The sequence below is a fragment of the Columba livia genome, chromosome 2, assembly GCF_036013475.1.
Source record: "Columba livia isolate bColLiv1 breed racing homer chromosome 2, bColLiv1.pat.W.v2, whole genome shotgun sequence".
NCBI lineage: Eukaryota > Metazoa > Chordata > Aves > Columbiformes > Columbidae > Columba > Columba livia.
Window position 1 is genome coordinate 63,856,134 of NC_088603.1, and position 287,674 is coordinate 64,143,807.

Sequence of the window (287,674 nt, forward strand, 5' to 3'; positions counted from 1 at the left end):
CAGGGCACTGAGGGCTCTACGAATGCCCAAGAGGTGGGTGACACCAGTAATGAAAACAGTAGAGTTCATGATGAGAGGAAGGCCAGAGGACTGAAAAGAAACAATTTTTTCATCTGCTGATAAATACTGCCATATGCATATATGTCTCAGAAGCTGATGGGACCAAGGTGACAACTGGCCCATGGCAGCAGGTTGTGGGGCTCAGAGGCACCTCAAAGTGCATGAAGGGTTTTGTTCTGTGGCACAGTGAGCTCATTGCTGTGACACAGCCCACGGAGCCCGCTCTGGGGAGACTCTGCAGCAAGCTGGCCTCTAACATCATGGTGGCGTTTCCAGGCATTTAGCTGTGTTGCTGCAGTTTCCATGCATTTAGCTGTGTTGCCGCAGTACCCAGCACAGGAAACACTGCATTGTGCCATGATTTCTTATCGGGTGTTGATTCATTTTGTCTCCTGAAGACAGGCACAGGGCAGGGAGTGCCCTGCAGACACTCTGTGGCCGCTGCCCTGGGCCCCACAGGTGCCTTGTCAGGGCCCTGAAGCAGCAGATGCTCACCAGAGACCCCTGAAACAAGCTTCCCAGTTCACTCCCAAAAGCTCTCCTTTCCTGTGTACAGCAGCTGCTCTTGATTTTTGTCATGTATCTTCGCCCATGGTTAGAGAATGGAAAGCTTTGCGCTTTTAATTATGCAACAGAAAATGATAAAAATACCAGCTGGGCAGGATGGCTTCAGCCTGTCCTCACAAGTAGCTCTGAGCTCCCAGTGCCTTCTCAGCTCCTCTGGCTGACTGCAGAGGCTTATGGAGGTGCTCAGCACATGCCTCTCCTGACATGGGAAGGGGCCTGTCTGGGACATTTGGGTGGTTGTTCCCCCTGAGACAGACCTGCCCAGTACTAGGTAGGAGCCCAGCATGAGTCACTCAGGCTTGTAAATATTGCCTGTCACGATTTATACATAGTGGGTGGGACTTTTGTGGGAAGGGAAGGGAAGGGAAGGGAAGGGAAGGGAAGGGAAGGGAAGGGAAGGGAAGGGAAGGGAAGGGAAGGGAAGGGAAGGGAAGGGAAGGGAAGGGAAGGGAAGGGAAGGGAAGGGAAGGGAAGGGAAGGGAAGGGAAGGGAAGGGAAGGGAAGGGAAGGGGTCTCTATCTGAACATGAGGAGAAACTTCTTTACTTTGAAGGTGCCAGAGCACTGGAACAGGCTGCCCAGAAAGGTTGTGGAGTCTCCTTCTCTGGAGACATTCAAAACCCGCCTGGACACATTCCTGTGCGATCTGCTCTGGATGAACCTGCTTTAGCAGGTGGGTTGGACTAGATGATCTCCAGAGGTCCTTTCCAACCCCAATCATTCTGTGATTCTGTGAAAGGGAATACAGCTGTGTTACTGCCTCCTGCTGTAATGCCAAGAAACAACTGCACTAGAAGCAGCAGTGTTGGTACAGATGGCTTCAGGCCCTTGTCCTTCCTATTGTTTTGGTGAAAAGGAGTGATGCTGCCCAATGTGAAGCTCTAAAATGCAGACCCTTGAGAGTCACCAACTTCTGGGACTGGCAGCAACCTGGGGTCTTATTTCCAAATACATCACAGACAGCAGAGATGGAGACAAGTCACTCCCACATTGCCCAGCAATGCAGGGCATTCCCTTGAAAAGTGGGCTGCTCCTCAGCTATCAGTATCTCCTGCTGCAGGTGTCAGCCTCAGGGTGCACACACCCTGCCTGCACTGCTGTCTGCAAATGCCACGAGACAGAAAAACACCTGCCTTGGTTTTTTCCATACCAAACTGCATATGTGCAATTGTAGGTAGAGTTCATGTCGTTTATCACATAATGGCCAGGATCATTGTAGAAATGTTCACAGAAATGTAGTTGCTAAAAGGCACATCGTAGTTTTTACCTACTCCTCCTCCTGGTCAGTATTCTCTTGCAATAAATTTATTAATGCTTTGTTGAGTTAGCAGAAAGAATCCAAAATAATGACATTAGCTATTTTCTTGGAGCAGTGTTTTGCTGAAGTGGACTCCAGCAAACTGATGTCCAGGAAACTTTTCCTACCAATATCTGAATGATGATAGTTTTTCAGGAGTCAGCTGTGACAGCTTCTGCGAACTTTGCTGCTTGCAGTCCTCAAATGCCAAGAATATCACAGCCACAAACAGTTCATTTTTTTGTGGCTCTTCAGCTCTCAGGCTTTTGTAGGAGATGCACCCCTGTGATCACCTTTAATCACTTTCCTTTTGGGTTTTGCTCCTAGCTTTTCAGCTTCTTCTTGGTAGCACAAAGCCAAGAAGAGGAAGCAGGACCCCAGAGGTGATACTGCTGGGCTCACACAGCACCCCTACCGTAATGCCTCCTCCCTGCCTCTTCCATGTGGCTCGGCCATGCTCGTATCCCCCATTTCCCAAGGCAAAACTGGAAAGGGGTTGATGTAACTCACCAAGTGAGATGATAACTTCTCTTTCCCTTGCTGAATAAGGTGACTTCCAAGCATCCAGCCTGACCTTGCCTGTTGCTTTTTAGCACCTCACTACCCAGCAGACCTGCTGCAGCAGCTGTCCCACACCCCACGTTGTTCCTGCTGACAGCCAGGTCCCGTAGCCAATTGGGCCACGTCTTACGTGGTGTTTTTTTCCTCCTGCAACATCGCCTCAGCTGGGTGCAGGCACCTAACAGTGGGCCAGGTGGCTTGTGGCCATCACAGTGCCTTTCCCAGTACCTGGAAAACTTCATCCCTCCCCATGTATTCCTCTGCATTCTCCTCTGTCTTGGTTAGTCATACTCCCCTTTTCACATGCACATTTCCACCATGCAGCTATTACGATTACGCAGGCTGTAACACACTGAAAGATTTATTTTTCCTCCTCCACAAATATCTAAACTTATCCCTCACTACCTAGTCAATCTGTCTATCAGATCCAAATATCCCCAACATTTGAGGGTGTTTGGGTTTGGGATTCTGATTCAGGCTTATCTAGAGAAAACATTGAAAGGTCACCATGTTTTATTTCATCCAGCAAATGAAGCTGAAAGCCATTCAGTGCTACTGTATGAATGTACTGCCTGAAACTAATACCTACCTGCAAACACAGTGTGACTAATTTGGGTCTGAAAAAGTTTTACGTATGTATCATTTCACTTTTAATGTTCTCTTTACTTTTCATCACTTCTTTAAATCCCACTGAAGGCAAGATTTCTCACAAGATGATGTCTTAGCATTTTCTCTCAGTGATGTTGACTTCCTAATGGCAGCAGGGAAACAAACCAGTAGATTAAACTGTCCAATCAATTGCCCTCCTGCCTGTATTATGTGCATTGCTTCCCACCGTACATATTCAACATTACATGCTATGATCATTAACACAGTGGGTGCTGTTAGACCATGAAAGCCAGAAGCATGCTAATAAAAAGTTTAATGAATAACATGATATCCTTTCCAATAGCTACAGGAAAGCTGTTTTAGGGAAATAGGAACTGTGTGTTGGGGCACATTTTACATGAAATAGGGTTGTCTGCAATAATAAGCAAATATTCCTTTATCATGGCACTCGTGCTGAAACACTGGCCCAGGGAGAAAACTGAGTTGGAGGGAAATATCCCCTTGGACCATAGAGGTGGACAAAGCAGATATTACATCCCAGCAGCTTTTTTTCTATGCTATGCAGCTTAACTGCTCAGCAGGACACTAATGCCAAGAAATTTAACAAGCATTTTTTTCCGTTTCAGCACTGCCAGGTTGCTGAGCCACAGTGTCACTCTTTGCTTCCTAAATTTGCCATTCAAATCTTACCTGCTGCTCTCCTCTGCTTTGTGAAACAGAGCACAAAGCTGCACTTCTTCCCAAAGAGAGGGTCTGCCTGGCAGTTGTTATGAAAGGGACCACTGACATCCAGTCTGAACTCCTCTTTTCTTAGTTTCACCTATTTATTTATGTTTGCCTTGAATTTGCTAGTTAATTCCCTTTATCTACATTATTTATAGGGTTTCTGTATTTCAAGACTGTTTCTTTGTTCCCAGGGTGGACTTGTCTCTTAATCTAACTAATCTAATATGTTCTGAAGTCTTTTCATTCTTCCTCATAAATCAGACTTTGGATCTTGATGAATCCATTTGGTGCACTGATCTGAATTCTCTCCCATTTATCAGATCTTCTTCATCTGATGCAGAAATGAACAGGCTATTCCACTTGTGACTTTGAAAAGATTATATCTATATATTCCAGCCTCATTATATGTTGCTCTGGCTATTTTACCTTGCTATCCTGCATTGCAAATACAGTCCCTTAAGATTCTTTCCAAATCGTTTATTTGCAGGTTTATCTGATTTTGCATGTCTTAGACTGTTCTTTCCCCTTGTGAATTAGGACAGCTTTTAATTTTCATTAGGTTTTTATTCCATAAATGGTATCTCATTCTCTCACTTTCTCTCTGTATTTTTTATCTGGGCAAGTATTTCCTACTTTTTTCACGTATTTTTTCTATTAGTAATTTCCCTCAATTTAATATATCTGTGACTTTCATTATGTTCTTTATCCTCTCTTTTAGATAATTAGTAAAAGCATAAAAGAACAGATGGAAGTTATTTAACAAATGTCTCTGCTAGTGTCCCTGCTGACCTGTAAGTTCTTACTTGGACCACTTGTTTATTATGTTTAATATTATATTTAAAAGACGTGGTCACCTCTCAACCCTAGTAAATGATGCTGAGATGAAGTTTCAATGGACACTCTCATAAAACACTCTACAAATAACAACAAATATAACAGTAGGAAGAGGTCATATGAGATGACCAGTGCAGTCTCTTTTGTCTGCTGAGCCTGTATTAGATGTTTTCCCAGAGCTGTTTGTTTTGTAATTTTGGTGTCCTCTGTTAACCTTGACAGAAGAAGGGTGCTCAGAAAGAGATGAAATTTCTGTGCCTTGCATTCCTTCTGTGACAAAACTACTGCAGACTGCTGGAAACTAGAAATTACTTTTTCTGGCTTCAGAAGCTCAGCCTTTTCATGATTATTTGTGTTTCCAGTGAAATTAGTCAAAAATCTGGCACAATGATGACTGCATATGTAAACCATTCCCATGAAAGTTAAAATCCTGGGTTTTGCAGCATAAATAATGGTCCTGTTTTATGAAGCATAATTCAGTTATTCCAATAAGTTCTTGGGAAATCATTGATTCCCTCTGTATTTTTCCCTGTTTCAAATCTTCTATACAAGAATAATAATTACAAAAAAAAAAAAAAAAAAAAAAAAAGGATGCACTGTGAGCATACTGTCCCAGAACTACCAAAAAAAAAGGGTCATGAAATCCAAGTGCTTCAAGAGGAAGAAATTTTCCCTGTTTCCCGAGTTACCTTTGTATTTTCCTAACTGGTGGATAAGCAGTTATTCTTACATCTCTCTAACTTCTCTCCTTGTGTTTTGTGGCGCTCCCTGCTTATGACACCCCAGCCTTCAAGCTACTGGAAATGCTCTCCGTGGCTTTCAAGACCTGCATGCTTGCACAGAGAGTGGCTGCTCCTCTCCTACTACTCATACCATAACCTGGCTAGAGCAGGAAACCAGACCTCATCTGAAAATCCTATGTGGCTTTTACTGATCTTTAACCTTCTAGAAAGCCTTGGGGTATACCAAATTTGTAAGGTTTACATCAGTGGTATAAAGAGTTTATTGGTCAACACTACTAGAGCTCAGTTGGGTTTCATTGACTCTTGCTGTTTAGTGGGAGGAAGACACTCCCAGACCCTTAAGATATTCCCCCTTCTCAACCCCAATACTGAAGGACTTCTGTAAAATCTCTAGGTCTTCACAAATAAATTCCTTATCAGTATTTCTTTTAATGATGTTTTTTCTCTCTGCTCACTTAGAAACAGCCTAAAATAACCTACACACCTCACATAAACATAGTTAGCTTATTTAGAGATGACACCTGCGTTTTGTGTAAACAGAGTACCTATACCACATCTTTCCTTTGTCTACCACTTTTTTTGTGATGGAAGATTTTTCTATGCAGCTATTCAGCATCTCAACCATTCTCCATTCACCATTTATTTCAGATCCTTCGTAATTTGTAAGTGGCATTGCAAAATTGCTCACCAATATGGTAAAAAAGATGGTTTAAAGTCCATAAAGCTCTCAGATGAATAATCTCCTCCTGTATAGACAGTTGTAGTGGTGGTAGCTTTGTAAGCCCTAAAACAGCATCAAATATTTCCAAAGCAGACCTGATTTCTTTCTGTAAAATCAAGCTCATAACAAAAATCGAAAATCCAGCGTGAAAAGTACCTTGAATTAATCTAAGATAAACAATGACACTGAAAAAATGGTTTTCTGGCATATGACCAGCAGTATACAACTAAAATGGTCCAGTGGCTGTCAGTATATATACATTTTTTTACCCTATAATTACATAGACTACATGGATTGGTCTGGAAAAAAAAAAAAATCACCCAACAACAACTGTTCTCACTCAACTCAATGAATATTTCCTGCTGAACAGAGATTACTAAGTGATAGTGCATCATTCATAATTTTGCCAGTGACATTTGAAATTTGTGCTGGTTTCCCCCTGTTAAGGAGCAAAGCCAGTCAATCCCAAATGCTGAGTGATGAGTAACAATTCCTTTTAGGAACAAAGTTGTCATATGCCAGTACATATGCCAGCAATTTCTTAATCTCTCTATTAATTGTACAGGCACCAATGACAGTTTACTGAATTATATTGTTCAGTAACCTCCACATCCAGAATTTAGAATCATAAAATCATTATGGTTGGAAAAGACCTTTAAGATCATTTAGTCCAACCATTAACCTAACACTGTCAAGTCCACCTCTAAACCGTGTCCCTAAGAACCTCATCTACATGTCTTTTAAACACCTCGAGGGATGATGACTCCACCGCTTCCCTGGGCAGCCTCTTCCAATGCCTGACAACCCTTTCCATGAAAAAATGTTTCCTAATATCCAATCTAAACCTCCCCTGGTGCAATTTGAGACCATTTCCTCTTGTCCTGTCACTTACTACTTGGAAGAAGAGATCAGCCCCCTCCATGCTACAACCTCCTTTCAGGTAGTTGTAGACAGTGATAAGGTCTCCCCTCAGCCTCCTTTTCTCCAGGCTAAACAGCCCCAGTTCCCTCAGCTGCTCCTCATCAGACTTGTGTTCCAGACCCCTCACCAGCTTTGTTGCCCTCCTCTGAACTTGCTTCAGCACCTCAATGGCTTTCCAGTAGTGAGGGGCCCAAAACTGAAGAGAAGATTCAAGGTGGGGCTTCACCAGTGCCAAGTACAGCGGCACAATCACTTCTCTAGTCCTACTGGCCACACTATTCCTGATACAAGGCAGGATGCTGTTGGCCTTTTTGGCCACCTGGGCACACTGCTGGCTCATGTTCAGCCAGCTGTCAATCAACACTCCCAGATCCTTTTCCTCCAGGCAGCTTTCCAGCCACTCTTCCCCAAGCCTGTAGTTCTGCCTGGGGTTGTTGTGACCCAAGTGCAGGACCCGGCACTTGGCCTTGTTGAACCTCATACAGCTGGCCTCATCCCATTGGCCCAGCTGGTTCAGATCCCTCTGTAGAACCTTCCTACCCTCAGATGGTTTAATTATTTTTAAGCAAACCTTACACAGGAAGGTGAGACTAAACAACAAAAGCTCAGGAGTACTCCATCAATTAAAACTACACGGAAATCTAATTATTATACAGCACTAGTGGAAAAAGTTAAAAGAAAGCTTCATCTTAGATTTGAAAATTATTTTTAAGTCATGTAAGTCATGTTTTATAACACAGAACCCTTAAAATTATTTCCACATCATACTGAGAAAAAAAAAAAATAGGTACCATAAAATGACAAGCACCTATACCTATTTTGGCACTTGCAACCCGCAGATAGCCTTCTGGACCATGGTCATAATGGCCATGCCATTATTGTGATTACAATACAGCCAGGCCATAGAACAGGGCCCACGGTGAAGACGTCCTTTGAGTGGTCTTCTCAGAGCTGTGGGTCTGTGAACAGAGCCCTTCCTTTAGGTCAGGGACACTGCCTAAGGAGAGTGAGCCTTTACCCACCCAGGCAAGCAATTATTTCTTCTGGGTACCCTTGAGTGAGAGAGCTCTCTTCTTTTTTTTGAATGAGTAGATGCACATTGTGGATTATCATTCTTGTTTGGTTGTACGGTAATAATATCCTCAACTGCTATATCAAACCTGCAGTTTATTAAACATTGCCAGGTTGCTGAATAATTTTGGATAAACCCTGTTTCTAGATGGTTCTCTGCTAAACACTTCTGGTGAGAATAAAGTCTGGTTGGAACTTATCGCCTGCCGAAATTGATTTCTGGGGTGCCTCCGTGACACCTATAATACATTCTCCTAAGAAGAGTTTCTGAGGTTTATTGACACTTTCTTCTATTTCTCTTAACACAAAACAGAAGCAAAATTTTAATTGCTCTGGAAGAGGAAAATCAGAGAACATCTTTGTTCCCACTAGATTGAAAAAAAACAACTCCGTGTAAGTCACTTTGAACAAAGCACGATGGCTTACAGTACAGATGGGATTGCAAATAGTTTGGTCTGTGCTCTGCTTCTTCACAGCCTTGGAGCTTTGAGCCCATTGCAAGGGCTATGGTGACAACCCTGAGGAGGCTGATACACCCTTTGGGATACCCAAAGCTAACCACGACTTTGCCAAGCCTCTGCTCTGGATGGACCAGCTCTTGTTTAAAGGCTGCCTGAGCTTCTTGGCTATGGATCTGGACTTGTCTTGATGTGCTGATGCTTTGCTCAACTGGTGCAGTGCTGGTGCAGCTCTGACTCTTGGCTGAGCCCTCACCTGCTCTGGCTTGCAGATGAAACTTGTCCTCAAGCTCCCGGTTGCCTTCCTGAAAGCCTGCCGTGCATCCTCAGACCCTCACCCCAGTCATGTCTCCGCTGCCTGCCCTGGTGGCAGGAGCCTCTTGGAAGCCTGAAAGCAGCAGGCCCAGTGCAGTCCTGCACACCGAGCCCTCTGCCTGTGCTGAGTCCTGCCTCCCTGCTTGCTCGGCCCAGCACACCTTACCCCTAGGTTGCTGGGGACATTGTTTGGGAAACAAAATGGCACTGAAAGATGAAGAACTAGCTGGAAAAACAGCCACACTGCACATAGACCTGTTTAAACCTGTACTGAGCTTCGCTCCCAGCTCCACACAGCTTAATGACTGATTTGATTGGAAATCTGTATTGTAATCACCTGCCTCTGAGGTGCCATCTCACTCATCTAGAGGCTGCCTTGAGAACACAAGTGCTCTCCTTTGCATACAATTTTTTTATTGGTCCCATGGTCTCCTTTTTGAAAATAATAAGATATTTAATACATAAGAAAGAAAATAAGTGGAAACACCTTCACTAAAACTCCAGGGGCTGGCATGCTTCATCTTGTATGTTGTTGGATGACATTTCCCTACTTACCTACACTGTGGATCTCTCTGGTAGCATGCAGCAACCTCACCTTTTCTCTTTCAAATGTGAAATCCTCCTCTGGATGCAGAGTGCACTTGGATAGCATTTTCTGGCAGATCTGGCTGAAAGGGTCTGCAAACATCAAGTCAGAAGCAGATGTAGGACCTCAGCACGTGCTTTAAAATGTGCTCCACTGACCTGGACACAGGAGAAGGAGAGTAACGATGACAGAAAGCAAGAGTTTTTGAATGCATTTGGTAACTTTGCATTACACTGTGTCACTCTACACACAGGAATTGCTGGTAGGTTCATCACTCCCCCAGATGGTGTTGTGAGCTGCTCAGAGGCGTGCTGCGGGCAGCTGCTGCCTCTCAGAGCTCCTCCATTAACTCTTGAAGACCTGCAGTGAGCAGCTTTGGAAGTTAACAGTCAATTTGCTGTATCAGTTGCCCTGGGCAGTCTGATAAATACAATGGTGAAAACAGAAGTAGGGAATCCAGGAGGGTTTCTGAAACAGGCAGGCAAATTACCTGTCAGCAGGTTTCTAACTCCTATTGTAGAACACCCTCATTGTCCACAGAGGACCTCTGCAATGGAAAAGTGACCTAATTATTAAACACTGCTCTCAAAGGGTCTCCTGTTTGCTGATTAATGCCTTTTGGGTAAATTCTGCTTTAAAGTAATTTTCTTTCTATTTTCTTGAATCACTACTCTGATTTTATGCTTATGCCAATAGCCCTGGGGCTCTGTCTATACTGAGTCTGAATATCTTTCTTTCCCCTCTCCCCAAGCCAACCATGTTCAAACACAGTTCTTGTGGAGAGGTACTAATGTGTTTTCCCCAGCCTCTTCAGACACGATTTAAGAGCTGGTAGTTGAAAGCATAATGCAGAAAAATGCATTTGCAAAAGGAGACATTTTTCTCTCTCTCTTTTTTTTTTTTAATTGGATCTAATTTTCTCCAAGAAACATAGCCAGGGCTCGTTTTAGTTTGTGCATACTTGGTTATAGCTGAGTTACAATTTAATAGTAGGTGTGTTTTATCTTTTTTTTTCTTTTTCTTTTTTTTTTTTTTTAATTCCCAGTTCACCACAGTTTAAGGGCCTGTGATGGCTCTTCTTCGGACTTTACCTGGGTCCTTTCCACCCACGGACCCATGGATCAGTAATGTGAGTAATGTGTGCTACATAATGAAACTACAAGTGGTTAAGGTTCCATTTGGAAGATGGTGCTTTCCATTTTAGAAATATTTTCCTAATTTTTCACTAGCAGTCCAAGATTTTCTGTAATATCCAGCTCTTTGGACATTTTGTTCTTTCCTTTGATTAACTCTTTCAGACCATACATTTTTCTGTCTGTAACTGTAGTTTACTGTTCAACTAGTATCTTGGTATTCAATCTTCTGCAGAAGAATGCTATTTTATGGTCAAGTTTACAATTTTCATAAATTAAATAACACATTCTCGCTTACTCCACTGAAAGGCTGGCACTTACTTAATTCTTTTCTTTCATTCTGCACCTTTGACTGTGCCAACACTATTTTTTGTCAGGATGAAGCTCTTGTACTTTCCAGCCACTGCTGCCCCTACCAACTCTCCAGCTTCCTGATACTTCATACTGAGGGGTCAAGCCAAGTGGCCACTTAATGACATTTGTTTTGGTGATCTTTATTATTTTCATACCTGCCTTTAGCCTCACTGATTCTTTCCACATCCAGCCCTTTGAGACAATGTGTTGGTGACTCACTACCATCTTATTAGGGCTAGTCCAATGGACTGAATATAGCTAAGGCTATGCTGCAGCTTGGCTCACTGCCTATTAGAGCACAAGCATCTTGTGTTCCCACAAGCAAATAACTTACGATGAAGAAAATATGACACCTATATATTTAGGTGTCTAAATCCCAGCATGAAATCCACCAGGTTTAATCCTTAACTCAGCCTTTACTGAAACTCTTTGTGAAAGGAACAGGTCTGTGGTGAAAAGTTAAGCTGCAAATGTTGTTTTAACACTTTCCCTGAGACTACTTTGATCGAGGTTCTTGAATATGTTCAGCCTAGAATAGAATAGGTTGAACGTGCATATTAAACACTTTCTAATGTAAAGTGGAACAGTATGGAGTGCGTGCCATCTGTACAGCCTAGCCTGAGAAGTGATGGAGAAATATCTTGTTGCAGTCCCTGTTTCTGTAGAATTGTTAATCAGACTTGCCTGACTCTATGTGAATTTCTAGTGGTGACCTCATCAGACACGCACTTCCACTGTCCCTTTTAAGGTGTCAACATGCCATATATGTGAGCGGATATTTCTTATTTGGTAGCTAATAAGCCATAATTTGTATGCAAGAAAGAGGTACTACTAAACATTTGCAGATAAAAATTATTTCCTTGTGTGCTGTAATAAATTGCAAGTGTTTGTATCACAAATAATGCAGTGCCAGGGAGGGTGCCTTAAGTATAATATTTTCACACTGGTACATTTTGTTTACATGGGTATCTTTTGTTTGATAATGTTTGAGAGGATGTTATTCTGGGGAAAAAATATTTGGTTTGTTTGTTTTTGTTAGTAATTTACTGAGTTGATTTGCTTCCTGCATATCAACATGTTCATATCTGGGCAACTGCCATATTATTATAAATTAAATTCAGTAGAAGATGAAAAAAACTTGGATGAATGTTGCTTATATATGCAGAACATATAACAATCTTGAGCTTTATTATGCTGCATTGTTTTAACTGATATTGCAGCTGAATGGTTTCTTTTTCCCCACTGACAAGCGAGTTGCTAGATGATGCAGTAGTGCAAGAGTTAAGGCTGTCCAGTGATGGGATTCTGGTACATGATGTTCCTTCGATTTGCCAAGGTGTTTTCTGTCTAGAGCTTCAAGTCAGGGAGCAGACTAACAGCTGGCAGACTGATGGTGGCACGAATTCCTAGTCAGACAACCAGGACCCTCAGCCCCAGCTGTGGGAGGTCTTCTTTTCCCCCACAATGTGCTTCCCCCCAAGGAGAACAACCTGTAAATGAACTGGGGCTGGGGGGAGCCAGGGGAGCTGGTCATGTGGAATTGATTAATTTAGTGCTTGAAAGTTGTGCAGAGTGTAGAGAAATATGAAGGTTTTAGAAGGAAGGGGAGCAGCACAATGAAAAGCACAGAGAATTGGTATAATTCCCTAATACAGGCTCAGAAAAACCTGGTTACTTCAGTGGGATTGGAGCAGAGCATGTTTTTCTCAAAAATAGAAAATTAAATGAGAAATAGCACATTTTGTAATACTATAAATTTTTTTTAAAAAAGTAAACATATTTCTTTTAAATAGAAATTATAATTAACTGTGTCTCTTCTTGAAATAAGCCTATGGAAGACAGGTAGGAGGAAAAATTATAGCTCCAGCAGGTAATTGTATATACTTCCAGCCCCTTTAAGCAACAAGTTCTGAACCTCAAGTATTTGCAGTAACTTCCTCAGCACCTCCACCTCTCCTGTAGCTCAAGGACGTTCTGTGGCATATGATGAGCAAAGAATGTCTTTGGTTTAGAGTTAGGGCAAGGGTTAGGGTCATGGTTTGGGGTTAGCACAAATAGGGTTAAGGTAATTAGAGTTCGGGTTAGGGATTAGGGTTAGGGTTTCAGCCAATAGAGTTAGGGTTAGAGCTATTGCATTTAGCATTAGGATCATTAGGGTTAGGGTAAGGGTTTGGGTTAGTGCCATTAGGGTTGGGGTTGGGTTTATGCTTAGGGCTGTTAGAGTTAGGGCCAGTAGAGTTATGGCCACTAGGGTTATGACCATTGGAGTAAGTGTTAAGATTAGGGCTGTTAGGGTTAGTGAAGAATAGGCTAAAGTTTTTGTTAGGGTTAGGGTCATTAGGATTAGGGTGAGAAACATCAGGCTTGGAGTTAAGATAGGTTTGGGGCCATTACAATTAGGATTACGGTTAAGTGTTAGGGTTAGGTTTAGAGTTACGGGTTACAGTTAGGGTTATGTACATGAGGGTTATGCCCATTAGGGATGTGGGTGGGGGTTAGGGCTATTAGAGTTATGTCCATCAGGGTTTAGGTTAGGGTTAAGTTTAGGGTTACGGCCATTAGGTTTAGAGTTAGACATAAATTGTCACATGAGCAAATCGTTTAACTGTTTCTTTTCTGTTCGGTGGTGAGTGGATTCAAGGACAGAAGATATTACAGCAATGTACATAGCTAACAAATGCAATACTGAAGCCAAGAAAAGCACATTGCTTCCCAAACCCTGATATTTGTTTCAAAAGCTCTGCAGTAACTTCAACTTGCACAAAGAAGCTGAAAATGGTAATAGTAATATAAAGTCTTTTGAGAGACCCATTCAAATTCATTAAGCCCACTGACCTCTTGTTTGTTGATTTATGTAGGCTGCATGCTCATTACCTATAGAAGTCTGGTGTTTCCAATGCTATTTAATTTATTGTTTCTCATGGCAAACAGGCTGGGGTAAGAAAACCTTCAGGGCCAGTTCTCAATGCAGTCTTTATAATGTGGTTTTTCTAACAGTGCTGTGCATGTTCTGAACAAAGACTCTCTTACTTCTGCATCAAGTGCTGTGACAGTCTGAATGGTGCTATAGGCATCAAGATGAAGAGTGCTTTTCTGCATTCTTTTATGCACAGAATGGAAAATATCAACCTCTGTTCTAACTCGGGGAGTCCTCCAGCCATCCTCTAGCATGTCCCCAGGACACTGGTCACCCCACAATCTGCAGTGCACCCAGGCTGGCATCAGACTAGCCCTTCTGTGGCAGCTGTGCTCTGCTTGGCTATGTCTGTGCTAGCATTGAAGTTCTGATTAGGACCATGCTTTTGGAAAAATTTTCTTAATTTTCCTCATTTACTGTGCTTGGGTTCACAATGCCTGACCTAGGGTCCTTCTGCGGGAGTTAAACTGGAAGATGTGCTTCAGCTGCTAATAGGCGCTGGGTCCCTGGGAACACACCACAGCTACTCGGAAGGAAAAACTCCTGAAATACACAGGGTGCACATCACAGAATCACAGACTAGTTGGGGTTGGAAGGGGCCTCTGGAGATCAGCTAGTCCAGCCCAGTTGCTTCAGATGTTGGGCCCTCAGCACCATTTTGCTCCTAACGTAGACATAGCCATCATTCACCATTTGCGCTCTGATCCATTTTATAACCGAAGTGCTGCAACCTGTGCAAAGCACGCTGAATAACACATAAACTCTACCTATCTGGATGTATGTCTATAGAGGAAGTTAGTGTCAAGTTGGTGAGTGGGACTGTAAGCTTACTGTACTCTAACTCCCTCTGTAGCCCACTTCTAATTGTAGTTTACTCTTCCCTGAAAACGGTATATTCTTCTTCAGTGAGAATTTAAAAGCTCCTTTACAGCACATTAAGTTTCCCGTACTCTATGAGCCTCCAGATGACAGGAGTGATGGATGATTAAATATTAATCTGAATCAACTTTCGGAGTGGTTTTGTTAAATTGTTTTAAATTTGTGTGTATTGACATTCAGAATTAAAGGAGATGTACTTTGGATTTTTTTCAAAATTAACTACAATCTACTGAGAAAACCTTAGTTCTGAATAAGAGAGTCAATACAGAAGCTTAGCTTGGTTTAACGGTCCATTTAAAAAATCTGAAACTAGTTAATTTGGATTAATTTTTTTCTGAGAACCACAGGGTAGATAAACCCCACAGAGATCATCCAGATCATTCTTCTCTTGTTGTCCTTGATTTTCAGCCAAATGGCTTAGAAGAACCCTTCAGACCACAAAGCCTGTAATGCAGCAAATATAATACTTTTATGTGTGATGCTGAATTTACACAATGAATTGTATTTAAGAAGCATTAACTCTCAAGGTTGAAATTTTGCCCAAACCAGGACAGGATCAAGCTTAACACTGCCAGATTCTTATTCCATTTGCTTGGCTGCTTGACCGTGTCTTTATTCGGTAAGCATGGTTTCATCTCAGAGCCTTGGGTGCTTATGTTTGCTTTGAGACACAAAACTTAATTTTGAAATTGCTTACAGTTTAGGCTCTGTATTTCTTCCCATTTATAGGATGTTTACTGTGTTGGTATTTTGAGTGGGCAAATCCCAACACTAGCAAAATATTTTTTCAGCCTGAGCATGGCTGCTGGGATTTGTTATACCAACACAGAGGTGAACATATGTTGATTTTTACATCCAAATACTTTGCAGACAAGCAATTTCTGAAGATGTGGAGTTGTCTACAATCAGGACAGTATTGCAGTACACCGCCAGCCACCTGGCTTTGGTGGCTTGGTCAGATCTCTACACAGGGAGAGATTACAGTGTAAATTTGCAACTGCTCTGGAAAAAGTACTTGAAATCTAACTATACTTGTTGTTCTCATAAGGTTCCTGTTTTGATAGATGCTTTTAATATGTATACCTGGGTCTCTTTTTCAAATTGAAGAGCTGAGAAGCTCACAGTTTCTTGCTTGGCAGAGTTACACTCCCCTCCAGCACCCCATGACTCTGGAGATAAGCACCTTCATACACAATGAGTTTAATGAGGTTTCTGTTTCAAGGTAGATTTACATATACTACCTTAAAATTGAGTTTAGCTTTAATTGGAAGGAGGTCTGTATGCTGTTTCTTACAACTATGCTCCTGCAATTGGATACAAGAGATTATAGAGACCCGAATTCATTGCTGTGACTCTGCTAAGTTGCAGTAACATAACCTGATGTCTAATAAAAGATGAAATACCAGAGCTGTAACTCAGAGCAATATTATTCTTCACAAAAAGGATAAGAGAGTGTTTATAAGCCATCACCACAGTAGCTCTATGATGTCTTCTGTGACTTCCTTAATTTCCTTTGTTTATTTAACTCTTGTGATTTTCCAACCTGGTAATTTTGCCTGAAATAATTTGAAAAATTTGTTTTAATATAAAGAGTACAACCTGCTTGCAGCAGGTTATATAATTTCTATATATGGTTTGCAGAAAACCCTAAGCTCTCCTTCTTATATGAAAGAACATAAATACACATAAAATTTTCTATTTATATGATATACACACATGGCCACTGTTATAACAGATAATTATTATTTTGCACATGCACATGGCCACTTTACTCACAAATAACTTGAGGGGAAAAATACTGTATTTTCTCCACTGCTGCCATTGATAAAATTATATTATCCTTCCACACTGCATTGCTATCTGCAGTATAATTTCTTAACTTTGAGAACTTTGTTCGCATCAGCTGCCCTGAATGGAATTGGTTGCAGTCACATAAATAGAAGTTCAGCTTAATTATTTTCCTGTTTGAAAAATCACTCTTACCTGAAGCACACAACACTTCATTTCCCTTTCTTGTTTTTCCCCCATCCTTTTCCCTCCCTACAGTTACAAAAATAATTATCTCCTTGACAGGTATCAGAATTTTGCTATCTGCCTCTCCCTCCCTTCAAAAGCAGACTCAGCAATACCTTGTGACAATCAATCAAAAATATTACAATAAAAGATTTCAACACAGTCTTCACAGACACATTCACTTACCCATCTCTGGGATTTCTGTCTGCTATAAGAGCTGAGGATGGGGAGTCAGGCTTCCAGGGGTTTCCTTTTATCCCTGCCACCAATGCTAAGGAGCGAGTTTCTATACCCATCTCCACAGTCTACACACACCCTAGGTGCCCAAAATTCATGGTCACCATCACCTTCACTCCCTTTTTGTGATTCCTCTTTTTACATGAGAATAACACATAAACCAGCTTCTGCCTGATGCCACTGTTTCTAGGCACGTTCCCTGCAAAGGTTTCCAGTTCACCACTCGGTCCCTTCCAGGCAGATGAAGACAACTCTTTTATAACACAGTTTGAAGCTAAAACAACATGGCTGACTGGGAAACCAGGGTGAAACTACAAAATTACAACTTTAGTACAGGTTCTTACTGCCTACAGCCATGTTCTGTTTCTTTGGTCATCAGTGAAGTGGCAGCTCAGTTTCTGTGAAACACATGTACCAATACGTACATAAACCCTAATCCCTAGTACTACTTATCCCAATGGAGTCCCAAGAAGATGAATACATTTGAAGAGTGCTTTTTGACATCAAGCTGAGACATCTTACTCACCTGTAAAATCTCTTCTGGATTAGATGGCACAAATCCTGAACAACATTCATCATGGCAGTAATAACAACTGAGATTATAAAGTAATCCAAATAAATAAACAAAAAAGCAATGCTAAGGGCCATCCTATCGTAAATCTAGAGGAAAAGGTAGCCTTTTCCTCTTCACAGCTCTGAGATAACAGTCCAGCTTTCCTCAGCTTTCAGATAAAAGACCTTTAAGTATTGCACTTAGAGCTGCTTTTTTTGCTTTATGAAAGTACCTTTCAGGAAGCACTGAAAGCATATAAAGTGTAAGTGCTTTTAAGTTTATTACTTTTTAAAAAAATTAAAACATATTTAAGAAATCTTAAACTAATTGAACAAGTTAAACTGATATGTGCCCTGACTTCTGTGTTTGCCCTGTCGCTGCCATTGTAACTGCCATCTGTGAAACAGAAGCTATGGCAACACTAGTGGGATGGATCAGGAAGAAATGGGTAAACACACCTGCAAGGCATTTAATCATATTCCCTTTGACATAATTGGGACTTGGGGTGGTAATTTCATTTGGAGGAGGACCAGATCCAACTAGAAGCTGGCATTTTTAAACTGGAAGAGGGATGAGGCTGCACCCACACTCCCATGTAAAGAGTGCTCCTTGCAGAAAACCATAGAGATGTCTTTTTAATTGCAGCAGGAAACCTTGACTGTAAACAAAACTTGATTCTGTTTACACCAGGCAAGCCTGGGAACAAGAGCAATAAGGAACAGTAGCTATCCCACTCTTCTACAGGCATGGGCATGAAACAAAGCTGCCATTTTAACTTTGTAGCCCAGTTTTGCTTCTGTGGTCTTCAGAAGAACTGGAAGGGGGCCTCTAGCCTTATTGTGTGTGCTGCATGAAGTAGAGAATAGCACACATGAGATGCCCTACAAGGAACACAAGCACAAAGCAGCAGAAAGGCAATATCACTGTGTGAAGAAGGCTGAAGCTGGAGACCCAGCTTTCAATGTCAGTTCTGCCAAGAATGTACAAATATAAAATAATGAAATCACAGAATAATTTTAGTTGGAAAAGACCTTCAAGATCACGGAGTCCAACTATTAACCTAGCACTGCCAATTCTACCTCTAAACCATGTCCCTAAGAACCCCGTCTACATGTCTTTTAAACACCTCCAGGGATGGTAACTCCACCACTTCCCTGGGCAGCCTGTTCCAATGCCTAACAACCCTTTCTGTGAATCAATTTTTCCTAATACCCAATCTAAACCTTATCTTGTGCAACTTGAGGCCATTTCCTCTCATTCTATCAGTTGCTGCCTGGGAGAAGAGACCAACGCCCTCTATGCAACAACCTCCTTTCAGGTAGCTGTAGACAGCGATCAGGTCTCCCCTCAGCCTCCTTTTCTCCAGACTAAACAGCCCCAGTTCCCTCAGCTGCTCCTTATCAGACTTGTGCTCCAGACCCCTCACCAGCTTTGTTGCCCTTCTCTGAACTGTTTCCAGCACCTCAATGTCTTTCCAGCAGTGAGGGGCCCAAAACTGAAGAGAGGATTCAAGGTGGAGCCTCACCAGAGCTGAGTAAAGTGGCACGATCACTTCCCTAGTCCTGCTGGCCACACCAGTTCTGATACAAGACAGATGCTTATTGGCCTTCTTGGCCACCTGGGCACACTGTTGGCTCATAGGATCCTGTGCAAACCAACTAACTGCTCCGTGGAACATTTTCTCCATCTGCCTGAAAAAGTGGAATTGCATTATTTTTGAGGGTGTTGTGGACACCATAAATGGCATTCTGCTGTTGATCTTCGCCATCAAGATGGAATTACACCTGTGCGGTCATGCTCACTATTCAATTCAGTTCAGCTAACCAGGCACAGTAGAGCTCCACTCAGTGCAAGCCAAAAAGTAACCTCTTAGGTTAATAGTACCACATCAATATGTGATGGGCTCCTAATGTCCATAGCCTTGTCAAATTGCTGGTTAGAAGTTAGAGTGAAAAAAATAAATAGGAAAGGTATACTCTGGTAGTTTTTAACATAGAACATTTTGACAAAATGCAAGCTGTAAACAGCTGAAGCTGAAAGGGTAAATAAACAGAAGAAAAGGTGCAGAAAAGTAAATGTTTTAAAATCTCATGCCAGTGGAAATATGTGTCAGGCTACGTCTGCTTTCAATAAAAAGATCTTGCTTTATGAGAAAGGTAAGTGGTTTCAAATGGTTCTTTAGTATTGGTAAAAGCATGGTCAGATATTGCCATGCCTGTCTCACTTCTGCAGCTTTCAGTGGGAAAGCTGAGGAGTGTGATTAATGGAGAGCATGCAAGAAGCAGTGCCAATACAGAGTTAAGAAGGACGTAAGCAAGGTTGAATGGGTGGGCCTGTTTGTTTTTCTTTTCATAAAGCAAGAACAAGAGAATAGGAAATGAAATTAGAAGGCAATATATTTTAATCAACATTTACTTCGTCAACGTTACCCTAAAAATCAGCTAGTTCAAGAGCAATGAAATGTTGCTTGAAACTTGACAGATTTTGCAGTGATTGTAAACAATAATCAGTAAAAGCATGAAACGCATATGTACATACCATACCAACCTCATCTATATTTACAGACAGTACCAACAAAACAAAAACATGGGGATAGAGAACATCTTGCGGCAGACCTGCAACCCACTGGCTTCTTTTGCCAGGCTTCTGTAAGTGGGTATCCTCATAGCTGGTCACTCCAGATAAGGTTTGCTGCTTTCTTTGACACATGCAGAGTTGGCTTCTTGCAGACACAAGTGGCTGCCTGGGATTGGCAGTCTTTATCATTTGACCTGACATTCTTGCAGTTGATCCACTAACTGAGAAAAGACGCTAATTAATACATACATAATCTTTGCTTCAGTCTTAAGAGGCAAAAAACATTACAGACCCCAGAACTAGCCAAAAGTTTTCCCAAGGTGGGGGAATTAAATGCTAAAAGAAATTTGAGTGAATGACAGAATACATGGTAAATAAATGAAAATATATAAAGGCTAACAAAAATCTGGAGCCAGATTTTTAAGAAAGTGGCAAGAAATAAAGGAGGAATTTCAGGAAATGTATTTCAATCCTTGCAAATAAGTTGCAGCTTGATGTATTATGGGGGGCACGGCAGCAGGCAGGGGGGGTTAAAACCATAAAAGTTACGAGTGTGACGCTTTCTGTTTGCGTGGTAGAGCGGCATCCTCCAGTGGTGTACATGCGGGCAGACCCTGAACACACACTAGAATCAAAAGGCTTCAGATTTTCCCAAGACCCTGCTCCCAGATGGGTGACATCAGGCAGGGAAATGGCTGTGCCTGAACATCCGTTAATGTCTCGCTTTGCCTACCAAGGGATCCCGGCAGGTCCCAGCACACACAAACCCCACTGGAACAGGGTCCATGCAACATCCCCACCTCGCAAAGGCAGCGGCATAGCTGGGGTTGCTGGGCGCTACTTTAAAATGCTCTTCCCAGTCGGGCCCCCTGGATGCGGTCAGGCAGCAGCTGCACCTGCAGTTAGGCAGAAACTCGGCAAACAGCTCTCCCCAGCCATAAGGAACATATCACACGCAGCGTGGGCTCTGTGGCAGTACTAACCTGCTGCAGTCAGGCTGCTTCTGCTGCACTGAGCCAACGAAAGGAGTCTGAACGGGTACTTACCTGAGACAGCGCGACACGACATCGACTGAGAGAGTGCGTTCACTTTATGAAAGGCGTTAAATTAAGGCTCGGGCTTAGTTTTTGGGCAACTCGTGACAGCTGCTTGCGCGTGGGACCTCCTAGTCCCGAGACGCCAGGGTGCGCGTTGCCCCGAGGAGGGGGAGGTGGGATGTAAATATGTTAACAACGATATTAACGTCGTTACCTCCTCGCTGCTGAGCAGCGGAGCGTACCCCGACGAGCACGATACCCTGCTGCATCCCCGCAGCGGGGCGTGTTGGGGTCAGCACTGCCCCTGCACCCGCCAGCGCTCTCCTAGCCCGACGAGCAGGGAGCTCGCCTCCGGGCGGCACCGGCATCGCGGCGGGCTGGGCCGCCCTCAGCCCCCTGGCCCCGGCGGCAGGGGGCGCTCCGCGGTCGGCACTGGGTGCTGCAGCGGGGCCGCGCCGATCTGGAGCGAGCCGGGTCGAGTTGGGGAGGCAGGAGCGGGTAGCGCCGCGATGGAGCGGGGAGCAGCCGGTCCCTGCGGGGAGGAGGCAGTGCCTGAGGTGAGAAAAGGCCGCGGGTGGGTGGGCGAAGGGGTTGCGCCTGTGCCGCCCGCCCGGCTCTGGGTGGCTGCAACTTTGCCGCTTGCAGGCGGCAGCGCCCGCCAACTTCCCGCGTCCCCTCCCCGCCCCGAGCCGTGCGCGGGCAGAGGGGCGCAGCGAGAGCCGGGGCGAAGCGCTGCCACCCCGTCCCGTCTATCGCTTTCCCTCCTGCCGGGGCGAGGAACGGCGGGACCCCGCTGCCCGCCTTCCCCTGGCCCCGGCGGCGCTGCCCGCGGGCGGGAGTCGTCCCTGGGCTGCGCGGTGGCCGCTGCCGAGCCGCCCCTGCCCGGACACCCTGGCCGGCCGCCCTCCCGCACCTCCCGACCGGCAGCAGCAGGTAACGGGGCTGGCGCTGGCAGCGGGGGTCGGCGGCGCTCGGAGCGGTAGAGGGGGCGCAGCGTCTGCGCCTACCTGAACTGCCTGAGAGTACTTTTTTGCCTGCTCGCTTGTTTTTTTTGGGGTGGCATTTCGTTTCTGTCACAGAAACGGGGTGCATTGAGCTGTCACTGTAATGACGATGGTGTGCCACACCATGCTGTAGTTTTTGTTTCCACAAAGCTCATGCTGCGTTCTCGGGTCTTTTCCAAGGTTTACACAAAATTAAGTCTTTAGTCGGGTCGCCAAACCTGCTAGATAGTATTTATAGCTGACATGATTATGAATTTGTTTGGATCCTAAGCAAAATTTGTTCTGAATATGTGTGTCAGTCATAGTTAATGTTTGCTAAATGCATTACTAACAATTTGAGTGCATATTCTCAGTAAGATCAGACCATAAATCGTGAAAGAATATGAAGGGTCTGTCTTGATTCAGAACCACACCATATGGTTTTAACATCCTGGCTTCAGCACTGGCCCTGAAAACAGGGGTTAAGATTTGTCCCGACTAAGAAGATTCTTGTCCCTAAGACCCTTGACGACCCTGATAACTTCTAGGGGAGTCTTTCAGAAGAGGAGAGCTCTCCTTTCTGTGCAGTGCTTGTGCCGGAGTTGCTTTTGCAGGAACTTTTTATCACATCTTTCTCCCTGGGGGAAATTGGCTCGGTTTATAAAAGTAACAAAACCTCTGCCTGAGAGCATGTTTCTGGTACAGCCTGCAGCATCAAAGTTATTTCAGAAAGAAAGGTGCCTTTAGAGTCTTCTTATCCACTCTTGGCTATTTCCATCTTTCTGAAATGACTTAAGGCTGACCTTCGGAGAAAGAAGACGGCATTGCTCAGAGGATTTCCAGCCTCATTTATTTGCTTTTCTTAAGGCTTCCCTAAAACAAACATGCAGAGCGTTTGGAAGGAAAACTGTGATTGAATATTCAGCACTTCTTTCCTTTGGGTAAAAGCTGATGAACAATCCCACTGGTTTTGGAAAGGTTTCTAGCCAAGCACAAAAGATCAGATTTGACACTGCTAAAGTAAAACATGAGATAAGGCAAAAGAAAGTAGTCCTTTTTAATACATCAATCTTTATGTGGGGAAATGGGATTTAAAACTAGGTGAATTGTCTCAATTTTTTTTTATGACACTTTTATTTTGGTGGGTTAATCAGTGTATTAGTTTCTGTGAAAACTGAAGGCTTACGCCTTTTAAAAAATAGTAGCAATATCACCAGATACTTTCAGGCAGTACTTATCTGACAGACTACTGCACTCACTAGGAGATTAACAGCACTTGGCCTTATGCCTCTGGTCTTGTGCCTAATAATACATTGTGGGAGCACTGCATTAACTGTCAGTAAATGTTTGTCATCTCTTTTGGCTTAATTACGGAATCGTTTCAAAACAGCACACAAAGGAATGTTTTGGTTCAGCTTTTAAATGTGACATAGACCTGTGTATGAATCATTCTTGTGGTGCCTGGATCTATCAGTGGTGTCCCCATTAATAAAGCTCTGGTTTGTTTATGTGGCCTTGGTTTTGAAGCCCTAAAATGTATGAGTTATTTTTTTAGCACCTCCCTGTTGATAAAAGAGATAAGACGAGAGTTGAAGTTGAGCTTCTTTGCTGAACAGGATGCTTAGACAGGATTGTGGTGGTCTTTGGATGCTTCTCATCTTTCCCTTTTCTTTGTTGCTCTTGTATTTGATTCTAGGAGAAATCCTTTTAAATGCCTGACTACAATTTCAGTCTAAGAAATTGCTTCCAGATAATTAGATTGTGCCTTGCCCTGAACCTAGTACTATCTGCAATCAGACAGGATCAGAAATCAAGCCGATGCTGAATGGATTTTTATACACTGTGGAAACCCTCCTACTTCTGTAGCATGAGACCTGTCTAACTGGAGAAGCTAGAGCCAGAAAAGCTTGTGGGAACTGGCAGTGCTGTAGCTAACCTGTGCTAACATTGTGCATGGGCACTATTGGCACAGGACAAGAGTAACTCAATGGTGAGTTATTCCAGAGTATTGTCTTCTGAATACTCAGAATAGCATTTAGCTTGTGAACTTGCATGTAGACATCTATGTGATTGTTTATTTTGAGCAACTGGGAGAAAGACTGAACTGGATATGATCACTGTGTGCTCAGATTGTTTGCAGGGCAGAAACAGAGAGGCAGCATTTTAAGACTGAACGGGTGATTAAAAAAAAATGCTCAGGAAACAGAAAACTGGAGGTAGTGAAAACTCTTAAATATTTTCTACAGGTCTAAGTGGTTAAGGAGCCTTTCTCCTATTTTAAAAATGACATAGACAGTGAGGGACCAGAGTTTTAAATCTGTGATACAGATGGGTCTCAGTAGAGAGTTCAAAAACATTGTCACATGTATGTAAAGGATAAAGATTGTTCTTTTTCAAATTTTTGTTAGCTCTACTAAAAAAATGAAGAAGCCATATCAGCTCTGGCCAGGTACCTCTAAATATTTGGTGGGCCTTACATTGCATTGAGTAGCTTATTTGCTTAAGACATCAGTTTTGAGTTACATGACTTGCATGTTTCCCTGCTTAATGTCTTCATCAGATTGATTATGACACCTTTTATGATCAGTGGACGTTAATGCTTCATTTGCATCAGTCAGGCATTTTTAAAGGCCTATTAATTAAACCTGACAACTTCAAATTACTTTGTACTGCTTTTCTGATGTGTTATAATTTGTATTCTTGTTCTGCATCACAGCTGAACCTACATCCTATTTCAGGGGTCAGTTTAGCCAAATGAAAAATCAGTCTGTTGCTTCTGTTCCTCTTGTGTAGTGTCTCACCTGTGGAAGAACTTTTCCTTGTTCCTCCCTTTTTTCTTTTTCAATAGGACTAGGATACCAAATGAATTAAGATTCTGTGCAATGTGGTTAAATGGTGAGCAGAATTAAAAATTGATGTTTTTGAAGACTCTGGTGCTGGTCATAGTGGCTTTCCCCTGACTTCCCAGCAGAATGGGTGGACGCTCCCCATGTTACTCAAGATGAGAGAGAGGCCAGAGTCCCTTTGCTTTCTTAATGTTGTCCTTCTGCCCTTACCAACTCAGAAATCATCTGTGATGTTTTACCAAAACCTGATGTGCTTTAGGATGAGTGCTTTACATTTTAAAACTTCTAGAGCTTCCACTAACCTTAGTTGCATGTATTCCACTGAAGAACAATTTCTGGAGCATTATTCTTCTTATTAAATATTTAAAAGCTCTTTATGTTTTTTCACCCTAGAAAAAGATGAGAAGTATACACTCTCCTAGCTTCTTATAATAACATGTACTGACATTTATGATAGTCATTCAAGTTTTACCAACAGATTTGCCATTTCACAACCATTTGATGATAAAATCTAAAACATGAAAGCAAACCAGAGGTTTGTGATATTTTTTCCAATTACAGAAAACTAAAGGAAGAGTTTAAATTACTATAATTTAATTGAGTCACTTTAACATGTTCCAACTCCTGAGTAGAAAAGGTCCCAAATGATCTCTTTCTCATTTTCTTTCAGGATTATAAATAACCACATTAAAAATAAGGATAATTAAGACTGTTAACTGTGATGCCAGCTATTGGTAAAAATAAACATAAAGCCACTATTTTTGCAGGATATCTACACAAATAACTGTTCTCCATCCTCTGTGCTACTTGGTTAACTAGTGTCCTGTTTTCTGAGCTCTCTTGGTAGTACTGGTGAAGTATGTTGAAAGGGATTCAACTAATGCATGTTAAATTACAGTACAACTGTACAACTGGCAGGAAGTAAATCAATATTAGAGAAATGGGAAAAAACATGAGCGTTTGAAAGGAAAAATGTTTTACTCAGGATTTTAGGGATATTAAAGCAACTGAGACAAAACCAAGGCATTAAAAACATATCCCTTCAGTGTTGTTTCAAAAGGTGAAGAATTGCCCATGCTGGTGATTATGGAGATTATTATATTTTTCAGAGCTTCGTGTTTCTTGAAGAAACAAAGTGTTTAGACTGAGGTGGTACTCACAGGAAGCACTTTGTGAATATCAATGGTGTGGGGTTTTTTTTTTGATAATTGAGTTTGAACCATTTGTCTCAATTAGGAGAATAAATAGACTAATATCAACTGGGCTGGGAATTACAGGCAAGATCCAGCACTGACTCTGTTCAGGGTTGTCTTGAGCCAGGATGCTCATTGCTCACCCTTGAGTGAACAGGAGCCCCACAGGAACAGCTGTGGGTGTGCTGGTGATACCCTTTTCTGTCCGAACTCCATCACTCCCAGGTGGAAAGGGATGCCAACACTTAATAGAATCATAGAATCATTTAGGTTGGAAAGGACCCTTAAGATCATGGAGTCCCACTGTTAACCTAATACTGCCAAATCCACCACTATGTTGGCTTTGTTTGGTACACCTGGAATTTAAGCATGGTCCCCTGGGAACTTTGGAGAGGAATTATGAATGTGTTTATTTTCTGAGAAGAGCCATTCTGTAATGTGTATATCTCTTGCCATCCTGTGGTTTTTTTTATTATTATTTTTTTAAATTGTTTCTAATCTATATTATTGGAATGAACTGATAATGAGGTTTCTCAGGTGTACTGTAAAGCAGGCATCATGTGTTGGTTGTGAAGCAAATTCCTTTCATGTGTCTTCATTTTACGCCTTTTTACTGCACTGTCTGAATTGCAAGACATCAGTAACTTTAAAATGTTTAAGGAGAGAGTAGATAGATGAAGGAAAAAGGGGGAGGAAAAGTAATTTAGGGTAAACTGTCCTCCAGGAATTTGGTACAGCTGTGAGAATAATTTTTTTTTGCCAAGCCTTGTATCCCTGAAAAACACAACTAACTTGTTAATGTCCAGCTCATTTCTGAGACTTTGAGATTTTGTCTATCCAGGGTGTTAAACAGAGCTGCATACTGAATAGAAAGCTCATTTCCACCCACTTTTAAATTTCTAATAATTTTAATTTTTTTTTCTAACTGGAACTGGATGGACCTAAGCTATTGCTTTTAAATCTTTGTCAAATCATACCAGCTTTGAATCAAGGAAAATACTGACTGCTTGGCTGCTTGTTCAACTGAAAACAGGTATCTCTTAAGGCAGATCTGCTTACTATAGTGACTTTGAAAGTGTGAAAATTTGCATCATTTTACAGCCTCTTCCTTTCACTGCCTCCTCCCCCTCAGTTCTTCCCTTGCCATGGAGCTCAGCAGCATGTGGATCCTGAGCACTGATTTCTGTGCCTTACACCATTGCTGTTTCAGGTGGGTTTGGGATTACTGGGCTGTTACTGGCCTGAGCTGGAATTACTTCATTCACAGTTAAACTCAAAATTTGGTTACAGCTGAAGTGACACTGAATGAGTGAGTAACAACATAAGAGCACCAGATTCAGCATCAACAACAATAGGAATATACTAGTTTAACCACACAAGTGAGGTAGACTAATGAAGGAAACAATATATAATTCCCGTTAATGAGTGGAGGTTATGTTACTTGCATGGGTGGAGCGAAGCAGTGTCAGCCAGGAGCTCAGCTCACTGTCTGAAGTTGGTTATCACACTGATGGATGGATGGATTTTTCAACACGTGGAAAAAATATTCAGGGGAGGGATGAGAATATATTTTTAAAAAGAGGAATGTCTGCGTTGGAAATGAGATAGAAATAATTGCTAGAGAAAGTGCATTGCCATCACTGGAAGTCATTGAACGGTCAAAATAATAGGATAAAGGATAGACTGAGCTTGAGGGAAAATAAGGGTTTTTGAACTTCTCAGAGTGAAGTGCAAGAATCCTAGGTACTCTGTGCTGAACAGATTGTGATGGGCAGCAGAAGAAACAGATGTTTTCCTTCAGATTATCAGTACAGTTTTTTTCAGCTGGTAAAACCAGGAAACCAGAGCCTCTGTGGAGAGTCTGCAATCACAATATAAATTAATTCAACAAAACTCTGAGTGAAACCTAAGTCTCTTTAGTTTAGAGCTTTTCAAATATTATTCCAAGGCTAAAGTCTGTATGGGTTAGGATTCTACTTTATTCTGACCTACCAGGATGAAATTTTTACTTGACTCTCAAGAATGATTTATCTTTCCTCACAAACTGCCTTTGATAATGTTATTGACTTGAGGAGATACTTCAAAAAGCAGGTATTTCCTACTACATGGAATTTCAGTTTTTAATTTCTGACGTCAGAAATTATTGCTTTTGGAGATCACCCTCTAATGTGCTTCAAGTTAATGAAGGTTATGACAGACCATCAAGATTGATACCATCTTTCCTTACTTCATGCTCCCTTTTGTCTTTTTTTATTTTTTTCTTGTGTTGAATTTGCAGTTATATTTTGATGGCAGAAAGTTGCTGTGTGTCTCCACAGACAGGCTTGTACCACTTTGATACTGTTACTGGATCTCTTGCCATCTTTTCAGGCTGGAAGACACTGTTGTTCAGCTGAGCTGTTAAATTTGTTTACAATAACACACATTGACCTAGTTCTGAGCTTACCCCCATGCTCAGAATAACAGCCAGTCTTACCTGCCAGACCTAAGCAATCAGCGAAGCTGCAAGAGGTTTGTTTCTGATTTATACTGATGTGTATGGGTATACGTGCTTTGAATGATATTGTTTATATGATACCTTTTCAATATCCAGAAGCACACAGTGAAATCTTGACCCTGTTATGTTTAATCCTAGAAATAGTTCCTGTGGCAGTTTTTACGTTAATATATTGAGTCTTAGTTCCCAGCTAAGTTTTATGTATCTTTTACAGCTTATCATCCAGCTGAACTTGTATTCATTGATTAAGGGAAAGTCATGGTACCTCAGTGCCTTAGGGATGTCTCTGTTCTTCAGCCTAGAAGATGGCAGGAACAACTCCAGTCATCCCAGTTCTGGTTCAGATACAGTAGGTTTGCTATAAGTTCTGTATCTAGAATAGCTTTCCTGCTGTGTTCTCATCTCTCATGTTTTTCAAGGTCATTTATTCAGGTTTGCCTTTGGGCTGTAGTTTTTAATGTTATCATATGCCTGTAAAGTCATTAAAGTTGTTTCAGGAAGGACTTTTCTGTGTATGACTCTAAAACCTGTGAAAACCTTTGGGAATATATATGGGTAAGGGAAGTTAATCAGGGTTGTGTATGACAGAGAGAAGAGAAATTTAAAGTCTTTTCATGACAAGTTGGAGTAGTCTTGAAGCAGGTATAAGGCTCCATTTTATACCTACTGATTTAGAAACAAAAGGTTGGGTCCTTTGAGGCCTAGAAATGCACTGTATGCACAACCTTTTCTTTATCCACAGAGAGTAGAAGTGTCATATCCTCCACGCTTTTGAGAGTCGCAGCATTTGGTAATTGTAGATTGCAAATCTCCCCTTTTGTGTGTATATTCTTCAATGTAAATGTCACTAAACTGTTTCTCTGGTTAGTATTAAATTTAGTATTTCCCTAAACTCCTTATTCTGAGTTCAGCCTCTCCTGGTGGTTTTATGAGGCCTCAAGCTGTCAAGGCATCCTCTGGCTGCAGGAGGAGTTGAGTTAGCTCTGCAGACCACTGTTAGGGGCTCTGCAATGGGAGCAATTCCAGGCTAGGTGGCAGGGAAATGTTCTTCTTGGCTCTGCTGAGGTAAATCAAAGGAGTCTGTCCAGATCTACCTTGCTATAAATGAGAGCACATCTCAGTCCTAGGTCTTTGGTCTTGTATTTCTTTGTAGTTGTACTATGGTCTAGAGTAAAGAGCAAGAGTAAAACTTCTTATTTTATTTCTTTCCTAACTTTAAAATAAAAAATTGTGAAAAGATTTTTACATTCAGTGCCTAATCCTGTCAGATTTTAGCCTTTATGAGTAATTCTTACTCACACAAACAATCCTACTGAATCCTGCAGTGTCCTGAAGCTGATGGACTAATGTAAGTATGGGATTTTGAGAGTGGGTCCTTATAGAACATTTAAAAATAATTTATTTATAAAATCTTATACATTCTAATTACTAATTCACAGTTTGTATTCTTTGTCATGTTAATAAGTGTGGTGAATCATTTTTAATAGCTGTTGTGTTTCTCTGTAAGCTCTGATAGTGTCTGTGGTTAGACTGTGACAAATAACACCTGTTCAAATGCTGCACATGTGTATGCACATGCTTCTCAGAAATATGCTTTTCTCTTTCTCTTTCGTATCAAACATGTTGCCTTATGCAACAATCTGTTGCAATTCTAAAGGCTGGATTTTTTTCCTTTTTTTTTTTTTTTTTTTTTTTTAAGATTGTCTAGAATTAATTTATTCCACAAATGAAGGGATCTACCTTCAGCTTAAGTGAGAGAAGACCAGTGTATGATTGAAGGCTTGTACTTCAGTATGTTTTAATGAACTGGATTAATTGAGCTACTTATAAAAAAAAAATATTATAGGGGTCGCACATCGCTATATCCATGTATCAGTGTGAAAAAACAAAGTCTAATGAGGATTTGTCATGTATAATGACAATAGCCTGATTCTTTCCTGAAGCCTCTGGAGTCAACATTTCCCTGGGCTTTTCTTGCCTCCTTAAGGTTGAGAAGATTTTTCAAGCACCATCTAAAGATCAAAGAGAGTTGGTGACATGATTTTCTTCCACCCACTTTCTGCTTCCTTGGCATCAGTTCTGATTATTTATGCTTTAATATCCTTGCAAAAAGGACAGTGTCTGTTTGTTCTTTTACTGCCGGAAGTGTGGGTAAATTAACCGATAATGACTGTAAGCTAAGGGTACTCTTTATTGTAGAATGCTAACAAGCATCAGGAGTGAGATAAAGAGTAGGCTCAATAGTGGCTTGTGCAGTGGTGAGCTGTGCAAATTAATACCTGTTTAAACTCTCATTGCATCTCCCTGGAAGAAAGAAAGAAAAGCCAGTTACCACTGTCCTGGCCTTCATGGTGTTGGCAGTAGCTTAGACAGGATAGATTTGATCTTTCCTTCCAGTACACTTTGCTACCATCACTTCAGAGATCTCTGCAGGGTCCTGGCATCTTAGGCTCTAGTCCTTGCCTTGAACTTTGTCACAAGAGCTACATGAGGGACATAATGACCTACTTAACAGCATTTTGACAGTGCTTTCCTTCTCAATAACCTAGTTATTGCCTGTGTACCTTCCTTAGCTCAACCAGCCTCAGTTGCAGGCAGGAATGTTGAGGAGACCGAATACAGATCTCGGAGGATTTCACAGAAATAATTTGCAATTCTGGCAGAGCAATATTTTCTTAATTATCTTTTTCCATGAATCTCCAGAATCCACTGGAGTATGTTAGTTTATACTAATATCTTAGTTTATACTTGGCATTCTCAAAAGTGGACCATTATTAAAAAGTAATTGTATCACAGAAAGATCCTAGTCTACAATTTTTAAGTTATTCTTTGCTTCACTGGAGATTTCAGTGCAAAATAATGAAACAAGAGACACAGCTGCAGTTATATTAAATAGCATAGAAAGGTATAATAGAAATCAGACCCTTTATTTTCAAAATCTAAATGAAAACACGTTTGGGTTTAGAAGCAAACTGCCTCAAAAGCAGGATCTGTCATGATTGTGCATTATGAGATTCCTTGAACCTTCCGATGAATTGTGTTGTATTAGCTGCTGCTTTTTCTATCCTATTTACATTTATGAAAGCTAGTAGAGGTGGTCTGACTGTGAGCCATTCTTTGTCAGAACTGCTGGCCATTCATAATATAATGATCCACTTTCACTTAAAATAAGTTAGTATAAAATTGCACAGATTGGTATTTTGACTTAAAATGGTACCAGGTCAAAGTAGCAGAGCAGTGTGCAGGCTATTTGTACATCTGGCATTACTTTCTGTCCTCTGTTGCCATCTGCATGAGTTTTGTTTCCATTAGTTTTGTGCATTCGCATACCCATTCACAGGGATAACAGGTGTCTCAAAGAGCTACCTTACGTAGCTTCACAGTCATCAGCTGCATATTCATAGGGCTGCTTGAAAAACAGATGTAGATCCTTACAAGCTAGGCTCAGAAGTGCCTGACTTCAGGTTTCTGAATGAACTCCCAAGCCGCAGGTTTGGTTTATGTGCTGTCTGCACCATGTGTGTGCACTACAAGTGAGTCCCTGCTCTCTATCGCTCTCCTGTCCTGCTCCCTGGTTACTCCACTCAAGATCTCTGTAGTGTGACCCAAAGCTCTTCTGCAGCCTGCACAGCTAAGTTTCCATTCTCTGGAAACCAGAGTAGTAGAAAGCCAAGGCTGAGTCAAAGCTGGGAGCAGGCACATCCCTGAGTCCCATTAAAATGGGATGGTGTTCAGGGGTAGTTACCTTCAGTCCTTTAAAAGGACAGACCTGAGCCCACTGTTTCCTTTGGAGGGGCAGTGGAGTGGGATAACGGTGGCCTTGAGCTGGAGCCATGAGACTGGGAATGAAGTTGCCTGCTGCCTGTTGCCTGATGAATGACTGTGATAATGAAACGGGTATCCCTCTGCCACTTCTGTAATTTTATCTGAGCCAACAGGTAAGTGTTGGAGTGCCAGGAAACAACATGTGGAATCTGAGGATGGTTTTAAAAACATTTTTTATGTTGCTTACTCACCCATGTTACATTTCTGCTATACCAGTGTGTTCTCAACAGCACAGCAGTAAGTATGATATTAGTACAGTTATGGTTAGGTTTCTGTAATTATGTAAAAGCAGTTTCATTTATCAGTTTTTATTTCCCACCCGTATTTTTTACTGTATGTTCTGAAATGCCTTAAAGTGTCTCTGAAACAAACAACATGGTAGCAGTAGAGGCTGTTAAATCCATAGCCCTAAAGGAAACTAAACATTAACAGTAAATGAGACAAAGCTCATTAATGAAATGTGTGTTTGTGTGCCAGACTGGATGCTTTCTTCCTTGCAGTTGCACTTACTGACTCTGATACGGTTCTGGCTGCTTCCAGTGCCTGCCCGTCCCTGGAGGGACAGCCTCTGCTTCGTGGGGGGAAAAAAGAAGTATGAGACCTGACCCCTGACTTCTGTCCTTTTTTTAAATTTTCTTGAGTGGAGTGGCAGGCACTAGTGTGAGAGAGGGAGGCAAGTCCCGCGGAGCTTTGTGGAGTTTGCCTTCCAGCACGTGGGGACAGCCTGCTCCTAAGGTTACCTTCTTGAAGAGTGACCAGCCTTCCTGGACTCTTTTGCCCTTCAGGACTGACTCCCAATTGATTCTGCCAACCAACCCTCTGAACAGGTCAAGTCTGCCCTTCAGAAGTCCAAAGTGGCAGTTCTGCTGACTACCCTTCTGACTTCTCCAAGGACAGTAAACTTGATCATTTCACGATCACTATACCCAAGGCAACCTCAAACCGACACGTTGCCCATGAGTCCTTCTCTATTGACAAACAACAGATCCAGTGGGGCTCCCTCCCTGGTAGGCTCACTGACCAGCTGTGTCAGGAAGTTGTGTTCCATGCACTGCAGGAGCCTCCTGGACTTTTTCCTCTCTGCTGTATTGTATTTCCAGCAGACATCTGGTAGGTTGAAGTCCCCTATAAGAACAAGGGCTAGAGATTGAGAGACTTCTCCCAGCTGCCTGCAAAATATTTCATCTGCCTCTTCATCCTGATTGGGTGGTCTGTAACAGACCTCTACCAGGATATCTGCCTTGTTGCCCTTTCCCTTGGTTCTCACCCATAGACACTCAACCCTATCATCACCCTCATCAAATTCCAGACGATCAAAACCCTCCCTAACATACATGGCTACCCCACCTCCTCTCCTTCCTCACCTATCCCTTCTGAAGGGTTTATAGCCATCCATTGCAGCACTCCAGTTATGAGAGTCATCCCACCATGTTTCTGAGATGGCAATTAAATTGTAGTTTTTCTGCCTTACAAGGGCTACCACCTCCTCCTGTTTGTTGCACATGCTGCATGCATTGGTATAGATGCACTTCAGCTGAACCATTGATTCCACTGTGATGGCAGACCCAAGGGCCTTGTTAGCACTAACCTCAGATGCTGACATGTCACCCTCTGCCATACCTGGTTTCCTCCCCCCTTCAAATCTAGTTTAAAGCCCTCTCAATAAGTCCTGCTGACTCCTGCCCCAGGATCCTTTTCTCCTTTTGAGACAGGTGCATCCCATTTGTCGCTAGCAGGCCAGGTGCCATCTAAGCTGAATCATGATCAAGAAACCCAAAATTCTGCTGGTGACACTAGTCCCACAGCCAGTTATTGATCTGATGGGTCTTTCTGTATCTTTCCTCGTTGTACCCTGCAACTATGGGGATAGAGGGGAACACTACTTGTGCTCCTGATCCCTTAACCAGTCATTGCAGGGCCTTGAAGTCTCTGTTGATCGTCTTTAGTTTTCCCTTTTCAGCTTCGTCACTGCCTACCTGAAAAATTATTAGTGGATAGTATTCTTAGGGCTGTAGTGAAGCTGTTGTTTTGTTATAACACGTGTTACAGGGATAGATTTAGGCTGGGCCTTGCAGAGCTAAATTTAGCTCTTTTCCCACTGCCTTTCTGCCCTGCTCCCTTGATGCAGTGCAAGGGAATTGGAACAACACTGTGGGTTACCTCTGCCTCCTCAACCCCACATGATACTCACAAGGAACTGGAGACAAAAGTGTCGCATGTGGAGCAAGAGACTGTCACTTGTCCCCATCAACCACTGTGTGTCTGCGACTCAGCCTGCCACGGACTTTCAGAGGAGCCTCTGTCCCTGTTGCATCAGCAGATGCAACATGTGTGGTGCATCTGCTCCTTTCGAGAGTGCCTAAAGCGCTGAATACGTATTTCAGCACCATGAGGTGAGGTGAGAAGACATTAGCCTGCATCTAAATACTAGTTGTAAAGTACATGCAGTTTTGGGGAAGAGTGAGCTAGTGGAATAAGGTGCACAGAGTTGATTTCCTCCAGAGAGGATGTGAAAGAGGGATAGACAGCAGCATATGGCAGTTCGGCTCTGCACAGGCGTTACGCAAAATGGCACCTCCAGATTTAGTAGATCAGCTTCCTCTGTGGGTGCCCTAACCCGATTCTGTAGCAGACCTAATTCTTTCCTTAAAAACTGGATGGATTTGGTCTGGAAATAGAGACTCTTAGGATTCCTCTGACTGAAGATTTTTCCAGAGAGAAAGACACTATCAATTTGAAGACAAATAACATAAGTTAAAGGAGAATTTTAGGAGGCAGCATACCAAAATCTTAGGCCAAACCCAGAGAAAACATTTGGAAAGCATTTCAGAAGTAACTATATACAGAAGAAAGAATTATTGGGGGGGGGCAGGGGGAAGGGGAAGAAAAAAACACAAACAAAAAACCCCATTTGCTTTGATCTGCTCCTGAGCTGGACAAAATCAAAGGAAAATATTTGCTTGTCCAAGGACACATCTTGGAAATATCTGCAGGCTTCCTCCTGCTCTGAAAGATCTGCTGGGAGGGGAAGCACAGGTAGGAGGAGTCAAGGGCTTAGTAGAAAGAGAAGTTGTGTTTGGTCTGGTAAGTTGTACATTTTAATTGTCATTTGAAGCTACCTTAAGGTCATTTTCATGCCCTGTGGATCACATTGAAAAAGTGCCATGGGTTGGTGCCATGGGTTGGTGAGCAAATGGTAGTAAGTTGCCCACATAACTAGAGTGATGTGGTCTGAGTAGAGCCAGAAGGTCAGATATGACAAAAATAGCTCAGTGTAACTGATAGATTTTGTTTTCCTATATGCATTGCATTCTTATGGCCATGCATGACTGTTCTCCACATTTCAAATCAACATAAGAAATACTCATTTGCAGAGCAAAATTAGAGCAGGAGGCATACTGAGTATTTGTTAAAATGTTTACTTTCCAGCATATTGGTAGTCTGGTATAAAATTTGCTGGCCTCACCCTCCTAAAGTAAAAAAGAAAGAGATGTTAAAATGATCTGTACCCATCTGTGTTAGGGAAAGCAGTGAGACGGTGTGATTTCACTCAAACTAGTTGGAGTATTGTAAAAGTGATGAGGAGAAGGAAGACTTTAAAATGTTTGTTTATTCATTGACTAGGAAAGGTAGGGAAATATTTTTTTTTGTTTTTTGTTTTTTTTTTGTTTTTGTTTTTGTTAGTAAGAGAATGCACTTTTAGTTTTATGGTTTGTACAGTATTCCCCACTTATAGTTCTAAGCATTGAGTGGCAGCTGAAATAAGACTAATCGAGACTAACTAGAGATGTGTGCTCAAAATTTGTCATTATCTCTTGTCAAGGTTATAGTCTCCTTATGTCATCTTCCACTGGTATTGAATTTCAGTAGACTAAATTTTGAATGTTTTTAGAACTGCTAAGGGTAATCAATTGAGATAAATCTGTGGAGGTAAAAGAAGTTGAGGAAAGATGAAGAGTGCTGAAAGTTAATTTAGTAAACTGTAAGCTTAAGGGTTATGTGTGCCATCTAGAAGTAAGAAAGAAATCTAGTAAAAATAAAGGAAATTTGATACCAGTTTTTGTCCTAGAAGGTAAACAATTATATGAGAAAGAGGGGCAGATGGAAGGTTAAATGTAGATGTTGCAGATATATATTGGACGTTTCAAGCAATAAAATTTGCAAAATTAAAAAGAAATGGGAGGATTTAAAGTATCAGGTACTAGAGCATAAAATAACTGAGAGGAAAAGGTTTTAAGAATGAAAGGAGTATAATTCAGTAAAACAGAATGACCCCGAAATAAATTGTGAATGCACCAATTATACATGTTTGCTTATTCTGTTTGAGGGAGTTTTTTGCACATTCTGAATTTTATAATATTCTCTGACCAGATTTATTTTCATCAAATCAGGTATGATTCTTTTAATGTAGAAACTGTAGATGTACAAAGAGATACCATAACAATAATTTACGACAATAAAACTTAGAATGTGTTACTTAACATGCAATATCCTCTAAATTGAATAGCCAAATCTTCATTTGGCTTCGGGTTTGTGTGTTTACAGTCATTCAGATACGGAAAATTTACATTTGAGCGTAGACAGCTGCCCTTGAAAAGGCATTTGAATCGCTGAATAGCTAATTAGTCGGTACAATTACGTGGACATATTTTGTACATGCAAATAAGGAGGCGGTGAAAATGTAACTTTAAATATAATTTATTTTTCTCACTGTTTTGACAATTTTAAAAGCTGTGAGCCATTGCTTATTAAAAGTGTCAGGAAAATTTTGTTTGTTGCGCACGTGCTCTCTGTGTGGTAATAGTAACTTACCAGCCCTCTTGCATTAGAGCCCATGGCAGTGAGCGAGGATGGAGAGAAGATGCCGTCGGTCCACAGAGCAGTGGCAGGGTGAACCTCAGCTTCTGGACCACGTACTGAAGAAAAGTTTGCCAGATGAAAAGATGATTTAAGCATTGTTTCAAAAATCAACTTCAAGGCCTGTGGGGGTGAGATCACAATAGCTTTGAAAGTAGGACTTAGGTAAATAAATGACAAATTACTGTTTCCAAAACGCAGCTTCAGTAATCCAAATTCAGTCAGCTTTTGCCTTTGCGGCTTACATGTGATGGCTAGAAATACTTGGCATGAAGTTCTGTAGGATAACAATTGCAGGTTACATTTGACTGCATTATAGGTGATTTATATATGCTATACTGCATGAATGTAATTATGAATGTCTCTGTGGAAAAGAAAATGGACCTGGCAAATAGGAAGCTGGAACTGATGTGTGGTGAGTTGATATTGTGAGACAGTTTTCGAAATGAAAGGGTCCATAAAAAAAAGGAAAATTATGTTGCTGTAGTGGAGAAAAACTTGGGGAGAGAGTAATGAAACTACTTAAAAGGAGAAGAGATTTGCCAGTATGAGGAGTAAGAAAAGATACCACAAGTGACTCCTTTGCCTTTTCATTATTAGGAAAGTATCAGAAAGGAGGCTCATAGATAATGGTGTTTCAGTCATGCTTCAGCAGAAGTGAAGGTCAAGATTTTGTTGAGGGGAATGAGCATTAAACACTGGCAGGGCTGTAAGAGCAATGTCCATAAGGGAAGTGCTCAGCAATTACTATGACACATCCAGGAGAATTTGGGATGAAAATGTCTGCGACACCTATAAAATTCCTTCCCACTGTCCTTCTGGGATTGTTTGACTTTGGGTAGTGGAACTTCCACCGCTCCTCTCTTTTTAATGTGGAAATAAAGGCATTTAGGGGTGTGAGGTGGGGTGGAAATGAGGATACACGTTTTGTGTTCTCTCATCTTGTCCCTACAATTTTGGATTCAGTGTTCAGGATGGCTCCTTTGTAATGGTTTCTAATTCTTTGCTTTCTCTTCTTCCTTTCATTTGGTGGAACCACACGGGATCCAGTACATCTGCTGGACCTGAGGAAGCAGTGGTTTTCTGTGTGCAAAATAACTATCGACCTGAAAATCTGAACAGGTTTGCATGCAAAAAGAGTGAGGACATTCTACACCATTCTGTATCCAGAGTTAAAACGAGCCTTCTTAATTTAGATGGAAATAGGCTGTCCGTATTACAAGACTGCATCCGCGTTTTGGGCATCTTTATTAGGTGTGTGTTTATAACATTTTAGGACAGTGTGACAGACATGCAACATCCAGGCATTCTGAAATAGCTACCAATGAATGCCCGTATGATGCCTGTACATACATTATGAAAAGTAGCTTGCTTTACTGTCATGAACAGTCAATTCAATGACCCTGATTTTCCTTTCACTGTAATAAATTCCCAGTTGTCTTAAGTCAATGGGAATGCAGAGTATACATAAAACAGAGGCAAGAGGCCAAAAGCATGAGATCCTAGCATATGTACTACAGAAAGAGATATCTAGGTGCTTAGCTTTACTTTTTTTTTTTTTTTTTTTTTTTTTTGTAGCTCAGCTTTGGTTTTGTACAAATATAATGAATAGTAGGATTTCTAGATTGTGGAGGAAACTGACGTTGTATTGTGATTCCTGGGGAATGCAGTTTTGTTTGAAATCCTTCTGTCACGCCTTACTAGTCCACAATCAGGAATATTATTTGTTATTTCTTGACAACGTTTATCCAGCAGCAGAAGAGGTAACACGGACTGACATTGTTTGACCCTTTCACTGACTTCTCTTCTGCTATTTGGCTCTCCCGTGCACGTATGTACCTTAGAAAAGACATGTGTTATACGAGGACCATCATATTTTCCATAATGCCATTGTATGACCAAGCTATCTCTTCTCCAAAAAGAAGGAGCAATGTGCTCTGTTTTTCAACTTAGATATACATTGATGGTTGTAAATATGCACATATGTATTTCCAGCAGCTTCCCATCACAAGTACTTTTGTATGAGCAGACAACTGATCAAGCTATGGACATCGGAAATTTGCATGCACAGCCTGGGTACGTGCAAAACAAGTATCTGCAGTGATCACATTTAACTTGAGAATTAAGGAGTTATGTTCCAAAATACAAGTTGTTGAACATGTTCAGCTTGGATAAAACAGGAAGCATTTAGTAGTATATATAACTGCCTAATGTGAATCTTACGGAAAGCTTCTTCCAGAATAGTGCTTAAATTTAATTGCAGAATGTTTCAGGTTTACATGCACCACAACATGGTACTAATACATTGTGGGGTTTTTTTGTTTGGCTGTTGGTTTTTTTGTTTGTTTGGTTGGTTTGTTTAGGTTTTCTTTAACAGTATTTCTGCTTTTTCAGTAGGTATCTTATCTCCATGGAGAGATCGGTTGATACACAGTTGCTGACTTTTGTTGTAGGAGTGACATATTTTAAAAAGATAGGAATATGGAGGATTTTTTGTTGCTGCCAATGAATTAAAAATAAATCTCCAAAGGCTCTGTGTGCAGAGATTTTCAAAGGACCTAAAGAACCCTGTATACCTAGGACAGTTTTGGTTGCCCAAAATGGGCATCCGGTGCTCTTTTAGATGTACTAGAACAGCTTGCTTGGCATCCAGCTGTTCCAGTTGTGTCATGTCTGCCATCCTCGGATATTTCAGGGTGTCTCAGATTGCATGAGATGCCTCGATATGGACACCAGATTCAAGCTCCTTGTTTCCACTGGAAGCCAGGGTGAGCTGATGGCTGATTTGATGTTTGGTGCTTCCTGGCCCTGCACTCCTTAGGGTTGTGCTTGGAGTTTCACAAGCATTTCATGTCTCAGATCGCATGTCTGTCATTCCCCTGCCTGTTCAGAGAAATATATATTTATGTATATATACACATACATATATATGTATATACATATATGTATGAGATACATATGGAGGAAAATACAAAATGTTATAGGAGAGTGTTTACATATATTTATATATATATAAGCATGAGCTTAATACCAGTTCTTCATTTAGTCTGCAATGGTTTTCTTTGGTGATATTGCAGACTAGGGTTCTCAGAATCCTGAGAGAGGCAGAGAGTTGCTTATAAGATGCTTGGTGCTTGCCAGCTTACAAGAAAAGTGCAGGAATTCAGCATATGCCTGGATTAGGCTCTAAAATAATTAAATATCTGCTTTATACTGTATTTGTCTCTATTCAAAGCCTTTTATCCTTCACTCCTCCTCTTCCTCCACAGTGTTTCAGAAAATGACATATTTCTCTTTGATGTATTAGTTGTTGTAAGCATAAAACCACCAAGTGATTTTAGTTCATTATCATATTTTATCTAAAAACAGTATAATTTACATTTCTTAGTTGGCCACAAGAGGTTTAGCTAAGTGTTTTCTCTCTCCCACTCTTTCTATAAACCCATCTGTGTTTGCCCATGTCTCATATTTATTTCACACTTTGCTTCCCTTCTAGATCATGAAACTATGCTGTACAATCACAAAAACTTTCCTACAATGACTACCAAGACACAGAAATTCATATTATGAACTGGACTCACAGTACAGCATTGGTAGGATCTTTTCTGCTGACTAGATCTGTCCAGCAAGCCTTCCCAGTGGTCTCCTCTGCTCCAGCCTCTCAAGGGCCTGAGGACTGCCCTCCCTAGGAGCCAGTTTCCAATGCCACTTCAATTCCTCTTGACTCATTTGAAACCAGGGCTTGTGGAGTACAATGATTATAGGATCATAGAATGGTTTGGATTGGAAAGGACCTTGAGGATCATCTAGTTCCAACCTCCCTGCCATGGGCAGGGACACCTTCCAATAGGTCAAGTTGCTCAAAGCCCCATCCAACCTGGCCTTGAACACTTCTAGGTGGGGATGGGACATCCACAACTTCTTTAGGCAGCCTGCTCCACAGCCTCACTACCTTCATAGTGACGAATTTATTCCTTATATCTGATCTGCATCTACCCTCTTTCAGTTTAAAACCATTACCTCTTGTGCTATCACTACATGCCCTTGCAAAAAGTCCCTCTCCAGCTTTCTTGCAGGGCCCCTTTAGGTACTGGAAGGCTGCTAGAAGGTCTCCCTGGAGCCTTCTCTTCTCCAGGCTGAACAACACCAACTCTCTCACCCTGTCCTCATAGGAAAGGTGTTCCAGCCCTCTGATCACCCTGGTGGCCCTCCTCTGGACTCACTCCAGCAGGCCCATGTCCTTCTTATGTTGAGGGCTCCAGAGCTGGACACAGGACTCCAGGTGGAATCTCACCAGAGCAGAGTAGAGGGGCATATTCACCTTCCTTGGCCTGCAGGTCATGTTCCTTTTGATGCAGCCCAGGACAAGGTTGGCTTTCTGGACTCCAAGTGCACATTGCTGACTCATGTCAAGCTTCTCATCCAACACCCCCAAGTCCTTGTCAAGGCTGGTCTCAATCCATTCTCCAGCCAGCCTGTATTTTTGCTTGGGATTGCCCCGACCCTTGTCCATGACCTTGCACTTGGCCTTGTTGAACTTCATGAGGTTCACACAGGCTGACCTCTCAAGCTTGTCAAGGTGTCTCTGGATAGCATCCCTTTCCTGCAGCATGTCAACCACATCACACATGATGCACCTCAGCAAGGGTGTCTGAGACCAAATGGGGCTGCAGCCTTCTGTCAGGGTATAGAAGCATTCAGCAGCTAAATACTTATGAGATTGAATTTGGAGAGCAAATTTTCTTGTTGGGAAGGGGAGTGAATGGAGAGCAGCTGTATGATCAAACCTTAAGCTAAATGACTCTTGTCAGAGTGAGCTACTGAGACTGCTGAATATATTAAATAAAATGAGGTCATTTAAAGTGTAAAATAAATAATACAAAAAGAATTATGCAGTACAAATCAGATTACATGCTTTCCTTTCAAGCATCCTCATTAAGTAGCTGTTAGCTGCTTATTTAATGATCTTTATTCAGATTTTCAGATGCTGATATCTGTGTTTACTTTTTACTTCATTAGAAAGCAAATGGGATATGAATTCATATTTTATGAGATATTATTTATTGAAAATTTTCAGGAGGAGAGAGAAAGAAAGTTATTTTTGTGCATGTTTCTTGAATGGCTCTTTTGTGTTAACAGTAGAGGTTGGTTGTTAGCAAGAACACAAACATAAAATCATTAGGTTTTATTTGGAAGTAACACCATAGGATAAGTAAATTGAGGTAGCTAAACCTGGGGTGTTCAGTTGTATCGCAGATACCATGGAGCTGTTGGGCACATAAGCCTTGTTCCTTAGAGACACTTCTACTCAGTGCTGTCACTAGGGAGGAAGAGGAAAGTGTATAAAGACCAGGGTCTAGATTCTTTAGAGGACAAGATGTACCAACTATTTACCAAATAATATACTTGAAACTGAGCTGGAGCATAGCTTTTTGTTAGTACCTGTAAAACTACTATCTTTCTCATTTAGTCGAACATGAAGTTTTCTTCCCTGGTAGTGCAGTGCTCAAGCAACCATGACCTGGTGAGTTAGACCAGCTTATTTAACTGCAGAATACCTTATAGGGAGCCTTCTTTAGCAGTCAGAAAGCACAGTCTAAAGAAAAAGAGGTGCAAAATCATTCCTATAATTGGCAGTCTCCAGCTTCTTTAGGAGCCTGTTGGAGCTTCTGGCAACACAGGAAAATTTGAGCAGCTTTCCATTGCTGAAAGTGAAATAGTCATACATATTCTTTTAGCTGCATAAAGAACTGGCTAGCTACTATGAAGACCCGTCAGATAAAAGTGGAATAAAAAAGGAGCAAGCATGCTGGAGTTGCAGAGTGGGAAAAAGGAACTTAGAGAAGCAACTTCCTCAGCTTTACTGGCCTAGATCACCATCTTGGTCACCTTCCTCTTTTCCATGGGTAATGGAGTTGCCACAGGCCTATTACTGTTTGTACATCTAGTTGTGAGCAAAGTCATCAGGGCAGGGACTTAGAGTGACAGTTCTGCACAGATATCCAGTGTAATGCAGTTGCAGGGTCACTTAGTTTGTGTGGTTGTACTGCCTTTGCTGATGTAAAGCCTGTTTCTTTTTCTACACAGAACTACGTATGAGCCCAGCTCTGCAACATGAATGTTACAGTGCAAAATTAGAACCAAGTGGAAAAAGCTGTTCCATTGGCAACCCTCAACAAGCCCTGGATGCTGTAGTGAAGTCTTAGACACCTCCTGAGCAAAGCCTTTGGGTTAATTACCTCCTAATTTTCCTTTTTCAACTCATGAACACCACAGACCCTGTAGCTCATGGAGCCTTCCTCACAGAAGGGGAAGGTTGGGTGGTAATGAACTGAAGCAGCTTGAAACTCCCGGTCATCTTTCTGATGGTAATAACATTTAAAGCATGACAACACAGGGAAGAAACCAGCAGGCTTGGAATGTACCAGAGATACTGAAATCTGGCAGAGTGATTTTTTGTTTGTAACACTTGCAGAATAATGTATGCTTTATGAGTAACAACATGTCCTTTTGCAGCATATGAAAATAACTGCTCAGAAACAAAACCCTGTCAGTAGTAGCGATGCTGTAAAATTAACTTCATAGCTGTATTTTATTCTCATGTTTTTATGTATCTGCTGGTATTGCAAATAGAACAATGCTGAGCAATCTGGCAGAAGCTGAAGGAGCTCTGAACAGAGGAGAGCTTTCTCATGGAGAGCCTGAGCTGTTCATTTGCTAGCCCAATTGCAAAAACAATTAGTAAATAAATAACCACCCTGAGCATCACTCAAAGGTGTTGATTGTTTTCTTAATGTTGATATTTTCTTATCCACTTTTGTTGCCCCAAGAGCTCACCTCATTCAATGGTTCGTATAAACTTACTGGGTTGAAAAACCTCTGGACAGGAGGGACTGTTGTTAGAATTGAGCTTCTCACATTTCTGTCACTGAAGTGGTTCTTTGGAAATGTTAAATCAGAGTGTGTGTTCATGACCTCCAGTCTACTGATGTTCTCCAACAAGATGTCAGTGGAATGTTTTCATCTATTGCACACATGATTAATTAGCCTGTCAGCTTAAGTCTTGTATCTGTTCTAGTGTTTTTGAAAGGGGAGGTGATTTTTGAAGAGTTCAGCATGATTGTTGAAGATACTGCATATAACCGGGTCAGTTATATTTTATTTTATTTTAAAGCCATCATTTTCACAGTGAAATCCATTTGTTGCCACTGCATTGTATAGATAAGTCCATCGAAAGTACAAATTTACAGAGAACAAGGTCTTTAAAATGCTAACATCCTTGCTCTGTGAGCTTAGTGAAATAATTGCATTGGAGAAAGTGCAAAGTTTTCTAATCCTTTCAATTCATTATTAAACATTGAAACTGAATTGTGATAACGTTATCAGAAGATCCTTTCAGTGAGCAAGCACGTTTAGTGAACTTAGAGGTTTCTCTACTGAATACAGCAATGGCAATTCAGTGTAGGGCGAAGTGGATTGCTAGTGAGAGAAATTACAGAGATGCCTTAGACTATTTTAGGTTATTTTCATCCTCTTCAATAGCAGGGCAAGAATGGGGCAATACATCTGTAACCCCAAACTGTGAAAGGCCTCTACTATCACGTGTTTGAGGTAAAAAATCCAAACAAACTCCTGCCTTTCTAGGAACCCAAAGCATCAATACTCCCACCCAGAAGGCTCTGGCTTTGTCCTGTCAGCTTTTATTGGGAAGGCTGATGTGCCACCACAGATACCTGTCTAGGAGGAATTCAGAATAGATCATGTTATGAAGTTGAATGACATTTCAAAAGAGAATTTGGTGTTACAATTAATATAAATACATGAGGTGTACTTTGCTAGTTATATTATTAATTCTCATATTTAATTCAGAAAAAAAATTAATTTTTTTCCTTTACTTTAAGCTGCTGCAGTATTTCCAGTTCACCACACCTGAAAGCTGCAAAACGTAGATGCTCCTGGGTAAAGACCACACAGGATAGAAGTAAAGGGCTCTCTTCCCACTCCAGGCAGGGAAGCTTGATCAGTGTGGAAGTGGCAACTTGTGCACAGGGTAAGATTTAGAGCACCTTGTCATTGAAAAACATGTCTGGAGGACAGGATTTCTGAATTCTGCCCGCAGAGGGTAGGATGGGCAACACTCACTGCATCAATCAGCAGCCTTTTGTTATTATTCCTAGTGCTCAGTGTTTGGCATCATGTCATAGAGTTAAGAACCCCCCTCTGTTTAAAGGTCATCTCATGCAAGGACTCTGAAACTGCAGCCTTCATTGTCTTGTGCTAAAATATCTGTATCTCTGCAAGTATTGGTAGGGTTACAGGGACAAACAAGGCAGAACTGAGCACTGAGCTCTAGAGACAGAGGAGTCTAATCATGGATTTTTTTTTTTAATGTTGATGAGATTAGCTAGTGCAAATGTGCAGTGTATGAGGACATGGGTCTCAAGGTTAAAATAATTATTTGGTAGTGTGTACTGATGGTTTCAGTTGCTTGAAATTTCACTCGTCTAGTACATGGGGTCCATTACCTTGAAGGGCAGTGCCAACATTTAAAACCAAGTTCGCTCCTCTTACAGGTGTGTGCCTAGCATATGTGGCTTAACTGGTATATGTATGGTCAGCCAAGCTGCAAGGGCTTCCACCTAGCTTTTTTTCTTTGAGCTGTCTTCTTATAGTGAAGTTTAGTAGAATTTATACCTGCTATGCATTCCATGGATGTTGGTTGGTTTTGACTTTGACAGACATTGAGCGGTTGGATGGCATCTAACTCCAGCTGCCATTTGTTGCTGCTTTTTCTTGGAGGGGGAAGGAGGCATAATCTGCACACAGCAGAAAATGTAGAAAATACTCATATTTTCACAAGTCACTTGGGAATGATTGATGGGAATGAAGTGTGAGAGGGAGGAAAAGGTATTGATACAGTGAAGAGGATAAGCAGAGATGGAATGAAGGGGAAGATCCAGACTCTCCTTAAATATGAAGCCTGATGCTAGTGGGGTGGAATACTCTTATTGATCAGTCTGGATGTCAGTCAAGCTCTGCCCCATCTCTGCCCTGCCTTCCTTGATGCCTCACACCTGTGGGCAGAGCACTCAGAACAATCTTGGCTCTCAGACCAGAGCAATTAAAAAGATTAACTCTGTGCTGGGATGTTATCTCTTGTTCTCAAACTAAGTCCAAATAATGACTATGCTAGCTATGAAACAGAAAGGTTTCTAACTGCATGAAGAAAATCAACTCGAGTCAAACCAGCACAGTTGTCTGTACCCATGCTTGAATGAAAAGCTGAGGCCAATAGGACAAATTCTCAGAGGGAACCTTATGCTGTATAGTTGTAGGCATTTAATTTAAGTGTCAGAATTAAGAATGCAGGCCAAGTCATAGAGGCAATGGTCAGACAGTTGACCTCCCCAGACTCAAGTTTCTGAACATGTAAGCTGAGAGTTTGCTTCTCACTGACTACTCACACACTGATCATTCTAATATTAGGCTACTGAAATCATGTGTCTGAAATCAGAAGGTGTGTGTACATACATGTGACAGTAGAAGCCATCTGTATATTCTAATGTATTGACATAAAAATGAAGACTTATCATCACCTTTGGTTTTATTTTACTTTCTGTTTCTTTTCCAGCTCACCTATGCTAGAATCATGTGTGGTATTTCTCTTCCACCGCACTCTTTTCACTGTTTTCTCTAGCCTGTGTTCTGTTTTGTCTGTCCTCCTTTGTATTTATAGTGTTCAGAGAAATAAGAGCAATTCCTTTGCCTCATGAATCTCAAATTCTCTTCCTTCTTCTCCTTGCTGGACTGGGGCTTGGTACAATAGAAAGAGTAGACTGTGAAATGGGTTATCATGCGGTGGGTTCAGTTTGAAACAGCTGTGTTTCTCCCCTATCTTGCCCATTTTGTGTCTCTGCTGATTTGACACCCTGATCAAATGGCTGAATTTGAAGAGTTCACAGTGTTTTAAAATTTGGAGTGCTCCTACAGTGCATTTTAGTGAAGGGAACTGAGTGTGTCCTAAGCAATAAAAAACTCAGAGTCTGCAAAGATCAGGCAGAATGGTTATTCCTCACAGAATAACTTACAATAAAAACCAAATCACCATGTTCAAACTATTTGTGGTTTAACTGTATTAAACCTCAAATGTTTGTAAAATTTGTTTTCATCATCAGTTCATATTTCCCGAATATCTGAACAGAGACACCAGATATGTACAAAGCAAGTGATTGGCTAAAGTGAACAAGCTTTAGTCCAGGAGTGGCACTTTAACCAGAGTTTTAGAAGATTAGATTTCACATGGAGTTTTGTTTGATTCAGTTCCTGTTAACTGCAACCATGGATGAAGGATATAGTTTTAAGAGTCTAAAATCAAAGGGTATTCTATGCAATGATGTTAATAATTAACTAAAACCATGTTGAATTTAAAGGTAGACTTGTTTCTAAACAGAGTCTATTTTTGAGGTCATTGCACAATCGACTTATGAAATACACATGAAAGCAAGAACATCATCTGCAAAAAAAAACCCAAAGAAGATGCATAAAATCCAGCGTTAACTAGTTAAAGCTAACAAAAGGAGCAAGATGCATCTGTATACAATTTATCTTCTCTTTGAAGGATTTAATGTAGAGGTTCAAAAGCCTAGATCTACATCTAAAACTTATTAACACTTCATAAAAGCATTTATTCATAGAATTGTAGAATTATAGGTTGGAAAAGACCTTTAAGATTGTTGGGTCCAACTGTAAACCTAACACTGCCAAGCCCATCACTAAACCATGTCCCTAAGCGCCACCTCTACAAGACCTCCAGGGATGGTGACTCAACCACTTCCCTGGGCAGCCTGTTCCAATGCTTGACAACCCTTTCCCTGAAGAAAATGTTCCTTATATCCAGTCTAAACCTTCCCTGGTGCAACCTGAGGCTGTTTCCTCTCATCCTATCATATTGAAACATATATATCTAACAGCCATTCATACAAACCTGTGAATGGCCCTGAAAGAGACATAAGGACAAGTACACATATCCATTTAGTAGGAAAAGTGCCCCAGCAAATCATCATGAACATGATGAATGTGAAACTGGGCCAAGAGTGGCATCATACAGTCAAACCTTCTTATTTCCAGTCAGAAATCTAGTTGCTGCATTTTGTACTAAATCAAGCATATTAATCATCTGGGTGGGAAGCTGCTAAGTATAGAATTGCAAATATCAGTAGGATAGATCAGAAATAAAAGATGCTGTTATCAGTGTTAGAGAGGGAGCAGAGCTCATACTAAAAACTGCTTTACCCCCCTACAGTGATGTGCAGATCCACCGCAACACCTGAATGATAATTCTGTGATTTGCAAAGACACCATAACTTATTTGGTTTTTCATGCTTCCTGAATTTTGGCAGCAGGAATGAGACAATCTGTTTAATTTTCTGGGTGAGAGGAATAAACAATGCTGTTTTACCACACTACACAGTCTGTCACTTTTGCATTTGATAGTGCCATTCATATCGTACCTTAGGCCAGCTGTGGGCGTGTAATCATGACTGGAGCAGATATTTTAAAAACTGGATTTTGATGATTGGTTATTCTGAAGCACAGCAATCTAAGGACAGGAAAATAAATATTTCAGACTGGCAACTAACACTATCATAAGTAGTCAAGTTTAGTACCATATCTGAGTCTGTTAGACTAGTTGATTAAGCAGGACACTAAAAGGGTTAATTGTTGAGACTCCAAAAATAAACTCATGTATGATTCATGGAAGGACCAGTACCCAGGGTAACCAGTTAGCAGAGTTCAATCACTGACCAAGCAAGTACAAACATAACACATTTTAATTTTAGGCTCTTGAGACTGTATACTCAGTCCATGGTTGCAGTTCACAGGAACTGGATCAAACGAATCTCTGTGTGCAGTGTCATCTCCTCAGACTCTGAGAAGTATAACTCCTGATCTGAAGTCTGTTCACTTTAGCCCATCACTCTGTACATATCTGGTGTCTCTGTTCAGATATTCAGGGGATATGAACTAAGAATGAGAGCACATTTTAGAAATGTATGTTTTTCTTGTAAACAAATGAAGGTTAATACAGCTAAACAAATAAAGCATGGTTTGAACATGATGCTCTGCCCAAACCTTGTATGGTCTTCTACTTCATTATTGCTCAGGATACAGATAATTCCATTTAGTGAAATACACTGTGAAAGCACTCTACTTTGGGGCATTTGTTGAAATCTTGAAGCTCGCTAGTCTGAACAGAATTCTGTAATTCTGGGGAGAACACAAAAGCAAGCAATGCTTCCTCTGTCTGTCCTATATCTAGCATCACTGCCTTCGTCTGCTGTGCAACTGAAGTGTACAAATAGCTTCATAGAAGCAATAGTTAAATTCTGTTTAGGACACTAAGATAAATGGGCATTGACAGCTTGTGGAAGTGAGGGAAAAGGTTGTTTTGTGCTATGAAGATACAGATAAGGATCCCATACTGTGAGGTAGTTAGTTGAACCAAATCTCTGATTTCTTAAAGGTGTCATAGTGTTAATACTTTCACTATACAGCTCTAGTAAGTGCAGTAACACTAGATAACTCATAATCTGTCTAATGGAGACAAATAGCTATGAACGCATGTCAGAATAATTAACGTTGAGTCAAGTTAATTTGATTTGTTCATTTAACAAATTGAATCGTTTCAGCTAATTACATGCCGTGGCATAAATGCCATGAGGAATGTTCAGAAAAGAAAACTATTCCTTTTTTCCCTCCACTAAATTAATGAAACTATTAAGGAAAATGTACACTCAGAGTATGCAAACGATGTCCAGCTTCACACGCTGAATTTTGCAGCCTCCATTATGGCGTGACTTTTCCTGGGCTTCTTGTTGGATTGACGAATGCAACACCCTCCTCGTAGCCCCAGACTACTCTCTGGAGAAGCCTATCATCTTAGCTGTTCTGCTCCACTGCTACACAAGGAGCCTGCCTTTCCCTGTTCGATGTGGACATCTCAGCTGGTTGTGTAAGACTGTGTCCCTGCCTCCTGTAACTCTGATGAAGAAATGGGCAAAACAAGGGACTGCTCAAAATTCTAGTAACTTTTCAACTTCTTGGACTATTGCCTTTTCTGAGTGGGAATGATGGTGGCTTAAGAGGTTAGAGATATTAAAGTTTACTTATAATAAACACAGAAATATGTAAAATTCAACTTTTTGGGGTTATGTAGAAAACACTCTGTGAAATCAATGTAACTCCCCTTTGTTCTTTGCAGTGTATCCTTTTATAGATCGTAGCAGTTTTACTTCTGTTCTGATTTTCATTTGTTGTTGTTTTTTTTTTTTCTTGAATATTTTGAGAGTGAATCTGGCAACATATATAGCAAACAAGTTATATTTACGTGTCTTCATGATTTTTAAAACCTAGACACTCTACAAAATTGCTTTCAGCACTACTTCAGAAAGCTTGCAGAAGAACGCTTTGATGCTTCTGGTTTAGCCAATGTTACTTAGTCTCACTTTCATTCCTTATGAAACAACACTTAAGTGACATAAATGTAGCAAAGCAAAAGGCAGAGTTCAGACACTTGTGCTTGGTGGAGTACCAATATGCTTAGAAAACTTGAAATGAAAATTTGAAGCTACGTGTGAAAGAAATACTGTCCATATCTTTGTATAATGATGCTTTAACATAGATTGTACTGCTGAGGTAGAAAGTCTTGAATCTGTATAGCTGTGCTTGACCTCTTCCCAATTTTGTTTCCATGTTGTGGTTCCCTGTCAAGTTCACTGCACACATATTGGTGTGTACTTTGGTTCTACTTGGACACATGTTGAATGGTTCCCTTGGCAAGAGAATTTGAATAGACATGACACAGTCGCCAGGGGTAGCATAATGCAGCCTTTAAAGTTATGAATGCTCTGTCTGCATGGAAAAGCAGCAGGCTGTGCAAAGATGCCCATGTCAGGTCTAAATGTGCTAACTGGAGGACAAAAACCAGTAGAGTTGGATACTGTGATGCCCTAACTGGCCTAGCACAGCCAGCTGTATTTTGTGGCCAGCAGGACTAGGGCAGCGGTCATCCCCCTGTACTGGGCACTGGTGAGGCCCCACCTTGAATCCTCTGTTCAGTTTTGGGCTTCTCACTACAGGAAAGACCTTGAGGTGCTGGAGTCAGTTCAGAGAAGGGCAAGGGAGCTGGTGAAGGGGCTGGAGCACAAGTCTGATGGGGAGCAGCTGAGGCAACTGAGGCTGTTTATCCTGGAGAAAAGGAGGCTGAGGGAAGACCTGATCGCTGTCTACAACTACCTGAAAAGAGGTTGTACCACGGAGGGGGCTGGTCTCTTCTCCAGAGTAGCAAGTGATAGGACAAGAGGAAATGTCCTCAAGTTGCACCAGGGGACATTTAGATTGGATATTAGGAAAAACTTCATAGAAGGGGTTGTCAGGCATTGGAACAGGCTGCCCAAGGAAGTGATTGAGTCACCAGTCCTGGAGGTAGATGTGGCAGTTAGGAACATGGTTTAGTGGTGAGTCTGGCAGTGTTTTAAGTTTATATTTGGACTTGTTGATCTTAAGGGGCTTTTCCAACCTAAACAATTCTATGATTCTGTGATAATGACTATGTAGGGAGCCATATTCATGGTCAGTGTGGACAAACTCAGAAACTAATTGTGCCAAATCAGGTGAAGAGTCTGGCTTCTTGTTAAGCTGTGTCTGTTTTATTGTTTCCATATCCTCCCAATCTCATTTACTTTTTCTTAAATCTGTGTATTGGTTGCACCCCATCTGTTTTGTATTTTGTAAGCCTCATGGGCAGATGCTCTTCTCTCTTCATGTTTCTTAACTGGGAGTCCAGAGTCTCCCAAAGTGTAATGAGTACAAGAGTAACCTGGATGTCCTCCTGTGTCATCACTGGTTTAAATTTCTCCTCAGCAGGCGGGCCAGCTTTTTGGCAGGGATGCTTTTGCCCTATTTTTCATTCTTATTCAAGGCAACTTGAGACTAATAGAGCCACACACAAAACCATATATGACTTAGATGGAACAATACTGATAAAACAGGATGATGAAGAATGTGAGAAGAAAAGTGGTGAGAGCAGACAAGATGAAAATGCAGTAAGTAGGGAAATAGCTCACCTTCCATTGAGAAGATAATTCAACAAAAGTTGCATGATTCTGACATTTATTTAATCCTTAAAATCATTTATGAGAAATACTTGTATTTTAAAGATCTCAGTTGTCTGTTGACAGAATTTGGCTGAATTTGTGTGTATGTGAGTGTAGACACAGATATGCATACATAGATGGCCAAAGAAAGTAGTGAATAAAAATTGTTTAACTTCACTTAAAAAAGAAAAGAATCCACAGTATGTATGACCCACCCTGTGTATCATCTTCAAACTGAAACAATTATATAGCATTTCTCCCACAGCATTTTAAAATTAACAACAATTATAGAATTAAATTCTGTCCTGTGACCCTGCAAGGGGCAGCTTATTACAGACTGTGTTTTAATAGACTTTCTTGCATCCATGTGTCAGATTAAATGGTAGAAATGCCAACTGAATGATAATGTAGTATCATTTATGGAAGTATTGGCTTTTATAGTTAATCTTCAATGTGATACTTTACTGTAGGCATGTGCATACATTAGATAACCTTGGCATACAGAGAGTATTTTAAGACCCACATAATTTTGAAACACCCTCTAATATTCAGTGAAGGTCACGATACATTCCATGCACATAAGATCAGAAACAAACCTTCCAGGCTTATTTTACTTCTCAGGATAGATGCCAAATTGGGAGCCCACAGTGATGTATTTTCTTTTTCTGTAGGACAGTTAAAGTGGCATAACAAGCTTTTGCATGCTGTTCCACTGACATTTGAGCCCTGGTCTAAGGCAACCACCGAGGAGGTGCCGAGGAGAATAATACATACAGCTCTCTTCACACGCTTACCTTTTAGCTGAGATTTTCAAACCAAATGTTGCCAGCTAACAATCTATACTATTATGGATTCTGGGATCTTGGAATGTTTGCCTGCAAACAAGACTGAGGTCAGAAAATTCACTTTAGTAACTAAACTTCAGCATCTGATGCTACCAGTAGTGTCCAGAATCAACCTGTTAAATCCAAGGCAACACTATCCATAACTACTTCTGTTATCACTTTCTATTTATCCATTGATTATACCAAAAAATAGCTGCTTCCTTAAGCTTTATATTTAATCAGTGTCATTTTATATCCACAAAATAAATGGTTAACCCTCTGTAATTCAGACATTTTGTAATCAACAACATACATACAGATTTTTCACATTGAATTAGCTGCTTCTTAGAGGAAAGAAGAAATGCATGTAATATTACATTCAAAATAATTCTGTGAAATGTATCTGGCCCCTTTATACAACAACCTGCTACATGGGGGAGAGGAGAAAAGCAAATCCTGGCCTTGATGTCAAAACAAATGTAAACTACTTTTTTGTGTTGACTTGTATAACAAGTGAGGCATGCAAACAAAAGCGCAGGGCCCTGAGTAGTAGCAGTGAATATTTTATCTTACCAACAAAAAGCAACAAGAGACTAAATGTTTAAAGTGTATGCCCTGCTGACAGTGCGCTCTCGTTATGACAGTAATGGTATTTGCAATCTCAGCTGCACTCAAGCCTGTGCTGTGAAAGCACCCATTTCTCAGAATGCATGTCGCTGCCTCTTGCCCTTTACTGGCCCTTAGCCAGGCAAAGGAGCTTTTCTTTGTTGTTTATGTTGCCCTGCATAAATGGTTGTTTAAACACTTTTTTTGCCCAAAGTGTAACTGGAGAGATTTTGGCATCATTAGTTCTTCTGAAATTTTCACAGTGACAAAAAGCATCTGTAGGTTAGTGAACATACCTTTTTTTTTCTTTTTTTTTTTTTTTTTAAATGTGTGTGTGTATATGTAAACCAGGCTTTCTCTGACTTTTTACAAGTATCCAGTGTAAATGCCTTTCTAAAATTCAGTGGCTGGATTCTCAAAGAGATGTAGGACTACCACAGCTATTGGTGTGATTTGGTTGCTTGACTGTGGTTAGTAAGAATATTTAGAGGGTGACACATGCTACTCACATGACTGTGAGTAGCAAGCATTCACCACTTTCTGTTGGGGAATGTTTTGACTCTGTCTAATGAGTTAAGAGTTAATGAGTTGACTAGGGATGAAGGAAGATGCTGCTCTGGGAGTGTGTTTTTGTGTGTGAGTGCTCTCCAGTTTTTCCTGGCAGCCACTTGTTCAGTATTCTCTCCAGACTGAAACATGATATTCAAAGGGAATTGGAGAATGTTGCTTGTAAATTATGGACTTACCACCTCGTGGATACTGTCCTGCCAGACTATACTTCACACCTCGACTTTATCTCCTGTCTTATAATCTTGTAAGGTTTGTATATTCTCCACTTAAGATTGTTCCCCATCACTGCATCCATTCCCAGTCCAAGTCTTTTGTGTGGAGTCCCAACACTCCCATGCCGATTTATTGTTTCCTACTTCATAATTGAGCGATTTGGGAGTATTTTGGTGATTCAGTCATGGAAGACTGGATATTAGGAAAAAACTCTTCACAGAGAGGGTTGTGAAGCAGTGGAACAGGCTGCCCAGGGAAGTGGTGCAGTCACCATCCCTGGAGGTGTTTAAAGGCACATAGATGAAGATCTTAGGAACATGGCCTAATGCTAGAGTTAGGTTATGTTTGGACTCAATGATCTTGTGGGTCTCTTCCAACCAAAATGATTCTATGATTCTAAGCAATGTGGCAGAGGAAAAAGTATGTTCAGGAAATCTGTGGATTGTGGTGTGGTAAATGGGGGCTAAGCAGAAGGCATAAATTTAATCCTAGAATTATGCATAATGCTTGATCTAGTAGGGCAGCGTGCAACAGCAGATTAGCCTTAGCCATCTGAGCAAAACTTGCAACAAGAATCTTTTACCTCAGATGAATCTGAAAACTTGCCCCTTCTTCTTGTAGCCTGACTGAGAAAGCGGCATGAAGTCCTGTTCCCAGCCTCTTGCTTTATGCCACTCCTATGAGATCAGTGGGGAAAATCCATTTGATTTCATCCCGGTGTTTTGTTCAAGGGTGTCTGTCAGGAAGTGGGAAGAGCTATCACTAGCTTAGACCAACATCCTGCTAAATGTGGCTGGTTAGGTTCTGCATTATCCAGAAGTCAGAGCATGAAGTGGGTTGCTTCCAGTTCCACTTTGTTCTTAGGTTGTCTTGCATTCTCGCTGCTGCCAGGCTGCAGGGCACCCTGTCCCCCTGCTGCAGTCAGAATCACTGCAGAGCCCCCAGTAGCTGCCAAGGTGAGCTCTGTTCCAGACCAGTGCCTCTGTCTGTCTCTGCTCCGAGCAGGGATGCAGATCTCCTTGCAGGAGGTGTCACTAACCTGTAAGGCATGCACCCCAGCACAAGAACCAAAGCTTGCTGCCTTTCAGAAGTGGGGCTGTTCAGGTAGATATGCCCAATACAACTTTAATCCAGTTGGTTGGGGTACCAGTGGCAAGTGAATCTTGGTAGCATACACTTTGTGCTCAAGCACCCAAACCTGCTTGGGTGCTGGCTTCAGGCTGCGTTCTCAGCTCCCACATATTCATTGCAATTGGTACCTAAGCTTGGTGAGTTTAAATTGGGAATGACCAGGAGTGCTGCAATCATATTTCTGACTGTACTACAGGCATACATTTTATCCTCACACTATAGGCATTTTTGTAATAGATACATTACATAGATGGGGCAAAACAATTAAAAAAAAAAAAAATTTGTAACTTAGTTTCTTTATTAAGTTGCTGAAATGTAAATTGCCATTTGTCCAAAGGACCCATTTTCCCTTCCAGTATTCACTGACTACCAGGATATAGCTCAAACCTCTAGAAAAGAAATTTCTGAAAATGATAATACACTGGGTTTGTTTCTATTCGTTCACTGATTAAACACTCTAGAAGTACCAGCATGGCTTTTGACCTTATTGTAGTTTAAGTTCTTTCCCCAAGTGACTATCAAGCAAAGATAGCCCTAAATAACAGGGGAAAAATAATGCTGTGGAGAAAAGTTTCTTGGGATTTAAAGGATAGGATTGTTTTTCATCTAGCAACACCCTAATTTTATTGTCATTTTAAAATTTTGTTATACAGATTGACTCTCCAATCAAGCTCCAGATGCGTTCATTTGAGTAGCCTTAACCTCCCTATGGACTCAATATATGTATCACGAAATGGCATTACTCACTGGGAATGCAGATCCTGAGTTCACCTCCTACTCCTTTAATAACCTGGAAAACCTATGTGAAGTGCAAACCAAGAAAGGATTCTTCTACAAAAAGGCCAAACTTCTGCACCCTGGGGAAGACTTGTGCTGCTTAGCCCTCCTGGATGACCGGACCAGGTTTGTGATCATCAACGTAGGTGGTATTAAGTACAAAGTTCCATGGACTACCTTGGAAAACTGCCCCTTGACCAGGCTTGGGAAGCTAAAATCTTGCAGCAATTATGATGAGATCATGAACATCTGCGATGATTATGATGTTAGCTGCAATGAATTTTTTTTTGACCGTAATCCTAGTGCCTTCAGGACAATCATGACTTTCCTGACAGCTGGGAAGCTGCGGCTTCTCAGGGAGATGTGCGCTCTTTCTTTTCAGGAGGAGCTTGTGTACTGGGGGATAGAAGAGGACCACCTGGAGTGGTGCTGTAAAAAGAGATTGCGACAGAAAGAGGAGGAGGCAGCTGAGGCCAGGCTGTATGAAGGGGAGATGGTATTTAGTGAAACTACGCAATGTGCCTTCCAGGACAATAGCCGATTGAGTTTGTGCATGAGAAAGCTCAGGGATATGGTGGAGAACCCCCACTCAGGGATCCCAGGAAAGATCTTTGCTTGTATTTCAATCTCTTTTGTTGCCATCACTGCAGTCAGCCTCTGCATCAGCACCATGCCAGATGTCAGAGAAGAAGAAGATCGGGTGAGTGCAGCTTTTCTCAGAGTAAAGTGTGTTTGCATTGTTGTCTCCTCAGGGAAGGTGATGGGCAAAATCCCTCCAGCAATCATGCAAGTATCACATTCAGTATTTATGATGTGGAGAGCTGACTGGGGTAGAGCACAGAAAGCATTATGTCACTTAATACAGAGGCAGACTGGGCCAAACTCTGCCTTGCCATCACAGATTTGCCAGTTCACACCAGCAGACAGCTTTACCCAACAAATTTGGTTTATGACATCTCTAACCAGACGACAAACTAGCTGTTGTGGGCATAAAAATCAGCCTTGCTTGAGGCTTAATGTTTTGAAGTTAGGTTAAAAGCTAACAGATCAGTTTTCCTTAGACATACTTGGGCAAATCACTTTGAATGAACTCTCAGTACCACTCTGTAAAAACCACATCTAAAAGATTTTGATGTTATAGGTGAGGTAAAGGGCAGGGAAGCTGAGGCAGCAATTTAACAACAGGAACAAAGCTAATGTCTCAGTTTTCAGAAATACTTAGTATTCTCATGGGTAAGCTGTGGATGTTTCATGTCCTTGAAAATCAAGTTTTATGGATATTTTGTTTATTCTTCAATTCAACAAATGTCCTAAGGGTTTAGTCCCTTATTTGTGCAAGCAGTTCAGTTTCCTAGGATTAGCTGTATGTAGGCCAATGAGAGCTCATCTGAAGATCAATAGAGAAGGACATCCACACTTTCATTAAAAATGTGCTGAAATACAATATAAGGGCTTTGAGGGGTGGGGACTTTTAGAAGAGTTCATGGCCTCTTTATGTTGACTCAAATCCAAGCTTGACACTAAATATTTGAGCTTCTTTTCCAGCCCCATGGTCATTAAATGGGATTGTGAACTTCAGCTACTTCATTCACCCCATCAAGTTCTGCCTCTCAGCCGAAGGCTATGCTCACATGAAAGCAGAACCCTTCTTGTGTGCCATCACCCGAGTGCTGGGTGGCTCATCACTCACTGTTGCTAGTAGAAAAGAGAGTGCTCATTGCCTGACAGGAGGCATTTACTGCTTTGTAGCTTTGAAAGTGAAAAGCATGTTGATGGAAAACAGCAGCTCCAGAGAGATCCCTGCATTTGACTGAGTACCTCATGTGCAGTTAAACCTATCCTTTGCTTGCAAGGTGTGCTCAGGTTAGATATCAACTGAGTTCTTTGATTTAGAATCACACTCATTCAGTAGCAGCCAGGAAAAGAAGGCAAAACATTTTGTATGTTGCCTGATATTTGATTTGTTGTAAGATCTTTGTTTTAAAGGCTTTTTATGATCTAAAATGTGCGTATAGTAGTACTGGATACTAGTTAAAACTATGTTGTCCTAATAACTTTATGAAGATCATTTCTCAAACATATGTCTTTTACTGGAATTAACCAACAAGTCTCCTGTCTGCTGGAATTAAAACCACAAGGGATATTTTACTGCTGAAAACTGAGAAGTATTTGGTGTTTAGATGTTCCGGGGTTTAAGTGAGAGCTGAACAATTGCTTTCAGAATTACCAGAGTTTAAGGACCTTATACTTTTACTAGCGATCTGAACATATATAGGGACTCATAGTAATAGGCTAATAATATTTGTTGTGTGGAGGAGGGTAATAATGAAGATGAAGCAAGCATATGAGAGAAGCCTGGATTTCTTGGTAAGCTGAAGCCATTAAAAGTAACACGTTTTCATAGTCAAATGCAAAATTGTACAAAAAAAAGATGAATGCAGGTTCTGCTTTTGCAAAAGCAGAGAGTCTGATTCCCAAAACGAGATTCTAAATAGGATTTAGGGTACAAGCAACTGAGTCTAAGTTCCTGTTGCAGCATGAAGTCAGAAGGATCAATGTGATCCTTGAATATCTAAGCTGGAAAGTAGTGATTAGAATGAATTAGAATTAGCTGGATGATGATTTTGTGCCTGTATGCAGCATGGGTGAGAGTAACACTAGAATACTGCAGTCAGTTCTCACACTGATATTTTTGAATGGTATTTTGAAAAATTTGGGGGGGTGCAAAACACCTATAAATATTAGACAACTGGAGAAAATGCCATACAATAAGAAACTTACACATTTTAGTTTTTTTAGATTATCGAAAGGAAGGTGAGTGAATTAAGCAAGTCAGTGGTTTTTATGGGAGGAGGAGAATGGTATCATATAAAAGACCTTTAAATTAAGCAGGGAAAGGATGCATGGTTAAAAGCTGAATCCTGATTAATTCATATGGGAAACAAGGTGCCAGTATTTAATACCATGGTGATTAATTACTGGGGCAGAGTGGGAAGAGAATTAGTGTATTTTTTATTTTTTAATGTTTTCAGTTCAAAGCTCAGTGCCCTTCTGGAAGGTAGCCTTTGGCTAAACACACTCTACTTTAATAAAAAGTAAATTGCTGATTTCAGTTCAAGCTGGGTGAAATGCGTGCAATGCAGAGGAGATCAGAATAAATGATCTGATGATTTTCTGTGTCCTTAAATTCTGAAAGCTCAGAGGCCCTGCCAATAGGCTTTGTTTTACCCTTTGCACAGGAGAATTCTGTAGGCAGAGTGGAAATTGTTATTTTGTTTAAGACAAAGGTGGTTCTCTAGCGCAGGGGACTGGTGAATAGCTTAGTTCACACCCAATGTTCCTCGCCTGCTACTGAAGCAGCACAGGTCAACACTCTATTTGAGTTGAAATTAAGTCATACCAGGAGTCACACACACTGACTGATTTTGGTCCTGCGCAAATTCATGTAAATACCCATGCAGATCTTTTCAGCCTCAGTAAGGCTGGACAAGGAGTTGTGCATCTGTTCACATGGAACTGCTTGTAGGATCAGAGGTCGCAAACTCCTTGCATGGCACCTTTATGTGGCTTAGCAAGCTGATGCAGCTCATCAAGTAACAGGTGCAGAGAGAAGAGAGTTTACGTAAATTCAAAGTCATCAGTTAATCATACTGAGCTGTATCCCTAGTACCTAGTTTAAAATTTGTGCCCAGGGATAGCTCTTTGGTCCAGTTTTGCAGTCTCCTAACAAGCAGAAAATGTATGTGCATCCCTCCTGGCTAAGGAGCAAATAAACAGTAAATACTATTTCAAGGACACACTGTACTCAGTACGTACATTTTCCAGGTTCTCTGGCTGGCATTGTTGTTGTCAGGGTTCTGTATCAGAGCTGTTGTAGATACTCTGGCTAACAAGCAGTGGCCTTTTCCTTGAGCTGGCGTTTTCCAGAAATTAAAAGCTTCATGTGCCATCTATCTGTCCTGTTATTGCTTCAGGGAAAGAGAGGGGAACCTGTCACAAAAAAATCCATGCTGGAGAGCAATTTTTCGTACCCTGACCCTTTAATGTCATCTGAATGGACCAGCTGTTGCATCCAGTGATGTCCTGCAGAGGTGTAAGTGACCTCATACAGATGTTAAGCGAGGGACGTTGAAAGTTAGAAGTAATTACCAAGTGGGTGAGGAAATTATTTTAGGTGCCTGCATATCTCTTTTAAAATACAGAAGAAGAATCAGACGTACATTTTGTTAACTTTATTAACTGCTCCAGATGTTCTGGACGACAGTGGCAATCCCTAGTGGTTTAGGAAGAGTGAGAAGGATCCTTCCTGTGTACTGTAGCTGTCTTGTTCTTACTAGTGGTCACTGTGATTCATCTTGAGTGTCACTCTTTTTTGGAATAGTATCATGTAATTCAGATGCTGCACAATTATCAATAAAGCTAACAGAATCAGATCCTAAACTACTTTTTACTTAATCAAACTAGGACATATATTTTATCTATTTTTTTTCTCCTTTAGCTTTTATTTACTGATTAAATTAAAACCACTAATCCAGTAATGCACATAATAGCTGCTTCTGGAAATTTCAAGAAGACAACATTTCAAATGTATAAAGAAAAACAAACCTGTGAAGAGAGTCAGGTTCTTCCATATAAAGTAACAAAGCAATAATTAATTTTTAATTTCAAAATCTTTAGAATGGGAGATTTCTGTGCAAGATCTAAATTTAATGATGAAAACTCTCCTCTTAAGGCAAAATACTGCTAAGACAATATCATAGCCTGAGCCCTCAGGCACTGACCTCTTTCAAGACCACCACAAAAATTATCTCCAAGACATGAAAATAGCCATAGAGTATCTTTTAGGCATTTTAGGCATATGATACCTTTAAGTGGGCTTCTCAACCCTTTAAACACATGGCAGGCATTGAGTGGCTCAAGGAAAGCAGCTAATCCATCACAAGAGTCTTAAATCAGTTGGGGATACATTACAGCAAAAGCTGTAACAACACACAGTAAGAGCTGAACAACCAAAAGACATTGAGAGATTCAATTGAAAGGCAGATAGTCATCATACTAGACTCTTGATTTTTTCTTGGTGAAAACAGAAATGTTAACCATTTCTATCTGCAGAAGAAAGTTTCTTTCTTTTGTTAGACACTCTTCCTCATCACAGAAAATAAATGGTGAACTCAGAGATTAACATCAAGCATTTTGTCCTTATTCACAAAAGCATTTATAGGCCTGAGTCCCACTGAGCTCAATCGTTTGCAGTAACACAGAATAAAACAGGAGAAGATCAGAGAGTACTTCCTTCTTCACGGTGCTTTCTAATGTATTGGGAGAAGCTAGTCTAATTAAAGATGCTGTGATAGGAAGTTACAGTTCAATAACCTTCAACTGAATAACATTGCAACAAAGAGAGAGCCTCATAAATAATGAAGTTAATAATAGCTCATAAAGAAGCCTGAAACTATTTAACCTTCTAAGCTTAATTTACACACTGTGCTTCAACTTTCTTATTGGTGAGGATGGGGAATAGATAAACTGTGAATGTGTGTTTTAAACAGTCTTGTGACTAAAGATTTCATTTCACAAAGGTACATACAAAAGTAACTTCAGACAAGGTTAAGAGAGTCTTGTATAATGATGATCAACAGCTTTTCATAGGTAAGCTGATGAACAGTGAGATCCTGAAAACTGGCTGAACAGCCAGGCCCAGAGGGGGTTGATGAGTTGGAGGCCAGTAACTAGTGGTGTACCCCAGAGGTCCATACTGGGTCCAGTCCTGTTTAACATCTTTGGTAGTGATCTGGAGAATGGGGCAGTGTTACCTCAGCAAGTTTGCTGATGACACAAACTTTGAATGAGTGACTGACAGGCCAGAGGGTTGTGCTGTCATCTGGAATTACCTCAACAGCCACAGAAATGGGCTGATAGGAACCTTGGGAAGTTTGACAAGGAGAAATGCAAAGTCCTGCACCTGATGAGGAAAAACCCACACACCAGTATATGCTGTGGGTCACCCAGGTGGAAAGTACCTTGGCAGACAAGGTGTCCTGGTAGATACCAAGTTTAGCATGAGCCAACAATGTGCCCTTGCAGCAGAGAAAGCTATCACTATCCTGGGCTGCATTAAGCAAAGTATTGCCAGCAGGTTGAGGGAAGTACTCTTTCCCCTCTGCTCAGCATTGGTGAGGCCACTTCTGGAAACCTGTGGCCAGGTCTGCGCCCCCCAGCCCCCCGTCCCGCCCAGTACAAGAGAGATATGGCCATACTGGAGAGAATCCAACGAAGGGCCATGAAGATGATAAAGGGACTGGAGCATCTCACAGAAGAGGTAAGTCTGAGAGAGCTGGGACTGTTTAGCATGGAGAAGAGAAGGGCCAGAGAGGGATCTCATCAGTGTGTGTAAACATCTGAAAGGAAGATGCCAAGAGGACAGAGTCAGGCTCTTTTCAGTGGTGCCCGGTGACAGGACCAGAGGCAACAGTCACAAACACAGGAGGTTCCCTCTTGAACATCAGGAAATGCTTTTTCACTGTGAGGATGACTGAGCACGGGGACAGGTTGCCCAGGGTGGTTGTGGCATCTCCATCCTTGGAGATACTCAAGAGCTGTCTGGAAATGGTCCTGGGTAACTAGATGGCCCTCTTTGAGCAGGTGGAGGGGACTGGACCAGATGACCTCCAGAAGTCCCATCCAACCTCAACCATTCTGTGGTTATGACTATTGATTTGTTTAGGTTTGTAATCTGAACAGGTAGCTACATAGAAGGAAATGTAAGTATTCAGGACTTCAGTGTGTCAGAAAAGTCAAACATTTTGTTGGATGAATGATACCATCTTGTTTCAAAACTCTTGCAGTTTGAGGTACTACTGGGTGGGAAAAACTGTGATTTTTACAGTATATAATTTATTTTTTTTCAGTGAAAAGTAATGTAAAGGAGTGAAACAGTTGTTATTGTTGGTGTTTTCTATCCTAAGATGGCACTCTGCTTGAGACTCTGTAATGAAGCTTTTCATTACTGGAAAGCTTGTTTTTAACACTTTATCTCTTTTGTGACCATTCAGCTGTTTTTCTGCATATGATACAAAGACCTTGATTTTAACTGAACCGCACGTTTAAGTGATTCATAGATGGTTTGTTTTTATGAATGAAAGTCTTAATAAAATTGCAGCTTGTGTTTTTCCTTTCTTTGTGGAATAAACTGTTCTAGAAATTACAACACAGTCAACATAAAACATGTATTTTAAAAAACCTCCCTGCTGGTATTTGAGGTAACTATTTATAGTATATAGGCACCGAGGGTGACTTTGTATAAGAAGAATCTTGGGGAATTGGACTAACTAATTTCCCTGGGGATTATCTGAGAATTCATTATACCATTCTCTCAGCTCTGCTGTTTAAATGCAAAAAACTATGAGCTGTAACAATATCACAGTTATGGCATCTGATCTGAACTACTGATGTACTCATCCCCTACATTGCTCATTTGCATTTTGTCTTTGCTCTGGGCAGTTCAGGCCACAGGTGGCTGGAGGCCAGGGAAAGAACAAATGACTCAGTGACAACTGTCCCCAGCCTTTTCTACAACATTGCGCAAGGGAAGTTCCTGTACACACAGGAGATTCATGTTCACTTTCACATTCACATGCCCTTGCTTAAGGGAGGTAGGACTCACAGCACTGCAGGGCTGTATTTTAAATAAAAGTAAGGTGTTTCTTATTTTTTTCTTTCATAAGATTAAAGCCGGTTTTCTGCTCAGATGGTGCTTAAATCAAAATGGTAACACACAGTCCAGATTACAGGCTTTGAGAGCATCCTTTACCCACAGCTTTAGTCATCAGCAATAAGCAAAAGTTTGCTTTGTTGTTTAGGTGCTCAATCTACCTCATGTAGTTTCATCACCTGTTCTGTGTAGTCCTGCACTTAGCTTGTGAATTCTTTCGGGCAGAATATCTTAAACACAACATCTATGACCATCATCATAACAGAAATAAACATTACATCTGTGCTGCTGTTCAGGTACATGGGCACATTCCTCATGCCTCAAGCTGCAAGCTAGATTTCTAAGTAAGGGAATTTTTTCTTTGCATAAGTGAGGCCATCTTAGTTCATGCAAGATGCAGTTACTGTATGACACCCTGACAGTGCAAAACTGCAAAGTTGTGCAGTGCAAGTCTGAGTCATCACAGTGTTGTCCCAGCTCCTATCTGATGGTCAGAGAAATTTGCTGTTCATGTTGCCTTTCAGGCAGCTCAGGTTTGTCTGAAAACAGTTGAAAGGGATGAGGTTTTAAAGATGAAAGGGATATTGCTTCTGTGGGTCACACACAGAGCTTTAAAATCAAGGAGTCAAGAACCTCTGCACTGTTTAATCTACGCCTTAAATGTTGAGTTGTCTATTTTATTTAAGTGGTGTGCATCTTTTATCTGACTCCCATGGAATTTGCAAATATAAGACTAATGGCAAAATACTCTTGCAAGTATCAAGAAGTAGTGATCATGTCCTTTGATCATTTTACTGGGAACTGTGCTTGTCTGTGAACCATCTGAATGTATAGTCATTAATGTAAAAGAAACACATGTATTAATCTTTCTTTGTGGATCTGAATCTAAATCTTTGCTTTACTGGTTATTCAAATCCAGCTATTAGCTTTAGAGCATCTCAGTGTTGGTTTAGTTTTCTAAGTTCAGGGTTGTTGTACTGAGATATTAGGGAAACATATTTGGTGCTGTGAGGCCTTGGCATCCTTGTTGCACAACACACTGCCCACTGCAGTTGCTCTGCCAGCCAGCGCCCAGGGCTCCAGCTGCCTGGAAACACCACGATCCAATAACACACCATGTGCCAGCTTTGCCAACCCTTTTCAGAGGCAGCCCCTCCCCTTTGCAAGGCTACCTTAAGCTGCTAATTAATAGAAAATGTTTGAAGGAATGATTAGTTATTCTTGGTACTGGTTGTGTGGACCATATGCTGGATAGCAACTAGTTGTATTTACATGACTACTTTTGTAGAGCTCTCACCATTTCTTCTCCTTGGCTTACTTGTTGCTTTTTGGAAAAACTAACTACTTTCTGCAGTCCTTCACCCCGCTGGGAAAAAAATACAGCCTTCCTGCTTGAAGCTATTTAAACTTTAGCAGACATATCTAGTTGTTCTGTCATGACAGCTCCTTCACGAGAAGACAAAGGAAACATGGTCCCAGTAAGAAAATCTTTCTCTGTTGTATTGGGACGGTTAGGAGGAACGTTGTTTTTTCTTTCACTAAGAGCTGCCTTTAGACTGGGAGGTAGGAACACAGCACTGTGGAACAGGTTTGGACTGAGTCCCGTAATGAGCCTGCAGACCCTCTGCTCAAAATTCCCCATCTCAGCAATGTTACCACTTGAATGTTCATGCCATGGCTCTTACCAATGTTGAGTCTCACCACCATATATTTTCCTGCATTGCTTTTCCCAAGTAAAAAGAAAAATCCTATGAGACAAGGAGCTGCCCTGGAAGATTTTCAGGATAGTAGGTTACAATATAGACTTTGGGAACCACCCGAGAATCTCTGCAGTGTTTTTGGCTTATAAATTAAAAAATTGAGAGAGGGTATTTCTCTGTCCTGTTAGCTTGGGGATGAGGCAAGAGTTGGATAAGATAAAATTCCTGATGACTTGTTAATAACTTTGTGCTGTGCTACTGAACTCTCTTGGCCTACAGGATATCTTCTCATGAATAAATAGCAGGCTCAGGTCTTCTTTTAAATATTGTATAAATGTGCTGCAATATAACATTAGTGATTAATAATTAAACAACTAAGACTCTTCCATAAAAGCATTGGTAACTTTGTCACCTTGTTAATTGGTATATGTTTGGTAAAGTGTGTCTCACCCAGCAGAACATGCTCCATATGTAGTTTCTCTATAAATTTATCTGGTTCGACCACCATAACTATTTATACCTACAAGTGGGTTTATTCTCCTAAATTCCAGGTAAACCATCCAGGGAGTCTCTGACTCTCATAATAGTTGCTTGGCCTCCAGTCATGTTTGCAAAATTACTACAGCTACTCAGTATAGCCTACTTTGTAACATCCTGAAGGTACAGTGTAGCTTCTTCACTCCATAGATTGCTCCACTGCCTTTCGCAAGAGAGCTTGTGCTGTATGGGCTTCTTGAGTACTGTCCTGGAGAAAGAGAGAAATCTTGCAATCTTTGCAATAAAAATATCATCTGGAATTTTCATCTCAAAGCTCCAGGATATGTTGCTGTCAATTCTGGAGGTTTGGAATGAAAGAAAGCAATCAGATTTATGTTTGGCTAGACCTCATATAGCTAAGCTGAGGTAATGAGCTGATTCATGTGTACAGCACTCAGAAAAATTGCATTAAATCATTTAACATGATAAATGTTTACATTTTCATTGCTTGAAATGTGGTGATTGAGATGAAATATAGAAGTTTTTGAAATTGGGAACTTTTTACAGTACCCATGGAGACATTTAGATTCAAGACAAATTAAGGTAGAAGAGTGGTATACAAATGAAAAAAAAAAAAGGTTTAAAAAAATTTTGCAACAGGTTTTTACAAAGGCTTAGGAAAGGAATGGGAGAAAACTAGAGGGTTGCTGGGTTTTCTGAAGGTAAGCATGTTATTAATTCTAGGTAAAAGCATTAAAAAGATGGTACTGAGTGCAATCAGCAACATCTTTAGAGGACGAGAGCATAATTAATTCTAGTTTATGTAGAATACCACTCATCAGTCAAAATTCATATAATTTTTATAAGGTTATAAAGTTTTTTAAAAAAAAAAAACTTCTGATCTAGGTACTTACACTTCTGTAAGTTATTTGAATTAGTGACACTCAAGATCTTTCCTTAATAAAAATGATATTTTTCAAAAACTTACCTCCCTTATTGTTTTAAATATTTCTGTTAGATCTCTAAGTAGCAGAAGACTAACATGAGAAATCATCATCCAGTGACAGTGTATGCAGAAGGGCATGCAAGTGTGCCTGGTGTTGGCCTGTAGCTACTTGGGTGTTTTGTTGGTGATTTGGGAGAAAATCACACCTTAGTCAGGGACCGTAAGTATCTGGCACAGTAAGCCGAACTGATTGGAAGGGGTAACTGCATGTTCATCAATCAGCAGAGGGTGCAGCTTTTAAGTGTGGAAAGCATAGATAGCCCAGGACAAAAGACTCTTTTGGAAGCAGGGACTACGAAAGGATATAGAGACTCTGATGGACTATCAGCTGTACATTATTAGCTATCTGACATGCTAGTTAGGAGGCAAAGCATGAGGCTTGAGATACCGTGTCCAGATTGGTATCCACTAAGCAGGTAAGTTGAAAAAAAAAAAAAAAGTTAAAATAATTACTTCAAATCCAAAATTTCTGCTTTTTAGAGAGACACTGGAAGAGTTTTTAGTGCAGTAAACAGCAGAATAAGAGAATGCCTGTGGGCAACAGTGAACAATAACTGGAACCTGCAGCAAGACAAACTCCTGCCCTAAATAAGGTGTATTACAGGGTGGGTCATTAACAATGGAAACCATTTACCTAGAGATGCTTGAGTACATAGAATCATAGAATAGTTGGGGTTGGAAGGAACTTTCAAAGGTCATATAGTCCAACGCCCTGCAATGGGCAGGGACATCTTCAACATCTCATATAGTTTTTAAATACATTCTATCAGTCCTTCTGAACATGACAGCTCAGTTGAAACCCTCTGTGTGACTTGTGAGCCATGTGGTGAGCCATCACCATCCTGTCCCTGACTTGCTGGTGCAGGACTGCTGTGCAGGAGGTGCCAGCAAGGATGTTGTACATCTGGGGCTTCCTTGGCCCTCCTGTATGTTCAGACCTGAAGTCATCAGTAAGATGAAATGAGCAGTGGCAGTTCATAATTGTGATTAAAGGGGAGGGCAGCCAGAAAACCTCAGAAGCTTGGAAGCCTTCCAAAGAGAAGTGACATGGCTGGGACATCTTACCAGCAGGACTTAGTCCCAGCATCAGCTGCTGTTCAGATTTGGGCTTGCAGGTTGCTCAGGAGCAGGATGCCTCAGCTGGAATGGACTGTTCACCAGGACATGTGCCAACCCAGCCCTCTGGCCAGCCACCAGCAGGGTCATTGTACCTTCACCTTCCCATGCAGGCACAACGCCCCCCTGCTTTCCCTCTGCTCCAGCTTGTTTTCTGAGCCTGGATACAAATAGGAAATACAGAAAATAGTGTAAAGGTCCCAGGCATCCAATACATCCTGAGCTATGTTGGAAACTTGGCACACACTGCACTGGGTAGAGATGACAACAGAACAGAAATTGCAGCACCCTCCTGAAAGGTCCACACACTCAGTGTCTGTGGGCAGAATTTGAGGATATTTTCTCCCAAACCACAGCCCTTGTACAAAGAAGACATGTTGGCTAATTTAAAGCAAGTCATTCAGTTCTTAAATTCTGCCCTGCTGTCACAGAAAACACTACTGTTGCCTTGAGCAGAAAGAGAGGATAAGAGAGTGCAGGTTTTCATAGTGGTCAGATCCACCTTGCAAAACCTCATCCAATTTGCAAGTGCAGGAGAACAGCTGACAGCATTTCAGTGCAAGTGCAATGCCATAGCAGACTGCAGCTGAGACTCAGCCCCTACCAGCAGGAGAGCAAATCTACCCACAGGCAACATAGGCTAATTCTTCACTTGCTTTCAGATAACAGGATAAAGGGAAAGAGGGAGAAAATGGATTTAAAAAAAACGTAAGAGGAAAAGAGCAAGCTTGACACTGTCCTTTCCTCAGAAGAGAAAAAACAGGCATCCTCAACTTTTATATCAGGTTACAGGGTTGCAGGAACCAGTAAAACTAATGTGGGTCAGAAAATAGAACCAGCAATGAGTAGGAGGCAGGAGAAGAGCCTCTAAAAGAAGGATTGAAAGAAGGGGAAAACTGGGGGAAATTGTAGGGAAAATATGCTTTAAATGCTATTAAGAATCAGTTGTTCTTTTTAATACAATTGGTAAGTTATAAAAAGAGAGAGAGAAAAAACAAGACTGAGGTTCTTTTTTCAGTGTGTGAGACAAGCTTGAGGAGAAGAAGAAAAGAGGATGCTGGGCTTAGGAAGAGCATGGTTCTAGATACCATATATCTGCACGTATCTGCGAGCACAGCCAGGTGCCACCACAGCATCAGCTGTTCCCACGTGCTGGGCAGGTGTGAAACCATTGGGAATACCACTGCTTTGTTAACAGCCCCGTCTTTCTTGGGCTTCTGAGGAAAGTGTCGGGTCTTGGTGTTGTCATTCTCTGGGTTCCAACTGCACATAAGTGCCTTTGGCGAGGACTCAGCCCCGCTCTGGTTTTGCAGCATTTTGATTTATGCTGCCACTTACAGGAGATAGCCCTCCTATCTTTATTTTTGTAATCCTGATATGTTTATGAGATGCAGGTGTGCTGTAAGTGCCAAGTGCCATTGCTCAATTTTTTTGAAACAAGAACTGAATCTGTCTGTGCTAGGACAGAAATTACAAGCCACTATTATTCTCCAGAAATCAGGACATTTGCTGATTTGCAAGCTAGCTGGGCTGCTTCACGTAAAAACTCAGGATCAAGCATTTGCTTAGGTTTACTGAGAATTGATTTAAAAAAAAAAAAAAAAGGCATTCTAGTTTCTAAGTCTTGGGGGATATATTGCCTCTATCAGAGCTAGAATAGGGAGTGGGCTGAAGACGAAGATTTCTAGTTCATGTGAAATCAAGGGGATAAGGGATAGGCTTCTGGTGTTTAATTGTTCCTTTGGGGTTTTTTTTAACTTTCCATTTCAGTGAAAAAGTGGACCAAAACCAAGAAGAACATTTTGGAAATCTGGAAATAGAAAAATCCAAGGTAATTTTTACTCAGAAACACTAAGAACATCAGTGTTTATAATGCAAAGCTGTTCTTCAGAGGACAACATGCTTAGTGGAATCATCATTCTTTTTCCTGCATTACTGCCTCCGTCCATGGCAGTGACTCTGATAAACAAATCATCTATGCCAAGCAGCCCCCTAATGTCTGGCTGTGCAGGTCAAGCCTGGTCCAAGCCTGGCTTGTGGGACCTGTGGACACACCTGGATCACTGTGTCACTCATGTTTCCCACAGAGGGGTCTGCTGCAGGGCAAAGCTGCTAGAAAGCAAGCCATATGGGCAGTGGCCTGGGAAATCCTGTCTAAAATGTTGTGGGAATTCATGAGTCTCAAGTATCTTGTTCTCTTGGACTTGTGTCTTCTTGTGTAGCTGTTCGTCTTCAGACAGTTTCCAAATGGCACTAGCATGGTGTAAGATTGCCAAAGCAAACCCCAGATACAACTAACTAGTGTTTTGACTCAGAATATTTGTTTAAACAAACGGCAGTAAACCTATTCTTGTACATACAGGCTGAAATTCTCTCATGTTTAGAGCCTCCTGAGGCCCAGCTCCAGCAGCATCAAGTGCATAATTTCATTTTGCTAGCTGAACATTACAGGGAGGTAAGACTTTGGAGGGGTGCTCTGAGGGGAGTGTAGTCACAGGTACATCACACCACCATTACCAGAAACTGAGAAACTTAATCTTAAAAGGTCTCTGGTCTTCCCTGTTCTTGCAGGAGGGGCTCTTTTGGAACCTCATGTATCTTCTAGAGTCCAGATTCTGGAAACTGGTGTAGCTATTCCTTCTTCTGCCAATGCTGTCCTTTCTATTAGTCATGAGTTCTCTGCAAATAGCTTGTGCAATGAGCATGTGAGGTCCTTCTCCTTCCCACTCCTACCTCACCTGCCATTACTCAGCTGGAGGTGTTGCCCTTCCCAGACACTCCTGAACAAAGTCAGCTGGCCTAGCATAACCAATCAGTGAGTTATTCTGTTTGACTTTGCACTGAAGAGGATTAAGGAATTATGATATATCTCATTCAGTGGGATGAGCTGGAGATTGTAAACAGCCAGATAGCAGATGGAGACAGCGGTACTTCCAGCATGTCCAGACAAACCTGAATGAGAATATCTGGCCATGCCATTGAATGGTGCTTGTCCTCATCCCCTTGCTTTATTTATAGACAGCAAACATGTATCTTCTATGCCTTCATTTGATGATGGTAAATAAGTCAATTGCATTTAAATGTCTGTTTTTAAGATAGGTTTTCTATCCATCCAAGTAAACTTGGGTTACTCTCCCACCTCATTCCAGTTTGAATCATCCTTGCTGAACATGGGTGGTTCTTGAACAAATCAATTCCTTCACTTATATATTTGAATCAATCAGCAAGCTCCAAGTACAAGTGTTGCTTTTTTTCCATGTGTACATTTGGTAAGCAAGAAGGAACTAGTGTCATAGGATCATAGAATAGTTTGGGTTGGAAGGGACCTTTAAAGGTCATTGAGTCAAACCCCCCCACTTCTCAAGCTTGTCCAGGTCCCTCTGGATGGCATCCTGTCCATCAGGTGTGTTAACTGCACCACTCAGCTTGGTGTCATTTGCAAACTTGCTGAGAGTGCACTCGATCCCACTGTCATTGATGAAGATATTAAACAGTACTGGTCCCAGTACAGACCCCTGAGGGACACCACTTGTTACTGGTGCCCATCCAAACATTGAGCCATTGACCACTAATCTCTGGATGAGACCATCAGCTAGTTCCTCATCCACCAAATAGACCACCCATCAAATCCATATCTCTCAGATTTAGAAAGAAGGATGTTGTGGGGGACCATGGTTGAAGGCTTTACAGAAGTCTAGATAGATGATATCCATTGCCCTTTCTTTGTCCACTGTTAGTTACTGCATTGTAGAAGGCCATTAAGTTGGTCAAGCAGGACTTGCCCTTGGTGAAGCTGTGCTGGCTGTCTCCAATCACCTCCTTGTCCTCTATGTGCCTTAGCACAGCTTCTAGGAGGATCTGTTCCGTGATCTTGCCAGGCATGGATGTGAGACTGAGTGGACAGTGGTTCCTCCTTTCTACCATTTTTAAAAAAGGGTGTGATGTTTCCCTTTTTCCAGTCACCAGGAACTTAACCTGACTGCCATGACTTCTCAAATATCATGGAGAGTGGCTTGGCAACTACGTCAGCCGGTTCCCTCAGGACTCTGGGATCTATCAGGTCACATAGACTATGTTCATGGTCCTCAAGTGATCACGAACCTGATCTTCACGAACAGTGGGAGGGACTTTTCTCCCTCAGTCCCTGTCTTGTAGTTCATCCACTCAAGAGGTGTGGGAAGAGAGATTGACAGTGAAGACACTTTCAAGGGTGAAAACCACAGGTTGTGAGCAGCTGTGTGTGCTCATTGTAGTGGAGCAGATTAGAAACATGAGAAAAAAAAGTGAAGGAAATACTAGCCCATGAGGAGGTCACTAGGCAGTGAGAATGCAGCAGAGCCTTAAAAAGTATCCTCAAAGGAAATGTTACCAGGGTACATCACTCCTCCTTAAGTACAGCCCCTCTCTCCTGGTGCGTGGTATGATCAGACTGGGAGGTAGAGGCAGATGGCTGCTGGAGCACATACTGTTCCCTCAGGTTGCTCCCAGCCACAGTCACAGAGTCTGAGGAGTTTTAAGATGTCTTTACATCCCCCACTCGCCCCTGCCAGCCTCTCCAGTTGAGGTACTGTGCTGTTCCTGATAGGCATCTGAAAATCAGGCAAGTCGATGTTTTTCTGTTTCATAGGTATTTATGGTCTGGCTTATTTTTTATATGCTTCTTGCAGATTTTAGGTTTTGGTTGCTTTCCATAAAGTAGAGCCAGGTAACATTTTTTTCCTTCCAGCAAATACTACTGCTTTTGGAGAAGTGTGTGCTAAAAGAGGATGTAGGTGTGAGAAAACCTGGTAGAGAAGACAATATTAATGAGAGGACATTTTGTGCATCTGTAGTACTACTTACCTGCTTTCCATTTTTCCCAGAAAATCTGTTGGGGCAAAAAGCAGCAGGACAGTGGGCTGAAGACTTTATCTGTATGTGGCAGGGACAGTAAGTGAAGGAGGCAGGAAAATGGAGGGCAGCCTTAGAATGGCAACAGTAGTCTTGCCTGGAAGGTGGGTGATTGAATTCCTTCTGTTTGTGTCTTTCTCCACAACAATTCAGACGTATATGCTGAATCCATGCAGAGTACAACTGTTAAAACATCTGCAGCATTTGCAAGGAAAAGGCAGTTAAATAGGTCTAAAAGCTCAATATTTATGGCTTAGAAACCCAAGCCCTACCTACAGTATCTATCTTTGATCATGCAGTTTGAGGCTGAGATGGCCTAAAGCAGGAGACTGCTTGTGAATTGGGCAGAGTAACTTGAGGAAGCACAGCTGGTTCCTCCTGTACTGGGAGTGCCATCTGTGTCTCCTGCCTCTTCTGTCTGCAAGGGTGGACACCGGCTACCACAGTGCATAGGTGAGCTCCTCACACACATTGTCTTCTCTTCCCTTCCATTGACTCCCAGACCCGTTTCTGAGCTTTCCATGAGCAAAGCCGTTTGGCTTTGTAGTTGCACATCAGAAGAGCACTCAGAAGAGACAGAAATGCAAGGCACATGCAGGTAGCAGTATCTCCGTAACCCCTTAGCTACATGACTGCAACTGAACAGCGCAGCATGTATTTTTACAAGTTGATTAGACCCTGGCTTTGGATTTTAGCACACCCTGAAGTTACGTTCTAGTAGTTGCCATAGTATTTGGGCATCTCCCTTGTTCCTGTTGGTGTTCCATGTTTATGTGAAGCTTCACTGGCACAAAAAAAATAGCAGGCTGAGAGGTTTTGAAAAGTGGTGATTTAGGGTGTGCTGCCTTGGGATCAAAGGAAATCCAGAGAGATGAGTCTGGAGGAGGTATAGCTCCTTCCCACCTCCTTGTCCTTTCTCTTCTACAAAGACAGGTTGTACAGAAACAATTGTACAGGAGCTATCTTGTGTCCATAATATAACTGCAAACCATTTGTGACAACCCTCCCCACTTAAGGTAATGCTCTGGTTACCTTTTCTAGGAGCTGGGCTGAAGATGAAGTACAAACTTAGCCCCAGTTGCAGATCAAAGTGTGTACAGCAAGAAGCAGAGGGCTCTTTCATGGCCTCTTGGTGACTTTAAAAAGAGAAACGGTTACTTTGAACTAACAGCCAGCCAGCTCTGAGGACAAACTGTGCAATAGCTGAATCATCTTTGCTAAGGAGCACAAGAAACACCCAGAGCAGACCGGCTGCCAGTTCAGCCTGACCCTGGCTTTGATGGCAGATGTACTGAATTACAATCACCAAGTCTGTAGGTGGTCGGTGGTGAGGGGAGCGTGTCCGTGCTCCAGGGCTGCCCTTCCAGCAGTGGGTCACATCGCAAAAGTCACGCGCTCATCCTCACTGTGAAAATTGGCTGGATGCTTTCATCAGAAAATCACTTTTCATCAGAAAATTGCTTTTCATCCAAAAGTGCCAGTGTGAGCAAAATCTTTGGGTTTTGCAGGGGAGGGTACATTTCTGGTAATATTGCTGTTTTGCTGGATTTTTTCTCAGGGAAGGCTTCTTAATTTGACAGCGATAGTTGGGACGAGAGAGGGTGGTGACCCAGCACCCAGTGCTCCGGGCACTCCCGTGGGCTGGGACAGAGCCAGGTCCAGGCTCCCGTCCTGCCTGCTTAGCAGCAGGAGCTGGGTCTCACCTGAGCTGGGCAAGTGCTCCAAGTGTTGGGCTGCTGAGTAACTGGAAGTGGGCTTCTGTCCTCTGAACCTCTCTGCAGACATTGACTACAAGAGGCAGTTCAGCTTCAAGCCCAGATTGGAGGGGAACACCCTCAGCTGCTGGGCTGGGGACTGTCTCGCTCTCTGCAGCACTGCAGCCAGGCTGTGGGCAGACCTTGTGACTTTGTCTGCAGGTCCCTTGATGTTGATCTCTGGTGCAGAGACCCTGGTTACATCAGAATTTCAAGTTCCACATTAAAAAAAAAAAAAAAAGAAAAAGAAAAAAAAAATTTTATTTGATATGCACAGAGAAACGCTTGAAATTCATGGTCCAAAAGGCTCAAGTAAGAAGGGGCAAGCGGAAGAGAACAAAAGGACCATTTTAGAAATGCCAAGATTTCAAAGCTTATTTAACTATTTTTATATACAATACCTCTCATGCTTGGGTTTTTCTTTTTCTTAACGTGTATATTTGACAGGTAGGGAAATCTTCACTACAGGGGGGAAGTGGGGAGCATTGAAACTATTTGAAAGTACTGTGAAGCTGCTGACCATACAGAAATGTGTGTGCAAAGCCACACAAGAACTGGGGCGGTTAGAGGTGATCTGGCTTTTGACATCTTCTAATGCCAGGGGGAGGAGATGGCAGCAGAGCCTGCAGGAATCTAGAGGAGAGTCAGAATTCTTCTCAGGAGACCAGAGGACAAAGGCAGGGTCAAGAAGCCACACAAAAAACAGAGGAGAATTTTTCTGAGGCACAGTACAGGGGCGTACCAGGGAAAGGGATCCTGCAAGCCAAACCAAAACATTTCTGAAAGATGCCTGCAATTTTTAGACAGACAATCCAGAGCAATGAGTACAGCTGGATTTGAACTACAGTGACACTGGCATTTCTTTTTGTAATTTTCCTTTAGCCAAAGAAACCTTTGGCAAAGAAAATGTTTCTCCAAAAGAAAGATACTGCGGCTGGCTTTTTGACAGTAAATTCCTTTAAATCATATCGAAGGAGACTCACTTTAATTTGACAGCGTAGAATGAATTACTGAGACCTTCCTTCGTTCCTTTTCTTGTGCCGTGAGTTGACATTAGTATATAGCCCCAAAATCCTCTGCAAATGCAAATATTTCCCCATACTCAAGTAATTTCTGCACAAGAAAAAAGAAAAATCTACTTGCTGTTTGAAAGAAACACGTATACACACTTAAATAAACATATACATCTTGTAAAGAACAACTGTTTCCATGTATTTTTATTATACCGCTCCTTTTTGTAATCAAAAGCCCAAGATACTGTTGTTTATTTAGTGGCATGATTATATGCCCTTGTTTTAAAAAAAGACTAATAGACTTTTAATACTAGAGAAGTGCAATGGGTGGGTGTCCTTTGTGATTGCCATTCATGCTAATTTTTGTTTAGACCTCTAAAAGACAAAAAGAAATCAAATTGTTATGAAAACTAAAAAAAGTTCTCCTGTGGCCCAGTTTCATGAAGCTAGATATGAATCTGTTAGATTACAAGATGAAGAAATCTGCGTGGTATGAGAGCTAGCTATTTTGCTTACAAAAAGTAAAAAGCAGTATGTAGTTGTTAATATATGTGTTTATGGCCATGATTTGGTATAGCTTGATCTTTTTTAGAACATACAGATTTGATACAGACCTATTTTGGGCAGAATACTATCCTATTTTGTTAGGAGTTGTTTTTCTCTTATTCCAAAGGCTGATTCATTCTTGATTGTTGTTTTTTTTTTAAATCTGTTTGTGTTTCTTTCTGTGCAGTTTCATTTTGTTTTCTTGAATGGAAAAAAACTCAAAATATTAAGCAGAGTTGCAGCATCTGGTTGGACATAAATAGGTAGTTAAAAGTTTTAGAAAGAGAAAAAATGCCTTCTTTTTTTGTTTTACAGTGCTGTAATCAAGGGGAACTGCAAGGAAAAGCAGCTGCAGCTGAAAGAAACAAAGTGTAAAGAGCATAAAACACATTTTTGTTGTTTCTTTTTTTGATTTCATGTGAGGATAATAGTAGGTCATACCTAGATGATATTGAAACATGGTCCAGGGGACAGGAAGACATTTAATTAGTGACAAAAAAAAGGCCTCTGGCATGTTAATTGACACACAGGTCTGTTTTCTAAAAGCCTCTTCAGACCCTTCTTATTCTCTCTCAAGACAGCCTTCGGACAGAGCCTGGTTTGTTCATATTGCAACAGGTTAATAACAATACTAAGAATGACGAGCACTTTGCTGAAGGTAATTATGCATTAGCTAAAAGAGGGGATGGTTTCATCCCATTAAAATGAACTCTGTGTAGCAGAGCATTATCAGCTCCACTTTACTGAAGGTAAACATTTCGGCATTCACAACCTTAGCTGTCAGCTATGGGTAGTGGGAAGAGCAGAGAAAAGCCAGAGCTCACCACAAGCTCTGGATGGAGGAGATTTCAGCTTTTCATTACTGTGATGATCAAAGTTGCCAGCTTGCTCCTTCTGTGCTGGATGACCCACGCTGCAGATGCTTCCAAGCCTCTCGTGCTCGGCTGAACGAAGGTTGTTAGGCTGCTCCTGTGCCTGCGTTTTTCATATAGTTCTGCAGGAAGGCTGGAGACATAAATAGCAGAGCTGTGGGTTTGTGAACCTACACAGGATAAACATGTCAGACTGTGGGAGGGCAGATAGAGTCTTCCAAAAGTCATGCCCACTGGTAGTCTGTAATGAGGAACAATTTCCACTCCTGTTCGCTCCCACATGAAAATTCATACACAGAAGGCCTTTGGAGAGTTTCCTTTCCTTATGCACCAAATAGAGAGTGCGGGGGGAATTAGGTGGCAAATTAGCTATTAAATGCCTTAATATCTTTGTAGGTCTGTTCCAAGGCTAAATTCTCCGTAGGCTCCCTGACTTTCCTTAAACTTTTAGTGGCAAGGAAATTGTATACATGCACAGCAGAATCCAGAACTCTTACTGCCAGATAGGTCTCTTAAGGCAAGCTACATCTTAGTTTCCAAGCATGGTGGTCCAAGTAGTGATGCACCTTTCAGAGAAAGCAAATTTGCACTTGGGAGATTTTTTTTTTCTTGCCATTGCTGCTGCTTTGATCAAGCCATGGGTTCTTCCATGGGCTGTCTTCCTAACATCTCAGTGCCATCCTTTTGTGCACATGCAAAGGTAAGTAGTATCAGGAGCTGCAAATCACCTGCAGCCATTGCCCTTAGGTGTGAGATCAAGTATATCCTGATGTGAGATTCTCAGGCAGCAGGGCTCTGGGACAACAGCAGTCTGATGGCTGGTTTCTGATTAATAAGTTGAGAAGTTACAGTGGCACAGGCAGAGTCCTTCCTCTGACTCTGAGCTTTGGCTCTGGCCCACAGAGCCAGATTTGTGTGGTGGCATGAAAGCATCTTGGTTCTGTATCTGATGGAAGAGCCTGACAGCTTAATTATGCTGTTATAGGAGCACAGCCTCTAAAAATAATATGTTTTGTCCTATGTGTTACTGAGGCAGATACAAATTAAGCTCTCTGTAGTCTTCACACCTATCAAAATTAGGAAGTTAAAGACAGGCTATCTGTATCTTCTGTATCTGTATCTACTGCACTAGTAAAACTATATTATCCTTCCTCTCTGCAATATGCTTAATTAAGATCTTGACAGCAATTTCAATTGGACAAGTAATTTTTCTCTGTGTATCAGCATGACCCCCTAGGAAACAGTGGGAGGTACATCATATGCCAGCTGAAAGCAGAATACAGAAAAAAAACCATCTATAAATACAGGACACTACAACCTTTCATCATGTTTAGTACAAGAACTGTAAATGCCAGCTCTGAGCATTCCTTTTCACTTTTTTTTTTTTCCTATTGACATCTCTTCAGTAATTGCCTCAATCTCTTCTTAAGCATGAAATGGGGAGGGCTCCTTGGCATTTTGGTTATCATATTGAGGTAACACAAGGCTTTGCACTCAGTGTGATGACACTGCTCTTGCTGCTGGCAGTGCATCCAGCCACCCCCCACATTGAGGGGAATGGTGTAGTTAGTGAAGAGGGCTAAAGTCTCATCACTCCTTTGCTGTTTTCTTTCACAACAGGGGAAAAAACTGTACATAAACACTTAGAGAAGAATGAGATTAGGATGTGGTGCTGCGCAGTGAACATTTCCCTGACTCTGCCTAGCAAAAGATAACTGTGGTGAGCATGTGGGCAGAACCGTTTATAGATGTGCCAGGTTCTCCATTGGTGAAATGGGAACCAGCTGGACAGAGCCTCACTACTCTTGAGTGATGCTTTATTGCTATAATTTGGCATAGGTAAGCCAAACAAGGATTTTACATTGGTACCTAACACCTGTTGTGTCCAGTGGGACACACCCCACTACTATGGATGGATTCCTACATGCTTTCAAGAGTTTTTTTAACTATTCAGAGTCAAACTGGCTCACCGAATAAATAGACACTTCCCTTAAATAAATATACACTTGCATTCTGCCCAAAGCCCCTACAGCATTAGCACTTTTATTTGAGCTTTTACAGAGGAAACAGCACTAGCCCTATAATTGTCCACATCAAAATCTGTTTATTTAGAGAAGCTGATTATTATTCAGCTGGAGTTGCTAACAGTGATGTAGCAGACAATTGCCATAGTATTTGTGCTGTTGAATTAACAATCAAAGAGCAGCCATCACCAGCATTATTTATTGCTGTTCCAATGCGCCAAGGCTGGCTTGTTTACAGGCACCATAACTGAAGAACCAAAGTTCTCTTTATTTTCCACTGAGTGAGCCGGCACCTCTTCCAGTGCCTCAGAAAGCTTGGGGAGGGCATTGTGGTCATTAGTTGTTACAGGTGACGTAATTGAAAACGCTTATCTCTCTGGACTCTCCCTCTATTCTTGTGGTACTTTTTTCTTTTAGCAATACCTACATTTATCGGTACTTTATATAAGCTTTTGACAGTAGGACTAGTGTGTTAATAAATGTTCACTGGAATATAAAATACGTTATATTCTGTGAATAATAGATTATAGATGACTCGAAGCAGATAACATAAAATGCTGTAGGTGTTTATGAGCCATTTATATGCAATTTATTATTGATCAGGAAGCGGGGGAGGGATCTCCCATTTATTAAAAACCATGACTCCTGTTTTAATCTAAAGGCTGTTAAAGGCTCGGTTAGAAATGAAGTGTGAGCCACTGCCCTTTCAGCAGTGGGCTGTCTGGCCAGCAGCTGATACCATCACACTTAAATTCTTGGCAATCTCAGGATAGTCCTGAGCATCGTTAATTGTCCTGCAGCCAAACATGTAGCTAGTAGCTCTGGGTTTCCTTATCAGTTCCAGCTGCTCTTACCAGCAATGGTTTTACTTTGGTACCTCACAATTCGTACCCATTTCATGTGGTGCTTTCCTTTAAGAACTGCCACTCTGTTTCTTTGGTTCACTCCATGGCTAAATCTTTTTCTTCTCCCTTTCCTGTGTTTCCCACTCCTCCCCAGGGCGAGTGCTCACGCAAGTGCTATGACATCTTTGTGCTGGAGACAGTTTGCGTGGCGTGGTTTTCATTTGAGTTCCTGCTGCGATCCATCCAGGCTGAGAACAAGTGTGCTTTCCTGAAAACCCCGCTTAACATCATCGACATCCTGGCCATCTTGCCTTTCTACGTCTCTCTCATTGTGGATATGGTCTCCACGAAAAACAGCAGCAAGCCCAGTGGGGGAGCTGGGAACAAGTACCTGGAACGCGTGGGGCTGGTGCTGCGCTTCCTGCGGGCTCTGCGCATCCTCTACGTGATGCGGCTGGCGCGGCACTCGCTGGGGCTGCAGACGCTGGGACTCACTGTACGCCGGTGCACCCGGGAGTTTGGGCTCCTCCTCCTCTTCCTGTGCGTCGCCATGGCCCTCTTCTCGCCGCTGGTGTACTTGGCTGAGAGTGAACTGGGAGCCAAGCAAGAATTCACAAGTGTGCCTACCAGTTACTGGTGGGCCGTGATCTCCATGACAACTGTTGGCTATGGGGACATGGTTCCTCGTAGCATCCCTGGACAGGTGGTAGCCCTGAGCAGCATCTTGAGTGGGATTTTGCTGATGGCTTTCCCAGTCACATCCATCTTTCATACCTTTTCCCGTTCCTACAGTGAGCTGAAGGAGCAGCAGCAACGAGTAGCAAGCAGGCAGATGCGCCAGCGAGAAGAGAGCACCAGACTCCCAGGTGGTGACAGTACACAGGGGCTCAGTGTCACATTCCCACCGGGTGCTGCCGGGCAGGAGGATCAGCTCGCACTGGGGACCAGGAAGCCAAGAGAAGTTCTTGACTCTGAACAGCTGAAGACATATGTTGGCAGCACAAGAAGCAGTGGACAAGTGGGGGACGGTTCTGTGAGAAGAACCTCCTGAACTGCACAAATGAGGGGCAGACACATACAAGGTTGTCCCTAAAGACGAACTTTTGATCTTAAGGGCCCACTGAAAAGTGTCCCTAGAAAGCCTACCAAGTACAGCTCTGCGCCATCATGTTTCATAGGGCTTTCCTGTTGATCAAGCACTTTTGGCAGCCTGCAAGGAGCAGCCATTGGACCCAGCCAGCCAGGAGAACGCGAGGTGAAGCACAGCCTGTGCCGGATGCCATTCAGCGGAGCAGCCAGCGAGCCACCCCCTCCAGGCTCTGCGCCGCTCCGCATGTGAGGGGCCGAAAGAGGGGGCTCCCCGTGCCTCATGCACAGAGGGTTTGTTTCAGCAGCTCCGCCAAAGAACACAAACCTCAGACAAGCCAAAGGGGGAGGACAAGAGAAGGGCAGAAACGTCCCTTCAGCTTTCCCAGGGGCTTGTTTTTGTCTGTGTTACAGGTCAGGCAGCCCAGGCTGGGCTGCCGGCTGCCAGCTCCCACTTGTGCGCTAGCGCAGTATGCGTTATTTAGTAGATAGGCGTATTTACCACCCTAAGCTTTATATTGTAGCCCCATGACAGAAATACACAGACAATCTTCCTAACTGTGGTACTGAATGTTGTCTTGTGGGTTTTTTTTCCTTTGCTAACAGTTGGATATAACAAATACCTTTACAAATCCCACCATTTCTCCACTTTCTGTTAACTATTTCCATCTCCCATGTATCAAACAATGTGTTTAACAGATGACTAAACCTGAACTACATGCAGCCCAAGAAGGGGAGGGTGATGTTCAACCAGCAGCAAGTCCCAGCTCTGCATTCTCCTTCTCACCGGTTGTGGCTGCCATGGCTGCAGTCGTGTGCAAACAGGAGTAGTACAAAGCTGGTGAAGTCAATGAGACACCTTCAGTGGGCTCTGGACTGAGCTGCAGTGTAGCAGCTGTGCTCTACATTAGAAGTACTCTTTTTTTTTTTTTTTCCTACTAAGAAAAAGACAATTTTGTCATCTAAAAATTAGAATTATTGTTCTGGCTCTTCTTCCTAATTCTCAAAATATTTAAGCCAATTTAAAGGGAAAATGAATGGTGGCATCTGCATGTTTCTTTACTGAAACCAGCCCATGAGCTCTCCAGCCTCCTCCTTGCAGGAGCTGTGTAGCTGCTCCAAGTAAATGCACTGTGTGGGTCTTTCAGTGCTCCTGCAGGTGGGACATGACCAGGGCATGGAGGGAAATAGAGCACGACTGCCTCTTGTACCTACACCCCCATTTGTATTAAAGCCTGTGTCACCTTCCGTATTCTTCTCCTGCGAGGAAGGGAACAAAAGCTGATGTATTGAAGGTGAGATTTGTCTTTTTTTTTTTATTTTTTGCCTCAGCATATGTTGCAACACCAACCATACATTAATAAACTCCCATATTAAGCCATTCTTGATAGGGATGGAGCAAGGGAAGAGAAAAGGTTACACTTTATTTTAATAAAAATTAGAAGCTTTGTTGCTGCATGCTCGCTTCTGATGATTTGGGTGGTGGGGGGAGGCAGCATTTTACCGTGCTGCTGTGAAGCCACGCGTGCTGCTGCTCCAGCAGGGTCCCACGCCACCGGCCCTCTCTGGCCCATAGCTGCCCTGGCACTGCTCCTTTGCGGCCATACCCAGGTCAGACAGCCCCCAGCAGTGCAGCGGGGTCACTGGGCCAGGTACTGCATTTTGTTATGCAGCTCAGAGCATCCCGTGTGCTACACACATGGCTCACTGCTGAGTGCTACGAGAGATGGAGGCAGCAAAACTGAGCCCGCCACCTTGCAGGCTGCATCGGGGTCTCCAGATCCCCAGCTGTATTGAACTACAATCAAAATGGCAGGCACCATTCCCAGCCCATCCTCCCAGCAGCACATCACTCCTTGGGCCAGGTGAGCAGGGCCACAGGCTTGTGGATGGTGCCTGGGCTGACTCAGACTCCTGGCAGAGCAATACCAGGTTGACTCATGAGAGATTTTAATTGCATTATTTTTTAAAATTCTGATCCAGGCGTTTCTTGCATTAAGGCTTATTAAGGATTGACATCGGAGATACAACTTTGCATTTAGCTGACTGCAAACTAGCAAAGTGAGGATTGCTGGGGGGCAAAGTGTGGCATGGTGCTGAGGAGCAGCACTGCATTCCATGGTGGTGTTCGGGTGCACAATATGTCTCCTCATGGGGGTGAGGCACATAAATGATCGGCAACATTAGCTTACTCTTAGAAGAGCCATGTTGGAGTAGACATCCTTGCAGACTGGAAAGTTTCATGCTCACCGTGCTAACACATAATCATGAATGAATGCTGGTTTTGGCCCCACAGTATGAAAAAAACGTCAGCAAGACATCCAACTGCAGCTCAGCAGCTGTGTAGATAAACAGACTGATGACACATACTGTGTTATTGCTGTGCTCCATCAAGTTTCTATTGTCCTACAACAGCGACTTCTTTATATTTTCAAAAGGCACGTAATTAATTCCAGCACGCAGAGAGTTTTAATAAAGTGACAAAGCCCACTCATTGTCTGCTAGTCAAGGCCTGGCTTTTAATAGAGTTTCATTCTATCTATTGAGATGACAGATGAGGAAACAAATATAAACCAGGAACCTTTTAAACAAATTATTTTTGGAAGCTGCATAAAGTTGTGATGCACACATTGTCAGACATAAAAGATATCCAGAGGAGCGTGAGTTTCACCCATTATAGCTGTTGTTATGAGTGATGCTTATTACCTTTGATCAGCTGCTGGAGAACGGTTTGTTTTGTTGCATATAGTTGGTTTTTTTCTTTGACTTGGCACATGATTTAAGACCATTTATCTCTAACTGTAATAAATGTTACACTGCTGTCTGAATGCATGCCAGTGCCAGCAGGTAGTTATACCTGTTTCTTTGAAACACAGTGTAGTGCTTCATGGTTGTAGTAGTTTTGACCCAAGGAGAAAAAAAAAAATCCTCTGTCATATGGGACAGAGACTAACAAGGCATGTGAGCAAAGGTGCCTCTTCTACACAGCCATCTCAGTGGCAGCATGCATGGGCCTGGACATACAAATTCTGGCAGCTGGCAACAATCATCATCCGAAAAACAGAACTATGTTGGAGAGCTAAGGATGTGGTAACTGATAAAGGGACAGAGTTAGAGGTAATGGCACAAAGTTCAGCACAACTCGTGCTTGTACAGCACATAGGTACAGCTATCTCCTACCTCGCAGCAACGTCAATTAGGAAAAAGCACTAATTGTAAGAAAAGCCTGACACTGGTCTCATCCCCTCAGCAGTAAGCCAGAGCAGGCATGGTCTGTGGCAGTCTCACAGCAGATGCTTCAGGGAGGCAAAGTATCCTTGATTCTCACAAAGCCCAGTGCCTGCAAGCTGCAGCCTTGCAGGAGAATGAAGCCTTGGTGTGGAAAAGGAAAGAGGTGGATGGAAGGACTGATGAGTAAAGAAATCCAGCTGGTTCTGCTGGCCCATCTGGGGCTGAGCAAAGCCCCTCAGTCTCCCAGCACAGCTAAGCCAGCACCTACAAGAGCCAAACCCACATAAGCTGGGGCACAGAAGGGGCAGGACAGGGGTCTGGAAGGCCTAAGTCTGTTTTTCCTTTCGGGGCCTTTCCGGATGCTGACGTCTGCTCGGGACCTGGCTGCTTTATGAAGCTGTTTACAGGGAGATCTGCCCCTGCTCCAGGGTACGCCTCACATTTTGTTCTAGTCTCTTATTTACTGCTGTTGGCACAGGTAGCCATGCAGTGTGTTTATTTACTAGCATATTGTTGACTTGCACATTGTCTTCTTTCTGTTACAGAAAGCCACCAAATCAGCTACAGCTGTCAGTCAGGTCCTTGAAGCCTTCTTGGCGCTCAAGCCTAAACTACAGATCACAACCAAATTTAAGAAACAGCATCAGTGGGCCAACTTTTGTTTTACTACCCAGTGCCAAATTTGAGCTTTGGTTTTAATTGCATGTAACTACATATGTAGATACATGCACCCAAACATCTAAGCATGACACGTCCGTCTCTGTGGAGCTGTGGCACAGAGTGCTGCCTGCCCTGCGTGGCCAAGGGAGAGCTTCACCCCCAGGCCAGGGCAGCGGGACAGAGGACCTGCTGCTTCCCTGGCTGCTGCAGCATCTAGATGTGGCTGTGACAGCTCCTCTTTACTGAAGGACCTCCCTGCTGTCTTGTTTAGCCAACCCCACCATTCGTGTCCCCTCAGTGAGTGCCAGTGCAGCAGCCAGTAACACCAGTACTATTTGGGGTAGATGGTACAAGTACTATGAGTAAAGCGCAGGCTTGCTGTTGTAAGAACTCTTGGGCTGTTGCTCTCTGTGCTCTCCACTGCCTGCAGACTGTAATGGAGCAGGCAGGTTTTACTGCCCACCCTCTCATTTTCTTCCTCCTTTACCTGAACTTCACTTATTTACCTCCCTTTGCCCTTCCAGGTCTTGATTTTCATTCATTCCCTCCTCTCCAAGAGTGTCTCCCTTCAGTTGAGCAAGCTGTCTCTCGCACCTCTCTGCTGCCCTTCCTGACCCTCCCTGCTGTGCCCGCAGCCCTCTCTCCTCACCAACTCCCCTTCTCCAGCTTCTGCAGCTACTACACACAGCAACAGCAAACCAAACCTTCTCCCCACGCCAGAGCAGCCAAACAGCCCACAACAGCAACCCGACAGGTCCCAGAAGCCACACAGCAGACCCAAGGCTGGTCTTGACTGTCTTGCCTTGTTTTGACATCCTAAATCAACAGGGAGGGAGGTCAAGACCTCTCTTGGCACCCTGGTTCACCATGCAATGACACGCTCAGTTTCTTCAACTTCCGTGCAGAGGCTGTAAAGAGCACGTCACTCGGCATTGTCCCACCTTTGACGTCATTATGCAGTTTGCATGATATGGGGCTTTTTAAGCTACATAATCATCTGTTAGTAATCGGTTTTTACTGTGAGCATCACAAGCATAAAAGAGTTTAGTGGTCATGAGGGTAAGTTAACCCCAGGATGTACAGAAGAGCAGGGGATAGAAATCAAGAATCCCTGTAATGCATCATAACTTCAGGACAATTTACGGCTTGTGCTTACCCACTCACCGGGAACAGAAAGCATGCTAATTATTCATACAGACAATGCTCTCGACAAGCAGAGTTATAATAAGAGTTAAGAAGCATGCTTCTTATACCTGATCAAAACAAAGCAACACTGCAAATTATATATAATAAGTAATTTTTATTTAAAAAACATTGCAACCAACAGAGAAAATAAACTCCATGAAATGTACCATACATTCAAAGAGATGTATTTAAAGTAACTGATTTCTTATTCTCTGAGGTGATCAATACAGATAATTCCTGACAATTAAAAAAACAAAACCAAAGTTTTGTAACATTTTGTCCCTAAAATATCTTGCAAGATGAAGTTCAAGAGTTCCTGGCCAAGAGTCCTACCTTGCTAAATGCCACATGAAGATTACTCTAGACATGGTTTCACTGGCTTCTCTTCCAGCATTTGCAGCTCTGGTGTGAATGAGACTGGTCTGCAGAGCTTGCTGGTTTGGGTACTGATGACAGACTCAAGAATCTGCCCAGATAAAAGTCCCAAAAGGTAAAAACAAGCTGTAGTTCAAAGCCAAAGAGTTGGCCACAAGTGTGCACTACCAGGTGAAGCTATAACATACAGAAGTGTATTTCTTAACAGCCATTTATTTCTTAGATCCCCGTTTGATCGAATATTAGAAAAAGACCACCATATACAAAAATCTTATCATTACAAGTTATTAAAAAATCCTTCAAACCATTAAAACACACAAGAAAGTGTTTGTTTGCATACAGTAGAAATACAATCCTCATTAAAGCAGCGTACCAGAGAAGCCAGTTGTTAAGTAAGTTTTCAATTAGAAAAGACAAAACCCCCGATGTTCCTGTAACACAAGCAGAACATTGGAAAAAAGAGAGCAACAAAACATTCGTAGTCTGCAATGCCGGGTACATCGTCTTAGTAAGGTCACTTCAGGCCTAAAAGAGTCCGGTATCAAACAGAGTGTGGAATCAGTGCCCAGGCAGAGCGCTCTGTGCCCAGCTCCCAGAGCAGCCACTCTCCTCAGCTCTGCTCTACTCACGCAGATCCCACTGGATCTGCCGGGTAGGAGGGACTTCCCGAGGATGCCCTTCCTTCCACCTCCAGCAGTGCCCTGCCAAAGGGCAGGACAGCTTGCTGGCCCCAGGGCAGGACTTCTGCCCGCAGGTGTGGGCCTCAGCCCTCCGCCCCCAACGCGTCACCTCCAAAACCAAACAGCACATGCAGGGGGAGCCCCGATGACAGCCTGGGGCTACCTGGGGAGTGAAAGGGGCACAAGCCTGTAAAGCAGCAGAGGGACAGCCCGCTCTTCCGTGTCTTATGATGAATATTCTCAACCGAGCACCATGCAACCACTGCTGCAGCCTGCTGATGCTTCCCCTCAAGAGGACAGTTTGCCATTGATGAAGACAGTCCAGACTCAAATCATGAGGTCCTCAAATAAAACAGGGTAGGGGAAGTATCTGATTTACATACTGAACTTATTAAAGCTCAGACTTGCTGCCATCAATAAGAAAATATAAGCTCTTGGCCTAATCTTGGAGAAAAGATGATTCTCAAAAATATGTCCCAGACCTAACACCTTGCCTGTGGTCAGACAGGATTCACCCAGCAGCAGGGAGGGAGCCTCATGAAGAAGAAAGCAGCACAGGCATAGCTGTTCCTGGGCCTGTCTTGCCATGGCTGCTTCGCACCAACCAGGGCAGTTTCATGACAGCAGCTGGCAGAAGCCCAGGGGCTTGGCCACAGCTCCACACCACCTGCATCTGCTAAACATGTGCAGTTCTCAGAAAGGGCATGATGACCTATGCTGGCCAACAGCCATTGCAGACAACATCTGCATTTATAAATAAACTTTGCTCTTTCAGCTTTCTCAGTCCCTCTGTCTAACTACAGGCTGCTGATTATTCTAAGAGCCTAAAAGATCTTAAGCAACAGAAAAAGGAAAACGTGGACTCCTTCCTTGTTGAGTCAATGCAAGAAACATCTCAAAACATAAACTGATTCTTGTTTGGCATTAAACAACATGAACGTGAATCTCAGCCTCCACAAATCAAACTGTCAGATGCTAGTCCTGCTCTACAGGATACGACTTTTTCTCTGTCTCAAGCTTTCTCACTTCCCCTTCTGAGGCAACGGAAGTGGAGCTGCTTCTACCTTTGTAGCTGTCGCCATCTAGAAATGCTTGCCTGGCAATACTGGCAACACACATCTACTGGCCCCCTGAGCTTGTGAAGGACATCCTGCAACTGCAGGAGCAGTGCCGCACCCTCAGTGCAGCGTGGTCTGCTCCCAAACCCCACCGTTTCAAAGCAAGACAACCTAAGTTACCTGCAGTCTCCTGTTAGCTGCTCCTTACAGCTGATCACTCAACTGGCTGTGCCTGCTCTCAACACAGCTCCAATATTGTCCATACTCAGACCCTCTTTATCATCTCCTTGATGTGTCCACCTGTCATACTGATCCCACGGAGGGGGTGAACACCTGCCATTCACTTGATAACACATTGATTCCTTGCACTGTGTATGAGTGGTTCATTCCTGGCTGCTCACCTCTTTGCAGAGCCCCTCTCCCCTGCTCACCAGACACCCTGAAAGCTCCTGAATTTTTGCTCCAGTACTTCTTCCTACATTCTGGAGATACTGAATGCTAGCATATGCCACAAACCTTCTGCCAATAAACAGACTTTATAAATAGGTAAAAGTTTCAGACAAATTATCCTATAATTTCTGTGGTGTAACACTATTAAATAGCATTAAAAACACAAACCATCCAGCCCTTGTGATTGAATATACAAACATTTGTGAATTGATAAGGCTCAAGGTACATATGCAAAAATAAAGTGCCCCTCCCCCCACCATGAAAGAGTTCTGTACAGCCAAGTCTGAAACAGAGAGAGCAAGTTATTTAAAATGAAACCTCCTGAGCTGACGTGCAGCCAGATTTTCAATCCTTGTTCTCATTTCTGCTTTCAACTTGCCAACAGAGGAGTATTTACAAGCGGAAGAGGAACTGCCATAGCTGACTCCAACGCACTGTTGACCTGCAACCTGTCCAGCTAAGTACCTCACAGGGCCTTGGTGCTGGCTGGGTGTGTAGTGTGGGACACGGGCTTCTGAGGGTAGTAGCTGTACAAGTAAGCCTGCAGCAGGATAGCGATGTCCACAAAAACCTGCAGGAGTCCACAGATGGAGAACTGAAAAGGAGCCTGATTCAAGATGAAGTAAAGAGTCTTGAACGTGTCCCCACTGGTCCACATCAGCACCATCTTGACACTAAAAGACAGAAAAGAAGGGAACAGTATTAACTGAGAAGAAATTGGCTTGTGGCTAGCCCTGCCGTGCCAGTGGATCCCGCCTACTTCAGCAGTGGGTTGGGACCCCGCTCGACTAGGGCAGGCAGCGTGCTGAGCCAAGACGTGTGGCCACTGTATCAAATTCTCTACCTCACAAACTGCAGCACTCTTATCTCAGCAATTACAGCTCCAAATACCTGTGGCTATGAAAGTATCCAACATTTTAAAATATCCAGCTAGGATATTTGACTCAGCAGTGCTCTGTAAACATGACTGCCACAGGCTGACAGCACTGACCATTATAAACCAAAGTAATGGAGTGCACAGGAAACAAAGGCAATTCATCCCAGCAATTTTGTGCTCATGCAAGGTGAAGAAACACATAGACTGCTCTCTCATGCATGCACACTTTTTTAGCGTCTGCTGAAACAAACATTTCTGATAGGTATAAAAAAACATTTTTTATTGCAGAAAATGCAAAACCCAAAGAAACCCCAGAAAGACAGATTGTTCAGTAGTACAGAAAGAGGGGAAACAACATGCCTGCAGCTGTTACTGGAAGGATGAACAGCACTAGGGATTTTTATCAAGGACACAGATCAAGAGCAATGCTCAGACTTCCTTTTAATAGCTATCCTTGCTTTCATCTTGCTGTACTGCTGAGCCATCCCCTGTCCTGCAGTCTAGCTCCTGCTCCCCCACATCAGGAGAAACTCTGGGGAATAGAAGCAAGTTTTCAAAGAGACCAAATTTTTTTCAGTGCCCTCAACAAAATGTGAACAACCAGATCCTGAAGGCTGTTTCGAAGCTTCATGCACTTTAACAGGAGAGTTTTTTAAGCAGCTGGATAAGCGGTGGTGGACAAAAGCTTTGTAGTTCACAGTATGAGCACTGCGCATGATTTGCTGCAATTATGAGCAATTATGTTTTGCCAGCACTGACTCCAATTCATCAAATGCAGTCAGGCCCATGCAGCAGGGTAGGACTTAATGTTCATTTCTCAAACATTCAGGCAGGGAACTAGCACAATTTGTATTTTGGCCACAAGTACACAATACTACTGCAAGCCAAATGCAGCAGCCCACTCTCTCCCCATATGGGAAAGGTGGCCAAAAGCATCGGTTTATACTGCCCCATGGCACCAGAGAAACACAAGCCTTTTTGTAACTCATGTCATGGGACTGAGACCATGAAACAGGTCTACAATCCCATGGAGCTTCCAAAGAGAGTCTCTGTGTGGAAGTGCAAGCAAGGACATGGGGTTGAGTGAGCAGTCATTCCCCACCCAGGGTCATTCTAAAAAATGTAAATAAATAATCAGAGAAGGAAAACAACTGCTGAACCCACAGTGTCATTTGTGCTTGGTGAGAACGGCCTGCACCGTCTCCTTGTGCAAGTTCCTAGTCACATCAAGTAACCTTACATCACACTTACTGGAGGTTTACAGACACAGGCGGTGGTGGGCATTGTTTGGAATTTTAATTAGGAAAGGCGATAAACTTTGAGGGTAGTAAAACTGGCACCTTGCTTGCAGGCAGGCAGCATTCCTCCTCCTCTGATTTTAAACATATCAGTGTTTGCTGGGCAACTGACCACAATTTAATTGTTAATATGTTAATATGTCCTGGCATGGTTGGGGATCCTCACTAAAAGCACATGCTAAACCTGGCAGGTCAAACTGCTTGCTGTTGACAGAAAGGTGATTCAGGGATGCCACAAAGTATCTGAACAGGAATTTAACATGCAAGGGATATTTGTCACATATTCCCTGTGAAGAAAGAAGCTAGCTGTGTTTTAAAAGTGACCCCATGGTGCAGTGAAGACGTGGAAGAGAAAATACACACAGTCAGAAGATGTACAGCCTACAGAAGAGTTTACTCCCCTAAAGAAAGAATAATCACTGGGGGAAACCCTACAGACACATGCAGTTCAGCAGCACCATAGGAGCCAAGCACTAGAAGCTCAGCTCTAGCTGTGTCACATGCTGTGCTGAGTTCACCCAAGCAATTCTGGATTTTGCTGGGAAGCCATCTGTGAACTCAACAGCCTGCAATACCGACTGGGTAACTGAGTGCATGCTGCAATAGCCTTTGCATGTTCCAGAGCACCGCTCTTCAGCTCATATATCAGACATTCAAGGAAATCAGCATCATACCTGGGGTTCTCTCTAGGATATGACTGCTCTATACACAGGGAAATCTCAACCTGGCAAAAATTATTTTAAAAAATGTAGTAGATATTTTAAAGAGTTAACACCACCAGCCTGTCACTGAATCAAAATTTATACATCTTCCTCTGTCCAATATCTTGGACAAAACAGCAAAGAAAACCTGTAAATCACCAAGGTACTATAAAAATGCAAAATATATAGAAAACACTTGTGTTCCACAAACCCTTAGTACTGCAGCCGCTCGGAGGTTCTCAGAGCCCAGGGTTAATGCAAAGCAGTGACTGTGGGAGCACTGTCTGCTCTCCAGAGTGGGGATGGGACAAAAGGAGCATGTGCAGCACAGGCCTAAAGGTACATGGGGTAACCAAAACCAGTTTAGCAGGGAAACAGGGACAGTATCACACAGGAAGTGAGACTAGGCAATGAAGAGCCCCAGAGAAAAGCCCAGGAGACATCAGATGAGAAGGGGGTAGGAAAAAGAGGTTGGAGCAGGACAGGGAATGACAATAACAGATGAGAACTGGGAACTTGGGACACACATCCACAGAAATGACCTGAATTTGGGGTGGACAGATGGGGTAGTACAGCCTGCGACAAGGGCATTCAGGGTTGTATTGGGTTTGTGTGGCAAGGTTTTCATAGCAGGGGGGCTACAGGGGTGGTTTTTGTGAGAAGCTGCTAGAAGATTCCTCCATGTCCAGTAGAGCCAATGCCACCCAGCTCCAAGATGGACCCACTGCTGCCCAAGCCCAAGCCCATCAGCAACAGTGGTAGCACCTCTGGGATAACATATTTAGAAGGGGAAAAAAACTGCTGCAGGACAGCAGCAGGAAGAGAAGAGTGAGAATATGCGAGAGGAACAGCTCTGCAGACACCCAGGTCAGTGCAGAAGGAGGGGCAGAAGGTGCTTCAGGCCCCTGAGCCCATGGTGCAGACCATGCTGAGGCAGGTTGTCCCCTTGTAGCCCATAGAGGTCCATGGTAGAGCAGACATCCACCATGTAGCTCAAAGCGGATCCCACACAGGAGCTGCCGGATGTCTAATTTTGATTGGCAATAAATTAAACTAATTTCCCTAAGTTGAATTTGTTTAGCCCATGATGGTAATTGGTGAGTGATCTCGCTGTCCTTATCTCGAACCATGAGCCTTTTCTTATATTTTTCTCTCTCCCTGTCCAGTTAAGGAAAGGAGTGATAGATAAGCTCTGTGGACACCTGGCATCCAGCCAGGGTCAGCCCACCAAAAGGGTGAAGCTAAATAATGAGCAGAAGAAGCATGTGCTGGCCCAGGACCCCCACCTCATCACTGCAATGTCTGCAAGCATCCCTGAATGCCCCCAGCATCCTCTCCAATTAAGCAGGTGTCTCACTCCTCCAGTGTCTGCCCTAAGGAGAGGAAAAGCTACAACTGCTGTCAGCTCTCCCACACGTCAACCAACATGCATTTGCACACACAGCCTGAAAGTTTCAGCTTGCTGAGAAACCCATCCAGTGTCTGGGTGGCATCTCAGGGGAGAACAGAGCTGCCCCTGCCCCCACTACTGCATCACAGGCCCATGCCTCAGGAGGCTGGGAGGGGGCTGAAGGAAGTTTACACCATCAACATGGCTTTTGCTACATCCTATTGCACACAATAGTAACGGCCCTCCCCCCTTTTTTGGGCTGTGCACTTGTCTTGTCCTTGCTGCATATGCAGATGCCATTTGCAATAATGCAACGGTGCGTGCACAACTATGCGTGACTGATCACATAGATAAACCATCACTGCTCTCACACTGTCAGCTATCGTGTCACCAGGACAGAAAAGCCAGTTGTCTGCAGCTTCTCAAGTTCATCCACTTGCTGAGGAAGCCAGGTAATTCTTGTATTTGTTCTTCTTCTTTTGGGTTAGAAAAGAAAGAAACCAACTCATTTTGGGCAGATAGCTGACTCTTACCTGCCCTGGAGGAGAAAAGAGCAGTGTCTGTGCAGAAATTGAGAGTCTTATTGCCCAAAACAAACAGAGTTTTCCATTCACTGTGGGGAAGGAAGAGTAAAAAGGGAAGAGCACACCCAAGCTGTTCTTTCACTGCTCTGCTGTAACCTGTTTGCTGAATGAAGCTCCCATCCCTTCCTGGAAGATGTGTGAGGCTCATTTTTAACAAGCTACCAGTACACCAAAGGGGGCAACCCTCTAGTCTCAGTTTTCCTGCCATTCCCTCAGGTTCTGTCATCGGTCACCAAAGAGAAGAGATCAGTGCCTGCCCCTCCTGCTCCCCTTGTGAGGAAGCTGTAGTTTGTAGAACAAGCCCTATGCGTGGCTCTGCTCCTGTGCAGATGCCATGTGCCAGGTTCCACCAGCTGGCAGATCACAGTTCATTGATGTATGTCTGGCCCTTGGCTTCATGGCGCAGAAGAAAATGCTACACTGTTAACACAGATGAGGCTTTGCTGTGAGAGGCAGGCAGCACCCACCATCAACACTGCCCAAGACTGGATACTTCTGCACAGAGGCTGCATGCGGCAAAAACTTTCCAACCTTACTCATGAAGACCAACTTCACACTGCATCTTCCTGACACCTGCAAAGCCATGTGAGCAAAGCTGCTCTGCACAGCACTGGCTACACAACAAAGCAGGATTTAGGAGCAAGTAAACTGATGTCTTTCCTGAAATAGCCCAAAGCTAAGCTGGGGAGATGTGGAAAGCAGGAAATGCTCACTTTGCTGATTTGGAGGATACAGACTGGCAGGACAGCTCAACTGCTCTTAGCACAGATGACTGAGCGGGTTAGGAGTGAGCAGTGCCACAGAACAATTTGGGGAGGCAGAAATAAACAAATGGCAGCAGTTGGTTGTGTGACAACAGAGATGCCAACTGGAGGGGCAGGAGGCAGGAACTGTGCTGAAATAGCTGGTATTGCCAGAGGCTGAAACAGACTTGTGGTAAAAATAGTACTTCCTAATAGTGTAAATCAGTGCTGCAGTATCCAGTGACAATACACCTCTTAAAAGCAAGCACCTTCCTTATAGCTGATATCCTTACAAGGAACTGCTCATGTAGTAACAGTGTCAGGTCTGTGTAAATTGCAATTGACCACGTAGAGGAAAAGCTGGTATTTTTCAACTGCTCTTAAAATCTGAAAAAAACACTTATTTATTCTGCTGTTGGAATTAATTCTCAGAAAGAAACTGTCATTTCTGATCAGACACTGGACTAGGGCCGGGTTGCTAAATACTGGTTTTTAATATTGTAATACAAAAATTCTCTACAGTGCTGCTGTTCTCTACCACTGGTACTAGATTTCATAAAGACACTGTACCAATCTTAATTTGCTAAATAAATAAATAGCATGCTGGAAAACAGCATTAACATTTCTCAAGGAGCAACTTGCTTCATTCAAGATCCTTGCATATTGTGTACTAATTCTGAAGTAAGAGCAATTAGAGGTAAAAACCACCTATTAGTACACTGTATCTGCAGTCAGCCAACAAACCATATTTTTTACAAAATGTTCCTGAAATTATTCATATGTAAAAAGGGATTGTAAAGTGCATTCATATGGAAAAAAAAAACAAAACCACAACCTTTCTGTTGCTTCTCTTTGAGGAACTGTACTAGTGGCTGAGTAACTTACAGAACAGTGAGATTAGCCAGATATTTAGGCTCCAATCCCCCCTTATCCAGGACTAATGTTATTTGCCTCAAAGCTTTTCAGCATCTTCATTCCTTCTGCTCAAAACCTGGCTGTGACAGTTTCAAAGCCTCTGATTTTCCACTGGAGTCTTTGCACACTCTGCTCAACAGTTGTCACTTCTTGGTCATCACATCTTTCTTCTTCCTTCAACTGAAAGAGCAAAAACTACCGAAAAATGATCTTTTGGAAAAAAATAAGACATGAAGCCACCTCATTCTCCTCCCTGGCAAGCTAGTCTGTCTTAAGGCCAGTTGCAACCATCCATCAAAATAACTTACAAACAGCAGCACACCAGCAGAGCTGCAGAGCAGCAGGCTGCAGAAGACAGGCTGGTACTTAGCACAAAACCTACACAAGAAGAGAGACACAGCAGCACTCACTTCCCGTTCGCACTATAAATTTTCTCAGTCAGTGTTATGACTCTGCATGTTTGTAGCTTAACACACAAACCCAAAAATACCCAGCAAGCTGGAAGACACAAAGGGAATCAGACATTACACAGTGACTTCCGCTGAGAAATTCTGTAGTGGTTTCATCAGACATTTTCAGCACAAATAGTAACAGGAGGTACGTGTTGCCCTGATGTAATTACAGCCTGCTGCAGTCACAAATATAGTGCTAATTGTGCTCAGGTAGTCAACGAATTCAAAAATTCTAAGTTATTTTCAATAACAGAAAAATTAGTATAATTTATTGAACTTTATCTGCTTTGAAATTTGCGGGTTGTGGTTGTTTGTTTTGTTTTGTTTTTCTTCCCAACGGAAACTAAAAAGAGGAGAAGTAGCCTGGACTCTTTTATTCAAGGATCAGTAGAAGCTGACTGCAACTTCCCCAAATCATGGCCAAGTGCTAGACTGAGACACAGGTGATGCCAGATTAAAAAATGTGACTTTCTAGATTGCCACAGTTTCAGGGATTTATTCAAGTGTTAGCACTTGACTTTCATATGTATTAAAAAATGGTAAGAGTTCTTTACATGACTGGGGATATAAAACCAGAATAAAATCATTGAAGAGCTGACAAGCTAGTATTTTTTCTAGAAATAAGGTCCACATCAAAACAGCCTGTCAGTAAGTATTTTGAACACTGCAATTGTTTTCTGGAAGATGGTACAGAAGGTATCTCTCCTGCAACCTTTTAAGCTGTTACCTCACACAAGCCATTTGCATGGGAACGTCTGGAAGAGAAAGCAGATTCATTTATAACATCCTGACTTTGGAAAACTTTCAGCTCCGATTTGCAGCTCCAAAACAGTCTACTCAGAGAAGACAGCAAGCATCCGTAACACTGCACTTCCATCAGAGGCTGGCCTGCCTTCAACAGTGAAACATAGACCAGAAAACATGAAACCCGAATGCCATGGTATTTTTAACACTGTATGAAACAAACAAAAATTATTAAGTAGAGCATTTGTTCCTAACATAAAGCCATATAGCTTAACAAAAAAGTTCTGATGTTAACCAAATTGTTTAGCCTGCCCAAAATTATTAAACGGGGAGAAAGAAAAAAAAAAACAAACCACAACACAACAACAGAAAACATTGGGATCAGATATATAAAGTGTCTAAAGTCTGAAAAGCTTGGAATCCAAGCCTGAAATTCTTCACCAGTCCTACGTGCTCTGCCTCATCGAGACCGCCTTGCCTCACTTCTCAACAATTCTTCTGAGGCAGCACTGACCATCTCCAGAGGGAGCTATTAATATTAATTATTATTAATATTTGTTATTATCAATACTACTAATAACAGTATTTGTCCAGCCCTGCAATGCTAGCAGAAGTTAAGACAAGCATGTAGCAAGAGAGGTTCAGTATCTGTTTTGGATCCCTGGAACCAAGCTAAAGCAAGCTGAGTTAAAGCCACATCCATGGATACCACAGAGGGCTGTAATACAAGAGCAAACTATCTGAAAGCTCTGGAGATTTTCAAGGACTGTACAAGTCACTGAGGAAAGATGAAGTGGAGGACTCCACTTTGGAACACCACCAGGCAAACAAACCCACAAAGATGCAGTCTAAAGTGATTTTTTGTTGGTGGCCTCTTTGTTAATATATGCATTTTATGCAGACTCACAAATAAACAAAAGTTTTATGGAAAAATAGGGTAAACGGGTATTTGTCAATTATTTTTCTTCATGAACATCTGTTTTCTAAACTTCCAAGAGTGGCAGGGTGTCAGGCATTTTGATTCTGCTTAGCAGGCCCACCCAAAAGCCAGTATTTGTTAGAACATGCTGTCAGAGGAGAATCAAGGGGAAACTACAAGACACACAACACGTAGCTGGTGGATAATCCAGGATCACCGATACGACCTCTGGCTATTTGAAGCAGCTACACCTAACATTTAGTCTGTAAGGGTCCAGAAACTGGCAACCCTTAACAGCTGCAAAATATTTCTAGTACTATACAACTTCCACAGCAAAAAGAAGGGCAGCAGGTCTTAACATCCTTAAACACCCTAAGTCTGTGCAGCAGCAGTCTGTGGATCAGCAGAAAGACCTGAACCACGATTCACACCAGTGCCCTTCCTGCCAGGAGACACAAATGGATGCTGGCCAGGCTGCAAAGCTCAGGTCTGCTCACTCAGGTGGTACGAATACTATGATATGGGTTCTGCTTCTGGTGGATTTGGAAGCTTCGAAACCTGCTGCCATGACAGGGAGCAGCTTTCCTCAGGTGCTGGGGTAGGAAATCATGCCCTGCACTGCTCACTGCAATAATACAGTCAGCTGCCAACACGCACAGTACTATCAGCTTAATGTAAATGGTGCAGAGCACACCTAAACTACACCACCCTTCAGCATCTCACTCATTAAGTTGGTTTTGAGCATCTGTCCCCCTTTCCCTGTCTCTCACCTCCTGCTCAAGGTGTTACAGTCAATGGAGCTGCAGGCACAGCTGCTGGCTAATACTGCTCTAGACTCCCCACAGGGCCAATCGGCCCCCCAAACCTCAGCTGCTGCAGCCTGTCTGCCGCTGGGAGGGACACTGATGCTACACCCTGCAGGGCCAGTGCTAAGAGATAGCAAAATAATGTCCCTGTGTAACGCTATTCAGTGTATTTCCTTCTCTAGTTCTAAATAACTTGGGACACATTCAATTTGAAAGGTAATAAAAAGACGGGAGGGAAGAGAGCTTTGCTTCAGCACAGCTGCCATATCCCAAGGCCTAAATCATAATGCTTTCTTCCTGCCTTAGACCAACAAAGAAATCATCAGACTCTTCATCCAATTTAGGTAATTTGAGCACGTTTTCCCCTTCATCTTCATAAGGCAACAAGTACATAGCCTGGGCATGCTTTTAGTATTCCAGTTCAACAACTGCAATTATCACTTACGGTCAACATACACAAGATAACATTCACAAGATAACAGTGCTATCTCCAGTGCTTACCTCGTTCCAAGGGACTAGCATTCAGCAGTTGTCTCCAAAGCCAGCATTCCCCCCCGCCAGCATTCCCCCCGCCTCCCCTCCCCACGACAGAAATCTAATGATATTGCAGTCATTACTTTTCGTGAATTAGTCACATCCTTCGGCTAGTAAAATGCTTCTCACATTCTAAGAAAACACTGGAGAAATGTGTGTTAAATAAGAGCAATCACTCAAGGACAAAGCCCTACTCTCCAGTCAGCTTATTGACTGGAAACACGGCAAGGTTTTGCCAGAAACGAAGCTCACATTCTTCTCAAAAAAGCTTTGCTGTTATAAGGAAATAACCCCTGGCAAGCTCTATATGAAAGTTAAGTCAGCACCTAAGTCTTCGTATGAAATGCCAGGCTTTCCCCTTTCCTTTCACATGCACGGAGGTACAGAAGTGAAGTCCATGGTGACAGTAATGCACCATACATAGAGAAATGCACTGTACATACAGTAACGCACCATACAAACAGCTGTGCTGTTTCTCAAAGCAATGCCCAGCAGAAGGCTGTACTTTATCAGAAGGTGCCACCACCACAAACCAATGCCCCCAATGCCCCTGAGCCCCTTCCCACACACAGCATTACCACAGTGGCTGCAGATCGGCACTTTTAAGCCCTGCTGTGGACAAGAAATAAAAGCATCAAGAATCATGTCCCACACACAGGAGCATGATGCAAAGTAGGGTCTTTGCAGTTCAAAAAGGACAGACATTCTCTAGCCTGTCTTCCTTCCCAAACTCTTCCCATCTGCCCCTTTGCACACTAGGAATCCTGTTTTAGGAAATTCTCTAATACAAGATGAAGTATCTGCGGGACAGGGCTTTCACCACTGCCCTGAAAGCTTACCTGACAATGCCGGGACAACTTGCTTGGCATATAATTCTATTCCCTTATGTGGACATATATCATTCCCAGCCATCTTCCCCGGAACAAATTAAAACCCTAACTTTGAGCCTTGTTGAAACAGCTTTTTCTGACACTACATTTTTTTTCTTTCTATATTCCACTCAAGAATAATACAAGAACTTCCTTTCCCATCTCACTTTTTGGGCAGATCATCCAACATGTCAGTCACTACGCTTCTCACTCTTCTTCTGTTTTCTTGACCTCTGTGTCTGAGGAACAGGGGACCAAATGCACCATATTGCAGGTCAACTCGTAAAAGAAAATCTCTCGTTTTTCTGGACCACCTTGCAAAGTCACTTCCCAGCTTAAGTTCCACCAGCCTCTTCTTCCTGCTGTTCTAGTTCATCTATTAACCACTTTAATTACTCACCACTCTGCTCACTTTACAGATCTTCATCACAGTCAGTATTACCATTATGGATATTTCCATCCTTGCATCTCAACCTGTATTTCTCCAAACCCAACTCTCAATGTACTTCCATTCCATATTTCTGATCCCACTCAGTCCTACTGCACTGAGGAAGACAATTCTGCAACGACATAACTAGATAACTTATCCTTCTTACACAACTGGCTGCAGTGAACTCTGGCAAAACAATGCAGATGCAGGAATTTCAAGAACTGAGGCACTTCTGTTCCCAAATTTGTTGGCAACAGAGGAAAAACACATCTTTAGAAAACTTCCATCTCTCAGGTGCCTTCATTATAAGCTCAACTTTGACCTTTTGTGACTTGGAAAGCCCTGACCTTAACTATGCAAAATACCTTGCATGACACTTCCTTGCCAAAAGAAAACAGAGCACCCAAACTTAAAATGTTTTTGTAACACAAGTACAATACATTTTCTCCTTTATTGCAAATTTTCAGGGCACGGAGAAATCCACCAACTGAAGAGAGCACTGATTAGACATACCAGCAGTGTTTTCTTCCTATTACTGTAAAGAAGCCTTGGACTATTTCTAAAAGACGAATGCTTCTGGTTTGAAGTTACTTGCTTTGAATTTACTTTTTGAACTTACGGGATGAGGTGCCAGGGGAAGAGATGTGAGAAAGGTTCAGTATGTGCAAGAGCTTCAGCAGTCCACACTGTGCTACAATCTGGATGATGCTTAAGGAAAGTGGATGCTGCAAGTAACTTTCTTCAACCTCTTAACTTTAAAAGAGCCAGATTCAGGAAGTGAATCTGATGTTTGTGGTATCTATCAGAACCACAAATGAAAAGGGGGAACAGAAAAGCTCTAAGTGGCAAGCCTGATGGTTGTACCAAAACCTGGCACAAAACCTGGTACTGACTACTCCCCAAAGTCCTGCAAACCTGGATGTGTATGCAAATTCCAAAATACACAAACACGAGTACTTTATATAAAGGCCACCATAAAGGACAACAGTAACCAGCTGATCAGTGCCACAGTAATGAAAGAAGAAATATCACCAAAGCAGAAACAATGAAACAAGTAAAACTCCTCCAACAAATTTGCCACTGGCTGGAGCCTCAGAAGCAATAACAACTATTTTTGCAGACCCATGGAGAAAACTAAAGATCTGAGTAGAAAGAAAGAGCATTTAGGAAGACAAATTAATACAATCACAGAACTACAGTAAATAATGAGAATAGTTTAAAGCAGGAAATGTGCAAGCATGCTGACAGACAGTTTTGATTAACTTAGTGAAACAGGAAAGGCAGTGAAAATAAGGAATGGCCTATACAACATGAAGTACAAACCACTTTTAAGAAGAAATTAAGGAATTCTGCATTTACCCAATGTATTTCTGGCTCACACTTAAGACCTTAATTTCTCCATTTGCCAAGGTCACAGATTTACCTTTCAGTTCCTAATTATTCTCTTGAAAACCACTTTCTCTTTTATAACCTAGTCCCTTATGATTATCTACACAATGCCTTCTGTAATGAAAAACATGGGTCAGATGATTTGAACCCACAAAGCCATTCTGTTTTTTTATTTTTTTTTAAACTAAATGGCCCCCACTTCTCATACCCCTCTTCGATCTTCTCTATTTTGACTGTTTAATACATAAAGCAGCTACTATTTTAAGAACAAGAGTAGACACTGTTATATCAGCATCTGAAGGCTACAATTCCAAACCCTGAAAGAAACTTATCTCTCTTCAGCACCTTCCTTGGTGTTAGTCCCAGACCAGACACAATGCACTAACTCGTCACAATTGTACTGGCCAGTGTCTGCTTTATGTATACAGCATACTCAGAAAAGAAAATCTTTCATGTAGACTTCCATTATCCCTACTCCTATTTCTTCGATTTTGCTCTCATCCATGCAATTTTCTGTCAGTGAGAAACAGAAGCTGAATGGAAAAAAAAATAAATCAATACTGCCTTTGCCTGCATTACCCTCTTTTAACTTACCTTCCTTTTAACACTTTTTAAGTCCTTTTACACTTTTCTTTCTCCTTTACTAAACCTCCCCAAAGAAGCAGAGATACGTAACAAAGTCGCTGTAACAGATGTTGATTGCATCTGACATCTCTTTTGAATGTAAGCTAATGCATAGCCACAACTATTGCCATAATACTTCTCTCTAGCTCAGGTTCTGTTTTCTTTTAAACAGCAGAACTCCGAAGGAACTAACTCACTGGGGCTGTGTACCTATTCACTATTCAAAAATTCTCTCAGGCTAAAAAAATCCCAGGAAAACATAGCAGTGGCATTTTTAGAGCACTTCCTCAATCTCCTTAAATCTAAAATCTCACTAGTGGAGGTGGCTGGACATTGATTAACCAGACCTGAATAAAGCCTTCTACACCTGTTCACCACACCACCTGGATTATCCAATACAGGCAGAAAATCCAGCAGCCTGCATTTATCTTCAGAGTTTGAATAAAGCCAGGATTTGTCTCTGGGACAAGCACTGTCTTCAGAAGTCAAAAGCTGCTCTTTAAAAATGATATAAAGAGTTGCCTGTGTCATAATGGAAAAAGCTATAGATCAGTACCAAATAAAAGCACCCCACAATGAAATTTTGTCTCCCTAAGAAATACTATCTTCTAGTATTTTTATTATTATCTATAGGGGAAAAGAGGAAATAATATATCGGGATATAAATGTAATATAATTTCTTCCTTTCATACCCCTTCACACTGCACTGACTTTACTGTATACATTTGGGATAAACTCCTGCACGTAACTAGCTCACAGCTGCAGCGCACCTCATAAAACACTTCTGAATGGAAAAGCATTCTTAACATTTCCAACTCTCGGCTCCAGCAGCTTCTGAGACAATAAGTGCAGCCTGTTTCTCCTTCAGTTACTTGAGGTTTTTAAAACAGAGTGATCACAGTGACCAACCCAGTACTGTCACAGGAGGGGCTAAATTAATATTTTCAATTTTCCTCATTCAGCTTTTTCAGGCCAGACTTCTCAAGACAGCCTCATACAAACATAAGCAGAGGAACTGATTGTGCTGGCTGTCTCTGGGTGGTGAAGTTCTGAGCCTTTCACTCGATGACAGCCAAACGTGTCAGTCAAAGATGTGCAGAAAGGGGGTTACTTTCAAGCTGACTGAAAACTGGCCATGGGGTAGAAGGGAGACCTGGGAAACAGCTCACAGAGAGATGACACAGCCCTTACCTGGTTCTGTCCCTCTGACCAGGAATTACTGGAGAGAGTCCAGTGGAGAGCTACAAAGATCGCAGAGAGACGGGGGTCTGAAGCATCTTTCTTATGAGGAAAGGCTGAGAGAGTTGGTCCGTTTAGCCTGGAGAAGAGAAGGCTGAGAGGGGATCTTATCAAAATTTATAAGTATCTCAAGGGTGGGTGGCAAGAGGATAGGACCAGACTCCTTTGAGTGGTGCCCAACAACAGGATGAGGGGCAACAGGCACAGACTGGAGGTTCCATCTGAGTTTGAGGAGAAACATGTTTACTTTGAGGGTGCCAAAGCACTGGAACAAGCTGCCCAGAGAGGTTGTGGAGTCTCCTTCTCTGGAGACATTCAAGACCTACCTGGACCCATTCCTGTCCTAGGTGAACCTGCTTTAGCAGGCGGGTTGGACTACATGATCTCCAGAGGTCCCTTCCAACCCCAATCAGTCCATGATTCTGTGATTCTGAAGCCACACACACGGCCCTGATCCAGGCAGGTGCTGCTGCCTGCCCAGAGTGCAGCCAGGGAGAGACATCAGTGCACACCAGAGCCCCACAGCTGTTGCAGCAGGACCCATGTGATTCCACGCTAACCACTGATGGACACATTTGGGTGTCACTTGTACTGTGGCTTTTGAGACTTCAAGATATGCAGCCCACCTCAGTCCCACTGCCAGACCTCTTTTGTGGTGTCAAGATCTTGAAATATTTTACCACATATTATATACAAAATTTAAAAGTGATGAGCAATCTTTTAACCTCGTAATGCTTTTTACCATATCACAGGATGCCTCCTGTATTTCAAAGCTCCTAAGTTTTGAGGTTGCTTTCTTCCTTTTTCTAACTAATGAAAACATAGTCATACCCATGATTCTAATCCATCCCGATAACAATTAAAGTCATTAAATTACTTTTTTCCTAGGTGACTGGACAGAATTAGTTTTGTCCTTGAACTGAATGGAGACTAAATCAAGTGATTATTTCCTTGATAGGTATTAACACAATTCATTTAAAAAAGCACTTCTGTCAAAGTTAGTACCATAATTAATAGAAAATATGACTGTACTATTTAGGTTTGCAACTATTCAAAGGTACTCAAACAATGGAAGAGAGTTGTAAGTTTCTATAAAGTACTGATTCCAACAGTAATCAGGTGATTTGTCAAAGAGAACATAATGAAAATTTCTGTTCCTTTGAATGACTTATTTCTGTTTACTTAATTATGGCAAAATTTCTACCCTTCAGTCATCAGCCTACCAGGACATGCTACACTAACTTCCCTCCACAAAAGCTGTTAGCCAGCTGCACCTCCTTTCTGCTTTCACTATTTCCACCTCTTTCCAACTTCTCCTTTGCTCTCTGAGAACAGAGGAGGAAACTACAGGACATAGTAGTGATATTGCTACAAAAAGGAGGAAAATGAAAGTAGCAGTGAGAAATGAAGAAATAAATAAAAATAAGTGAGGAGCTCTATCCAGCAGAATAAAGATATCAAAGACTGGAAGACTCGTTCTCAGGAGCACTACAATGCACATAACTGTGGTTCCTTCACTGCAGCAATGCCTTGTTACAATAAACACAACTGACCCAGCTGCAGATGTCCTTTGGACATTTACCTCAGACACTGAACACGTTTTCACTAAGGGACTTCTCAGGCAGTAGCTGATTGAAAGACAGGGGCAAGATAATGGGACCAGACTCCCAAAGGGTACTGTGCTACCACCACAGGCACCTGTCCCATTTACCTCCCTCATGGCCTCTGGTCTCCAGGCTTGTTTATCGGGAAATGGCTCCTACGTCAAGCATGAGATGTCTTCAACTTCTCATTCAAAGAGAAAGGGGTGGTTGGGAGGGGTGGGGCTGTGGGGTTATGTGTTTGCCATGTTTTTTAAGAAACAATACAACGTCTGTGGAGTCTGACAGGATACTCTGATCAGATGTGGCCACATACTGTAACCTTATTTTCTATTTCTCTTTTATAATTTTACATTTAGGAAAGGAATTATTTGCTAAAGAAGAAACAGATTTCACATATCAGCTGCTGTGGGTCAGTGTGCCCCAATTCAGAAAGAGGTGCATGTTGCTGCTTTTCTCAGTCAAGCCATGAGGGCCTCCAAGCAACCCTTTCTCTGGCAGCAGTAAAGGCTGTGATGTTTCTAAGGGACGTGGGCTCCACTCACGCACCACAGGTGACAGACCTACTGTGGTTTAAGAAGTTACCGCCTACAACCAGGGTGTGATAATCCTCCAAAAGGTCAGTAAGTAGCACAGCTTAATTCTCACTGCTCTCTCCATTATGCTTAAAGCCACAAAGACACTTGAAAATCATGTTTCACTTTGCCACTGAGGCTTGCTAAGGGCACATCTGGCAGCCAGCTGTTATGGCCCAGCTGATGGGCCGAGGATCACCAGTGTACTTGCTTCTGACAGTGTAACCATCCGCATGCATGTTATTTCTACACTGAGCAGCAAATAACTGCAGAGAGCAGTGGGCAGCAACTAACTCCCATCTGGTAAATACCCATGCAAGTTGATAAACTTCATGATCCTACGAGTGGCCTGGCTGGACTGTCATGTGCTCCCTTCAGTGCCTCCAGGACTGGGGTCTCTTCTCTGATGTGCTTTTACACAGAGAAGCCGGCACCGGAAAGGAAGCTGAGGAAATACGTCCAACAGCTCCTTCAACAGAAGGTAATATACTAGTGAAAGTCACTTGCACAGTAGGAACAGCCCAGTAATGCATAAAGACCATCAAATCAACTCAGGATTGCTGTGATGGATGCACCACTCATCCATGACATTTGCACGGTGCTAGAAAGTACACATGCTAGCTGCAAGATACATAAAACTGTAATACGACCTGAAAAAAGAAAGAGTACTAACATGTGCATTTGCATGAGCATTCTCCAGCTGCAGGAAAGCAGCATATGTTGTACATTGTCTTACCAGTCCCCAGAACCACCGATGTCCAATGTCAGGCAAAGTACTGCTTCAAGAGCAGAACCAGAGAGGGTGAATGCTTTCTGGAAAATCTGTGGGCACAGTCAATAAGGAGGGTGGCTATCGCTGGACCTGGTTCCGTTTGACTGCAAGGGAACAGGAGCTTTCATACATTTTCTCTTGACTAGACACAGCACTCTTTTGCCAAACAGTTTTAGATGAGAATTCTGCAATTCTGTGCCTAATGCTTTACAAAGAAAGCATTGTTGTGAAGCACAAAGGGTTTTTTTTTTCTCCTTGTGCTTAACAGCATATACAGGAAATTGGAAAACTGAAACTCAGATCCTCAGAGAGGAGCTAAGGAAAAGCAAAACACTATCTGGCAGTGGTTATCATAATGTGGCATTATGGTATTATGATTTGCAGATAAAAAACATAAAGGAAAAGTCAAACCAGAGCATACAGAAGGTCTAATAGGTAAATTGCCTCTGGATATCACAGGTACAGAATTTTGCAAGGCAGCATGTGCATAAAAATACCCCAATATTTTGCAAGTTAACCCTGACTCTGTCAAACAAAAATCCAAACCAAAAAATGCCTTAAGCATCAAAGTAAATTTCTGAACACTCCCTCAACAGCATTTCAAGCTAGAAAAGAACTTAAGAGTAGCTAGTAAAAGAGTCTCCAAGCCAAACAAGTTAAAGGAACAATGTCAACAAAGGACAGAATTAATTTGGTTTGGGGGCAGTGGGGAATGGTTACTTTTATTGACCAAAGTAAAAATTATCCCAGCAAGTTTAAAAGCAATGAAACAGAAGTCATTTCAAGACAATGAAAGAGGAAACAGCCACAAATGATCACAGCACTCCGTGAACTGAATGTTCTGCTGTACTGTTTCTACAGACCACTGCACTGATGCACCACAGTGAATGTTTTCTCTCTTAGAAAGCTTTACAAGTTGCCTTTATAATTTGGAAATCTTAGTGTTATGACTGAGATATCCAGTAAACAGTATGAAAAGATAATCTTCTGTAATGCCCCAACAGTGAGCACAAGATCAAAGTTTTCTGTCCCACGCTTGTTTACAGAAGGTTTCCCAGTCATGACTGTAAATGTCTCATTTGAGCTTTTTAAAATGTCAGTTACAAGCTTTTACACATAAATAAATACCGATGTCATTTGCTACATAAAAATTAATGTATTAAAACAAGTGATGAGTAGGTAAGTGAGAAAAAGTGATGAGTTAATATGTGAGTTACACTGAAAGAATTATTTGCTGCCAGCTCAAAATATTTCTTGCTCTTTATTACTTTTGATATGCAAGATCTCTTTAGTCCACTTCTGATTACCAATGTAGCACAGCTTGAGTTGAGCTACACTATGTTGCTAATGGCAACAGCAATAGTTTTACATTATTTTACTAAAACATGTTTCATCTTGGAACTAGACTTGGACAAGGGGTCAGCCCTCAGAGGTGTAATGGAGCTCCCGCTGCCTTCAGCAGCACTGCACCAGCTTCTGCTGACAGAGAAACCTAGTCCAACAGCTGCTGTATTTTCAAACAAAATTCAGAAAGATGACATTGCCCTGCCTAGAAAATCATTCCCCATGCTACACAAAGGTTTACCTACACACACACACACACACACTTACTTGTTTTATGTAAGACAAACACCATACCTCATTCCTTCTGTAGACCTATTCTGGTAGTTACGATAGAGCTGGGGAACGCCTAACATAGCCTCAGTGAACACCGCAAGGAAGCCCAGCGTTTCCACAAAGACAGATGAGTCAAGCCAGAGGTAAGTGATGTAACCGGTCACGCCAGTGAAGGTCAGGACACACTGCACGTAGTCTGTAAACTTGCTCCAATGCCAAAAATAGTTCAAGTCAAAATCTGCAACAGAACAGGAATGGAAGAAAAATAAAATATGTTTTCCCAACTGGACTCAAAGTTAATCAGTGAAGAACTGAGAACTGGGAAGTGTGAGTGAGCCACTGTCAGTCTTTGGAGGTAGGGGAAGGCAGACAACAAAGGAAAGGATTAAACAAACAAACAAACCCCCCACCAAACTCAAAATAATCAAGAACAAAAATAATAATAATAATAACATTTTTAGTGGGAGTGTTCAATAATGAAACAATAAAACAAAGACTTGCAAACTACTAAAATATTTATAAATATGACTTTTAAAGAGAAAGCATTGATCTTCAGGTATCAAGCACGAAGAACTCTGGATATGACTCTACCCAAGCTGGCATATGAAGCATTTCACAAATTCCTTCACAATACTAAGGAAAGGCTAGAACCACATTGATGCAAGCACCCTCTCTCTTAGGTCATTATCTCTACCTTCAAATGCCTCAATTCAAGCTGCTTAGGAGGTCACCTGAAGCCCGCAGCTCTGGTCCCTGGTGTGTTGCAGGGCAGGCTGCTGTGTGCAGCTGGCACAGCTTCGCTAAGATCGGTGCAAGATTGTGACAAGAATCCCCACGGAACAAGGCCTCCCACAGACCTCACCACTTTTCACTCCAAGGGCAAAAAATGTGCTTCGCTCTTGCCTTTGCCAGTAAAAATGAGCGCATGGTGCACACCCATTTCTACATCCATCAGAACAAAACACTACACCACAAAACACAATATCCTCTCTTGAGAGAATGAAAAAGCAAACCAGCCGTGCCACTTGCTTGGCACATTAACAGCATACCACTAGGAGATATGTAGCCATCTTCTTGATGAATAATACAATATACAATCCTATTACCATTGACTGTATAGCAAAATAACAACATGATTTTGAATAAGAACTCCAAAATAACTGTTCATTAGCAGGTGCTGTTCATGTTTTCCTTTCTTAAAAGCATTTGAAGTTAAAAATACCTACCTCAGACCAACTGGACTCTGTTAATTATCAAGACAATGAACCATCATTCTAACAGGGTTGTTAGAACCAGCCCAAATATGTGCAACACACCAGCACACCACTTAGAAGCTTTCTGTCACTGCCTCCTCAGCAGAAATACAGAATGCTACAAAAAAAGTCCTACTGTTAACCCAGACAAGGAAAACATTGACCTCCACTGACTAACACAACAAATTCAGTGAAATGTGAATAAATCTGTACAGGCACTTAGCTGCCTAAGGACACATATTCATGCCAAATAATAGTTTCATTTTCTGCTTCTTTTCACACTTTCATATCATTATCAGTCTGCCCTCACCCTTTAGTAACTAGTGTCCCCTTTTCAATACTTGGCAAACCCACGCCCCAAGACAACTATTGACTGCATCCAACTGAACCATTTTACTTTGCCACACAAAGAGAAAGGCAAAACTGGCCAGTAGCAATATCCCACCTGTAGCATTGTCAGCCATCACCCAGAACTGAACTAAATAATCTATGGCAAAGTCACTATCAATGTGATGTTGACCTTCAGTATTTTATGCCATTGGCTCCTCAGCCTCAGAATTCATGGACACCAGACTAAATAAAAGGTAGACCTGGTGTTGGCACAGCTCACTCAGCATGTGAGCATCACACATTTCTGGGGCTTTGTGAAGGTTTTCCTTTGTGAAGATGGAAGAGGAATAAAACAGAACAAAGCAGGAAAAAAAAAGGCACAAGACAACCACAATGGCAGGAAAAAATTATCTATTTTAATTTATGTCTTTGCATTTTCTGGAGAGGAGCAGAGTCAATGAGAACCTTCTGACAAGGCAGAAGGAATGAGAGACACTCAAAATTCCCATTCCTTTCACTTTGCTTGACATCTGCACAATATAAAACAGCAAGAAGCATCACAGAGTAAATCCACACTAATTTTGCCAGCTTCATGAACAATACCAAGCAAAAAACCTGATCCACCATAACAAATCAGATACTATGCAACTGTTATATTAGTAAGAGATATTCTCTGGGACAGAGGCATTTGGGCTTACAATGGGGACAGAAGAAAAGCTAAAGGTGGTGACATTACAGGTCATTTAAAAAAGCAACCTCCATTCTGGAAAACGAGAGAGACTGATGGCTTTTGCGTAAGATGTAACTGCTATTTTTATCAGATTATATCTTTAAACCTTGTTTCTGAGAAGTTGTCACACAGCTTCAGTTTCTTCACAGATAACTTTAATTCAGAGCTCTGGCATTCCAACATGCTGCATGGAAAACTTGCATTTACTTTGCAGCAAGGGTCATTCAACTTTGATACAGTGTTCAACAGCTACTGTCTCAGACTAACACCTGAAATCCAGCCACTGGTGGCAGCCACAGGCAAGAATACAATGAAGCACACTCTTCCAGTCAGTTCCAAACCTAGACCAGACCCTTTTGGCTGTCAAAAAAGCTATATTGTCATTACACCTAAATCCTGGGCTCGACATCATTAGTTTGGTTCTGGTTGCCATGCTGCCTTGGGCCCACAGTACCTTTGGCCTCTGTTCAATAACACTCCCACTTGCTGTCAGGGCTGCCCTGCATACACTGTGATTCTCCTCCTGCATTTTTCACGTGCTCAGGGATCCTTCTAAAAATACCCATCCCTGTACACCAGATCTTAATTTCCCCAAGTTCGGTTTCATAATAGAAATGAAAGAACTAAATCTATGTGGGAGTGTGGAGGTTTGGGAAGTTCATGAAACAAGAAATGTCAATGTTCACGCAGCTACCATGAGGCCAGCTACAAAATCCACGGACCTGTGCAAACACTTAAATACACAATTACCTCCTGCTACGCCAGCTGTTGACTGAAGTCCGTTTCCATTCACATAAATATTAACGTCCCTAAACCTAATATTAGGCAGCCAAGAAATCTGGTAATGATGATAATTTACTCATCATCTTTTGTCTGAAAATCTTAAGTATTATTTCTATTGTAATAATATACACAGATAAGAAAACTATTGTGTGAAACAGGACTTCAGCTGAAGAAGGATAGTTAATTACTAGCACAGGAAAGAGAGTAAGATTCTCTTTTGGTCAAAACTATTGTGATGCTATATAATCTCTAGTTCACTGTACTAAGTTATGAGTAAGTTCTAGTTTCTGCTATAAATTTTGCTTGGTCATGTTTTCCTGAAAGAAAGACAGGCAAAATGAGGTAACAACTATAACCTTGGTAATAGTCTTATAGAAAAACATCTGAGTTATCTTTAAAACAACCCAACATACTTAATAATGTATTTTCCAAATCTATTTCAGGACACTACACATCACCAAACTCTGTATTACAAATTACTTCCAGGAAGAATTAAAAGAATGACTGAACTGAAAAAAAAAAGAAGGTAGAAAACAGCATACCTGATCTTTCATAGGGGTTATAGTTTTTCTGGCCCTTACTTGACCTGTTAAAATGTTTCACCGCATGATTGCTTTTTTTTTTAACCAAGGCTGAAGCTTATCTTTTCTGACAAACGGTTTCAAAAATTCAGAGGGGGAAAAAAATCACATACCGATTACTTCAAGGTTTGGAAATAAACCGTGACTCATTTTTCCAAGTGCCTTTCCTCTCAAGGGGGTCCAAACACATTAGTTCTTCAATAGATGCTATATACTTTCAAAGCAAAAATGTTGGTTATGCTGAGTACTGTGACAGGAATATACAAAACCAGCTTTTAAATGCCCAAAACCAAAAGGGAACTGAGGAGGAGTTATAGTAACAGAACAAAATCCACATGTGTCTGCAGACCAGTCTTGTCCCCTGGCATACAGAGCAATCTGCAGCTGAAGAGACAGGCAGATGTCCCAAGAAGATAGCCAGAGGATACCAACCAATGCCCTGGGCCACATCATCAGAGGTGCAGAACTGAACAAAGCTATAAATATTATTGCCAACATTTTGAAAAATATAAGTATTACTGCAAACATTTGAAGAAAATTATGACTAATAAAGATGATACTGGGACTTTTGCCCCCAGGTCCCACCCCTCAAACAAACAACACCCTTTTTCTTTAAAAGGACAAAACAAGAAATCTCACTGTACCACAATTTATTTCTGTCAAACGCCTTAAAATCTGTCCAAGTTAAATCTGGATGCATATGTTCCTATTCCCCAAAATGGCAAGGCACTGCTTGCGCAGCTCACTCCATTCACTAGCTCCCCATCCTGCCCAGACAGAAATTCGTGACATGAGTTTGTAACCATACTCCATTGATGTGGTTCAAATGGTAACTCCCAGTCACTAACATCCTGGATTGATCTGAGCTGGCATTACTGCAATGACAGATACTGTATCTTATTACCCATGCCTGAGCTCTTTAATCCACTTAGTGAGTTGCATTTTAAACATGTTAATCCATTGATAGATGAGAGATTTACGTTAGAAAATCCTATTGATGCTGGGGCAAGGAGCAGCTCAGCAGCTTCTTTGTGCACTGACTGGAGAAAAGCCTACACAGCTTGAGGGTGAAGAAAGATGAGATTAAAAGACCTCCTCTGGGAGGCACATCACATGTCAGATATGAAAAATGTAAAGCAGGCAGCGACAGCATTGCAAATAACCATGGTTAGTACTAGTCAGGCCAAAATGCAAGTAAAAAATTCAAGATTGTGGTGTGGGATAGATGTCAACTGACGCAAAGAAGAGTCCACAGTATCAACTTTCACTTAAGGATGACACAGAGGTCCAAACAGTTACATTATTTTTAGTCAAGAAGCATTTTATACCAAGTCAGCTACCATATTAGTTCCTTTTGGGAAAGTGAAGCAAAGACTTTGACATCCTAAAAATTATTTACCACAGCTCTCAATTTCTCTTGCTAGTTGCACCCCATTTTGTGCCTTGACCTTTCTAATTCAGTACTTAAATCCTTAAATCCTTGCGCTGCATCCACTTATACTTGCCTTTAGTCATTTGACCCAGTTCCCATTTCTTGTTTGGTTCCTTCTTGCATTTGAAGTTAGTGAAGAGTTTCCAATTTACATTCCCTGGGAGAGTTTGAATTTGAGCCATTTCTATAACTTCACCAAGGAAAAGAACTCTTTCCTTTGTATGAAGGCTAGTGATTTTATTTTATTGTGTTCCTTCCTGCTCCTTATAAATAGCATCAATTCATTGCCATTTGTCCAAATTGCCTCCCATAATCAAACCCTTGACCTCCTGTATGAAAAACACTGCTCACTAATTCATTCTAAGAGCAGGCTGGACAGTATCTACTCCTGAGTGTGTTTCTAAAGAGGTGCCTGGGTAGTTAATCCTCCTCCCCCAGGGCTGCAGCTAAGTCTTGTGCTTTGGGAGGCTGCTGGTCAAAGAACCTCCAATTTCCAGCATCTAACTCTGGACTGCGGTGCCTGCCCACCTGACCTGACTGTTCCTGTCACACCATCAAAGGACTCCAGCCCACGCAGTCAGATGTCCAACACCTCCCTTAACAACACCAGAATCCAAACTGAGGGCTTAGATGCTCTGAAACAGTCTGATAACGGTAATTCAGCCAACCTGGAAGTGTTACAAAATGCAGCCATAGCTGGAATTATTCCACGTTATTATCCATGGTCTGTTTACTGTAAAATGAACATGCAGATCAAGGATGCAGGAGCTGGAACCTACAACTCTCTGCCCTGCCTTTGAGTCTTAAGCCCTGGGCTACACTGTAGAAGACTCATGCTCACTTGCTCTTTTGCTTGTTTCAAGAAGCCTGTGCCTCTGCTGTAAAAGGGGTTCAGCTCTGAGCAGCAGGCAAATACGATGACACCCCTGCTCATTGCAGCCTCGCAACAAGAGCAACTCCCTGGACAGCTGGAAGACACAGACTTGTGTCCGCAGGCTGACAAGAGAAGTTAACTCAGACCTCTCATACCTTGAGTGAGTGCTCTAAGCTACGCACAGGCAGTGCACTCAGCAGTAGCGTCTCAAAATAAATAAATTTTTCCACATCCTCAGAAGAGGATTTGTGAGGCACCTGCCACAGGAGCCGGGAGCCAGGCAGTGACTTCTGAAGAGGAGACTTTCACACTTGCAGTCCTCCAGCTGCAGCAAATCCTCAGACATTTGCCTCAGGCATTATCTGTCTCCCTGGCAATCCTGATTTCAGATGCCTCATCTCAAGACAGCCACAAGACTACAGAGCAGCACACTGGCTCGCACTCCCCAGCTTGCTTGCTCATTCTGAGCAGCTTCCAGCCGGCAGGTGAGTTTCTCTGATCCTCAGTTCTGAAACTCCTGCATATCCTGCAGGACACCCAGGACGTAACTGTGGTGACAAGAGCAGGAAGGCTCGGCATGACTGTTACTGGGTGATCCATAACCTCTCCTTTCTCATCAACTATATATCCAGCTGGCACTTTCTTCTTTCCTTACAGAAAAAAAAGGAAGGAAGCAGCATTAGAGACAGACAGGGAGAACTGATAAAAGAAGTGACAGAAACCTGCAAAATGCTGTCTAAAGCTGGCATTCATTTTACACTCACTTGGACTGAAAAGGAACTATGTTTCACTCACAGTACAAAAGAGAAGAAATGAGAGCTCAGCACCAAAAACTTCTGGCTCTGATCCAAAACGGTTTCCTTCTGAAAAAAAAAAAAAAGGAATCTACCATCTTGCATAGTTTCTATAAAGATGGTACTTTCACTGTTCTCAGTCTCCATTCCTTCAGGACTGTGACCTAGGAATTTCTGCATCTCTGTGCACTTCTAAGTATCTGCACAGCCCTGTCACCACAGTACCCGAGCATCTCTCCATGTGCGTTAACCTTACAACATTCCCATCTACAGGCTATTGTCACCTGGCTAGTAAGTACCCAAACACTGATGCTTCTTCCTCTTTAACATGTCTAAGATGGGAACAAAATATTCCAGAGGGCCTTGAACCTTCTGAAAATATCACCCCAGCCAATACTAACCAAATTACTGTCATTTAATGAAACCCATTTTTTACATTCTTTGGCCTATACACTTCTTTTCCTTGGCCACATCTAGACTGATGTCAGAGGTTCAATAGAGCCAGTCCTCTTAGTATTTGACTCTCCTTAAAGCCCCTGCACAAAGTTCTTCAGTTAACAAAAAGTAACCAGTAGATTTTCATGTGAGAAAGGAAAAATGTCAGATCTTAATTACAGAGAAAAAGCCTGAAAGCTTGACCCAAATAAACCTTGAAGATTCATACGAAGAACCTTTGTTGTTAAAAGCTCACTGGAAGTTTTGGTACTTGATGGAGGACTGTTGAACACCTGAGATTAGAAGCCCAAGTTTGAGGAAACCTCCTCTACATCAACATTATCCATCTCCCTCAGTCACCTCCCCTAGTTTGAAGATAAGTACTTCCCTTGGTTTTCTTTGCCTCATTTTACGTGGTGTCACCATCTTGTAAAATCTCTTATGCTGGGTCTCTGTTTTGTCACATTAAGTTCATGGTTTTATCCCCCACCATTAGGACTACTATCCACTCTTCTTCCTCCTTCTCAAAAAATTACACATAAGTGGTCTGAAATTTTTCTGGCACTGTCCCCCTTTGAGGCTTCTCACTCATTTTCTATACTGTCCCCCAGCAGAACATACCTTCAAACATCAGCAACTGCTTTGCCCTCCCCCTTTGGGTTCTATGAGGTCCACTCTAACTCCTCACCAAAGGGAATTAATTGCAAGGTTAAGAGACACATGCTAATTACATCTACTTTAAAATCACACACAAATGCACTGGTATATGAAAAAAAGCCAAATAATCCACACTCTATCTCAATGCCCTGCCTTTCCCATTAATTTGCTGCTCTCCTGATTTTATGGCCTTTGGTTTAAGGGAAACCTTTGAATACTATGTAGCACAGTGGTCTTGACCAGAGCTAATTAGCAATAACATCTATATTGGCTATTTTGTGAACCTTAAAGAAAAGCAATTAAAAAGTTACACTTAGGCTGAAATTCTACCCCTGCTGCTAACACCATACAGGACAAGAATGAAAACCTAAAACAGAATATTCATATGCTGTGCACCTCCAGCACAGCTGAGAGCCTTTGCTGTGCTACCCACAGTGTAATTTGCTTTTGTACACAGCTTCAGTTTATGGGAGAGAAAAAATACTTTAGATAAAAATGCAGTTATATAAATCCACAAAATCAGGTTGATCTTTAACTCATCTTTCCATTGTCTCACAAAAGGATGCAGAATTGTTTACTTCACTTGCAGCCCCTGTCAAAATTTTAATTTGTGTGTGTGTTTATATATACACCTAAGTATGCTTGCATACACATATATACCTCTTCCTCGCAGTACAACTGGTAATGCTATAAGCATTAAAAAAGCAACATCACAAGAGCAAGCAGGGGAGAACAGTTTTTTTGTCGTAATACAGAGGAAGTTTTAGCAAGTATGGTATCCGTGAACCAGCCTCCAACTGCTGGGCTCAGAGACTGCTAGCAAATGCCAAATGAGCTGGGAAACCCACACAGAGCAGCACAGCTCAGCCTAGCCAGGTCTGCACTTTACTGCAAAACAAGTGTAACCAATTTTGGCTGAGCACGAAGCAAACTCCTTCCCTGCCCCACCCTGAAAAAGCCTGCAGAAGCATACTCTGGACCAGTCTCTTTCCAAAGCAAGAACCCTTCTTGGAGTTTGCCAGAGGGCACATGCTTTCAAGGCTATCTTGCAGGGGGTACACTTGCAACCACCCATCAATTTACCTTGTGTAACATATGCCATCCAAACTCTGTTTTCTTCCCAGTTCCAGCCGAGAAAATACCAGGTCTGTACTGCTGAGCAGGCCAGTAAGATTAGGAGAAGAAAAAAGACAACCACCACCATAGATACATGCCAATATTGCTACTAGGGCAAGACACTTAAGCCTAGATACATCTAAATAAATGTAGCTGTAGGAATGTATTTCCTCTGTGAAGATTGGCCTCCACAGTAACATCGCTACTGAAATTATCTATTGCGTTACTGCCGCTTCTGCCTGTTCAGTAGAGAAGCTGTCCCTCCATTCCAATTGTAAGGAACATTTAACGAAGAACTGTTGTTTTTACATAACTGAGGACCTGGCACCTGACCCCAGCAGGGGAGGAAGGACCGAGAGACATTGGACTATGAGTTCTTAATGTAATACACAGTCTCTTCCCGGAATATGTACTGACACCTGTATACATACCGATACCTGTATTGATAAGTTAATTTAGGGGGAAGTGTAGCCAAAGTACCAGGAATCCATATGTTAAATAGATTGATAAGAGGAAGGGTATTGTGTGCGTCGGGATAGTCTGTAAACCCTGAAGTACCCAACCAATGGGGAACAGGGGAGGGAATTGCAGCCAGGATTTTGGAGAGATATAACCAGGGGCTTTTTGCCCTACTAGTTGCCTATCTTATGTAGAACACCCAGTCTTGCAAAATTGTTATTAAAATATGCTTTGCTGAGAGATCCTGCCTGGGCTTATTATATTTGCAAAATAATTGTTTCCTACACAATATATTGACTGTTCTTAGTCACTGCCTCCATGAGGTTGTCTCAACAGCTGGCAAAAGCAGCTATTAGCTGACTTACAAGATGACTGAGGAAGCAGAACAGCCTAGTAACTAAGCAGATCATGGGGCAAGGAAAGCCACTGGAATGAGGTAGCTGTGGCCCAAAGGAGTTAGTGCTACAGAAAACAAGCTATGTATTTGAAAGGTGGAAAGAAAGCAGTATAAATGGCTTTAGAAACCACGTGCAACAGAGGAGGATGGCGTCCTCCTCTCAAGGTACAGCGCAGGAGTGAAATGGGAAGCCCAGGGAGCACCACTAGAGAGTTTTGATGACTCTGGGCAGCCAAGGCTTTCACTACAAACACTCCGGATTCTGCTCACCTCCTACGCCAAGAGCATAAAAAAGCCCCAACCAAATCAAGCTAAAGAAATAAATCCCCCAACCCCTCCCCTGCAAGCACAGCTCTGAAGTAAAGCCTTTGCTCCCAACCGCGCTAATGATGGGGGCAGCAGATTAGAGCCGAGCTCGCTCTTCTTTTGGCTAGATACGCCTTCGAAGCTATGCTAACTATAGTGACTTCTTTTTCTGACAGCAAGCTAAGCAGGGATGATGAGAATGTCACAGTAAGAAGAACGTGTAGTACCCAGTTACTATTTTTACAATCGTTTAAACAATATTTTACACTATCTTCAGCATGGTTTATCTAAGCTCTCACCCACAGCTCTACCAGACAGTACACAAAGGCCTCCAGACAAAAGACTAAAACGGAGTTAAGTTCAACACTGCAGAGCAGGCAACCCTGACTCCAAGTTCTTCTAGCTGGAGATGTAAACTCTATGAAAACAGTTTAATTTATTTTTAATAGTACTGAAACTTAATCTTTTAAGTCTCAGAAAAAATCAACGTGACTATACTTTTAGAAACAATATGCACCTATCATACTCCTCCTCATTCAATTAAAGAGATGAATAAAAGTTCTTCTAAATATTATGAAATGAAGTTGTGCATCAGCCCAGATGCAGGCTGCCTCACGTAACACCGTGCCAGGGATTACAATGCCAGGCTGCACGTATAACACAGCAAGTTATTCCCAAAAACTCTGAAGTAACTGTCAGGTAATATTTCACCCTCTCTTTTTGAGCTGCAGATCTCTGAGGAAAATGCTGAATAGCCAGTAACTTGCCTAAAGATAAATGATTTCTCTCTTTTTCAGCCTCCTCTGAGCTTGATGCACCTGAGACCTTATCTCCTCTACTGTGAAGGCCCCACAAAAAGAAAGCATTTGAAGTCAGTCACACATACACACAAAGCTAAATACTCTTCCTAAAAATATAAACTCCTCTTCTCATTTAAGATTTTTTGAGAGAAAGTTTAATCCTTGTTTCCTAGGTAACCCACCACCATCCAAGACAAATTCTAGCCCACCAAGCGGCCCTACTAATTTAGCAACCAAACAGAACAATGCCTTGTATAGCTGCCTCCTTTGCTAAAATAATGTCATGTGGCATGCTAAACATCTCTAGGCAATTGCCTCAGTTAACCTCAGAATGTTGCATTTTAGTATCAATAGTTTAATGATTCAAAATCATAACAAGCATATAGGAAACTCTAGGAAGCTTTCTGCCCTTTTTTTCACTTGCCTCTCTCCTCTGCCCAGTCCCTGCTACACACACAAAAATGTCTGAAGTGTGATGGATGCACCCGACCCCTTAACCAAACTAGCGGTAGTTTGGTACAGGCTCTAAAGAAGGTAAAGGCATGAGCCACAGCAGGGCCATGAACTCCTCTAGTTCCAATCTCATCTCTGAAAACCCACAAAGGAGCAGAGTGATACAGTAAGCATCGATGCATGTGGGCTTGGGACAACAATCATGTGATTAATGCATCAATACCATCACACATGATTTGACTATGAGTCAATCACTTTATTCCATAAATATGAGAGCCTGGGTGAGCTACTGTGAGCTCTCCCTGCTCAGTAGCATGACTACATAGCAGTGACCTGCCCTTGAGCTGGGACACCCCTCAAGGGTGCCCCTCGAGGCACAGAGACCTTTTGGCAGCAGCAGATCTTTGGTAAGCAACTGATACCACGCTGAATTAACACTAATGAAACTAATCAAAGCTACTAATCAAAGTAGCTACTCAGTATTAATTATTATAAAATTTGTATGGATAATTCCATTGGACATAAACTGCTGTCCAAGTCTGAGACTAAGCTGGGACCTAGCCGCACTTAGGCTCCATAAGCAGTTTAGAAAGCAAGGGGGCCCACTCTGAACCTTGTGACTCAACAGGGGCATCGTCCTCACCCTTTGAACCTCCGCTTCCCCTACGAATCATTCTAACTTGATTCTAATTCAGTTTTCCTTTGTATGTCTCTTTCACACAGTAATTAATAAGGTGAACCTTGGTAAACCACTGTTAAACTCAGTTAATTTCCAGCAAATTTATTGAACTCTATCAAATTATTATTATATCTCAATAAAACATATTGCTGCTTCTCTCTTTTGAGTGCATTCCACTCATTCACAACATGTTTTCTTTAATTATCTGAACGGCTTTACAAAGATGCTAATATCCCAAAATGACTACACAAACTAAGTCTATTTGATAGGGTTTCCTTTCAAATATCTATCGTACTTAATAATAAGGTAGGCTGGTGAACAAAAATCCCATTTTGAAAGAAAAAAATTTGTATTTCTGGATTTTTTTTCTATACCGGAGCAAAAGCAAGACTTTGGAAAATGTGAGGGAGGATGAAGGGAGAAGCAAACATACAGATTAGATTTGGGAAAGAAATCAAATTTTTAAACATCTCTGATTTGAATTAAGGACCTCCCACCTAGCTGTTCCCATGTCCTAAGAGAGCACACAGTCATGAGGCTATCGCCCAGTCAGGTCAGGAAATGTAAATCCTGCCCTTTCCAGATGAACAAATTTGACCAAACAAATTCATTGAAATAATGTTTACAAGTCTGCACAGATCTGAATTACTGTATACAGTGACTGAACAGGAGGAATTTCCACACTAATTACTTCATTGCATTAGCAGGAAGAATTTACAGGGAGGGAATCAGTGCAGTTTCACTTGAGTGCTTGCAGATTGCCTCACTCATGACAGCACATGTAACTGAAGGAGCCAAGCAAAAGGGAGTTGCTCTGAAACACAAATTTCCCCTTCAACTTCCCAGACGTTCAGTTTGATCCCTGCCTTGATGTGGGTAGTGGTTGGTATGCAAGATGCACTTCTGAATACCACAGTTTCTGAACACCTTGTGTCTGCAGCTTAATGCTCCATAGTCAAGGTATCTTCAAGATCTGGAAAGAAGGTAATGGTAGTAGATTTAAGTTAAGTTGCTCTGTCATTAAGAGTTTGGTGGTGACACAGATGTGCATTCACAAATTGTTCACATTTCCCAGCAGTTTAAGCCCCTCTCATCCCCCTCAGGCTACAGCAGGACAACTGCTTAGCGGTTTTTCATTGAAGTGACAAAATGTGGGCTTCTGTTTTGGTTTGGTTTTGGTTTTTTGTTGTTGTTTTTGGTTTTTGTTAAGATTTTACAGGGAAAATAATTGAAAAAAAAAACAAAAACAAAAACAAACAAGCCTGTATTTTAAGCCAGATCTGTTCATTTATTTGGTTCAAAACATAATCCCACAAACCAATCTGTCAGTACAACTGACAGGGCAAGAATGAGTGGGGAGGGGAAAAAGAAAACAGAGCATCAGGAATATCTTAGGCTGGCACTGGTGCCAAACATGCTGGCTCCAGCCACTGCTGGAGGAAAAAGACTTCGGATGTTATGCCCCCTTATAATTAGCTTTAAAACGGCCAACAACAACAAATAAATCTACACCAAAACAGGCAGAAGACAGTGCACTGTCTTCTCACCAGTGTTAACTTTGCCACTACAGGACATAGTTCTTTTTTTCCTGGCCAGGTGATACCGGGATTTGCCCTCTATTGCTGTGTCCCCTACACATCCCGCACTCAGGAGTGCAGGGGATGCCGAGAACGATGACAGCAGAACCATAAACAATGAGCTGCCTAACAATAGTACTATCCACAAATTCCTCGTTAAATTTCTGTGTTCTTCTGTGAAGAAACAGTAAATTTCTTCAAAGACTGAGCAGTTCTTTTGACTTCTATTGTACACAGAAATTTAATGAGGAACTTGTGGATAAGACTATTTTAAGCCATTTCGATATTAAGTTCGCTCTGTTCCCTGAGTGCAGTTTCTTTTTCTTCTACTATAACCTACTCCCAACAGGGGGTGAAGAAAGACACCAGGGAGTAAATGGCGTCTCTGAAGACACAGTAAAAAATTTAGGGCAAAAGACATTTTCTGAAATAACTGTTCCTGATTTTTACATGCCAAAAGGTGTAGAGACAAGAAAGGTCGGCAGTGTAAAACCTTAACGTAACCAAGGGGTTATTCAAAGCTTTTGGTAGTTTGTATTAATGGATAAAAAAATGGAGGTGAGAGGAAGTAGGAAATTTCAAGATGAGCAACTGTTTTTTTTCAAAGACTATATAAACTGAAGAAAAGAAGGGGAAAAAAATTACCTAGCAACAACTGCAGAGTCTGTGACATTTACAAAGCAACCTACTGAAAAGTCAATTTAAGTAAGGAGGAAATTGCAAAAAATTTATTATCACAAATATAAAGATAGATTTCAAATTTTAAAGATTAACTATGCACACATGCACACACAAAAAATGCAGCAAACTTGCAAAGGCTACTGAAGTGTGTATAAAACCCAAAGCACTCAAAGTATTTCTGAAACAGCTGTACTGGTCCCGATTTTGATATGAAAAAAAATCCTGAAACTCATATACCTTAAGCGAAGAAACAGCGGTGTTCTGAATATTTAAAATGTGTATCTCCCAAGTTCTCATCAGGCTTTTGAGTTGCAATGAGTAATAGTAAAAAAGACAGCTTTAAGCAGCTATTAAAAATAAAAAAATGTTTCCTTGAAATACTCAGGATCTGTCTTCCTTTCACTAGTTTCTATGTCCCCATGGAATCATCCAGGATGAACAAGACCCATTTTTTTTAAAATGTACAATGCAAGTAAAAATAAATCTGCCAGAACAGAATTCTGGGGTTTGGATTTTTTCCCCTACCCATGGGAGGGAACACAGGATCCCGATGCAGTAGATGTAATGCATACTGATCACAGAGCAAAGAGAAAGTAGGACACATAATAAATGCATATGAAAGGAGACGTTCATAACTTCAGGAACAATGGTGGTAGAGTTCCCTTCACAAGGAGGGAAACATGCTGATTACCAGCAATCTGAGCATCTGGAGGGAGACAGTACGCCCTGACCCTCAACATGAATTCATGATTCACCTCAAAATTGCACCTTTTCTGCTGTTGATTCCAGAGGACACAGGAAGCACCTTCTCATGAACAGCTACGTTACATCCTTTCTTCCCCAACCTTGCTCAATGTTATATCATCTCTTCATGGAGACAGAGACTGCATATAATTATTTTAGTAACAAGATAAAATTTTGAAGATAAAAACATTTACTCTGAAAAATAAAACAAATAAAAACTTTAAAATCTGATTATGCACACTTCTAATAAGGCCTATGTTTGCCAATCTATTAATATCATTTAAATCATTGAGCATCTGCTGCATAGCTTTAAGAAGTCAAATATTAAATCTAAAGAATTAGTGGCTGATGCACTGGAACCAGAGCTTAGAAAGCTTTGTCTGCTTCTGCAAGGACAATTTTTTAGTTTTTCGGTTTAGCTTAATAAAAATATCTCATTTATTCAAATAAGAAACTGATTGGGAGCTGAGTAACACCTTTTTTTCTGTGGCTTTGCATAGCGACTGAGAGTATAAAAGGATGACAGGACAGAAAAAAAAAATAGAGTAAAAGAATTTTACTAAAAAACTATCTAAAAACAACCCTGTTGTTTTTGGTTTTTTTTTCCTTAAAGCATGTTTCCACAAAATGGACATTCAGTACAAACACTGCAGTTTATTTACATATTTTAAATTTAAATAGGTTATTCCACATTTCTATTTGAAAACAATTTTCAACCAAAACAGCTCGATATAAGTTACAAGTAAAAGCAATCTAATACATGGCCATTTAATGTACTTCTAACATGATAAAAATGTAACTTGGATGGATCACATTATTAAGCTGTATCATTACTGAAATGTATAGGTATTAGCTTTTCTTCATCCGCACCAAAACTTACTTCAGCATGATGACTATATTGCTATACACGTGAACATGTGAACCAAGGTTTCTTTAGTAAAGTAAATGACAGATACAAAATAATTTATTTTATTTCCACATTTCTTGCTTGGTAATTTAAATCATTATTTGCAAAGGCAGCTCTAAACCCAAACACCTTCACAAAGAAAGGAAAAACATCTTTTACAATATAAGACTTCCTCATAACAGCTTCAATGAACTGGGGTCTTTGGAAGTCAAAGGGAGATGGCTTGGGCCTTAAAGCAGGGACAACTGTAGGACAAGACCTGAAGTGAATCCAGGAACTGATATGGCTTGCAAAAAATACTTCCACTTTAAAGCTGTCTCTGCCTTGATAAGATGTACTATACAACCCTCCAGCAGCCCAGGCTGCGATCTGGAACGTGGCCAGCACTGCTGAACACTCTGCACTGCCACACCACTAAATAAACAATTTGTCCCAATATCTAATGTAATCACCTCTTCTGAAATAATCTATTCAGGGTGCATGCAACAGTACCAAGTGTGGAAGGAGGGATCAGGAGGAGGAGATGATGATGTACTGCCTATGTTTGAAAGCTGACTATGATATCTCAGAGAAGATAAGAGTATGGGCACAGGAAAAATATACTTAAAACACAAAGTTGAGAAGAAACTAATTTCTTGCATTGTCAAAAGTACAACATAGCAGAAGTGTTTCATTATTAACTTCTACCTGTAAGCCAAGTCTGTGCTACTGCAGCATTCTCATCAGCCTCCACACTAAATGCCACAGTCTGTGCTGTTTTCCATAACAATGCCCATCTACCCAACACACAGGAACAGCACAGACAAAAAATTCATAGACAAATTTCTTCAGCATTTTTAAGTTGTTTTTTGGGCACTTGTTAACTGCCAAACATCAGGAGCAATGATTTGGCATTCACACCAGAGGAGAGTTTGGTTTGACTTTTGTTCTTCAGCATGCCCTGGGCCTGCAGGTTCATAAAAAATTACTCAAAAAAACAAACATGAATAAAGGAAACTGTGAACTTACTGTCACAAAAGAAAATTAGTAAGTAAAACCTAGCAAGGCAGAGGGATGTTTTGCATGATGCAATGCTGATCTCACCACCACAGAGAGCAGTATCCATCTCACCAGACTGGAGAGATCCACTAGCCTGAGCCAGGGATTCAAGCTCTTTGCAATGAATGGAGACTGGTCTGCCTTCAGCTTCTGTGGACAACTGGGGAGCAAGGGTAGAACCAGATGCCAGGCCTTTTGCTTTTATGGGAAATACTGAGATTTCAGGTGTTTCTCCATTCCAAGTCAGGAGGAAATCATGCTCTTTCAGATATAGATACATTCTTTCAGATACATATACATTCACATACAGACACATTCTTTCAGATATACATACATTCAAAGACCAGGAACCTCTCTCTCCTGCCTGCGGCCTGGCATCCCAGGGGGTCACCAGAGCTGCTTGGCTCAGACTGATACACCCCCACCTCGTTCTCATATCCCGCCTGAGTGCTGTGACACCGGCCCATGGCCCGTGTAACTGGACTATTCCAGCACTGGCCTTCACAAGGCTAAAAGCATCCAGGGGCAGAAGCAGACACAAACTAAACAGGCGGTGAAGGCAAAACAGCGCCAATCATGTGCATCCTTTTTGGGATTCCAACAGGGGATCAAGAACATAAGGGAACACAGGAGCACTTAAGCCCCCTGCCCTGATTCATCCTTACTCCACGCTCCCCTGAGATACAGAGCCCTTCGGTTCCATTGCTGGCTTTTCCTGCTCCAGAGCAGGGACAGAAAATTGAATTTCTTGTGTCATCTCCCAGAAGCAAAGAGCCCAGGGAGACTGGCTTACTGGAGCGTAGCAAACATCTTTCTCACTTGAAATGTCCATCTAAGGTTTGAAAACCCTTTTCCAAGAAATGTATCTTTGGTGCATCACTGCTTGCAAATTGGGAGTGTGGAGTAGGGGAGAAGGTGAGGAACTTTCAATTAAATAAAGGTATCTTTAACTGTCTTCAGTCAAGGATGATCAGTGTAGTGCATCACAGGTTAAAAGCATGACATTTGTGTCTAAATAGAAAAGATTTTATTTTCTTTTCCCTTGATACAGCAATGAAAATGGAAAAGCACTGATATTTCAGTCTTGTTAACATGTCATTAGTTATAAATAAGAACTTCAAAAACATAGCCTTATTAAATATATTCCCTATTTCTAGCTTAATTGAAACTAGTCACTTCATATTCCCAGTTCACTTTAAATAAAAGGTGGCTAAATAAAAAATATAGGACATAAAACATAGTGAAAAAATAAATCAGGCTGAATGCAACAACCAGGTTGTACCTTGAGCATCACCTCCACAGAAGTTCATAGAGCATATTACACCAACTCAGACATCCTACCATCATACCAGCATCTTGTAACACCATTTTAATTGTGACCAAGTAAGAGCTGCCACCCAGCTCAGCACTTCTAAGTATTAGACTCTGGATCACTTCATTGTGCACTCCTCTCACTCCGTATACTGCAGTGGGTACAGTTATCTCAGCATTTTCAGCAGACTAAGACAAACTGTAAACAGAAGCAAAAGCCCTAAACAAACAATGCCCATGGGGCCTCAACATATAAAAGGAGCAACTTTCCGAGTGACAACATGTCCATCTTTCATACAGAGCCCATGTACAAGAGGCAGCAACAGAAACTGAGGAAGATATGCTCCCATCTCCTGTATGGGATATAACTCTTCATAGGTTGACTCTGACAATGTGTTCAGGTGTTGAACTGTTGACTCTACACCACTTATGTAAATGTAAAGATAACATTCTTTAAAAATACATGAAATCTACAAAATGTGGATATGCCAGGATTTATAATAAGATCCTAAAAATGTGCTGCAGCCAGAGTTTCTTTTCCCTTGCAAGCTGTCTAGACAACCCATTATATCCAAGCAGTCAGCACTGGGCAACAGCACTTCTTTAAGCACATTGTGTTACAAACCACTACAAAAAAGTGAACTATCAATGCATCTGTACTAACAACTAAAATCACCTCAGCTTCAAAGTTTATTCTGAAGTCTGTGGGGAGTTAAGCTACGCTTTAAATGTTTCATTACTTTTACTTTTTGCACTGAACTGGCAACTTGGCCATCATGTAGAAAATTATTGTTTCTCTTCTCACCTGTTTTGCTTATAGAAACTGAAAGACATCAGACAAGCAACAAAGCAGGATATCACAATGAAAACTAGATAACTAATTCTCACAACGGCTCTAAACTTACCTATTGCCTTCTTGCATTAATAACGCTATACTGCACTTTCACTGGTAGGGTCTGCCCTCTACAGTTCCTGAGCCTAGCTAGCAAAGTTGAGGGACTGAAGCCATACCCACGGAGCAGGAAGGTAAGAGTTTGGAAGCACCTAAACTGATGGATTTATGCAAGTTATTGGACACAAATGGGAATTATTTGAGGGTGTTGAGGGTACAGGCTGATGCCTTTGCAAGGTTTCTCTCTCATCTCTGAAAGGTGATGGTGATTGAGAAGGTTCTCTATGACTGGGGGCAGGAGAAAAAAATTAAAAAGAAAAAAACCAACACATCTAAGGATCTACAAAATGACAGGCCAGTCAGCCTGACCTCATCCCTGGAATGGTTATTGAAGAAGTCCTCATGGAAGTCATTTCAAAGCACATGAAGGACAAGAAGGCAACTAGGAACAGCCAGCATGGATTTACCAAGGGCAAACTGCACCTGACCAACCTGGCCACCTTCTACTCTGAGAGAACTGGCTTTAAGGACAAGAGGAGAACAGTGGATCATAGTATCATAGAATGCCCTGAGTTGGAAGGGACCCACAAGGACCATCGAGTCCAGCTCCTGTCCCTGCATATGACAGCCCCACAGTTCACACCATGTGTCTGAGGATGTTGTCCAGTCTCTTCTTGAACACTGTCAGGCTTGGGGCCGTGACACCTCCCTGGGGAGCCTGTCCCAGTGTCCACCACCCTCTGGGGGAAGAACCTTTTCCTAATGCCCAACCTAAACCTCCCCTGGCACATCTTCCTGCCATTCCCTCAAGGTTCTGTCATATTGTTTACAGTGCCTTTAGCAAGGCTGTTGACAGTCTCCTACATTATCTTTATTAGCAAAATATCAACTGGTAAGTGGACAATAAAAAGGGTAGAAAATTTGCTGGCTCATCAGGCTCAAATAATTTTTCCTCTCAAAGACAAAACATACAATTTATGACCAGTTACAAGGCAGCCCATTGCGATCAATACTAGGGCACATACTCTTTAACATCTTTTATTAACAACCTGAATGATGGTAAGTTCATTAATTATACCAGATTAGGATAAGTGTATGATAAACTGAGTAAGAGTGCTGCTGTTCAAAGGGATCTGAGTCTGAAGATGACGGCTGACAGGAATACCATGAAGTTTGGGGTTATCACCCAGCTGAAAAGGAGTAACCCAACACCCCAGTATGGGTGCAGGGTGCTGACTCCCTAGAGAGCAGCTGTGTACTCATGCAAGGTGCCTCAGAGACAATTTGAGCACCAGTCAGCAGCATGTCCTCATGGCAAAGGCAGCAGGTCACGTACTGGGCTGTACAGTTCAGCGAATATGTGACCAGCAGATGGAGGGAAGTGCTTATTCCCCTCTATTCAATACCTACAAGACTGTACCTGGAGTAATGGGTTCAGTTTTGGGCTCCCAAGTACAAACAAACAAACAAACAAACAAACAAACAAAACCACAAAACATCGATCTACTGAAATGAAACCAGTGGTGGGCCACAAATGTGAGTAAAGGGCTAAGGTATGTGGTGTACATGAGAGAACCAAGTTTGTTCAGCTTTAAATGAAGGCTTCTTGCTGCCTACAGCTATCTAAGGGGAGAGTGTAGAGAAGATGGTGGCAGGGTCTTCTTGAATACACATAGTGACAAGACAGAAGGAAACAGACATGAGTTACAACAGGTGAAATTCCAATTATATGGAAGAAAAACTATCACCATGAGGATGGTCAGACACCGGCACCAGTGCCAGAGAGGTTGTGGAACCTCAGTCTTCAAAGATACAACTCACTTGGACATGGCCATGAGCAGTCTCATCTAACTGGACCCACTTCAAGCAGGGAAACACGACCAAATAACCTCAGAGGTCCCTTCAAAGCCAAATTATTCTATGACCTTGTTTAAAGAACAAATCTCACCACTTAGATATAGATGTGACCAAGTATACAATGGCATGTGGCACGCTCAATAAGTACACAACTGCAAAACCTTCTCACATCTAGCATACTGAAGCAGCAGCTTTGCTGCATACGTGTTCCCTGATCTGCAGGATAGGCAGACAAATCGACTGCATTTGATCATTCAGATGTTTCATCACTGATGTTATTAAAGCAACTAATTATTCTGGCTCCCACCACGAAGGAAAAGATATTTTCAAAATCTCTTAAATCTCTTTTTATTTCTACACTTAGGATCGCAGCCCTGAAAGCAAGATCAGACTCCTCACTCAGATTCCAGTTGACTGTCTCTGCAAGCAAGATTTGGAAACCCCACAGCACCCTCATGTGGCTAGACATTGCTATGAGCTCTTCTTCCTCAAAATACACGGAGCACAAGCAAAACTCACATTTATTCACAGGTTTATTTTCCCACCACACCACTGGCTAGAAGTGGTATTTGTGCCAGAAGTAGCATTTCTGCTGCTGCACAGTTCTTCCAACAGAACCTGTTTAAGTCGTCTTCTTTCCCTGCCCACTCTTTTTTTTTTGTATTTAAATAGAGACTGAGAGAACAACAGCTGCCCTCCTCCTGCCCAGCTCCCCCAACCACTGCCATGTGCATTTCACACTGCATGGCAAAGGCAAGGCCTCCCCGCTGTACAGCCCTCAGTCGCTCCACCAAACCTGCTCCACCCTCTCCTTGTCCATTCCCATCCTCCTTGTAGCGGCTAGGCTTTCACAATAGGCATGAGCCCTTCAGCTGCTACCTTCAACCTGGCAGATAATTTTAAACACAACCACTGTAAACTGCATTAGAAGTACATCAAAAGAAGGGCCTGCTTCCATTTTCATGTTGAAGACTCTCAAAAGCAGTAGCAAGGCTGGTGCAAAAGGCCCCTAAGTCAGATCCGAACATACTGCTCTACCAAATAGTATCTTACTGAATCCACTTGGACTCAGGGATTTTACAAGGCTCTGGCTGGCTGCTTTCCCTACTGCCTGTAAGCTGAAAACTTAAAGGGAGTTAAATAATAATCTTAAAATGCAGTAGCCCCCAAAACATAACACCACCCTCCAAGTTCCCTGTGCTGGTCACTAGTGAACACATGTAACACCTACTTCTCAACTCCCTGTTTTAGAGATAGAGCAGATGTATATTGTTTGATTACCACCAATGACAAGAGCCAGAAGAATTAACATACCTGATGAAAAACATGACAAAGCTAATACAGCTGACAAAATTAAGAACATCATGTATTTCTGATTATTATAGAAGTATTCTTCATCAGATAATAAAATATATAACCTACTCCATAACTTAGTAGTAAAAGAACAAAAGGTCTATTTTTTCAAATTGCACGTGGTGGCCTCACAGTAAAATGTGGGCAAAATATTGTATTTACAATCCCACAGTAGCTTGGATTAGAACAGCCCTCTGCAGGACATCTGGTCCAGTCTCCTGTTCAAAGCCAACCTGTTATCATTTAAAAAAGGAGGACATTTCACTTTACAAAGTGGCACTTTGGACTTTCCAGATCAACAATGGATAGATTTTTAAACTACAACAATAAACCAGTTTGACTAGTTACTGTGTGAACTACAATAAAATACGAGTGCTGGTGAGGCCACACCTGGAATCCTGTGTTCAGTTTTGGGTCCCTCACTACAAGAAAGACACTGAGGTGCTGGAGCAAGTTCAGAGAAGAACAGCGAAGCTGGTGAGGGGTCTGGAGCACAAGTCTGATGAGGAGCGGTTGAGGGAACTGGGGCTGTTTAGCCTGGAGAAAAGGAGGCTGAGAGGAGACCTGATCGCTGTCTACAACTACCTGGAAGGAGGTTGCAGCATGGAGGGTGTTGGTCTCTTCTCCCAAGCAGCAAGTGATAGGACAAGAGGACATGGCCTCAAGTTGCACCAGGGGAGATTTAGATTGAATATTAGGAAAAAAAATCTTCACTGAAAGGGTTGTCAGGCATTGGAACAGGCTGCCCAGGAAAGTGGTTGAGTCACCATCCCTGGAGATGTTTAAAAAACGTGTAGATGTGGTGCTTAGGGACAGCTGGACTTGATGATCTTCAGGGTCTTTTTCAACCTAAATTATACTGTGAAAATGTTACCGCCCACATTACGCATGAGATAAGAATAATCCCTTCAGCCCTTAAAGGTTTGGAGATTTAAGAATCAAAATACGTCATGGGTGGCAGCTCCATTTTCCTAAGGCTTTCAAAAAATATAAAAACAAACAAACAACTTCTTACAATGACTCTTCCAATGCAGCCCTCAAAGTCCAGTCATGCTACTTACACTTATCACTGAATGTAAAATATTTCATTCAGTGTATCAAATGGCCTAGTGGCAAAGCAAGTGTCTAGTATGAAACAACCACTGTACACCACTCCACACACAAACTCCAAAAAGAGAATCGTTAGCGGCCAGATAAGGTTTTCATTGTCATAGAGACCATCTCTAATCTCTGAGTGGAAGCCTCAAGGAAAAAAAATTTCTGGCAAGTTGACAAATGACAAGCCTAGAAAACTAAATTTATAAATGGTTATCAAAAATTATAGACACTATAGAACTGTTTGCTTTGTTGCATGCTAAAAATATTTCCTGACGTACAACTCACCCATCTGCATTCCATGGTGGGTGTTTATCCCACTCTCAGTGACCTGACAGGTGGTAACTATTCTTCTCACTTAACTGGTCTAACTGATAAACAAGTTAAACTTGGAGAAAAGTAGATTCCAAACTGAAGAGAGCTTGAAGCTCATTGCTTCTTTTTCAGACCTGCACAAGAGTTTGCACAGCTGAAAACATCTTTCCCTAAGTACTCGGTTAAAGGGCATTACCTCTCTGCCTATCAGTCTCAGTCTCATCTTAAAAGAAGATAAAATATTTAAGTTCCAATCCAAAGCCTGCATTCAGCAGGAACCTGTTCAACCATCATTGTGCTAACCAAAATTCTGGAAATGGGATTAAGTGCTACCATCCAAACAAGACCTCCTTCCTCCCTGAATGTTACCTGCACAAAGAGAACAGCAGGTCAGCAGTCAAAAGAGCTGTCTACCTGGCAAACAGGTCATTCCACTTTCAGATAACAGTCAGACCCAGTAAGAAGTCAGCATGAACTCTGCTGACTAACAATACAAGACTGCAACTTTCCCAGAAATGGCTGGACATTTGCCTGCCGATGGGAAGTAGTGAATGAATTCCTGATTTTGCTTTGACTGTACACGCAGCTTTTGCTTTACTTATCTCAACCCATGAGTTATCTCACTTTCACCCTTTGGATTCTCCCCTGCGTCCCACTGTGGGGGAGTGAGCGAGCAGCTGTGTGGGGCTGAGCTGCGTACCAGGGTGAGCCCACAACAGAGGTATGTCCTTCCCTGCGGCTTTACTACAGCTACTGATGTTATGTCTGCAGTTCATCAATGAAGCAATAAATATGAAATAGCTTGAGACTTGGAAGCTGTTGCCTCATACCTTATGTATCACTCATGAAGGTAATATCAATCTCTCCCCCTTCTATTGCCAAGTTCATCCAAGTCTCCCATGAAAAGAAACAGCCGGTGATCACATTTAGCTTTCTGCATCTCACCCCTTGCCTCTCACGTATAAACCTGCTGCATGTCATGCATTCCCAGAGAGACCTGCCCATCTGGATCTCTCACCACAGCATCTGTAAGTCTGTGGACACATTTATCATAAGTCTCCCTTGCAGCTGTGCAGGGAATTCAACAACTAGAGAGCACGGTGTAAAAGTCACATACTTTCAATGAAACCAAAGTGCTGCCCACAACCAGCCAAGGGAAACTGTGTCTCTGCTCTGTCTTCAGCTTTGCTCAGCATGTCAAGGCCTGGACAGAGAAGCACATTGTGCACATTATTTACAGAGCACCTGTGGAAAATCACAGCGCACACCTGCATATTAGCAAGCCAGATGCCCCTGCTGAACCCAAACAGATGAAACACTCTGAACAGAGGGAGCCAGAGACAATTAAATCAAGTTTACATCCTTCATGGCACATGTAATCTATTACTGCTGTTCCAGAGTATGCCAACACTTAATTTACCACAAGCCAACTGATGCCCTGAGTTAAGATTGAGAAAAAAAAAGAAGAGGTGAAAGTATGAGTTATTTACCAGGCTGTCACACTGCCAGTGGAAACTATGTAGCAGATGACTCCATCTGCTTAATTCACATTACTATTTTCACTTCATTATTATGCAGATACTAACTCTGTGAAGTTAACTATGTGAAAAATGCAGTTGTGATTCGTGCTAAGATGTTTAATGTTTACAGGTATAACCAAATGAGGCACGGACTCTGAACTTGGAAAAGGGAAAGGTGGTTAAGTTCTAGGTAAAAAGTTATGAAACTTGCTTAGGAAGTTATATTGATAGAGGGAACTAACATTTTAAGGGTTAAGCAGCTATATAATAAGGGCCTACTAACAAGCTAACATTTTAAACCACATAATTAATATCTAGTTTAGAGCTGTATGTAACTAATTGTGCTAAAAAAAGCAGGACTTCATTAAATGCCGAGATAAGAAGTTTTACAGCACCAGCTGCAACCTTCAGGAGACAAGATAGCCAAGATTTACAGCAAAAAGGAGGCACCAGTCTGGTTCCAGTTGGTTTGGTAGCTTGGGTTCCAGCCAGTTCCTCCTAATGAGCCAAAGGTAAAAAGTCAACTGTGACGAAGCTGAAGGAGACTTCATCCAAAGACCCCTAAAGACCCTTCCTCAAATTCACCAAGTGACATTGCGCAGGCGCATCAGAGGAGGGTCAAGGAGGGGAATATGTAAATGGTTATCTGAGACTCATTTTAATAAAAAGCAGGAAAAGTCATGAATATGTATAGGAGTTTCTGGGGTCATTATGAATATGTAATACCATACTGTATTTAAGCACACTTCTTATTGTTAAAAGTGTGCGTGTTGGGCGGAGTGAATCCCCCGCGCACCCAGCGCTGTTTGCTTATGCTCTAATGAACACATGTTTAAATAATACAATTAAGGAATTGGATTAAACATTGTTTATCCATAGAAAAAGCGTAAGTTATTTATTTCAACTACACAGACATTTTATGTTTTTTCCCCTTAAAAAAAGCAGTTTTAAATATTTTTGCAACAGGTGTTTAGTGAATGCAAGTTTTTGTCATTTTGTTACTACTGGTTTAAAACTTAATGTTACTTGGCTAACTTCTTTAGCCTAAAAGGCTGGAGAGTTGGGCGGGGAATAACCAAATGAAATTTAACAAGGGAAAGTGTAGAGTCCTGCATCTGGGCAGGAACAACCCCAGGTTCCAGTATAGGTTGGGAAATTACATATTAGAGAGCAGTGTAGGGGAAAGGGACCTGGGGGTCCTGGTGGACAACAGGATGACCATGAGCCAGCACTGTGCCCTTGTGCCCAGGAAGGCCAATGGCATCCTGGGGTGTATTAGAAGGGGGGTGGTTAGTAGATCAAGAGAGGTCCTCCTTCCCCTCTACTCTGCCCTGGTGAGACCACATCTGGAATATCGTGTCCAGTTCTGGGCCCCTCAGTTCAAGAAGGACAGGGAACTGCTGGAGAGGGTCCAGCGTAGGGCAACCAAGATGATTAAGGGAGTGGAGCACCTCCCTTAGGAAGAAAGGCTGAGGGAGCTGGGTCTCTTTAGTTTGGAGAAGAGGAGACTAAGGGGGGACCTCATTAATGTTTATAAATGTATAAAGGGTGAGTGCCATGAGGATGGAGCCAGGTTCTTCTTGGTGGCAAACAATGACAGGACAAGGGGTAATGGGATCAAGCTGGAACACAAGAGGTTCCGCTTAAATTTGAGAAAAAACTTCTTCTCAGTGAGGGTGACAGAGCACTGGAACAGGCTGCCCAGGGAGGTTGTGGAGTCTCCTTCTCTGGAGACATTCAAAACCTGCCTGGACATGTTCCTGTGCAACCTCACCTAGGCGTTCCTGCTCCAGCAGGGGGATTGGACTAGATGATCTTTTGAGGTCCCTTCCAATCCCAAACATACTGTGATACTGTGATACTGTGAAAAGCAAGGTTCACTGATATGGCAAGTTTTAAAACCAACTTCAGAGGGACTGTGGGAGGAAGGTCCTTGTGATCTACCAAAGGTGCCCTTGAAAAAAAAAAAAAATCAATGAAGTCACATTGACTTTGAGACTTGCCTATCACACCAATGAGACCACCCTAAACAACTTCAAAAGACACTGGCTCTTCCAAGCTATGCCTTGTTTAGTGTTTTCTTATTTCTGCCCCAACAATCTCCAAGACTCACAGGGCTCAAAATATGTATACAGGAAATTTGTATTTTAGTGTAACAGATTAAGACTTCTCCACATTTATTCTAAAACACCTTATCAAGGAAGAAAAAGAAAAAAGAAAAAAAAACACACCCAAAACCACAAACATCACTCAACTGCAGGTTTGCTCAGCCTCAGCAGTAGCCATCAAATACTAGCAGGCACTAGGTAGAACTAGATACTTGCATTAGAAAATGAAGGGAATATGGCATTATTCCTTCGTAACTAGAGCTACTTAACCCTTTTTAATTCTTCCTTTGCCTAGAAAAGGAAATGAAAAATTTTATTTCTGTGTATAATCAGGAAACCCTACAATCTGTGGACGTTACTGTAAATTATTTTACACAGATCAGTGAAACTGCAGCAACCTTCCCCCACACTCTCAAACTCCGCTCAGCACTGACCACTAGAAAGTCCATTTTCAGAGTCATGTGCCAGATAAAGGCTTTTGCAGATAACGTGTGGAAAAACAGTGGCATTAAATGGTATGCTGGATTACTGACAATAAAACATACCTAAAAGCAACCCCAGGCAGCACAACAGGAGTTCAGTTCCTATTTAAAGAGAGGCAAACAAATGCCTCAGTATTTATCTAACAAGTTCACCTGAAATTAATTAGTAGACCAGCACATTTTTCACATTAATGGTTCAACAGTTCTGCAACAAAACAGTGTTCATGGATTGTCAATCTTCAATTACAAACGTAATATACAGAGCATTTACTATGTAACTGGAAAGAGAAAGTAATACAAAGGTTTTGGAAGCCTAACAAGATATGTAAGAACATTTCAAACACCACTGAAGTGAACAGGAAATGAATAAGCCTATATTTTTCTTCTTGAACAGAAGTTTCATCAAATCTCATCAAAAGACATTGCAAGAATGCACTGCCACATGAAAGCACAGCAAATACTTCCCTCACCCAACCTCTAAGGGAGCTTTCCCCAGCTTCCAGTGCAGCGAAACAGCGCTGCAGGACACAGTTCAGCTAAGCCCTCTGTAAACTGAAATATGATTTATGCTGTGACTTAACACACCATGCACCCCACTCATTAAACCACCAGGACATACTTCTGCATGTACCCTATACACAAACACCTCCAAACATTCCTGATTTGTTTACACCAGTAAGAATTACCACATTTCAACAGACTTGCCTACTCCAGTCTTTAAACTGTAAGACTGTCCTGTTCCTTAGTGACAATTCAGTTCATACCATTTTGCTAAGCAATTCCAAAATGAACTTCAAGTAACATTTATTAACCAAATGTCTCAGACTTAAATCAGCTGGATTAAGAGGTATAGTGCTTTTTTCTACAAACCTCATTTGTTTAAGCTATCAAACTACCAAGCAAATTACTTTTTAACGAAAAAAAAGACAAGAAAAAATCTGAAATGAGTAAAAGGTCACATTAAGTTACTTATTTTTTGTTTAACCACCTGAAGCATCTTTAAATAATCCACTCAATCATAACCAGGAGCACAGACAGCCGCTCCTAGCTCTGACACTGTAAATAAAGCATAGCTGAATACTAGTAAAAGACAACAGGAACACAAGTACAAGGAAGACAGGACTGCTTAAAGTTTACATTCCATTGGTTAGTGTTGTGAGCCAGGGAGAATGAATACAAACTAGAACAAAAGACAAACAGAAAAACAAAAATACCAAGTCCAGAAAAAAAAATGTTTTGAAAACATAAAAGGAAAAGGTGCTTTGCAAAATACTGGTATCAGACCAAAACAGGTAAATTTCCCAAAGCATGCATTTTTCCCCTAAATCTGAAAGGGGAGATCCAGAAGATGAATCATTCAAAGAGAGTCTATTTAACCTTAACAGGAATGGTCCTATGGCTTCAAGAATGCACTCAGGTTAATATTACTCTTCAGTAATTTAAATAACTGTGTGTATTGACAAGTATAGAAGTAGAGACTCTTCTTTGGCACCAGTAATATTCTTTTTTACCCTGTACTTTTTCAGTTGATGCCTTACTAACTCAAGAATTGCAACATTGCAATAACTAGTATCAATGTGAGATTCTGAATAAGTTCAATTAAAATGAGTCTAAAAGTCAACTTGAAGGAACTTGTGTCTCTAATCAGTTAAATTTCTTTAATGCAATATCCCAACTAATTTAAAACAAAATTACCATGATTTGACTAAAACTGTCTTTCCAAAATACCAAGAGTTGAAAATACTGCAAAGCTGGTTTGCACCTAATATTTCCTCTTCCATCGGCAAATTAAAGAACGGATTCCAACTCTGAAACTGAAGACTGGAAGCTCTCACCTTAAGTGTTACTAATTCCCAAATAACAATTTTGAGGCTTCTTTGATGAAAGAAAGGAACAAGCCAAAAATTTCACAAGGATGCAGGCATTATGCTTGAACATCAAGTGTTGTGGGAAATTTCTTATCTAGCATTCTGAACAATGCTGAAAGGCACTCCTGTATTTTTCATAGTTTCTTCCAGAGTCAGGGCTAGAAGAGGAGGAATATGAGTCTGAAGAGATGGATTGCTGTATCATGAAGTATTTTGCTTGTCTAGCTTGGGGAAGGAAAAAGGAAGATATCATTGAGATACACAATGCAGTTCAATTGTTTTCAAAAAAATGATTTCTGAAAGAGAGATGAAAGCATCTTTTCCTCTATGAAAGTTAAAATTGGGGAGGGGAAAATTAAAAAAAAATTGCACCAGGTTTTAGTATGTCAAGAAAAGGTAACGCAAACATTCTCTATAGAAATGATCATGCAATCATTTCTAAAAATGGTTACAAAAAGTAGCAAAGCATGAAATATGTAGTTGAGAAAACAACTTCATGCAGAATGGGTTTGTATAGTACATACCCAGATAGGATCTCTTGGGAGGTGCTTTGATTTCTTCATCCTTACTATCTGCAGCTACATAAAAAACAGTTGGGGGGAAAAAAAGGGAGGGAAAGACAAACAGACTCGTATGATTAAATGCAACAGTACGTCTTTTAGTTACAGTTTAGTCAGTTAGTACCTTTTGCTTATAAAAAATAGCCAAAACATGCCAGAAATTTTAGTCTCCATGCTTTCTAGAAGGCTCACACCCCATGATGTTAAGATGGAGTTGAGCAGTAGAAAGTCCCAGAACAGTCTCAATGCACAATCTGACAGCCATGTACCTAAGGGGAGAAAATTAAAACTTAAAAACAGTGAAACAGACAGCCTAACTCTTACTTTATATACTTTTCATGATCAGAGAAAACAAGTTGTTACCTTAGCAACATTGAGTGTGTACATATACGTGTATAATCAGCTAAGACAATACAGTTGCCTTTGCCTCCTGCAGAAAATGCTGTTCTAAAACAGTTTCAAAAAGCCTGAGCTTACGCCAATCGTGTTGGTAAGGGCAGAGTAGACCCTATTTGCAACCATTACGCATGAAGAATTTTTTCACTCCAGCCTACCTCTCCCAGTTGAAAATCACGTATTACACAAGATTGCTTTCCAATGCCAAAACCAGAGCTCTTCAAGGGATCAGAGTGCTATAATAAGATACAAGTTACAAAGCAGGTTAAGACAACCAGCAGTTGGAAGGAAGACAAAATTGGATGAATGACCAGAGGAAATCTTCTTCATGTATAAAACCCAAGAGCCCGTGTTCTACTTAAGGAGCCTGGGCTGTACTGTAATAAGAAGAGAGGTCTAAGAGCCCATTTTTAACAAATGCTGTCCACCGGATTTCATTGTAGTTCATACACTCATGGTGTTCAAAATCTGTCACAATGCCTTGGGCATAACTGACAATGAATCTTTGTTGGAGAGAGGTGGAAGGCTTATTTGGGGAAAGAAAAAGAGGGTTCCTCATAGAGTGTCTGTTGCTCCAAGAATATGAAGAGACTGCTCTGGCCTGCCAACATTTTCAAGAGTGACCACATGTTTTTAGCTGCCTGTATCTGTGAACACCTTGCTTCAGTCTTCTCTTGATTCTCAAGTCAATACGTGGCACATGTACATTTTGCTTTCCAGTATTTCGTTCTCTAGCATGGTAGCACCATCATGCCTCAGAAATACCACAGCGCTTTGAACAAAAACAATTACAACAAAAGAAACTACCACTGAACCTTGAGCCAACTGTAGTGAGCCAACACCACAGACAACAATTTTAAAGTCAGCAATAAATAAAGAGTGCTATTGTTACCACAACAATGAAACCAGGAGTTTTGCATTACAGCAGTCAAGATGCAATTTAAGTGGTGTTAAATAAAGGATAACAGATGAGAAGGTTTTGTTTGCGCCTGCTGATTTCATCTGAAGACTCTTTCACATAGCTTTCAAAGTATTCCTATGCAGGAGTGAGAACTGTCCTATCATTAGAAGTTTTAAAATCAAGTTAAGGGTGTTTGTGCCTGTTTTTTGTTGGTTGGTTGGGGTATTTTTGTCTGTGGTTTTGTTTGTTTGTTTTTTACCACTTGAAAACATTTAAAGACAGGATATACAGTTCAAGTGTAAAAATTAATAAAACGGTCGGATATATAGAGGAGTTACTCTGTCTTCAATCAGTACATGTAATTGAAGGATAAAGTTTAGGTATCTAGAACAATAAGTCAGAATGCAGAAGGAGCACAAGATGCGCTTCTCCACTTTCAACTTACTTTCATTTTACAAGACTAAAAGACCTCCATAACTGAGAAGTAGCTGAGAGAAAAAATTAAAATTATGGAAGTTTTCCTAGTAAGTTTTCTTATAAAGCCTACAAGAAATAATCAAACATTACTAGAAAGAGTCTGGGAAGACTATTTTTCATTCTATGATGTAGCACATAAATTAAAGTACAAGTATTTTGACTGAATGGCTTTATGTCTATGTTCTGAATTACTACTGATGTGTATTTTAACCCAGTAGCACCACAAAACAGGCTATGGAATATAGAACAAGCTTCTTAGGATAAAGAGAGACTGCTCCTTAATGCTTCAAGAAATTTTAAGCAGATTTTAAGCAGTCATTACTTCAGGGACCTCATCTGTGAGAAACAAAAGAGAAAAAGGCAACTTTCACATAATTCAAAGCAAACTGGTAAACAGACACTAATGTGACTGAGGGGTAAATACCGCATGTAACAGTAATACAATAAAACAGCGAACTCCCACTGAAATATTCTATTTTATTCACTTCCTAAATATTTTAGATTTTTTTGCAGAAACATTCAGAGGGAGGATACAAACTAAAAAATTAAAGTGCTTAAATTGAAGACCAGCCATGTGAAAAATAATAAATTCTATTACCATATAGAAATTGTGCACCTTCTCTTCAGGATTCTGCAAGGTTAATCAAAAAGACTGATTTCAAACACCGCTTCTCACTGCCCCAGTAGGCTATGAGGAAAGAAAGTATACAGATTTATCAGTTTCCCTAGGTCACCATAAAACTTAAGAGATAAGATTAGGAGTAGGATTAGAAACACTGATCTCACTCCTACTCATATTATGCTTGAAATGCAAACCTATCTCCTATCTTTCTGCCTCTCCTGGAAGGAGCTTTGTATGCATTTATGTTTATTCTGAGCCATCACGCTACAGTTGACCTTACTAAAAATCAGCTACAGGTAAGAAAAACATTTTAGCTGTTCTCAAAGCTTGTGGGAGGATGCAAGCCTTTTGATGGAAACAAATAATTAAGGTCCACATGTAGGCAAAAATCAGTCTCTCTAGCTAATTAAACATATGACAAAGTGAGTTTCAGGAAAACTGACCCAATGACACAACACAACCTTAAGGAGTTTCCATTACCTGGTAAGGGAAAAACTAATTATCCTTTAGGAGACTGTATGTCTTCCAGGGAGAGTTGTTTAAAGAGGGCTATATACCAAACTGAATAGCCTCCCTTTTTGTCCAAAGGTTACTGAAGAAGCCTGGAAGAGTGCACGTGTAAATATGCACAAGGATAATTTCCTCTCAGAAAAGGCAAACAGAGAAACCTTTCTGCCACTTCACAAAGCACTAGCATAGAGAGCAAAGGGGGGAGAAATTCCCCTCACAAAATGCTTCCTGGATTTCAACTGCTGCTAAATCTGGCTGAAAGCAGTTTTTAAGTCATTCATCCTGCCAGACTATTAACCCTTGTGAACACAGCAGTTTGTGTTTTTTGGACTGGAGTGCAGCTCCTCTTCCATATGAATTCACTTACCTGAGTAGTTTCACACTACACTCTACAGTGAGCGGGAACGGAAGTAGCTTCTTAGCTATTAGATAAATTACCCTACTGCACAGCCAGTAGCTGCTGCCTTCTAGTGATGGCTGTGGACATCTGGAACTGGATCAAACTCTCAATTATTATGGAGTGAGGGAAGAGAACAGATGGAAAGAATAAATTATATGCCCACATTGGCAAAACAACTGATGAAAAGCTGACAGTGTTAATTCTGTTCCTGCTGGTAACAAGCTGTAATACAGAATGTTTTAAGTCAAAGTCAACACAGAGAAACACAAAAAATATTCCTCTCACATTTCTTATCTGGGAAAAAAAGCACGGACTTTCAACAAAGCTTGAATGTTTCATTAAATAAAGAATAATACTCTGTCCCTAACCGAAATTATCAATACCTAAAAATTAACAATTAACTAAAGTAAAAAATAAGTGAAAATTCTCATAAATCCCAACTAATCCCACACTAAAGCCCAAGGAAACAGTATAAAAAAGACATTGTTTTGCAACTACGATATGACAGCACCTGCCATTTTGACAACCAGTAACTTAGAAACTAGAAAATAAGTTATGTACAAAATCAAGTATCTGCAATTGCAAAATAAAATTTCAGATAATGGCATATGATCATATCTAAGAACTTGGTAGAAAGCACAACTGAAGAAAATAACTTCTTATTTTGGCAAAGATCTTAAAAAAAAAAAAAAAAAAAAAAATCTAGGCTAGCACAACAGCATAACAGCCAGCTCTATATTCAGGCCATGGTGTAAAATACTAAGGAGAACTCCCATTTCTACACTGAACCAAGATCCATTTGCTATACATATATTACATATACAGCTATACATATTTATCTGTAAAAAGAGCAATTTAAAGAAAAAAGTTCAGGAAGTGTACCACTGAATTATTAAGACACTGGATTGCAATTCAGACAGAACTTCTGTCCAAAATACAGTACACACCACACTTTCAAAAAGATTTATCCTGCAAAAGCCAGTTCTTGTCACTAACCTGCAAAAGAGCGGCGTTTTATATTTAGTTCGTTGGACACACGTACTTCAGTGCACAGTTTCAGCATCAGTAGCATAGTAATGATCATGATAATGCTTTGCCACAGAAGAGGGGATTCAAAACGCCTTCCAAACCTATAAAAAAGGAAAAGAAAATACATAAAGCATCTCAAAGATTACAAGTGTTATACTCAGTTATTTTCATTTTTGATCCTATCTAAGCACCTGAAAAAGGAAACCCTAACAGTAGCAGGAATGAAAGGCTGAGGAAGAGAAAGTCACCAGCCGGATCTAGATGCACATCCAGTAGCTTAGTCATAATCCCCTTATGGGAATATCGGAGGACCTTATTACAACATTCCTGTCAACTGATCCTAGAAATTCTGAAACCAGAAGCTTAAGTCTTTGTTTTCAAATCCATCAGTAAACCTATTATTTTGAAAGGAGAAGCAGATTCATTGAGCTGTAAAGGCAGTAGAGAGACCAGAGAGCTTTGTTGCATTAATACGAGTTATGTGCCCTCTCCAGATACACACTCTGTAGATTTCACAAGGACCTCTGTGCAAAACTTACCTCTCTCAATTTTTCATTTTTAAGGTGAAGCCATAAAAACAATAGCATTTGCCCTATAAAGAAATAAATACCCAAAGACATAAGCTTGCTAGTTTTAATATAACATCTTCCTACAGGGGACGGAGTGGCGGGAACAACGGTGTAATGCTTTGTTTGACTTCTCTGCCTCTAGACTTCTTGAGTAGAAAGACCAGGTCCACAGAACACACCAATCAATTCATCAATTTGTACCTAATTTGGACCAAGGTATGGGGAAGTAAAAAGTCCCAAAGATGTGGTAACCAAACATACATAACTTGTCCTCTCCTGCCCACACCCCCATTTAATTTCTGATTGCTCATAGATGATGCTTGGTGGGGACTACTGAGCCCTTCCTGCACGTAACACAGAGACGTGAACTCAGCTTTTGGTCAGTCTTGACTGAGGAGCTTACTTTTATGTGATTGCATAAGCTTCTGCCACAGGAAAATCAGACCCTTTGGTGAAGACTAGTGATGCCCCAAGCTCTTCCTGCATTACTTGATGAAAGCTCAGCAATCCTCACCATATACAAGGGTGGAAGCTCTTAATATGCAGCCCTCAAAGCATATTAGATTTATAATAGGAAGGATGTACTCTGTGCTCAGTTCTGCCACGTTTTATGTCTTGAAGACAGAGATGCTGAGGAAGTGGCTTGCTGAAACATATTGCTATGCTCCCCAGCTCCTTCAGCCTGCACCATGAGGCACACAGGCTTTCTAAATTTCCTCATAGCACAGTTACTAAGGCCACCCCCTGAGCACACCATATTACTAGAGACCTCAGCCTCACAGGTATGGCAACCATAGCCCTCTTCTTGACAGTTCCTCTTTTATAGCACCCTGGCAAAATGTGATTTCTTACGCTTGGGCTACTTTCATGGGAGAGTTCTGTGTTAGTAAAAACCAACTAGGTTCACCATCACACTATCTCACACAACTCTGAATTTCCACTATAGCCATTTCACCAGAGAGATTTTTTTTTTTTTTTTTTTGTTATAAATCAACTAATAGAGAACACCAGAGAAACTGGAACATCCTTGACTAGCTTGCTTGGAAATCTTCCTGTGCAGAACAGCCAAACAGCCCACACCAATGAAAATGACGAAGTATTTCCTACCTAACAGCATTCAGCTAAGGAAAAGTATGACAACGCCTTGAGCCTCCACACCACTGCCAAAGACACCACCAGTAGCTACTGGAAGAACAGCAGTTCTGTGTACCTTAGTCCCATCTCTTCTTTCTACTGTTGATGTATTTGTGGTGGGCCACATGAGAACCATTATCGTAATAAATCTGGAGGATACTATGAGGAAGGAAATACAGAACACAACTGTAGTCACATGTGGAGCGTGCTCTGGGTAAGATTTTCACTGCACTAGGAAAAAATGCAGGAGAGAAGAACAGAAGTTGAGCCCGGCCTGTGCCCATGATCCCAAAGCTTTCAGCTTGTGTCGATGACTGTGGCTAAGTTCCCCTGAACTACTGGAATTCACCACTGCTATATTTGTCTCTTATTCAGGGAATGAGGAAAAAAAAAAAAAAAAATGGGAAAGACCTACTTAGAATTACAGAGCAGTTAAAACTGTTTACATCAGACTTAGAAAAAACATCTTCAATTACAAATGCATTTGCATGTAGAAATAGAGTAATCCATTTAAGAGGGGCTGAGCTAGCAGCACAATAAACTAGAAGCTATTATGATGCGAAATCCAGCACAGGTCATTGCAAGGTTGCAGTGGTGTGCTCCCCACTTCCCCTCTTGACTTCCTCCCTCTCCTTTTCGACCTGACCTTCTCCCATAAGCCGGATCAAATGATGATCACCACTGGTGCCCAGGATGGGTGCATCTGGTGTTGATGGCTGAATCAGCTCAAGGTGGATTGGGGGAGACAGATAACAACACAATAGCCAAAGGCTAATCTATGGTAATGTGCCCACAGGGCTGGCCCCAGTCTGACTCAAGACAAATTTGGAAGGAATTATATCTGCAGTCAGTATGCAAATATGACTGAGTCAATCTTCTTACTCCACAAATACTGGACAGCCCAGAGCCCACTGAGTTCTCCTCCATGGCAACACACTGCACGCCAAGCTATCCCTTGAGTAGGGACACTTCTCAAGGTTACCCCTTGAGGTTTAGAGAATCCTTATCACATCAGATAATTGGTAAGTGAATTGGGAATAAGTGCACTGAAACTTTGTAATCTTAGCCAAGTGATATTAAGGATTAATTGTGCATATATAATCCTTCAGACATAAACTACTGACCAAGTCTGAGGCTAAGTTCAGATCTAGCTGCACCTAGACTCTTCTCCGAGAAGGAGATTAGAAAGCAAGGGGGCCCATTCTGAATGTTGTGACTCAATGGAAGAGTCTCCCTAGCAGTCTTGTTAGTCCCTGTCTCCTGTGCAGTAAATAATCCAGCATACTTCACTACTGAATCTTGTTAAACCACTGTCACATTGTTACCAATAAACATATTGCTGCTTCTCTCCTGCGAATGAAGTGCATCACTCTATCCACGACATATGTTATTTTCTCCCTGCTGATGAGGTTATTCACCATTCAGTAATGGGCACCTCACAAGAGTATTGCTTGTGATATAAACATCGACCCACTACAAACACACATAAGCATGGCCGCCTGTTGCCTGATAATAATAATTTGCCATCACCACAGCCTTACTGGAAACAAGACCTGAAGCATTGCTGCAGATCCTCTACCCCTTAAAAAAATGGGAGCCAGGACAGGGGGAGGAGTAAAACAAAATTCACAACATACAAGTGAGCTAAACTGTAAATTAAAAAAAAAAAGAAAAAAAAAAAAAAAATTACAGGGACTTCAAACAATGCACAACAGCCAAAGACAATAAAGGTTACACAACAAAACATACTCATGTGAAATACATCTCCTCAAACACAAGCAACAAAACCTTCTAAGCTAAGTCACATCTACAAGAAATCAAACAGCTCTCATGGAGACCAATAAGCAGAGTAAACAGGCCATGCCCTATACCCACACTACCTGGACAACAAGACTGTAGGGAATACCAGTGTCAAGGACCACTGTGAGGTTCTCAAAGCTTTAAAAGTAAAGCCAGAACAATCATTTTTCTCAGGATCGCAGAAAAAAACACCACTCCAAGTTGCTTACTCAACTTCACTCTGATATTGGGGCCTGCCACAGCAACATGGATCCAATTTAAGACTCTTCAAGCCATCTTGAGCTAGGAGCACTGCAAGATGCAAGCCCTGCAGGGACAGTGTGCTGTTCCGTGTTTTGTTTACTTTCTGCCCTCGAGATGTTATTTCTATCTTTGCCAAAGAAGGAGCTGGAAGGGGAGGAACATTAAATTATGAGAGAAAGATGAAAAGCATTAGGATACTCCAACAGGCTCACAGAAAAGAACAACTTTGAAGTTACTCAGTTGCTCTGCATTCCTCAGAGGTCAGTACTGGGACCAGCACTGTGTAACATCTTTGTCAGTGACACGAACAGTGGGACTGAGTGCACTCTCAGCAAGTTTGCAAACAGCACCAAGCTGTGTGGTGCAGTTGACGCAACATCCAGAGACAGATACCTTGACAGGCTGGAGAGGTGCACCCATGAAAACCTCATGAAGTTCAACAAGTGCAAGGTCCTGCACATGGGTCAGGGCAATCCCAAGCACAAAGACAGGCTGACAGGAGAATAGTTTAAGAGGAGGTCTGAGGAGAGAGGCTTGGGGGTGTTGGTTGATGAGAAGCTCAGTATGATCTAGTAATGTGTGCTTGCAGCCCAGAAAGCCAACCATATCCTGGGCTGCACCAAAAGAAGCATGACCAGCAGGTCAAGGGAGGTGATTCTGCTCCTCTGCTCCACTCTCAGGAAACCACACCTGGAGTCCAGCACTGAGGCCTCTAACATAATAAGGACATGGACCTGTTGGAGTGTGTCCAGAGAAGGGCCTTGAAGATGATCAGAGGCCTGGAGCATCCCTTTTATGAAGACAGGGTGAGAGAGTTGGGGTCATTCAGCCTGGCAAGAGAAGACTCCAGGGAGACCTTCAGCAGCCTTCCAGTACATAAAGGGGACCTGCAAGAAAGCTGGAGAGGAACTTTTTACAAGGGCATGTAGTGATAGCACAAGAGCTAATGGCTTTAAACTGAGAGTAGATTTAAGTTAGATATAAGGAAGAAATTATTCGCCATGAGGGTGGTGAGGCACTGAAACAGACTGCCCAGAGAAGCTGTGGATGCCCCATCCCTGGAAGTGTTCAAGGCCAGGTTGGATGGGACTTTGAGCAACCTGGTCTAGTGGAAGGTGTCCCTGCCCATGGCAAGGGGGTTGGAAAAATATGATAGTCAAGGTCCCTTCCAACCCAAATCATTCTATGATTTGATGATGCTCTCAAGTCCTGGAGATGAGGGAGTCACCATTTTCACCCCACAACTACAAGGTTATGTGATATAAAGTGAACAACCACCATATTTGCAGTATTTAGGGAACTAAGATCTCATATGTCAGACTACAAAGACACAAAGAATTTTTCACTGTTTGCTTAATACTATAAAACCAAAATATCTCTCTTTTTTTTCCCTGTAGTAGTTAAATGTGCAAAGAAAGTGGGGGAGAGGCTTACATTTTATTAGTATTTAAACAGCCTTAGAATGATTTGAGGTAATGAAGACAAGAGAAGTGCTAGAGCAGAGACTAATTAGGCATTAAGAAAACCAACTAATTCCATCGGTACGACTCAGTCCTGTTGCAATAATCCTGCTATTCCAGTCCTGAGCCTACTTAAAACAGCAAATGCCAATTGTGGGAGTGTAGGAGGAAGCAGCGCAGTCAGGGTGATGGTGATCCAGTTGTACCAACAGCAACCAGATTCTTTTCAGAGACATCTTAGGAAAAGAGCAAACCTTTTTTTGTCCACTCTAGTTTGGGCTTCTTTTGCAGATACCATTTCAGTTTCCTCCTGCTGGCTGCTGTCCCAAGGCTGTGCGCAATCTGGGGCAGGGCCTCTGGTCTGTCCTCTGCCCCAACACAGGCAGGCCTGATGGGGCATGGCCTCAGCTCACAGAGGCAGCTCCACTCACTGCAAGAGTGGAAAACACCAAAATTCCAACAGGTCTCATGGCTCTAGGTCAGCTTTTCCACATTTTTACAAATTCTAGGCAAGATGGAAAGCATGCAGGGAAGGACAGCCCATACAACCACAGGATTTAATCAGCAGGAAGAAAAAAAAACAAACTAGTTTTACAACAAGATCTCTTGATATGAGAGTTTCTGTTTTGTACATTAACTTCCAGGACTTTATGAAGTACCCAAAACAAACTTCTCACTTGGACATACAAAATCCTACTTCACTTTTTGTACAAAAGAGCACGGCATTTTGTCCTTGCTGTCTAGCATTTATAAAAAGGAGGAGGAATTGTGTAACACTTCTGCTCTCAATATCTGAGCAAAATTCCACTAGCAGGCCATATGTAACACAATCTTTTCAAAGCCTGTCAGCTTGGTTTATAGCACCATCCCACCTTCTCCACATGGTGAAAGCTGGCAAGACTCATTTTAGTAACAGAAGTCTGAAACGCAAGTTTCTTCTTCCCACAGAAGTCCTACAAACAGACACCACTGGCCCACTACCTGAACATCTGACAGCAGGGACCTGATTCACAAGGAGCATAGTAGGTGTTACAGCAAAACAAACAAACACGTAGGAATCCACCTCAGACAACATCAAGTCCAACATTTTCCTATAAATTACTTCCCGCTGCACACTTGTCTCTGTAACCCCCTACTCATAACAGGGAGCGTATTCCACTGACTCCATCACAGAGAGCTCCCAGTCCTACTGACGTGACCGTTTTCAGAACCCACTTAGTTCCAGGTGAGCTGATATGGAATGGATAGAATGCTACCTTTGCTCAAAAACAACACTCCATAGTTTCCATCTTTTCCCTAACCATCAGAACCTTTTTCCAGTTTGTCGGAAGGTAACTGCTTTATGAGAACAACTCCAAAACAGGATTGGTTTATTTTCTCTTGTTTGGATTTCTATGCTGTTGCTGTATGCAGTTTAAGCCAGTGGCCCACAGAATTGCATCTCAAAACCCCTGGAAATAATATTGTCTTCCCAGAAAATATACAAACCATATTATACTACTGCAAAAACATTTTATGGATTGCAAAAGTGAAAAAAGAAGTCAAAAAACCTCTCAGAATAGCAGGGGGCATAAGTACTTTTGGCTGAACTTACTCGAGATACAAATAAAAATGCCTACTGCAGACTTCTAAAAAAAATCTGCAGTTCTCTTTCCTCTAGCTACATATTCTGATTTTAATATTAAAAGAAATCATAATTTATCTCACCATAAGCTCTTTTTTTTTTTAAAAAAAAAAAAAAAAAAGAAAGAAAGAGGGAAGAGAGAAAGAACTCACAAGTAAGTTTTTCTACATCCTCCACCCCCAACTGATTACACAACTCTCTCCCACCTTCTTGTTCCTGTTTTTGATCTTGACAATGCAAAGCCCATCAGCTGGCAGAGCGTAGGCCACATGAACCAAACAGATACGTCCACCTTGGTCACAACTGAGGTCAAGTGCCACAGTGCACTCTGAAGCTGGCCCACAACCTCAGAACAGCCCAGGACAGCTTAACCAGATGATTAACTACCTCAAAGCTCAAGCATCAATAAGACTTGAGGTATCTTTTGAATCTTTTAACGAGTCTTGAACAAGAAATCTGAGTTAATTCTAGCAAGTACAGTAAAAATTAGAGAATAAAAATGGTAATCAAATGTCTTATGGAAAATTCTGAGGGAAGAAAATTTACATCAGATTTTTTGGAACATCCCATGCATCTTCATATATACCAGAGTTACAAAGGCATTGCGTGTTGAACTGCCTCTTCCTCTTTACCCACAGCGCAGACCTTCTCTGGGCTGACCAGTCCAGAAGTTGAACTGAGTGAAGAGCAAGAAACAATGACCTAGGAGAACAGGAGTAGCAGTACTGACAGTGGCAGAATGACTAGAACAAAGGAGCAGCTAAAACCAATCATAAATCACATGCAGAAGCCACACTAGCCAAAATAAAAACTAAATTATCACTAAAAATAATGCTAAATTGATATCAAGTGTAGTCACAGCACAAAATCTACTTTTCACATCGGTAAATGGAGACTCCATTGTGCAATGCTGATAGCACAGACTGTCTACATTTTTTTTTTCCAGAATCCTCTTTAAAAGGGCCAAAAACTTCACACACAGAACCACAAGTTTGCACAGTCAAACTTCTTTCTTTTTGCTAAACAAAAGCCATGTGTGCACAAACAAGTGGAATCATGCCCACTGCTATTCATAGGCAGCCTCCATTCTTGTAGACCAGTCTTCTCCCACTGCTTTTCCACAAAATTCTGGCATATAACTCATTGTTGGAACACAGCAAGGCCAAACACAAAACTGAAAGTAGAAATATCTCTTTAAAGATGACATCTTGAGATACTGTGAAACAGAGAAGCATGAAAAATGACTTAATGGATAATGTATTACTGTCATCACTAACAAACAGACGTTCCTTGAGCACACCCTGAAACTAGGGGATTAGGTAGGAGGAATACAAGGAGAGGCATCGCATGAGTCCACTTTAAAAGACAGTTTACCACTGGAGACAATCTAATTGGAAGAAGAGAAATTGTGAAAACAGATAATTGGGAACAGGATTGTTATCCTTGATCTCAGCAGTATTTTGTTCATTGGCTACTGTCACAGTGCAATACACCAGCTGCAACTCTATTGACACATAAAACATACCAAGAAGATTAGGAAGTAAATAGAGGGGAGACAAAAGGACAAACTTCACCCACTGCAAAATCAGAGGTTACACACACACACACACAAAATCCCCAACCACAAACCTCTGAGATAATGAAGCACAGCTCCAGAAACAATTGGAATCTGCCAATTCACAAATACGAAATGAGGGAATCGCCCCCACAGTTGGGGTGAATAAAGTATAGTAGAGCCACAGAGGGAAGGTGGGACTGGGTCTGCTATGAACGACAGAGATACAGAAAGCCCAGCATTACTGAAGAGCGAAAATACAGAGAAAACATGTCATAAAAGGCAGGAACTGTCTGTGCCTGTTATCTATGCATCTGAAATAGGTAACATTCCACTCTGTGAACCTCAAATTCAAGAACACATGAAATACAGGGAAAATGTGGAAGTAACAACAGAAACTAATTACAGAAATGCCTTTGAAGTTAAAAACCACACAACACCAAAAATGAGCCATTCTAAGAAATAATTAAGTCCTGAAATGTAACACTATTAGAACCTGACAGTTTTTAAGGTCAACCATTGTAAGTACTTATGTTTGGATCAGGGTAGAGGGGAAGTCAGGAGGGATGAATCTGGCACAAATCACACACTTCATAACCAAGAGTCATGAAGAGAAAGTAAAACAAATTAACAAATTGAAAACACCAGCTATGTGTCAGTGAAGTTTTCATAAGAGAGATGGATTAAGGTCTAGAGTAGTTTGCTAAAGGGAAGGAAGAGTAACCTTTTCAAGTGGTACTTTGAAAGTCAGATTGGGGAAAAATTATAACGAAAACTACTTGTAGGAACAGTTCTGTTCTGGTGCAAGAACTGATCAAAATACGTAATACATTTAAAATAAAATCAACAAAAACCTTCTAATTCCCTCCAATGACTATTATATACAAAATTAAAACAATTCTGCTTTTTATGTCCGATTATCTAGAACACTGCGTCCCATGTAATATATCAGTCATAGGTGACATTAAACAACTAGCGCAAATACTGAGTTGCCAAGCTGCTCTATTAATGCATCTCAAACGCATCCACAGAAATCAGCAGCTCTTGTTCTGCTGTCGTATGCCCAAGTATAAAATCCACCCTCAATACAGCTTTCATGTCTTACAGGTATATATAATGAACTACCAGGGATGCCTAATCTTTATAAGCAGAGAAGTAAAATATTCTCTCTCAGGGAACACTTAATTATCACTATTTAAGTCTTCCTTTCTGTATTTTAGTTCAGTTAGTTTAGTTAGAACTAGAAAGAGACAATTCATTCTAAGTACAGACAGAAAGGTTTCTGCAGGCTCATGCCCGCAATATTTCCCCATAGCAGTGGCTGTACCACAGGCCAGCAGCATGCCTTAACCTCCCCTGCAGCCAGACACACCTATGCACACACTGTGCAAACCCATTCCATGCCATCCCTGAGCTCCAAGGGGAACAGAGCCCACACAGAGCTAGTACGTCTCAGGGAGTGACGCTACTAATATTATGCAGCTAAAAGACTCCCAGTAAAAAATCACATGATCTTATCAACATAACTGCATTCCCTCCCTTTTGAAGTGTTGACAAATCTTTTAACATTGACATAATTATAACTTTTCATTAGTCATACTATTTATTCTTTCACACATATCTTAACTAGGTATACTTAAAATCAACTCAAAATAAAGATCTTTTAGTTATTTTATAGTCCAAGTCTCATTTAACAGATGCACTTGCCTGGGTTAACTAAAAACTGTCAGCACTTCCATTCAGGTGCAAATCATTTGTATATGCCAACTACCTCCAGTGAAACAAAAAATTAGACAACTCCTATTTCTAAAACTGTCAGCTCAGGCTTTTTTTTTCTCCTCCCCCTGCCAGTTCCTCTACTTCACTTCTGTTCTCTGCTTGCTCCACCCACTTCTCAGGAAAACATAGATCCAACGCAACAAGTAGCTCTGATGTCTCCTCAGTTTGACTGCCAGCTGTGGTCCCAAGAGAGGGTCTCCTGTTTTCTCCATTCCCAGCACAGCACTTACAGGTTACATATTGCTGTAGAAGAATCCAGGAAACTTCCAATGTTTAAATAGTCAGAGGAGCTTTAAAAAGAAACAGGAAATCAACAAAAGGATGTAGCCTGTTACCTATCAGTTCTTTGTTGACTACAAAACAGTATTTTGTAACTAAAATATTCTTAGAACAATTGTTCTCAGTTGCAATAGTTTCCCAGACTATTTCACCTTCGCCTTCTCAAGTACACTTCCAGTGTTGTGGCACCTATATTATAAAAAGGAGGAACATAAGTTAATAAAATGACTTCACAGAAATCACACCCTAATAACAGTTTCTTCGTCCAGCAGCACAAGAGCTAAATATGTAAACAAACCTGCTTTTAAGTACTGAAAGTGGTACTGAAAAGAAAAACAATTTGCTTTTAAAGGCAGCCCACCCTTTGCCTAATTATCAAAGGATGAATATTTTTATCTGTAGTTGTGCATGGAGCTCTTGAAGTGAACTCCCTCTGAAGCCAGTTGATATACCAGGAAAACACAAGAATATACGTCAAGTGTCCAAATGACACTAAGACCAACTAGATGCTAGAATAAGCATGCAGGACCAGGGCCTTCACTCTGAGAATGGAGCTAGAGGGGCAAGAGAAATGTAAAATATAGTCAACAAGAGAAAATATCTGACTTAGACTAAATCTCTTTTTTTTTACCAGCAAGTTAAAAAGTTGCATCTTGGAACATCAGATCACTGATAAACAGATTGGGCAGACGGCACTCCTGTCTCCAGCCCATTTTCCTCAACGCAGATTCACCTGCCTATGGGAAGACAGGATTTTGATCTTCAAGAGTGGGGGGAAAACTATGTAAAACTCTCTATTGCCTCTAATATTCCAAATCAAAGATTTACAACCATCAAGCAAGAACCTTTAGAACCGGGCAGACACACATACGAAACCAACTTACCAAAAGAGTATTCGCAAAATGTTGGCGACCAGTAACACCAGGCAGACGTAGGTGGAGAAGCCCTCTGCGTTCTGTGTCCGGCGGATGTCTCTGTACTGCGGGATGTAGGGCACCACGCCGCCGAACACCATGGCCCCCGCCGCGCCCCACGACACCAGCTGCTGCATGGGGACCAGCAGCCACTCCAGGCCGGCCGCTTCCATGGCGGGGGGAAGCGCGGCGGCTGCGGCGGCGGCAGTCAGGCTGAGCGATGCCTTCCGCTGCGGCTCTCCAGCCAAGGCCGGCTTCAGCCCCGCACGGGCTCCTGGGCGGGATGCGGCACCGTGCCTGCGCCCTCTCTCGCGGAGCCAGCACCTGCGGAGCGGGACGAGAGGTGAGCCCGGCTCGGCTGCGGGCTGCTCGGGCTGTTCCCCCAGCTCCCGGCCGGCCACCAGGCACCAGCACACCCAGACCCCCGCCCTGCCACGGACGGGCGGGGGGCCACCCCCGCTGCGCCGTTCCGACACGGCGCCTCGCTGCCGCCCTCACACGGGCTCTCCCGGGGGGATCCCTGACTCCGGCACGGGCCGGGGGCGGCAGCTCCCCCGCTGAGACCTCCCGCCAGCGGCCGGAGGCACCGGGCGGTGGGCCGGGCCGAGGTGCGGGGGCAGAGAGGGCACGGACACACGCCCGCTCCGACAGTGGGTACCGCCGCCCGCCCGCCCCCCACAGCTGCCAGGTCGCTTCTCTGAGGGGGCCGCCCTCACCTGCCCGCGCCCGCCCGTTCCCTGCCGCGCCTCGCTCATCCAGAGCCGCGCGAACACGCGCGTCTCTGTCTGTCTGTCTGTCTGTCTGTCCGTCCGTCCGTCCGTCCGTCCGTCCGCCCGCCCGCAACCGCCGCGCCCGCCACCCAACCCCGCCCCACCTCCTCCCGAAGCTCCGTCCGCCGCCATTCCCCTCCGCCCGCCGCCGCTCCGCGACTGGGGACTCGGGCCGACGGCAGCGGCGGGCCCGGGCGGCTCGTGACGCCACGATGACCGGCTGCGCCTCCGCCAATGAGCGGCGGGGCCGCCCCCCCGATTCCGCGCGCGCGGCGCCGGGAGCCAGCGCGCGCGCGGCGCCGCCGAAGCCGGCGGGGGTAGAAGCGGCAGCAGCGGCGGGGCGGGCAGCCCGTCCGGCGGGGAAGCAGCGGCGGCGAGCTCGGCTGCCGGGCTTGCGGAGCCCGCCCGTTGCTCTGCCAAGCCCCGAGGACCAGGCGCTGCCGGCGCCGTGTCACATGGCAGGCTGCCTGCGGGCGGTGCCGGCCCTGCCGCCGCTGCCTGGGGCATTGCTGTCCAGGTACGCATAGGGAACGCGACCCGGGCCGCCCCGCGCCTCCGGGGGGCGGAGGGTGCTCGGCGCCCCCGAAAAAGAGGCGGCGCCTGGAATGCCTGCGGACCGTTTTCCACTCGCTGTCTTTAAGTGCGGTCCCAGATCTTGTCCCCTTCCCTCCGACTTCTTCCTAAGAGTTACGAGGCGCTCGGTCACGCTTCAAGAAAATTACATTTCAGTGAGTCTCAAAATTGAAGTCCCTCCTTAACTGCAGACAACACAACTGAAAGCGGTACACCTTCGTTACAAGAGAGAGTTATTTCCCCAAATGGCAATGAAAAATGTGGCAAAGGGAGACAGAATGCACATCTTTCACCCAAAATGATCAGCAAGTCTTTACTGGTGCTTGTGCTGGGCCAGCAGAGAAGTGCAAGTGCTGCACACAGGTGCTAGAGGAGCTTGGCAGCATGGACACTGCATCCTCAAACAGCTGCTTGAGGTGGTGGCAAACTACCCTGTTTCCCCCAAAATTAGACAGGGTCGTATATTAATTTTTGCTCCAAAACTTATTACTTTTTTACATGTATAGCTGCCTGGACATTATTTGAATTGACTTTTTTAATGGATTGTGACTAGGGCTTATTTTTTGAGTAGGGCTTTTATTCACACTGGGGTTTATTTTTGGGGTAGGTCTTATTTTTGGGGAAACAGAGTAGCTACACTAAGAAGAACGGGTCATCCATTTCACCTCACAAGTGCCTGCCCAACTGTCAGCGAAGTTTGTTCCTCAGGCTCCCCATAATACTCTTCAGCGATATGTCTCCTTTCTTTTATGTGTTCCTGCTGCTCCAACAGTTGAGAAATCAGATGGCTTTTTCTGCAACCAAATGATGTGTTATTTTGTGTGGTATATCAGCAACTGTAAATGTTTGGTTTGAGTCTTGAACGCAAAGGAGCTGAACTAATAATACAAATAAATGTTTGGTTTAGGGCTTTTGAAGCCTTTTGTTTACTTCCTTCATAGGAGCACCTTACTCAACTGCAACCATTTTTGCCACCTGGCAAGTTCTTGCAGTGTACAAACATACACACACATGAACCTCTGCATTGCTGCAGAGTGTATTTTTTGGGTATCATCACACAAACATCCAAAACACTCTAGGTGCGATGACAAGTGATAACGTTAGGACTCTCACACAGGGAAGCAGTAGCTCTGCTATTCAAACAAAGCTCTACTTCATTCCACTGACCTGAAAGTTTGATTGTCAAAGTTTAAAATGCACAGAGGAATTATTTAAGTCTGATTTTTTGATGAGGAGCCTGAAGTTCTTGATTTCAGAGCATCTGACTAATTCAGAGAGAGTATAACGATCAAATTATATAAAAACTGAATAACATAAAACATATTACTTAATCGCTCAGATTCCATGTTTCACATCTGCAGTGTCATTATCATGCAGTTATGCTGACTTCTTTCCAAATTTTCCTTGGGAGCCCTTGCCATATTATATTTCCTTTAGCACAGAGGTCTAAACAAGCCTCAGGCTGAAAATAAGAGTGGTCCAGAATAGGAAACCAACTTTTGTTCATGTGAATACAACTGTTTTGGGAAATATATTGGAAAAATATCTTGAGAAAATAGATATTTTGAAGTAATGGTTACCTACACAGAAGAAACTGCCTGGGTTGAAACCTGTTACCCAGGTTAGCTTGCAGAATAATTGCACTTTTAGATCTATGTGATAACAAATTGTGTACAATATTAAGATTCTAAAGTACTCAACTGGAAATAGGCAACTGCCTATTACTCTTACTTGAAACTGCAAGGGTAAAATTGCTGAATTACAGTATGTTGCTGTGTGAATGTATTTCAGTTTTGGTCACTGCAAAATGTCCTAGTTGTTTAGGAGTTAATCCACTGATGCAAGATAATATAACTAATGATGCCAGACACTGGGTGGGGGGAGAAATGACAGGTTGGCTTGAACTCTGCAGGCTGAGCAGCTGCACAAAAGCTTGTGCCAGCATCAGGGAGGGATCGTTCAGGTCTCAGAATATTCTCAGCAGTCAGGGGTGACTTTCTTTGGCAGTGGTGCCATCCTAAGCTGCTCTCTGACTCCAGCATAATGTTCAGTCCAGCACACAGAACATCCAACCGCAATAGACCCAGCAGGACTCCAGCAGGAGAATCCCCTGGAGCAAACTTATCTAAAGCCTGGGAGGTAACAGGTGATTGAAGAGATTCTTGTCTCATCAAGGAAAAGTTCTGCAACCTGCAGGTCTGAGTGCAGCCAGATGAGAACACTCAGCCCAGTGAGGCTTTACATCAAGCTAATGTTCTTTGTCTGGCAGTTAGTAACTAAGAGGGAGCTCAAAGGACTGTGTCCTTGGTGTAAAAGCAGAGCCTGACACAGAAATAGTACTGCTTCCCTGCCAGACACCAATCCTCCATTTTTGACTGAGGAGAAAAAGAACAGGTGCATTTATTTTTCCACAAGGACTGACAAAATTCCCCCTTTAAAAAGAAAAAAAATCTCAATTTCTTAGAACTGCATTACCTATTCAGAAAACAGAAAGAGGCAGTATGTTTCACACCAGGTCTTTGAAGACTAATATTAATCTTTATATGTCAACTGCTGTAAGAGAATTGAGTATGTGAGCATCTCTAGCCACCTAATTACAAACTGGCTCCTAGCAGCTGATATTTTGGTGACAGCATAGTCCCCAAACCTCCAATCATACCAACAACTTTGATTTATTCCAGATTAAGAAATATGATGACATTATACCTGTTAAGAAATGTTCCTATGGCATCTTTGGATGTGGTTTAAGCAATCTGAAAGTGACGAACAGACATGGGATGTTTTCAAAGGGATTTTAACACTGGTAGAAGTGGTAACAATTATTATGTAAGGTTTTGTTTTGCAAATAGATCTACTGAATCAGAAAAGTAAACAGAGGCCTGTTTCTGCAATTAGCTCCAGGCAGCCATATGTCCAGAAGAAGGACACAAGGGCAAATAGGACACAGAAATCGACCACTCAAGTTGGACCAGTTTCAAAACCAAAGCCTTAGCTACTTCTTTGCAGGTTTCTGCAGGAGGATGGGGGCTGCTGGTACTTCACTTGCAGTTACTGCAGTAGCAAAAATAGAAGATTGCTGCAAGTCTTCTAACCAGTCTGTTTTTCTGTCAATTAACTTTGAAAGATGAGTATTTAAATTATTTTATAGTCTACATTAAAGAAATGCTGTTGCACTGAAGCAAGCATAGGAAGTCACTGCAAGATGTAGGCTAAAGACACAGTGCAGATAAGCTCTAAGTCACTCCTTGAACACATTGCACAATAAAGGTTGTCATAAAGATTACACTAATTTCTACAGTAGCCAAATTTTCTTCAGTTATCACATTATACCTCATTCTACAACTATAGTCACAGTGAGATACTGTTCACAAAACAAGTAAGTGGTCTTAAGTACACTGAAATTGCCCTGTCCTACCAAGAGGCATTATCACTGAATCAGCAGTCCTCTCCATTTCTGATTTTCTAGAGCAACCCTACAGCAACTGGTGGCAGAAGCTACCTCCTGGCTCCTTGAAACACAGGTGAGCCCTTGGTTCTGCAACTGATGGACAGAATCAAGCTAGTGTTAAGGGCAGAGAGCGTTTTATTGCACATCTTCCCCACTTTTTTCTTTCTCATTCTGCACTGGTCAAAACAGTAAGTATAAGCATGGGTGGAGCACCCACTAGCACGCAAAGGAGCTCCTTCTGTGCTTCCAAGGAGGACCTGGTCTACAAGCCCATCTCTGGGCAGCGGTGGCATGCTCTGCACTGAGGAGCAGGAACCAGGACCACACAGGCTGAGCTGACTGGATTCCTCTCTGTACTTTGCCTGCTACCATCTCCACAGACAAATTAAGAAAAAGCCCCAAACCGAACATGTCAGAGAAGCAGGAATCAGCCTGACAGCTGGCAGAGATATACAAACCCTTCTTCAAACCCTTACAGCTTTGAAACCACAGGCAAAGTTCAGGTGAGTGAAGAAGTAAACAAACAAGGTATCTCACAGGCAAGAAATTGAACTGGGATTGCTTAACCCACAGGCAGTTCTTCTGCCAGATGGGTACAGCTGACTACAACCATTTCTTCCCTACATGCTCTTGTATGATGTTGTGTCCCATGGCCGCAGGGGCACCTCAGGCAGCTGGTTGCAGCAGAGGAGCCTGCAGACAGCTCCTGCACAGCACCACCTGCTGCGCACCTGCACATCCTCACCTGTAATAGCTTGTAGGACCAGTAATAGCTTGAAGGACCAGAAATGAGGAATGTCTCCACAGACAGGATCTGCACAGCATGCCGTGGGAGAATCCATGCAGGCTCCGTCCAGTGCTGAATCAATGCATGGTGCCCAGCATCAGAAGGGATATAAGGTTTACTACCTATCTATATTCCTCTTTTTATTCCGTCCTATTAAGATGGCTATTTTATTAAGCCATTTTTTATTGGACTTTTCTTGCAGAGATGCAGAAAGAGCCCTGCATCATCTCCCTCTCTCCCGCACTTCCCTCCACACCTGGGGCAGAATACTTAATAACTACAGGATCATTGTGTTCATCAAGGAGTTGCTGATACTGGGGAGTAAGATGGGAGAGAGGGAGTGTGGTGGGTTAAGCCCAGACAGGAGTAAAGCCCCCACCCAGGTGCTCACTCGCTCCCTCCCCAGCAGGATAAAAGAGAGAATCAGACACGTGAAAGTAAGGAGAAAAAACCCCATGGGCTGAGATAAAGTCAGTTTAGTAAGTGAAGAAAAACAGCAAAAATAAGTGATGCAAAAGCAATCACTTGGCACCTCCCACCAGCAGACTGATGCCCAGCTGTCTCTGAGCAACAGCTAATTTGGAAGAAACTGCCTCTCCCCAGCCCGTTTTTATTGCTGAGCATGATGCTACATGGTCCAGCATGTCCCTTTGGTCAGTATGGGTCAGCTGTCCTGGCTGTTTCTCTTCTCACTCTCTTGCCCATCCCCAGCCTATTTGCTGGGGGGGCAGGGTGAGAAACAGAGAAGACCTTGATGCTGTGCAAGCACCATTCAGCGACAGCTAAAACACTGGTGTGCTATCAACACTGTTTTGGTCACAAATCAAACACAGCACCATCTGGGCTGCTATCAAGAAAGTTAGCTCCATCCCAGCCAGACCCAGCACAGGGAATGAAATGAAATTTGAGAAATCCTTAAACTGTATTTATCTCTGAAGAACGAGTAAGGTCTGAAGTCTTACCAGAACTATCTCTGCCCTTCTCTGACACATTTTATCTCCCTCTTGATGAAGCTGTGGAGTGGCTTGGAAGTAGAGAGAGAAAAGAAAAATGGCAGAGAAACTATAGCTTCAGCATGATTCAAAATCCCACCATGAGATCTGGAGTCAGTGGCATTACAGCAACTAAACACTTTTCTTTCTCTGTTCCAGGACAAGGACAAAGTGCTTCTGGTGGCATTTATGCACTGTAGCACACTCCTGGTTTTCTTCTGTTGAGATAAGCTCAGCATCTGTGGTACACATAAGAACCTGTCCTACATATAAGAACAAAAGTAAACAAAACAAATTTATGCTGTCCTTACCAGGAGCAAAAGTGCAGCAGGGGAAAAACAACAACAACCACCACAAACTTTATTGCATGAGTAAAAATTGAGTCCAAGACAATAATCTAAATGTGACAGACACAAATGTTGCAGTCTTGATTTTTCTGAAACCCCAAGGAGCTGCCATATAGGTCTTTTTCAAATGGTACAACATTAATCCCAGAAAGAAGCTGAACATCCTTATGTGTCCTCTGAGCACACTGGCCAGTGCCCAAAGCGCCTCCCAGCCTTGGGGGAGGGTCCCCCCTGTCCTCAGTGTGACTTGACCACACAACCTTCTCATCTGGAGTCAGACACGCTGCTGTTGCACCATGAGGCCACACTGCTGCACCTCTTCCCCTGCCTGTGGAGGCCCAAGTCTCTCCAATGCTCTTCTGCCCAGGTGACACTTGTGCCAGTCTATGCTGGCAGCAGCCCTTGGCACCCTCCGGTCCCTCTGCGTCCTTGTCATTTCAGATGCCTTTTGCCAGGCACGCTTAGAATATGCACACACAAGACTCCCGCTGGGAAACGCCACGCAAAGCACTAAACCCAGTAGAGGTGGGAGGACCTCCTTACAGCAGCCAAGCTACACAAAATACCTGTCATATCCTTAGCACCGCTATTTCTGCCACAAATGTCTCACAGAAGAAAGCAAAGAGATGCAGGCAGGCCACTGTCAGTAGAGCTTGCAGTTTTAAAAGCATATTTGCAAAGGATCTTTGTTTCAGACAAAAAAGCGCAAGCTTTTTCTCCCAACAAAAATAGCCAAAAAACCAGACTTCCACACCCTTGAGTTTTTATATTAATGTCGTTGCTCACTGATTCAAATCTTGCACTCTCAGGAGGGGAAGTGCTCGATGGATGCTCCTCCACCCTCGTTGTCCAGAGACAGCAGGAACAACGCTGGAGCAGAAAGCAGCATGAGAAGTAGTATCTCTTACCAGCCATGCCTCAGAAATACAGCTAGAGATTTCTGGATCACCACATAATTCAGTCAACAGCAGCTAGACGGGTGATTTCACACAGCTACAAATTACATACAACTCTTCACAAACCCAAAGGATGCCCTGATGCCACCTTCTGTAGCTGAAGCTTCTGCAGTAGGCTTTCTGCTGCTCCCGCATATGCACATTTATACCCAATGCAGAACACTTACAGGGAAAACTACACCCTCTTTCATGTGACACCTACTTAGCGATACGTGGTGCCCATGGCACACACAAGGAACTTCCAATAAAGAATATCATTAACCGTCTCAGTTTTCTTTCTGCAGAAACTTGCAGGAAGGGGCTGATTGAACAAGTTTCACAACAAAGTGGATTTCTGAGCAGCCATCCCCAAAAGCAACACTTTCACTGCAGGCAGAGTACCTCCATCAGGGATCAAGTTTCCTGACTGCTGGAATTACCCTTTTCTCTTCAAAGACATAGAGCCTGAAACTTGAACCGTGCACAAACACCCAGGCTTTTAATATTCACCTCAAATGACATGTCTTTCAAAGAAGCTACAGCTGCCAGACACCATTGACCTGAATGCCTTTTCCCCATGCCTGAAGCATTTGCATTTCACTCACCACATCTTTCCCTGCTCTCAAATAACAGCCACTTGTTACTTCTACTGGTGTTACCAGATGAAAGAAAAGCGATGTCTTCACCGTCAAGTGTTCCAGTGGAACAAGCTTTCACCAAACTACACTATGCTGAGTCAAGAGAAACAGGTGAATGCTAATAGTTTGCTTGCAAGAAACATCAGCACCATTTAGGATTTCAGCATACAAAAGCTGATGACCTAGCAAAGCCAGATGCTTTTTCTGCACGTTGTGTCCCTCTGAACAACAATTGCAAGGCAACACAAGAGAAGCTTCCCAAGAAGGAGGGAAACACTGAGCACAGCATGACTCAAAGACCCAACCCTACAATTTAGTAGCAGAAATACCATGACTGTGGTGCAAGAACTAGCCTGTACCTGGCCTTCTCCTCTTCAGATAAAACTTTTACAACTGATCATGCCTTTGCCAGCAAAAAACAAAACAAAACACCCCAAAATTTGTAGTATTATTTGTATCCTGCGTCCTGATCTACAGCCAGACAAGCTGCCACAGTGGCCCAGGAACACTTGCCTTCTTGTCTCCTTCCAGGACTAAATTTGCTGTTTTCTTTTTTACTACACATGTAATATTAGGCTTTTGAGACACCCTCTCTCCGTCCTCACCTCCATTCCAAAGTGCCCCTGAGCCAGACACGCTTGGTGTACGTGACCAGAGGATTCCTGACCCCTGGCATACAAAATCCCATTTGTCAGCAGAGGGGGAAGGGGCTTTATGTAACATCCAAACAACAAGTGTAATGCATTTCTACAAAACAATTCTGTTATTGCTCCACACTGAAGGTTTTTACAGCATGGCATCTTATAGTGGCGGCATTCAACTTGGAGCTTAAGACTATGAATGCTTAAACATACTTTTGTTTCCTATCCTGCTACCCTGACTTCTCCTTACAGCATTGGAGGGACTGGAATTTCCCTAGGAAAGAGCAAGGGAAAGACGCTTTTCATACTAGTTAAGCGTAAAAGCAGCATGTGAAGAGTTCACAGCACAGGCCGGCAATTCTGAAATTGGATGGAAGCAGATGGCTCCCCAGTCGCTAGGTCACCCTATTTTTTATTTTTACTTCATGTGCTTCATACCAAGAGGATATATTTAAATTGAAAGTGACTAAGTCTAAGTTTTTCACTGAAAGAAAGTAGCATAGAGCATGTTTTGTCATGGAAAATTAATTTATAATGTCAAATCTTCTATTTTGTTCCTCTCTCTAACCCCCTCAAGACCTGTTTTTGTATTCACTGCCAACATTAACTTCTTGGTACCCTTGGTACCCTTGTAGTCAGCTAAACCTCTGCCTTTGAAACAAAAAGAAAACCAAACAAACAAAAAAATTTTGCTGAGCTTCCCTTAGCCCACAGGTGCACACCTAACATGGATTACTGCTTTTAAAATATGACTCATCTTACATTCACAGATTTCAGGCCCTGGAAAAGTATGTAACAGCTCAGCAGGAAAACTGAGCCCTCTGAGGAGGGCGAGAATAGCAAACGGCAGGGCAAAGCCAAGAGTGCCAGTTCCATTTTAAATAAATGCATTGTTAAGCAAAGTAATTTTGGTCTTGCTGTTTGTCTCTTCTATTCTTAGGTTTTCTGGACTTCGGAACTTTTACACAACCATTTTTTGTTTTACAAACACTTCAATTTTTACTCCATAAACCCATCTGTGGAGTATTGGCCTAATTCAGCTCAAGAAAAGGAAGGGGTGGTGGGAGGTAAAGGGGATAACAGAGAGCATCTGCCACGGTTTATTGCCACCTTACATTAAACTGTAACAGATTTAAACAAAGAGGGCTGTTCAAATTAGCTGTGGAGGCCACACAGTAAAAGAATGAGACCTTTGGAGGGGGAATCGCATGGTGAAATATTTTCTTTATTCTTTAGTCTCCTTCACACTTTAATTGCCTTTCCTCCATTGCTGTGCTGACTGGATACCACATGTTTTTGTCCTGACCCTACTGACCTGCCTTGCAAACAAGAGGAGCTATTTACAAAAAGCTTTTACTGAGTCATGCTTGTTTTCAGTTGAACTCTAACCAAGCCATTGCTAAAATGCAGTGCTACAAAGATTTAGTGCAATTCCTGCAAACTCAGTGGCTGTATAATGCATGCTCCTCTACTGCTCAGCTGTTTCTTTACCCCTGCAAGCTCTTAACTGCAAATAGGAGTCTGGCTTTATTCAAGACATCTGGACACAAGCAGACAGCCACTTCAATGGGCTCCAGGGGAAAATATTGCTGCCTAAGAGGGAAGCTTAATGCAGCTGCTCTAGCAGGAAGGAAAACTAGGAACACTATGGCTGTTATCAGGAGTAAAAATGCAAAAACAGTAGAGCTCTACTATCTAGCTGTAAGGGAAGGGAGATTTATTAGGAACAAATAAACAGGTAAGATGCAACAAGTGTTTCTTACTACTTATGCTACAGAATGAAAAAAAAATATGTGGTTGCATCTAGTGGCTATGTACAGGTTCTATGTACATATTATTGTTTAAATCTGGAAGCTTTCTAGAGCAGTAACACTGGTAGAGCACTCAAGCTCTGCAAAATTTGCTTGATTTTTCTTTCTACAATGAGAAAGGCAAGCAGGAGAATCTGCAAGAGCACAAAGATAAGCACACAGAGGAGAAGCCATGATTATGGGAAGCAAACAGCAATGCGGAGGTTTGCTTTGATGCTAGAATCTCACCACATAACATGCCCTCCTAAATCAGGTCGGGAAGGTCAAAAACAATTGTGTTTATTAAGAAAGATTCTGAGTGCTAGGCTTACAAGAGGTAATCTTTCCAGCATTTGAGGTCAGTCCTAAGGCAAGAGAGAAACTTGTTACAGATAAAGGCAATGTTATGTGTTCGGCATATCTATAAAATAATAGACTAAGGAAAGCATTTGCCCAACAGTGATGTTCTCCTAACCATATAGATGAAGTAAATTGAAAACCTCTTCATTTACATCAGGCAACAATTACGGCAGCCAGGACCTATGTGTACACAAGACAACACCTCTGCGACAGATGCATCAATAGCTTTTTATGCTACAAAGCTGAAAACTGCAAGGGTGACCAACATGCTGGCACAACTGTAAGAGGCACCACCCAATTTGTGACGATGTCTTTGGTCTTGTCTATTTAGACAACAAAGCTGGTGAAGGGTCTGGAGCACAAATCTGATGAGGAGCAGCTGAAGGAACTGGGGCTGTTTAGCCTGGAGAAAAGGAGGCTGAGGGGAGACCTGATCGCTGTCTACAACTACCTGATAGGAGGCTGTAGCATGAAGGGTGTTGGTCTCTTCTCCCAAATAGCAAGTGATAGGACAAGAGGAAATGGCCTCAATTTGAACCGTGGGAGATTTAGATTGGATATCAGGAAAAATTTCTTAATGAAAAGGGTTGTGAAGCATTGGAACAGGCTGCCCAGGGAAATGGTGGAGTCACCATCTCTGAAGGTGGTTAAAAGATGTGTAGATTATGTTCTTAGGGACATGGTTTAGTGTTAGAATTAGGTTAATGGTTGAATTCAATGATCTTGAGGGTCTCTTCCAACCTAAATGATTCTATGATTCTATGCTATTCTGGTGCAAGAAACTTCAAAAAGGACAGTATTTTTACCACTCTGCATTACAAAACTAATTACATGGGGAAAAGGAAACAAACCTTAAAAACCAACCAACAAAAACCAAACCTGCAAAACTTTGGCCTTGTTGGTAGACAAAGAAACATTTTTCATCCTTTGTCACTTCTATGCAATCGTAAGCAATTGGTATAAACTGGAACACAGGGGTTTCCATTTAAATTTGAGAAGAAACCTCTTCTCAGTGAGGGTGACAGAACACTGGAACAGGCTGCCCAGGGAGGTTGTGGAGTCTCCTTCTCTGGAGACATTCAAAACCTGTCTGAATGCCTTCCTGTGCAACCTCATCTAGGTGTCCCTGCTCCAGCGGGAGGATTGGATTAGATGATATTTCAAGGTCCCTTCCTAACATTCTGTGATTCTGTGAAACCTCTGAAGCTCAAACCTCAACACCCTTAGTTAGCTATAGCTCCGCGGAATTACGATTTATTTGGAAAATAAAGGAATACCACCGCCAGATGGTATCCGACGATCCACCCGCTCCCTTCAGAGCTCGGCGCCGGGGAGCGCCCCAGCCGCCCGGTCTGCGGCGCGGCGGAGCAGCGGGCGGGGCGCTCACCTGCCCGGCCCGGCCCGGCCCGCCCCGCGGTGCCGAGGCCAGGGAGGCGGGCGGTGGGTCGCGGCGCGGAGCTGAGGCCATGGCGGCCGCCGACCCGCCGGGCGCCGGGGACCTCTCGCAGCTGGTGAGCGCAGGTCGAACTCCGGCGGCGGGGAGCGGGGGCGGGTTTTTGGGCAGCCTTGCGGCGGGATCCCCTGCACTGCCGAGCGAAGCGGGGCGGAGAGGCGCGGTCCCGGCGCCCCGGCCTGGCTCGCTGGGCTGTAGTTGCTCTCCGTGCGCCGCCGCCCGGGGCTCCTGCTTTCTCTTTCTTTCCCCCCAGGCGGAAAATCTGCTGCACCAGCTGCAGGAGAATTTTCAAGCTCTGACTGAAAAGATATCGCTGAGAAATATCCTCTTTTGAACCCCGGTTACTGGCTCCGCGGGAGGTTTCGTGCGGCTGCCGGCCCCCCGCCGCGGTACCCCGCCATGTAAAGAGGCACTTTGCGTTTGAAAATCGGGCTGCGCTTTCTCGTAATCATCAAATTAAGCAACAATGATTGCCGTTGCTAAACACCTATGATGTAGAGACAGCTGAATTGTCCTCCTTCTCCCCCGCCCCGGTCCTTTTACTTTTCCCAAGAAGGAAATTCTAAAAAATGTTTTGCTGAAAGGATCAACTCCCAGTGAGCTAGTCTCTATGCAGCAATTCTTGAACTCAACTAAAATAAGCAGCAAATTACGTGTAAAGATCCCAAAGGCACATTTAAAAAGGAGTCATCTTCAAAAATGCCACTTAAATCAGGGTATTGCTGTGTGTTGTCTAAAAACAACTGTTAGCCTCCTGAGCATGGGAAGGTGTGGCCTCAAAAAGAGAAATTAAGACCTCAAGGAGCTCCAAGCTTTCTCATTAGAAGTACTTACGGAATCTTTGCTCTCTGAAACTGTGAATTTATTACATTTTCTGTTTTTTTCTGTAACTCAGCCTTTCAGGAAGCAGCTGCTTTAGTGTAAGAGAAGAATATTTTAGCAACACCCATATTCTGATTGCGTGTGTTGACTGGATGGTATCACCTAGGAGTTCCTTGGAAAGCAAGCAATCTCTCACACAGAAAATACTCCATTTCACTCGCAGGCATACAGGAAGGCATCTGAAAACATTTAGAACTTGAATGCTTCTGTGTTGTGAAAGAAAGTGGGATTGTCTTGTAATAATAGACCTTGTGCATGCTTCATCTTGTGTTAGTGTTGAATACGTAAGCAGCTGAGACATCTGGAATAAAGCTGCTTATTTTTTCTCACAGAAGAAAAATATACAGAATTATAGAATTATTTATTTATAAATAAGTTATCTTTAACTTTTTACTGGAAGAAATGGGTGAGCGCATTGATGATCTCGAGAAGCATGTTGCTGACCTGATGACAGAGGCTGGAATAGAAAACACCGATGAAGAGCTGAGAGTAAAGAAACTTAATTTTTACTGTATTTTATGTGTTTCCACTTAGGTTTGAACTATGGGCAGTATCTAGCATGAAAATATTGTTTACATATTTATCATACCTGCATTTACTTGGATTTTAAAGTAAAATGAAATATTTTGAAATATTTTAAAGTATTTTAAATTACCTGTATTTCTTTTTGGCAGAATCCAAAGAATGCTACCACTTTTTCAAAAGAACACCAACTATAGCTTGCTGCATCTGTCCCAGCTCAGTGCCACATCCAAGGGGTAGTGCAAACTAATCCCAAATATGTAAACTGAGGCTGTGCATTTGTATTAAAACATATGTGGCTTAAAGCACTCCTGCCCACCATTCCTGTCCCTCAAGTACGCTAACCTAGCTGACTGAGGATTCTTGCTGGCAGAAATTTATGTACGTCTCTTTCTAAACCTGCTTTCAGCTGCCCAGCGTAGCTCAGAGCACACCTTGTAAATACTGTCACCCCTCACAGAGCAGTTGTTTGTTCTTGTAGCACTAAGACCAGGGATGGAAGGATCAAGGATAACCTCAATATTGTACAATCATTTTGCATGGTAAAAACCTTTAAGATAATGCATGGAGTCCAAGCATTAACCTAGCACTGGCAAACACTGTGTAATATAAAATCATGTTACAGTTCATGATTGTGTGCTGGATTTTATATTGCTATCTGTTGCAAATGCTCCCCTGCTTCCAGTGGACTGCTGTTTTCAATATTCATGAGACAGCGTTCCTTCCGTGTTCTGTGGGTGGGAGTGATGTCTTCTGCCTGTTCTTGTACACTTTCCCGATTCAAACTGAGACGCAGCAATTATTTTTGTCCTTTAGAGACTGCTTACCCAGTGAAAGACAGGAATGTCTGTAAAGATACTGGTAATTTAGGCATCTTTTCTTTCTGATGCCTTTTTCATTACAAGCTATGAAATAATTTTAAGAAATATAGAAAGGTAATCCATGAAGATGTATTTAATTGTAGAGACATCTTCCTGTTTTTATGCTGAATCACATTCATGAATAATTAAACCACTGACCTACTTATTCACTGTTTCTTTGCAGCACTGAAATGAGGACGTGACCACGAAAGATAAAGGCAGAACAGCACCACACTGAATCTGGGAGTTTAAAATCAGTGTCCCTAGTCACAAAATGTGTCAGCGAAAACAAACATGCTTGGTTACAGTGTAATTTTTTTTTTTTTAAACTATTGCCCTAGGAAGAAAAGTAGAAAGCTGGGTTTATTCACCTAAATGAGACACTGTCTTTCCTGTATTTGGGAAAGAACTGTTTCAGGGGAGGCAAAACCACTATCTTGGACAGAAAACTATAACCTATGTAGTCAATGTCACAAACTTTTTCCGTGTATGAAAATGTATTTCATCTATTTAAATATTAAAATTTTCATCATATTTCTTTGTTGCCTTTGTAATTTAAATGTTCTCAGAATAACAAGATCCTTTTATGACAAAACTTTTCCATTTGCATGTGCCATTTTGATGCAGCTTTAAATGTTTTACATTACAAAATGCACCTTATGTTATTAGAAAGGTGCCTTTGCAAAACTGCATAGGTTCAATGAATATAAACTGTTCTGCACTAAAAGAAATGCCTATTTGCACAGATTACAGCTGTTCAGTCATTACTCTTTTCACAAGCCCAAGCAAAGCTGTGCATACCTGTGCAGATAATGCCATTCAGGTATCCCTGTTGTGCCAACTGCAATTTTTTAACATTAGGCATTTTAATAAAAACCCCTATTTTAAAGACTTTGAGACAGATAAGGAATTGTAGTTACCAAACATGCCCTGAACAAGATATGGTAGAGTCAAAGAGAACAGGCCACCTGCACTAACTCTAAGGTTCTTGCTCACAAAAACATTGGCACTTTTCACAGGAAAGATTTTGTTTGAAACTTAATGGGAGCCTCTTACAAGTGCAGAAATTGGAGCATTACCAGGTCAACAGAATGCCTCAGCTAATGAAGGATAAATGTTTTTTTGAAACTGCAGCAGGTGTTGATAATTAGCATATATTACAGAGTCAATGCTTTAATCAGTGTAGATTTGCAAACAATGCCAGACTGGGGGGACAGGTTGATATGTTAAAGTACGGGCTGGAGAAATGGGCCAACAGGAACCTCATGAAGTTCAAAGGAACGTGCCAAGCATCACCTCTGGGACAGGGTAAACTTACGCTGCAGGGCAGCTGTGAGGGGCTGGCTGGCTGGCATGTGGCTTTGCAGGAAAGGAGCGGAGCCTGGGGCACAAGCTGGAGAGTGCTCTGGCAATGCAGGCTGCAGCCACACGCTCCTCAGTGTGAGCACGTGTAGATTTGCCTCTGTTCAACTCCGGCGAGAGCATCCCTAGAATAGTGTCAATTTGGGGGCTCCTCAGTTGAAGAAATATATTGTTATGATGGAGTTAAAACAGACCCACCAAGATATGGTGGAGTACAAAGTGTAAGAGGGTTCCAAAGAATTCTGTTAGTTCAGCCTTAAGACTATAGCTTTTTGCTGGCAACAACTACCCCATGGTAGGGTATGGGGAACAGTTTCGTTTTACAGGAGAGCATTAATAGACACGATCTGGAACAGAGTAAGTTCCAGCTATTATGGATGCATTCTAAAGGTGCTCAAGTAGAAGAACAGGCTTTCCAGAAAGGCTGAGGAATCTCCATCCTTAGAGATGCTCAACACTGGACACAGTCCCAGGCAACCTGATCAAGTGGAACCTACTTTGACTAGGAGGTTGGTGGTCCCTTCCAGCATAGGGGATTCCATAATTAATAAACACTGCAAGCTAGACTAAATTTAAGCAGAAATTGAGATGCTATGTTTTACTTTCTTGACTCATTCTAAATAATCTAAAACACACCTGATGGTTAAAAAAGCATATTCTAATTTGTCTTGTGACAAACTGGACCTTTCTGTATAGTCTGGCTTGGTTTTTTATCAATCCTTTAAATATGCATGTATCAGATAAAAAATACCAATGAACAAAAAAAAAAAAAAAAAAATCCAAAACCTACCAACCAAACTTCCTCCCTCCCGCCCAACAAACAGACAAACAAACAAAAAACCCACAACAAACAAAACAACCAACCCCAAAATAAAAAAACCCACCCACACAACACTGGCTCCATTACCACAAAACAAAAGTCGTCAGAAATGTAAATGGAAACTTCAAAAGCCATGCCACAGTGGAATCCAATCCAAGTCTGATGAATTTATGCGCATTTTAATATACCCTTTGACAAACTGGAGGTCAAATGAGAGAAAGCACAGCTCATCCTCTCTTCAACTGATGAATATGCAGCCAGCTCCAGAACTGCAATTACTCTTAGCCACTGCAGAACTACTAAGCAAATTGGCTACTGTATGCTTAATTACCATGACAAAGAAGTCCATTACCACAAGTTAATTAAGTAGGGGGGAGGTTCCAACTTTCTCTGACTTCTGCTAAATATTTATTCCCTGAATTTTGCTGAATTTTAATAAGTGCACCTTTGTGTTTTGTTCCTATTTTTAGTGGATACATAAGACCAAGATACTCTGCAAGGAGATTGACAGAAGTGATAAGCCTTCCTCTTCAACATTGACTTTGCAACTTGCATTTGTTTCCATTCTCAATTTAATTAGCTAAAGAAAATACAGGTGAAAAGTAGAAATCACTTTATTTTTTTAAAAAGCTATAGCATAGTTTTCCCAGATATTTGTGTAACAAAAGCAAACACAAACAGTTGAAATGTTTTTCTGCAAACAGCCTTTTTGTGTACAAAAATACGTAATACCAAAAGGACAACACAGAGTAAAGTCTTCAAAAAATAAAAAAAAAATCCAAAATTCAACTACAGTCTTACTGCAGTCAGACAGTTCTAGGCTTTGTGTTTTCTACTTTTCCAAATACCATTCAAAACATTTAAATAATTCAAAATACGCTCAAAGTTGAAGGAATTGTTACCTTTTTTCTTTAATATATATACACACAAGAATAAATTTAAGTGGATGTAGGGTTAAAAAAAAAAAAAGGTAGCCCCCAAGAAGTATCAGTATCTGTACTTAGTGGAATAATCTTTTGGTGATACCACCAAACCTCGACCTTTGCGGGCTCCTCTATAAACAGTTTCTATAATGTCAATCATCTCTTGCTTATCTTCCATTGCCCAGTTGATCTTGTTGTTATTACCTGTACCTAGATCAATCATGATGTGTTTGTTCCTTTAAAGGGAGAGGAAAAAAAAAAAAAAGAGACAAGTTAAAATGGTATTATAATTCACAAAGAAATTTCATATCCCTCACAATGCTCTGTAGGACTCAAAAAAAGTCCTTATAATCAGTCTTGCAAAATAAGCCTCAAAGAAAGAGTATCCACTCCTGTCACTCAAGCCGACATTTTACTGTCTTTTCCTAAAGCTAGAATAAAGACTGCAAACATGCCCACAAGATTGCTACTCAGTGCAATTATCTTCAGTATATTCCTCATAGCTTGTATTTCTTTCCCACTACTGTCTAACACTAGAGAGTTCCATGCTTGTCAGTAGTGCATTTTATCTCATCAATGTAGACGCCTTAGCTCCAAAACACCTTAATACTTTGGGTATATCTTTAAAGCAAGTTTGACAAGCCTGGATGCCATATTACTGCAGTATTCTATACAAAGAGTTTCATATTTAAAGCTAAAAATATTGGATTCACTATCACTAACGTGTACTCTATTATCAAAACATTGTTACTAGTCTAAATGGAAAACAAGCTATTTCCTATTTAATCAGTTTACTCTTTTGGAGAAAGATGAAATATAAGCATCAGTATGCTAACATGCATTTAGAAATTATCTACTGAGACACTGTGTTTGACATACAAAAAATTTAACTGAGTTACATTCCAGGATCATCATGTACCTGAAGAAAAACATCACGGTACAGGGATCGTACAACTCGTACATCTTGTTGAAGTCTGGTACTTCAGTGATATCCACGAGATAAATAACAGCAAAGTTTTTTACCTAAACAGAAGAAAACAGGAAATATAAAAGCAATACTAAGCCTTTGATTATTTGTATTACTGATTAAAAGGCATAAGCTTTCGTTATTGCAACATTTACTTTCCAAAATAATAATTTATAAAATCACAGTAAACAATCTTGCTATTATTTCTAACCACAATGACCAATTAACATGAAAAATATTTTTTCAATACAGCCAAGATGCTGATTTGACATCCAGTATGAACTGGAAAGATCCTGTGCTAAATCAACATCCAGAGAAGCAAATGTCCTTTATATACAACTGAGACCTCAGAGTGACATGCACAGCTCTAAACAAGTAGAGTAACTTCTTTGCCTGTCATCGGCTGCTTTTAGACTTCAGAAAACTAATGATCTAAAATGCCCTGGTGCCTGCCTCCAAGCATTTTTCCCCTCTAAACCACATAATTTCTTTAACAAGGCTCATTAAATTAAAGTAAAACTGCTAATTTAATAATAAAAACTGAGAGCTTTTTTTGAGAGGTATAAGCTAATCAGGAGCTTAAAAAATTAATTAATAATGAAAAGATGACCTTGATGAGAAGCTATTCTCTGTGCAATTCTGGTAAAGCAGGCTCTCATTTTGCATAATTACTGAGTTAAATGCAGAAGAATCCTTCCCCTTTAATGACACAGTTAATGTCTTAATTCCTGGAGGAAAACCATGTCACATTTTTGTTTCCTAGTTGTAGCATATTTGGTCTTAAGTGGAATTAGAGAAGCTTTAGTTTCTAAACTTAGCTCACACATGTACAGTAGACATTAACACACACATTAAAACAAATCAGTAGGCATCTAAATTATGTAAACCTTTAAATATAGGGTGTAGTATCAAATACTTACGCATTATACCATGAACACACAACCTTGCCCTGCCCATCCTTCCTTACATGCAAATATAATTTTAGTCCTTCCCATGTGACTAAGCAAAATTACCAGTCTGAGGTTAATGTAAGTGCTTGAAGATTTATGACAAACTTACTGTTTGTCACCATACTTGCCACTTCTTAAGTTTTTCTATCAAATGTGTGTAAAAGCAACGATGAGTACAATTTCTGCTTCATGAAAGACATTTTATTTTAGTCCACAAAACAGGATTAGACTGTACCAGAAAAATGCTATATATGCTGTACCCTGTTACTTAACATCTTAGCAGGCACTTTAATTCAGGAAGTATGTAGCTGTTTAAAAAAACAAAACAAAACAAAACAAAACAAAACACAGAAGCACACAGTAAATAAATTTTGATGGACTTCTACTTCAAGACAAGTTTCTAGATTATAAAAAATAATCACACTTCAAACATGTAAATAAGTATCACTAGCAAAGAAAATAAAAGTCTCTTCTGGAATGACACAGCATTAAAATAGTTTTTACTATGCTTTTTTGGAGCCAGCTATAATCCTAGATTCTATCAGTAATCTAATGAAAACATTCCATTTAACCCATCTTCCAAAAGAGGCAAGAGGTAAAGCCCTGAAAAGCCAAGTTATTCATAATATTGTATCAAACTCTTAACACCCTCAGAAGTTGTCATTCATGCCCCTTTCAATTTTATATGAAAGATGTCTAAGAAACTTAATGGGATGTTCAGAATCAGCTGAGAAATGACTGAAGTTACTCCATGACTAGCCTCAGGAGGCAAAAGACAGTTGTTTTTTTTTAAACAAACAAAACAACAACAACCCCCACCCCCCCAATCTGAGGAGCCATTTTTATTTTCTCCTATCATTCCTTCTTCCATCCTGCTGCCATTTTTAGCATCATTAAAAAAAAAAAAAAACACACAACAAAACTTTTAGTCTTACATCATATACATTTAATTTAGTTCAGCTGTTGCAGAAGCAGAAAATGCTCATCACTAACAGTGAATATCAACAGCTTAAGATTTTAGAAAAGAGAACCAAACTATTCAAGTCTTAAACAATCACCTTTGCACAGCATACATGCAAGTTATCACTGTAATCGAAGTATCTCAGACATTAACTGAATCTTCCTTCTACCTACTTTTACAGAAGTGAAACTGATGACAGTCACCCACTCAAAAGCTTGTATGACGTCTAAAGGAGACCTCAAAGCTAGACACAGACTCTCAAATTTGAATTCAGAACTCTAAAAGTGGCTCTATTCTTCCCCCCTTGCTTTCTTCATTTCAAATTGGACAAGATTAGCACTTCAAAACCACCGAGCCTGCAAGTGCACTGAATAAGGACATGCTCTACTAAGTTTGGGCGCTGGCTGCCAAGGCTGTCCCTGACGTGGGTCTTGCCATGTAACACTCCACTACACGCAGCAGCAGGAGGGGGGGATTCAGGCCCAAGAATGAACTAGATGAAAACACAAGTAAGAGGCAAATACAGAAAGGGGAATGCAGAAGCACTGCTGTGGCCATAATATCTCCTGTTTAGTAGCTATGCCACACCAGGCAGGCTTGTCACTAAGATGCATTTTATTTCAACACAAGACAAGCCCTGCAGAACTACTCAGATGCCTCTCCTCTGCACAGTATGGACCAGTTTTACAGCCTGAAGAAGCATTTACTGACCCAGACACAATACTGGGACCAAGATACAGCCAGCTTCACAGCAATACAGAGCTGCCTCTGAGTTGGCCTCACATAGAGCTGGCTCTAATTCAAAAGGCTTTAGCTCAAGTTTCATTGGAAGCAAAAGCAATTGAAGTATTTCTGGATCCGGGCTGGTATGGATGCAGGAGTTGATCGATACTTAAGCTAGTAAGTCTGCAGAGACAAACCAACGCTTAAGCTCTCCCCATCCATTGAGACACAAATCCATACCCCAGATAGAGTTGTCAGTTCAAAAACTACATCCCTATACAGAACACGCTCTGCTATTATTTCAAGGCAGTGGTTGCTAAGAAGGTTTCTTTCTGACTTTTGAGTTATAACTGGGGATAGAGTATGGAGACCTCAGAACAAGAATTAAATACAACTCTGAGCAAGCAGACCACACTAAATAAAAGCAGCTGCAGTTGTAACAATTGAGACTACACTGAGGTTGCTAACGTAAACCAAAATTTTGCAGTTGAGACAATAAGCAAAAAGCCTCGTGGTATTGTAGAAGTTGAACACATAAGAACACAAGTTTACTCTGAAAGTACTTAGCCTGACAACATACACTAACATAGAGTAAATTTGTTGCAGTAAGTCAGGTGCTTTCTGAAAAAAGAAACCCCCTAGTGTTAGACCTCCTTTTACACAGCTCCACATTTGTTCAATACCTAAAGATAAAAACATTTTCAGTAGAAAAACAAAAACTATTAACTTCTGAATGTATTTATTTATGGCACACTGACTTCCTTTGTCCACCTTCCAATTCAAAAGTTTCTTACCAGGCCATTGTAGCTCCTGTCCATGGGGACAGAACAGAATAGGAAACTAAAAGTCAACCAGCAGCATGGATTCAAAAATATATCAATCTTACGTTCATGGGATGGGCTTCTATTTAGGTTATTTTTTTTTCTTAATTACTGTAACTTCACAGATTAGTCTGTATTACTCAATACACATATACAAACCCAAAAAGTACATTATTGCCTAGCTACAGTTACAGGCTATTTTAATACTTCACAGAACTGTATCTACTTGGATGGACAACTACTAAAACTTTAAAGAGTACATCTCAAAACTATAAAGCAGAGGAATCTACAGGGCCCTTAACATCAGATACAGATTCTGTATCCTATCTTGATCAAGACCACACACTTAGCAGGTAAATAGGAAACAGACGTAGGAAAAATCATATGCCAGACGAAATAAATCTCATTTGTCCTCCCAAGTTCACCCTCCCGACTTTCTTCATTAACAAAGTCATTAAAAAAAAAATAATGCATTCCTACAAATGAGATTGCCACAGTAATATGATCAATGACTAGAAAGAATGGCAACAATCATGAAGTTTCTTTAAACTCCTGTTAGGGGTCAGTAATACTCTTGTTTGTTTGGGGTTTTTTTTTTGGTTGGTTGTTGTTGTTGATTCCAGCTCCCTTTAAGAAGCAAATCTCACAGCCATACCTTATGGCCCAAAGTGCATGCAGCAAATACCTAAGGAAATCTGAGACAAGAGCTAAGATTCCATCTTCTCATCTTTCTAACCAGCTTCTAGACAATGTTTTTTTATGTTTAGATGTCTTTATGGACAAGGAAATCACAAGAAAAAAAAATACAGGAACTGAGACTACCTTTTGCAACAGATCATTCACGTTGAAGGCAGGTAGCAGACTTGTATTACTGAACTGACAGAGGCTGCAAACACAGTAGGTACAAACTTCAAAGTCTGTACTGTCAATATTTATATAAACTTTTTTCTTGCTAATTATGCTTTAAGTTTAGGTGATAAATTTCTAGGGAAAAAGAGAAAGACATATGCTGAGAGCAATGCTTACAGCTAATAATTTGGAAAACTATAGATGAGTTACTGCATTAGCTTAACTATAATTAAAAACACCAGTAACTATAGTATCAGTATTTTTTTTATACCTCTCTCCCTGCCCCCACCTTCTTTTCCTCTGTCACTTTTCATGTAACCTTAACAGAAAGGCAGAGGCACAACTAATGTTTAGCAAAAGCCACAGCTCCCTACTGGTTAAAGTGACTTAGTTTCACAAGAGGTTATCCAATTTACAGTATGCAGTCCTAGATAAATAAGGGGTTTAAAATATTTATTTTTAAAAGGGCTATTAGAGAGTAACTTATCAGCCCTGTATTTCAGGGGTTGGGTTTTTATAATCATGACCCACCTTTCAAAATAAATAAATAAGTAAATAGCTAGATAGACAAATAAATAAACCCTCAAACTGTATTTTTAAAGCAGCAGCTGCAGGTGTTCCAGAGGAATTTTTTGAAACTCAGTTCTTAGATGTTCGGTTGAAAACCTGACATATGGATAATTCTCATTTGTTTTGAAACTCAGTGAAACCTTGCTTCTTTTGCATGTAACACTGGGAGAAAAAACAGAGTCAACTGTAAGTGGAGCACCTTTCAGTGAAAATAATCTGCTTTGTATTTTCTTATAGTATTCTAGTTTCTTTGCACCCAGAATGATTCAAGTTGAAAAAATTCTGTTTTCCTATTATAAAGTACAGATAAAAATTACTGCTACCCAAAAATACACTGCAGATTAAAATTATATTGCACCATGGTAACAAATGTAAAATACGGCTACATTTTCTTCAATTGTAGCATACAATTACAGCATGTTAACATTCTATATCATTCTCTAGCATAAACACCTGTACAATTGGAACTTCTACTCACTCTTTAAAACAGCAGAGATCCAAACATGGCTTGTAAGCAAGAGGCTGAGGAAGGATTTCCCCCTTTAATTTGCCATTTCTGCAGAGGGAGATTTTTAAATGAGAAGTTACATTGTTCTTTCTTCCCCCAGTCACCCCTAACTGCTAATATGTCTGCCGAATTGCCAGGCATCCTGCCAAAGTCCATACTAACAGTATCAGAGCATAAAATACTCCCACCATGTTATAAACACAAAACAACTAAATTAAACCAAGTCACAACATTTTACTGTATTTTATTATGTCTTAACATTTGGCTATAGGCACAGATCTTTCATTGGACAGATTTCTGAGACCCAAGTTCATTTATTTTAAAATAACATTAGAAGAGAAAGGAGTACACCATGAAAAGAACTCTCTATCAAGTTATGCAGTATGCACATGATTTTACATGAAGATAGTTTTTCCTACCCAAGTTACCATTTCTGCTTCAGATTTTTTTGCTTCATTTTCTATGGGGCTCAGTTACAGAAGAGCTGTCAATTTTCTACATCTATTCCTATGGACCTTTACCAACTACGCAAAAAGGTAAATGACAGTTGATTATTTATGTTAACAATCTAATTTTTCTTCAATATCTATCTTTATTTTTCTTAAGTAAGTGACAAGCTGTCGGCAAGCACTCAGTTTCTATCTGAAAGCAGCTTCAGAGTTTGTCTCCTTAAAATTGATTTCATCCCATGCAACTTAACGGAATGCCATCTGTCTCCACAAACAATGTCACTAACAGATAAATCAACAGTATCCTGTACATTTTAGAATCTCATCATTTTAAGAGTAAAAATGAAAACAACTTTGCTAGTTATTCAAATGGAAGTCTGAAGCTACCATACATTCTTGTGGTAAAGTGACAGTGCTGCACTGCCTGGAGCCACAGCAGTCCTAGTACCAAGCACTTGTTTTGTGCTTCAATGACAGATCATTAACAGGCACCGATTTTTATTTCAGAACCTGCAACACTCTTTTCACACCATTACCTACTACAAACATCAGGGCAGTCGATGACTCGAGGCAACACTCATGAAAGCAAACCAAATGGCTTTCTTGCTGCCTCCTAAAGCTAGAATACCTCTCCAGAAACCCAGTCACAACTGTAAGGAACATTTAACGAAGAAATGTTCTTGCAAAACTAAGGAGCTGGTGCCTGACCTCAACGGGGAGGTGAAGAGAGACATCAGACTATGAATCCTTAATGTGAAACAAAGTATCTTCAAACTAACTCTGGAATGCATACTGATACCTGTATTTACAAGATAATCTAGGGGGAAGGGCAGCCAAAGAGTCAGGAACCCATATTTTAAATAGATCGATAAGGGGAAGGGTATTGTTAGAATTAGAAGAATAAAATATGTAAACTGAGGCAGGCGTCGGGTAGTCTGTAAACCCTGAAGTACCAACCAATGGCGAACAGGGGAGGGAAACTGCAGTCGGGATTTGGGGGAATATAAGCAGGGGCTTTTTGCCCTATTATGTATGCCTATCATTAGGTAGAACACCCGATCTTGCAAAATCGTTATTATAATATGCTTTGCTGAGAGATCCTTCCTGGGCCTATTATATTTGCAAGGTAGTTGTTTCCTACACAACCTGCCTCAGGCTTCGCGTAAGCCACGTGAAACACGGAGCGCAGACAGTGACCGCCTCACGCCACAGCCCCCGCTTACCTTCTCGGCGATGCTGTACAAGACCTCATCCATCTTCATGCAGGTCGGGTCCCAGTCGTGCCCGAAGCGGATGACCACGACTCGGTCCTCCTCCGAGAGGATGGCCTGGTCCACCTGCCAGCCGTTGTGCAGATGCGGCAGCATGTACGACATCCTGGCGGACTAGTGCGGCGCCTGCGGGACGACAGCAACCCCCCCCAGAGCTGACGGCCCGGCCGGCTCCGCAAGGCGCCGCCAGCCCCCGCAGCCGCACCCCCCGCCCGGTGGCTCGAGGCTGCGGCGCAGCAACGCCATCACCTCGCCGGGCCCTTGCGGGACGCCACGGCCGAGCCCATCCCATCCCATCCCATCCCATCCCGTCCCGTCCCGTCCCGTCCCGTCCCGTCCCCGCCGCACCCCGTGGGCACCCTTCTCTCGTTGAAACGGCGCCAACAGAGCCGCTCCGCGAGAGGAAGCGGAAGTGACGAAGCACGGCCGGGCACGCCACCGCGATACGCGTTTCCGCCTGGAGGAGGGAGCGAAGCTCTCCTCGGTGGGGCGGCGTGCTGGAGGAGGGGTTGGGGGTCTGCTCACTGCCGGGCAATGTTTAGGTTTACCCAAAAAAAGTGCGGCTTAAGTGAATTCGGTGGCAGGTTCACTCTCTTATTTAACGCGTGGAGGAAACACACCCAGCCGACCGCTGCTGTCCTGCCCTCCAGGAGCCTGATACCCGTTCGCAAAGCGAACTTCCGGGGGTTGTCTCTCCCTGATAACCCTTCGCTCCGCGGTCTGTATTCCAGAACTCCGAAGGCAGACGTTCAGGTGAGGCCTGATAATGACGGAACCCAAGGGAATGGCAGGAAGATGTGCCAGGGGAGGTTTAGGTTGGACATGAGGAAAAGGTTCTTCCCCCAGAGGGTGGTGGACACTGGAACAGGCTCCCCAGAGAGGTGTCACGGCCCCAAGCCTGACAGTGTTCAAGAAGAGACTGGACAATGCCCCCAGACACATGGTGTGACCTGTGGGGTTGTCCTGTGCAGGGACAGGAGTTGGATTCAATGATCCCTGTGGGTCCCTTCCAACTCAGAACATGCTATGATTCTATTGTGTGAAAATACAGGTATATTTGAACCAGCTGGGTCACAACTTCATGCCCACCTTCTGTGTTTCTTTCTGGCGCACCCTACACCCAGAACTAATCCTGCTTGTGAGAGCTGTGCTGCCCAGCCCCTGGCAGTGGTTGCACTTCAGTACCATCCGGCTCCTCTCGTCTCTTGGGATCAACATGCTGGTACTTGAACACGCTGGGTAGACGTTTCACTTGAAGTGATCAGCAATAAAACCAGGATATTTCAGCATTAGGTTTCAGAATCAAGCTGACCATTGAGATAGGACATCCCAAGCCAATCTTTTTGCTTCGTGAAAGTAGTATGTATTATTTTACATTGTACAGTCATTTAAAAAGTTCACTTGCAGCAAACAGGAAGAAAAGCATATTTTGCACCATAAAAAATCCACACAAGCTTGAGCTCCAGCTGTGGGGAATAGTCCTGGAACAGCAGCATGAATTTGTACCAGCTTTGTCCCAGAATTACCAAGGTCCCCACTTTGCCATATCTCCTTTCTAGAAAATTCAGAGAGGATAGGAGGAGAGAAGGTCTTTTTATTTGCCCATTTGTCTCAATCTGAGTAATATTTTCAAATTTTTCTCTGCAACGTGAGAACCAGAACTTACTACACATATATTATTTCAATATGTTATGTATGATTATCTATGTATACATACATGGAAGCAGATACCTTATGTAAATAGACTGGATGTTTAAAACACTGAAGGCAGGCAGTGTAGCAGCAGTCCAAGGATGGCCCTTCGTCGTGGAAATTTGTTAGACGTAAACCATGCCTGACAGATGTTTGTCAGACCCATTTGAGCCTCAGTGCCTCCGTACACCACCTGCAGCTTCACCAAGCATAATCAATAGGCAAGAAACTTCAAGTAACTTTCTAGTGGTCTCGGTTTCATACCACTGCCTATAGAAATGAATTTGTGAATAAGCTTGAGAAGCTGTGAGATTTGTATGAAATCAAACTGGATTCAGGACTAGAATGAAACTATTTGAGAAGAACACCTTGTAGGCCTGGATTTAGATCTGAGGAAGTGCGTATTCCATGTTGTTATAGTCTAAATCAGCACTTAGTGAAAATTCTGGGAAGTTTCCTAATGTGCCACATTAGTACCAAATGACTGTGAATTATTTCTGTATCACTAAAAGCAGTATTGAGCTCCATGAGTTCCAGGTGTGAACTTAAACAATCACCACAGCATCACTCCTTTAAGGGTGTCCGAAACAAAGGAGTATTTCTTCTATTCCTCTGTTGTAGGTCATGGCAGGAGAAGAGTTGCCAGGTGTTCTGATCCTGGATGTAGGAGGAACTCATGGTGTGCTAGAAAACCTTGTAGCACTTTTGAAGAAACACTTTCACGTTATCACCCTAAAGGAATTTCGTGAAAACAAAGAAGAAATGAGAAAAAAAATCCAATCTGTTTTCGTATTTGAGAACAGGCCAACTATTGACCGTGAGCTTCTAGAAAGTCTGCCCAATTTAAAGGTAATTGGAAACTCTGGGGTTGGAGTTGATCACTTAGACTTGAAAATGATTTCTAACTTTGGCGTAAAAGTGACCAACACCCCACATGCCGTGGCGGACTCAACAGCAGACATAGGAATGGCCCTGATGCTGGCCTCTGCCAGAAGACTAGTAGAAGGTAATGCTTTAAATTTTCCTGGATCTTAGCTACTTCTTTGGCATATCTCACTTTTACAGATGATCTGGATGATCTGTCCAAATCAATATTTAGGATGCTTTTACAGGGAAAAGAATTTCTGAGGACTCCATTTTCAGAGGCCTCTGCCTTTCCTATGTCCCACTTATTTTTAAGGCAATGGTGACAAAAGTAAGGCCTTTGCCTAAATTATGCACTTCAAAGTCACTTGTGATATCCTGTTTGGGATAAGGTCTGGGGGCTGTTCACTGTGTGGGTTGTTTATAGCTGTAAAAGCTGGATACAAAATGCACCCAAATCAAATGTCACCGCTTTTACAATTTCCCCTTGGAACAAGTATAAGGAGCTACAGGAAGGTACAAGCATTAATAGCAATGTCCCCATCATTAGAGCAGTAATTAGTATAACTCTTATTTTTTTTCCTGCTTCTGCAAAGAGTTTGTCTAAACCAATGGGTTGTATTTCCCAGTGAGCATCAACATTAATATTGAAATAGCCAATAGTCATTTTAACAAAGTTATTCCAAACTGTACCACCAACATTAGTTCATGTCTTCAAAGGCGGGTCCTTTCCCCACATGCCCTTGCTACGCAATTCCTTTCAGGGGAAGGAAGGTGTCAGCAGAGACTATCACAAGAAGTTGCCTCTGTCTTAAGGGACTCATAATTTTTCTGCTATTGCTGCTCCATCCCGAAGCATGAAGTAACACCTCTTTCCCCATGATGTTTTCTAACTATTGCATCTTGTTGGACCTCAGATTCTTTCTATAAAAGCTCCTAGAGATCCCTGGCTGAGCTGGAATGTGCAACCTTCACTCCTACTCAAGCAGTGGGGCTGCTTTGGGTTGTGATCCAGGAGAGAACTAATGAGATTTAACCCAGCTAAAAAAAAAAAAGTGAAGTCAATGCTTGCAGGCTGGTGAGTGTCAAAGAAACTGTATTTGAACTTGGAAGAAAATACTCCAGCCGCAGAAGGATTAATTCCCAGAGGCCAGGACCACCCCCCCCACCCACCCTGAGCTGTGATACTGGCTCCAGGCCTGGCTGCAGGGAATGGCACCATCCAGGCCCTTCTCTACATTGGTCAAAATTAGCAAAGAAGTTTTGTAAGGCGTGCTCTAGAGCCTGCCACTGTGATGGTGAGAAACTTCTTTTCTCCAAATCTATGTTCATGGTCAGTTTGTACCCATTCAGCATGCGTTTACATTCAGGCTGCCAGATTGCGGTTTCTCCAGACACGAAGTATTTTGCTGTCAACTGGTTGGGAGTGGAAGTCACCAAAGCAACGCTTGGGATCATCGGGATGGGCAACATTGGGTACAAAGTGGCTCAGAGAGCCAAAGCCTTCGACATGAGGATCCTGTACCATAACAGGAACCGAAGGTAAAAATGTCTGGTTTCTGCATGTAATTAGTCAGGGGGCAGTGACAGAAACCACAGCTCTGCTCTTTGTCCCTGGTCTTCCTAGACACTTGTGACAGTTGTAAACAGCATGAGGAGCACCAGCATGCCACCACTTCCTCGCTTTGGGTCCCTTCTCTGGTCAGGAAGCAGTTCCTCCTTATCTCCTGTGCTCGCTCTGCCCTGCTTAGCTACTAGCAGTTTGGAACAAGTGCTGTGTGACCTTTCTGAAGATGTTGTCCAAGGAAACCAGGCCTTTTGCCCTCATTGTGTCCACTGTCCTGCCAGACTCTTCCTCAGGCTTCTGGCAGCATCCCTGGCCCACCCAGCCAGTCACCCTTCTCCTCACACCAGCACCAATGACAAGAGTCTTCTCTCAGTTTTATAGCTCCCTGTCTTTCAGACTTCACTTCCCCTTCATTCCTTTTCCACCCCAAGTCCTAACTCACATGTCAGACAAGGAGAGGCTTTACAGGGATTGGCACAGATGCAGGAGAGTCAACATGAGCCAGCAGTGTCCCTGGCAGCCAAGAGGGCAACCGTGTCCTGGATGCATCCAGCATAGCATGGCCAGCTGGGCAAGGAGGTGATTGTCCCGCTCTGCTCTGCGCTGGAGCGGCCTCACCTGGAGCACTGTGTGCAGGTCTGGGTGACACAGGATAAAAAAGATATAAAGCTGCTGGAGAGTCACAGAATCACAGAGGGAGAAGAAACCAACACCCTCCATGGTACAACCTCCTTTCAGGTAGTTGTAGACAGTGTTAAGGTCTCCCCTGAGCCTCCTTTTCTCCCCACTAAACAACCCCAGTTTCCTCAGCTGCTCCTCATAAGCCTTCTGCTCCAGACCGTTCGCCAGCTTTGTTGCCCTTCTCTGAACTTGCTCCAGCACCTCAATGTCTTTGCTATATTGAGGGGTCCAAAACTGAACACAGGATTTGAGGTGCGGCCTCACCAGTGCGGAGTACAGTGGCACAATCACTTCTGTAGTCCTGCTGGCCACAGTTTCTGATGGAAGCTAGGATGCTGTTGGCTCTTATTCAGCCGGCTGTCGACCAACATCCCCAGATCTTTCACTTTCACACATGCATCATTCCTTCAGTGACCCACCACTCTAACCTCTTACTCCCTCTAGCCCACATCCTTCCCCCCTCCTTTCCACCATCTGTACCTATCAATGTCTTTACCTTAACCTCAAGTGTCTCAATCTCTATGCTGTTCCAGATCTCTCCTAGGGTTTGTTAAAGCCAGTTAGAAATAGTTCTGTCAGTTTTGGTGGTGTGTGCATTTTTCCTTCAGAAGAAAGGAGGAGGAAGAAGCAGTTGGTGCCCACTACTGTGAGAAGATGGAAGACTTGCTGCAACAATCAGACTTTGTTATGTTGGTTGTGAACCTGACTCCTGAGACTCACAAACTGATTGGGAAAAAGGAGCTGGGGCTGATGAAACCCACAGCTACTCTGATAAACATCAGCCGAGGTTTGTGACTCCACAGTTAAGGTTGTGTTTTGCCTGATTATGTTGACATTCTCCTGTTCAACCTCAGTCTATGATATCCCAGTTTGGGTCATGAACTAGCTGGCAGTTTACAAATCAATAACTTATCATAGATGAGATGCTATGTTTTCAAAGGTCCTATGGAATTTAGGGATGCTCAACAGATTTTCTTTTCTCTTTAGCCTTATGCTAAATATAGGGCTTTTTAGTGCAAATAACTGAAAGTTTTATTATCACTGATGATGAATGGGGTACAAGGAAAAACATGAGTTTAATTCGAAACAGCTATGTAGAAAAGAAACCTCACATGGGGTTAAAGATCTGTTGGCACTGAACAAGCATATGAGAGATACTGTAGTTTCAGTAAACAAGATAGCAATAAAAGAATGGAAAGCTTGAAGAGATTAAATGATTTCTCTATAATAATACAGGAAGTCAGTGTCAAAATGAGGAAAAGACTGAAACCAGTCACATACCAAGAAAAGCAGTATGCAGTGGACCATAATCCCTCTCTAGTTAAAGATTAATAAATAAAATCTCTGTTTTGTTTGGATAATGGTTATTAGAAAGACATTCAACTTTCTAACATGATGAAGATTCTGTTATTTTTCTTACTAGACCCTTGAGACCTTTCCCCACTTCCAGGTAAAAACGTGTTCATTAACTCATCACAACAGCAAGATTTATTTCAATGCAGGTGCAATTGTTGATCAAGATGCATTGGTAGAAGCTCTCCAGAATAAGGTTATTAGGGCTGCTGCTCTGGACGTGACATACCCTGAACCTCTGCCAAGGTGAAGAAACCTGTTTTCCACTCTGTTAATCTGAACTGTTTTAAACTGTATCCATAAGTGTGCTCGTTATCTGGATCTCCATGGGGAGTCTCTCTCACAGTTTAAGGGCAAAACCTCAGGCAGTCGCCCACAACCATAAATAAATGACAAACTATTTGTCTTTCCCGTACCTGTCAGTTCTTTGCCAGCCTAACTGACGGGCAAGGCAACGAGAGCAATTGAGAGGAAGAAGAAATGGGTAACCAAGCTTTCTGCTGGTTCTGTGCTTGTGGCCCTTTTATTTCAACATGCCATTGCTGTTTCCTGAGGTTCAGTTCTTAACAGCTAGCATGGGATAGCTGCAGAGTAAATTCCCTGTATAATACATTCTGTTCTGTCTGCTTCTTACAGAGACCATCCCTTCTTAAAATTAAATAACATCATCATAACCCCTCACATTGGAACTGCGACGGTCCAAGCTATCCGTATGATGACAGAAGAAGCGATAGCAAACATTCTGGCTGTTCTCAATGGCAAACCCATTCCAAGTGAAGTGTTTCCCAAATGATGTGTGTCAGATGATATCACTAAATCTCATATGTATGGGAAGCACTGTTACAGTATTGCTTTTAAACTAAAAAATAAGCAACCTATTCTTGCACTGCTCTTGTTGCCATGATACTGCAAAGCTGTCATCTCACTAGACTTATTCTGTACTGTTATTTACAATTCTGAAAAATAAAGTGGAACTAATAAAAGATATTTGTTTGAAGATTTTAAAATGAGCAGTTATGCACTTCGATATCTTCAGTCCGTTATTTCAATGAATACCCATGTTCTGTTCCCAGTACTTGCTCCCATATGATGATAAGCAAATACACCAAACAGTTTGTGTAACACTCTCAAATATATTAAAGGTGAGCTGAGCATTAATTCCCTGCAGAAATTTGCAGTCAATATTGCAATATTCTATTTTTATATCAAAACACTGAAGAAAGCAGACTCCTTTGAAATTATTGTAGGCCTAAGGTTTTCTAGCCTAAGAAGAGCTCTGCTTCATCCACATGTTAAATCAAAACAAAGTATCTTCAGTTTTCCTGAGGGGATTTTTTCAAAACCAAAATAAATCCCAAGATATTTAGTTCCACTGTGCAGACAAAAATTAAACTTTTATCTTGACTCGCCAAGAAACAACCTTTCTTTTAATTTAAGTGCATAAGTATTTCTTGGAAAACTCTTGCCTGACTATCTATTATTTTTTAACTTATGATAGCCTCAGGAGAAGGCAGTGCAGTTAAGAAGTCACTGGTGTCTCTTCAGAACATGAGGCTGCAAAAATCGCTGTAAATTTAAAAATTAACCTGGCAACTCAAAAGTTCACGATGAAGTTGTGTAATTTCTTTTCATGGACTAGATTGGGTCCAACATTTTTCTAAACTATATATGGTAATCTGTGATTTCAGGGCAGGGGAGATTTGTTACCCTAGACTATTGATGGTCTGAAACTAAGTAATTAGAAATAATTTTGTGTTATGAGCCTGGTGAGAGGGATATGAAACCTTACAGACCATGAGGGACAGAGCTTCCTCAGACTTGATCAAGTGGATACCTGTGTGTGTATAATTTGTGTTATACTTAAAAGAGCTTCTTGTCTTGGTTGGTTTACCTCCCTGTCTAAATATGTGGTTTGTGAGATTTCTTGTCATAGATGTCATGAAACAGGACATGAAAGTGATTGTTCTTTAAAATGTCTGGAAATAATTATATGTCTTTCTTCTGACATTTTGTGTCTTTCTTCTTTGTGAAGATTATGGGATGAGGAGAGCTACCTGGGCTTTTGGTAAATGAAATTGGTGGCATACATGGGATACTGCATGTCCATGTGGTGTTCCTGAAGAAACATTTCTACCTCATCACCATGAAGGAAAGCATATGAGTAAAAAATTCTAAGTGATTTATTTGTGGTGGCATAAACCAGTCATTGACCAAAAGCTCCTCCAGGGCCTGCCAAACTTGAAAGTGATTGTGAATTCAGAAGTAGGGGTGGTTCACATGGATCTGAAACTTGTAGCTAGCTTTGGTGTGAAGATGGCTAATACTCCATGAGGTATTTCCAGCAGCACAGCAGATACTGGAATGGCTTTGCTGCTGGCATCTGCTAGAAGACTAGAAGGTAATGTCTCAATTCTTTTGTGACTTCTGAAAATCATATGAGATTTACCTACCATTAACTTGGCTTTTCCTAAAGTTATCTGTAGTGCACATAGTTTCACATAAAATGTGAAAATCTAAATATGTTGGGTTGGCAAATAGATTAATTGGTGTTTTAATATATTTTCTGTATCATCAATATATCTAAATTATCACATTATACACAAACATATTTAACATGTATTTCAACCATAAAATCATATGAGTTTAGTTTTCACAGGACACCAGCCTGCATTGAAAATACTTCAGCAGAATCTAATTGCATTTGATTCAAACACAACTTTTTGTTTTATGGACCAAGCAGTCTTTGAAGCTGGAATTAGTTTTTAGAATAAATATGGCTGCAGAGTTAATTTAACAGTTTCTGATTAACAACACCCTGAAGTGTTGCTTCCTACATATGAAAACTTTTGATTTTATTACCTTCTTCAGCGGTACTTTTCCAGTAACTATGACATTTGCTTGACATAAGACATGCTTCTTGATGTGGTAATGGTACATACAGTGTTATTGACCAAAAGTGGGGGATGCCGAAGATCAGGTGATTGCTGCAGAAATTGGAGTGTGGGAGGCAACAGTGAGGCAGAATAAAGCTATATGCTGAAAGCTGGGGCTGACAGAGGCGTATTCTCAGAGGCTGTAATGGATTGGTGCAGAATCAGGAAGTTTAAAGAGCATTAGATAGCAACAGGCCAGTCTGCTCCTGTTTCTGCTGGTAGCATCCTTTCTAGTTTCTTCCACAATCTTTTCCTGCCATTTCCCTTGGCTTGGTTAGAATGCTTTCTGCTTCAGGAAAAGATCCTTGAGATTTATCCTATTAAATTTACCCACCTTTGATTTGCCAGCTCTACCACAGGATTCATAGAAACTCAAGGGAGACTTGTCTCCCCTTAAATCCATTTGTACCTCAGAAGGAGATAGATTAAAGGGGAGGTTAAGTTCTTGTTCCTATCTATATAACCTATCCTTGGTGGCATTTCTGATAGCTCTGCCCTAGCGTGGCTGAGCTTTATCCTGAGGCATCTTTGGTTACTTTAATAATATTTTGCTTATGTTTTAGAAGAGCTGATGATATCAGAACACTGAAAAATCAGAAGCCTGTCACCTTGTTAGCAGACTAATAAGTGCAGGCTATCATGTTGCAGTTTCTTCAGGTATGGAGTAATGTGAAGCCAATTTTCTGGGAGTTTAAGTTACTGCAGCAACTCCGGGGATCATTGGCATGGGCAGCATTGGGTGTAAGATTGCTCTGAGAGCCAAAACACTTGAAATGAACATTTTGTACCACAACAGGACATGGAGGTAAAGATATGTTTTGACCCGATTACAGCACAAACTCTTTTTTAGATAGTCAGTATTTCCTTTTCAAGGATTTACATCAGGAATATAGCAAGAAATAAGGGAATAGGGCCAAGATTAAAACTGAAGGGAAAAAAAAAAACCAAAACACACCAGTTCCCTCAAATCAGTGTTGTAAGGATTTAATTGGTGATTAAACACTTGGAAACATAATTTAGGTTTTATATTAGAAATTCCAAGGTTTCCTGGAGATGTGAAAAGAAAAAGGAAAATCAAGCTTATACCTTTTTTATTGTTATCATATCTTATTAAAGTGAGACTTAACTCTACCTTTTGTTTATTTTTTTCCCATATTTTTAAGTTCAGAAATGATCTTGTTGAAACTCTGAATGACTGCAGAACTAGGAAACATACTTGGCACAATATGAGAACTGATTAACTTGAGCACTGTTCTTGAGAAAACCTTGTTTCTCTTTAAACCAGTAGGAATTCTGCCAAGTATTTAACTGTATTTCACCCTTTAGATCTAGCCTCTCTTAACTTCTGTATCTGGGAATCTGATCCTTGTTAGAGATCCAGCACAGGGGCTCTTCAGTGTAAAGGTGAGCAAGATCACCACATACAACTTGAGGCTGTTGCAATCAGGAAAGCTGCAGCCAACAAGCAGAACAAATGTTTACAGCTATAAGCCATGAAATATCCTGAGACAACTTTTCTCCATATGTAGACTGCAGAAGGAGGGTTACTGCTCTAGCTAGCCCTAACCAAAACACAGCGGTGGATAAGGTCAGAAATTTCTAGCCTTGCTTGGCATTCCTGTTACTTCATAAAATATAAAAACAGCTGAACAAACTCATATTTAATAAAAAGTACTAGTGAACACCTTTCTTAAGGTCTTTTCAGAATTTCATAAGCCACAAAAAAGAGAAAATAAGGCACAAATCCTTTTCTGAGTATCATTACTAAGTCCCTCTGTTTAATATTTTTCAGTCTTTAATATTTATGTAAGAGTTCTATGATGAATAATTGATGTAGAGTGCAACAGAAATTAAAAACCTGCTTACTTAAAGTACATTTACCCTTCAAGCTTACGTACTGAAGCAAGATGCAGTCTGCATGTTGCAAAACTGGCTATAGTTCCAGTCTGCTCTTTACCCACTTAATCTGTGGTTGTTGAACTGGACACTGAAAGAAAACAAAGGAATGCGCGTGCTAGGAGACATGTGGTCCAAAATTACAATGAAGGTATTTTCTTAGTGTGACTTCTTTCTTTATTTCTGGATTAAGGAGGAGATAATTCAAAGCCATTCTTTTGCAATCAGGAGCTTCTTTAGTTCTCAATGTTCAGGCAGCTAAATTTACAAAGAGCAGGAGAAATGGCAAGTATTCTTTTTTTATTGTGAAAAGTTCGAACTGAAAACCTCTCTCTACTTCGGTAACTTTCTGTGTGGAACACTTTATTTTGTGAAAGTCCTGGGGCAGCCAGGAGCTTGCCAAAGAGCTGCTCTGCTGATCCCACTCATCAAAAAAATGACAGGCTCACTGTAGGATGCCCAGAGGATGGGGACCACTGGTACGCTCAGGGCTCACATGGATGAGTTCTGGTGAATACTGCCTCTCTGGTTTGAGCCATTACTGCAACCTGTGAGGGGCACCTTTGTGGGGGACAACAGTGGGTCTGTGGATTCCCTGGCAGGGGGCATGGGAACAGAAATCAGCCTTGAAGATATTAAGGCCTACCCGTGAGAGAGAAGGGAGTAAAAGAGTAACATTGATGATAGCAAAAATAGCCAATGAAATGTTACTGCTGTAACCTGTAACCAACAGTGAAGAGACACATGAATTGGTAAAACTGTATAAAAATGCCCTTGTGGCAATAAATGGCATCTACTACTTTCATCCTGGAAGAACTAGGTCTATGTAGTTTGTCCGTCTCAACCGTGACACACCTCCCCCGCAGCGGGTCCTGGAGAATGGATCATGTGCTGCTGTCTGTTCCAGTGCCTAGCCTTAGTCCATTTGCAGACTTTAAAAGAAGCCCCTGAACCCTGCACTGCAGCGGCTGAGAGCACGAAATCCAACCCCTGCTGTAGGGCCTGAAGCCTTCCAGAAGGACCTAAACAGTCAGCCGAGACTGAATTCACATTTGTTTACCAGCTGTTTGCTACGTGAATGTGACAATCAGATCCTTTAGTTTGTATACCAGTGGCATCATTGAAGAAAACATTTTAATGACTGATGCCCTGAAATACAGTGTGATCCCTCTTTTCCCCACTAGGAAAGAGCAAGAGGAGCAAGCTTTCAGCGCCGCTTACTACAAAAAGATTGTAGTACTACAAAACTTGCTTCAGTGGTCTGATTGGGAAAAGGGGAAAAGAGAGATGGAGCTGATGGAACCCACAACTACTGCCATTGAGATTTTCTGAGGTGCCATTGAGTGGCCTGAGGAGAAGGACTGAGCCAGCTCCTGCTGCGTCACCAGCAGCACCATACCGCACCCACTGCACAGCTGGTGTGTACACTGAGGTCAGCTCAGGCACAGCAAAAACTCCCCTCTCTCCCCTTCTTTTTGTTTTTTCTTTTTTTTTTTTCTTTTTTTTTTTTTTTTTCACTCCCAGATCATTATCTGCAAATGGCACTCGGAGAGACTCTTATTCCAAACCAGGTGCAGTATTTTACCAGGAGGTGCTGGTGACAGCTCTGCAGACTGGTGCTACCAGGTCTCTGCAGCTTTGGATGTCACCTACCCAGAACCACTGTCCAGGTTGTCATCTCTGCTTGTTGGTCAGGAGCTTGGGGAAAACCCAGCAGGAGGCAGGAGCATCCCTGCAGCAGGCAGGGGTCTGGAAGAGGCAGGGGTTTGGGGAAAAGTGCCATGAATAGGAATGGGATGCAGCCCAGATGTGGCGACTGATAACAGGCCAAAGGGCAGCCTGGGGGCCAGGAGACAGCAGGAGGTGTCTCGAGTATCAAACCGCCACCATGGAATCACCATGTGAAGGTGCAGCAGGCTTCACTTACAAATTGCTTTATCTGAAGGTGCAACTTGCCATTAATAGGTGTAAGCTGCTTGAGTCATCCCTTCTCAAACCTGCTGCGTTGCCCCGAGGTTTCCGTCCCCACAGGCTGGTTTCCCAAATCCAGGGCTGCCAAATCTTGGCACCACGGTCCAAGAGGCTACCTAGCTTCTGTAAGAAGACACCTCTACCAGAATGGTGCCTCAGGCAGTTGACTGTGCTGGATGCATTTTGAGTTGGGGCAGTTTGGTTTTGTTTAGTCTAAGTGCCAGGACATCACTGTCCATTATTTGAGTTGCATAACTGCAGCTGAGACCATTGTGTAGGGCTAATGTGTCAGAAGGGTTTAATCCCCTCTTCGGACATAGCTCAAATTGCTGCCTAATGGCAAAAGCCTGCTTCTGGAAAAAAGAACACAGTGTAAACTCTTAACATGTCTTTTTAATGTCCAAAATTACTTGAACATGGGTGATCAGATTATTTGGATGTCAGTGGGACTTGTATATTTATATTCAAATACAGTGCAAAAGCCAAAGTAGGACTCTTTATTTAGCCGAATGACAACAGGTAACTTGACAATCTCTTTTTTCCTTTCTTCCAGATCATACATTGTTAAAATTAAAGAATGTCATTATAATGCCTCACCTGGGCATTAAAACAGGCAAGGTCACCTACATGATAACAGAGGAAGCAGTTGAAAACACACTAGCAGCTCTTAATGGTCTCCTCATACCCAATGAAGTGCTCCCTAGCTGATGAGCAAAAGGCTATCTTTTTATTATTCTCTTTCCCCCCATCAGCTCTGGAGGTTTTTATTCTCATGTTTTCCCTGTTAGAAAAAACCTATTCCAATTGGGCATGGAAATCTATGCCTTGGTTTCATGTGCCATTAAAAACCAATTTTGACACTTTAATTTCCTTGTATTGGAGGAATACATTACTTTTCACTTCCAACCATAGATAGATGCATGCAGGCTTCAGGTAGCTCTAGGAAAAACAAATTCTGATTACCAACGCACTTCTTGCTAGTCTCCCTAGTCCTAAAGAAAATGTCACTTTAGATTACATAATTCACTTCATTACTATGCTTTTAGCTATCAAAAACAACAAAGTAAGCTACCTGGCTAGAAATAATATTGACTTTCCATATGCAATCTCCATTTAAACTAGCTTCTGAGACTCAAAATGCTGAGGCTAAAGTCAGTTTTCAGAAGCATACTCAGAATCACTTATTCAAAGCAGATGGGATTTTCAAAGACAATTTAAAATATTAGCACTAAGCAAAATTAGTCTTCAAGATGAACATGTTACTATGTTTGTAATACCAAATTTATGTGCAGTCTACCTCCATATATTTAACTGTGCAAATATATGGAAGAACACTTAGAGACCTCTGAGCCTCCAGCATAATTCTGTCAATTGGTGGGAACACAAAGTCTATAAAAACAAACACAGCATTAAAATCCAAATATATACATTTTCTTTTCTATCACTGCTTCTGGACATTTGCAAGAATAATTATATCTGAAACAAGATGTAAGAGGGAACTTCACTACCATGGCTTTTCTCCACTAGAAACAGCCCCTTTGTTACAATTAATCATTCAAATTCCACAGGAAAATTCTCTCTTTAAATAGAAGAGTGCTTATCCACCTCACTGAAGATTTGTAGGAAACAGTTCTTTGTCTTCTCAGTTATCTTTATGTATTTTCTGTTGTCTTAGTGTAAGTTCAAAAGACAAACTGATACACAACTCAAAGTGGCAGTGCTATGCATTTTATTATGTAGTATGACTTCATGAATAGTATGATATTTAATCTATCAGTAAAACTTATACCAAAGTTGCCATTAAGGGCAGCTAGGATTTTGCCTGTGGTCTCATACATCTTTACAAAGCCATTTCTGCTTCCTTTTTCTTGCAGGAGGTAGTCACTGGTGCTTGCCAAAAGACACTTCCATCCACCAGTTTAACATATGATGATGTTACCAACTTTTGCAGCTCAGGGAGATAAGACATTGCAGCTTTTCAGAAGCAGCAAGTTGGCTGGCAAGAAATTCAAGACTGTCCCATGTACCTCCCTGTTCTCTGAGGTACAGGCACCCAGTATGCCTTTCATGTCACCTGTATGACCCTGATAAAAATAATTTAAGTTTATACTTTCAAAATAATAGGCTAAGCAATAAATTACGGAGCTGAAAACAAAGATACAAGAAGCTAAAATAGCAGAGAAAAAATACCTTTTATTAAATCAATATCCTAAAACTGAAAAAAACACAAGGTTTTGCATACGCAAACTTGTCTCCAGACAGGCAGCTGCAAACATAAAATCAGATACAGTATTTCATTTAACTTCTACGTAAAACAATAGAATATGTTTGGCATTTAGTTGGAGTTTTACTTCTGCTTTTGCAGATATTTCAAGAATCTGGGCTGATTACTTACAGAAGTCCTCCCTGATGGTGGGTTGATTTAGAGAAGAAGACACAGCACTAGACAACAGGATACCTGTGAGACATTGGAGTGATGGTTTGATTCACACACAACACCTAAAGACTTGGCATTCCACGGTCTGGAAATCATCACTTGAAGGACAGCTTCCCAAAATGTCTTCAGGAAGCACCTACCTCTCTTTTCAAACTACATTGCAAAAAATGTCCCTTTGTTTCCTGCCTTTTCTTAATCTGTACATATTTATTGAATAATATAAAATTAACTGACATACAGTTAAGGAAACCTTCCTGTGCTTACTAGATGCTGTTTCCCATCTCTGCTATTCAACTTAGATTGTGCTTGGAAAACACAATACAGCCAATCTGAAGATTACTAAAACTGGATCAAAAAATTTAGCGGCCACATGAGCAAAGAGATGATCCATTACAGTTCACTTGGTTGGTTCAGATTTATTTGAAACATTTTGACCAACAAACAAAACCCGAAGTCTTTCACGCTAACACAATACTTCAAAAGTCTTATCCTAAGAAACAATTATTACCCAATCACCTTACTAACCCTTCAGGCATCAGCTTGCTCTGCAGTATTACACGGACAACAATGGCAATATTTAATAACAGGAATGAAGTTCACAGACTGTGCAATACTTCTCTTCCCATACCCACAGACACTATTGATTTCAGAGAACCTTGCTGGTATAATAGACCCTTATCCATGATAGAAAACAAACAGCACATTGCAACACACTGTAATTCAGCTTAATACACTACATGGAGGTCTGTAAGGTACTCTGCAAATTAAATCTGCTTAGAACATGGTAGAGCACTCTCTTTTTACCTTAAACAGACTTAGCTTACGGTAACGGTTGATTGGTAGCTGCCCACACTTTACTCTGTGACGTGTCCTAGTAGTTCAGACAGCTCTTCAATCACTCAAAATATAAATGGCTTCCTGATCTGTTCTGTCATGTATGTTGATATACAGATATATCTCACATAAAGGTATATCTCCTGTAGGTATATATCAGCTCCTGAACCATAACTTGAAAATCAGATCATAGAATGGTTTGGGTTGGAAGGGACCTTAACTATCATCTTTTTCCAACCCCCTTGCCATGGGCAGGGATACCTTCCACTAGACCAGATTGCTCAAAGCCTCATCCAGCCTGGCCTTAAACACTTCCAGGGATGGGGCACCCACAGCTTCTCTGGGCAACCTGGTCCAGGGCCTCACCACCATCATGGTGAATAATTTCTTCCTTATATCTGATATAAATCTACCCTCTTTCAGTTTAAAGCCATTACCATTGTCCTGTCACTACATGCCTGTGTAAAAGTCCCTCTCCAGCTTTCTTGCAGGTCCCCTTTAGGTACTGAAAGGCTGCTAGAAGGTGTCCCTGGAGCCTTCTCTTCTCCAGGCTGAACAGGCTGAACAAGTCCAACTGTCTCAGCCTGTCTTCATAGGAGACATGTTCCAGCTCTCTCATCATCTTCATGGCCCTCCTCTGGACTCACCCCAACAGTCTTTAAGTTACACGAAAAAGCTTTGAAGCCATGTGATTCTCTCCACATCTAATCCCATAACACATCCATTTTCTTTACATTTGATAGGTATGTGCTGGATTTTTGCTTAAAAAAGAGTAACATTCTTTTGACTATTTTTTTCTCCTCTGACTAATTGCGCCTTCATTTTTTTCACTCGAATTTGTTAATTTGATATACAGGGGGAAAAACTACCATGTTGTCATTCAAAACTTGTTTTTTTACCTTCACTAATAAAATGTGGCAGACGACCTTTCTCAATTCATAGTGAGAATGACTTGTGTCTTTGAGAGCAGCTTTACAATGGACCTTTGATCTCAGACAGAGTAAGGTGAGCAGTAGGTTAAAAGATCACCCATTATGTCTTATCAGCAAACTTGGAAGCAGGTGATGTGAAACAGGGAATGTGTAAGCATTTTAGGGTTTATTGCTTTTTTTTTTTTTTTAGAAGAAAATTCAAGTAGACTTAACTAAGAATCGAGTTAATACGCTCTAACTTCATCTTGCTAATTAATGAATTTTTGCTTTAAAGTTTAACTGTCTGAACTTGAAATCCACGTAAGCAAATGATACAAAAAAATCATCACCAGGATAACAAGAGCAATTTATGTTTTTGTATAATTATTGCAACATTTTATTACACTTCATCTTTTCATTAGTAATTTTATAGAGGATTTGGTGTTGACTGCCTTAATGTTCAGCATACCAAAATGTGTTTGGAAGAATCCAAGAGGACATGAGTCTGTAATGTGTTCTTCTGCAAAGCACTGCAGCAGTTAGGAGAGATGCAGCAGTGTGCAATTGCTGATTTTTCGTAGCATGGAAGGAGAGAGATCCGTGGTGCCCACAACAGCAGCCGTATTTCCCGGCACCCTGCGAGTGGCTGCTTAACTCCTGCACAGCAAGGGGGGTGGCTCCAGCACAGCTTTAGTGAACAGAGTACTGGATCTGTACTTGGCCACCTCCATCACCGGGGGTTTACAGCCCAAGGAAACGCGTCTGGAAAATTTTCACGCGTGTCTCAGGTGGGATAGGGACAGGACTGCCCGTAGCCGGGATAAGAGACTGAGCACCTGTCCGGACCAACAGAGACACCAGGCCATTAAAAAACACACAGTTTTTTGTGAACACCTGTTGCTCTCTCTCGGCTCCCCCAGGAGTTCGGGGCAGACCGCCTGCCGCCCCGGCACCTCCTCTCCCGTCCCTTCCCCGCAGCCGCCGGCCCGCGGCAGCACGTTTGCGGGCGGCCGCAGGCAGCTGGGCGGCGGGGGGCGGAGGACCGGGCAGCCTCCCCTTGGGTGGCCGGCGCGGTGCCAGCGTGGGGCGGCCGCGCTCCGCCCTCGCCTAAACCCCCGCCTAAACCCTCACCTAAACCCTCACTCTCCCACGGCCCGGCTGGGGCGCGGTGGCAGCGAGCAGGACCAGAGCGGGTGAGTGCTGCGTGCGGCGCCGCGAAACCCCTGGCCCGGGGCACCGGGAGCGCCGCTGCCGGACGATGGCCGCTGTTCCCCCGCCGCAGCCCTGGCTCAAAAGAGCGGTCGGCAGTACCGTCGGTAGGAGCGGGTGTGCGGGGCACGAAGATCTCCTGGGGGTCTCCGCGCCCCGCCCAACGGCCCGCCCTGGTCGAGAGCTGGATCGAGAGAGCATCTCGCCCGCTTCCTGCCGTCCTTCACGGCCGGGCCGCGCCGCGCTCTGCGGACGCCTGTCCAGCTCCTTCCTCTCTCCAGTCCCACCTGCAGGCTCGCCGGGAACGACAAACGCCTTCAGAAAGGGCTCAACCGGGCCTTAAGCCTGGCAAAGCAGCGCTGACACCGCGCTCGAGCGGCTGGAGATTTGGGGGAGGGGAGGAGAGGGGAGCGCGGGTCCTGCCAAGCAGTGGTGCTTTATTCCAGCAGCCCTGGAGCTGGGGATCCTGTCTGTGTTCAGCCAGGATAAAAGTACTGCCAGCTGGTGTCAGGCCCAATATGCATTTGTCTTTTCTGTACCTCTGGCTGTGTTTCCTGAGTGGGTGTGAGGAGCATGTGGGTCTCTTGTCTTTAACCTGAAATAACAGACTTGATTCATTACCGAGTTGGCAGAGTGAAGAGTTGTCAGGATGCTGAAGAACACCAAGGAAAAAAAGGGGTTAAGTTATGTGCAGAAAGTAAGTTGGTAACTCTGAAGTCCATAGTTGACTAATTATAGCCCTGTTATATTAAACAATACCTTTCCTGAGATAATCTCATTCATGCTCATTACTTAATGTGGCTGCCTAAGTAGCAAAGGCAGAACTTGGGGACTAAAAGACAATACTCACATGGTCACATTCTTAAATCAAGAAATATTGAATACTGAATGGCAGTAACATCATGTGACTCCTTGTTTAAGTGTTAGCCTAGCTGTTATGCCAGAAACAATATTTTCTTGTCCTACTAACAAGACTATATGAAACTTGAACATCCTTCTTAATTACACAGGAAGGACACAAAAAGAGTTCTGCATGTGGGAGTGAATATCTTCAGCCAACTCTGTCATCAAGTGGGAAAATAGTGTGTAATGGATCCAATCAATTCCTGTTTTTTTTTTTTTTAAAAAGGTATTATGTGTCACTTAAGGATATGTCCTTTTGGTTTCTCATTGCTTTTGTAGGGCATGGAGGGTCAAGAACTGCCTTATGTGCTCATTGACAGTATAGGAGGGAAGCATGGAGTATATGAAGACCATCTTGAATTTCTGAAGAAACATTTTCAACTCATCACCATGAAAGAGTATCTTGAAAACAAGAAATTTCTCAGTGAAAATATCAAAGCTGTTTATATGTGGTATCACAAACCAGTTATTAATGAAGGGCTGCTACAGAGCTTGCCTAACTTGAAGGTAGTTGCAAGCTCTGGAGTGGGGATAGATCACTTGGACCTGAAACTCCTCTCCAGCTATGGTGTGAAAGTGTCCAACACTCCATTTGCTGTTTCCACTGACACTGCAGACTTTGGGATGGCTTTGATGCTGGCATCTTCCAGGAGGCTTGTGGAAGGTAATAGCTGAAATGCTCTTAGTCCTTTCATAGAAAAGGTGACTCTTCAAAACATGCAGTTAGAAAGTGTGTGCTGCTGCAAAGGTAAACTTAAAAGTAAGAATACAGGAAAATATAGGGATGAGTAAAAGTTAAGACAAATCTGTCATGTTGACAGTAACTTGCACAGAGTACAAACCATTTCCAAACAGGTGTATCAGTAAGATAGTTGTGTTCCTTCTTCAGGCAGCCCTAAATTCAGGCCTCTTCCCCCTCATTCTACTTGTTCACTGCAGTCTTGCTTTTCAGGTTTTGGTAAAAGGGGAATAAAAGGAGATATTTTCAAGGAGGTTTGAAGCCTTTCTTTGCCAAGCTGACACATATCTAAGTCCATTATGAACAAGCTGTCCAGAAGTATGTCCACCACGGCCTGTGTTTCTTTTCTGTGTCAACTTTGGTGTATCCTCAAGATAGCTGCGAATCATATTTTGGCCTTGCTGAAAGTCTTGATGATACCGCAACAGATTCATCAGTTGCACTATTTGGTATTTGCAATGTAAGTGACATCCATGGCACTGTCAGTTTTGTTGGCCCTGCTGAGGAACCACCATGAGTAAGAAGCTGTGTACTGAGGTGCATTTCAATGATACAACAATCTGTACTGCAGGCAGAGAGAGACAATGGGCAGGCGTGTGATATACATTGAAGGGAGGCTGCTGCTTTGGTCTTACCTTGTCTGCTGAAGAGGGGCTGGATATGTTTCTATCCTAAGCAAGAGATCAACGTCAGAAGTCATGTTGAGAGTGCAGCACTATTCACTTCTTGTCCAGAAACAAAATAACATCATGTTACTGCTCCTCTGCTTCTGCCTTATGATAAAAAGTGGGAAAAAAGTAACCAGACACCAGGACATCCTTTACATGACATTTTTCCTTCTTTTTCCCTCCTGCAAGGCTATCAGATGGCAGTCTCACCCAACACAGAGTATTCCCCTGCTGACTGCCTGGGGGCTGAGGTTTCTGGAGCAACCTTGGGGATTGTGGGAATGGGCACCATTGGCTACAAAGTGGCTGAGAGAGCCAAAGCCTTTGAAATGAAGATTTTGTACCACAACAGGAATCAGAGGTAAAGCTGGAAAGTCTATTTTGTAACTGCTTTTAAACATTATTTGTACCTTTCACTGTCAGACTGATCTCCTGTTCTCTCCATGTTAGAATAGGACAATGTGCTCTCTGCACTATTGTTACTAAATATTGTGCCAACAAGCAGTTAGGGTCACAGATTGTGGCCAGGCTCACCCAAAAGTCCAAATCATCAGGTGAGTTCATGGTGATAGGGCAGGGCGGAGGCCAGGCCAGGGCTGGAGGGAGCTGGAGCCCGGCATTGCTGGGGCAGGGGCTAGTGGCCCTGAGGGGAGCTGCTATGGTTCTTTGGGATGTGGGGAAGCCCTGGGGGGCTGGCCAGGACAGCCAGGGCTGGTGGTGCCCTCAGGGCAATGACAGTAAGTCACTGCCTTATTATTGGCTCTTCAAGTGGAAAAGTACATAGACTTGCTTCAAGATGGTCATTCGTTTCCCAGTTTATACAGAAACGAAGGAAAAAATGGCAGGAATACATCTCACTGGTCTCCCTGTGAGTCAGGGCTCCCTGGGCATTCCTGTCATGTTGGTGACATTGCCATAGACTGATGACAGGATAAATAGCCAGGGAGGACATAACTCCTGTGACTTAGGTGTGTCAGACCCAGCTGACAATGCAGAGCCGGACTTGTGAGACTGTTTGCTCTTTTCTAAATTAGATGTATGTGCCCTTCACATATGCCATGGCTCCCATCACGCCTATTCCATCCTTTTCTTTTGTGGGAATCTGATGGGAGCTGGGCAGTACATAACCCAGCCTTGTCCTTGCATGGATGGAATGCACCAGAGGTCCTGCAGCGTGTGGTTTCTGTGAACCAGTGCTGATGCACAGAGTGAGCAGCCTGCTGGTGGCAAAAATGATTGAACATTTGACTCCAGCCGTGTCTTGTGGGTTTCCTCAGTAATTTTCAGATGAGTTACTTTTCACAGGGAAGGGAATTCATGTCAAACATCAGTCTTGCTTTTGGATCAGAAAAGAATCCCCATTAAAACCAGAGGCTGTGACACAAATGCATTTATTGTATTATTTATTCAGTGTATATACACGATGCTCACTTCTTGCTTTCCATCCCCACAGGTATGGTATTGCACATTTGTGTATAGTGCACTTGGCATTGTGGGATACAGCTCAACATTTTCTTTACTGAGTTTCAGTCAGATATTTGGCTAACTGCTTTGCACTATGGAGTGAAGAAAACAACTAAGAAACCTTTTCTCTAATGGTGATTTGAACTTTTTCTAGTGACTTACTACTGGAGTTTAATTTTGCATTTTTCCCCTCAGAAACAAGGAAGAAGAAAGTGCTGTTGGAGCTATTTACTGTAAGAAGATAGATGATTTGCTCCAGCAGTCAGATTTTGTGTTGCTTTCTGTAAGCCTGACTCCACAGACGCACAAACTGATTGGGAAGAGGGAGCTGGAGCTGATGAAACCCACAGCTACTCTCATTAATATCAGCAGAGGTAGGGTGCAGAACAAATAAAATTGCTGGCATAAAAAGTCCTGGGAAAACTCAACCCTAATACAGGGTCTATCACTCTGAAATTTTTAGTAAATTCTCTGATTACTAGATTATGTAGATGTCTGTGGTCATGTATCAGCAAAACATTCAAGCATTTCCATAATTATGAGCAAGTAGGTCTCTAAAAGGTTAGTGAGCTTGAGTGTTAGAATCCCATGTATAATCTCCTACTTAAGCTTTTTATTTATTTAGTGTAGTGTTGTTGCTAACATACATCAGGGCAGCACAGCCCACCCTGAAGTCTGGCACTACGTATTTCCTTTTAAAAGTCCTGACTATCCAGCTCTAATGCAGGTACCCAAGTTTCCTCCTCCCACTTCACCACCCTCTCTCTGCTGCTGCTTCTGCTTTGTGAACATTGCTAGCCCTGCTGTTTGTCTGACCACCGTGCCCAAAATGATGGTGAGAGCACAATACAGAATATGAAAATAATAGTGTCCTTACTGTACCCTAGGTCTGGTTGTGGATCAGGATGCTTTGGTGGAAGTCCTTCAAAACAAAGTTATTAAGGCAGCTGCGCTGGATGTGACACATCCTGAACCTTTGCCAAGGTAGAACATGTATTTAAGTTAAATACAAATAAGTGTATGTGCATGGTTTAGACTAAGTGCAAGTTTGTGAGCATGTGGGAAGTTACATCATTTTTGTTACTAGGAGTACATGGTGTATGTCTGCTAGTCCTTCTGAAACCATGTCCCAAATCCTTCCCTCCTAGCCAAACAAAATTTACACTGACTCATTTGGAGGAGTGTTGCATTAAAAACCGCACAAGCCAGGCAGCATTTTGAACTCCTCTGAGTATGCTTAGGTCATGCAATTAGTTTTTAATTATTATTTTAAATACTTTCATGGCTCCTTTCAGCTGACATAGTAACAGATTAAAGCTCAGTGGTGACAAGCTCAGTATTTCTTTTCCTTTCCCAGGGATCACCCTTTGTTAAATATGAAGAATGTTATAATAACTCCTCACATGGCAAGTGCCACCAAAAAGACACGTCGCCTTATGATGGAGAACATGACGGAAAGCATAGAAGCTGGTCTTAGAGGTCTTCCTATCCCTAATGAAGTGCTACTGTAAAGCCACCTGCATTTAATGTGGATGCCTTTAGTGTTTATCCCAATGTGAGGAAACGGTAATTTGACCACTCTTGTGTCATGATCCCATGTGTGTTATACAGATAACATGTGTAATGCATCGATTTAAATTATTTAAACAACTAAAAGTGATTCTGTGTGGAAAACTGCAGTGTTTTGTCATGAACTTCAATGAGTCACTCATGAGTCACACAATCACACAGAATCACAGAATGTTAGGGATTGGAAAGGACCTCAAAAGATCATCTAGTCTAGTCCCCCCACCAGAGCAGAAACACCTAGATGAGGTTACACAGGAAGACTTCCAGGTGGGTGTTGAATATCTCCAGAGAAAGACACTCCACAGCCTCCCTGGGCAGCCTGTTCCAGTGTTCTGCTACCCTCACTAAGAAGTTGTTTCTTCTCATATTTAAGAGAAACCTCCTGTGTTCCAGTTTGTATCCATTGCCCCTTCTCCTATCATTGGTTGTCACCAAGAAGAGCCTGGCTCCATCCCCATGACACTCACCCTTTACAAATTTATAAACATTAATGAGGTCACCCCTCAGTCTCCTCCAAGCTAAAGAGACCCAGCTCCCTCAGCCTTTCCTCATAAGGGAGATGCTCCACTCCCTTCATCGTCTTTGTTAGCCTGTGCTGGACTCTCTTCTCCAGCAGTTCCCTGTCCTTGAACTGAGGGGCCCAGAACTGGTCCATAGTCCATAGTCTTGTGTTGGTGTACTTTATTTTTCCTGCATGCTCTTAAAATGGCCTGTCGGCACACCACCAAACTGAAGGACATTTGCGTCGTGCTCTAGTGCCGCCGCCGAACCTCATGGCCGGGCAGAGCACAGTCAGCGTGTCCGCCCGGCTGCTTCTGCCGCCGCGGCAGCAGCGCTTGTCCTTGGGGAACAGCTTGCAAGGCCTTTGCTGGGGCGGCCTTTTCATGGGAAGGCATCAACTGTGTTTATTTTCACGTCCAAATAACTCACCAACTAACAGAGCCTGTGCCCGGGTTTGCCTGCGCGGGACGAGGCCGCGCCTGTTTACGAGCTGTCCCCCAGCCCCGCGGGCCCGCCCTTGCGCCTGTGCCCGGGCAGCTCTGCCCCGCTTCCCGCCCGGGCCGGCAGGGCCGCCCACCAGCATCGCCGTGACCGCCGGGGCGCTGCAGCCTCGGGCCGCCGCGCCGCGAGGGGGAGCCGGCACCGCCGGGCGGCCGCCGTGGAGAGGTTCACAGCGCCGGGCCGGGCCGGGCCGGGCCGCGGCGGCAGCATGTGGGGCGCCCGGGCGGCGGCGGTGCTGCCGTGGTGCCGGGCGCTGCGCAGCTCCGCCGCCCTGGGCGGTACCAGGCACCTGCTGAAGAAAATGCTCCGCAAAAACAAGTAGGTGCGGGGGTTTCGGTCGGGCCGGGCTGCTGGCGGGCGGCGGGCCCGTCCTCCCTCCGGCGGTGCGGGGCTGCCTGCGGCCTGGCAAGCGTGCTCCCCGCCGACGGAACCGCACCCCGGGCCGGGACGAGGCGCCGGCGAAGCTGTACGAGGAGTGCGGGGCTGGGGGCGCCCCCGTGGGCCCGGCGAGAGCCGCACTGCCGCCCCGGGTCGCCCTGCGAGCGGCGCCTCCAGGGCCCGTGGGGCTCCGGTACCGGCGCTTCAGTTGCTGCGCCAAGTGACACCCGTCTCTGAAGAAACATTGGGGTCGTTCTTTCCCCACTCCCCGCGCAGCTTCGGCCGTGGGTGGGAGCGCTGCTCCCCCACCGCCTCCTATCCTCTGACCCCTCTGGGGAAACCCACTCGCGGGCATGAAAACCTGGGTGTTGTCCTTGTGCCTTCAGGGGGGTGGCGTTGTAATTGCACGGGGAACAAACACATTGTTGCTCTAAGCTGCAGAAATACAAAGCTGATTTCCCTTTCTTTTTTCCAAAAGAAAGAAGTTTTGGTATGACAGCCCTAGCCTGGGATCTAAGATGGTGAGTGCAAGCTTCTGAGGTGTTGCGTTTAGCTGTGCCAGGAGAAACAAGCTTGTGCTTCTGCAATTGTGTCTAACTTGGGGGAAAGCTTTTTCTGGTGCAGAAGTAGCAGAATTTTGTGAATGAACACTAGGGCTCCACTTTCACTATGACATACCAGGGTTGCTGTCAGAAGCTGTTCTGCTCCCCGCAGCCTTTTCCTCTTCTATGCTCCTCTTTCATCCACACCAGCACCTCTCTTGCATGCTCTTGAGCCCATAGTAGAGAACTGATCCAGATTAAAGTTTCTGTATACCAGCTTAGTTTTACTTTCATAGAAAACAAATTTTTTTTTTCTCCAAACAAGCATTGCTGTCTAGTTAATACATGCTGTATTTTAGAAAACTTGCTACAAAATAATGAACTAAGAAACCTTCACTGTAATACATGAAGGTGAAAGATTTTGTGAGCAGAAATATTCTTTATTGAAACACTTGATACATAAGACCTATACAAAGCCTTCATAGCTCCAGTAATGGTATTCTAAGAGCATACTTAGTGGAGTGCACAAAACTGTACATAATTACCTAATACAAGTTTGTAACTACGGATTAATGGGTTTTTTTCCTTTTGTGTTTTGTGGGGTTTTTTTTGTTTGTCTTTGTTTGGGTTTTGTTTGTGGCTTTGGGGTTTTTTTTAGATATATAAACCAAACAAGATGGCCTCTGTACTGAAAGATGACCAGACAAAAACTAGGAAGGAAGATAACATACGCTGCAGAGTCTTGAACGGTCTTATCCATAAAGCTGTGGCAGAGATGATGAGTACCTGTGAAGTTAATCAAGAACTTTATGATCTCAAGCTGGAAATTTGCAAGGCAAGTGCCAGAGCTACAGCTTGTATTGAGCCCCCCTGACTGTGCCCTGAGGTCAGCGTGGTGCCCCAAAGGAGCTCCCCTGGTGTTGTGCACAAGAGGAGTTTTGCTGCCTTGCAGCTGATGTGGCACGACATAGCAAGATGAGGCGCTGGATTCACCTGGTGTGCTAGGAAAACTTTGCCACTGTTGTACGTGGCTCAGTAAACCTTTGACACTATAATACAAATGCAGCTTAGGCCAACTAAATGGTAATTATCCTGGTATGGCTTTTTTTTTTCTGTCACTCAAACTGTTTGCCACTATTTGTCACTATTTGCCTTGTCCTTTCAGAAGGAGGACCCTCGTTTTACCAATGTAAACCTGTCTTTCCAAGAGTCTTTTCTTTGTGCAGCTGTGTGAGAATTGATACGTCTTTGTGTCCCTCACTATCATCATTACACAGGCAGAGGACCTAAGTGGGACATAAGCTTAGTTCAAAAAAAAAGGGCAAGCCTTAGAAAACGGAGTTGGCAAGCAAGTTTCCAGAAAGAATTGGAATTTGTACTTAATTGTAGCTAGTGTGGTCATAATTCATGGGTTTGAAAGGGATGTTAAAGCTCTGATTCAGGAACTAAGTCAGTCTCTACATTCTTTGTTGTCTGCAGTTTTTCCTTCTACAATTGCTGTTGTTAAGATTAAATGAAAACAGCTTGATGGACTTAGCTTTTTTAGTTAGAAATATGGAAAAAAATGCACCTCATAGCTGCACCTGTGACAAGGAGTTTGTCATTTATGATTGAAATGTGTTTTTGCCAGCTGAATTAATTCTGTTTTCAGGCAAGTGATTAAAATGACATGAGCAAGATGAATCTTTTGGCTCCATATGTGCAATATCCTTTATACAGTATTTTTTTTTCTCTCTCTAGGGCTCTGAGGATTTCTTGTCTAACTCGGATGGCATGTCTGCACATAGAAATACTGGCTGTTGTAGGCAAGCCACAGCACTTTCAGGAGATGTTTCTGTAAATGAAATAACTTATAAATGGAAGAAGGAGAGAAACAGCCTTCTTTCAAATACAGTGCAGATTTTATTATAACTGTCTGGTGCTTGGTGTTTGTGCTGCTCTGGGATGTGGCAGAGACTCAGTTCTGATTTACTCATGAGCTGATTCTGGTCTGATATAGTTTCTTCCATTATCAAAAGAAATCTAGTAGGCTTTCTGCAATCCATCAGGCTTTTTTTGGGGGGGGGATATAAAAAGTTAAAATTACATAATAATAATAATAATAATAATAATAATAATAATAATAATAATAATAATAATAATAATAATAATAATAACAACAGATAAAAATCATGCTTCAGGCTTGATACATCAAACTTTTATCCACTCAATTACATCACTCAAGTGGTGATGAAGAAATGGCTTGCATCAGATAGGGTTGGTTAGGTGCTTACATTAGACTCTGCATGGGAGATAGGGAGGGTTGATCCTGCATTAGAAACAGCTGGTTAGTGAATGGTGCTTTTTTTTAATGAGTGACAGGTTTTGTGAGAAAGGAGTTGTTTACTAGTGGAAGAAATCAGTATCTGCTTTGGTTTTTGGGGACAGTGCATTCTGGCCTATGAAAGAGTAGCACTATCAACAGCAGACTCGTGATGCAGTTTTCACTCCTGGGAATACTCTGATGGAGTTGTCTTTTCCTGCTAATGTCTATAGACACCTGTTGGTTTCTGGACTAGATGACCTCTGAACTGTGCCTTCCAATGAGTAGTTTATGCTTTCTTCTCCCTCTTCCTCAGCTCTTTCCTTCAGTTGAGCCAGAGAGGTTATTAGAAGTTTGCAGAGTGTACCCCCCTAGTGAGAAACTGTTCTTTAAGGTGCTGCTAGATGTGATGCATAACAGTTAGTGAAGTCTTTCAGAATCCAATTTGTATTTCAGAAGTTTATTCTTCAGGAAGATAGTCAGTCTGTCTCATGTGTGTTTCATTGCCTGTACACTGTGCGTTTTCAATTGCATACATTACAGCTATGGATATTATCTGTTAGTGAGCCAGAGGTTCAGGCACAGGAGGTGCCCAGCAGGCTTTAGACCTGGAGGGACTCTTACAGTGGCATGGAGGGCGTTTTTTTTTCTGTCAATATTAAAACCAAACTCTGGGTGACAGCAAACCAGGCAGTGTCACAGGTCCTTCTTTAGCGGAAACTTACACTTTCCAAACAGCATGCTGTAAATTGTTATTCTGGACTTTTCTTGATGGTAGCACCAGCACATTGATGAAATGTAGCACTGTCAGTAATGTACAGATGCTGAAAGACTTCTCCATTTAATTACAGCTGAAGGGGAGATCAGGCACTGACTTGCTTAAATCAAAAAAAGTCGTTTCAGTTACGGAATGTAAATCTTATTTGGTGTTAAATTACATGGTGCCTTTATAGAGGTTGAGTTTTGGTTCTGAAGAGCAGAGATGGACGAAGAGATTCTCCTAAGAATTTACATATCCAGTTTGGGTCATTGTATGCTTATTCATGAATTAGAGACTTTGTTGTATATGGTGTGTATATATCTCATTTTAAATAAACTTCTGTCTTCTTGCAGGTGTCCTTGGCATCAAACTTTTCAGCGTGTCGTATATACTGGAATCCTGCTGCTACTATGGAGGAAGAAAGTTATGTTGAAAGCGTACTGCAGAAGAGTGCTCCACGTATACGGTACTGCAATGCGATAAACAGACCACTTCATAAGTTCATAGCCATGTACTAGTACTGTATCTTAAGTATTTCTGATAGTCTGTATCTGACCTGTTAGGATGCTTTAGGTTTTTAGATATTTGGAGTCAGAGCATCTTCTGTGATGAACCTCACAGGGAAGGATGCCCGTGTCAGACCAGCTGTGTGTTCATTGTACTAGTGATGGTGGGCTGGATATGCTGTGCATGGCAGTAAGCCAGAATATGATGTTGCACAAGAGGACTGACAATTACAACAAGTATTTCTGATACCAAAAAATAAATGGCGGGATGCTACGTTGTGTTGTGATGCTTTTAAGCATTTTTGGTAGCGGATCCAGTGAGTTTTCAGGATATCATAGAGATTTTGTCTCTCCCTCTTTCCTTGGCTTACCCTCTGCTGTCCAGCCAGTGTGTTGAAGGATCAGGACTTCTCTCCATGGGGAAGCTGGCATTGAAGCATACTTGTAGAGCCATTTCCTTTCCTCGTTTCCCTAACACTGTGTAATTCCTTCTGCAGCACAATGCACTCTTCTATTCCCAACACTTTCCACTTTTTGAGAAGGAATGTTGTTGGCTGGGAAGAAGACGAGGGGAGTCTGCCAGTCCCTCCTGCAGATAGCATGTAGGACTTGTCCTGCTGCAAGGGCTCCATCCCCCACTGCTCTCACTCCTATGATGGGGATAGGGAAGCCAAAGGAAGTGGGGAAAGACCTGAGCCACCCTGTGTATATAGGAGACAAATCTAATATCATTAATACTCAGTGGGATCTGCAGCTAGTAGTTTTTGTATTGTTGCACATTCAGAGTTGGGATTCCGCAGTGACATATTGCTCAGCACTAACCTGAGTGGTTACCCATCAGGCTAAGTTTTGCAAACCATATCCTTAGATTTGCAGTACTGCTGGAGCTACTTTAACATATTTTATCTGTCCTGGAGGTGCTGTACTGTTACTCATACTGACGAATGCTGTGTTTTTGCCAGGTATCTCCTGACGAGCCAGCAGATTCTAGGAAATGTACCCCCAATAGTATTTGTAAAAGACAAACAAGCTGCAGCCATAAAAGAGGTAATTGTAATCTTTGACTCAAGTGTCCTGAAGTGCCTTATTCTTGATGTGTTACTATTACAGTCAATTACTGTTAATGACTTACGGGCTCATGTGGTGTGTATTAGCAGAGCTGGAAGGGCTGACAAGAATTTCAGACTCTCTAGAAGTGCAATATGCTGATCCACAGTCCAAATGTTTTTCACCTGCACTAGCATCAACAAAAAGCACAAGAATAGAAATAAACTAAACACTTCTGAAATTTCTTAATATTAGTTATTACACTGCTCCAAATCAACACAAGAAATCCTACACAAGAAGTAACAAGTGATTATGGAAGCACCTTGTCATTAATATTACTCCTTTATTAACATACCTAGATGGAGCTACAGATACTTATTCCTGCAGGTCCTACCTTTCAGGTCTGTTATTGTGGAACATGTTCTATTAATCACTGTTTCTCAAACTTTATTAAATGACCACGTGCTCTTTTTGAAGAAGAAAACCCCTGGGTTATCTTCAAGATCAGTTCATAGGCACCAAGAAAGTTAATCACACAAGACAAGTAAAAACCCTCCATAAATAGCTTCTGTCAGTGAATAGCGCTGGGAAGCACTTAGCTGGATCATATTTTCATACATTACAGATCATCAGATTTATGTAATACACAGATTCGAATAACAGAGCTTGAAATAACATAGCTGAACCTGATTTTTAAGTATTGGAAGATGGAGAAGTACTATCCAATTCAGCTCCTAGAATAATACGTTGAATTTGAAGGGAAGTAATGTAAAGAAAAGTAGGAGTAAAAATTTCAAATAAGATAAAACTTTCACAATTAGGTATAGTCTATAAGCACTGGATATACTAGATTTGTAGCATTTACTAGTTAGGTGCCATGCTAAAAGGGAGTTGGGAACTCAATATTAACATGCAGTAGAAATACAAACTCGCAAAAGGGGAAGAAATGAAAAAAATCCCAGTGTAAGGATGTTATGAAAAAGTATTTGCAAGACTTAAGAAAAGCCAAGTAAGACAAAAATTATGTATGTCACACAATACTTAGCCAACTGTTCAGAATGTGCATTAGGCAAAAAAAATTTGTAATAATCCCTGGATCACATATGCTATTTGACACAAACTTCCCAGGCAAGAAGTAAAAGCAGTTCCATGTAAGTGGAGGAAAAGGCTGATTTGAAATGGTTTTGCTAAATATTCCAAATATGTAGAAAATAAAATATTTCCTGTTTGATATTTGTCTGTTTCTTGTGTAGGTGTGGACAAAGTAAATTTAATACAGTGCCTTTAATATGTATTGTGTCCATGTGTTTACAGATTGAGGAATTACTGTCAATTGCTGATTTTGGACCTCCAGAAGAAGTAGAAACATTATCTCGGAATGATTCCAGGTGGGTTTTTTGAATCAGAATTGTACAAGTGTTTTCGTCTCTGTTGGCCAACTTAAATTGAGTACTATTTGACATGACAGAAAGTATATTTTAATTAGATATGTACATTGTTGTTATCTCAGAGTTCAGCAAATGGTTTTATGAGGAAACAGAAAGTAGAAGAGATAGACATTTTGGAAGACATTACCGAAAAGGCATCTCGGCTTTTAAAGAGATTAGTTGGGCCCTTTTGTTAACAGAAGAGGCTACAGAATAGCCTAGGAAAAAAAACTAATATGTTGCCATCCCAGAACTTAAATGTAGAGGACAGCATTTTATTTTATGGCCTATGCTTTCTTTACCAATGTTACACCCATTTATTAAAATTAAGGGAAAATATTTCTTCTTATATATGCTCTGGTTTACTTTCATGTTTTAGCGCAGACACATTTTCGTAGGCTATTTTGTTATTGGTTCTTGTGCACAGGTACCTTGCTGCAGACAGGTTTGCAAATATGGACAGGGAAAGTATATTTGGACCTCTGTTAAGCTGTGGAGAATGACTGAATTGTTGCTTGTAACAGCATGGTGTATACACTTCCAGAGGCAACTAACCCATAAGGTGATACCAGACCACAGTCTTAGAAATCAGCTGTTTGATGTCTATACTCTGAGTGACATAGTCATGAGACTTGTTACTTGCAGACTTTTAAGAGGGAAACGTTTTAGAATTTCTGAGAATTCACAACTCAATGTGTTTGTGATAGTTAAAAAAGAAAATGCTTTGCAGTAGTAATAGATGTTTCTTGCTGCTAGTTTCCTCAAGAGGATAAAAACTTTACATTTACCAGTGTTCTTTACTTGGTCGCTTTTTTGTGATATAAGTTTGGATTGTTATAAATGAGCACAAGTTTACTGATTAATCTCCATAAGTTAATTTAGCATTTTTCTGTGAGGGATTTTTGGCTTTTGAGGGATAGGGCTGAACAATCTATTGCAATAATGATTCTGTGGAGTGGGTGCTCTCAAAGCCAACAGCCTTGCACTTGTGTGCTGCAGTCTGTTGCTGGAAATGCCTTTTGTGCTTTAATGTCTCACAAGACTCTTAATTAGGTGCAAATCAGAAGTAGTTTCCTGGGGTAAATCACTGTTGTGACAGACTTTCCCCACAGAGCACCTAACATCTTCCTCTGTTTGTGTCTTGTGGAAATACTTAAGTCCAGCTTAAGGTGCAATATGCTGTCATTCATATGCCTGTCTGATGTGTTCTGGGCACAGGCTGCTGCTTCTTGCTTCTTGGCAGAGCTGGGAGAAGTCTGATGTCCTTGGGGCTCCCAGGTGTAGTGCTCACTCTGTTACCTGCACACACCTTTTCCCAGAAACAGGCAGTTTCATCTGGAATGTAGTTGCTTTATTGGCTTCCTCCCATTGAATCTGTTGACACAGGCTGTCCTTGGACACAAAGAATGGTGGTATCTCTTCCTTTTTAACAATAGGGAGTACAATGCTGAACACAGTGCGCTAATAAAGTCAAACTGAAAACTTCAGTTTATTTCCGTGTTACTCAAGCTGTCAAAATTAGCATTTCTCCTTAAAATATACACAAGGAAAAAAAATCTCACAACGTTTGTTTTCCTTTCCACAGTGAACTTTTCTCTTCAGCAACTCAATCTTCAGATTCACCCATGCGGTCTAATCTCTTTGGCATTGATCATGAGCTGCTGAATAAGCAGATAATGGACTACAAAAGACTGAAAGTCTCAAGAGATACACAAAGCATTGCCTGGACAGAAGAGCATGAGCAGCAGCTTTCTAAGATTCAAAAGAAAATGAAAAAGAAGAAAACAAAGAATCCTCCTGATGATGACATTACACCACAGAAATACTTACTGGACAGACATGAAGCTGATTACTGGGATGATAACACTGAATCAGTGTCAAACTATGAGCTGGAGGATGAGTTACAGGAAGAGGTAGACAAATGGGAGGCAGATGGTGTCATAACTCTAAATGAGTCTACTGATAAACTGAAATGACGTGAAAAAGCCACTCCCTTGAAAGTGGAGGCTGCCAATAGCCAAAAAAAAAAGACAGTTTAGTTTTGTACAGCCTGTTTACCACTTCCTCTTTCAAACTAATAGGTTTGCCATGTGGGCAGAGGTTTGCTAGCACGAGGTGTGTAAGAAGAACAAAAACGCTACTTGTGACATTCTGTTAAGCAGCTTTTAAGTTGCTGCAGATGTAGGACTTTCAACCAGAGTGCAGTTTTGTAATGGCAAAACATACATAGTGCACCACTGAGTTAAAACTTCTTGCAGTTCTGTTATTTCCAATAAAATTGTGTTTTCTGTGTAGATTTTTTTTTTTTGAGTGATCTGGATAAAATAATCATGAAGTGATGGTGTCTGTTATTCTAATAATAATGACAGTGGCATTCAAAGAGCAGCCTTCAACACACAAAGACCAGGACAGGGTACTCTCTAGAGGACCTAGTTAATGGGGGAAATCTTTCCACAAGAAGGTGAGACTCATTGAAATTATGGCAAATAAAGTTACAACCCTGAAAGAAAGTAAATGTATTTATTTCAGAATTCAGAACTTTACAGTTGTGCAAGAGGAACTGCAACCAGTAAAGAATGGAGAACTGCTCATTTGTTGGGTAAAATTTGGCCAAGCATTGACTGTGATGGAAAAAATTTATTAACTCAAAGATGGAGAAAAAGCAGCAGGGAAAAATGCCTCAGTAACTGTTTTGAGATGTGGAAATGGGTGAGGAATCATATAAAAAGTAAGAATAAAGCTTTCTGGCTCAAAGCAAGTAAAAATAGTAGCATGAGTATATAAAGTCAGAAGGGCTGAAGCTTCAAAATTTAGTTATTACTAACAAAGTAGTAAAAAGGAATTCTGCCAGAAATATGGTACATTTAATTCCATTAATTAATCTGCAAGTAAAGAAAGATAATGCAGGAGAAGTTGCACAATAGTATGTTGCTCTAGTTTTTCAAAAAGGTTTAAAAAACAGTGAGTATAATCTCAAGATTATAAAAAATAGTCTGAAGGATTTTTAGGTTGAAGGGAAGAGTTCATGTTGGCAAAGCACACTGAAATTCATTGTAGGTTATTTAATAATCCTCTTGATACAGGTTCTGAAGATTGATTGCCTGTAAGCATATGGAGAGGATACAGGCTACGAATGTCTATAGGATATTCCTGTAAGCTGTTCAGAGCTTGTATTGAATAAGAGTCAGGATGTTATAAATATATGCATCACTTCTGCTAGCATACAAGCTGCAGCTCACATTAGTACTTGCCTAACTTGAAGTAGGTGAATAATCCCACAAATCCCAGTGTGCGTTGTTTGGGCTTTCCAGGAGTTCTTCCTAAATTCCATGGGATGGACACACTTTGAAATACATGCTTTAGTTTGTTTCCCATTAGTGAAGCTATTTATTGCATCAGAAACTGTTCATGTGCAGTATCACTGTCAAAGCTAGCCATGGATTTGTTGCAACTTGGCAACAAAGCTCTTACATTATGGAATGAACAACAGGAATATGTTGATTGGTAATTGCTGAATGAATCCAGAGAATATGAATGTCTCTATCTTTAGTTTCTGCTAACTAAAGGTTAAAAAGAGGAAAACAAACAACAACAACAACAAAAACCCAAACAAACAAACAACCCCCAAAAAACCCACACCCAAACAACCTACATATTGGGTTTTTGAAAGAATTAAGAGAACAAAATTGATTACCTCTGCTTCTGGTTTAGTTTGCATATTTACAAACTAGGTTTGCAGTTCATAGATTAGATTTCATCTAAAAACAACCAAAACCACTCTCATTGTCAGCCCTAATACTTCTACTCCCTTGTTAAGTGAGGGCAGTCAACTTCTTGCCACAGCTAACAGCAAAGGAGCCAGGCTTTGTTTGACTTGGATAGCTATAAAAGACAATAAATTTATATTACACTGTATGTGAGCTATACAAACAATAATCACTTGCAGAATCCTTTGATTTGTTTTTTATGCATCATATAACTACATACGGGGAAGGAACTTGCAGCCTGCAGATGTATTTTGTCCTATATCTAACTCTGCAAGAGGATCAGTGAAGACAAAAAGGTTTTGGTTTAGATTTTGAAACCCTATAGAATGTGCCCTATCAAACCAGAAGAAAATCTTCATTAACTAAAAACAATGAGTTGCATGCATGTTTTTCTTGCATTCAATCACTGCTGATAGCACATTGCTGCACTGTACTCATTTGTACTTTACTATGGTGAAAGACCAGTGATTCTTATAAACACCTGACTAACAAAGCACCGTACTTCAAATAGTAAAAATAAAAGTGTAGAAATGTTTGTCTATTGTGGTAATTACATCTGAGGTTTTTTGTAGTATGTTCTTCAGGTAGTCCATCTTACCTGGTGGGCTTTGCTCAAACTTACTGGAAAACAAATACTAATGGAGAACACTTGTAGTTAATTTCAGTTAGCTACTCTCTCTCTGGCTCCAAGGAATAGGTAAGGAAACCAAACAGGTAAGAAAACAAAGCCATGGGAACAGGCATAGTAAAATGGCAGTGCTACAGCAGGTGTTTTGAGATCTGTGGTGTCATGAAAAGGAGACAGGTTCTGCAGTTGGGTTCTATGGCCTACCATTGTTTTAAGCAAGTTACCTGGGACAACCTGGCATCATTTCAAGTGATGGTTAGTTTAATCTGCAGGTTCAAACAATATTTGTAGCCTTTCTTTGAACCGTCTGCAGTTGCAAGGTTTATAAACTTTTTGTTATTGGTTGGGTGTTAGTGGCTTTCCAAATAAAGCAATGCATATATGCTCCTGGCTCACACTGAAGGCAGAAGTCAGCTTTTACTCTCTTTGACATGAGCGTTTCAAGGGTGCTATATACTTGCTCCAGTGCTAGACCGAGTAGTCTGTTAGTAACTCCACTGGTGTGTGTCTTGGTAGAAGGAGGCTACTCCATTTCTACTATTTATTTCTTCAAAGGAAAACTTTGTTTCAGGGCTTTGGCAGCAGTCCACAGCTGTGGTTCACAAGACCTTACTGACTTTATTGACATTGCTAACTTGTAATTGAAAATCACACCTGATTCTGAGGAGAGGCTTCAATCAGTGAGGAAGGAGGAGCCGCTACTGCTGGACTCCAGGCAGCTTACTAAATCTTTGGCTGCAATCAGATCAAAAAGAGCCTCCTAGGCACACAGGGTGGCTCCTGACAAAAAAACAAAACATGTGGTACAACGGACCTTGTGTTCTTCTCCTGTTGACCTGATGACAAGCTGCATGACAATCATAAAACCAGAACAGTTGAGGTGGGAAGGGACCTCTGTGGACTGTCTAGTCCAACCCTTCTGCTCAAAGCAAGGTCACCTACAGCAGGTTGCCCAGGGCTGTGTCCAGTCAGGCTCCAAGTATCTCCAAAGATGAAGACTCCAAAACCTCTCCCAGTGTTCAACCACCCCCACAGTAGAAAAGTGGGTTTTTTTGTTCAGACAAAATTTCCTGTGTTTCAGTTTCTGCCTGTTGCCTGTTCTGTCACTTGCCTTCTCTGCACCTCCTATCAGGTATTTATAAATGTTGCTAAGGTCCTCTTGAGTCCTCTCTTTTCGAGGCTGAACAGTCCTAGCTCTCTCAGTATCCCCTTGTATGTGAGATGCTCTATGCCCTATACTGTGAACAATTAATAACACTGAAATAAATTATCATCTTAATACTGAGGCTATGTTTAAGTACTTGCTAAGTGAGAAGCCAAGACTTGCTAAATAAACGAAGCAGACAATTCAAAACAAAAATGCTACAGTCCAGAAGCACCTAACCCAGTCCCTGACCAACTCCTGAACTCCAGGAAACACCTGGACAGATTAAAAAAAAATCTCCATCCACCACAAGCTTAGGACTAGAAAATATCTGGAACTAAAGCAATAAAATACCTATCCAGCATAAATCCCATGGAAAGTAAACTGTGCCTCTCATTTGACAAGCTGATGGAAAGAAAGGATCAGCTGTGCTAGAGAAACCTTGTACCTTCATAAATGCTGAACTGAGCACCAAAGGTAGTTCCTGACTTCTTTTTTCCTAGCCTGTGGTTTTTAAGCAGGCAAAAATCAATTGAGAAGAGTTTGTTGAAGATGAGGCAGCTTCATTCATGGAGCAAGTGCTGCTCACACAGTAAATCTGCCTTGCCCAAGTGCTTGGCTGGAGACCATGTCGTTTTTCTTGAGTGACCATCAAGCTGGGTTTTAACGATTACTGCCAAAAAATGAAGATGGAGGTTGTCAGTTAATAGACCCCAAATAGCTGCATCAATGGCCAATTTTTCTGGGGAGGAAGCTGAACTCTCTCCAAATAAGCACTATGTTTCTTCATCTAACTTTTCACAGTTGATATATAATGAAAGAGCCACCAAAATGCTTACTTCACATATTTCTTTTCCCTAGGCAGCACAAAAGATTTGAAGAGCAGACATGCAGGCTGGTATGCCTGTTGCTAGCAGTGCTAGTTTTGCTTGGTAGATTCCACATGGCTATTATAGCTTATGGAACGTGTGCCTCCTTAAAGAAATATTGAATAACTTAAATGAATATCCAAAACCAAAACAGTAAGCAGCAATATGCTCACATACCATCTCCTCATTAGGAGGCATAAGAGTCAAATAGTTCATCACTGCTGCCAACTCATGTTCATCAACTCAATAGTTCATCACTCATGCCAACTCAAACACAGTTAAAGAAACTTGGTAAGAGCCCAGGATGTGAAAGAGGTTAGTGGAGCTCAGAGCAGAGACACAAACACACTTATGCCAGGCTGCAAGGTGCTACACCAAGCACCTGCGTGCCTCCACGCATATAGGCAAGCCCTGAACAGGAGATGCATCTGAGTTTCCTCATATTTGCAGTCCTGCTTCCCTCCTGGCAGCAGTCAGTGCAGCTGTTGAGTAGAACTCAACAGCTTACCAGCAAGTAGGTATTTGGCCCAAAACATCTTAGAATCATAGAATGAATCATAGAATCATAGAATGTCCTGAGTTGGAAGGGACCCACAAGGATCACTGAGTCCAACTCCGTCCCTGCACAGGACAACCCCACAGTTCACACCATGTGTCTGAGGGTGTTGTCCAGTCTCTTCTTGAACACTGTCAGGCTTGGGGCAGTGACACCTCCCTGGGGAGCCTGTTCCAGTGCTCCACCACTCTCTGGGGGAAGAACCTTTTCCTAATGTCCAACCCTGGCACATCTTCCTGCCATTCCCTTGGCTTCTGTCATTGGTCACCAGAAAGAAAAGATCAGTGCCTGCCCCTCCTGCTCCCCTTGTGAGGAAGCTGTAGCCACCATGAGGTCTCCCCTTGGCCTTCTCTTCTCCAAGCTGAACAAACCAAGTTACTAGCTGCTCTTCATATGGCTTCCCCTTCAAACCCTTCACCAACTTCATAGCCCTCTTCTGGACACTCTCCAGTAGCTTTATATCCTTTTTATCCTGTGATGCCCAGAACTGCACACTGTGCTCCAGGTGAGGCTGCACCAGTGCAGAGGAGAGGAGGGTAACACCACCATATAACCCCACAGAATGTTATGAAGGTTTACAGCACAAATGGGAGCCCTTTTCATCCACCATCAAAAAGCAATGAAAAGAGGAAACACCGCCCAGGGCACAGTTTTGTTACAGAAGATTTTGGGGTCGAAGCAAGAAAGTACCATGTCCTGCAGAAAATGCACAAGCTCTCCAGGCTGAGTGCAATTATTCACCTTAGTGTACTTTCACTCCTGCCTGAGCACTACAAGTACACTAAAGCTCCCCTTTCCCAGGTAGTAAAGGGGTCCAGCTCTCAGCTTGCAGGACACCCCCAGCTCTGAGAGGGCAGGGAAGTGAGGTGGGTAAGGCTGTGGGGCTGCTGCAGAACTACTGCAACTTGCTAACATCGGCCTTGCTGCAAAACTGAAATTTAAATTTGGCAGTTTAGCTCGTTCAAAGAGCCTTTACTAAAGAAAGTTATTCCAACAGCTGATAAGCGGCAAAATTATATATATTTGGTGAATGGAAAGTCAGTTCATGTGTTTTTCTTCTTGTCACTGCTGAAATGTATTGCATCCAAGAAAAGGGAAAATGTCAGTCTTTCCCAAACTCAGCTCTCCTCTGCATAGATTCCACTGGAAATTAGACTTTCTTTTTTTTTTTTTTTTTTTTAAATATTTGTATTTTGGGGAGTTTGTAACAAAGAATGGTAGAAAAGCCTGTGGGGAGCAGGCTGGGACAAACTCACTCAATGCACTCATCAGCACGTGAAGACAGACAAGCGCTCTCTGTGTGTCACTCCGATTTGGATGCCTGAACTTTAACTTCCTCATTGGTACCTCTTGACTGCTTTGTTTAAGAGCTTGACATTTTGTGCATTTCTATTTCTGTCATGGCAGCAGCAGTCAGTAGGAGTGAACACTTTTGTTAGAACAGAAATGAATGCCTATCACTTGGCCAGTCCCAGACACTCAGGCTGCTATTTACCCTTCAGCGTATGACTCCTGGTAATTATTTTCCTCTTGCATTAAGATCTGTGGGAAGGAATCTTTAAAAATCATTATTCTGAGTACATCTCTTATTGAATTCTTACTTTTTCTTTACGTTGATAGGCTGTTTGCTGGCAGGTTTGAAGAGACTTGTCATGGTAAACGAACATCACAGTTTGAAAGCACCAAGCAGTCAGACTTCCTTCTGCTTTTCCCCACAGGTTTTGCCTTTCAGTTTTAAGAACTGAAATTTCCAGCAGGTTTAAGAGTGGAATTGGATCCTAGTGAAGTGAGACAAGATGAGCAGAGGCAGAGCAGAACTGGTCTGTAAAACAACAGTGTATATTTCTGTTGTGTTCATTTCTGATTTCCAGGTCCTAGTGCTTTTTATATCTGAATATGTGCCATCTCGTGCGTGATTCTCAGCTGTAACAAAGTTTTGTTTGATAGCACCCAAATAGCATTGTTTCACACTTATTTCACACAACTCTGGGGTTTTTTCCCCCTTTTTCTTTTTTGAGGTTACATTCCCACCTTATCTTATCTTTACAGGTGGATGGCTTTGATAGTATTTATTTTTCTTTTTTCTTGTCAGACAGGTCAGCACAGTTGTTGCTGTAGTATTGGATAACAAATTCAAGGTCTGTTTAATCTACAGAGGCTCTGTTTCAGATTCCTGGCACAGGAAGAGGCTTCCCTATTCCCTGAGACTGTGCTCAGGACCCTCTAGCATCTGTGGGACCTGCTACTGCTGCAAGAAATGGGTCCATGAAGCAATGTGGGATGTGCTTGACTTACCTGTGACTGGAGTTAGATTTAGTAAACATAACATGAAATTTTATAGGTATGATTCTGAAAATGTATGAAAGGATTGGGAAGTGAGAAAAGAGGTGCCAGTTCTTCGTTAGATCATTGTTTTATTTTTACTGGGGCATATACTTGTCAACTAACAAATTAAAGGTGCCAGTATAGGTTGGGAAATTACATATTAGAGAGCAGTGTAGGGGACAGGGACCTGGGGGTCCTGGTGAACAACAGGATGACCATGAGCCAGCACTGTGCCCTTGTGGCCAGGAAGGCCAATGGCATCCTGGGGTGTATTAGAAGGGGGGTGGTTAGTAGATCGAGAGAGGTTCTCCTTCCCCTCTACTCCGCCCTGGTGAGACCACACCTGGAATATTGTGTCCAGTTCTGGGCCCCTCAGTTCAAGGACAGGGAACTGCTGGAGAGAGTCCAGCGTAGGGCAACAAAGATGATGAAGGGAGTGGAGCATCTCCCTTAGGAAGAAAGGCTGAGGGAGCTGGGTCTCTTTAGTTTGGAGAAGAGGAGACTGAGGACTGACCTTATTAATGCTTATAAATATATAAAGAGTGAGTGCCACGAGGATGGAGCCAGGCTCTTCTTGGTGGCAAACAATGATAGGACAAGGGGTAATGGGATCAAGCTGGAACACAAGAGGTTCCGCTTAAATTTGAGAAAAACTTCTTCTCAGTGAGGGTGACAGAACACTGGAACAGGCTGCCCAGGGAGGTTGTGGAGTCTCCTTCTCTGGAGACATTCAAAACCCACCTGGACATGTTCCTGTGCGACCTCACCTAGGCGTTCCTGCTCCAGCAGGGGGATTGGACTAGATGATCTTTTGAGGTCCCTTCCAACCCCAAACATACTGTGATACTGTGATACTGTGATACTGTGATACTGTAAATCAAACTGGTAGAATTTTAAGTTTTTCTAATCTCTCTGTTATACCGGGTAGAGAGTGTGTATTTAGAGAACGATGTAGTCAAGTGGCATAAGACGAAATTTTTTAGGAGTGTCTTCTTTAAGGTACAGTAGAGACCTTTACAGCATTACTTTTTGGGTATGAGTACAGCTTTTATTACAGAGAATCATTGAAGGATTTGGGTTAGAAGAGACCTTTAAAGATCATCTAGCCCAACCCAGAACAGATGCTGGATTCTGCTCCTGGGACAGACTAACACTAGACACAAGTCTAAATGGGGAGAGAAGTGGCTGGAGAGCAGCCCTGCAGAAATGGATCTGGGGGAGCTGCTGGGCAGGAGGTTCAGTAGGAGTCAGCAGTGTGTGTCTTGGCAGCCAAGAGGGCAAACCCCATCCTGAGGTGCATCAAACACAGCATGACCAGCCGGTCAAGAGAGGTGATTATCCCACTGTACTCAACATTGGTGTGGCCTCACCTTGAGTGCTGTGTACAGTTTTGGGCCCAGAGTTTAAAAAGGATGAGAAGGTCCTTGAACGCATCCCAAGAAGGGCAGCAAAGCTGGGGAAGGGGCAGGAAGACATGTCCTGTGGGGAGCGGCTGAGGACACGGGGTTTGTCTGGTGTGGAGACAAGGAAACTGAGGGAGGGGCCACCTCACTGCTCTCTCCAGCTTCCTGAGGAAGACAAGGGGAGAGGGAGGTGCTCAGCTCTTCTCCCTGGTGCCCAGTGCCAGGATGGATGGCAATGGCTCAAAGCTGTGTATGTCAGGGGAGGTTTGGCCTTGACATGAGGAAACGTTTCTTTCCTGAGAAAAGGGTGGTCAAGCCCTGGAACAAGCTTCCTGGAGAGGTGGTAGATGCCACATGCCTGTCAGTGTTGCAGAGGCGCTTGGACAATGCCCTTAAGACCATGCTTGAACTTTTGTTTGGGCCTGAAGTGGTCAGGCAGTTGGATCGTTGTAGGTAACTTCCAACTCAACTTCAACTACACTACTCCTATTCTACTCCACTCTACTGTATTGTACTCTACTCTATTCCATTGCATCCCATTGCATTCCACGTGCCCTGATAAAAAGTCTCTCTTTTTCCTATAAGCCGCCTTTATATATATTGAAAGGTTGTAATAGTGTCTCCTGGAGCCTTCTCCAGGCTGAACAACCCCAGCTCTCTCAGCCTGTTCTCATAGCAGAGGTGTTTCAACCCTCTGGTCATTTTGGTGGCCTTCTCTAGACCCTCTTCAATATGTCCATGTCTTTCCTGTACTGAGGGCTCCAGAGCTGGACACAGTGCTCCAGCTGGGGTCTCACCAGAGCAGAGGGGCAGAATCACCTCCCTAACCACTAGCATCCCCAAGTTCTTTGCAGAGTAATTCCTGATCCATTCATCCCTCAGTCTGCACTAATACTGGGGATTGCCTGGACACAGGTGCAGGACCCTGCACTTGGCCTTTTTGAACTCCATGAAGTTCATATGAGTTCACTTCCTCAGCCTGTCAAGTACCCTCTGGATGGCATCTCTTCCCTCCAGTGTATAAACTGCACCACTCAGCTTGGTGTTATCTGCAAACTTGCTGAGTGTGCACTCAATCCCACTGTCAATTTCATTAATAAAGATATTAAGCAGTGTTGGTACCAATATCCACCCTTGAGGGCCACCACTTGCTATTTATCCATTTGGACATTGAGCCATTGACTGCGTGTCTTTGGATGCCACCATCCAATCATTTCCTCATTCATTGAATAGTCCGTCCATCAAATCCATATCTCTCCAACTTAGAGACAAAGATGTTGTGTGGGACCATGTTCAAGTCCTTACAGAAATCAAGGTAGATGACATCAGTTGCTCTTCCCTTGTCCATTGATACAATCACTCCATGACAGAAAGCTACCAGTTTAGACAGGCAAGCCACCAGTTTAGTCAGACAGCTATGATGTAGTCATACACTTACTAAAATACCATCAGTATGCTGTACTACAGCTAACTGTCCCAACTGCAGAAATGTTAGAATAAATATTTTACAGAATATGCAGAAGTTGAAGGCCTAAGGTTCAGGTGGCCAATGTCTGTGTTACAGTCTTTGAGACTTCACCCCAAGTTACAGGACCGGAAAATTCCTTTAGGTGGAGGATCCAGAGTACATTAAGGGAAAGAAGTGTTTTAACGTATGGGTTTGCCTTATGGAGAAGAATACTGATACAAGAATTTTGTCTTCAAAACAGTCTTCCATTTTAAAAAAAATCAACACGATGTAACTTCCCAAGACTGTTAGCCTGCTCCTGATAGTTACGTTCTGAGAATGGTGACTGGTCAGCTGAAAGTGAGAATTGCAGTGATCTGCAGGATGAACATGTTAGGTGTTTTACTCTTAAAATTAATTACTTTTATTGCTATATCTCTCTATTGTTTTATTTTTTCTTTACTGGAAGTATCAGTTCTGTCTGATGAGCTACATCTAATGCTCCTCATTAGCCTCAGTTCAGTAGTTTTAAAGCAGAGCAATAAATGTGTAACTGAGGTGTGCTGAACTAGCATGCCTAGGTGACTCAGAAGATTGTGAATACTAGTAACTTAAGCTCAGGAGAACCCATGGACTTGCCCTCTCCACTCCTTACTGGTTTTGGCTACTTTTTTTTTTTTTTTTTAGGCAGGTGATGTTTCAGTACAGAGATTCCACCAGTTGTTTCTTCCCAGGAACATTAGTGACAACTAGGTTTGTATCAGTCTTGTGTTTAGAAAGGCTCTACACAACTTTGCTCAAATTATTTCTGTTCTCAAATGGCCATTCCTACAGCCCATCTCAAATCTCCCATAGACAGATAAAACCACAAATAACTTTAAATGCCATAGAGCCTTGTCCTGTTTTGTAATTGACTTCATTATGCTGTTTTATGCAAGACATGGGGTAGAAAGAGTGATAGCTCTTCATAGAAAATGAAGACATTAACTACATGAATTTTCCAGCTGCCTTACCCTTGGTGTGTCCCTGAGGTCTGCCATTGCTTGAATTGAGATTCTCTAGGTCAGTGGTTGACAACATAAACACCTTAGAAAAGTGATTTTCAGCTTTTCACAGTGTACCTATGAGTGGTTGCTGGCTATCAGAAAATCCTGCAGTGTTGTGCCCTGTAGATGTACCTAGAAAGCTCGGTTTGCAGAAGAGCAGACTGGAATTTCATAGCAACAGGATTAGAAAACTGATCCATCCCTTGCTTTTCTTTCTTCTATTCTACTGCTACTTGCATCTTACCCCTTTTTTTCCTTACTTTACCTGAAGCAGTTGAATTAGGAACTGATCACAAAATCAAAAACAAGGAAAGAAACCTGACTCTTGCTGTTTGAAAGGGAATAGAATAAAATGAAAGGGGTGAAATCACAGGTGATTATAGGACAGAAGATGAGCAACACAAGTTTCATAATGAAAGGAATGGACAATCTTCTTTATGTAAGGCAGAATGAAACCCAAGATAATACTGTTTTTACTTAATGGGGAATGGGCAGAGGGGGAAACCTGCAACAGTAATCCTGGCACTATTTTGCTATAGGATTAGTTTGTCCCGTATAAAATAGACAGTTTAAAATACTAAACCTAACAGGTCTTAAGATGTGAGTGTGTATGACTGAAATAATGAATGTCATTAAGAGCCATGGTATTATTTGTATATTGCTCTGCACATATCAGTCTATGTATATATTTGTTTAAAAAGGTCAATTGCAGGATTAGAGTTTAGAAGCTAAGTTGCAAAATACTTCTTATGAATGTAATTTTAACCGCGTGAATTTCTGTAAAATAAGCAAAGTAACACTTGCTGTAAGTGTAAGCTGGCTCACAGCAGGGACAGGAGCTCTTCTGCTGGATTTGGTGGTGCACAGGCTGTGGGAAGCAGTGACAGGTAGCATGTCTTTCTGTGAAGTATTTCACTGGATGCAGACTACAGCCACACAAGGAGGCCACCAAAGCCTCACTGTCTGCTCTGTAGAGCTCATTATGGTGTATTGAGTACTTGGAGGGACCAGAGAGGTAGAAGGGCTGAGGTTCTGCTGTCTTCTGTGTCCTCTCGTGGCTTATAAACAACTAGAGAAAGGGAAAAAAAATCAAGGAAGGTAATTAACTTACTTCTTTTTTTTTTCTTTTTCTTTTTTTTTTTTTTTTTTTAATCTCCCTCCCCAATGGAGACAAAGCTTTTACTGATTTGGGAAACTAGATTGTCAATTAGACTCATGTTTTCCATTTGTTGCTAGTTGTCGCTAGTGATAATGTCCAAATGTCTACAGGTGCAGGAAGTTCAACCTCAGGTACACAGCAACCTCTACCTCTTTCCACATTTTCTGTTTGGAAAATATCATCTATGTTCAGTAACATTCAAATTGTGGTAATTGTGTTATATTATTCCCAGGCAGTATCTGTTGTCTTTTTTCTTTTACAATAGGAGGAGTTACCAAGTGGAAAATTGTTTTCCATACTCCCAAGGCTGAGATGAATTAAAGTAATGCTCTCCTAACACAAAAACATCTCCCTGTCCCACGCTCTGATAGCAATGGAGCTCATGATATGTGGAGTCATGAACCTAGAAAAATATGTGGCAAAATATTTTGAGCTCTGTTGACCTTTATGCAGTGTCAACAACTAGATTGGTCCACAAGTATGCATAGCCATCAAGTGATTATAAAATGCCAAATCTTGCAAAAAGTGGCAGAGATTGAAAGATAAACTATTGAAAGTGTCTGTTCCCAACAATAACACTTGTTCCCCAACAGCAACACTTCAGTCATTAATTCTGTCTTTCTCAGCTGAAGTTCTTGAGCTGTTCAAACTGACCACAAAGTTCAGACACATCCCTCCAAGGGTCCTATTGTTCTGTATTGTGTATTCATTTTTATTTGCAATCAGAGTATAAACAAGGGCTGCTGACAATTAGGCCAGCCATGGCTCTGCATGTTCAAGCCTTGGAAACCTCTAAGGATGGGGATGCCCCAACCTCCCTGGGCCAGTTCCAAGATTGAGACACCTTCATATCAAGAAAATATTTCTTAATGATCAATATGAACATCCTGACCTGCAACTTGTGGCCATTGTCCTTCGTTTTACCATCTTCCACTACTGAGAAGTGTTTGGTCTTGTCATCTTTTTAATTAATGTTGGAGTAGCTCTAGATTGCTATTAGATTGTCCCAGTAACCTGAAAACATTGTTTTCTATTCATGTTTGGCATCCTTCATTTTGAAGAACTTCTGGTAGTTAGTCCAATGATGCAATTCTGTCACAAATAACATGTGGCCCCTCAAAATTTACTTATGTTCCCCAACAGTCAGCTACAGCCAGGAAACACCTGGTATCCCTAGATGACAGCTCCTCCACAGAGCACTCTTCCCTTCAGCTCCCCATGCAGCTAAGCAGAAGAGCAACCTTTTGCTGGCTGAGTGCCTGTGGGAAGGACATCAATGGTCATGTATTACAGTTAACCACTCCCTGAAATCATTCTTTGCTTTTAAGGTCAAGGTATATGTGAAGAAAGCAATTTCCTTACAAAATGTGCATACAAACACAGGAGGTGCAGAATATACAGAAACAATTAAAAACAATTAAAAGTGAATGAAAAGAGAACTTTGCCATTCCTGTTTCTTCAGCATCTAAGCTTCTTCCCATTCTGAAGGTGATGGGCTGCTTGCTGTTCACAACATCCTGACTGATAAGCCAGTCAGTCACCCTTACGTTACACTTCATGGGAGATGATCTGGAATTTGGGATTGCCTCTTTCTTTTCTCTTCTAGAAATGGTTATGGTTATTTAGATTCATATCTTCTGCAGTCCTATGGAGAGTTTTTTAATCCCTCCATTAAACAAAAAGTACTTTTGAGCTTTGTACTAAATAACGAGGCACTGTCTGGTCCCACTGTGGAAGCACTCAATATACCACAAACCTGAGTTTGTCTGGATCTCTCCTAAGCAGTTTGGTAGCTCACTATGGGACAAAATTCCTTGAGCATTATTCAACTCCTGGTCAATGCTGTTTATTATATGCAACCATGTCTTTTACAACCATGTCTAGAATTAATGCACACAGCACTAGATTGTGTTGAAGACTAGACACAAAGGTGGTGGTGGCAGTGCAGGTGGCTGAGAAATATCGTGACATTTCAAAGTGTGCAAGACAGACCATGCTAAGCACAATGGTTCCGTTCACTGACAGCACAGCCTTCTGTAAATCAAAAGAAGGCTTATGGGGTAGTTGTACACAGTCCCCTGCTGGACACAGATCACACCTGGATCCCCTTTTGAGGAGTCCAGTTCCTTCTGTGTTTTGTGTAGGAGCCTAGTCAGTGCAAAGTTTGAAATACCATGCTGGAGTGAAGTGTTCATTTTCAGGAGAACATGGACAGAAATTGTTGATTGAGACACCATGTGGTGAGTGAATGCACAAGGCAGGATGAGAAATTAGCCCTTGCAGGCCCTCTGGACCCTTCTTACCCAAGATGTAGGCAGGTCAGCACCTGAAGTGAGGAACAGGACAGAGCCCGTGGTAGGAAGTGGCTGCTGCTAGAGTCAGGCATGAGGGAACAGAATGCAGGGGAAACTGCTCAGTCAGAGGGAGTTAAAAGTGTGAGTGCTTGTGTGCATATAATAGAGTAGCAGCATTGGTCCAACACAAGACATAGGAAGAAGGAAAACTCAAGTGAGTGGGAAAGACTTGGAGGCACAGGTCCAGATCATACTCTACTAGTATTGCCTTGCCACAGGCTCACTCAGCGAAAAGTGCTAAAGGGCTGCCCTCCCTTGCTTGTGGTTATATAAAGTATATTTAACAAATTATACGTTTTATGTTATGTATGTGGTTCTCGGGATAAACAATCTTCCTCCAGTGAACTTCATTGCATCCCATGCTGAGCAACAGGACGTTAACTAATCAATGGGTTAGAGATTTGCTTGTTACTTAACTAAGCACTAGGGAAACTGCTGACTAACTACATATACCGTCCAGATAGCTATTAACCACTTTTAACCATGCCAAAAGAATGTGACCATTTACAAAGAAATGAAGGCTGTCAATTATGTAAGGGAAAAGTATTAAAAGCATTAAAATTACCTTCCAAGCATTATTATCTCTCAGTAATCTCTGGTAGGAGGAAGAGAATGTGACTGGACTCTATGGGTCTAAAAATAGACTGTTCTGCAAATGGAGGAGGGGAAAAGCAAAAAGACTCAGTTACAAACCTCATAGATTAGGTAAGAGGCTGGTCTCCAATGTTGTCAGCTGCCTAGAAGGGGAAAAAGAGAGACCTTACATATTTCTTCTGAGTGCAGGCAGATAAAGCATGCTTTACTTTAGTTACAGCACTTACAAGACTAGTGTCTGTGTTGCCTTCCTTAGATCTTGAAAATAAATCCTCTGTTTTAACTGGCTGAAGTTAAGGGTGATTTGAAACAGATACCTTGAGAGCCCTCTCCCCCCAGGAGATGGCAAGCCTTTTCACTGGTAGTCTGGACCATGATGCAGAGCACTGTACCTGAATGCCTGATGTGTGGTTCTCTGTCTGAGCTGCTTGAGCCAGTTTGGGAGCAGATAATGCAGAGATCTGAGTAGTAAAAAGAAATCTGAAAGCTATCTGTCATGTTGATGGGTAGAGGAGCACTACCTGAACACCAGACTCTCCAGGGGTTTTATGTCAGGCCAAACAGGTATCTGCAGAATGTATCTGTTTTCCTTTATTGTCAGAGATACTAGAAGTCGGAGAAGCTGCCTAAGCTCTGGTAGATGTCTTTCCTTACTAGAAGTTAGAGAAGGTGCCTAACATCTGGTAGATGTCTTTCCTTGTTCAGAAGCTCTACTACAAAGGATGGCAGCAGTGGAAAATGAGACTCCTGCCCTCAGGCCCTGCATTTTTTATCTTGAGCTTGGTTCACATACTTCCCCTATCACAGTCCCCAACAAGGACAAGCCTGTCACACCTGAGCTTTCTGAGCTGAGGATCACAGCACAGCCAGAGCAGGGCAGATCCACAGAGCAAGGGGAGCCAGGAGCCAGGGGGAGAGCAAGACTGGCAGGCAGGACTCCCTGACAAGACATAGTCTCACAGCACCTGAGCAAAACGGTTGGAGCAGGGGTCATGAAGGTAACTACAGGCAGCGTGCTCCAGCAGTCCCCAGACAGGTCCATATGGATGAGGCAGGTCTGAGGTCAAGCTGGAAGAGCAAGTCAGCAAAGTATGATTTCTAAAAGAAATCATACATCCTAGCAGAAGTGAGGACCTGAGCTTGGAGGCTTCCCCCAGCTCTCCCAGTACTTGAACCCCAGGCACACACCTGGGCTGTGTGAGAGCTGGACTTGTGTGCAGGCAGCTAAAACCCTCAGGGGAAGGTGGGGGAAGAGGTTCAGAGTCTTTTGAGGCTTTCAGGGCCCTGACATAAAGATATATTATTTTGTTTCCCAACCCCTTTCAGCTGTAAGGAACACCATCTTTTTTTAATTAACAGTAAATCTTTAGGAAGCCTAGCAGGGGCAAGAGGGCTGGTAGAGCTCCCACTACAGAAAATACTGCAGCATGAACTTGGAGCTTACTAGGCACTAGAAAATTCAAATAAGAGCAAGGTGTTCTGCAAGCCCCAGCTGTGGAGAAAGCTGTGAGAGATGCTTTTACCTTACTAGGCACTGAAACCCAAGGATAAAATACTGTCCATAAGAAAGCATACTTCATTAGTCCATCTATTTAAAAAACTATTTGATCCTCTTTACTTGCATTATTCTTTCCACTCCTTTCTTCATATTTACCTAGGTGTCAAGGGATGTCCAGCTTGGCTGCAACAGTCTCAGACTCTTCTGCATCTGACCTTGTGTTACATTAAGCCTGGAATAAAATCCAGATTGAGTTAGATTCAAAGCGTGTCTGTTCACCACAATGATGCCAATGTCATCATCATGGATTTCACTGCAGGTATGCAAGCACCTCGCATACAATACTGGGTTTGTTTCAATAACTATACTTCCATGTAAGGTCACAAAAAGCGGAATAGTTATGGGCTTCACCAAGGCCCCTGGAACTGCAAGTCTGAACTCAGCAGCCATCCAGTCTACTAAGTGATTCTCTCTTAAAACATTTTGAAGCCTATTTGGTGAAGAAATACTACCTATCTCCATGTTCTATGCAGAGGAAATTAAGCACCATCTCAGCCAATGGAGTGAGGTAAGTCCCTTCAGGCCAGTTGTCATAACTCATGGTGGAACTGAAACCCTACTGTTTTAAATACATTTCATGCTCATCTAGGCTTTTTCTGATCTAGGATATCGATACCCCTTTTTTTTGATGGGGAATCAGGAAGAACAGTCCTTTAGCCCAGGTATCCTCAGCATGAACTTCCCTGACACTAATTACCTTACTGATGGTTGTTCAAGAAACTGTATCAGCCACCTTGAGACTGGCAGCTCTGGCACCTGCTGGCAAACAGGGCTTTGACAGTTAGATTAAGTTTAGAAATGCATCTAGAGTCTGCTAGCTAGATGTGAAACATAGGTCCTTCAAGGAGAAGTTCCTAAGCAGCCAAGTAGGATGCGAACTCTAGAGATCTGTGAGGAGGCTGAACAAATGATATGTTTGGAGGACTTTCATACTAACAGCTTCAAAGACATTCCTGGTACTAAAAACATAATCAGAATTAGGCTCCTTACAATCACCCCTAGGTACTGCGTTTTGAAAAAATATACACTTCCTAATCATGCCACTCCTTGTTTGCTGGTATTTAGCCCAACTGAATTTGTTCAGCTGTATTAAACCCACCTTCACAATAAAAAAATCTCTCATTTTTTCCACCTTTCATGGAGAGTTTTTTGTTGGCCATGAATATGCCACTGTCTGCGACCTTTACAGTTTTCCTGAGATTACAGCAGGCTTCACCTGGACCTCTCTAGCCAAGCCATGGCATGTAGCAAACTATCAAGGATAACATGAAGAGCCTAATCTTGATAAGGCAGTCTTAGAATATTATCTAAATCAGCGTCTTCACCTGTCTTCTTTTCAAGCAATATTTAGAATTTGAAGAAAATAATTGTATGCACCTAAATTATTCAGAATTTGTTTTGATACATTGACAGAACCAATCCACTGTTTTTCCAACCAAGATATTTCTAGTTGAGATCAGACATCAAAAAGTTATCTCCTTGCTGTACCATCAGCTGACCTCTGTATCTCTCACTCTCAACATGCAATTAATCTCTCACAATATAAAGGTAAACATTTCTGTCTGCTTTAGGAATATGTCAAGACAAAGCATCTGAAAGGCTGTATAACAGAATAATCTCTCAAACTTTTTAGATATTGTGACTTGGATTTATATGTCAACTTTGGAAGAGGGAAAAACACCGCAACCATTTTTTCACTTGCTCAGCTAAAACATGTAATTTCCAAGAGCAAGTCTGCCAGTCATCAGTGCTGGGCACTGGCTAAGCTGTATATAGGGACTGCTATGATTCCACAAGAAGTGACTTTTTTTTTTTTTTTTATCCCCACAATATTTCATTAAACTGCTGAATTCATATAAGAAGAGAGATTGTTTGGAGTGTTATATATGTAAAACATTATAATTGTAAATGTAAATATCTGTTGTGCAGAGGGCAAAGATCTTTCAATCCTAGAAATATTCAAATGAGATTATTATGTTTTTAAAAAGGAACGTAGAACTTTTTGAGATTGACCATGAGCATTCATAGCACCATATTTAATGAAATGGTTAATTGTTTTGGACTATTATCTTTGAAACAAATGGGAAAATTCCTTTATATGTGAATAGCATAAGATCAAATATTTAAATATCCACTTTATTATTTCAAGTACATTCACAGCATACTATCTGGAAAAATGAGGCTGTAATTTATTTCAAAGAACTCCACAAACGTCGGACTGGGACTGTGCAAAGTCAGCCCAGCTTCTTGGAATTAGCTGAAATGTGTTGATTTTTACACCTGGTCAAGGACTAGACATATTATCTGTTTGGTTAGGTAATTTTAAAAACTTCACTTAATGTTAAATCCAGTGACAACAAGTTGCTAATTAATCTCTTATAAATTAGTGTGCAGCTCTGTTAACCATAAATTATTTTATGTTTTGTTTTATCTTATCTCCCATGAAATGTCCAGCACACCACACCGTGCTGAGATGGGGTACCCCTCCTGCAATGCAGCCTTTCCTTAAAGACTATACCCTAACTACTGTGGTTATAAAAACGAATACATAAATTTATTCTAAGAATTTGCTAAACATTCTTTCTGAACAAAGAAAAATACTTAATATGTAACATGTACATAATTTAGAAAGAAGCTGTATGATACTGGCTTATAGCTATCTCAGAATACTCAACCGAAACACTGTCTTTAGCTGAACATAGCAGAAAGGCTGAAAAGGTAGGCTAAGAATCTGTGTGTGTAAATTTATCACACAAATTCCATGTGGCATCAAACACTACAGGAAACTTATTTACTGATAAACACAGAGAAAATACAGTTGAGAAAAATATAGCTCATTCTTTGAATATATTCTCCAGCTTAATAAAGTTCAAAATCATGGAGAATTGTTGAAGTTCTATTAGATTTTCTTGGCCTTATTAGCCCTACTGTATGACCTGAATCTGTACTTCTACAGAGTTATTATGCTCCCTTTAATGTTGGTAGACATACACCTACCTAATTCCAGAACCTAGGGAAAGTTGAGCCAAACTTGAAGGGGTGTTTGCCATTACAAACACAACAACTGGCAACACCCAATACATTGTTATAACTAGGTTTTAATTCCTTTTCTAAGAATAGGGAACACCTTAAAATATCAGAATTGTATGTGCAAAGTGTTGGCAAAAGCAGCAGTGATTGGTTTTTTTTCTAACATTTTCTTGTTTCCATTTCTAGACTTTAGAAATTATGAAAAGCAGACCGAACTGTGTTTCCCAATGGAATTCTCAAAGTACAAATATTTGCACTTACTAAGGAATTTATTTCCTGTGTTACTGCACATGCTTTATGATTAAAGTATTTTCGACCAGATATATCTAATATTTCCAGACATACTTTTTTCAAATTTGGCTAAAGCACTTCTATTGTAAGTGAAACTGAGAATTTGCTGATTATATTTGAAACTCAGAAACATCAGGTTATTTCTAAAACTAATTTGATTAATTTTGAGTGTGAATTAGTAACTGAGATACTAATTACTGGATGGACTAATTCCTCATTCTTTTCTGTTACCTTTACTCCTTAGTTTGTTTGAATTATTAATTCTTGTCAAGAACGTGATCTGGATTTTTAAGATCCGTCTTTCTTTTAGACAAATAAGTCACACAGTTTAACAATAATTTTGAATCTATTTTTGTAGGTAAAAACATCCTGATAAACTTTGTTTCATTTAATGAAGAAAATGATGTTGCTTCAGCTATAATTAACAAGTAATTGTGATAAATTCTTCTTCTGGAAATCTTTACATTATGCTTATTTAAAAAAAGCCCGTATGGAATATGAAGAAAGGTAATTTCATTAAGTATCCAAACTAATACAACTGATTAAGGGATAAATGTCAAGGACAAGTTAACTTGGCCTAGATATTGTATTCTGGCATTTGACATGATCTATTAGTTTTGTTAATATTACCTAGTGAAGACTGAGGCTAGACTCTGGCACATGTTCATATTACCATTATTAATGTGTCTCATTTCAGTACAGAAATTAAGACCTATTATGTACTTTCCAAATGAGAGCTTGGGTTTTAAAGAGCTCTCAAGAAAGTTTCATGCTACCTGGTTGTGACAGTGTCTCACAGCAGAGAGTGAAAACAGCAAGTTGCAACTAAAGATTTTTATTATGGTAAATGAGGGAATAGCCTCCTTGGAAAGAACTTCTTTATCAATTTTTTATTTTTACAATGGTACTCAGTTTTTTAACTCTGTCATCCTTTTAATTGCTCCGGCACTGACGTGACAATGCGCTTTAAGCTGTAAAAACTACCAGACTTTTTGAATATGGTTACTTTTTCCATAACTTCTAATAGCCTGGCACTGTGTTTTGCCTTTTTGTTGTGCTTTGGTTTTTGGCTTCCTTTTCTTCTTCTAGAAGAGGCTCCTTTGCTCTTGATAAAAACTTGCTTGAAAATCTACCTCATTCAGTAAGAGGCTTTCTAGTCTTCTGTGGAATTTGGGGCTGATCTAAGGGAATGGGCTGTGCCAACTTGCATCACCAAACCCTAAGCACAGCAGATATCCTGCTATTTCAATTCGACTTAAGTGAAAAGTACTTTAGCTCTGAATACATTATTTTGTCTGAACTAAGGAATTCAGCAGTTGTAACTGTAGGGTATTGTTACTTAGGAAGGTGGCATTAGAGAAGGTCTCTTGCAGGGAGCAGAAGAACCATCTAGGTCAGAATTGGTTTGGGATCTTACTCCAGGACCTGGAAGGCAGCCATAGAAGTTAATTCTCCTGACTCTTCTATAGATTCTGAGGACTCCCTTCTGCCAGCCCAACCACTGGCTGCATACCTGCAGGCAGATGCTCTTTGCTCCTGCTGTTCTGCTTGGAGAGAGCTAATGGGAAAGAGCTGAAGTTGTGAATCCACCCACAGGCAGGAGAATACAGGGCTAAGGTGCTCATGAGTCACTCTGAGATGCCAAAGCACTTTCTTGCTGTTGTTCTCACTTCCTCCAGACCTGGACTTATATGTCCAAAAGCATAAGCAAAAATATTATTTAATGTGTTACTGTTAAATGTTGTTTAAAATGTGACTTAAAGGCCATAACTAACTAAACAAATATTTAACTCCAGTATGACAGCAAAGCTACATGTAGTTAGAACACAATTCCCAAATTTCTTGATGTCTATTAGCTGAAGAAGTACTTGAAATACATTTCCAATGCAAATGACGAATCTCATTGGATTTAGTTGATCAAAGCAATTCCTTTTATCGTATGAAAAGTTGACTGATCTTTTTACTTTGTACTCTTTACACTGTGTGTTTCTCACTTCTCTTCAACCTATTCCCCTCAAGCCCACTTCTTTTTATATTTGAAATTGTTGACGTATGGGAAAAAATGAATATATACATTGCTCCTCCCTTCTAACATTACCCATTTTTATTCTTCCAAATCCTCCTCTTAAATTAATTTTGCACGTTGCTATCCTATTTGGTTTTTACAAGGGGAGGAATTTGAAGTCTAGTCACCAGTTTCACTTTGGAAAGTCTTCAGCATGTACTGGAGGCTGACGGACCAACTTCCAATGTGTACAATTTAATACTGGTCCCGCAATGTGAATATATAACCCCCTTTCCAGCTCTACCTCACTTAAGTAGGACCTGAGTTTGCTGAATACGCTGCATAATGTGACAGCTGGAGATAAACAGATAACAGATTTACAACTAAAGTTATTAAGTAGGTACATTAAATTTATGCACTTTATAAAGCAGCTCTCATTTTTACTACGTGATAGAAAACGCTGGCTGATTTCAAAAGCCATCTGGACATGATCGTGGGCAACCAGCTCTAGGTGGCCCTGCTTGAGCAGGTGGTGTTGGACCAGATGGCTTCCATAGGTCCCTTCCCATCTCAACCATTTTGTGGTGCTCTGAAAATCACGAGATATTTCACAGTATTGTTGTAATGTTCAGTGATTAAATACCTTTTCACAACAGTTTTCCCTTAATCTTTTGCTTAATCTTTTCAACATATCCATAGTTTGAAACACTCTGCAATTATTTGGCAATGCTTTCTTGCAACAGAAGTTTAATGTTGTTGATTATGTTGGAGCCATTGGGCATTTCCATTTTGGCAGAGCCATATTTCATTATTTTATTTGATGAATTATTACACAGCAGCTAATAACTTTATTTTAAATGCTGCATTTTAACATCCCTCTTTGCACTTCATAATAACTATTTTTGTATTGTGGCCATATATCTACTATGAATAATTTATCTTTCATAGATGGCTGCCCTTTCTTCCATTGATGTTTTTGAATTTTGTCTTACCTACAACCTTAGCGCATTTACAATGGTGCAGAAAGTAAATGGCTAATGAATTTATATCAATTTTTAATAATAGAAAGTTATCACCCAAAACCCTCCATACAACTAATTATGTTGGAATGTACTTATCATGGTGTTGACTACAAAGGTAAATAATTTTTGTGGCTACTACTGAAAAAAAAAAAAAAAATCTGTCAACATGAACATTTTATTAGTATTACTTTTTGGCAAGATACCAGTCAGTCTACTGCTGTGGCCTTCAGACACTCCGCTGGGATTTGGCCAACACACTGATGTGCATATGATCAGAGGGCTGGAGCACCTCTCCTATGAGGACAGGCTGAGAGAGTTGGGGTTGTTCAGCCTGGAGAAGAAAAGGCTCCAGGGACACCTTGTTGCAGCCTTTCAGTACTTTAAAGGGGCCTATCAGAAAGATAGGGACAGACTTCTTAGCAGAGCCTGTTGCGATAGGACAGGGGGTAACGGTTTTAAACTAAAGAAGGCGAGATTCTGGCTAGACATGAAGGACTTTTTACAGTGAGGGTGGTGAAATACAGGTGCAGGTTGCCCAGAGGTGTCCCATCCCTGGAGACATTCAAGGCCAGGCCAGAAGCGGGTCTGAGCAACCTGATCCAGTTGAAGATGTCCCTGCTCATTGCAGTGGGGTTGCACTAGGTGACCTTTGAAGGTCCCTTCCAACCCCTGCCATTCTATGATTCTATGATATAAGCTATATGTAGACAAGAGTGAGATATCAAGGCTAGTGGCAAAATTCGCTTGTTTCCATGTGATGAGCAAGTCATTCACATGGTGAACACTTAAAAAAAACACAAGTTGAAGTAATTAGTTTGTGAACCCTTTGGAAATGGCCTGAGCAAGGCGAGGACTACATTGTGGGGACGTGGAAGCCTGAAAAGCTGTCCCAGGAAGATGGCAGGGCTGGCTGTGTCCACCATGGCCCCACAGCTCTCCACTGCAGTGCATCTTCTGCCGTGACCCGCCTTCTACCTGCTCTGGCCACAGAGCCACACCAGTTGTCTCAGTGGCAGAGAGATGCCCACACTGCTTATGTGACCAGTTGTCTTGGTACTTTTGGTATGGCCGTTACCTGCCAGTGCAAGGGATCAGTTATATTTCCATTTTGTGCTCAGTAGAAACAATCTGCCATCATGGCAGGAGTCAGAACTGTGTTTTCGGCTTGACATGGAGACATCTGTTAGACACAGGTCAAGGGACCAACCTATGAAAATGCGCCTTCCACCAGACCACTATGCTTCCCAGTGCCATGGGCATGATGCCACCACATGCCCACACAACACCACAGCAGGGATGTCCCATGGGGACCACAGCCCAGAACCCACACCACAGCTCCCGCAGCTCCTCACCAGGCCACCCCGACCACCCTGAGCCCCTGCCCCACCATAGCCACCAGGCCTGGCGGAGGAAGACCAGGATGGGGAGGTGTCAGCCGGGACATATGGGACCTCCTCCAATGGGAAGCCTGGCTGCCAGGCCTCCCTTGTGCTATTGGCTGGTGGAGGTGGGCGGGGCTTCCAGCCCCCAGCAGAAGCAAATGAGGCTTCACCCAACATTCCACCCAAACCAGGAGGTGGCTGCTGAGTGGTCACGTGGTGACCGCATGTGATGGTAATGGTGTCATCAGGCTCCTCCCACTCCAGCATGACGTCACGGATCCAGCTCTCGCGAGAGCCCCCAATGGTGCCCCTGGCGGGCGCAGGCGGGAGAGGCAGGTGACAAGGGCACAGGTGGGTCCAGGGGCGGGAGGTGCCCCCCACCTGAGGCCCCGCCCCCAACCGCGCCCAGCTCCTCTAGGCAGCCAATGGGAGCACTAGCCCAAGTCTCTTCCCATTGGCTGGCTGCCTGGCATGCAAATGAGCCCCGACGTCACTTCCTGGGGTAAATCGAGCGCCATTTTCTCTTTCTGGCTCTGATGAGGAGCGGCTGGAGGCGGGGGTGCGGGCGGGGGCTGAGCCGAGGTCGGTCCCGGGCTCCCGCGGTGCTGATGCTGCCGCCGCCGCCCTCGCGGTGCGCGCACTGAGCGCGGCAGCCGGCGGCGGCGCAGGAGGAGGAGCCTCGGGGCGGGGCGGCGGGCACGGCGCGGCGCGGGAGGGGCGCGGCGGCCGCGGCTGCGGCCGGGCCAGCGCTGTGAGGAGCGGGAGGTGGAGGCTGCGGCGCGGGCCCGCGACCCGGCAGGCGGCGGCGGCGCCAGGAGAGGCGGCGGCGAGGAGGCGGCAGAGCGGCGGCGGGCTCCCCCTGCAGCCCGGCCGGGTAGGTGCAGCGGGGTGAGGCAGCGGGGTGCGGCGGCGGCGCCGGCAGGCGGCGCTCGCAGGCGGCCCGGCCCTGGGGGCGCAGGGAGGCGGGGGCGGGGGTCGCGGCCGTGGGCGGGGCGAGCTGCGCAGGGGAGGCGCGGCAGCCGCGGGAGCGTCGGCGGGTGTCGATGAGCGCCGGCTGCAGCAGCAGCTCCCGGGCCGGGACCGGTCTCGGTGCCTCCTGGCGGGGCGCTGGAGCCCGGGCTGCACCTCGCCGGGGCTGGTGCGCTTCACCTGGGGGCGGGCAGGTTGGGTCCGGGGAGGCTGGAGCCCGGGTCTCTGCCAGGGGCTGCAACCCTCTTGCAGCAGTAGAGTTTCGAGTCTCCGGCCGGGCAGCACCTGGGAACACTGGAGGCGTTTGTGCTGAAGCCCCGCGGTGGCTGAACCGCACCAGGCGGCTCGGGCATGGACGGCTCCTGTCAGGCCAGAGAGTGTTGGCCCGGGGCTACCGATTCCCCTGTGGGTACCGGGCGGGCAGTGCCGGAGCTCGCTGGCGGGGTCGGGCGTGCCCGTCGGGGCTTGTTTCGCTGCCCCACAGCGGTGTCCGCCCTGTTCCCCTGCGGGCCACCCTGGGGCAGCGATCCACCTTCCCTGGTGGAGCGGCCTCCGGGTCTGCCCGGGATCGGAAGTGGAAATGAGCCCAGCGAGGCTCTTTAACACAGGGAAGACTCGCTGCTTTCCAACTAGTGTTTACTAAGCAGCTGTTTAGGACCATAGATTTTTTTTTTTTTTTTAATTTCTATCAATACTTAAGCGATGGAGGTTCTAAGGGACCAAGTTAACAATTTGTCTCAATACGGGATATTTGAAACATCTTAAGGAAAACTACAATGTGCATGGGAATAGTATGCATACAAAATTAGAACTAAAATGTTAATGGAATGCAAAATTACATTAAATATTCTTATGGTACTTCAGCAATGAATATATTTTGAAAATTAATAATGTAAACAAATGTAACCTGTACAATGCAAATAATTAAAACCATTTGAATATGCTTGCCTTGTGCTTGATAGCAGGTAGTGTGAAGTTTTTTTTGTCCTGATTTGTAAATGGAAGGAAAGATAGGTATTTGATTTTTGTGCTGCAGCAGTTTATAGTTCTGTACTGTCAAATTTATGAACAACTCATTTTCAAGTGATAAATACCTAAGTTTTGTCAAGTAAACTATTCAGGAGGAAATTAGTTGTTTTCCTTAACAGTCTTCTGTCATCTAAAATATATATATTTGAACCCCTGAAACTTTTTAAAAGTTACTATGAAATACTTACAAAGATTATCTCTTGGGATCCCAAATCCAGTTTATATTCTAGATGTCTTAGTGCTCCCTTAATAAGTTTAATTTCAAACGAGGATTTCTTTAGAGCAATATTTAGTCAAACTGTATGTAATAAGCATGATCAATTCTAAGTTGTAATAAGACCTGTAATTCTAATATTCATTTCATGAAAGTTTTGTTAAATACTAGCAACAACATGCCCCATCCCCTTTATAGCGAATCTTGAGATGCAGTGAAGAGCACACACACACAGTTTTATAATGCCTTATGTTTTACCACTGGGAAATCCTTGGTTTGGGTTAAGTCTTGCCAAATGCTGGTAGAGCTGGGTTGTGTTTAAACAATTCTGCTGGAACTTGTAGTGCAGCCTTATGTTTTTTAGTTCTATCTGCTTGCTGAATTATTTGGGTTGTGGGTTATCTGTGCATCTGTGTGAAGCATCTTGAGTCATACCAGGCTGACCAGTGCGGTACAAACACAGGTGTTGTTCTTCCTAGAGGAGCTGAGCTCTGTGTGTGACTCTTCTGCACACATATGCATGGATGGATGAGTCCTGTGGGATTGAGTAGGGTCCATGTAAATGCTCAAGTCATCTAGAATGAGTTTGGGTCCTGCTGGGGGTGTCAATCTCTGTGTGAGTTACAGTGCTCTTGGAAGGCTCTGTGAGTTTGAATAGTGTAATTCCTTCTAACTAGTCTTGGGTAACAGAAACTTGATTGTGTGTTGATGAAGCATCACAGCAGTTATTCAAATCACAGTAGCTGAAGTTAGTGATCTGAACTTGTTCTCATTTGGCTTCTTGGATAAGATGCAGTTTGATATGCTGTATCTTTATCCATGTAATCATATGTCTTAATGATTTTTACTGTGTTAGCAAATACTGACTGATGGCCATCTTTGGGTTAGGTGACTGTTTTAGTGACTGCGTTGTATAGCCAAGAAAACAGAAAAATTGTTATTATAAAAGATTTATAATTCGAGACGGCTAAAGGTTTCTAATTTAGTTGCACAAAAATAAGTAGATTGCTATTAAGTTGCACTTGAATAGAATTTTGAATTTAAGAAGATGAAGAAGCACTATTTTGTTGACCAGAACTGGTTTAACAAGTTTTATTAATTACTTTTTAAATGTAGTCAGTTTAATTTTAGTTTACAACAAATAAAATAATAAACAAGAATAGTATAAATTCTAATCAATTAACTGTTTTTCTTTCCAGGAATTAAATCTTTCAGAGATGTTAAAACACCTAGAGAAGTTGATAGGAAGCTATATGCATTTCTTCCCTCTGCTTCCAAAGGCTTTGATGGTGTCAGCATACTCTTAAATCCGGTTAGGTCTCTCTCAGAAGGCACAGATAAGAATCCAGGTAATGGAGCCGACCGTGTAATATGCAGTTGAGCAGATATCCAGGTATGGCTTTTGGAGGGCTTGTAAGCTAATCAGAAATAAAACTAAAGTGATGAGAGTAAAATGTGGCATTGCCAAGCCGAACTCATGTCTAGGTGGTTTCTCAGCATGCCTGACCTTCTAGGTGCTGTTTTTGCCATCCAGCGTTCTTGTTGTTTAGATTATGAAGATTAGTAGATTCCCATACTCTCATCTAGTTTTCAGGAATGAAGCAGTTATTGTTTTCTCAACTAAAATGGAATTAATTTCTTGTTTACTAAAATGAAAATCAAGAATTCTTCATTGGTGCTTGTCAGCCCTGATAACTGCTGATATACAAGTTGGTAAACAAACCTTTAAAAATACTTCCCATTCAAATATCCCAAAACCAGAAAGTCTTTATAAAAATGTCTTCCACAGTTACTCACTAATCACAGTTTACTACATAAAAAGGTATAAAAACTAGGAAAGATTGAATTTCCGAAGCAGATAATATGAAAGGACAAAATTCCATAAGCCTTTCATAATTTACCTACTGTAAGTGGTTCTGTGAGCAAGAGAATAGTGGCTGGCTTCCTAGGAGCATGTCTGGAGATCTGTCTTCTGTGTAGATTATCTGGTGTCTAAAAAGGCATTGCAGCCTTGTAGTGGCAGAGCCCCTCCCGCCCCAGGGTTATGGCTGAGAGGTGAAGCCAGAGACAAAAGAAACTAAAGGAGCACCATTAGAAGGTAACAATGAGTGAGCAATGGCCAGACATGTGTGCAGAGCGCATGGGCAGTACATGCAGCCTATCATGTTTTTCTATAGCATGAGTTGTCCTGCATCTGGGCAGGAACAACCCCAGGTTCCAGTATAGGTTGGGAAGTTACATATTAGAGAGCAGTGTAGGGGAAAGGGACCTGGGGGTCCTGGTGGACAACAGGATGACCGTGAGCCAGCACTGTGCCCTTGCAGCCAGGAAGGCCAATGGCATCCTGGGGTGTATTACAAGGGGGGTAGTTAGTAGATCGAGAGAGGTCCTCCTTCCCCTCTACTCCGCCCTGGTGAGACCACATCTGGAATATTGTGTCCAGTCTGGGCCCCTCGGTTCAAGAAGGACAGGGAACTGCTGGAGCGGGTCCAGCGTAGGGCAACGAAGATGATTAAGGGAGTGGAGCACCTCCCTTAGGAAGAAAGGCTGAGGGAGCTGGGTCTCTTTAGTTTGGAGAAGAGGAGACTAAGGGGGGACCTCATTAATGTTTATAAATATATAAAGGGTGAGTGCCATGAGGATGGAGCCAGGCTCTTTTCAGTGGCAAACAATGATAGGACAAGGGGTAATGGGATCAAGCTGGAACACAAGAGGTTCCACTTAAATTTGAGAAAATCTTCTCTCAGTGAGGGTGACAGAGCACTGGAACAGGCTGCCCAGGGAGGTTGTGGAGTCTCCTTCTCTGGAGACATTCAAAACCCGCCTGGACATGTTCCTGTGCGACCTCACCTAGGCGTTCCTGCTCCAGCAGGGGGACTGGACTAGATGATCTTTTGAGGTCCCTTCCAATCCCAAACATACTGTGATACTGTGAGTTACAGCATATCACATTGTTGTAAGGCGCGTGGACAGGGCAGCTTTGCTATAAAGCTAGCCCGACAATAAAGTGAACTCTGTGAATGTCACATTGGTGTGTCAGGTTCTGTGTCTCGCATGGAAAAAGCAACATTTTGGTGACCCCAACATGATGCTTCGTATCGAAGCAAGATTGTTTGGACCTGAAGACACCAGGAAAGTCACCTGGTGGGTGACCCCAGCCCATCGCTCTAAGAGAAGCGGATAGTAGGCCTACGGAGAAGCAGGTGGCATAGGAAACACGGCATCCATGGAAGAAAAAATAATAATGAAAAGTATTCTGCAGCTGGCTGCACGAACAGGAAGATATTTTGAAAAAGACGTGTTAAAGCGTCTGCTCCAATTCGCCCAGCGGAACGGGTGTGTCCGTTTGACGGACTAATTTTTTTCTCCGGGTACGTGGGAGGACATAGGGACCGAACTATGGGAGGCGGTGACGAGGGGGAGCCGTGAGGCTCAGGGCCTGGCCGGACCCTGGTGGGAGGTCAGGCAGCTGATGCAGGAAGTCTCAGAGGAGCCAGAGGTGTGTGCCATCCCCCCGGAGCCGCCCGCCACGAGCTGCCCCCACTCTGAGAGCTCTGAAAAATGAATACCGCTGGTATGTCCTGTATCAGATCTGGAGTTCTGGGGCGGAGAGCAAATTATACCCTCTGCACCCTTTGAGCCATTGCCTGTCTCTGATGACGAATGGCAGCAACCAGCAAGTTTCAACAAGCCAGGACAAGTTAGTCCAGCTGACATGCCTTTGCCGGAGGACCTGATGGAGCACCAGGATGGAGCACTGCAAAATTGCCCTGACTTCCAGGAGGAGAGCCACGTGCAGAGCCTGAAGGACTTACTGAGACGGCAGGAGAGCCAGGTGCAAGAAGTTCTAAACGCTATGAAGCGACTAGATGGCGGTAACAGTAAAACTTCTTGGTTAATAGCATATAAAAAGGCGTCAGATGCGATTAAGGACAGGTTGGAAGCAATTGGCAAGGAATGTGAAAAATGGGGAAAACAGGAAAGGGAGGGGGTGGAATTAGACCTCACTCCTGAGGAGCTCCGTATTAAAAGGGAGCAAATACAAAAATGAGCTAGACAATGTGTTGAAGATGGGATGTGGTCTGTAAGAGAAGCAGACGAGTATTTGAGATCGCGATATGGGAAAGGGCTGGAGACTGGGTTAGATCGGTTTGCAAATATGCGTCGACTTACTGATCCACAGGGAAACACAAGGGAATTGTATAGCAGTGATAGTAATGATAATTTGGGTGCTGCCCCTGTGCATCAGGGTAGAGATATTCCTCGAGATCATTTTTATAATGCAGGGCAACGTTGACAAGGTGTAATCAGAGATGCAGCCATTGAAGGGATCATGTTACCTGGTAGTATTACAGCAATGCCAGTGCACATAGATAATAGAGGACAAAGGCAGTGGTTGCCCTTTGATTGGAAAACAGTTAAGCAATTGCAAAGTGCAGTTATGCAATATGGTATGGATAATAAGCACGTGATGCAGCTAATTAATTCCTTTTTCAAGGGGCAAGTACTAACTCCAACAGATATTAAGGCATTGATGGAGTTATTATTTCCTCCAACGGGATATTTGCTGTTCTTGGACAAGTGGCAGGGGAAGGTGGAATTGGCAGTATTAGAAAATGTTAATTTACCAGCTGATGATCTGTTGTGATTAGCCAGCATGGACCAATTACTGGGTCTTGGGCAATATGCGGATGGTGCCACTCAGGCAGCACTTCATCCAAGGATTTTGCAGCAAACGCAAGGGCTTGCTCTGGCAGCAGTGAAAGAGTTGCCAAATATAGGTAACCCTGTGCCACCCTATTCTGCAATAAAGCAGGGTCCTGGGGAACCATATATGAAGTTTGTGGACCGTTTAAAAGAAGCTATAGATGCCTCTCCTAACCTGACTCCAGAGGCAAAAGCTGCTGTGGGGAAAGATTTGGCCATGATGAATGCAAACACCCAATGCCAACAGATATTAGCCAGTTTGGGAAAAACTGCTTCTCTAGCAGAGATGGTGGAAGCTTGCACATGGGTACCAATTATGCAACAGGAGGTAGAAAAGGCAAAAATACATGCTCAAACCCACGCTGCGGCCTTGGCTGCAGCACTTAAGCCTGAAAGACCTGAAGCCCTTCTTCTTGTGGCCTAGCATGTTTTACTTGCGGACAGACAGAACATCTTAAAAGAGACTGCCCTCAGTACGCTTAGCAGCATTACAAAAATGGCATAACTTCCCATTTAATATGGTAGCAGATTCTCTTTATGTTGTGGGAGTTGTACAAAGAATACATAGAGCTCTTTTGCAGTGAGTTTCCAATTCCTTGTTGTTTGAAGTATTGTTTAGATTTGTAGAACGTGTTAGATAATAGGACAGCGCCAATATTTATAATGCATATAAAAAGCCATACTAACATACCAGGTGGTCTGGTTGAGGGAAACAACATTATAGGCAAACTTGTGGCAGTAACAGATATATCTCCTTTCTAACAAGCCAGTCAAGCTCATGAATTCTTTCATCAGTCCTCAGCATCACTCCGAAAACAGTTTGCACTTACCAAGGAACAAGCTTGAGCCATTATTGCAGTTTGTCCTGATTGTGCCTGCATAGTGCCTCTCCAACAAAAGGAAGTAAATCCTCAGGGCTTGTAGCCAGGTCAGTTATGGCAAACTGATATTACTGAATTTGCACCATTTGGCCAACAAAATGAGTGAGCAATCGCCGGACACATGCGTGCAGAGCGTGTGGACAGTACATGCAGCCTATCACGTTATTGTATAGCATGAAACTAAAGGAGCACCATTAGAAGGTAATAATGAGTGAGCAATCGCCGGACACATGCGTGCAGAGCGTGTGGACAGTACATGCAGCCTATCACGTTATTGTATAGCATGAGTTACAACCAATCACATTGTTGTAAGGCGTGTGGACAGGGCAGCTTTGCTATAAAGCTAGCCTGGTCCAACAATAAAGTGAACTCTGTGAACATCACTTTGGTGTCTCAGATTCTGTGTCTCGCATGGAAAAAGCAACACTGCCTTTTGTGGATAGGATTTCTCTGTATCTACCTATTTTCCTGAAATGTCTTGAAAAGCCTGACTATCTAGTTTATTGTGGGGTTTTGTCAGGTATTGCATGCATGTGGAAGGCACAGTTGTGTGTCTTCCTTGCTCTAGCTCCATATCAGCTTCATATTTAATTTGATTGCATATGCCTAGTTTCCTTAGGGACACAAATGATGCCAATTTGATTAAAGGAAGAAACCTTTTCACTGTGAGCACAGTGCATGGCTGGAAGATGTTGCCCAGAGAGGCTGTTGAACCTCTATGCATGGAGGTTCTCAAGACCCGACTGGCCAAGGTGCAGGGTGCCCAGGTTGTGATTCATTGTTGAGCCTGCTTGGAATAAGAGTCTGGGCTGGGTGACCTCTTGAGGTCCTTTCCTCAGTGAATGAATGTTAAGAAGTAGACTAAAAGGAATGCAAACTGGAACTTTTCACTTTATGGTGACTTCTCACTTTGAAGTGGTGCAATGTTAGTATTTTTTTGCCCTTTTTTTTCTTGAATGCTGAGATTATAATCAGTCATAGTTACTTTGCAAACTAGTAGTATTTGTCTTTGACTAGAAAGATGCTGTCTAGACTGTTGCCTTGTTGTTTAGACTAGTATTAAAATGCTACAGTACTACTGCAAGAGAAGAGTTGCATCTGTGATGTTTGTTGAAAAGCTGAGTGTAGTTGGATGAATATGATTACAAATGTTGTGGAAGTGAAGGCAACCTTTAAGTGTTCCATAAAACTCCAGTTTGCTCTATCATTATAGAGGTGTTACCCAGTGAACAGTAAATGCAGGAATAGATTCATGGATAAAATGCCTGAGCAAGGGTTGAATTAACTTTTTAGAACAGAGTTTGAGACATCTCATGGTGCAATGAGTCTTTTAGTTTGCTGTTCACTTACTTTGGTTTGGTTAATGAAAAGGTACTGTTGGTGAAAACTCAATAGATTATAACTTTTTTTTGGAAGCTACAATTAAAAGTAGTGTAAGATAAGTTTGGTTTTTTAGGTTGACAACAGGGTAAAAGGTTGAAGACCTTTGGGCTAAAGTAACTCAGGTTTAATTTTACTGTAGTGCTTTCCTGTTGAATTTGCTAGTTAAGAATGGGATGCGTACCAACTAGAGATTAACTATAGTTATTCATGGAAACAAAGTGCAAGGTGAAGTGAAGAATGTTAAAAATACAATAGAAATAAATTAGTAGTGAAAGAGTATGGATAATTGACTGTATAGTAATCAGTGAATTAGCGTGTGACGTTTATGGTGGGCCATTGTTGGTCTAATGGATACACAGAATGTTACATGAGTAACTTAGAGTATTACTCCCAAGCCATTTGTTGAAAAGACCAGGTGAATAACCCTGCACGAGATACACAAATATAAATATGTTTTGATTGAAGACCAGCTACTTGAAAACGGGAAAATAAGTAATTTGTATTCAAGCTTTTGGTGTTGTTGTTCTGTTTTTTTGTTTTGTTTGTTTTTTAATTTTTCCTGGATTGACGACTTTCATTTCAGAAGGGTTACTGGTTAAGAAAACTTGAGATACATGGATGTTACATGCTATACCACCTTTGTAGACTAATGTTTCTTGTTTGTGAGATAGACATGCCTCAAGAAGTGTCTGCTTCATCTTCTTCAGTAGCATCAGTGTATCAGTTAAAAGACTGAGATGGAGGAACAGTTTCCAGTGGAGCCTGACATGCTGAACCACATCTCCTTCTGGCTGATCTGAGGATGGTGACATCCTATCAGCTCTTTTGTTGCCTGCAGTGAAGTTTGTGCACATAACCTGCTATCACAGAGGGACTGATCAGAAAGCTTTATTCAGAGACCACACAAATTCCCAGTTGACTTCACTTTAAAAAGAGGATTTTACATGAATTTTACTCCTTGGACTTGATGAATGCCAGACTAGTTACTCTGATTTATTCCATTCTGTATAGGTTCCTGTTCCCAACCCAATGGTATCAGAATGCCTTCCAGACTCATTACTACTAAAGAATACTAGAAAACAAGACCAGCATCTGTCAAATGGGGCTCCCTCTCCATTTCTCTGTACACACCTTTCCTCTGGGGGGAGAAGAAGAGGAGAATAGCATGTGAGTTGTTTTAATTAAAAAACCTCAATTGTATGTTCTGTAAATGAATTGTGTTTGGTTTTTTTTTTTTTATGTAGTGGTATACAGTAGAAAAAGTTGGGTGATTTTGTGGTTTTTGGTTTGTTTTGTGTGTGTTTTCTTTTTCTTTTGGTGAGGCTTACTTGTAGTTTCTGTCTTATGTGCGATGAGTTTTTGCAACCGTTTAGAGGAAAGTCTTGCCTTTCAAGGCAAAAATTTGATGCTGACAATGAACATGCTTTTTTTAAGAAGCTTTTCAAGACGTTCAGAACCATCAACACTGAAGTACTGTTTGGGAATTTTCTTTATTTTTTCTATTTCTACGTGTTAGAACTTGTCCTGGATGGCTGAATTGTTTAGCAAAAAGAACTGAGATATTTTAAACTCTCTTGGGTCCTCTGACAGCTGTTTAAGAACAAAGAAATACCTGTGAAGCTCACAGTGACCTTTTTCAGTGCGGGGTAGTTTGGTTGTATTCCGTGCACTTTTAAAATTCTTAAATCTCAGTCTAAATTGCATTCTGCCATAATCTGGAGAGGAGGTGAGAAAGGAACATACTTGTAAAGCTGAGCCCATGGGGATACCTTTAATACACTGGGAACTGAAGATAAGCTAAGCCTGTGGGGTTACTTTATGATCTACTGGGAGCTCAAGCAGCTGATGCATCCATAGCCCAGCTGCATGGGAGTGATGAAAGCCTAGCTGTTGGGGAAGTGCTGGACCCTTCCTGGTGGTGTGTTTTAGACAGCTGGGCAACCACACTGCAACAACCCTTCATATAGGTAACCCACAGGGGATCATCTGTCTTTATAATAATCTTGCTTTAGTTGTCATCCTCCTCTGTATTTTGAACTCCAGCTATCATACCACAACTCTTTGGGCCCAGCCAGTTTCTTACCCAACAAAGATTACAGCCGTCCAAGCCATGAGCAGCATTCTCAAGGAGAATGCTGTGAGACAGCATTGAAGACTTTAGTAAAGTCTGGGTACACAACAGTCACAGCTTTTCCCTCATCCACGAAGTGGGTCACCTTCTCATAGGAGATGAAGTTAGTCAAACAGGACCTGCCTTTCATAAACTCATGCCACCTGGGCCTGATCACCTGGTTGTCCTGTATGTGACATGTGATGGTGCTCAGGATGATCTACTCCATAGTCACAGCTTGCTGGAGGGAGCAGGGTATGGTATAAATCCACATTCTGGAGTAGGTGAAGGTGATAGAGCTATAAGGATTTCTTCAGAGGAGGAGACTTGAAAGCATATGGGTATTTACAAATACTGTCACATTTTGGCATATTTAGCTATTGATGCCATATGTGAATCACATTTTGTTTCTACTGCATTGATTTTCTTAGTACCTTATTTTATGCCAAGGTCCATATCAACTTAAAGCAGCAGAAACTTCTGCAGGAAATTTAGGTTTTGCTGGCAGTCTTCTTTGAATAATGTACATACATGATAACAAACCAAATAATTACAGAGGCTTCTCATCTTGACTCCAACATTCAAGGTGAAAGTTGTTGAATTCTGCCTTCCTAAATGAAATAGCAGTAATTTTCTGAATAGAACTTAGTAAAATTCTGGTATTCAGATTTTCTTAAAAAAAACCCCGAAAATCAACCAAACAAAAAAAACAAAACAAAAAAAAAACCAAAAAAACCCCAAACCAACAGAAAACCACAGTGTAGCTACCATATAGACACAAAGTGATCTGAGAGGAAAAAAAAAAAAAAAGTTTAGATATTTGTCTAGCTAGGAGAGAAGAAACATTGAGGATTTCCACCCCCAGCCCAATTGATATTGTTTCCTTTAAGAGGAAGTGTTGTGGTTTAATGTGAGCCAGGGGCTAAGCACCTGCAGCTACTCATTCACACCTCCTTCTCCCACCCCCCCCATGCTGTGGGAAGAGGGAGAAAATCAGAAGAGTAAAAGTGAGAAAGCTTGTGGGTTGAGATAGAGGCAGTTTAATAGGTAAACCAAAAGCCGTATGCACAAGCGAAGCAAAATAACTCGTTCTCCTCATCGGTGATCAGGTGTTCAGCCACCTCCAGGACAGCAGGGGTCCATCACATGTAACAGTTACTTGGGAGGACAAACACCATCGCTCCCCACCCCCTTCTTTCCTCCAAAATGTATACTGAGCATTATGTCATATGGCATGGAATATCCCTTGGCAGGGTAGGGTTTGGACCCGCTGTCCCAGCTGTGCCCTCTCCCAGCTTCTTTTACACCTGGCACAGCATGAGAAGCTGGAAAGTCCTTGACTACTTAGCAACAGCTAAAACTTCACTGTATTATCAACATTATTTTCGTTCTAAATCCAAAAGGCAGCACCATCCCAGCTACTAGCAAGGAAAATTTAACTCTGTCATATCAAAAACCAGGATAGGAGGCAAGTGCTCTATTGGGAAGTATTAATGAGGCCAGTCCTTTGGCCTAAGGCTTTTGGGTTTTCAGGATTACATTTTTCAGACTGTTTTAATATTGTTAAATGTAAGTGACTGTGTTCAAGTATTCCATCAGTGTTCTGTATTTCTTTTTCAGGAAAAGTGCAAAATGTTTCAAATTCCTGTTCAAAATCTTGATAATATCAGGAAGGCTCGAAAAAAGGTGAAGGGCATTCTTGTGGATCTTGGGCTTGAAAGCTGCAGGGAATTGTTGAAGGTAAAACATTTTAAATAATGTAAACCAGTCTGAAATATAAACCCTTGGAAAATATTTCATGTTTTAGTGTATATATGGTACTCTTCTGCCACAGATCTTCATGGTGGGGTATTTACTTGAAGGATTACTCATGACTGGCTACTTGTATGCCAGGTGTAGAATTTAGTATTTTAGTCCATAACATTGAAAGAAACTATTTCTCAGCAAGGTGTGTTATAGATGGTTCTGCATTCTGTATTAGTAATATTTCAACAAAAGGAAACAGTACAGCTTTAGCAAAACACCACAGACTAATGAAATGTTATTTGTGTACTACACATCAACATTTTTGTAATTCTTTGAAAATCACAAGCAAATGAAGACTTGAGTCTACTCAAAGGCGTTAAATTATTTCACGTCACATATCAAGGGCAAACCTCTGAAGGGTATGCAAATTGTCAGTGTTTCTGAAAATGGGCAAGCAATTAGATGTAGTAATCTTGTTGCAGGCCTTTAAACTTTGTGTCCAGAGAGAACACCAAACTTGTTTTATTGAGTTGTAGTTCAGTTCTTCATCAAAAGTATATGTAAGTGTGCTGGGATGATCAAGATGAACCTAGTACCGTTGTTGCTGCTTTGAGGAGAAACTATTATGCAACATGAAGGAGGAATTCACGCCATCAGATTGGCAAGACTAATACCAGAAAAAGTGCAAACACAGTAATGCAACTCAGTAGCTAAATAAATAGCAGTGTGTTTCAGCCAGCTGGTACACAGGCTTTTTTGGCAGTTTGTTATGTTCATGACTTCACATTGACAACAGCCAAGAGTTCAAGTTAATTTTGTGTGATGGTACTAAAGTTAGTTAACTCTCTGTAGGGACCCTGTTACGTCTTCTGTGGTATTTTTTCTGAAACTGTGTAAGTAAACGTTTAGAACATGCTTAAGATCTACAGGCATAACTAATTGTGGAATATTCTTGGTTATTGCAGTTGAACAATGTTTGATATATCTAAATAAATGTTATAAGACCTCAGGAAAAGATGTATTTGTCTAGTATTTACCCTTTTTTACTGTTTTTGTTGTGTTGTATGTTGTCTTGTAACTAAACATCTAAGTCAGAAGCTGTTGTGTCTTGACCTTTTGATAAGGAAATGTTTTGATGATCCTAGGTTTTTGCTCTGAAATGGATTGCAGTGCAACTTTTTTATTTCATTATGGAGTTTAATAGTGAATGAGAGTAAGGTGTTTTGTGTTTAGTTGTTTTTTTGGGGGGTGGAGTTGGTGTGTGTGTGTGTGTGTGTGTGTGTTTGCTTTTGTTTCTTTTCTAATAAATGGTGAGGATGGGGAACCCAGGTAACATTTTCATTTGGGAAAAAGCTCTATGCGATGTGGGCCAAAAAAATACCATTTTAGTTTTTTGCAAATAATTCTCTGTCAACCAAGTTCATAAGTTCAGTTTGTTTTTTTTCCAGGAAATCTTGGACTGATTTTGGTGTGACTTTAGCAGCAAGAAGAATGTTTTTCAGAGCTTGATTTGTACTTGATTCATATTGATGATAGTATTTATTTTTGGTAGACTAGCGCGTGTGATAAGTTAATATGTGAGAATTAGTTTAAGGTATAGTTGTTTGGTGTGGTGTGGTTTTTTTCCTCCCTCTCCTTTTTCTTCAGATATTAAGATTGATTTCTAGACGTTGTTCTTGTGAAGGGAGGCTGGAGGGCTTAGGAAATGATATGAAATGATATGATACAAACTTACCTGCCATCTCGTCTTACAACTGGTCTTAGACTGTTCTAATAAGGCATGGCAATGCACAGTAATTTGTGAGTGTGAAGGAATTTCACATACAATTAGTATCTCTTTGTAGCCTGGAGACCAAGTGGATTCTTGACACCTTTCCATGCCTCTGTTTTCCTCCCCTCTTCCAAGTGAGAAATGTGGAAGTGCATACCAAGTTAACCTTTCAAAGCTTGCGTCTGCAACATCAGCGTGGATCTCAGAAAGCAAGAGTTCATAGTAGCTGTTTGCAACACTGACTAATTGTAGTGGTAAGAATGGTTGTCCTTTGTTGGTGAATATTTCTTTGCAGGAAATACCTGTTTCAGCAAAATGATCCAGACTTACTGTCTGATGTTCAGGACTAGGAGCCTCTCTTGGTGGACTGTACTCAAACGAAAAGCAGAACATGTTTGGGATAGGCCATAAACTTCAAGAAAACTTTTTTAACAGTGTGTAATTTACTCCAGTGCTTCAGCTGAAGAATGGTTAGTAAATCTTGAGTCTCTTTGTTTAACAGCAAAGCATTGTGTTCTCTAAGGCTGTGGGATTTCTCTTGTTCCATGCAAGGGATCTTTCTAAGGTGTTTTGTTGGGTTTTTTTGTTTTTTTTTTTTTTTTTCAAAGAAGGTTTGACTGAAGGGCAAATAGATGTCTTATTCTGTGCCTAGATGTTGACTGGAATGGAAGGTGTTTATTTTTGCGCTGAGCTCTTCACAATTCTCCTTGAGGAAATATGAGGGTTGAAAAAGCTGGAAAACTTATTACAAACTTAGCTACGTTTTTCTAAATTATTGAATAATTTTGTTTAAATTATCACCAGCATGCACTTCTGGCTCACTATAATCTGTTATACACACAAGGATGCTCACATTAGCATGGAGCAGACAGAAGCCTAGTGGAAACCGAGCCTGCATTAGGTACGATTGTGTATTTGTTTGACTGCTAGAGGCTGTTTGTTTTTGTTGTTCAGTATATCCTGTGTCCCTTGTAAATTTCACATGAATATTGCATTTATTGCATTTTTTTTTTACCACAAACTATTAGATTTATGAATTGCACTACTCTTGAAGATGATCTGGTTTAAAGTGGTTTTTATTACCTGCATCTGCTGTTCTAATGGAGTTTGGTGCAGAGGCACCCTCTCTAAGCATCTTGCAGAATTTTGAGTGAAGAGGGATTTGTGAAAGGCAAGGCGGGGGGGGGGGGGGAGGGCGGGCAGCAATGCTAGTTTTGTGTGGGTTAAGCCTGGATTCGTAGCCTGTGTTTCATCTAAGACACTGTAGTGTGCTATTGAAGCTAGCCTTGAGTATTCAGAAATGCTTACCAAACAGGAATCTAGTTTTTTTTTTCGCTATGTTGGCGTTTGGGTATGTGTAAGCTTCAGAAAATTGGAGAAGAGCCTAAGATTTTTAGAGTAGTAGCTGGCTTTGGCTTGAGGAACATAAACTGCTCGGATGGGATTGAGGAGAAGAATGCTGTAAGGAAAGATGTTTACCCTGTTACAGTTTTTCCAGTTATGATAATATTGTTACTTTTATAGCTTGAGGAAAAATACTGCTGCTCTTTGAAACTAGCTTCTGGGAATGTCCTTGTTTTTTGAAGTTAAAAGTATAGCAATGCTATAAAGATTTAATACCAAAACGTGTTGCAAAATAAGTCATAGTGGTAAGTTAATAATTTGAAGTAAATACTGAAATAATACAGATTTAGGAGGAGGAAGGTGGAAGGAGAAAATGTCTTTTGGTGTTTGCTGTGAACTTGGCTAGAAGCAATGGAATTAAAGGGTAAATATTTTCACTCTTACATTATTTTCAGCTACTATGTAGTGTTATATTACAAGGCAGTCAAATGAACAAGCATATGAGGTAAAATAGAGAGAGATGAAAGAGGTAATTTCTTTGAACTGAGTTTTGAGATGTGTATGTGAATGCTGTATGGACTTTCATTCTTTGTGGTTATTCCTTGCTCTATATTGAGACTATTGTATTTAGAACAGACTGCAAAAGCAGATTATTTCATGTTTTCTTTTTTCTTTTAGAGTCTCGAAAGTTTTGACCCAGGTGAAAAACACTTTAGTAACACTTCATGGAGTGATGTCTCTCCTTGGGAATCTGTGGGCAAAAGGAAGGTATGTGTTTTTTTGTTAGAAGTTCTGGGTGAATGTGCATGTGGGGTTGCTGATTTTCAGAAGTCCAGGAAAAGTTAAAATGCACCTTTTTATGGTAAAAAAAATAGCTTTAGCATCTAGTTAAATAGCTTTAACTACTAATCAGTGAAAAAAATTTCATTTTTTCTGCGTTTTTCTCTGTAATGCATCTGGTTATGGGGAATGTACATGCTGTTTTAAGGATGCAACCTTGAACATCAGTATTGAAGGTGTCACACTAATGTTCTGCCTTTTTAGCTTAATCTGGTGCATAGGTTTAACATGCTCTTGTATACAACATGCTTCTTGTTTCATTGGAAGGGTGAAAATGCAATTGCATAGATGTGAGTAGATTAAGCTGTAATTATGCTTAGGGGCTTGGATTAAGGTTGCAGTTGATTTGTGTATGTGAAACAGCTTTGAGTTGTGTATAAGTGGAATCTCATGTGAAGCTAAAATCTACAAGAAAGGCAAAGTTGAGATGAACAAAACAAATTTCTAGCAAGTTTTTAAGATACTATGTAGACCATAGGAGGATCTCCAGAAGAAAAGGCAGTATTTTCTCAGTCTTAGTGAAGAGTCCTAGGGCTCCTGATGGCTTCCATGGGGAAGGCCTGTCAACAGCAAGTCAGCAGTGGTGGGTCTGCTCTTTCAATCCTGAATCAGGCGATGGTTTAGAATAGGGTTGTGGTGGTTTGCCAGGATTTTTTTAATCTGCCTTTATCATATTTAAAACAAACTGAGGCTGCCAAGTGCAATAGCTGTGTTTTCTGATAGTCCTCAGCGCACAGGCTAACCAAACACAGTCTTTGCCAAACTGTCATTTAGGAGCAAGTGATGCCTCCCCCTCTTCAGGACCTTTGTCTGCTTTGTCTCCTTATTCTCCTCTCCTGAACTTGGGTTTGTGCATTTAAGACTAAATGTTCGTCTGTTCACATGAATTCGTGGATGAAAAAGTCAAATGTGACTTGTTGTTTGACTAGGTCTGTAGAGACAGATTGCATCCAGCCTGTTGCTGCCACTTCAGATAAGATTCACAGGTACCTTCAGCCAAGGTTACATTTGGTTTAGGTGAATGCAATAAATCCTGTTAGTGGTTATGATGGTCTTAAAAAAAAAAAAAAAAAAAAAAGCCAACAAAAACTTATTATTTTTTATTTCTTCTTGATGCACATGAAAAACTTCCTTTATTAGGTCTCCTGACTCTAGTCAGCATGTTACCTGAGCTCTAGCCTTGCTGATTGTCTTTTTTTTTTCCCATTTTCTTCTTTGCCTTCAGACTTAACAGTGTTGGGAGATGTTCTCTGTTAGATGAGCAGGGGAGGTTCCCCCTCCTCCGCAGACATGAAACAGGGAAGAAGAGGATGAAGACAGGTCAAGTGCATCTTCCTGTCTAAAATTTACGATGGTGCTTTTTTTTTCTGTCTTCCTTCCACAGTCCTTTAGGAAAAACGATTAGCCATTTCTGTGAAAATGGAAGAGAACTAAAAGTCATGTATTAGAGAGGGCATCTTCTGACTCAGCTGGTCAGCATGACCAGTAGTATCTGTATCTGTCTGAAAAACAAGATTGGAATCTCATCTAATGAACTTCAGTGTAGAGTTTGTAATGGGTTGCTGTAGAACAGATTTGCCAAGCTGTGTTTTTTGGATACTAAGCTTGTTGCTATACATTTTCTTTAAGCAGCTGTGTTTTCTTCGTATATATAATTCATATATAGTTGGTCCTATTCCAAAGTTGCTACCATAAGGGAATATGAGTTTGAGCTACATAGGAAATTCGGTAGGCTGGAGAAGATGTTTATTTAGATGAGTTGATTGTTTCTACCATTAGTACTTTTTTTAGAGAGACATTAATAATTCTGGAAGAACTTTGGTTTTTGAAGGCTGTTGTGTCTTTCTGCTTGTCTGTAGATTGTGGGGGATGTGAGACTACACAGTGGAAAGTGTTACTGTGTTCTGGGGTATGTTCTTTGGAGTGGGGCTAATCGAGTTTTCCTAAATGCCTCTTTTAAGTCTTCTTTTTATTCCATTTGTACAGTTTAGGGTTGTGTGTTGGTCAGTGCTTCATTTTACTTAAGGGGCTTAGCATTCTTTTTTTGTCAAATTTTCTATGAAACAGAGATGTCATTAGTAGAAGCTGGTAGCACTTGCAAATGTAAAAAGCAGCTTAGATGTGTATGTAAGGAGAACATGCTGACAAAATTATTTTCTAAGGTGTCTGTGTGGGAAGAGCTCCGTTTCATATAGAAAACATCGAAGTAGCAGACTTCCATATGCTTTTGTTCTGCTGAAACATAATCTTGTTGGAATTTTTTTTTTTTTTTTAGCTAAGTAGTGGGACTTCAGGATTTGTCTTAATTTGATAGGACTTGAAGTATGGAACTATTTTTTTTTTTTTCTTTTGCTGAAGTCTCAAAGTTTTTACCTCCATTGAAAAATAATCTGAGAAGGCATGGAACATTATTTTCCCTAGGCTTACCAGTATGCAGGTACTGGGGTGGCTTCTTAGTTGTATATGGCAGTGCTTGGTTGTGTAAGAAGTGAAAACATCATTACTATGCAATCGTAAATTAATGCAGCACTTGGACCACTCACTTGTAAAGTGGAGTGTTCTTGCCGCACCTAACAGTTGTTCAGACTTGGCAGCAAGGAAGTATTGACGGTGTATTATACTATAGTCTAAGTTCTTGGGGACAGAAAGACCCAAACCAGAAATAGGGCATGTGTAGGGACATAAAGAGTGTATGGACCCAGTATTTAAAAGCATATAAGCTTTTCTAAGCCTCAGACAACAAATCAAAATAAGCAGTCATGTCTCTTTGTCACCTGCTAGTGAAGTGGAACTTTTAATAATGCTCTGCATGCTTCATGAGTTCAGTAGTGTCAGTGGCCTTTCTCTACCTGGTATATTTTAAAAGTGAGATCGAAGCTGCTTCTAATTTGCTGTGGTGCTGTTTACTGGCAGCTGAGGCCAGACACCAAAAGGGTCCATATCTTCCACCATAAGTAGAGGATAATTTACTGACAACCTTTACAGTATACACCTCAGCAGCGTTAGCCAGACAGTGGTTTTATCTGACCCAGTCTTTTTAATTTGGGGGTTAGATTTTTGGTTAGCATCCGGTGACTGTTTTAGTCCTTGTAATAGATGGCACCTTCATGACTATATGAAATGACAAAAAACCCAACCAACCACGCAAAACCACCTGCACAAATTCTTGCTACAGTTCTTTCCAATGTGTCTGTGATATGTATGTGGGTGGTCTAGGTAGGCTGGATACTTTAGTGAAGGAACAGCTGCCATTCCCTTTGGATGGTGTCTCATAGAAGGGGCAGAAGTCATTTGGGTGAAAAACACATCTGAGGCAACAGACAGGTTCCACTGAATGGGTGTTTGAGAGCGCAGATTTGTCATCTGGAGGTTGCTGCGGCTGATTCTGTAGTTTTTGGCAGGATCCAGGATCAACTTCCTAGGAAGTTGATAAGAAAAAGTGTTTGACAGAGCTTCCAGTTTTTTTGAAATAATTGAGCAAATAGTGTTAATATGAGAAGTAATGCTGTCAAATGATGTGTAATTGAGGGAGCAAACCACAGTTTAGTGGAAGATAGTTTAGTTTTTTATACAGTTAAAATACTTTAGTAAGAAGAATCTAGATGCTATGTAATGAGTGTACTAGAGGAAGTTTCTTAAAGAAAATGCTATGATGAGATGTCCAGTATGTTGAGATAATATGTAGAGGTTCCAAAAGATTGTTATTAAAAAATTAGTCTTTTGTGGCTTTGGCGGTAGAGATAACTTTTGGAGAGCTTTCAGTGAAGGGCAGGCCCCATACCCCTTCTCTCTTCTTCTCAAGTAAATTGGAGGTAGACCTGAGCTAAATAAAGCTTTAAAAGTATTGTATTAAAAGGGCTGCTATTCCTAATTGCTAAGATTTCACCTCTTATGTCCTGTGGCATACAAATACTTCTTAGCTTGTTCTGTGATTCCCAGCTTTAAAAAATGGGCTTTAGAATTACTTCTTCTGAACTGGAGTAGAAGTGAACTCACTTGAGACTTTTTAATAAATTAGAAAGAAGCAGAAAGGGCACAAGTGTTTCTCCCTTTTAAGTATGTCAGCTTTAAGTCTGCTTTTCAAAACCAGGTTTCCATGAAAACAAGGAGATACATTCTATACATCTGATTAATGTATTTTTGACATGTGATAGTGCAGACTACTTTCAAACAGGTAACAGTGATTTAGAAACTGGCAGTTTCTAAGTGGATGTTTTTGTTTTGTTTGCAGAGGTACAGAACAAAGCCCTACTGCTGTAGTTTATGCAAGTTCTCGTCAAAACTGCTTACTTCGTTCAGGAGTCACTTGCACCGTTACCATGAAGATGAAATGGACCAAGAGCTGGTGGTTCCTTGCCCAAAGTGTGCATTTGCTTCTGATCCCAAAATAGTGGGAAAACATATCCGGATGTTTCATTCGTCTAATAAAAGAATACAGAACTATACAGTCAGCATTTTGGATGGCATGAAACAATTCAGGAGTGACATCATAAACTTTACATGTCTAAAATGTCAATTTACAGACACATTGTATTACAATATGAAGAAACATGTGCTGATAAAGCATTTTCAAAACCTAATAGGTACGTATTTTGGCCTGAAACGTGAAGAAAGTAAAGGGAATTCTATTCAACACTACTGTAAAAAATGTAATGCTTCTGCAAACAGCCCAGATTCTTTAATGTATCATGTCTTGACAGCTGAAATACACCGAGACCTTGAGAACAAACTTCGGTCTGTGATTTCAGAACATATTAAGAAACCAGGACTGGTGAAACAGATGCATATTGCTCCAAAGCCTCCCCAAGGTGTGGCAGCAGCTGCTCCATCTGCAGGGCCTGCTGCTGCCCCAGCAGGTTCCGTCACAGCTCCCTCTTGCGTCCAGCTTGCATTTCCACAGAATAATCAAAACCAGACTGCGGTGCAGCCAAAACCAGTTAAAAACATGGTCAGGTCACTGACTGTTCCAAGTGCCTCTGGTAGCCTTCCACATACAACTTCGGCTCCAGTTGTTACCCCGTCGCACGTTACTCTTGTATCTAGCAACCTTTCTGTAGGTCAGAGTAATGTTAATATTCAGCCGTCGCCATCCCAGCCTATCATTGTTTCCCATGGGCTCCCCCTCAATCAGCCCATGGGGACTGGAGCTGTTCCTCTTAATCACTCCGTCGGAACCATAAATAGAACTGTGGCCCCTGCAGTTCTTCCTCTTAATCAAACTGTGGGGCCTGGGATCTTCCCTATTGGTCAACCCATTGGTACTATAAGTGATCCGGTTGCAGCTGGGACACTGCCTGTGACTCAGCCCGTCAGCCCTGTGAACCGGCCGGTTGCATCGGGAGTTCTCTCCATCAACCAGTCCCTTGGGAATGTGAATGGACCCCTTGGTCCCAGCGTCCTTCCTGTGGCACAGACAGTTGCATCAGGGGTTCTCCAGCTTAATCAGCCTGTTGCCTCTGGGGTTGTTCCTGTCAGGCAGCCTGTTGGAGCTGGGTTCCTTCAGCTGAATCAGCCTGTTGCCCCAGCAGTCATGCCAGTAAATCAGCCAGTTCAACCTGCGGTTTCTCAGAACGCAACTTTTTTGACTACAGGTTCTATACTTAGGCAGTTGATTCCGACCGGTAAGCAGGTTAATGGGATACCTACCTACACGCTTGCCCCAGTTTCTGTTACTTTGCCTGTACCTCCTGGTGGTGGAGTAGCAACTGTTACTCCACCACAAGTGCCCATCCAATTAATGCAGTCTGGGACAGTAACTCAGTTGTCCCAGTCACCGGCTAGCGCACCCTCTCCTCCAGTGGTTCTAACGTCTCAGAATATATCATTACAAACCTCGCCACCTGGTCCTGAAACAAGTCAGGCTGTCAGACAGGCAAAGCAATGGAAGACTTGCCCTGTTTGCAATGAGCTTTTCCCCTCAAATGTCTACCAGGTGCACATGGCGGTGGCCCACAAACATGGTGAAGTAAAAATGGAAGAAAGCCCAGAACCTGACAAACTTGCAGCTTGTGCACCCTTTCTGAGGTGGATGACAGAAAAGACAGTCCGGTGTTTCTCTTGTAAATGTTTTCTCTGTGAGGAGGAGCTCATGAAACATCTCTTGATGCATGGCTTAGCTTGCTTGTTTTGCACAGTTACTTTCCATGACTTACTAAGCCTTGTGGAGCACAATAAAACTACACACAATGGGAAAAAGCAGTTACATGCAGATTATAGCAACAGAGGATTTCAGCTAGGTAGCGATGCTCAGGGTGACCTTGTATTTCCACACTTTGATTTCAGTACAGTGTTACCAAAAGAAGACATTGGTGAAAGAGAAGTACATTTGGCAGTGCTTGCTGGACTGAATTCAAGGACACTTGTCCCTGTTTACATCAAAGTGAAACCTCAGACAACAGAAGTGAACAACAGATGCAAAAAAAATGTGTTAACCTGTCCCTTTTGCTTTGGTACGTTTGTTAGTAAAGAAACCTATGAAATGCATTTGAAAGAGCGGCATCATATAATGCCCACTGTACATACAATTTTAAAGTCTCCTGCTTTCAAGTGCATCCACTGTTGTGGTGTGTACACTGGAAATATGACTCTGACAGCTATTGCTGTACACTTGCTCCGTTGTAGAAGTGCTCCCAAAGACAGCAACTCAAGCATGAAGATGCAGCTCGAGCGAACTGAGAAGAAAGAGCTACTGTTTGTGAATGGTGAAAAGCAGGTTTCTGTGTTGCTGAAAAGAAAGCAATCGGATTCCAGCTTTGTTGCAGAAGACCAAAGGAATAAGGAACAGCAGCCTCTGAGCATAAGTACTGGCGTAGCTCTGTCACCAGAAAGAGAACTGAATTTAGGAGTAGTGCCTTTCAAACGACAAAAGATTAATAGTAGGACTGAGATAAAGAAGCTTCTTTCTAGTGAGGATCTTCGCATTCTTGCAGTGGATCCTAAGCAGTATGATCACAATTCATACGAGGCTCAAAAACAGTTTTTGACAGACTATTTTCATGAGAGGCCATATCCTTCTAAAAAAGAGAGGGAATTACTTTCCTTGCTGCTGTATGCATGGAAAATTGATGTTGGAGCATTCTTTGGAAAAAGGAGGCATATATGCTTAAAGGCGATAAATAATTATAAGCCGTCTGTGCTGCTGGGTTTCAGTATGTCTGAACTGAAAAATATTAAGCACAGTTTGAATATAAAAGATGAACCATTAGATATGTAAGCAGGCTTTTTGTAATCACTAAAAGCAATCCATAATTGCATACTTATCGATTTAGCAGTTTATAGTATTACTTGTTTTGATTTGCAGACTGGCCTGTTGAAGGGTGCAGAAAAGTACGGAAAGTCTTATTCAGTTGTGACTTATTGTGAATGGCACATGTAGTTCTGTATTTGAAAAAGCTGAAACCATTAGACTTACACATCTGAATTTGTTTTAGCTTTTGACTTTTTCTGGAATAGTGATTTTTTTGGTGTGTTTTTTAGGTTTTATTTTTTTCTAATCTCTTTCTTCCCCTCCTGGATCCCATTACACGTTTTATACCACCATGTAAAACATTTGCCCTGTTAAAAACAAATTTATTTTATTTTTCTGCAATGTGATCATCTTTTCTAAACAATAAAATGTATAATGTTGGTTAATTTACTGAGGCAAACTACATCAAAAACATCTATTTGATTATTTGCATTTTTAAGTCCTAATTTTTTTTAACCTATTTTTGTTTTATCTACTGAAGAAGTGATTGTAGCCTTTACATCCATTACCCCTTCGAATTCCCAGTGCACTGATAGCAATAAAATACGTGGAAATCCTTTTTTTCCTCAGTCAAAATAGCTGTGCCAGTTAAGTCTGGTGACGTGGTATCTAAGTAGTATTAACATGATGAGGATTGAGGGGTCTGGGGCTGCCTATTGAAGTGTTATAATTAACTGACTTGAAATGGTTGTGTTATTATCTGTTAAATAGATCTTGCTAACCAGAAGTATTTGCTGTTTTTGTTGGTGTTGAAGCCTGGTTGTTTAAATAGCTATTGTTCAAAGCTTGGTAGCAGCATTTGGTTTATTTTTCAAAAAGCAAAACTGCTTTGGAGAGTGCCACGTTGCTTTGTTACATGGAGTATATGGCTTCTGTGCACATCACTTACCTGTAGAATCTCTGTCCAAACATCACCAAAGTTCGGTGAAATATCTGCTTTTTATTTTAAATTGCCATTGCATGAGGTAGTAACAGAGCAGCGCATCCTCCCCAGCATATTAAATGTATGGCCTGAAGTCTTTTGAGTCAGAAATTGTACAAACTGAAACAGGATGCATTGGTAGCATCAAGCCTCTAAAGTGTTGAGTACTTGAACCAATAACAGTCACATAGTGATCTTTTCTACTGTTGTATGGAGAGTGTAAAGAATTATATAAAAGCCAAACAGACTATCTTGATCAATATGAATTAGCATTCCTGTTACTTCACTTGAATTGAAGAACAAACTGCAGTACTGGTGGCCACACTGAGGTCTTGTTTAATAGTGTCCTTTCTTTCTGGATACACTTGGTTTCATCTTGCTTGTGAAACAGTGCCTCCAATATTCATTAATAGCCAGTTATATAATAACTGATAATATGCATTATTTTTTCTTCATCCTCCTCTCCCCACCCTTCTTTCCCGGAAGAAGAAAAAGAGCGGGCTCTCCTGTTAGCTCATTTGTGCCAGTGTTACAAGGAAAGGGTGATATGCCCAAGCTTATTTCTGGTTTTCAAAGTAATAAGCATACTTTTGCCCTGTGCAATAGTTTTTAAAGAAGATACAGGATTGTTCTATGTGCCATTTCTAAAAGGGCATATTATAAGCAGGATTTAGTGACTGTCTGCCTGAGGTTCTGTAAGCTGTATGAAGTTCTATTTTGGATACAATCTCAATGTTTTCATATTGATTACTTCAAAGAATTTTAAGGTATGTATGTAACATACAGTTAACTTAAACCGAGAGAATCTGCTATTTGGAAAATCCTAGCCATTTGATAGCAGTACTGAACAAACATTAGCATCATTTATGGGCTTTTCCATATGCCCCACCCCAAAGAAGTGGTCTGTTCCTACAGCCTACAGTAGCTCAATAAAAATAAAAATATATCGTTACATTTGGGCATAGTACAGTCCATGAAGCAGTTTGAAGGGCTCTGAGTGAGGGTAAGGGATGTTCTATAGAAGTTCTGAAATCCAGCCACTCATTTTCACTCTTCAAACCTTGATACTGTGAGCCCTTTCACTTTTGGGGTAGTTCTGCTGGTATTGGTGAAACCCCAGTAGGGAGGAATTTGGCAGCAAGCATCTGGGGAAGGATTGTCATGATCAGTTAAAGGTTTTAAAATAACAGCATGGCTTAGGGTGGGTATCTGGGAAGTCATTTCAGTGCTTTGGGGCACCAAGGGAGCAGTCCAGTCTTACCTGAGTTTTCCTACATGGTGTCCTATGGTGATGTTAAGCATTTTATTTATTGGACTTCAGTTTCACAGATTCAAATAAACAGCTTTCTAATTTTTTCTTAGGTGTGTCTGCAAATGATTACCTCCCACCACCACTTTTTAATATATTCAGGGAACTTGACGCGAAAGTTTGTTTTGGTGCAGAATACCTGTTAAAAAGACACGAAAGTAAGACCTAGAACTCTGATCCAGAGGCTTTAGGTTGACCTTAGTGCGGGGGTGTCAAAGTCACTTTCACCAGGGGCCACATCAGCCTTGTGGTTGCCTTCAAAGGGCTGAATATCATTTTAGGACAGTCCATTTGGTCCTTTGAAGGCAACCGTGAGGCTGACATGGCCCCTGGTGAAAGTGATTTTGATACCACTGCCTTAGTGCATTATAGTAATAGCTTTTATTCAGATACTGACCACTGCGTATTTTCCTTGAAACTGATGTTCTTAAATCTCGGAACTAATTTGCTATCACTAAATGCTCCTGCTGTCATTAAATGAGGATTGTCAAACCAAAAAGCAGATTAATTTTGAAATGTGAAAATAGTGACTGAGACACAGTGTGGTCATGGTTTTCAGAAAAGCCCAAGGAGCCCAAAAGCAGCCATGTTAAATCAGTGGCTTTGACTAAACTAGGCTTTTGCCATAGGCTTCTCAAGTGCCAAGTCATTTGGTCAGGAAGTGTTATTCCAGAGGGGTACTGCTGCCCCTGTCTAGGGCTGTGTGTGGGCTGTGTGGTAAATGCCTCTGGCACTTTGCTACGGACAGAGCATGATACTCCTGGTGCATGTGCTGCTGGGGCAAACAAACCTACTGAAGGAGCTGCCCCTGCAGCACGCTGGCCACATGCAAGTCCTTAAAGCTTGTGGATGGAGCTTTGGTCCACTGTAAAAGAACTCCAGTTGGGAAGAACAGTGTTTGATTTGGAGGATGATTGTAGCAAGTACTTGTTCCTTATGAGAATTAAGAAAAAATAGCTGCAAGTATTCTGCTTCTGGAGTGTATTGGCCTGGAGAAGTCTTTGTGTTTGAGAAATATTTTGTTGTGGTGTCTCGAGTTCTTGAGCAGAAAAACTGTGCTGGTGAAATAGTGTGATGTCTTATTCGAATATGTAGTAGGAAGAGTTATTATTATAATGTGGCTTCATTGTGTCTCTTCTGTATATGTTCACATGCTGGGAGTTAAGTTAATATTGTTTAGTAAACCGACATTTTGGAAGAGGACAAAAACCAAACACCCTTGTGGTTGGTTTTCAGTACTGTATTCTCGTGTAGAATACTACAGTTCATCACACCAAATTTATTTTTCCTTTCATTGTTTTAAATTGTCCAGGAAAGCTTAGGAACTTATTTAAATAACTGTTAAATATTTTGGGGGCATGTGCAATTCCCAACAAATATCTCTATAAAATTAGAATTCTACTGCAGCTGACTTGTGCCATTTTCAAACAGATACTTGTCTGGAAAGATACAGCTGTTCTGAGTATCAAAGACGGAGGCAAAGAAGGCGTTTAGTACCTCAGCCTTTTCCTTGTCCTCTGTCACTATGTTTCCCTGGCATCCACTAGAGGGTGGAGATGCTCCTTAGCTCTCCTTTTGTTGCTGATGTATTAACAGAAGCATTTTTTTTATTCCCTTTTACAGCAGTAGCCAGTTTCAGCTCTAGCAGAGCTTTGACCCTTCTAATTTTGTCTCTGCATGAATTCACGGCATCCTTGTCCTCCTGAGTTGCCTGCACCTTCTTCCAAAAGTTATAAATTCTTCTATGCCCAAGGTTCAGCTGAAGCTGTTCAGCCAGGCTGGTCTTCTTCCCTGCTGGTTCATCTTCCAGCCCACTGGGACAGCCTGCTCCTGTGCCTCTAAGGTTACCTTCTTGAAGAGCAACCAGCCTTCCTGGATTACTTTGTTCTTCAGGACTGCCTCCCAAGTGGCCTCTGCCAACCAGCCTTCTGAGCAGGTCAAGTCTGCCCTTTGGAAGTAGAAGGTAGCAGTCCTGCTGGCCCTCCCTTCTTACTTCTCCAATAACTCAATCATTTCAGGATCACTATACCCAAGGCAACCTCCAACCGACACATTGCCTACGAGCCCTTCTCTATTCACAAACAACAGATCCAGTGGGGCTCCCTCTCTGGTAGGCTCACTGACCAGCTGTGTCAGGAAGTTGTCTTCTACACACTTCAGCAGCCTCCTGGACTTTTTCCTCTGCTGTATTGTATTTCCAGCAGACATCTGGTAGGCTGAAGTTCCCCATGAGAAGAAGGGTTAGTGGTCCAGAGACTTCTCCCAGCTGCCTGCAAAGTATTTCATTTGCCTCTTCATCCTGATTGGGTGGTCTGTAACAGACTTCCAACAGGATATCTGTCTTGTTGCCCTTCCCTTTGGTTTTCACCCATAGACACTCAACCCTATAATTACCCTCATCAAATTCCAGACAATCAAAACCCTCCATAACATACATGGCTACCCCACCTCCTCTCCTTCCTCACCTATCACCTCTGAAGGGTTTATAGCCATTCATTGCAGCACTCCAGTTATGAGAGTCATCCCACCGTGTTTCTGTGGCAGTAACCATATTGTTTTTCTGCCTCACAGCTGCTTCCAGCTCCTGTTTGTTGCCCACGCTGCATACATTTGTATAGATGCACTTCAGCTGGGCTGTTCATCCTGCCACCTTTTTCTGGTGAGAAGCCCAGATTCCTTTGTGGCCGTCCTCGGGCGCTTCCACAGTTTCTAACACATCTGTAACCCTTGTGTCTCTTCTACCGCGTGGCTCTCCATCTCCTGCCTCCAGTGAAACAGAACAAAGGGCTTCACTAGCACCGCAAATGCTGCCTTTGGGTTTGTCTCTGTTGCACCTGGTTTTCCCCCTTGCCCTTTCAAATCAAGTTTAAAGCTCTTTCAATGAGCCCTGCTATCTCCTGCCCAAGGATCGTTTTCCTCCTGTGAGACAGGTGCACCCCATTTACTGCTAGCAGGCCAGGTGTCATGTAAACTGGCCCATGTTCAAAAAAAACTAAAATTCTGCTGGTGATGCCAGTCCCGCTGCCAGGTATTGATCCGCTGGGTCTTCCTGTATTCCTCATCATACCTTGCAACTGGGGCTTCAGCTGTTCTCACTTCACAGGCAAGCCACAGTTGTGACTGTTCCTCTTTTTACTTAGGTACGAGATCCCAAAATGTGTATGACATCATGCTTTTTGCCTTGAATTTGTCTGAATTTAACACATTGAGTTAGAGGGTGCTTACAGCACTGTCTGGTGTGTTTGGAGGAGTGTATGTCTGCAGATACCTTGAACATGAATGTGGGCTGGGTGCTCACCTTCTAATTCCACATAAACTACTATTGATTAACACAAGTGTTTTACCTAGTAGTGTGTTGAAGAGCACCTTGTAATAAAATAAGAGGAAGGCAGAGGCCTCAAGTATCTTTGCAAGCATTGTTCTTGTCAGCTTGTCTCTTAAATGGCAGTTCTTGCCATCCTAGCATGTAATGTGGGTGAGTATGTTAAAGACCGTAAGACTGATTTTTAGTTGTGCTTTTCAGAAAAACAGTGGATGGGGTGAGATGTTCCCCTGGCAGTTTCCAGTCTCCACTGAGTGACATGCAACACTATGTCTTACAGACAGGGCTTGTTAGCTGTGCTGTCATGTGTGTGGTATGCCAGCAACCTCACCTTTTAGAAAAGGTGATACACGAAGGATGCTATTGGAGCATCTCTGGCACATAAAGACCTAGTTCTGGAACACATATTGTGAAATCATTTCTAGGTCGTGAAAGACTGGCGTCACACGTTATGTGAGAGACTGAGGACTGAATTGCAAACTTCTCAGAGCTCTCAGAACAGTCTCCTCTCATGATTTGGACAGAGAATTAGGGTTGCAAATGCATTACTTACCCCAAAGCAGGTAGTTACCTTTGAAAGCATTGGCAGTCTGCTGTATGTGTGACTGCATGTGATGAAGTTCTAATTAATGCTACAGCGGCTGCACATGATCCTCAATGGAACTAGAGCATAATGTGGGCTGTCAACAGTGATCCTACATGTAACACCGAGTGTTGGCAGAGATAGAAGGCAGAGTGTGAGCAGTACAGCTGAATCTTCTCTCTCTTGACTTGCTTATTTTGGAATAAGAGCTCATTTTAAGGTGGCTGTTGGACCTGATTGTCTTATGATGTTATTAATGATGTGAAAAGTGCAAGTGTATTTGACTACCTTGTTAATGGAAGAAAAGCTGTCAGGCAGCATTGGTGTAGAGAAGAGCCAGTATCGTATTTGAAGAACTTGAGTGCTGGGACTTGATAAAAGCAACATCACGATTTATAAACACACATGCGTAGAAGTTAGCCAGCACAGATTCACCTACGTGGGTGCTACTGCTCAAGGCCGATGGTGACCTTGGCATGAGCAGAGGTTGAAATGTGACCACTCATGCATTCCACATGAGACTGCAGAAGAACGGTGCTTGGGTCAGGGCCATGAGATTCAGAAGCAGCAAGTGCTGTATGGGCATAAAGCTGGTTTTGGGATGAACACGAGCTCTTTAGCTGAGGGCAGGTGGGTGAGGTGGCTGCACCTGGAGGAAAGGGGGTGGCTACTCGGACTCAGCATGTGGCTGCCTTTGTTATGGTGGGTGAGTTGTCCCAGCAGCAGTGCCGGTGGGGCCATGAGCCTTCCCCCTCCTGCTGGCTGGCCAGGGCCCCCCTGCCCACATAACACATAACATGGCTGCTCTGTCCAGCATCCTCAGAAGGCTGCCATGGGGCTGAGCAGTAGGGCAACCTGCCACCAGGCCTGTGGGGGTCTCTCTCCATGTGTTTCAGCTGCCGGTATGTTCCTTGGGGAACCTGCATAGGATGCCCGAGCCCAGGTGCCAGGAGGTAAAGGGAGAATGAGCTGGTGGCAAGTGTGGCACCATGGTCGACAGCCTCTTTGGGAAGGATTACTTGCCTATTCCAGCAAAAGCTCTGTCCTGGTGACAGTCTGAGAGTCTGGCTAATGAGGGCAGGACCTGTGGTGTGGTCAGGACGTGCAGGCACCTGTCACCTCAGCTGGAGTGATGTTCTGAAGTGCAGTGGCAGCTCCCCATTAAAAACAGCGTGCAGGATGGCTGCTGTGGGCAAATGTCAGAGCAGGGGGCTGCGCCTCATGCCTGCTTTCTCTCCCCAAGGTGTGTTTGGAAGGGCCTGGATTTTGCTGCATGTGGCCTTGCCTGGAGGCTGGTTCGATCTGGTCCGAGGAGGAGCTGTGGTCCCTGGATGCTGGGGGGCTGCGGAGCGGGCAGTGCCATGGGAGAGCCTCTCCAGGGCCCCTCTGAGGCACAAGACCGAGCTGGCCGGTGCTGGTGCACCGAGGGAGCCTGGGGCTCCCCGGGCAGAGCAGAGGTCCTCGCAAGCAAGGCCTCTGCCACCAGATTCTTCTGATACCATTTCTGTTCTTTATTGGGTGTATTAGAAAGCTCAGACTGGAGGCTTTCTAATAAAAATTATTCCAAAATATTATTCTAGGTAATAAAATGTAAAATACCTAATGATGTAAAATATTTGAATACAAATGATTAAAAAATTGCACATGCAATCTTGAATGCTTTAATTTCAGGGAGAAGGGGATGATGTAGAACAAAACCAACAACGCTCCTGTGGGAGCAGGACTTAGCAAAAATATGTATTTTATTTTTTAAAAAAGAAGACACTTTCTCAGAGCAGATGCTTCTGTGTGCTTCCTACTGTTTCTCTTTCCCTAAGCCACATCTACCTTTGGGGCAATGAGGTCAACTACTCATAGAAATACCTGAAAGTATTGGTGTGGGTTTCACACTTTCTATCCACTTTCTGTCTGATTTTGGTGTAGGTGGAAGAGCAGTGGTAACTGTCCATGGGATCTGTGTTATTTGCATAGCTTTTGCTTTGTACTGCTTTGTGAGTGAACATTGTTAGATCAACTTGTTTTTGCTGGCCAGATTTTCATGCTGTACATGGAGTTATTTGCATCATGCTGAGAAATACAGACTTCACCTTGGGAAATCTGCAGCCATAACAACTTCTGATTACAGTGACGTTACTGTTAGAAGATGTTTAGCTGGTGGGGCCAGCCCTGTTCCCTCTCTGTGCGTTCAGAGGTGGATTTTTAAAGGAATTAGAAAAGGTTACACAGGCGATTTCAGATGAAGGAATTCACAAAGCCTTTGAGCAGACACAGCTGAGATAGGCGGCGTAAGCTGTGCTGGAAATCCTACATTGGTGACAAGCTCTGAGCAGTATGATAAACCCTGCAAGGGTGATATTTCCACCACCCTCCCTGCCCAGTGCTGCTAAATAAAATGTACTATTTGTGCTTGTATGACAAGTCAGCTTCTCTTCGTCATATCTGTGAGGGGTCTGAGCTGCAGTCCACAATACTGGAGATGTGCAGCCTGAAGCCTCCAGAAGTTGGATCAGAGGTCCCTGAGAGGAGAGACCTTCTCTGGAGAACGTGCCTGAAGAATGGGTGGGAGCAATAGTGGGTGCTGTTTTAATCTGAGACTCCATTTGCATGTAGCTGGGGGGGTTTCAGAGCAAGCACAATCTGCTCATGCTGCAACCAGCGCAGGGAGCCCCCAAAACCACAGGGAGGACTGCAAGGGAGAAGCAGAGGGTTGAGTCAGGCTGCATTTGAGACTCAACCCTGAGACACCCCTGCCTCAACTTCCATCCTCTTTCTTTTTAACAGCAGATTATATACATTGTGCCCAGGTGGTTGCACATCACACAATCCAATGCTGTGGTAACTGGAGTGTGGGGCACCCCAGTAGCCTGATGGTCATCAGTGGGGCGGGATGTTCACTTCATGAACCAGGGCTGCATTGCCTGCGCCCAGGCTCCTTGCCAGTCTTCCCTGCCCTCCCCTTGCAGAGACCCCTGATATCAGAGGAAAAAATGGTGCTGACATCTGCTGGTTATTTTTCAGATGTTAATGTATTGCTAATTCATAATGTCCTTTCTGAGTGACAGACAAACGGTCCAGCAGCTCATGGCATTGCCAAACATGCTGTGGAAGGTTTAGCTTCTTGTGTCCTTTCTGATTTCCTGATTTGCTGTTTTTCCCTCTTCTGAATTAAGGCAATAATGCTGAATTTACTGTAATTTGCAATATTTCCGTGTTTGTGCACACAAGTTCTTTGAACAAGCACGTTTTTCCAAGGATCTTAATAATATTCACTTCTTTGCTCACAAGGGTTGAAACCTTAAGAGTGTGTGTGTCTGTGTCTGATTAGCCTCTTGAAGTGCCCAGTTAAATGGACTTTGTAGACTGATAGTGACAAAAATTATTGTAATGGATTTGGCTCATTTCCATGCCAAAAATTTAATACATCCAGACATGTCCTGATATCAGGTATGCTTCTTAAAAACCATTCAAAAGTGACATGCTGGTTATGTACTGGAGAATTACATTCTTGGGGCAGTCCTGAGCACTTCCCAATGGGCATCTGCAGGAGAAAGTAAATTTATCTAAGGTGAGAAAGACTTATTAGGCCTGTGCAGATTTGATTTTGAGAATGAAGTGGCACAGAAGATAGAGCTGAAACTGTAAAAAAAGAGAGAGCTTAAAAAAAAAAAAAGAAAAAAGAAAAAAAAAAAACCAGACCCAAACCAGTTGCATTCCTTCTAAATTAAAACCAGCTGAAATGTAACTAAACTTATGCTGTGATGCCACCTATGGCTTTTCTGTGGGGATACAACCCTGGTCACAGTGTTAATATTTTTAATCTTAGGGTTTAAGCTTTGTTTTGAAACCACAAGAGCATGATGTCCCCCCGAGTCTATAAAAATGAATGTTTTCCACACTTTACCTAGCTATTTCTGTATTTGATTCAAGGAAAGTGTGTTGGGTTTGTGTGGTTTTGGTAGCAGGGGGCTACAACGGTGGTTTCTGTGAGAAGCTGCTTGAAGCTTGCCCCACGTCCAATAGAGCCAATGCCACCCGGCTCCAAGATGGACCCACTGCTGGCCAAGGCCAAGCCCATCAGCAACAGCGGTAGCACCTCTGGGGTAACATAGTTAAGAAGGAAAACAAAACAAAGCAAAACAAAAAAAACCCACAACCAAACAAAAAAAACCCTCAAAACCCCACAAAACCAAAACCCAACAAACCTGCACAACAGCAATTGCAACCAGAGAAGTGAGGAGTGAGAACATGTGAGAGGGACAGCTCTGCAGACACCCAGGTCAGTGAAGAAGGAGGGGCAGTAGGTGCTCCAGGCTCCTGAGCAGAGATTCCCCTGCAGCTCATGGTGCAGACCACGGTGGGACAGGTCATCTCCCTGCAGCCCATGGACACAACCACACCAGAGCAGACACCCACCCTGCAGCTGGAGGACCCCCCATACAGGAGCAGGTGGATGCCCAAAGGAGGCTGTGACCCATGGAGAGCCCATGCTGGAGCAGGCTCCTGGCAGGACCTGCAGCCCTGTGGAAAGAGGAGCCCAGGCTGGAGCAGGTTTGCAGGCAGGACCCGTGACCCCATGGGGGACCTACACTGGAGCAGTCTGTTCCTGAAGGACTGCACCCCATGGAATGGACCCATGCTGGAGCAGTTGGCGAAGAACTGCAGCTCATGGGAAGGACCCACGCTGGAGACATTTGTGCAGGACTGACTCCTGTGGGAGGGACCCCAGGCTGGAGCAGGGGAAGAGTGTGAGGAATCCTTCCCCTGACAAGGAACAAGCAGCAGAATCAACATGTGATGAACTGACCACAACCCCCATTCCCTGTCCTCCTGTGCTGCCCGGTTGGGAGGAGGTAATCAGGAGCGAAGCTGAGACTGGGAAGGAGGAAGGGGTGGGGGAAAGGGGTTTTCAAGATTTGGATTTATTTCTCATTATCCCACTCTGATTTGATTGGTAATACATGAAACTTATTTCCCCACCTTGAGTTTGTTTTGCCTGCGACGGTAATCAGGGTCCTTATCTTGACCCATGAGGCTTTCCTTGTATTTTCTCTCCTCTGCCCAGCTGAGGAGCGGGAGTGACAGAGCACCTTTTGTGCAGCCAAGGCTAACCCACCACAGAAAGTTACATTCCTTCTCAGGAACTTTGGTATGCTGCCTTCAGGAAATACAAATCCGAGCCAAACACCTCATACAACTTACAAACTGCTTTCAATTCCTGTTACAGCCCACAAAAGCATTTCTTAAAAGATGTACTAGATCTGTCTTGTAAAAAAATCATCAAAGTCATACAATCTATGAAAAATCTTTTGCGTTACTAAAGACTTAACAACAGTGATTTTGAACCCGTGAAACTGACATATGTTTTGGAAAGGATTTCTCTATTAAAAGATTAGCATTTTTAAGCCATAAATAAATACAAACTTAAAAAAATAAATCCAAACCTGTAACACAAATAGTTCAAAGTGAACATCCTAAACCCTAGACAAGTGTGTTAAATGTTCAAAGTAGAGACATCTGAATTGTGGCTGTGAATGTCTTACCTGGGAATTTGGACAAGACCTTGCATTTCACAATGCAGGAAAGGCCACAATAGATGAAGAAAAATATGTACCTTTGGGAAATATGTAATATGTATAGAATACATTTTCAATTATTTGACTCTCTTTAACCACAGAACTATTGTTACTAAATTGTGGCTTGAATTCCCCAAGTAATACACAGAGCTTCTGTTCAAGCCAGGGAAGCTCCTGGATGTTTAGCCACTTTTATTCTGACAGGTAGGGACAGGAAAAATTCAACCTTCTAGCTGAGTCAGTGCCCTTTTTTTTTCTAAGGTGTCAAATACCTGCCTGGTGGGTGCAGCACAACACTGTAGAATGGCCACAGGTGGATTGAAGGCACAAAGTAAACATTCAAAGATATTTGTTGTGTGATATGTGTTTCTGCAATGAAATTGTTGATCTGGCATTAACTTGCAAAGAAAGTATATGGTATGGATTTGAGCTTCAAATACTGGAAGTAGCCACATTTTTAAAATGTAAAATAAGCGAGGAGACCAGCAAAAGGTTTAGTATGTATAGTGCTGCTTTTCAGCTACTCATAACTTCATTACAGGGAAGAAACCTCTTCAGATCATCACCTCCTGCTCAAAGCAGTGATACCTAGAACCCAGGACTGTCTCCAATCATGTGTTTAATAGCTTGAGAGATGGAAGATATACTCAGCCTCTCTGGGGAATCTGTGCCAGTCTTTGACCCATCTCACAGTAAGAGTGTTTTTTCTGTTTAGGTGGAATTTGAGGTATCTCGTTTGTGCACGTTGCCTCTTGTCCTGTCAGCAGGCTCTGCTGAGATGACCCTGCCTCCCACTTCTCCATTCCCTCATTTCGGGCATCCATACACATTGATGCACTCCCCCTGAACGTTCTCTTCTTCTGGCTGTCTCAGCCTTTCCTCAAATGTAAGATGCTCCAGCCCTTTCATACGCTGACATCTGCCAGCTCCCTCCATGCTTGTGTGTGCAGTCCCTCCAAGCCCATGGTCTTACGAATGTCCACTCGATCCTAACCAGGTTCTCCTCCCTTGGCCTTGTCTGTGTTGTGTGTCACCAGCCCCTCACTGCATTTAACAGAAGGGACACATTTTCTGTAGTCTTCCTTTTGCTCTTTTTGTGCGTGTAGAAACCTTTTTGCCTGCCCATCACATACCTTGCTGGATTATGAATGTGTGCCCTTGGAAAACTGGCATCTCTCAATAACGTAATTCAAAGTCTATTGCAGTATGCAGTAAAACTTTATCAAAAATCAGCAGCAGCTGCACATGCATTTACTGAGAAAAAAAATGTTCCTGCTATAGTCTAGTGTGAAACATTAACTCTGCTGTTAAAAAAATGAGAGTAGCACAGGCTGACACAGTTGCAGTGTGGTTGCTGCCAATGCCTATCTTCACCTGGATCAGTAAATGTCTGATGTACAGCAGTGCTGTACAAAGGAAACTCGAGTGAACTATTCAGTTTTGGAAATTTTAGTATGGCATTGAGAACAAGTAGTGAATAATTATTTCATTTCCAGAGTTTTTCCCAGTGGTGTTAACTCAGTTTGCTTACTAATGTGTGTATTTTCTATTTTATTTTATTTACTTGTTGAGTGCAAGCGTGAGTGTGCTTCTTCTAACTGCATAACAGAAAATGCATATGAGTATAATGGATCATGACTTACGCCATCACAGCAAGAAGGGTCACAGTAATTAATGGTAACAGTTTGTGCTTCAAGTGGTGCTTCTGTACTGCACATGTCCTTGATGCAGTAACAACTATGTGAAAAGTTTAAAGACAATTTCTGTCTCTGGCCCTTGCCCACACCCATGTTGTTTGCCTCTGATGTTTTTTTAAGCACCTGCCAAGAGAAACTTCTCTCCATGAACATGATGGATGCATGTTACTGGATTGCAATCAGGCCCTTGCATATTTTTTAGTGCACTTAAACCTGGCTAAAAAAAATCATTCTAAGAATAATGAAGTGCATTCTGGTTATGTGTACCACTGTTGAGGAACTACCCCATACACTGTTCCTTTAGTTGGTGAGACCAGCTCTACTCTGACCTCGAGTGCAATTTTTCTTACTCTACAAAACATATTTTAAATACATCACATCACTCCTCCTGAAAATGCTTATTTCTCTCCATGGGCAATATAGGAACCATAGATGGCCAGTTCAGCCCCAGACCACTATGATTTTAACAGCTACATGGTAAGTAGGTTAACCCAACTTCAGGTTCAGTTGTGCTCCTAGAAAGCACTTGGTGATTAAAAAGAACAGTTCACCTCAGACTTGCAAAATGGCAACAGCTAAGAAAGAACAGCAAAAATAAAATAATGGAGTAACATAATTCAGTATCATTACAATCAAGACTGTGTTAGCTGCTTTGGCATTACAGCTAACTAACCTGGGAGACTGTAATTTACCCCCGTATCCTGTGCCACAACTTGCCTGCCCTCTTACAACTACAAACTTCTGCTGTCACCAGCACTGCTTTGATCTCCTGTCCTCCAGAGGAGGGCTGGGAAATCTGTGCTTGAACTTGCTGGTGGTGGCGCATCCCCATTACATCACGTATGGATGGAAATACTTTTCATCCCTCTGTTCTGTTAGCCTTCGTAATAAGCATTCTGCTATATGGTGTCATTACTTCGAATCCTTTTGCCTGTCCAGTTTCTCCCACTGGAAAATTTTAAAGCTAGAAAGGCAACATTTAATAATAAATATACTTTGTGATATGATTAGAGCCCATACTTTCACTGGTCTGACTGAAGAGCGAGCTAAATATGAGAGAGCTTGCGATCGTGGTGCTTAGACAGAATCATACCTCTGTATACCCTGTTGTTACTATGGTGGCCATTAGTTGTAAATTAATGAGAGCAAATCTATGACTACAGAGGAAAAATAAGTATCTGTAATCTCTGATACCACATTTTAAATATATTATGAATATGTAGGTGGGTTGAGATAAACACTAAAAGAGGATTCGAACGGCTAACTGAGTTCCTTTCATTTTTTTTCAACTGGCTATCAAAGCAGGGAAAGTCTACATCTGGCATCAGAATTCAAAGAGAAAGTTGTGAAACCACAACAGTTATTTCAGTTTTGTACGCCCACCTGAAAATGACAGTTTGATGAAATGACGGTGACGTCATGCAGATACAAAGGAACTTTATTCAAACAAACAAACAAGCAAGCAAGCAAGCAAACAAACAAACAACAAAGTAAACCATGAAAAATAACTAAATCCTCCCTTTTGAATTACACTTGAAAACAAAAAACTGGTAGCCAATGCATTTGAAGACCAGGCTTTCCGATTTGCGAAGGGTCCTACAAGGCCAAGGAATGCAGAAAGAGCATGTCCTGAAAGAATCAGCTGGAGCTCTACTACTGGCATTCCCATACCGTGGGGGATCCCAGTACAGGAATGCAATCCTGACCATTGGGCAGCACCATTTGAAAAGGATGAGAAGGTCCTTGAACGCATCCCAAGAAGGGCAGCAAAGCTGGGTAAGGGGCGGGAAGACATGTCCTGCGGGGAGCGGCTGAGGACACGGGGTTTGTCTGGTGTGGAGAGAAGGAGACTGAGGGAGGGGCCACCTCACTGCTCTCTCCAGCTTCCTGAGGAGGACAAGGGGAGAGGGAGGTGCTCAGCTCTTCTCCCTGGTGCCCAGTGCCAGGACAGGTGGCAATGGCTCAAAGCTGTGTATATCAGGGGAGGTTTGGCCTTGACGTGAGGAAACGTTTCTTTCCTGAGAAAAGGGTGGTCAAGCCCTGGAACAGCCTTCCTGGAGAGGTGGTAGATGCCACATGCCTGTCAGTGTTGCAGAGGCACTTGGACAATGCCTTTAAGACCATGCTTGAACTTTTGATCGGGCCTGAAATGGCCAGGCAGTTGGCTTAGAAGGTTGTTCTAAGTACCTTTCACATATCTTTTCTCTTCTCTCTCTTTTCTCTCTTCTCTCTTATCTCTTATCTCTTCTCTCTCCTCTCTTCTCTCTCCTCTCTCCTCTCTCCTCTCCTCTCCTCTCCTCTCCTCTCCTCTCCTCTCCTCTCCTCTCCTCTCCTCTCCTCTCCTCTCCTCTCCTCTCCTCTCCTCTCCTCTCCTCTCCTCTCCTCTCCTCTCCTCTCCTCTCCTCTCCTCTCCTCTCCTCTCCTCTCTCCTCACTCCTCACTCCTCTCTCCTCTCTCCTCTCTCCTCTCTCCTCTCTCCTCTCTCCTTCTCCTTCTCCTTATCCTTATCCTTATCCTTCCTCTTCCCCTTCCCCTTCCCCTTCCCCTTCCCCTTCTCCTATTCTCTTCTTCCCCTTCCCCTTCTCCTATTCTCTTCTTCCCCTTCCCCTTCTCCTATTCTCTTCTTCCCCTTCCCCTTCCCCTTCCCCTTCCCCTTCTCCTATTCTCTTCTTCCCCTTCCCCTTTCCCTTTCTCTCTTCTCTCTCTTCTCTCTCTTCTCTCTCTTCTCTCTCCTCTCTCTCTTCTCTCTCTTCTCTCTCTTCTCTCTCTTCTCTCTTCTCTCTCTTCTCTCTCTCTTCCCTTGAAAACCACTTTTAAGGACAGAAAACACAACAGATACAAGTGTTTCTTTATTTTATTTTATTTAAATTTTTTATTTTATTTTTTATTTTCTTGTTAATGTATTAATTATTTTCTGTTATATCATGTTACATTAGTTCATGTCATGTTATTTCCATTTCTGATTCTGATTCAGAGCCAATGCTCACAATTATTAACACAAACCCACGTGTAGCCAGGAGCAGGCTGATGCATTCTTCAGTTTAGCTTGAACAAACAGCCCTTGCAGGCTGGCAAAGGCAAGTCCCAGAGCTGCAGAGAGCAGCAGCAGGAATGGAGGCCAAGCTTTGCCAGGTTCCTGAAGAGGGAGAACCTTGAGAATGAGGCGCGGGACTGACCATGCACCAAAGAAGAGGTATGTGGTACTGTGGGATCTTTTCCAAAGCATCACATGTAGCGATGGCGAGCAGATGTTTTGCCTTGCACACCTTGTTTGGCTGCTGTGCTTCTTGGGCAGGGTGCACGAGAAGCGCTCTGGTCCCTGCCAGGCGCTGGTGTTGCCCGCAGGGAGAGGTGCCGAGTGGCAGCTGCGAATCCTTCCTGTTCCTGACAGGACACCAGTGGCTGCTCCAAAGCACTGGGTCCCCATGCAACATCTCTGCGTGCTGCTTCCTACATCTGCCTTCTTGGTCTGTAACTTGTTTGGGTTTTGCTTGTTTCTTTCTACCTTGTTTGGTGTTCTGTTTTTGTTGTTGATGTTGTTTCCATTGTTGTTTTGGTTTTGTTGGGTTTTGCTAAGTTGGTTTCATTTGGTTGGTTTAGGTCAGTTAATACGAGTTGGTTTTGGTTGGCTTTTTGAGACTGGTTGTTTGACACCGTATGACGTTGTTGGTAGGTTGTGTGTTGGTAGGTCACTGAAGGCCGGTTGTTTTAGGTTAAGGTTTGTTAAGTTTGGTTCAGGTTGGCGGTCTTAGATTGCTTGTTTCAGGTTTGATGGTTGAGCTTGGTTTCGGTTGGTTAGTTTAGGTGCGTTGGTTTAGGCTGTGTGATGTGATTTTCTTACCGCTGATGTGCGTTGTTTAGCTTCGGAGGTTTATTTTTCTTGGTTTTGCTGGGTTCTTTGGTTGGTGCTGTTTACTGGTGCTTCTTTAGCACTGGTTGCCTTAGTTTGGTTGAGGTTTCTGGTTTTACGAGCTTGGTTCAGCTTGTTGCGGTCGTTTGAGGTTGGTTTGAGGCAGGTTCTTTGAGGGTGATTGTGAGAGGCTGGTTGTCGAAGGCTGGTGGGTTCAGGTTGCTTGATGTAGGTGATTTTTGGTTGAAGGTGTCTTCCGTTGGTTGTTGTAGGTGGCGTATGTGAAGCTGTTTTCGTTGAGGCCGTTTTCAGTAGTTTGGTTTAGGTTTGTTCAGATGACTTTAAGTTGAGACATGGTCGGCTGGTTGGTTATTTTAGGTTGTTTGTTTTCAGTAGGCAGTTTAGGTGGGTTGGTGGGTGTCTGTGTTTTGAGGTAGGTTGGTTTCGGCAGGTTTGGTTTACACTGTTTAAGTTGTTTGAAGGGTTTCTGTTGAGGTTGGTTCAGGTTGTTTGGTTTAGGTTGGTTTATTTCCTTTTTGGTAGGTTGTTTTAGGCAGTGTTATTTACGTTGCATGTTTTGAAGGTGGGTTCCTTCAGGTTGGGGTGGTTTAAATTGGTTGTTGAGGGTGCTTTAGGTGCTTTGGTTAGATTTACATGGTGTTTTGTTGGTTTTAGGTTGTGTCTGGATGATTTGGATGTGACTGCAATCTCGCTGGGACATGCGTGCCCCCACTAATCACCAGGCTCGATGGGGCTGTTTGTGCTGTCTCAGCAGATGTCCCCGTCCTCCTTCCCTGCTCCACGTGTTTCCCTGCCTTGCTCAAAGAGGACGACCTTCCCCGCTAGAGGCGAACGAACCATTGCTAGGTCAAGGGGATACGGTAGCTGCGCTGTGCTTGAGAACCTCCAAACAAGCTCAGGGTCCATTTGTAGGAGAACCTGGGGTAGTCAAGCTTCCAAGACTGCAGACACATCCAAGTGAGACACTGCATGGGGTAGGGTGGCTGGTGGTTGGAGTTTGGTTGTTGAGGTTTTTTAGGGGGTTTTAGCTTAGTTGTTGAAGTTTAGTTGATTTAGATTGGGTTTGAGCTTGGCGATTGTAGGATGGTTTCAGTGGTTCTATTTGGCTTTGGGTTGTTTGCTTGAGGTCATTTTGGTCAGGTGATGTCTTTTGGTTTCCTATTTTTGAGGTTGGTTTAGATGGGTTGTTTTAGGTAGTTTTATCCTTTATCAGATTGTTTTGAAGTTGTTTGAGATTGTTTAATGGTTGTTTTAGGTTAAGATTGGTTGGTTTTGGTTTGTTTAGCTTGTTTGGTTACAGGTTGCTTAAGGTTGGCTGAGAAATGCCGGTTTATGTAGTTTTAGATTGTTTTAGGTAGGATTTTTTAGATCATTTGGTTTGGGTAGGTTTGTTTTAGGGTGTTTTGGTTGGTTTCTTTTGTTTGGTTTAGGTAATTTGTTGTAGATTGTTTAAGGTTCTGCTTAGGTTGTTGGTGGCTGATTGAAGTTTTTTAAGGCAGACTGGTTTAGGTTGTTTAAGATTGGTTTAGCTGAGTTGTTCTGTGCTGGTTTAGGTAGGCTGTTCTAGCTAAGTTTAGGGCCACCTCGTGGAGCAGCAGGCGCCCAGCCCAAAAGGCCCAAAGAAGCCGTGGCAAGGGGCCGTGCTCAGCGCTGCAGAGGAAGGCGAAAAACCCCCGGAGACGCTTGCTGTCCCACCCTGGGGGGGAAAAAAAGCCTTCCTCCCCCCAGCTGCGGGGCACGAGAGGCCATCTTCCTGGTGCTTGAGCAGCAGGCAGGGACCGAGCCAAAAGGGCCCAGAGGAGCTGTGCAAAGTGGTCGTGCTCAATGCTGCAGAGGAAGGCAAAAAACCCCCGGGGACCAGTGCCAATCTGCCCCGGGGGAAAAAATTCCTTCCTGACCCCAGTGCTGGCGATCGGCTGTTCCCTGAGCATGTGAGCCAGACCTGGCTCCTCGTCCCACAGGCTGCTCACGCCCCCCAGGACCTGCCTAAGCCCTAGCCTATCCTACCCTGTCCTACCTTGAGCCGGAGCCATCTCCCGGACTTCCGAGAGTGCCCAGATGCCTCTGAGCTGATGGTCCTTGGGGGCAAGACTCCTTCCTGTGCCTGGTGGGACACCAGTGGGTGTTGCAAGCACAGAAGAAATGCCCTTTGTCTCTCCACTGCTATCCAGCTCAAAAGGATTTCCATCCGTGAGCTGAGCTTGGATGGTGGCCCTGCCCGCAGATCACCTTGCAGTGGAGAACCTCCAGCAGCCTCATGCAAGCTCTTCCTCCCTCAGCCCCTGCCCTGTGATTCCACCAGCTCCTCAAGTGCTTCCTGTGGGATGTGTTGGGGCTGCCCCCGGGCCAGCTCTGGCAGTGGACACGGGACCCGGCTGCTCCTTTTGGTCCTGCTCGGGGCATTGTGAGCGCTGCATTGCCGGGTGCTGGCATTGTGACACGGGGGTGACAGAGCCACGCGTGTGCAGTCCCGCCCACCCCAACTCCGCCCAGCACCTTTGGGAGGAAGCCTTTGGGGTGCTGGCCCCAAATCAGTCCCTGTCATCTACAAGACAGGGGAGTAATCAACCTAACCGTGTCCCTCTTTTGCCAAAACACAGTGTGGATTTGTTGCCAGTCCAGCCTTACTTCCAGTACTTCTTCCTACAGCCCCGTTACGAATTCCTGCCCAAACCTGGGAAGAAGAAACAAAATGCCAGAGATTACTGAATGCACCAAGAAGACACAGCAGAGATGACGGAGGAAAACAGCAAGAGGGGAAGGAGAGGAGGAGCAGAGGACACGTAAGCAAACAAGATCCTTGAATCTCACCCCATCCGAGGAGTGATAGAAGGGTTCCCAAAGACCAGGCTCTGAATCAAAAGCATACCTCGTCAGCTTCTGTCTCCAAGTCTCTCATTTGCTGCTCAGCCTCAGGTCTGCTCTGACAGTAGGCCACACTTCTCTGCCTCATTTCAGCATCTGGATGCTTCAGAAGAAATGTGTGAGCTGCTGCAATAGCCTTTGCAAGGTTGTGAGCCTAAACAGGGATGGGAAAAAGCGGAAGGGGGGGAAAAGGGTTAATGGGGGAAAAAAAAATCAAAGTTTCCCAGTTTTTTCAACAAATCGATTATTGCTGCAGATAGCATAGGTGACGACTTGAAGTTAACAGAAGAGCATTTTTCCCCTCCACTTGCCCTGTTCATGAAGCTGACAAGGCAGAAGCATATACTGTTGCTCCTGTGTGGGATTAGTCTCACAGCAATTACTGAGGCCAGCCTGTGACTGCTGACCAGGAGCCATCACTGCCCGTGTTTACACGGCGTTCGTGTCACTTCTTGGCCCAGCAGCACGCAAGACAATATCCCAAGAACGTATCTGCCTGATGGTGTTACAGAGTTCGAGCAAACGGCAGGGACCTGTGTGTGATCTGCCGCAACAGCTTTTGGAAGGTCGTGAGCCTAAACAGGGGTGGGAAGAAGAGGAAAGGGGAAAGAAAAAGTTAACTGGGAAAAAAAATCCACGTTTCCCACTTTCTGTCAACGAACTTTCCTGCAGCCTCTCTATTCCCCAGCTGACATCTAGGGAAGCCACAGTCTCAGCAGATACAATGTTACACTAGAACTGATACAAATCTTTCCTGGTTTTTTACTAGAGGAGCATGTTTTACTAGGAGCGTGTTACTTTTAATGCCAAAATCGATTATTGTAGCAGATCGCATCATAATGATTGTAAGTTCAAAAGACGACTTTTTCTCCCTTCCTCCCGTACTGCATTTCTAGTATTTACAGAGGGAGAGAGAAAGGAAAAGGCTGAAGTATTTGTAAAATGTTAAGAAACTTTTCCTTTTTTCAGGCAAGGTGCAGGTCCCACGGTGTCCTTTGGTCTCCGACGTTCTCCAGTGGCGTCCTGTGGTTTCCAGCGGCCTTCTTCAGTCTCCCACGGTCTCCAGCGGGCTTCTCTGTGCCTGCATTTATAGCTGTTATTGTCTATATGTACATATTTTTCTAAACTATATTGTCCATAGACACACATATAGGGAGAAGGAGAGAGAAAACCAAAGTCTTAATTGTTTGCTGAAATGTGAAAACCTTCTTCCTTTTTAAACCAAGACACAGAGCCAATGGTGTCCTGTGGTTTCTAGCGGTGTCCTTCGGTCTCCGGACAGTCTCCTGCAATCTCCAGCAATCTCCGGTGGTCTCCTGTGGGCTTCCGTGTGCACACATTTATCGATTTAATTTTCTATTTTTACATGTCTTTATAAACTATACAGTCTGCATACACATATATAGGGAGAAGGAGAGAAAATTTGCCTCCGTTTTTAACGCAAACATTTGTCCAAAGGTGTAAGAACCATGTCTTTGAATTCCCACAATTCCTTCCAACAGACGTTTTATTTACTTCAAAAGAACCACCCTCAGAGGAGGAATCCCGCCACGGCACTATGGGACGAGGAGCAGGAACAGAGGTAACATAGGACCCATCTCAAGTTTGTTTCCACAACTCTCCCCAGGCACAGGATGTTTCGGAAAGATGGACCCAATTGGAAATCACTCTGCGTGTGAAATTGGGACCGTGTTTTTGAAACACGCTGTAGTATTGCTGGAGACACATCCCCTGGTCCCTCTGCTTCCAAATTTGCACAAAGCCTTGTATCAAGTCCCAAGCTCCATTCAAGAGAGTCTGGTTAGGCACTGGCAAAAACAGTGAAGAAAGGAAAACGAATATCCAAAAAATCCCCAAACGTATGCATATGACCAACCATACATCAGTAAAAAGAAATCAATAATTCAATAAAGAACACTGATAGTCAACAGAAAACGAAGGGACAATCCACCGGGTGCTGATCCAGTGCTCTTTCCCGTGCTGTACTCTTTGCATTTCATTAGTGGCTTCGCGGTTGTTCCTGTCACCTGCCTGCGCTGACTGGCACAGTCCCTGTCACTGCCCCAGCTGGCACTTCATCCCCCTCTGCTGCCGGATGGCACAGCAGCCCTGCAGCTCCGCAGCGAGTCAAGCCCAGCGTTGCATCTCCCTGCCCTGGTCACGGCGAAGGGCTCCTGTGCCCAGCCCGGCAGGGCAGCGGCATCAGGTGCTTGCAAAGGTTGCATTTCGCTCCAGGAGCCGAAAGCCGAGTTGTTGGGAGTGACCTGGGAACTCGGCTCGTTTGAGAGCCCAGCCTGCAGCCCCGGGACAGCAGCAGCTGTCTGTCCCTCCTCTGAGAGGCGGGGGCGTTTCTGGAGGGAGCGTCACCCTCCGAGGCAGAGGACAGAGCTTATGAAGGCTCGGTGCTTCTGGACTCTGACCCACCACAGGATGTGCAATGGCCGTGGAAGTGGAAACACCGATTTTCTTTAGTGCTGTAGTGTGGAGAATGCAAAACGTGTTTGAAGAGACAGTGCTTTTTTGGCTCCAAGCCAATTCTAGGGATGTTCAAGCGTTTCCGGAAACGGGTGTTCTTGCCACAACCTTCTTGTGAGTTAATGAGAAAATAGGGTGGGAAAAAAATCAGCACATCAAGTAGCTGTGACACACAGCACGGAAAAGTCTCCACCGGCCACTCCACGCACAAGAAAAAGCCCGATGGAAGGGCGGGGTGGCACATCGGGGCCACCGGGCTGTCGGCAGCGGTTGTAGCGGCGGCAGCTCCAGGGGGCTGCCCGGCTGGAGAAGAAGGGACAGGGGGCGGGAAGAGTTTTTCCTCCAACTCTCTCTCGGGAGCAGCCAAACCGCGCGACTCCCGCTCGTTCCCGCCTTTACCGGAACACGGGGCGGGGCCGAGGAGCGACGGCTCCGCCATCCGCTCGTCGGGGCTGCTGGGTCGGTCTTTGCGGGAGGCGGCTCTCCCGGTGCCCGGGCGGGGCTGCGCTGGGGTCCGTCTTGTGCCCGGCGGGCGGGCGGGCGGGGAGGGTGAGGCCGCTTGTGGGCACGCGTGGGTGGCGGGGCCGGCGCCGCCGCTTGGCGGGCAGCTGGAGCGGGGGCAGCGGGTGTGCCCGCCGGGTCCGGCGGTGTCGGCCGGTACGGGAAAATCCCGTAGAAGATGGTTCAGACTTGTGAGTATTATTTCTGCTTGTTGTTGCTGTTTAATGTTTTGTTTGCTGAGGGAAAACTTGCTGTAAGATCTGTGAGCAAAACGTGTTTTTGGAATATTTGCCAGCTGAGTGGTGTCTCCCTTGGACTTCATCTCTAGGGGGTGATCGGTTCAGGGCAGCCATACCCTTCTCCCCCCTCCCGTCTCGCACCTCCCTCCCCCCCCGTCCACCCTCCCTCCCCGTCTCCCCCCCTCCCGCCTCTCCCCGTCTCCCTCTCTCCCGCTTCCCTCCCGATCTCCCGCCTCTCCGTTCCCCGCCCCTCCCGTCCACCCCCCGGTCCCGCATCTACCATCCCCCCCCCGTCCGGTTCCCCCCCGCCCCGCCTCTACCCCCCGTCCCGCTTCCCCTCACCGTATCTCCCCCGTCCCGCCTCCTTCCCGCCTCCTTCCCGCCTCCTTCCCCCCCCCGTCCCGCCTCCTTCCCGCCTCCTTCCCCCCCCCGTCCCGCCTCCTTCCCCCCCCCGTCCCGCCTCCTACCCCCCCGCCGTCCCGCCTCCTTCCCCCCCACGCCGTCCCGCCTCCTTCCCCCCCACGCCGTCCCGCCTCCTTCCCCCCCACGCCGTCCCGCCTCCTTCCCCCCCACGCCGTCCCGCCTCCTTCCCCCCCACGCCGTCCCGCCTCCTTCCCCCCCACGCCGTCCCGCCTCCTTCCCCCCCACGCCGTCCCGCCTCCTTCCCCCCCACGCCGTCCCGCCTCCTTCCCCCCCACGCCGTCCCGCCTCCTTCCCCCCCACGCCGTCCCGCCTCCTTCCCGCCTCCTTCCCCCCCCCGCCCCGCCTCCTTCCCCCCCCCGTCCCGCCTCCTTCCCCCCTCCGCCGTCCCGCCTCCTTCCCCCCTCCGCCGTCCCGCCTCCTTCCCCCCTCCGCCGTCCCGCCTCCTTCCCCAACGTCCACCCGACTCTCCCTGACTCCCCCCTTTCCCGACTCCAAAACACTTTCAAGGACACAAAACACAAGGCATACAAGTGTTTATGTTCAGTTTATTTTAGCTTCTTGAAGGCTGGTTAGTTCCTTGCACTTCTTTACGGTTGGTTTCTGTGAGTAGGTCTATGCTGCTTTGGATAGGCTGTTCTAGCTAAGTTTAGGGCCACCTCGTGGAGCAGCAGGCGCCCAGCCCAAATGGCCCAAAGAAGCCGTGGCAAGGGGCCGTGCTCAGCGCTGCAGAGGAAGGCAAAAAACCCCCGGAGACGCTTGCTGTCC

At 42.5% G+C, this 287,674-nt stretch overlaps 8 protein-coding genes, 4 long non-coding RNA genes and 1 pseudogene across 34 annotated transcripts in view; 10 read left to right on the forward strand and 3 right to left on the reverse strand.

The window, feature by feature from the left end:
* Nucleotides 1-21,376: 21,376 nt before the first annotated feature.
* On the forward strand, nt 21,377-83,143 carry KCNG2 (potassium voltage-gated channel modifier subfamily G member 2). Its single transcript, XM_065052275.1, is given in 4 exon segments — nt 21,377-21,725; nt 56,522-57,345; nt 80,754-81,539; nt 81,542-83,143. Coding segments are annotated over 3 exon segments (1,569 nt in total). The 5' UTR covers nt 21,377-21,725; nt 56,522-56,589; the 3' UTR covers nt 81,569-83,143.
* SLC66A2 (solute carrier family 66 member 2) lies at nt 76,988-155,512 on the reverse strand. 9 transcript variants are annotated; one of them, XM_065052279.1, is made up of 6 exons: nt 155,357-155,512; nt 154,453-154,806; nt 143,093-143,226; nt 138,755-138,808; nt 108,425-108,641; nt 76,988-77,863 (listed from the first exon to the last, which is right to left on the reverse strand). In XM_065052279.1, exons 2-6 carry the CDS (start codon nt 154,653-154,655, stop codon nt 77,707-77,709), a joined length of 765 nt encoding a protein of 254 aa, XP_064908351.1. In that variant the 5' UTR covers nt 154,656-154,806; nt 155,357-155,512; the 3' UTR covers nt 76,988-77,706. The 9 variants fall into 9 exon arrangements, with proteins under 9 accessions (XP_064908351.1, XP_064908348.1, XP_064908349.1 ...); XM_065052276.1 differs by lacking the exon at nt 76,988-77,863 and adding an exon at nt 86,857-89,998; XM_065052277.1 differs by lacking the exons at nt 76,988-77,863; nt 155,357-155,512 and adding exons at nt 86,857-89,998; nt 155,199-155,305.
* On the forward strand, nt 91,905-96,311 carry LOC135578518 (uncharacterized). The gene is made up of 2 exons (XR_010470234.1): nt 91,905-94,042; nt 94,391-96,311. It is a non-coding gene; the product is annotated as an uncharacterized LOC135578518 (long non-coding RNA).
* An 11,527-nt stretch (nt 155,513-167,039) lies between the features above and the next one.
* On the forward strand, nt 167,040-170,014 carry HSBP1L1 (heat shock factor binding protein 1 like 1). The gene is made up of 4 exons (XM_065052290.1): nt 167,040-167,274; nt 167,470-167,536; nt 168,493-168,587; nt 169,665-170,014. The coding sequence occupies exons 1-4, from the start codon at nt 167,050-167,052 to the stop codon at nt 169,668-169,670; spliced, it is 393 nt and encodes a 130-aa protein (XP_064908362.1). The 5' UTR covers nt 167,040-167,049; the 3' UTR covers nt 169,671-170,014.
* A 2,244-nt stretch (nt 170,015-172,258) lies between these two features.
* On the reverse strand, nt 172,259-181,227 carry TXNL4A (thioredoxin like 4A). Of its 4 annotated transcripts, none has more exons than XM_065052287.1 (4): nt 181,203-181,227; nt 180,607-180,780; nt 173,505-173,608; nt 172,259-172,821 (listed from the first exon to the last, which is right to left on the reverse strand). In XM_065052287.1, the coding sequence occupies exons 2-4, from the start codon at nt 180,757-180,759 to the stop codon at nt 172,650-172,652; spliced, it is 429 nt and encodes a 142-aa protein (XP_064908359.1). In that variant the 5' UTR covers nt 180,760-180,780; nt 181,203-181,227; the 3' UTR covers nt 172,259-172,649. The 4 variants fall into 4 exon arrangements, with proteins under 4 accessions (XP_064908359.1, XP_064908357.1, XP_064908358.1 ...); XM_065052285.1 differs by lacking the exon at nt 181,203-181,227 and adding an exon at nt 181,003-181,113; XM_065052286.1 differs by lacking the exon at nt 181,203-181,227 and adding an exon at nt 181,014-181,063.
* LOC102090231 (probable 2-ketogluconate reductase) lies at nt 181,182-188,816 on the forward strand. 2 transcript variants are annotated; one of them, XM_005509803.3, is made up of 6 exons: nt 181,182-181,407; nt 182,968-183,352; nt 184,581-184,752; nt 186,067-186,245; nt 186,961-187,057; nt 187,448-188,816. In XM_005509803.3, exons 1-6 carry the CDS (start codon nt 181,189-181,191, stop codon nt 187,602-187,604), a joined length of 1,209 nt encoding a protein of 402 aa, XP_005509860.1. In that variant the 5' UTR covers nt 181,182-181,188; the 3' UTR covers nt 187,605-188,816. The 2 variants fall into 2 exon arrangements, with proteins under 2 accessions (XP_005509860.1, XP_005509861.1); XM_005509804.3 differs by having other exon boundaries at nt 186,070-186,245.
* Nucleotides 188,817-188,846: 30 nt separating this feature from the next.
* Nucleotides 188,847-191,093, forward strand: LOC106145874 (putative 2-hydroxyacid dehydrogenase SH0752; annotated as a pseudogene).
* Nucleotides 191,094-198,806: 7,713 nt separating this feature from the next.
* LOC102090062 (probable 2-ketogluconate reductase) lies at nt 198,807-205,665 on the forward strand. 2 transcript variants are annotated; one of them, XM_065052291.1, is made up of 6 exons: nt 198,807-198,986; nt 200,185-200,569; nt 201,502-201,673; nt 202,972-203,150; nt 203,664-203,760; nt 204,134-205,665. In XM_065052291.1, exons 2-6 carry the CDS (start codon nt 200,188-200,190, stop codon nt 204,285-204,287), a joined length of 984 nt encoding a protein of 327 aa, XP_064908363.1. In that variant the 5' UTR covers nt 198,807-198,986; nt 200,185-200,187; the 3' UTR covers nt 204,288-205,665. The 2 variants fall into 2 exon arrangements, with proteins under 2 accessions (XP_064908363.1, XP_005509859.3); XM_005509802.3 differs by lacking the exon at nt 198,807-198,986 and adding an exon at nt 199,176-199,699.
* On the forward strand, nt 205,477-214,603 carry RBFA (ribosome binding factor A). 2 transcript variants are annotated; one of them, XM_065052292.1, is made up of 7 exons: nt 205,479-205,665; nt 206,204-206,246; nt 206,926-207,102; nt 209,683-209,795; nt 210,798-210,882; nt 212,197-212,270; nt 213,895-214,603. In XM_065052292.1, exons 1-7 carry the CDS (start codon nt 205,556-205,558, stop codon nt 214,283-214,285), a joined length of 993 nt encoding a protein of 330 aa, XP_064908364.1. In that variant the 5' UTR covers nt 205,479-205,555; the 3' UTR covers nt 214,286-214,603. The 2 variants fall into 2 exon arrangements, with proteins under 2 accessions (XP_064908365.1, XP_064908364.1); XM_065052293.1 differs by lacking the exon at nt 206,926-207,102 and having other exon boundaries at nt 205,477-205,665.
* On the forward strand, nt 207,109-208,426 carry LOC135578519 (uncharacterized). The gene is made up of 2 exons (XR_010470235.1): nt 207,109-207,350; nt 208,008-208,426. It is a non-coding gene; the product is annotated as an uncharacterized LOC135578519 (long non-coding RNA).
* A 24,797-nt stretch (nt 214,604-239,400) lies between the features above and the next one.
* Nucleotides 239,401-265,407, forward strand: ADNP2 (ADNP homeobox 2). 9 transcript variants are annotated; one of them, XM_065052298.1, is made up of 7 exons: nt 239,401-239,763; nt 249,084-249,239; nt 251,803-251,922; nt 253,835-253,953; nt 254,044-254,169; nt 255,722-255,811; nt 260,115-265,407. In XM_065052298.1, the coding sequence occupies exons 5-7, from the start codon at nt 254,167-254,169 to the stop codon at nt 263,094-263,096; spliced, it is 3,075 nt and encodes a 1,024-aa protein (XP_064908370.1). In that variant the 5' UTR covers nt 239,401-239,763; nt 249,084-249,239; nt 251,803-251,922; nt 253,835-253,953; nt 254,044-254,166; the 3' UTR covers nt 263,097-265,407. The 9 variants fall into 9 exon arrangements, with proteins under 9 accessions (XP_064908370.1, XP_064908369.1, XP_064908371.1 ...); XM_065052299.1 differs by lacking the exon at nt 253,835-253,953 and adding an exon at nt 254,504-254,600 and having other exon boundaries at nt 239,402-239,763; nt 253,995-254,169; XM_065052297.1 differs by lacking the exon at nt 253,835-253,953 and having other exon boundaries at nt 253,995-254,169.
* Nucleotides 265,408-286,281: 20,874 nt separating this feature from the next.
* The window catches only part of LOC135578788 (uncharacterized), a 96,786-nt gene continuing 95,393 nt past the window's right edge, over nt 286,282-287,674 (forward strand). Inside the window, exon 1 of the long non-coding RNA XR_010470885.1 lies at nt 286,282-286,438. This is a non-coding gene — a long non-coding RNA (uncharacterized LOC135578788). The remainder of the gene's footprint in view (nt 286,439-287,674) is intronic.
* LOC135578802 (uncharacterized) overlaps nt 287,435-287,674 on the reverse strand; it is a 1,890-nt gene continuing 1,650 nt past the window's right edge. The window contains exon 3 of the long non-coding RNA XR_010470918.1: nt 287,435-287,674. This exon is cut by the window's right edge and continues 427 nt beyond it. This is a non-coding gene — a long non-coding RNA (uncharacterized LOC135578802).

Coding starts and splice junctions, on each gene's coding strand:
- LOC102090062 (XM_005509802.3), top strand. CDS start 199,652: ATGCTGAAGAACACCAAGGAAAAAAAGGGGTTAAGTTATGTGCAGAAA. Junction 199,700..200,184: donor GGTTAAGTTATGTGCAGAAA/GTAAGTTGGTAA, acceptor TTGCTTTTGTAG/GGCATGGAGGGTCAAGAACT. Junction 201,674..202,971: donor TACCACAACAGGAATCAGAG/GTAAAGCTGGAA, acceptor TTTTCCCCTCAG/AAACAAGGAAGAAGAAAGTG.
- RBFA (XM_065052292.1), top strand. CDS start 205,556: ATGTGGGGCGCCCGGGCGGCGGCGGTGCTGCCGTGGTGCCGGGCGCTG. Junction 205,666..206,203: donor AAAATGCTCCGCAAAAACAA/GTAGGTGCGGGG, acceptor TTTTTCCAAAAG/AAAGAAGTTTTGGTATGACA. Junction 212,271..213,894: donor TTATCTCGGAATGATTCCAG/GTGGGTTTTTTG, acceptor TCCTTTCCACAG/TGAACTTTTCTCTTCAGCAA.
- ADNP2 (XM_065052296.1), top strand. CDS start 251,815: ATGTTTCAAATTCCTGTTCAAAATCTTGATAATATCAGGAAGGCTCGA. Junction 251,923..255,721: donor GCTGCAGGGAATTGTTGAAG/GTAAAACATTTT, acceptor TTTTTCTTTTAG/AGTCTCGAAAGTTTTGACCC. Junction 255,812..260,114: donor AATCTGTGGGCAAAAGGAAG/GTATGTGTTTTT, acceptor TTTTGTTTGCAG/AGGTACAGAACAAAGCCCTA.
- HSBP1L1 (XM_065052290.1), top strand. CDS start 167,050: ATGGTATCCGACGATCCACCCGCTCCCTTCAGAGCTCGGCGCCGGGGA. Junction 167,275..167,469: donor CCGGGGACCTCTCGCAGCTG/GTGAGCGCAGGT, acceptor CTTTCCCCCCAG/GCGGAAAATCTGCTGCACCA. Junction 167,537..168,492: donor TGAAAAGATATCGCTGAGAA/ATATCCTCTTTT, acceptor TTAACTTTTTAC/TGGAAGAAATGGGTGAGCGC.
- TXNL4A (XM_065052287.1), bottom strand. CDS start 180,759: ATGTCGTACATGCTGCCGCATCTGCACAACGGCTGGCAGGTGGACCAG. Junction 173,609..180,606: donor TGTACAGCATCGCCGAGAAG/GTAAGCGGGGGC, acceptor TCTTCTGTTTAG/GTAAAAAACTTTGCTGTTAT. Junction 172,822..173,504: donor ACCGTGATGTTTTTCTTCAG/GTACATGATGAT, acceptor CTCCCTTTAAAG/GAACAAACACATCATGATTG.
- LOC102090231 (XM_005509803.3), top strand. CDS start 181,189: ATGTTTAGGTTTACCCAAAAAAAGTGCGGCTTAAGTGAATTCGGTGGC. Junction 183,353..184,580: donor TGCCAGAAGACTAGTAGAAG/GTAATGCTTTAA, acceptor GTTTACATTCAG/GCTGCCAGATTGCGGTTTCT. Junction 187,058..187,447: donor TACCCTGAACCTCTGCCAAG/GTGAAGAAACCT, acceptor TGCTTCTTACAG/AGACCATCCCTTCTTAAAAT.
- SLC66A2 (XM_065052276.1), bottom strand. CDS start 154,655: ATGGAAGCGGCCGGCCTGGAGTGGCTGCTGGTCCCCATGCAGCAGCTG. Junction 108,642..138,754: donor TCCCAAGAGATCCTATCTGG/GTATGTACTATA, acceptor GTTCTGTTGCAG/ATTTTGACTTGAACTATTTT. Junction 89,999..108,424: donor AGGTCTACAGAAGGAATGAG/GTATGGTGTTTG, acceptor TCTGTCTTTTAG/TGTCAAGATGGTGCTGATGT.